This window comes from Diplotaxodon limnothrissa, linkage group LG11 (genome assembly GCF_057381915.1).
Source record: "Diplotaxodon limnothrissa isolate DT_005_m linkage group LG11, D_limnothrissa_male_GT1.1, whole genome shotgun sequence".
In the NCBI taxonomy this organism is placed as follows: Eukaryota; Metazoa; Chordata; class Actinopteri; order Cichliformes; family Cichlidae; genus Diplotaxodon; species Diplotaxodon limnothrissa.
In genome coordinates, this window is record NC_140606.1 from 11,375,498 (window position 1) to 11,663,855 (window position 288,358).

At 40.7% G+C, this 288,358-nt stretch overlaps 7 protein-coding genes across 7 annotated transcripts; 4 read left to right on the forward strand and 3 right to left on the reverse strand.

Moving 5' to 3' along the window:
• Positions 1-19,870: 19,870 nt before the first annotated feature.
• Positions 19,871-26,310, forward strand: prss35 (serine protease 35). The gene is made up of 2 exons (XM_085365096.1): positions 19,871-20,026; positions 24,917-26,310. The coding sequence occupies exon 2, from the start codon at positions 24,936-24,938 to the stop codon at positions 26,187-26,189; it is 1,254 nt and encodes a 417-aa protein (XP_085221222.1). The 5' UTR covers positions 19,871-20,026; positions 24,917-24,935; the 3' UTR covers positions 26,190-26,310.
• A 4,313-nt stretch (positions 26,311-30,623) lies between these two features.
• On the reverse strand, positions 30,624-109,594 carry snap91a (synaptosome associated protein 91a). The gene is made up of 29 exons (XM_085365097.1): positions 109,465-109,594; positions 62,837-62,979; positions 60,361-60,436; positions 58,083-58,185; positions 57,431-57,524; positions 56,905-57,016; positions 56,569-56,675; positions 56,434-56,475; positions 49,707-49,768; positions 49,556-49,564; positions 48,975-48,987; positions 48,568-48,734; positions 48,359-48,453; positions 46,033-46,041; positions 45,596-45,808; positions 44,207-44,284; positions 42,091-42,345; positions 39,242-39,325; positions 38,873-38,941; positions 38,415-38,531; positions 37,657-37,728; positions 36,067-36,291; positions 33,333-33,530; positions 33,226-33,244; positions 32,987-33,077; positions 32,648-32,743; positions 32,296-32,415; positions 31,566-31,654; positions 30,624-30,651 (listed from the first exon to the last, which is right to left on the reverse strand). The coding sequence occupies exons 1-28, from the start codon at positions 109,592-109,594 to the stop codon at positions 31,574-31,576; spliced, it is 2,880 nt and encodes a 959-aa protein (XP_085221223.1). The 3' UTR covers positions 30,624-30,651; positions 31,566-31,573.
• Positions 109,595-112,109: 2,515 nt separating this feature from the next.
• dop1a (DOP1 leucine zipper like protein A) lies at positions 112,110-142,797 on the reverse strand. The gene is made up of 37 exons (XM_085366189.1): positions 142,457-142,797; positions 140,654-140,851; positions 140,299-140,480; positions 140,039-140,209; positions 136,070-136,259; positions 135,816-135,914; positions 135,309-135,408; positions 134,327-134,436; positions 133,462-133,576; positions 133,220-133,340; positions 132,636-132,755; positions 131,753-131,870; positions 127,397-127,663; positions 125,236-125,758; positions 124,812-125,095; positions 124,575-124,727; positions 124,400-124,500; positions 124,003-124,268; positions 121,787-123,908; positions 121,446-121,557; positions 121,016-121,198; positions 119,801-119,926; positions 119,407-119,541; positions 119,053-119,108; positions 118,803-118,907; positions 118,369-118,435; positions 118,086-118,230; positions 117,583-117,662; positions 116,275-116,384; positions 115,948-116,097; positions 115,632-115,693; positions 115,283-115,435; positions 115,038-115,174; positions 114,889-114,944; positions 114,609-114,773; positions 112,683-112,812; positions 112,110-112,514 (listed from the first exon to the last, which is right to left on the reverse strand). Exons 2-37 carry the CDS (start codon positions 140,789-140,791, stop codon positions 112,206-112,208), a joined length of 7,461 nt encoding a protein of 2,486 aa, XP_085222315.1. The 5' UTR covers positions 140,792-140,851; positions 142,457-142,797; the 3' UTR covers positions 112,110-112,205.
• Positions 142,798-143,926: 1,129 nt separating this feature from the next.
• ube3d (ubiquitin protein ligase E3D) lies at positions 143,927-162,922 on the forward strand. The gene is made up of 10 exons (XM_085365098.1): positions 143,927-144,140; positions 146,727-146,938; positions 147,451-147,541; positions 149,692-149,914; positions 150,300-150,372; positions 150,458-150,536; positions 151,496-151,604; positions 152,688-152,854; positions 156,104-156,242; positions 162,739-162,922. Exons 1-10 carry the CDS (start codon positions 144,052-144,054, stop codon positions 162,757-162,759), a joined length of 1,203 nt encoding a protein of 400 aa, XP_085221224.1. The 5' UTR covers positions 143,927-144,051; the 3' UTR covers positions 162,760-162,922.
• A 33,109-nt stretch (positions 162,923-196,031) lies between these two features.
• On the reverse strand, positions 196,032-197,662 carry tpbg (trophoblast glycoprotein). The gene has a single exon (XM_085365099.1). The coding sequence runs from the start codon at positions 197,386-197,388 to the stop codon at positions 196,255-196,257; it is 1,134 nt and encodes a 377-aa protein (XP_085221225.1). The 5' UTR covers positions 197,389-197,662; the 3' UTR covers positions 196,032-196,254.
• A 2,607-nt stretch (positions 197,663-200,269) lies between these two features.
• Positions 200,270-223,767, forward strand: ibtk (inhibitor of Bruton agammaglobulinemia tyrosine kinase). The gene is made up of 29 exons (XM_085366190.1): positions 200,270-200,432; positions 201,022-201,877; positions 202,019-202,115; positions 203,368-203,492; positions 204,906-205,016; positions 206,344-206,514; positions 206,682-206,799; positions 207,172-207,352; positions 208,440-208,563; positions 208,886-209,063; positions 209,266-209,419; positions 211,229-211,613; positions 211,807-212,063; positions 212,150-212,236; positions 212,341-212,423; positions 213,312-213,349; positions 213,478-213,574; positions 213,716-213,817; positions 215,198-215,315; positions 215,486-215,546; positions 216,146-216,273; positions 216,448-216,560; positions 216,650-216,795; positions 216,958-217,076; positions 217,348-217,446; positions 217,656-217,811; positions 218,711-218,911; positions 222,054-222,186; positions 222,630-223,767. The coding sequence occupies exons 2-29, from the start codon at positions 201,554-201,556 to the stop codon at positions 222,753-222,755; spliced, it is 4,032 nt and encodes a 1,343-aa protein (XP_085222316.1). The 5' UTR covers positions 200,270-200,432; positions 201,022-201,553; the 3' UTR covers positions 222,756-223,767.
• Positions 223,768-235,335: 11,568 nt separating this feature from the next.
• tent5aa (terminal nucleotidyltransferase 5Aa) lies at positions 235,336-239,660 on the forward strand. The gene is made up of 2 exons (XM_085365100.1): positions 235,336-236,204; positions 236,659-239,660. Exons 1-2 carry the CDS (start codon positions 235,779-235,781, stop codon positions 237,436-237,438), a joined length of 1,206 nt encoding a protein of 401 aa, XP_085221226.1. The 5' UTR covers positions 235,336-235,778; the 3' UTR covers positions 237,439-239,660.
• Positions 239,661-288,358: the final 48,698 nt, after the last annotated feature.

Below are 288,358 nucleotides of genomic sequence, written 5' to 3' on the forward strand. Positions count from 1 at the left end.
TTACACAAACACAACACATAAATTTTTGTTCCTTAACAAAAAAAAGTTTTAAAGTTATATATATATATTTTTTTTTTCACGTGACTGCTAGTGCATGTGACTGAACGTTGAGGTGTTGCACAACTGAGGCTGGTTTTTATGGCACAGTGTTTCGCTCATGTTGCAGGTCTAAAGACTATCAGACTGATAAAGTTATCTTAAAATGCCTGCAGAATGGAAAGTGAAAAACCTCAGGTGAGTATGAAGTGCAGGAGGAGAAAACTTCTTGAGCCTTATGAACAGTATTGGTGTCTTGTATATTGGTGTAAGGTTTTAAAGACAAAAAAAAGGATGTGCTTATAGTTATGGGATTAGCTTATAGTTAACACTGCATTGCTTGCAGTCACTTTAAGGCCAGAAATATTGAGGATAGTAGTGCAAAATTAGTCTGAAATATAGATAAAGGCTATTTCCATGAATTTGAACTTTAAAATGCTGCATGCCCAGAGGTACATATGGATCAGCTAAGAATGATTTTTAATTACTTAAGTTAAAAGAACATTATTATTGCACCTTATTCAGCTGAAACAATTAAACAATTAAAGCTTGGACAGTTTAAACAGCTCAACAGCCTTTGTCTAAAGCAGGGGTGTCCAACTCCAGGCCTCAAGGACCAGTGTCCTGCAGGTTTTAGATATCACCCCGGGTCAGTACACCTGAATCAAATGACTAGTTCGGCCTCTGGAGAACTTCAAGACATGTTGAGGAGGTAATTTAACCATTTAAATCAGCTGTGTTGGATCAAGGACACGTCTAAAACCTGCAGGACACAAGCCGTCGAGGCTTGGAGTTGGTCACCCCTGGTCTAGTGTATCCACTACCCCTCTGTACATTTCTAGACTATCTCAGCCTTGTCTCTCAAACTTTGCCTCCAAAATGCCAACCCGAGCTGTCTCTCTGACGTACTAGTTTCTAATTCTGTCCTTCCTGGTTGCTCTGGCTGAAAATCTTAACATCTTCAGCTACTGTCACCAAACCATGCATGAAAGCAGGTGTCACAAACCTTTCCTTTCACTAATGCTGCTGTCATTCTGTCACAAATCATCCCTGACACTCGTTTCCAACCTCTCCACCCTGCCTGCACTCTCTTCTTCACCTCTCTTGTGCACTCTCCGTTACCTTGGACTGTTGATCCCACATATTTAAAGTCATCCACCTTCGCGAACTACTCCTTGCTTCTTCACCTTTCCACCTGTCTCCCTCTCATTCACACACATGCATTCTCTCTCACTTCAACTGACTTTCATTCTTCTTCTCTGTAGAGCACGCAACCACTTCTCCAGTCTCTGTTCCACCACTGTTCTCATACATGTCCTGCACTACCCTCCCATATTTCTCTGCGACTCCTGTGCCACAGATCCTCTCTTAGCACGCTATCATATGCTTTCTCTACGTCCAAAGTGAAGCTCCTTCAGACCTTCCATATATTTCTGCATCAACACACAACTGTAGTGCTCTTTCTCCACATGAACCCATACTGCTGCTCATCTCACCTTCTGAACCGAGCTTCAACAACTCTTTCCCATGGCTTCATGTCATGGCTCATCAACTTGATCCCTCTGTAGTTACTTCAGCTCTGCACATTACCCTTGTTCCCTGTTCCTTATTCGGAATAGGTTTATTTAATATGACTTATATAACCATTTTCCCCCATAATAACTTAATATACTTTATTATGGAAAAATGGTTTTCCTGTCTTCTAGTCTGTAATGAATCACAAATTGAGTGAACTTTACCAGATCTGCACTGTAACGTGAGAAAAGTTAGTTTTTCTTTTTTGAAGATGCATTTTTGGCATTTGGCTGAAAGAGGCTGGGGAGAATGACTTGCAGGAAATGGTTTGGGGCACACTCAGACCCAGGCCCCTGCAGCACCCAATAATATATCCCAGCAAGGTTAGGTTTTAACTTAAATGATAGGTACAGTGGATGTACCTGCACATCTGATTTGGCACAGATTTTACACCAGTTGCCCTGATCATTTAAGGCTCTAATGTCAACTTAAGATAATGGAAACTGCAGATTTTGTAGTGCTTTATAACCCCCGAAATGTTTGTCTGCAGTATCCCAAGAATACCTGGGTAGAGTGGTAAAAACTATTGGCTTTCTGCTACATATTCCTCTCATCAGTTGAGTCACATGGTAATTAATCTTAAATCAGTTTCAGCTGCACTCAAAATATGTTCATGATCAGGCTACTGGGGTTCACCTGAGGTCACACAGTGTTGCACAGTGTGTTGCAGGCAGTGTTTTCATCAAATCAATGTCAACTATAAACTTGGACAAACCTGGCTGAGCTCTGTGACACAATGCATTTGTATTTCTCTGTCATTCCATCATTAATTAAGTACTGATAATGAAACAAGCCAAAGAGTTTGAAGAAAAAACAACCTTAACAGAAAGAGTTTAATGCATAGATGCTTAATTAGGACTGTAGGTGTGGCGGATCACACAAATCAGCTTGCATAATGCCACCATCCGTCATCACATTTTAATTTAAATTGCTCCTGTTTGTGTATGATTCCATCACTTGTAGTAAGATATTAATGAAGACAAGATTTTGCGTCATGAGTATTTGAAGACAAATAAGATTCCAGAGGATATAAAATGACCTTTTAAAAAGTGTCTTTGAGTTCAGGTTTTAAATGCCAAATTTGATACTGATAAAACAGAAATATTATTTTTGGCTAAATATAGAAATGCAGAAAAATCAGCTGTGCAGGTGTTGAAAAACCGAAACTGGCGTCATGTCTATCACATGGGTCAGCGCTTGATATTGATCAGTGTCTGCAGCCAAAGTGTTTCCAAACTGATAAAAACCTCCTTTTTTTTTTTAAAATCAGACTTACACTCTATGTTTGAGGAGCTAATCTGTTTAGCAAACATCTGCCGTCTGTTTCTGTATCCGGCTGGAAGTTATTTGGAGGGTCAGGCAGGACGCCAGTTGGCAGTGTGAGGCATGAGGAATGCATGAGAGAATATGGGACGTACCAAGAGTCCACCCATTAAAGGTAATCGCAGTGCTGGAACAGCTGGATGTTCTTCAGGAAGTCATCCACCTGGCTGGATGTGTTTATGAATAAACAGAGAAAGAAAGCCTACAATATAATTTTTTCTAATCCAACATCAAAAAGAAATATGTGCTTGTGATGTGCTTTTACACTTTAGTTGTAAACATACACACACTGTAAATGCCTGTGCCAATTTCCTCTGTTTATTTCAATTCTGCCACTTGTAATGGAAGTATATATAATAGCCCAACGTCCTAAAATTACCAAGCAACAAGCGTTAAGGAAGCCATGTGTGGATTAAAGGCTTTTTTTTAAATGGAGGATTGTGTCACTATAGTGTACATCAGTTACACATAGTTAAAAAATAGTGCCAGCCTCCCATTTCATAAAGGATTGTTGGTAGCAAGTTACAGATCCAGTTGTTGATTGAACACATAGACAGTATATAAAAGATAGAAGTACTCACTGTTCTGTCACCCAGTGGTTGGCATGGTTCCGTTACAAAGTCTCAAACTGGGCATCTTGCTGTTTAGCTATGGTGCTGCCATTTTGCTGTTGTTTAAACTGGTCACAAAGAGTGAGATACAGTGTTTGTTTATAGGGTCGCAACCTGTAGGGCCCTAAATCATGGCCTGTATTATCCTCCTTGACCCTACCAGCGAACACAACTTACAAACTCGTGTTGTATTAAGCAAGACTTTGCCACTAGTGAGTGGGGCCACTTAGACGTCTGTACAGTTCTTTTTGAAACCAGAGGACTCGCCCCCTGCTGGTCATTAGAGATAATGCAAATTTATGGTACTTCCGTGTCCGTTTTATATATACAGTCTGTGGTTCACTGTCCTGCCCCTGCTTGCAGGTATTATGAGTTATTAGAGCCAAACTTAATAGAGAGAAGACAAAAGGAAAAAAAAACAGAACTCAACAGACAAAGAAAGACTTTTACCCTTTGGTACAAAACTTTTTTTGGTGTTTCTGTACCACAAATAAGGCCTTCTTGAGTTGGACAAGCTAACACTTCACACAGAAGAGAGAGTAAGACAGGATTTTGCGTGTGTGTTGAAGACAGGTTTAATTATTTATTTACATTTTTTAACTTAGCACCCGAGCTTGTGCCTTTGCCTGTCTGATATAACACCGTATAATTCAATACAGTGCACAGCTACTCTTGCAGCTCTACTGGCTTGTTTTTTTTATCCACAAGTATGCATGCACAAATGATTTTCTTTAAACAAATACCCCAAGTAGAAATGCTGTGAATTCTGAGAACATCACAGAAGAATGACTGTTGCTGGAAATTAGCATCCAGCAACAGATGTGGTGAATAAATTTCTTTGAGATCTAACAAAGCTTTTGTTCCACTGGAAAGAAGCTCGTGAGGTTATGCATGCTTTCATTTTTTAGCACTTAATAAATAAATAAATAAATACAGCTGATTTGGATTGGAGTGTCTTCAGCCTAATACCTGTTATAAACCAAAGCATAAGGAAAGACTGCCATTTATTGTTAGGTTAGATGAAAGGCCAAGAGACCACCAAAGCTGGGTGACCACTGACATGTGGATAGATTTTTTTAGTAAAAGTCTATTTAAAGTGTATTTAAAGTCTGCAATGATAAAAGTCTAGAGTCAGCATTACAAATAATGAGATGCCATAAAATGTCATACCAGTCCATCCAATAGATATTGTGATATCTGGAAAGTGTTGGAAATAGCAGCTGACTGGGCAACATGTTGACCAATGATAAGGCTTAAATTGCACCTCGGCTAATGATGCAAGCGTTAGATAAATGGCGGTCAGACAGATCTGTGAGAATGAAAGATTACTTTAAGCACACAGGCTTTGCAGATAATGAAAGACAAAGAATAATGACTGCTTGTGATGTAACATCATAAAAAGTGCTCCTTCCAACAATAACTTGTTACATCATTAACAGAATGATTGTATGCAGTTTACCTTTGATTTCAGTTGCAACACCTTCCAACTCTATGACCCTGCTGTGCCAGCTGTTTTAAGAATATAACCCCTTGTTAAAGCATCTTAATAATGGGCTTGTTTTGAAGAGCTGCCTTAATAGTCACTGTGAAATCATGCAGTGTGCATTATACACAGTAGCCCCTTTTTGTGTGTGTTTTAATTCTAGTTTATCCCTAAGGGACTTTTCTGTGCAGGAAAAGGATAAGACAGCAGACAAAGACAAATACAGTTACTAGCAATCCAATCAGTCAGAAACCCATGGTTTTCTCACTTACCTCCATTAATTCGACTGCACACTGACATCAACACCTGGCCATACTTCCTGCACAGTAGCTGATGGTAAAGCATTCACAGACATGTCCATTAAATGTAATTAGAGGCAGACTCATGGAGTGGGAAAACGATATCTACTTGTCTGCATATACTGTAGAAAAGAGAGCTCAGATCAAGTTTAATCACAGTGTCTGTAAGACTGATCTAACGGGTGGATACCTTTTTAAAGTAGACAATAGAGATACAGATGAGTTCCAAGTCATTTATTTTGAAGGTAAGATCACTTGTAGGATTTCTCCTGGCAGAAAGGTCGTCATAGAAGCGGCAGATATAAAATTTAAATGCTGCAAGTGCCTTTACCAATAAACATGTCGGAGGATTATACAGATCTTATATCAAAGATGATATGAACCACACACACTCTTTCTTTTTCCTTTTTCCCTTTTTTTACCCACTGCCTTCATGGTGGTGAGGAGCTCATGCATATCAGACTCTGCATGTTGACATCGACTGGGTTTGTGGGAGGTAGAGTCTGTGTACATGCCAATCCATTTCCATTTCTATTACTACTCACCTTAAAAAAACATGTTTTTAAAAAGCCTAAAAAAGGCAGAAGTGTAGTTTTCTCTCAGATTTCCATATGCTGAAGATGATTATTTTTCACCCATGATTATTTTTCTCCTTTTTAAAGAGGAGTGGTAAGAGCAGATCAAATGTGTGTGTCTAACCTAAACTTACCACGCAAGGAGTTTACTTCTGATTGGATCACTTCCAAACTTGTCCCGCCTTTCTACACAGCTTCATTAGGTCTGATTGGATCTCATCTCTCAAGAATATTTTCATAATTTTTTAAAATCTTGTTTTTGTCAACAAAACTGTCAGTACATTTCATTTTAGTTAGGTGTATTAGATTTTTATTGAGCAGCAAAATTCAGTGGGTGTGACCTTTCATGAATCCTTTTAAGAAGAGACTGTGTAAAAATGCTCAAAATTGATATCGATGTTAAAAGACACAACTTCTAAAAATGAGAAATGGATCACTGAACATATTAAAACAAGGGATCGCTTTAGCCAACAGATGAAAAATGCAAAGGTCAAAGTGCAAGGCGACATGAGAGCTTCAGGTGAAAATGTTAGTCCGTTGTGTGAGGCCTCAAAATCATGTTGACCTTTCTCTCCTCTTTGAATATTTAGAGGCCTGGGCCAATTAACTCTACCTACAATGACCTTTGTGTGGTTTTTTTAACATGAAGAACAACTTTTCCCATAATTAACCGTTCCATAACTCCCAGAAGCCATTCCGCTTTTTTAAAAATGCCAACATTTTAGAGGAAAGTCTGAACAAGAACCACATTTCCTCCTTTGAGGTACGTTTAATAAGCTATAACTGTTGTTGTTTGGACTCTGAACAGAACAGCTCAGAGGCGTCGGGCCTGCTGCGCACCTTCAGCAACAGCAGAGGAAATGGGTGGATGCTTTCAAGGGGTTCCCGAGGGACGCTGCACTTCCAAGTATGCTACATACATACATGACTGCTTTCCTTCGCTTCTACTCCCTCTCCTTTGAGTCCATACATGACCTTCCCCCAATCCCGCAAATCAATGGGCCCTTTCACTGATCACGCTTCATAATGACCCACTGTTTGGTTCCATGGATTTTTGGGGATGTGGAAAAAGAGAGAGCTTTAAGCTGCAGCCTTTCTGTTTTGTATTATTAGAAAGGGCTGAAGGGACATGCATATACTTCAAGAAGGAGTTGATCTTAATACATCATTCCGTTTCAAGTTGGCCCTGAACAGATCCTGAGGAACATATTACTGAGCCTTACAGATAACATACTCTATGAATGTGTCTCAGGATGAATCAATGCTTTCCTGTTTTTTACACTTCCAAATGTCACAACAGGAATCGAGACTCATCAGACCAGAAAACATAAATCCAACATCATCTTCTATTGTCCACTTTTGCTGAGTCTGTGTGAATTGTAGCTTCAGTTTCCTGTTCATAGCTGACGGAAGTGGCACCCAGTGTGGTCTTTTGCTGCAGGGTTGGCATTGTTTGACATCTTACACATTCAGAGGTGACCTTCTACGTACGTATGTTGTAACAAGTGGTTATTTGAGTTATTGCTGTCTCTCTCAGCTCAAAGAAGTCTGGCTATTCTACCCTTACCTCTGGCATCTGCAAGGCATTTTCTCTCAGTGAAACACTGCTCACTGGATATTTTCTGTCCTTTCAGGCTATTCTCTCTAAGCCCTAGAGATGGTTGTGTGATCTGCAGTTTCTGAAGTACTCAGACCAGCCCATTTGCCAAGAACAACCAACCAGATTCACTTATATTACTGTTGTCCTTTATGTTCATGCTCAGTTTAACCTCAAGCAGGTCGCCTTGACCATGTGCATTGAGATGCTGCAATGTGAATGGCTTATTAGATATTTGCATAAAACAAGCAATTGAATAGGTGTACCTAACAAAGTGGCCAATGAGTGTAAATGCTACTTAGCATGCTTGCTATCACCCATATCAGATGCTAATTTGATCACTTGCTACTCCAAATGTTTAATGTCTATAAGAAAACAAACTAAAAAATGTATGGATTTAAAACGACAATTTGATAAATAAAAAATACATAAATTGGAAAGCACACAAATATTACAAACAATAGACAACTCAATGGATACAGTTGCAAATTAGATACAGAGATAAAAATAATAATAATTTTTTATTCACAACATATTGATTTATTAATACCTACATTTCGTTTTAATATCCATTTACATGCATTTTTAAATGCAACATTTAGTTATCTAACAAGTAGGTGACTTGTTCCTTATTTTATTTCCTTTTTTGGATTTTGGCAGGCAGAACTAAGTAGTATTGCACTTTTGCATATGCTTTACTTTTTAAACCCTGTAACGACTTCCTTTTTTTATAACAGCTTAACCTGATGCTGTGCCTTGTGTGTTTGTTTAAGAAGTTGAAATAAAAATGTCTTGCAGGGTGAGAACATTTTCTGCTGAAAATTTAGATTATTGCATTTTACAATTTCTAACAAACCACTGCTAAACAGAGACTGTTTCTGGCACACTCTGGCTCTCTCTGTGTGTTTCTGTCTGTATGTGTGTGTGTTTGCATGCAGGAACATGTGAATAGGGTTTTGCCTCCTTAATAATGACTTTACTGACTGTGGCAAGGGTGTGGTCTTTGGTTCTGCTGCAATGGAGGGGGGTATGGTAAGCTCATAGGGCTGTGCGGGGAGGACAGAGGGGACAGGTAAGAGGGATTACAACAAATGAACTCTGCCCTTTTTAGTGTCTGGAGTCAGAGTGTGTGTGGTGTGGGAAGGAGCTGGAAAGCTGGCTTCCCAGTTGAACATGTACCGTGCAGAAGCGCTAGGAAACACTGTACTTAAAAATAAAGGCACTCAGATTGACACTCGATTGCTGTGTGGGTCCTGATCATTTCACACTAATACAACGAGGAGTACTATTGAACTCAGTGTGACTGCAGGATTTAAAACAGGCATGCAGAAGCGAGGCCAATGTTTCTCATAAACAAGTGAACAGAAGCAAATGAAACTCCAGCTCAAGAGTCAAACTGCTAAATGGGATTGGACAGAATGATCCAAAGATCCATCATGCATTTCAACAAAACCCCCTTTATTCTCCAGGAAAGACAGCAGAGATTAGTGCATTACACTACTCACACGGTGTGTTTATATAACCTTTTTGTTCCTGCATAATGTCGGAGTCTCCTTCCATCAACATAAAAAATCTTTTCTAATTCCCCTATTTTCTTTCTTACTCTGAAGGTATTTGCATATCATTGCATATTTACAGTAATGTGCAAAAGACTTCAACAACCCCTTCCTTTGAGTTTGTAGAATTCTAACAAGCTTGAAAGTCAATATTTTGTAACATCAGCTTTATTCTTCAACACATATTGAACTGTCTTAGGCAAGCTTTCTTTTAATTTCTTTAAGTAGTCCTCAGAAACATTTCTCAACTTCAAAAGATTACAAGAAAGTCTGACTCCTTGGATGGAAACAAGATCCCGTTTGCACTTTTTATAAAGTGTTTTAAAAAGTGCATATACAGTGACATGGAAATTCTGGGCATCATTGGTTGAGTAAATTTTAAAGAGGGATAAATATAAACATGCATATTTTACTTGACCGTGTAAAGCCAGACTGTGCCTTCTGGGATCATGCGATGTAGGCTTTTGAGTTGTTTTAGGATCATTATGTTGCTGTAAAACCTCTTTTCATTTTTAACCCTCTTTTTTTTTTTTTAATTACATGATATTGGATTACAGAATTGATCCAATTTACTTCTTCTCTTCAAATATCCCGAATTATACTGGCTTCTATAAACCCATCCTCTGCCAAACAGTTAGAAGTGTTCCATAGAAGTTTTCATACCTTTGCTCACCGTAACTAAAAATGTCCTATTCTAACTTCAACAATGAAAAGAACTTTTCAATATACAACTGTCTCTTTAAGATGCAAATGTCTAAGGATACAGGAAAAGCTGTGTACTGGTCACTCTTCCATGAGCATCATATTTGTGCAGGTGTGGCTGCACAGCAGATTAATGCACCATCATTTAAAGGGCTACTAAATCGTCCAGAAGGTGCTTTGCAATCAAAAAGGGGTTTGATTCCCCTTTCTAGAAAATCTACCAAGCTGTTGTCAGGAAAAATTTCCTTGGACTTCCAGATGTTCCTTCATCTTTCCCTGGTAACAGTTATTTCGACTAAAATTGCTTTCCTATCTTCTCATAGCCTTGTCCTGCACTGGTGGCAAAGACTGATTGTCTTCATTTGTGCTAAGCAACTACTCAGAGGAATAACAATGGCTTTTAAAATTTTGAAAAATGACAGTGTTAACACTCTAAACCTTCCCTTTGTGAGAGTCTGTCTTCTTTAAACATTGCATGCCACAGCAATGTATTCAATGACAAAAAACACTCCAGTTTATTTTAGTTGTTAGGTAGACTTTACCAGCACACTTTCACATCCGAAGCTATGAATGGGTCCTTCTTTGATCAGATCGGTCCTTCTGAATAATAATAGCCCCAATCTGCAACACAAATACCTTTTTCTGCCTGTTTTCTCCTGCCTCTCAAATGTCTCAATCTCTGGCAGTGTGTTGGGAAATGAAAACACCTCCTCAGTCCAAATCTCTTCTCTTAACAAGAGGTCTGTCAGAGATAAACTTCACATCTCGCCTTGTTTGTCTCTGCATGTCTAAACAGCTTCATCCGAGCGGGACGCGTCACAGATCTGTTACCCTCAGCTCAACAACAAGCATGAATTGTTGGTTCCATTTTCCCCCGTGCTGCCAAATAATCTTCACTGGTGATGCACTATAATCTGCAAAATATATGTTTGCTGTCAAGGTTATTGCACAGTGTAGGTGAGTGATTTCAAGCCAACATTTTGTGAAAACTATAAAGCCTACTCCACGTTTTTCATACACGCTATAACAATAGGAGATAAGGTTTCTGTTTGTATTTGTTTTACTTCCTCTTTGTGAGTTCAGATTTCTCAGCTGTACTCTGTGTATTGACACCGTGGATAAGGACTGAAGTCATTTCTAAAGAAGTTTTCTTAAACTTGCCTGTCTGAAGGGGCTGAAAGTCCATCATCTCTGTGAGGTAACCGTGCAAGAGAGGTCAGTAAAAGCACCGCCCTATTTTTGGTTGCCCTTTTCAAAGGAGACTTGGAACCTTAAATGCGATTCTGTTCATGCTCTTTGGGGCTGACGAACTAACCATGACTGCACAGGAGCACAAATTACAAGATCATCAGTCACAGCTGGAAACCTCAAGTGTCCAAATACTATGCAAAAAGCAAAAGGAGCTCTCAGGGCACATTTGATTTTTTTTTCAGTGGAGAGGGGATTAAGGACATTCAAATTGGATGTTTCAGGCATGCCATGGACTTTTTTCTTCTTCTTTTTTTCTTTCTGCAGGAACAGATTATGAGCAGTCAGTACAAATGTGAGGCCACACACAGCAACACTCCTGGCACAGATGCTAATGACAAGACTGCAGATCTAAATGTCCTTAATGTCTTTGAGAAAAAAATTAGTGCGGTTTTGTTGTCAATCTGGGAACTGGGCAGACTAACAGAGGCAAAACCAATCTGTCATTCTGAAAAATCACTCAACGCAAACCGGACGAACCAAAAAGAAATGCGATACAAAGATCATTGGCAGCGGTTCTTGTTTTGCCCTGACTTCCTCTCATGCCATCGTCAGGTTGACAGGTTGTGGTTCTTGGTGCAAACAAAACACAGTTTGTCACACAGTCTGGTGCAAACATTCATGTTCTTTGTGATTTGTCTTCTTCTTCTTCTTTACAGCATCCATTACAGCTCACAAAATCAGTACCCTGGCATTAGACCAAGAGTAAAAGAATCGATGATATTTGTGAAAACAATAAAATGAGCAAAGACTTCCAGACTCGCTGAAAAATAGCATTACAAATTCTTTTGTGACAACAATATGAAAGAGTGAGCTGTATAGTATGTGACCTGCCTTCACAAGTTTGCAGTAAAACTGCAGCTGCCTGTTCATTTGCACGATATTTAAAGGAGCACGTGCGACTGCACTGAGCCTTTCAACGTGTACAGTCTGGACTCTGAAAGCGGGCTGACCATTTATCCAAATATTTACTATTAAAAAGGTTATAAACTGAATGGAGATCTAAGAGAGACCTTTGACTAACTGACCTGTTACATGTATACAGTATTAGCGTTTTCATGTGTGTGTGAAAGAGAGAGAGAGGCAGTCAGTCAGGCAGCGAACCCTATCAGATCAATGGTGGTCTGTTTACTCTGCTGCAGTGCTAAAAGGGCGTTCAGTTGTCAAAATAAAAGCTGTGGAAGTGAACTGTGGGTCAGTGAGTTTGTTTATTAGTGTGGTTTACGTGGAGGAGTAGGGCACCTTTAATGTGTGCCGCTATATACAGCAAAAAGGGCAACAAAGTTCTCTGTGAAATATGGAGGAAGCCAATGTGCATCACTCACTGGCAGAAGTACAGACTTTCTTTACTTAAGTAAAAGTGAAAAAGTACAGGCTGGATTAATATAATAATAAAGCAATATTAGTACATGAGTCAGTGGGATTTAGAAGGTGGGGGAACCTAAAGATCTGTCATAGTGGCTCAGCTTAGGGAAAAGAATCACAATTCAGTAACAATAATTTCTAATGGTGACCTGTTGCTCTTTGTGGATTTACACAACTGAATTCAACAAGATGTTATCAAATGCTTCACAAGCTATCTTGGCTTTTTTTTTCTATCTCCTACACTGGCACTATACTGTTTATACTATCTTTGTACTCAGCAGTATGGACTTGATATCAATTGGAATTAAGGGACTGAATCTTAGCATCAAGCTGAAATGCAGATTCATTGCTGCTACACCTGATGTAACCTAACTCTGACCATGAGTACCACAGCCACTGTGCAACACAGTGCTTTACTGCAAATCCACCACAGTACTGCAAACTGTGTCTATCCTGGACAAAGCGATATTTTCATTAAACATTTGAATAACACAAAATTAGGTTAGCTTAGTTTGTTTTGCAGGAAGTTTCACAATATGAAAATATCTAATTTATCAAAACACATCATATTCAAATCCAATATGTAATTAAAATGATGACATCACATGTAAACTTTATCAAGTGTCACTGCGCAGTCCTTACCTTTAAATCTAACCTCTCTTCTTCCTCTCTGGTCTTTCTTATCTTTCTCCATCTCCCTCAAAATGAATTTTAAGCTAGCAAACATCAGCAAACACGAACATTTTCCGTGTTTGCTGATGTTTGCTGAGCTGATGGAAAGCCGCATTTGAAAAAACATGACACTTAAAAGAACGTCACTCCCTTTATGCTTCCTCATCTTGGGTAGCACTGGCTAGATTCTAAAGTACCGCAGCCGCAACTTACGGACACCTGCACTGGCTCCTACAATCGGCCCCAATTTTAAACCCGTGGTATAAACGCTATAAATGATACTGTCAAATCTAAAGTAACACGCCTGTTTTAAAAATGTGTGAAAATGTAAGAAGTAAAAGTAAAAAGTTGTCAGAAAAAAGTACAGATACCTGAAAATTCTACTTAAGTATAGTAACAAAGTATTAGTATTTCATTACTTCTCATCTCTGCTCACTGGTTTCTGGAGTCCACATTTTGAATCTTCAGTGTTGGCATTTTGGCCACATCCGCTGTCTTTTCCGGAACCAGAAGATACATATTTAGATGAAAGGGTGAGGTGAGGATTTGTCGGCTAATGCTAGCAAGCTTGGTTAGCAAACTGTATCTATAAACTCTGAGTAAATGCTGCAAAAGTTGTCAATACAAATTGGGTTCAGTTCGGGGCAGCAGTGTAAATATTGACATCAAATTTTGATTCAGTCATTTAGTTTTAGTCAAAATTTAGTCATCAAAATTCTTTTAATTTTAGTCTAGTTTTAGTCAGCTAATCATTATAAGGTTAAAATCTAAAATTGATGCACTCATACAAAGTATGAAAGTTAGTTGTGTTGTTACAGGTGAGAGTTGCTCCACGCGGTTTACAAAGTCTTATTTTCATTGGCATCCATGCAAAATATGTCTACTCTTGTCTTCCTCCCGAGCCTTGATATTTTGTTGCATTTTCTTGAGAAACAGGGAACTACTTGTACTGTTTCCCAAATTATTCAATAAATAAATGATCAAATGTGCGTGTCTCTCCTTACTGACAAGAAATTACTTTTGACTGGAACGCTTCCAAACTCGTCCCGCCTCTCTACACAACTTAATTTGTTCTGATTGGCTCTCGTCTCTTCAGAATATTTTTTATCTCGTTTTTATTCACTGACAAAAGCGTCTCTCATCATACTTTTTAGTTACCATTATCTTGCTGTTGGTTAAAACTATGGCAAAAATTATTATTCAATGAAAAAAACTGGAGGCCAGACAGGGCTAACTTGCATTAACCTGTCAATCAAGACAGCCAAACCTTAAGCTTTAAGACAATGCAAACAGGTGATAGGTCATCCTGCAGATTTTTATGAAGGGCAAAAATAGTTTTATACATCAGACTGCTAATGTTTTCATTTCAACACTGAAGCTTGGTATGTTAACATGGGAGTCTATGAGGATTTACCCAATTTTGGATCCAGCCTCAAGTGGCCACTGGAGGAACTGCAGTTTCCAGCATTTCAAGCTTTCAGACTGCTTTGTTTGGACAGGAAACAAATCTTTGTGCTGCTTTTGTTTTATCTCTTCAAGACAATAAGTCACTAAGAGCAGGAAATCACTGGCAGTCTCTTAAATTACTGTGTATGAATAAAGGTAAATATTTGCTCAGGGATCAAAGTCAATAAGAAGGAATGTCTCCACAAAACTTTGTGTACAACTTTAAGAACCGCACCCATATACTGGTTTACTGCTGCAGAGGTTTGTAATGTCTGATCCTGAGCGCTCAGGCACACCACTAAGAACCCATCTAGTAGTCCAAGTGCAAAGAGAGTACTTCCTGTCAGGGTGTGACACACAACACAAAAGAACCTCTGTCCCCACAGTGCAGCCCTGACCAGGAATATCACTCCCTGCTTTTCTGTTTGGAAGATACAGAACAGGGTACATAAAGCTCTAACTCTCTCTCTGTGTGTGTGAGTGTTTTTCCTTGATCTTCTTTGACCTTTGACCTTGACTTTTACTGAAAACAGGAACATTTTCTGTGTGTCTTTGTCTTCCTGTGTTCAGATTACAATAACAGCGGTCCCAGTTTGTTATGGTGTTGAGCGGCCTCCCAAATACACAATTATAATTATGCAAGATGCAGTTCTACAAACAGATTTGTTCTTAAGTGGCACCTAGGAGGAGTTCTTTAGAAACCGTGGCTTTCACTAGCTTTTCTGCTGCTAACATAATCCACAAGCAAATTCATGAACAGATAGGTTTCATTTTGTGGGGCAAAGGGCACAGCGCTCTAATTTGCTGTAAACTCTAATATTCTGTAGTCAGATATGAAAACCTGGTCCGGCTGTCTTAGCTAATTATAGGCCAATTTCCAACCTTCCACTTATTTCAAAAACTCTTGAAAGAGCTGTTTTAAAACAGCTGAATGATCATGTGTAGATGAATTGCCTACTTGATGTGTTTCAATACGGTTTCATCATAGCACAGAAACAGCATTGGTAAAGCTTAGGAATAACCTTCCTATGGCCTCTGATGGTAGACTCATCTGTGTGCTTGTCCTGTTGAATCTCATTGCAGTATTCAGTGCTGCTGATCATATTACTGCAGAGAGCAGAACACACTGTTACTATCAAAGGAAATGCAGTGCAATTCTTTGAATCATACCTATCTGATAGACTCCAGTTTGTTCATGTAAATGATGCGTCTTCTTCACACATGAAAGTTGGTCAGAGAGTACCACAGGGCTCTGTGCTAGGTCAAGCACTTTTTACTTAATATATGCTTTCCTTAGGCAATCTCAAAAGAAAAAACTACATAAATAATGAGGCTCCATCTTATCTTAAAGACCTTATAGTACTGTGTGAGCCCAATAGAGCACATCACTCTCAGTCTGCAGGCTTACTTGTGGCTCCTAGGGTATTTAAAAGTAGCAGAGTCTTCTGTTATCAAACGTCTCTACTGTGGAACCAGCTCCCAGTTTGGATTCTACAGAGAGAAAGCCTCTTTACTTTTAAGATTAGGCTTAAAACTTTCTTTTTTGATAAAGCTTATAGTTAGAGCTGGATCAGGTGACCTCAAACCATCCCTTAGTTACACTGCTATTGGCTCAGACTGCTGCGTGACTTCACGTGGATGCACTGTCAGGCACTGAGCACTTAGTCTCCACTCACCTCTTTTCACTCCCACATGTTTATACACCATTGCAGCATGTCATTATATTTGTCCTTTCTCTCCTTTAGTCTGTGTTTTGACCTTTCTCCCTCTTCATTTTTTTCCTTTTCTTTTCTCTTCTTGTCTTTCCCCTCAACCCCCAACCAGCCTGAGCAGACGAGCCTCGTTCTTCCTGCTAAAAGGGAGTTTTGCCTTCCCACCATCACAAAGCGCTTGCTTATAGGGGGTTGTTTGATTCTTGGGATTTTTCTCCAGAATACAGTAGGGTGTTTACCTCACAATATAAAGCACCCTGAGGTGACTGTTTTTCTAATTTGCAGCTATATAAATAAACCTGAATTGAATCATCAGTCTGAGAGAAGCAGTTCATTACAAGTTTGTCCAGTTTGACGAAGTGGGGCCACTTACATGAACAAGCCTCATAAGGAAAAAAAAAGAAGCATTATAGTTTAACATTTGCACCTGTACTAACATCTGCCTCATGCAAGCAAGGATGGTTGTTTGAAATATGAGTTGAGCAAATATTTGTGCAGTGTGCACACTTTGCTATTGTAAGCCCACATTTACATCACATCTGATACCGAAAAGCATTTTGCCATAGCTGAACTTTACTTCCACAACACCCAGTGGAAACTGCTGCCAGCCACTTTTAGTTACTAAAGAGTCAACCACATTTCACCTTGACCATTCAACCAGACTCTGTGTGGACTGACACATAAATATTTGCCTGTGACTAATTTTAGAAACAGTTTGTGTTGAGATGCACTTTGGGGCAGGTCGGTGGGTGAGAGTGCAAAGTCACTTTTCTGACCATTCAACCTTTGAGCCTTCTGACAGCCTGTCACGTTTTAACTGTATGCTGTGTTGCGGATGATCAGTTTGGGGTTCAAAATTCCTGTGTTTCATGTATTTCACATTTATTAACTATACCTTGTCTTATCCTGGACAGGGTAGTGAGGGGCTGGAGCCTATCCAAGCTGACAATGGATAAAATCCTGAGCAGGGTGCCCGGCCAGAAATCAGACCATGATCAAACTCTAAACCCATTTAGAATCACTTAACGTGCACGTCTTTGGTATGTGAGACGATGCTGAGAAAACTGACACTCAGAGGCATCGGCTGCACAGCCATGCAGTCCCATTGCATCGGTCTTACTCTCTTTTTATAATACAAATTTTCAATTTGTAGGCTGATTAAAGCAGATTAAAGGATGCAAATGTGAACAAATAAAATTTTCCATCCATTCATTCATCCACCACTTGCCAAACCAGGGTCACCGGGAACACCCTTGATAAGGTTAAAATAGAGAGAGACACAGAATAACCATCAACATACAAGATTTATAGAAACTGACAGTATCCTTCATGAGCACAAGAATTCTCTGATTCATTTTTTTTTGTACTATTTTTTTCTCAAAATCCAAATTCTTCCTTTTTTCATGTCTCATTTTACTGCTCCTCCCAGCTAATTACCAAAATGATTTACATACTGTGGCTTCAGTGATCTGAGAGAGATGATGAGCGGTAACCCAACTTAACCGTTAAAAGAAAAGTTCCTCTTGAGTGATGTCACATGCACTATGTTTTTCCACTGTCTGTGCAGCCTTCTGCTTAACTTAATATGCTGGGCGTGAGCATGACTATGCAAAATCATTGTGGAACTGTAGGAGTCACTGGCCAGTGGATCAATCTCTTCTCGGTTCCAAAAAGAGAGACCACATCACTCCGGTCCTCTGCTCTCTCCACTGGCTCCCAGTTGCTTTTAGGATTGATTTTAAAATTTTACTGCTGGTTTTTAAGGTTCTTAACGGTACTGCACCTCCTTACCTGGCAGAGCTTCTTAGCATTTACCGCCCCAGGAGATCTTTGAGGTCAGCAGACCTGATGCTTTTAGATGTTCCCAGGTACAGACTAAAGACTAGGGGAGAGAGGGCTTTTGCTGTGGCTGCACCCAGACTGTGGAACAGTTTACCTCCTCACATCAGATTCTCCACAAGCCTTGGAACTTTTAAAACTGCTCTTAAAACTCACCTCTTCTCATTGGCTTTTAGCAAGGTTTAACTTATTGTTTTAATTTATTGTTTTATCAGTGAGGTGTTTTATGTACTTGTGTTTTATTGTATTTTTATATTTGTATTTTATTGTACAGCACTTTGGTCAGCCTCGGTTGTTTTTAAATGTGCTTTATAAATAAACTTGACTTGACTTCTCTCAAAATGTAGCTACGGAGTCTGAAAGAGAAGTGAGGACCACACCCAGATACCACGGGCATGGTTAATACAACTATTGCTGTGCATCCTGCTTGGAAAACATCAGGCTTTGTAGTTGTACACGCGTGTGTGATCACCACCACCAGAGACAAACACCCATCATGATCATTAACATTGTCAGGTGTTGTGGGCCACCCAAGTCTCCTCTGCTTCCAGTTTCAGGAGCAGGTGTAATTCTATAACCAGTAGAAGAAGACTGAAAGCTCCTGCTGTACATCAGAGTGAGTGACAGCGGAGCTTACTCAAAGATCACTCTCTGTCCCTAATGGCATGCTGCACTCCCTGCACTCCCTCCTGAGCCACATGCGTATCATCACTCTCCCCTCCAATCCGTCCTCTTTCTCTCTCTCCCTCTCATTACACACATATTTTTCTTGGCTCATTGAGACTTCAACCATATAGTCACAGTGGCGTTGAGACCTCCTCTCATTTTGTCCCGTTTGGTTTCCAGATTGTTTAATGCAAAGACTAAACAAGCAGAGTTATTTGAGTGGGTTGCTGCATAATGAAGGCAGCAGACGAGCCTGCCAAGTCAACCAGCAGAGCGAGGTCGTCAGCATCCATATTTACCAAAGTACCTCATGAATTACATGGAAGAAAAAGCATGGACGAAATATATAAGTAAAGTGTCAACCTTTATGGCTTTCTGCACACATATGTGTATCTTTTTGTGTACTTAAACGTAAATAAATGGAGTCACTGATAGATAATAAGAGTCCCATACCTGAGTTGGAACCTCAAATCTCAAAGATTAGATGCTTAGAGGACAGAATTAACTTAAATATAAGTAACAGATGGATCTTTTAAGGGGTAACAAATCTATCCAGCTCTGTTCAGTTTAATTTATATAGCGCTAAGTCACAACAACAGTGGCCTCACTAAATCAAAAGGTGTAGAATTCGATTTGAAGGGTCAAAAAGTATAAAACTATATCGGTAATCGGTGAATATGTTTGATATATTAAGGTGAAGAAGGAAAAAAACATGTTAATAGCAGCTGCTTATGATATTTTTGTGGCGTTTACACCTCACGCTGTAGAATAAGAGCGCTGCAGATGTGGAGACTCACACGCACCACAACAGAAACGCCCCACACTCTGTAGCGACCGCTTGAATTAATTCCTCCACAGTTCTACAGACTGAGGTGCGTTTCATTTTTATTTTTCCCCTCCTCCACCTCCTCCACGCAGACCGGGTTTGCTGGTGAATAGACCACTGACACTCCCGATTCAGCCTTTTAGTTAGATCGCAAGGTCTGGTCCCACCCATATGTGAACAGCTTTTGTCACAAGTGAAAAAAAAAGAAGTCCCTTTCACATTTTCCCCCCTTGCCTCCCTTCCTCCCTCCTCAGTCCTCCCTTCCTACCTCCTTCCCTCCCTCCCTCCTCAGCATCAAGTGCAGTGTGAGCGGAGCGACTTGTCTCTCAGCCTCTTTGAAGGAGCAATGAGGAGAAGGCAGCCATCGCCCTGCTGATAGCAGAAGGTCTGGGATGCAGTGAAGTCCCGTTTGTTTTCCAGTTCATTTGTGTAGGTCCTGGGAAAACAAACAATAACGTTGCGGATTTGGCAGATCCATCAATCGAATGCGAGCAGGTAGGAAGCGCTATTGTGCACACTTACCCATTATTATTGTGTCCCGATGGGGAACGCGGGGAATGACTGACTTTATTCAGTCTCTTTCTTTCTTTCTTTCTTTCTTTCTTTCTTTCTTTCTTTCTTTAAAACTTATTTACATTTTTAATAGATTTTCTTTTCGTTTTACTCCGACCTGTTGATGTTTTAAAAGTTGATTTAATTGGATTAGAGTGCAAACACAAACACACACACGGGCTTCAGTAATTTTGAGTATAATTACTATTGTTGTGCGATGTTATTCCCTTAGGGCACACTGAAATACTTTCAGTGCATTCTTAAATAGACACGTTGTCAATTTACTCTCCACGTACAGGTGATGCAGATGTGGAATTACTGAATATGTGCTAAATATGGGATTTAATTGTAGATTTATTTACATTTTAGTGTTGCCAATGAAAACACACGCCTCACATTTTTACTTTGATTTTTTTAATCAAAGTAAAAATGTCAGATTTTTGTCAGATTTCTGAATCTTTTATCTCTTTACCACCTGACTGACAGAAGTGGATCTAATATTAAGAAAAAAGGCTTCAGTGAATGCTAACGCTTACTGATTTCATTATACACCATTGTGCCACAGCGCCACCCCTTGGTGACGTTTATCTCCCGGGCGCCCCCGATACTTTCCTGTGACTTCTTCCATGGAGGGAGGAAGAGGGCACAGCCTGAAATGAGGGCCTTCTGCTAAGACCGAGAGCCACCATGGCAGCATATCAGTTTCCACTCTCTGTCGAATAATTGCAGGCTTTCTCCTAGATTGTGTGTTTGTGTCTGAGTCTGGCAGCAAGAGTGTGAAGTTAAACACAAAACTAAACGTCATTTTTGTCTTCTCATTTATTGAGAGAGTTTTACAGCTCTTGTGGGCTTGTAGTTTATTGCTGTCTGTTGTAGGGTGGCTAAATGATGGCCAATGGGTAAGTTTTATTAGAAGATTTATGGTAAGCTGAAGCCAAAAAGTCCCAACTACAGTTATACTTACTTGAAGGACAGTGTGCTTAATGACAAGTTTATCAGCTGGAGGGTTGACTCCTTGACCAGTGAGGTTCTCTGTCTCAGCTGAGTCTCCTGGGAACTGTACCAAACCAGGCAGCATGCCTTTTTCACAACACATCAGCATCTAATTGAAAGGCAGTGTGTCTTTGGAACCCCCCACCTCCCTTGCCCCATCTTAAAGGTTTGTGTTCCAGCTGGTCTGTCATACTCAGTTTCAACCCTGTATATTTTCACCCCTGACTTCTGTTTAAAATTAACTTTTGGATTTGCACTTTTGTGCCAAATCATTCTCTCTCCTTGCATACGTGTGACTTCATCGCCACAGCCACGCTGACGAAACTGCTCTGCAGTGAAGTGACGGTCTGCTGAATCTATTAAAACGCACACAAATTGTAATTTTCTTTTTAGGTTTATCAGGGCTGTTGGCAACGTCACAGTCGTACAGTAGAAGCACGAGCCAGCAGGCTGTGTGCAGACTGCACAGTCTCAGTGTTTGATGTCATTCGTGTGCATGCAAAGAGTCGAGTGCAGCTAAGGAAACCAGATACTGTCATTACAGAAAGAGAAGGTTAACCATTGTGGCGAACCTCCAAGCCAATGTCTCAGCCCATTCGGAGGATCAGGGTTCATCTTATCCTTTTCTCTCCCCGCAGCCTCCAGCAAGATTGAGAGGATATAAATCTTTCAACCACACAGCTAATGTAACAGCTCCAGAGACATGTCTGAGGAGCACAAGACTACTTTAAACTGAGTGCCATTGCTTCTAATAAAAATAAAACTGCACCAATTTGCAACCATTTTTGGCAAGCATTTAAATACATAAGTGTGATGTGCTGTCACACTGCTGTACAGCCAACTGTAGTGCTGCAGAACTGCAAGTCTGTTGGACATCTCTAATGTTTTGGGCTATATTGCCTCCCTGTGGCTGTATTGGGACTGTGCATATTGTGATCCAGGGGTCTTAACATTGGACCTTTTCATTCCAGGGAAATCAGAGTGTTCCTATATTCTGAACATACTTAATTATTAGTGTCTGGGGGAAAAAATCCCTGGCAAACAGTACAAAAAGTGTTGAGACATTTCACTTCAAAACCACAAACATGAACCTTGGGGTGACCAAAGTTATTGTGGTTCATAATTTGGGGAACCACCAACTTTAAATTGTTATGCTAATTCATGTTGTGGATGTTTAGATATTACAATTAATAAATGGGAAATTTTGACAGTTTGTAGTCCTACATGAAAAGCCAAGGCATTGCCAGTGTCATTATGGTTAAGCATCTGGGAACCATGGATCTCTGCACTAATATTTATGGGAAACCATCCAATAGGTTTCAGCCTTCTTAAGTTGAAGCTCAGGACGACTAGCAGGGAATCGCTAGTCAGTGGAATATGTCCTCCATGCACTACAATGGCATGTAAAAAAATTGCATGGCAAATGATCTCGTGATATTGAGGTGTTTTAGTCTGAACCAACCAAAATTCATTCTGTCCAATAGTTCTCAGAGGAACAACCTGTTGGCTACAGCTAGAGGATTATTATGATTTGTCATATCAGGATGACTAATGGTCTCTTTTTTTTTTTTTTTAGCGTGTCCATGTCGTGAATGTTTATATACACTCAACAAAAATATAAACGCAACACCTTTGTTACTGCTCCCATTCCCCATGGGATGGACGTAGAGACCTAAAATTCATTCCAGATACACAATATAACCATCCCTCCCAAACAGTGGTCACAAATCAGTCCAAATGTGTGGTAGTGGGCACATCTGCCATATTGAGATAATCCATCCCACCTCACAGGTGTGCCACATCAGGATGCTGATCTGACATCATGAGTAGTGCACAGGTGTACCTCAGACTGCCCACAACAAAAGGCCACCCTGGAATGTGCAGTTTTGTCTCACAGCAAAATGCCACAGATGCCACAAGCAATGAGGGAGCGTGCAATTGGCATGCTGACAGCAGGAATGTCAACCAGATCTGTCGCCCGTGCATTGAATGTTCATTTCTCAACCATAAGCCGTCTCCACAGGCGTTTCAGAGAATATGGCAGCACATCCAACCGGCCTCACAACCGCAGACCTCGTGTAACCACACCAGCCCAGGACCTCCACATCCAGCAGGTTCACCTCCAAGATCGTCTGAGACCAGCCACCCAGACAGCTGCTGGAACAATTGGTTTGCACAACCAAACAATTTCTGCACAAACTGTCAGAAACCGTCTCAGGGACGCTCAACTGCATGCCCGTCGTCCTCATTGGGGTCTTGACCTGACTCCAGCTCGTCGCCGTAACAGACTTGTGTGGGCAAATGCTCACATTCGATGGCGTCTGGCACGTTGGAGAGGTGTGCGCTTCACGGATGAATCATGGTTCACATTGTTCAGGGCAGATGGCAGCTGAGAATGTCCCAGTTCTTGCATGGCCAGCATACTCACCGGACATGTCACCCATTGAGCATGTTCGGGATGTGCTTGACCGGCGTATACGACAGCGTGTACCAGTTCCCACGAATATCCAACAACCTCGCACAGCCATTGAAGTGGAGTGGACCAACATTCCACAGGCCACAATTGACAATCTGATAGACTCCATGCGACGATGTGTTGCACTGCATGAGGCAAATGGTGGTCACACCAGATACTGACCGGTTCTGGGTCCCCAGACCCCCAATAGCGCAAGAAACTGCACATTCCAGGGTGGCCTTTTGTTGTGGGCAGTCTGAGGTACACCTGTGCACTACTCATGATGTCAGATCAGCATCCTGATGTGGCACACCTGTGAGGTGGGATGGATTATCTCAATATGGCAGATGTGCCCACTACCACACATTTGGACTGATTTGTGACCACTGTTTGGGAGGGATGGTTATATTGTGTATCTGGAATGAATTTTAGGTCTCTACGTCCATCCCATGGGGAATGGGAGCAGTAACAAAGGTGTTGCGTTTATATTTTTGTTGAGTGTATTTCAGGAAAAGGGGGAAATGTTGACAAATTTGTGGTCCCACATGAAAAACTTGTCATTGCAAGAATCTTTATGGTTCACCCTCTGGGGAACACAGATGACTAAAGATTACACCAACCTTAACCTCCTAAGACCCGAACTCTTACATGGCATGCATTTTTTAATTTCCCTTTGATATTTGGGCTGATTGGGACCTGATGAATATAAAAACAAAGAATTACCAGATTTTTTTTGGTCTAATTTTTGTTTCTGAGAAAAATGAGAGCCACATATGAGGATATTCATTTGAAATTTCGATAGAACAGTTGCAATATAATGTCCTCGTAAGTGGATATCAGGCCCTTGTTGAGCAAGATTTAGTATTTTGGTCTAAATGACCCAAAATGTAATGTCCACATATGTGGACGCCAGGTCCTAGGAGGCTAAGTGTCACCCTCACGATGGTGTGAGTGTCTGCTAGAGAAAAACTAAGAGAGTCACCATAGTCAGCAGTGTACATCCTGTTGGGACCACGAATATGTGCAGAGAGTTTTATGGCAATTGTTCTTTTGGTGTTTTGATGTTAGCAAAGGATTAAATGGGCAAGATTTATGGGAATCCATCCAACAGTTCACGCTTGTGGTAATGCTAGCAGGTGACAAAGGAAAAGGCAGGATGTCATCAAAGTCAGTAGGATATATCCTCTATGCCATAAATATATTTATGCCATAAATATATGGCAAATGATGTACTGATGTTGAGCTATTTTAGCATAGAGTTTTAAGAGTGGAGTGAGCAACCATCAATGCTACAATTAGTATCATGTGTGGCTAAAGAAAGTATAATAATAATAATAATAATAATAATAATAATAATAATTCCCTCATATGTTCTTATTTTTCAGAGCCAGGCCCAACTTAACAATGGGCCACATACCCTTCTGTGTCCTGGTCCCAGTGACAGTGCTGGCTGTGGTGGCTGTAGCTGCTGTAGATGATGAGTACACCTGGCCGCAGTGGAAAGTTCCTCTGGTGAGGAAAAGACGTACTGTGCCTCTCAGCAGCCCAAGCTTCTCAGCTCATCCACAGCCAGAGCTAAGTGGGACTTGTGGGATCGAGTGCCAGCGTCGCCTTCCTTCACCTTCCCTGGAAGACTTGGAGCAGTTCTTGTCTTACGAGACAGTCTACGAAAATGGCACACGCACGTTTACTTCCATTTCTGTGCAGGGTCTCAATGAGATGACTGCATGGTCCAGAAATGCCTCGTCTAGCTCTCGCCACAAACGAGAGGTGTATGGCACAGATACCCGCTTCACCATCGCTGATAAGCAGTTCTCTACCAAATATCCGTTTTCCAGCTCTGTGAAGGTGTCCACAGGCTGTTCTGGGGTTCTGGTATCCCCTAAACATGTGCTGACTGCTGCCCACTGCATCCATGATGGAAAGGATTATCTAGATGGAGTGCAGAAACTACGTGTCGGGATTCTGAAGGAGAAATCCAGGCGAGGGAAAGGAGGCAGAGAGAGAGGAGGACGACGAAAAGGTAGAAGAAGAAAGGGAGACACAGCTCAAGAAGACGGACAGGAAAAGGATGAGAATGGCGGTAAAGGGAGGGGAAAAGGGAAAAGTAGGAAGAACCGGAATAGGCGAAGCGTGGAATCTGAGAAACCATCATTTAGGTGGACAAGAGTCAAAAAGACCCAGGTTCCTAAGGGTTGGTTCAAAGGCGTGTCGGGTGGACTGGCTGCGGATTACGACTATGCTGTTCTGGAGCTGAAGAAATCCTCAAAAGTCAAGCACATGGATCTGGGTGTGATCTCCTCAGTCAAGAAGCTTCCTGCTGGGAGGATCCACTTCTCCGGCTTCGATGATGACCGACCTGGTAACTTGGTGTACCGGTTCTGCTCCGTGTCTGAGGAATCCAGTGATTTGTTGTACCAATACTGCGATGCCAAACCTGGCTCCAGTGGCTCTGGGGTCTACATCCGCCTCAAAGAACCAGGCAAGAAGAAGTGGAAGAGAAAGATCATTGGAGTCTTCTCCGGTCACCAGTGGGTGGATGTTAATGGGGACGGGACGCAGCAGGATTACAACGTGGCAGTGAGGATAACACCCCTGAAATATGCTCAGATCTGCAACTGGGTCCATGGGGACTCAAGCGCGTGCCAGGTAGCCTAAAAAACACACGATCCCCCCAACCTCTACACACTCCTCGTTTTTAATCATCAATCAGGGGCCCAACAACTGCCTTCCTGTGACCTCCTGTGCCTCCCAGTGGCTCCTGCTACACTGGTCCACACACACACACACACACACACACACACACACACACACACACACACACACACACACACACACAGCCATTCAGACTCTGTGTTGACAAGAGAAACTCGTCAGCGCATCAGAACTGTGGCTCTTCAGCTTTTCTAATTTATTTGCTAAAAAGAAAAAAAAACAACTGAGAAAAATCATATATATTATATGTATTTTTCAGATCATTCTGATCTGCTGTTTCTAATTTGACCTTTTTTTTTTTAAAGATATGACCTCTTTGGAAGGTTGAAAAGTGTGTATATTATATTATCCCTGGTACATTTATTCCCTGTATGAAAAGACTGCACTACAAGTCTTCTCCACTAGTGCGCATCAAGTTTGACAAAAGACCCAGGAAAAATTATTGTAACTCTTGTTTTGCAATTGAACTATATGGAGATATGGAAATAACTTTTTTATAAACATTTTTAATTGAACATGTTCCACTGTGTGTATCTATCTTGTTTTTTTGTTTTGTTTTTTCAAACTACCTTTTGAAGACAAATCGTCTGTCTAAATAGAGAAAGGGTCCTTATAGAAAATAGTTTTTTTTTCTCTGTGAGTCTTGCAATCTTTTTCTCTGTTCTTGCAACACAGTGAAATGTGGTTTCATTATTGTGAACATAACTGTGTTGGTGCTTATCCAGAAGATGTGGTGCTAATTTATGAAAAAGTAGAAGGCTTTTAAAAGATGTTTTGTTAGCCACATACTGTAACTATATATTTAATGTGAGGCTACAGATTTGGGTTGCATTAAGATGGATCCGAACAATCCAACAATTTACTTGAGCTGCATATATTTTTCCAAATCTAAAGGATATTGGATTTGCTATAATGCTATAATATTGTTGTGTAATGGAAGGTTTTAAATGTGGATTTCTTGGGGGGGGATTTTTTTTTTTTAGATTTTCATGTTTCTTATATTCAAGAAGTTCATGAGTATCCTTTTGAAGACCAAATACCTGACATTAAAGATGCAGATTGAAAACTACCAAACATTAAATCAAGTTTACTACCTGTGTGTATATGTGTGTTTTCAATTACGTACATTCAACCACAGCGATCTATAAAATATCTAAACCATTAAACAACACCGCCGGCTTTGAAACCCGCAGCTAGTGATGACATATTTAACCAAGTATAATGTAAAATCAAACTTTAAAAGTGCTTTCATCTTTTAAATTAAGAAAACCGATCAGTTGCACACAGTTTATTGGATGTTTAATCCATAAAATTTAAATTAAATTACGAAAAACTTCTCCAGAGTAGCTTCATATCAACTGTGAAGTATAGCTTTGGAAATGTGATAGTTTGATGCGACCGTGCAGCTTGATATCATTGATTAAGCTCTGAATTCTGCTTCATATGAACCTTTAAACAGGATTACAACCTTAAGCACTTTAGCAAATCTACTGAGACAATAAAAAAGAAGAAACAGAGTGTTATTGGATCAAGATTATAAGCCCAGATGTGAATCACTCTAGTGAGATTTAAAAACTGGCAGCACATGCAAAAAAGTTATTTTTTTCATGGAAGAACAGGGATGAAGAAAATTCTCTCAGATGTATGGGGTTGCACTGGCTTCTCCAGTCAAAGGTAAACTTAGTTTATCCACAGACTAATGTGGAGAACCTTACAGATTAATAGGTTTTTATTGCGTAAATGATTGAAAAAGCTGAAATTTTTTAAACTGAAAATGACACATTTCACATTGGATCTGTTTTCTTGTTTAAAAAACTTGCAGAAAAGTATTCAATTAAATTTGGACACTGTGGAGTTTAGGTTCTGAATGAGTAAAGGAAAAAAATTTTTTTTTATCAACATATGGCTTAGAGAAATAAAGTTAAATTAAAAAAAGACAAAACAATTGAGCAAAAAACAAAAACAAAAAACAGCACAAAAAATGACTTGCTGATATCACTCCATTTCATTCAAATATGGTCACTTCTGGCTAAGACATAAGACAAAAATGCCAGCAAACAAAATACTAACACTGAAGCATTCATGCTCAGAATGAAATCATAATAGTCAGTACAGACTACACATGCTTCGTTCTACACCCAGACTGTACAACCCCACATCTAGATTGGAATAACTGGGAAGAGACACCGGCCTAGGATGTGTGTTTCTTGATTATTTTGTGATCATTTCAAATTTTGACATACACATGTTTTTCAACTCTACTCTTTTAGACCTCTTTTGGAGGACAGAGCCACAGCAAAAGACAGTTATAAGAAAAAAACCTATAATGTAGCGTTTTCATGTGGTGAAACTGAAATAAAAGCAGTCATTTTGGAGCCAGACAGTTCAATCCATCATTGAATTTATTGCATCTCAAAGGGCTTACATGCACATGGGGAGGGCCATTGTAAATAAAATAAATTTACAACTAAACAAAAATACAATTTTCATAATTTAGTCATGAAAAATGTTAATAATCTCCCATTATTTTCTCTGAATCACATCTGATTCACACAACCAATCCACTAAGAGGACAACACACAGAGTAAGCTTGATAACTGTCTGTAGTTTACAGCACAGGAGAGGGGGACCGGTGTTAAACAATGTCCAAACATATGCATATGTCAACACTGAAAACATACACATTTCAATGTAAGTAAGCAGGAACAGAAGTGCTTTGGGTAACACGTTCAGAAGGTTCGACAGTGACCTCCTGTGGGTTTCTCTACACACTGTTCCTCATGTGGCCACATACAGAATTACATACAGTTCCACTAAAAATTGGCCGATCGTCAGTACTGATCATATGAAGAACTCAAACGCAGTGTTCAGACAGCAGCAGGATCGGATTTTTTTCTTCACATTATAACTTGGCCACGTTTGCTCAGTGGGTGCATACTGCTAGATAACACTGAAGTTAAAGGTACCATGTGGAGTTTTCCACTGCTAACAGGAGTAAGGTTTTGATGAGGAGGTGTAAACACTGTACATTTCAAAGGTTTTTCTTTACATGAAGTAAATGCTTCGTATTCATAACCATAATCAACGGATCGGGGATACTTAAACAGCTTTCTTTGGTGTGAAATACTGAATGCAAGCAGAATATCGTATGCAAACTCCATAACGTACCTTTAATCCGCACCCAAGTCAGTGATGGGATTTTCTAGTTGTTGCTAGGTTACCATGTTGATTAACTGCTGTTCTTAGAAATGACTCAATATAAATTTCAATCCTTAAATCAACTGGATGTCAGATTGATTAATTTGGGCTGGCTGAACACAGGGTTTGGTATGGCATTGCTATTGAGAAAGTCTGAAAGAAAGAACAGGCACCAGACATTCCCCGTGTGAGAAGTGTCAAAAGCAGACTTACGTAGACAGTTAGACAGGAATAGTCTGAATTTACCTCCGTGCTGAAGAAGTACATTTTAAGATATGTCCTGTAATAGCAATACCAGCAAATATCAGTAGCAGTATGGAGGATTATTCTAAAACAAAGAGAACATATACAAATGAATAACATAAAACAAAAACACAAAAGAAGAAATGTAGAAAAATAAGCCACCAGTTAAAAACAAGAAAAACAAGAGAAACAAACAAAAGGATCACTTGCTGGTCTTGTATGACTCAGAAGCCCATAGAAGAGGTTTCTAAATACACAGTATATTAATCATGTAGCGGTAGTCATATTTGCTTCCAAATAGTGTTGAAAGATGATGGTAAATAGAAGGATACTCACACCACTTCTTACAACTTCATGTCTGACTCACATTTATATTTCTCTTCAACACACGTACAGAATAGAGACGAAATCCTCGCCCGGAGAAATCTATGTACATCAAAGAGGACCTTTCTGTAAACAACACACAGCATGTTTCTCAGAAAAATCTCCCGGGGCTTTGTTTGTTTTTCCCACTCTCATCCAATCAGAGTGGGACAAAAGGAGAGCCCCTCCCCCTTTACAAGGAGGTACAGACAAAGAAAGGGGTGGAGACAAATAAGGGGAGGAGCTCAGGACACCAAAGCACATCCATCATTCGACTTAGTACTAGAAATGAATCCGAACACGTACGCCTTCGCTTTCTCACGCTTAATTTTCTTTTTTAAGTGATTTTGTTTAGACAAAAGTTTGGTACATCGACATAAGCACACGCTTTTATTTTTTTCTCGTATATTTATATGTAATCCGCTATGGTTCACTTTCACAGTTTGTGCTACAACATCACACAGGAGAAGGGCTGGGCTGGAGTAGGGTGGAGAAAAGAGGCTCTTAATAAGGTTGAATAGCTGAACATCGCTGGTGTTCTGAGATGTTGACAGACACCAGGTAAAAAGGTGAGGGGGCTCTCATCCAAAGAGGGAAGCAGCTGGAAGACAGGAAATAGAGAGCATTTTTAATATAAAAGTCATTTTGTTCTGGAGGCAAATGAAAAGGTCTGTACTGGAAGCTGACTGTGATTTTTGTTTTGCAAAGCGATGATCTGAAACCAGCTGATTTTCATGTTTCTTATATTCAAGAAGTTCATGAGTATCCTTTTGAAGACCAAATACCTGACATTAAAGATGCAGATTGAAAACTACCAAACATTAAAATCAAGTTTACTACCTGTGTGTATATGTGTGTTTTCAATTACGTACATTCAACCACAGCAATCTATAAAATATCTAAACCATTAAACAACACCGCCGGCTTTGAAACCCGCAGCTAGTGATGACATATTTAACCAAGTATAATGTAAAATCAAACTTTAGAAGTGCTTTCATCATTTAAATTAAGAAAACTGATCAGTTGCACACAGTTTATTAGATGTTTAATCCATAAAATTAAAATTCAATTAGGAAAAACTTCTCCAGAGTAGCCTCATATCAACTGTGAAGCATAGCTATGGAAATGTAATAGTTTGATGCGGTTTTGTTGCTTTGTGGACCGTGCAGCTTGATATCATTGATTAAGCTCTGAATTCTGCATCATATGAACCTTTAAACAGGATTACAACCTTAATCACACTAGTATTAATCCTAGCTGAAGACGCTCAATTCCACCTGGGTTTTATTTAATCCAAAGCTCATTCTTAGTCATTTTATTTTTGTGGATATAAAAGCACAGAAATAAAATATTTATTTAACTTCAGCTAAAAGCAGAAAAAAACCTGAAGATGCTGTATATGGCTTTATTGTTTGTTGATGACTTTTTTAAGCTCTGAACTCAGATTTGCAGTGGCACTGCCAAGTCACATGATTCCAACAAACGTACAACAAGAATTCTTTCATGAGCTCCCACCTGGAGCGTTATAAGAAGTCCTTGAGGTCAAGTTCTGCCAATGGGTCCTTGGGCTTCTTGGGGCTCTGGCTCGCAGGTCCTGGAGAAAGCTGGAGAAACAGGACACACAGATCTTCTTAAATTGACCACAAATATTTTAGATAAGAAGATATAACTAATTAAATTCAAAATTAAGTAACATTTTTTTAGATTGACTCCCAACATGTACTGTAGCTCATTTATGTTGTTTTACATTGTTTTTATGTGCTTTTTAATGCGTTTTTGTAGCACATTCACAGAGAAGTTTACTGGAGCTTATATACTGTACTTTATGTTGTAGTTTTGCTGTTTGCTAGGACGAAGTCCCACAGCTTTGTAATGGACAAAAAATTGTTTTCTTATTATGATTCTTAATAATATAAGCAATGCTTGTAAGGAATATCTCTATAGATCTATATGAAAACCAGAACTATTAAATTGATACATAAAAGCCAGTATAAATATACATATATATGCACAGATCACGGCACAATTAATTTACTGTCAGACAACCCAATCGATGTGTTTTTAAAAGTTTAGCCCCTGCTAACCAGCTACCTTTAGCCCTTCTCACCTAATGTTTCCATATTAGCAGACTGGTCAAGTTGCTGTTATAGCAGCTCTTTATTTCATTTAGCTATCCTGAGTTTCCCACTTAAACAAGCATGCGAAAATACAGCCTAATTTTGAGGGAAAGACTGTGATGTGTTACCGGTGCTCCTGGTGCAGCGGCTCCAGGTGCAACTCCGGCCACCCCAGTGAAGGGAGGTCTCATCATGGACTGTCCCATCATGGGCTGCATCACAGGAGCTCCAGGCCCTGCTGCAGGAGGCTGGTAAGACAAGGGAAGGACATCAGTCTTGGAGCGATACAATTCCCCAATTCCCAAAAAATGCAATAAGATAGAAAAGCAGGTCAAAGGGGTGTAGTTTTTGGATGTCTGTTTTCAAAAATATGCATTCAGTCAGTTAAACAAAGTTAAGCATAAGGAAAAAAACATTTCTTAGTTTAGAAGCTCTCTACAATCCTCAGAAAAGATTAATTATAAATTAAATTAAGCTTACCATGCCAAAGCCAGGTTGTGCACTCATTGGTGGCACCATGGCTGCACCAGGGGGAGCTGCTCCTGGCACCCCAGGAGCTCCAGGGGTGGCACCGGTCTAAAGAGAACAAACAGGTGAACAGGTCACAATAACACATCTTGGTTCAGGAAGTGTCTGCACAGTGGCTGCCTAAGTGACCTGATTTTACTGTCCAGATTAAATGAAAGTACAGATTAAAAGAAATGTAGTTACTGATAAACCCGTGGCAGTACAAACGCACACTTCTAAACTTAGTTTTCAAAAAGGCTGCTTTTCATATAAAGCGTATTCTGATCCTGATGGAATGAATACTGTTCTTACCATGGGGGCTCCCGGTGTAGCCCAGCTTGTGGGGGCTACCTGTGGCATCCAGTTTGCGCCTCCTGTTAGCTTCTTCTCACTCTGTGAGTCCCTAAAGGAGTTTAAATGTAGGATACAAGTCAAGATATATGCAATTAATGTCACTTCAATCTCTGTCTTTTTGGGCCAAATGAGCAAAAAGAAAGAAAGGGTTTGCAAATCTAATGATTAACTAATTTTTATAGAATTCACACACTTACTTTTTCTTTACTCCAAGGTCTGAACAGGAAAAAGGAGGAAGAATGAGTTACCTTTCTATGTAAGAAGACAAATAATAGAACTCCATACAGGGAAAGCTACAGTTTACCTCCAACCAGGTTGGCCAGCGATGTGTCCAGATCTCCTACAATGGTTTTGGTAGCAGGAGGGGTGGCGGATGGAGCGGCTGCAATACCCCCCATTGCAACAGGAGTTCCCATGCTTCCTGCAGTGCTTCCAGTAGTGCTGCCCCCAGTGCTCTGGGGCGTTACACTAGGCATCAGCAAGTCACCTAATCCATCAAACACTTGATGGTGGGAAGGTGGGATAAAACAACATAGATTACAAACCTGTCAATCCCTACGTTAACGAACACAGAGCAGACAGTATGATGAGTGGGACAATCTGGCTGTGACAGCATAAGTATTCAGTTGTGTATCACATGCACAATGTCTGGTAATACATTTGAGGGCAAAACTGCACCAATTGAACTCACTTGGTCAGCTGCTCAACCAGTTAAGATTGTCACATCTCAGAACTTAAAAACCAGCAACATCTGGAGGACATGTTCTAAACCAGGTGTCATCAAGGCCAGCTGGTTTAATTCCAACTAACAATTACAGAAGTACTGTATTGTTACAAGTTGGCTGTTTGTTGTGGTATATATGCATGTACAAACGATCAATTTTAATTTTATTAACAGCTTCACAGTGTATAAGCAGGCAAGCAGAAGTAACAGCTTTGGCAAAAATTGGATATAACATTTGCTCCAGAAATGCCAGTCCTCTTCAGCTGATTGTTCGGCTACAAATTCTTTGTAATATCTCATATAGACCATGCTCTGAAATTTTGTGAAAGTACAAGTCGATGAGACAGAGAAGTTCACTTCTGTCTGAGGTGAGTTGCTGAGGATATCCTGAACTTTCCTGTTTTTAAGCACTGGTGTTAGCCTTTGTTATCTGCTGTTAGCCAGTGTTAGCAGCTGTTAGCTGCTATTAGCCAGTGTTAGTGAAACTTTCTTTGAAGTGTATCTAACATTGCTGGACTCAGACATTTAGTAAATAAACTCTCATGCAATGTGACAGGGTCATCCATCTGTTTATCAGAGAGAGAAACAGTTGATACTTTGACCTAACATTAGCTGGTACAATGTTAGCTTAACCATCTGCAGTTGCTGTTTAGCTGGCTTGTTCTCAGCTGTCCAGAGACGGGAAAGCCACATTCCTAATCTGCTGTTTTTGCATGTTTTAGAGGCTTGTCTCTTGAGTTTTCACTTCTTTGGTAAAGGAGACCCCTTCTCTTGTTTACCCTTTGACATTCTTTGGATCATGGGTAGTCGACAACGGCAAGAGACATCCAAAACTGGGATTCAAAATCTCATAGAGGTAGGTTAGCAAGGTAAATACTGAACCGTGTAGCAGAGTGGACCAAAAACACATCTACTCAGTAAACGCCATTACCGGAAGTCCCCCAGGAGACCCCTTCTCTGATGAAAAAACCCCCCCATGTGTACTATCCTTCATATCTCAAGTGTGAAGGTTCAGAAAATTTGCCTCTGTAACACACGAACACCTATGAGTTCTCATCTCTATGGCCAGTCTTGCCACATACATAACATCCTTCGACAAACCACCATCTGCTGCAGTGTATTTTTAATGTATTAATTCTAAGTTTATGAGAATGCATCAAGTTGTTGGAAAATGTAGTTGCAAACAAATCAATATATATTTATGAGTACATTTTTTAAATTAAATAAAATAAAAAAAATGACGGACTGTACCTTTAAGCTGGTATATCCTACCCAAAGAAGCTGCCCATCTGCAAGTCACTTTGCAATCTGCCTCCACCTAGCTCCTCTTTTCCACTTTCTACTGATCTCCCTGCCTCTAGCTTTCCCTGTATGTGTGTGAAAGGGTGGGGAAGTCCTAAAACAGAGCCATACAGCAAAATATAAAAATCTTACAGGTGGAACCATTAATCTTCTTTAGTCTGTAGTGGATCTGAATGAACTGTAACTGCAGGAAGTAGACCATAACCTTTAGTCTTTGACTAATGCTTGCAGTAGGTTTAATCATACGATGCCAATCTATTAGGTTTCATCAGAGTAATGCTTTAAAAAAAAGGAAGGTTTGAAAGATGTCGCTGAAGCCTTGATGGCATGTGGTTACTCCAAGAGGCTAAAATCCAAAAGACTGAAGGGAAACGTAGATGCATTAAGGGTAAGCACCAATCGTGTCTCATGCAGGAGACAACATGCAACTTGGGAACAGCTTTGGTAAAGAAAACAGTAAGGGAGAGTTGTCCAAAGGGCATGCTGTTATCCACCGCAGGGTTTAACTCACCAGTTACAGATTAGAAGAAGCAAGCAATGACCCAGCAGAGTGGAAGGAGGGTGATGAGGGAACAAGATGTGTAAAGCAGAGGAGAAACACAGAAAGAAAGCAAGAAAATAGAAAGAAGGGAGAGTGGAGGGGTGAGTGGGGAGGTGAAGAAAGCACAGCATTTGTGAAAGTTAAAGAAGTAAAATAGAGGAGACTAAGAGAGAAAGACCAGTGCAAAAGAAGCAGCGGTGTTGAGGAATAAAGCAGTCAGCAGGAACAAGAGTTTTACGTCAGACTGTGACCCCAGCACGTCAGCGTCTCATTCATGCAGAAATCAAGCTGTCAGCAGGTAACAATAACTAGGTCAGCTGTTAAGAGCGCTCGGCTTTAATAAAGCAAACCGAGATTAATGCACATCAAGCAAGACCTGTGCAAATATCAACAAAATATTTCATAAAATTCTCTTAACTCACAAGACAATGACATCAATCACTAAAATGAAGCAACATAACAACCACTTACTTGAAGCATCAAAGCCACCAGAGGGTGCTGATGTAGTGGATGGAGGTTCTACTGCTGCTGCTGGAGCTGGAACTATTGGTACTACTGCCACTACAGCAGGTACTGGTGGAGCTGGCGAAGGAAGCGCGCCCAAGGCATCAAAACCCGTCTCTAGGAGGTCATTCTGCACCAGAGCTGGAGCCAGGGCTGGAGCGGCAGCAGGGGTGAGGGTGGGGGACATTAATCCTGAAGGATATAAACAACAGGACTGTAGAATCATACCGAGTACTGCATCAGCACAGTGAAATAAACAGGAACAGATCATCCCTCCGAAAGGAAAACAGATAAAATATTCATGTTCCAACATATCTTTAGAATTCATAGTATCATAATGTCCCAACAGAGCACTTTGCTGTCAGACTGAAGGCTGACTTGTCATTCACAGTCTCCAAATGTATAATGAGAGACGAAGCCTTCAACTATCAGATTCCTCTCCTGTGGAACAAGCTATTAGTTTATGGTTCAGAAGGCAGATACCAATCTACTTTAAAGATCAGACTTCCAACTTCCCTGTTTCATAAAACTTGGAGTTGACGCTGAATCAGGAAACCCTGAACCATCCCTTAGTTTTGCTGCTGGCCTCAGGCTGCTAGTGGGCTTTCCATGAACGGTCTCCTGTTTACACTAATCCCAACATCTGGTTGCAGGAGATGATTTCCCCTCCCTGAGCCTGGTTCTGGTGGAGGGCTCTTCCTGTTAAAAAAGGAAGCTTTCCTCCCTGCTATAGCCAAGTGCTTGGTCATAGGGATAGATCTCTCACTATTATGGTAGATCTTTACCTTCTGATGTAAAGTGTCTTGAGAAGATTGAACTGATGCTGATAATGATTTAAATAAATACCTTTTTTCTTCCACAGTTACCTGACAAAATTTATTTCTAGATGTTTCAGTTATAAAGGCATTCAGCAGTATTTAACAGCTGAAAGAAGAGAAAAAACTGTGTAATGTTGAAGCGTTGGGGTTGATGAGTTATAACAGTGTATGCTGCCAATATACTCTGCATTAGTCTTATTATGACAGTTCTGAAAGCAAGACTTTCACTTAAATTGACTATTTCTGTAATGCACTGAAACATTTACTGGGCCAGATCTGCACAGTTTTCTTTTTACAGTGACATACACAGAGCCAAATAAATGCTTGCCAAGTGTCTGGGTATCATCATCTACTTCTAAAGGTTTTGTAGTTTCAATGTAGCTAATGCACAACTGCACCTCCCAGTAGGTTCATCAACTATTCAATAAAGATCTAAATGAGATGGGCAAGACATAGCCATGATGTCATTGGGAGGTCGTGGAGGAAAGACATATTCCAAATGAGTCCTAAGTCACTCTGGAACAGCTGTGCAATTAATTCAACTAGAGCTGCCAAGTCATTACTTTATTGACGACATCTTAATCAGCGTAAGACTCTCCAATCAACCATTTGCCAAAATGAAAAGTTTTTAAAAGACTTTTCAGCACAACTTACTTAAAGTTTTCTGTCCATTCAGTCTTTTGATTCGCATGAAACACTGTGATGGAACTCCAAAGAGTGACAACTAGAAGAGACTCACCTCCCAGCAGGTCGTCTTCAAGTCCTACAGGAGCAGAACTCTGTGTTTCCTCCACAGGGCCCCCGAAAGAGTCTACGGGAGCATCCAGTTATCCACAAGGCAGCATGGAGGGCAGAAAAGGGTGAGAGGTCAGCCCTGGTACACAAAATGAGACACAATGAAGGGGTGGGTAGGACACAAAATTATCTTTATAAAAGAAAAAGAAAAAGTGTGAACAAAAAAGGTTAAATTAAATCAGATTTTAAGGCAATCCATCCAAGAATTGTTTTAACAGAAAATACAAGGAAAACATCTGTGTTGGTTCAAGGACACATCTAAAACCTGCAGGACACCGGCACTTGAGGCCTGGAGTTCCCCACCCCTGACATAGAGAAATAATTGCTCTAGGATACACCCCCCCCCTCCCCAATTAAAAAACCCAAAACAAAACAAACCCACAAAAAACAAACAAACAAAAGAAAGATACGGAAGAGTCAAATAATATGAGGCACAAAGTACATCAACATCAATTATATGTCACATTTTATTGTAGAAGTGATATACCAGTGTGGGATGTCAAGTCAGTACTTAAATAACATCTATTGAGTGAGCGTACATATGCTTTATGGTATCAGGACACTGATGCTTACCGAATGTGAGTGTATTTGAGACATTAATAAAGTGGGTTTACACTTTATTAACTCTAACAAACTCTACAACTCTTAACAAATCCCTCGCAAATCGTATATATCTGTCAGTTGGTGTTGTATGTACAGTACCCAACAGGTCAATGACAGGCTCTGGCTCTGCTTTAGGTGGAGATGAGGTCCCTGCCGCAGGAACAGAAGCAGGAGCCGGGGCAGCGGCAGGGGTAGGAGCAGGAGATGAAAACGAATCTGGACAGAAGAGATAGAAAAAGAGATTTAATTAAATCAGTTTTATTAATCACTGCTTCAGTTCCAGTGACAGACTCCTCTGCTCATGTAGGGTTTTTTTTCCTGCCTGTTCTAAAAAGACTAAAGCAGACATGCAGAGAAGAAGAAGCAGAAGGAGGAAGCAAGCATCCCTGCATCTTAACTGTGTATCCACATCCTTGAAGCGTGCATCCTTTGGAAGTAGAGGTCTGGTCTGCATGTGCATGCAGACCCCAGTACCATGCAAAAACTTGTCTGGCTGCACCCCTCATAAAAAAGGAAGGAAAACAGTGATGCAGTAAAGGTAAAGCAGCTTGACTCACCCGTCACAATGTCTCCAGCCGGAGCCGGCTCGGGCAAAGGAGAGGGCCCGCGTGAAACAGCAGGAAGGTCTAATTTACCAACGCAAGCAAGAGGCAGAATACGAGAAAGAAGAAAACCATGGAGGTTGGGCAAAAAAAAAAAAAAAAAGCATTAGCGTGGCAGGTAGAAAGATAAAGCATAGAAAGAAAGCAGCCACAACGATTATCCGGTAATTGACGAGTGGGATGCATGCACAGTTGTCACATACCACTATGGGGGGACAAACCAAGAGGTGAGGAAAAAGAACAGCTGACAGAGGAGTGGACATATAGAAACCAGAGGAGATGAAGAGGTTCCATAGACAGAGAAATGGATATCAACTCCTGTACCTGCACCAAAAAGGTCTACGCTAGGAGTGGTAGCAGCTTTGGATTCAGTGGTAGGGCTTTGCTCAGGCATAGAATCAAACATATCTACGAACAAGGACACACAATCATATGTACATTCAGAGTCCAAAGTCCAGTGCATACAAAATGGATTCAGAAGAGAGATGAGGGGAAAGCAGAGAGAGCAGATATTTTGATTATTAAATGGATAAGTTGCTGTGTATCTATCCAGTGCAATGCAGAATGAGAGTTAAAAGGGAAATATTGCCAAAGTTAAGCATGAAGACAAACTTACATATTTTCTATATAATAATCACTACAATCTGCCATGTTCAAAATTCAAGAGCTAAGAGATAAGAAGACTAACGGGAGAGGTTTTCAACACCTGGCATTTCCTTTGCCCTCCAATAAAACATATATAAACATACTTTCATTTAGAAAATCCTGTTTGTAGCTGTGTGGCATTCTGAGCTAAACAGTAATGTTGGCATGACAATATTCTGATATCTGGCTTCTTCAGTTAATTTCATGTTAGCATGTTAGTATGCTAATAATTAGCAACAAACAAAAACTCAGAAGAGGACTGTCATTTACCTTTGTACATTTGCTACATTTGTTGGATAAAACAAAATGTGTTTGATCCCTTCTGATGCTAAACAAAAAAAAAAAAAAAAAAAAAAAAAAAAAATATATATATATATATATATATATATATATATATATATATATATATATATATATATATATATATATATATATTAGTATCAAACTACCAAGTTGATTTTGGAGGGAGTATGATTAGTTCAAAATTCTTTTTCAATGGCTTCTTTACACACACCCAAGTTTTTGCTTTAGCCACGTTCCGCTTGGCCTGTCAGTACCTATCGACTGCCTCAGAAGTCCCACAGGCTAACCAAGCACAATAGGACTCCTTCTTCAGCCTGACGGTTCCCTTCACCTCCAGTGTCAACCATCTAGTTAGGGGGTTACCACCATGACAGGCACCAACCACCTTGCGCCCGCATCGGTGCAGCTGCTTCAGCAATGGAGGCGTTGAAAATGGTTCATTCTGACTCAATGTCCCCAGTCTACCTCGAAATGCTGTCTAAGCTATGCTGTCAAGGGAGTTGAAGATCTCACTATATGTTTAGGCACCCCACGTCTGTCCAGCATCCTCCCCCAATACCTGATCCAACTCCCCGCCAGGTGGTAATCAGTTGACAGCTCAGTGCCTCTCTTCACCCAGGTATCCAGAACATATGGCTGCAGATCTGAAGATACGATTAAATAATTGATCATCGACCTGCTGGTGCCACATGCACTTGTAGACACCCTTATGTTCGAACATGGTTTTTGCTATGGACAGACTGTGGTTTATACATAAGTCCAGTAAGAGAACACTGGTTGGGTTCAGATCTGGCAGGCCGTTCCTCCAAATCAAGCTCCTACAGGAATGTCGGGTACTCTGAGCTGTCGTTCAGTGCGTAGGCACAAACAACAGTCAGGACCCGTTCCCCGACCCGAAGGCACAGGGAACAAACCCTCTCATTCAAAAACTCCAATGTACAGGCAGCAACCAGATGGGATATTAAGATACCCACCCAGCCTGCCGTCTCTCACCAAGGGCAACTCCAGAGTTAGACAGTCCAGCCGTTTTCCAAGAGACTGGTTCTGGAGCCCAAGCCATGCATTGAGGTGAGCCTGAATATATCTAGTTGGTACCTCTCAACCTTTCACACTAGCTCAGGCTTCTTCACCACCAGAGAGACGACATTAAATGTCCCAGTTGTTAGTCTTGGTAGATGGGGATCAGTCTGCCAGGGTCTCTGCCCTGGGTCGCCACTCAGTGCACACTGCACCCGACCCCTACGGCATCTCCTGCAGGTGGCGGGCTGACAGGAGGGTGGGCCCATGTCCCTTGTGCCCTGGCAGGTCTAAGTTGTCATAGATTAACTAAAATTACTTAACCTTCATGCTGAGACTAGATGAGTTATTATAATTAATTTAAAAACGAGTGCACTAAAATTCATAACAAGCAATCCACTGGTAATTTTAAAAAACCTAAAGGTTCAACAAAACTTAGAAATCAATGGCTCAGCTCTGCTGAGTTTGAGAAAGCTCAGCAGATGACCAAAGTATACTTATCATGAATATCAGAATCAGTGTACTATCGCTAGCTTGGCAAAGATATACAGCAAAAACAATTCTTATTTGGGCTTCTTAAGGCCTTTGGGTTATTAGACCTTTCCACACACTGAAAAACAAACATAGACAAATTCTGTTCTTTAATTCTGACATTTAGCGATATTCCCTTTTAACTCAGATGCATAAGCTACAATACAGCATTCCCATCCACCAGTATCTAAAAACTCTGGCCACAAGCAGGAGAAGAAAACACTTTTCTTCCCTCCAAGTTTGGGAGACTGTTAGTAATATTAAAAAATCAACACAATTTGAGCCACCTCTGTTAATAAACACAAAACAAAATTTTCTTTTATCCACAGAGATCAAATAAGTACAAGTTTTGGTCCCCGGTCGGTAAATAATATTCAATTTTAAAACTGGCTTTGGAGATTTTTTCTAATTCGCTATATTCATGTTTTTTGGGGTTTTTTTAACAGAAGAGGTCAAAATGCTTGATTGATTATAAACAATCTAAAGGAAAGGTATCATGGAAAAATATAAAAACAAATCAGAATGTAGGGACTGGGCAAGTTATTGCAATTTTCACCATCATCATCATCAATACCAAGAGCAACACAATCATCATAATTATTAATACCATCATCATCACCATTGTCATAATGCAGGGCAATGCAGTGAGAGGCATAATGAGAGCGAGAAGACTTTACCACCAAAGAGATCTAGAGTCGGGGCAGCTGCAGACTCTGTGGTGGTGTCGGTGGAGGTTGTGGCAGTAGTAGTTGTGGTGGTGGTATTAGTGGAAGAAGGGGTGGGGGCAGCAATGGGAGCGATGATAGTCGGCGCATCACTAGAGGTGGGAGGAGTAATGGCAGCAGCATCCGCCCCCGTGTCGGTGGGCTTCATAGCAAACAGGTCCAGTTCTGGAGCAATGTCCGCACTGCCCTCCGTCGTAGCGAAGGGGTCTTCGCAAAGAGCAGCAGGTTGGTGGCGTTCAGGAGTTAGGGAGGGGGTAATGATTAGAAAAGAAGGGAATGGGTCAGTGGAGAGGGGATGAGGAAGGGAGGGATTAAGGATTTGTTAAAGTGACAAAAACTGCAAAAAGCATTTTTGTGAGGCTAAATACCTCAGAAGTGTCAAGTTAGGGTCAAAGAAAGTAAAACAATACATGGTAACTCTTTAACTTCAGTGCTCCATCCACAAACTTCAGCAGAAAATACAATAGAAAGAAAAAACAGTAATTATGGACTATAGTTAGTAGTGGGATAATTCCATGATGCCCAATTTGTCTCAAACATGCAAGCCTAATCCAAACCATCCATGTGTCCAGGAAACAGCCGGCTCTGTGAACACTGCTAGCAGTATATAAGAATGAAAGGACATGCTATAAATACCTTGTATCTATTAAAAATCAATTTAAACTGTTTTTTCTGTCCTAGAGTGACAAGTCTTTCTAACTTGGGTTGACAAAAAAAAAAGGGGGGGGGGGGGGGATTAAATATTACTTATTACAAAAGAACTACTACACAAACCATTTGCTAGTTAGCATTAGTTTTTGTTTGTTGGTTGTTTTTGTTTTTTTCTGGTTTATCAATAAGAGCAGGACACCTATCAATACATGGAGCAAAGAACCTAGAAAATTAGAGATAAGATAAGATAAAACTTTATTAATCCGTCGGGTGGGTTCCTAGTTAGCATTAAGTAATTCTGGGTCTAGTCAAGTATACAAGTTAGTAAAAGTATTAAGTATTAAGTTTTCTTCTTCTTTATCAAAATAGTTAACTATATATAGTACTTCTTAATCAATCTACGTAAATGGCCTTGATCTTCATTCTTGAAGTAAATAACTTTGGCAGTGCACTTGTAAATAAGCTAAATGCTAACATGCTCACACTGACACTAGTGACTTGCTAATGTTTGGCAAGTAATGATTTAAAGTTAGCAAGGCAACATGCTAATCATGAACTTAAAACAACAACTGAAGCTTAGAAAAGCTAACAAAGCACAGATGTATTTTGGCCTAGCAATGGTGTTATAGTGAACATCAAGGTTCATAACACAATTGACAAAGTAAGGAACAAAATTATTTGTTTTATTTAAGTATTTTACAAAGTTATTAGAACCTAAGCTTGGCGATTAATGTATTTTGAGCAGTACTGGGGTACGTTGTGGCAAAATTGGAAAAAAGTCATGGAATCACTCCAGTCTTCTCATTGTTGAAAAACTAAGCTAACCAATGCACAAAGTTGTCAAAAGCTGGTGCTTCCCTTTTACACAGAAGATAAAGTGTGGATGCAGGATAAAGTTATTTTTAAGGTTAATCACACATAAATATTAAATACTCTGTGATTACAGTAGGGGTAATTATAATGTAAAGTAACATTTTTGCTTATTGAATGGACATTATGTAGGTTGCTTCAGTTTCTCTGCTATGTAAGCTGCTGCAGGCCAAAGAGAACAGCTGAATGCAAGTTATTAAAAACCAAAATAAAATATGATTAGTATAACCATCATAATCCAGTTGTGTCATGGTTAGTGGTGTTAAAAAAGACATTTATTTCTGGAATACTGAGAAGATAATAGCTGTGCTGTGCTTTTTACTGCAGTATTCACTGGATGAATATTAGGAGGAGAGGGTCCATGACTTGGGCATTGGAGTAGGATTTGGGGTGAGACAGTGGGACCTGAGGGCAGGTTTGTTCTACTGTCTTCTATGAAAGCAGAAGCAGCTTTATTAATATAATAAAAGCAACAGCCTTCACATTCGCACACGCACTCGTACCTCCATGCACACACGTTTGCACAGAAAGCTGTTTTGTCACCCACCAGATCCACCAAATGCATCAGCAGCAGGGCCCGCGGCCACGGCAGCAGGACCATCTCCTGGGGAAGGTGCAAACGCATCTAGGGTATTGCAGACGAAAAACAGCCGGAACGCGAACACAAAACGTAACACCCGGACCAACACACCAACACACACATGGATGTATAGAACAGAAGATGAATAAACAGATGAAATGGACAGGGAAGAAAAATGAGAGGTCAGCATCAGGAAAAAGCAGAGAATACAAGAAATATGCAGCCCAGTAACTGCAATGATTGATCTCATTGTATCATCAGTCACATGATGAGTTTTGTTTTGATGGGGCTGCATAATGCTGCATTCAGTGAGTGCACCACCAGTGCAGGCTCGTGAAATGAGGCATGTTGTCACAAGTTACTTGCACTCTGTGACAAGAGGGGAAATGTCAAGGTCAGGGATGGACAAAGGTCGTTTCTCTTTGGTGTTTTAGTAGTACTCTGAATGTTTGTTAGTATTAACTAATATGCCAAATTATCATTAAATAGCACTCAGCCAGTTTTCGTCTTGGCATATTTAAGAAACTGTTAGTAACTCATAGGAAGAAAATAATTCAGGGCGATAACAAAAAGCACAAATTGACAAATCTCAAATATATGCATCATGATTTTGCACATTGCAGGGGAATGAAATAATGCTGTACGGTACTGGTTAATTTTTGGGGGGCGGATTTGAAATGGTAAAGGTTTTTCCCCCGCCGAGTGAAAAACATGATGCGTGATAGCTGGACACTAAGCCAGCACAACAGTACGTGCATGGCAGTCACAAAGCAGGACGTAAAAACATGTTTAGTCACATCACTAAGCATTATTTTTTTTCCAAAAATGAAGTACATCTGTACATCAACAGCCCCCCCCCCCCCCCAAAACTCTCAAACATTTCTAGCTATAGAATGAAGAAATATCCGTTTAATTTTGGTATTTTATATTAGATAAAATAAGGCTTGGAAATAAAGCTGCAACTTGAGAAAAGATCAAAAAAATATGTTAAAAAGATTCTTAATTCAGATTAAGGAAACATTCTTCAAAAAGAGCTGTGAGTGCTGCTAAACAACATTTCTATCCTCGAAAAGCTTTGGTAATGCATTTCTCATCTGCCTACTGTTAGAATATACATTTGATGTTGTTTTTCGCATCAAAAAGAGTATGTAGAACATTTAAGCTCAGTGGTTAACCTGATGAGACAAAAGCCTGTATGCTTTTTGTCAGGTTATGATATTGCACTCCTGTGTTTCCAAAAGTAAATCCAAGCTTCATAACAAAGGAAATCTATCATTATGTAACTAAACAATGAATGGGCTTGTTGCAGAAAAGCAGGCAGGCCGTGTCTGCATCCTACCCTCCACCTACACTGACCTCCGAAAAGGTCGATGTCTGTGGCTGAGGTGGTGGAGGCAGGAGCAGAGATGGGCAGCGAGGTGGGCGCCTGCGCAGCTGCAGCAGTGGTGGAACGAGCAGGGGCTATGGGCGGGGCAGCCACGGGGGCAGAAGCAGCCGCATCATTGGCATCAGCAGACTCTTTCTTTGCCAGGAGAGATTCAGAGGCTCCGTCGGTAGCGGCCGGAGTCGCTACGCAGATAAACCCCGCAATCCAAACGCCACGACCCAGTCACAACCCCCAAAAGAGAGGAAGAAACAGCAGGAGAGAAAATAGGGAAGAAAGAGCAAGACGGCAGAGTCAAAGACGTCAAAGTGAGTGAAAAGTTCAAAAAGAAAAAAGAAAATTCAGAACTGCAGGTTGAGAGACAAGTTGAACAGGCGACTGCAGGCGACGCTGTCAACAGAATACTTACCCAAGAGATCTTCAAGACAGCACAAACCAAAACAAAGAGAGAGAGAGAGAGAGAGGTCAGAGACAGTGAATGACTGAGTTAAGAAAGAGATATACTTTGAAATTATGCAGATGCTCCAAGTAATGATTTTTTTTGGTTAATTTGAGAGCTTCCAACCTTTTACAGGAAAAGCCAGAAAAGCAGAGATGGGACAAAAGCAAATCCAATTGAGTGAAAGGGTCATTAATATAACTGAGGCTTTAAAAAGGCTAAGGCTGGACCACAGCCATGGTTAAGGTATCAGAGGACATGTAGGAAAAAAATCGTTAAAATTGCGATTAAAACCACAAGAAGTTTCACAATGTTAAAGAGGAGAGTCCCATTTCTCTTTCTGTTAAAGCCGATGATTTTCAGTAAAAGTTTAAGAAGAATAAAAGAGTTTGTTTGTTTCTGCACATTTATTACAAACTATAAATAACTGATGCTGCTGCCAGCCGAAGCATACAGGCAGGTTTTTCCGTTTAGTTTCTTCTTTCTCCTTCTTGGTTTTCATTCATTCTATTTTGGCAAGAAAAATCACTCAGCAGTCACCTCACCACACTGTGTGCTTTGAAAAAAGGTTGCAAATAATTTAAAGTAAAGCTGGCGGCGAGTAGTTTAGTAACTGAATCATTAAAAAACAACAGATTTATTGAAGAAGTTGATGTAAGTGTGTAAAATGTGCTCTTTCACTGAAGTACATTAAGTTAAGGTCATTAAATATCACTAAAACTCTCCCCTGTCACAGCTGAGCGACCATAATGTGACAGTGTGAGTCTGTTAAACTAAACATAACAGCATGTTAAAGAGCTGGGCATAAGGCTGTAGGACAAGAGATACACAGTACTTTACACTTCAGGAGGTCTGGTTTAACATAAGCTACAACTTTTAGCAGAAACTTCTCACAGCAGTAGCAAAGGGTTATATCTGAAGCCAAGACGTGCTGGGCAAAGTGGCGGTTACAACCGTTTCCATGACAATAACACCCAATAAACTTGATTTTCCTAACTAATTGTGTTTGATGCTAAAATAAATTTACTGCTTTTTATGTTTCGTTAATGTCTCCGATCTCCTTATTTTGTAATGTTTAGATTCCAGTTTAATTGAATCTTCCCTTCTGTCCATTTCATATTTTTAATAAATTCTATCTTTGTCTTTAAAAGAGTAAAATACTAATTAATATATATTATCTTGTTAGCTTTCCAAAATTCTATAAAAAAAAATCTATATTCATAACTAGAAGATCTGATCTAAATTTTCTTTCCTCTGTGTTTTTCTCACATTGAAAAAGATTGATGTTGATCTGTCTGATATATAAGCAAATAAGCTGAGTGTGTTAGAAACAAAAAGCTGATCTCACAGTTTAATTCATAACACTCTATAATACCAGGGATCTGATTGTTTACCTACATGGATCATTAGCTTATAGGGATGCTGACTTTTTGCCTGAAAATTATGAATCCAGTTGATTTGAACATTGTATCAGGAGCTACACTGACTATTCTAAGAATTCAAAATACAGCCTTGAAACAGTGTCATGTGAGTCTGTATTGTTCTGTATTGGACAAGCAATCTGATATGACGAACATAATTTCCCTAAAACACTTGATCTTTGGGACTAATGTTGTATTACATTTAAAATCAGAAGTCAGAAGTTCCAAAATTCCCAGTCAGTCATTTTTAACTGAAACATCCCCTTACTTACAACTCAGAGAGTTAGGGCAGCCCCGCCAACCCCGACTTCATAATCCAAAATGGCCCCAGTGCATGTAAACGATAATAAAACTTCTAATCTGTGCCGCCACTGCTGTGTCTTTGTGACTGGTTAAATAAGCCATATACAGTGCACTGACCCAGCTCTATCTATGAACTTGATGCACCGTTAATTTAAAGTGCAAGAAAAAAACTATTATTGTGCTGCTTTCTAATTATGTATGGCTGCCTCCACCTCCGAAGAAGCAAAACAAATCCTACTTTTCTTTGCTTTTATTACTTGAATGAACCCAACTTGGGAGTGACATCAGTCCCGGCTCTGACATCCAACTTCCGAGGTAAATGAAATGCAGCATGATTGAATGGGTTGTGGGACTACTCTGGGGTCAGACCTGTCTCTAACAGCATTTAGCATGATATCTTTGTAGGCATTCATTTATAAAGCCCCTTTTTTTAACATTTTAGCTAATGTTAGTCAATCAAAGCTGCTAAATAAACAATTAGTGCCTAAAAATGTGGGAATATCAGCTTGTACTCAAATCAGAAAATGACGGGAGTTTCAAACATTTCATTTGGTATATCAAAATGACCTTACCTCCCCATCCAGTTGTGGAGGAAGCCGCTGCAGTGCCCCCTGCTGATGAGGAGGACATGGGATCTAGATCCAAGAGGAACCCATCATCAAGTGCACTGAACACAGGGGAAAAAAGACAGTAAGGGTGTGTTGACAGAGGAATCCATTTAAAATGTGGTATCGATGCAGATAAGTTACAACAATCTGTTATATTGATGAGTAATTCTTACTTGCTGGCAGTGGTGGGGACTGGTGCAGTGGGAGTGACAGAGGGTGGAGGGGGCTTGGCAGGCGGCACGGGGCGGGCTGGAGGCCCACCGGGAGCAGCGGGAGGCGCGGGCTTGGCTGGCGCAGCAGGTGCTGCTGCTGCCGGCATGCTATTGTTAGCGGTAGCATCCTGCCGCAGAGGACAACCCCCGTTAGATGATGACCAATATATTCATGTAAGCTAATGTGATTCACGAGCTTTCTAAACAGATGAATAACAATAAATCACTACCCATCTAAAGTAAAAACTAGTAAGGGTGAAGCCCTTGATTCAAGTTCTCAACTGTATTTTGACTCTGAAAGTTGTCACACATAAATACAGAGTCCTGTTATCATAGCTACATTGTGATTATCATGAAGCATAGCTTACCTTTGTGGGCGACCTGCAAGAACAACAACAGCACATGAGTTAACGAGTTTAACGCTGTACACAATGGAAGCTAATGGCTGCTACTGAGACAGGAGGCAAAGTGACGGCTTAAATATCCCTTTGTCGTTTTCAGGCAGGAAGCATTTCAAAGCAAATCCATTAAGCAAGCATCTTCAATTAATGGATATATGCTGCATTGATGAGTTACAACTTCTTGGCCCCAGCGCCACTTGAACAAAGCTTTTTTATTTTGACATTACACATAGAAAGTAATGACTGACATGTGACTGAAGCTTTGTAAAAGTTGGGGCTGACTCTACAGTAGGATGATACAAAGGTGTTAGGTTAGTGATGACATGTGCGAAAAGGCAAGGCCTGTCATCACTCCAAATGATTTGATGATGAAATGATGATTCTGAAAGATGCAGGATATTCAGACGCTGTGTCTATTCAATCACTGAGTAATAATATAAAAATAATGTATAACCTGAATAAGGCAAAACACTGATGAATAAGGGGAAACAATGGTGGTGGTGAAATAACATTTACAAGTCCTACTCTTATGGACAGAGATTACTTACTTATCCTCTCTGAATTGTGTAAAGATAAGAAGAAATGACAAGTTGGAGAAGTATTAGTGAGTTTTACTACAGATGAGCAAAACCCCTGCAAAAACGTTGATGTTAAGCGTTAAAAAACCCACTAAATTGGTGTTTTGTTCGATCTACTTACGGTTTCTTCCCCTCCAAAGTGTTGAGGTGGGTCTCCAGAGACGCCAGAAGGCTTTCGGGGGCCTGCAGACAAATACACAGAGAGTTTTAACACATTAGGGCTGCAAAATATCCTGACTGGCTCCTTCGTCCAGCACTTAATTAAATCCATAAAAGAAACATGCTCTTTTGGAGTGCTAGCTTCTTCTCCTTTTTGTTTTGTCTTTTGTTTGCTTTTTTAGAAATGGAAATTTCTTACGATAAAAACATGCAAACCAGGAAAAATAACAAATGTGAAACTGCTGCTATCCAAAATATATTTTTTATAATGTATAAAATATATTCAGGCACAAATAGACAGCTCTGCTCTGTGCTGGTTGTCTGTTGGGTCTTTACATCCATTTTCTTTTCTTTTTTAACCCTCACAATATTGTAAATTGATCTTTGGTTTTTGATATACAGTATTTTAATTGACCTTCTGTCACACAGTGGACACAGATTTAGGCATGCCTTCTTCCACAATCGTTCTCCAGGTTTCTTGAAGCGTATTCAAAGCTGTTCTTTGGATGTTGGCTGCCTTTTGTAAGTAAGTAAACTTTATTAAAACTTCATTTATATAGCACCTTTCTAGATAAAAGATCACAAAGTGCTTCACACAAGAATAACAAAGTATAAAACAAAACAGACAACAGTTAACAAAATGCAATTTTAAAACAAAAAAGTGGCAAAAGCTCTGTCTCCCTTAGTTCTCAGGCTTGTATGATGAATGACAAGTAGACCCTGATTACTTGACCTACGAGACCTGCTAGGGACATAGGGCTGTAGAAGTTCAATGATGTAGGCAGGAGCTTGTCCATGAGGAGCTCTATAAGTCAGTACCAGAATCTTGAAGTGGACTCTGAATTCAATGGGGAGCTGGGAGTTGGAGGAAGTTCTCAACTTTAATGGAATCTAAGCACTCATTCATTGTTCTGTTCTCTTTCAAGATGATCTGACGCTGCTTCAGTAATGCTGAGGTCCTAAATCTGAGGAGACCAATCCATGATTGATAGTGTTTTATTATTTGTTTTTCAGGTATGGTTTTACTGCATTGGCAGTGTGGGTTTGGGATCACTGTCACACTGAAAAGTGAAGCTGTTGACAATCAGATGCTTTCCCATTGCTATTACATAGTGAATTAAAGTCTGAGGGTATCAAAATATCATAATATATAAAGTTCTTGGCTAATAGCTCTTTGGGAATCAGCTTGTTGGTGTAAAAATAGGAATGCTTATGCTGGTCAAACTATGTTGCTTTCATACAACTAAAGAACAAACTTTGTTTTAGTAAAAGCTGCTAGTAACAAAATGCCTAAATATATCATGGAAAACTGTTTCTTTCTGAGGACACATCACTATTCAATGCCTTAAGTTGGTTTTTTTTATATACTTGAATGATTCAAGGAGCAGTATTAAGTGCCTAAACAAAAAACAAAACATAACTAAAACAAAAAAAAATCCTGTACAAAGACTGAACTGAAAATGAGTAAAAAAAAGCAGCCAATGTCTAAAGAAAAATCACTGGGTTCTTGGAAGTAAATGATAAAGAAATAAGGGGAGGCTTTCATAGCATTATACATACTAAAATGGACAATAAACAATAACTGTTACACAAGCACCGGGACACCACATTCAGAATAGAGCAGATACAGAAGCATCTTCATGCTAATAACAGCCACGATGCGGAGCTGCATGCTCAATCAAGCTAAACTCAACATGATCACCTAATGATGTGCAGTAAAAAGGATAGTATGATATTTAGAAAAATTCTTAAGAATCTCAGAAAAGGTTTTTGTTCTTCCTATAACACTTTATTTAATTCTCTGCACAGTTTTCTGGGTCTGTTTATTTATAGCTCCCTTTTAAAACTGAAGACTTACAAGGCAGATAATTTTGTCTTGACACTGAGAGGAATAGATAGATCATTATCACCCTGGGACTTTAAAGTGTCTGTCCTCACTACTCAGTACAAACTGTTCTCTGTACAGAGGACGTTTTAACTGTTTAACTCCATTATTGCAAAGCTTAGACAAATGCAATAATGGCTCTCGTTTTAGGAAGCCAATACGAAAAGCTTCTGACCCAAATCTCTGTGATAGCAAAAAGCTTCCAGGATAACGTATGAACGTATGGCTGACACTGCCATCACTGGAAGGATAATTTCTACATCTACTTGTTGCTCTAACAAAAACAACAACAACAAAACAACACAAAGTGTGCATGAGTGATGACATAACAACACAGCAAGTTAGTCAATGCTAAAATTATTCTGTCTTGTTTGTGCTGATGTAAATCCTCCTAGAAGGGATGAGAATAGAAATCTGTATTAGATACTGAAATAAAGGTTTCAAGGCTCTGTAAGACTGATAGTTTTTTCTCCTGCACTCATCAACTGCATTTTATCACAATATTCTGAGAGAATTTACTGTCTGTAGGTTAGTCTGTAATGATCAGTGATGCTGTTATGACAATTTATTGCTGATAGCTTTTAACAGTAGCTGGTAAAGGAAACTGTGGCAGTTTGGATAGCTGATCTAGTACCATTTAATATTTATAGCTTGTTTTATCAAAATAACAGAAAGAGATTTGTTTAGTTTTCTTTTCTCCTGCTCAGAAACAGTCATAAACAGTCAGTGTCTGGACTCTTAACTCTGTATCAAATTTTCCTCATATTACAATATGGCCACCATCTGAATGGCATTGTCAGAAAAGTCAAGAAATCCAACCCAAAGGAAGCAAAGAATAAAGAATTTCTCTATAAGCAGAACACCAGCATGCCATGTTGGGGCCAGATGTTGCTAGAACGCCATGTTTATATGCTTCCCAAACTTCCTTCATAAGTTATTGTGTAAAATTTACCACTAGAGGCCAGTAGATTGCAGATTGCAGTCAACTGAATTCTGTTTTCTTACCCCTCCCAATTTAAGTTCCTAAAACTTCCTACTGTGGCCGCTATAGGTAAAACAACTCTAGCCGTCAATCATCTGTAGCAAGTGTATGCTGTCACTCGGCTGTTTACCTCAGCTGGCAAAATGCGTCTACGTCTCTACATTTATTTGCTCTGGAGGAAGCCATAAAACTTTGTGAAAGGGGTCTGATGTGAGTCGATGAGACAGAGAAGCTCAATTCTGACTGATGGCAGCAATACTGGGGTGAGTTGTTGAGGATATCTTGAACTTTTCTGTTGGTGAACACTGCTGTTAGCCACTGTTAGCTGCTGTTAGCTGCCATGTTAGTGATAGGAGTCGATGAGTCAGTAAGATGGTGTTAGTTTCTCTCAGCTGCTGCCAGCTGCTGTTAGCCGACATTAGTAAAATTTTATTTCGAGTGGATCTAATATTGTTGGACTTGGACACTTAGCAAAAAAAAAAAAAAAAAAAATCTCATATGATGTGCAAATGCAATCAAACTGTTTATTAGAGGGAAAGTGTGATTTTTAAGACACTCAAGCCTAACATTAGTTGGCACAATGTTAAATTATAACCAACTGTTGTTGTTTTTTAGCCAGCTCTTGTCAGCTGTCCAGAGACAGGAGGGTTAAAACTCTAATCTGCCGACAATCAGTACTTGCAACAATATCAGGGAAAAAAATATGTTTATGCACATTTCCATGTGTTCCAAGGTTTGAAGGTTGAAGAGAATCACATTTTATCCAGATGCCGGTCATGTCATCTCTTTCCTTTAAATGAACACCTACGAGTTCTCTTATTCTACACCTCTGCTGTACAATATATGTGGCCAAATAAATAAAACATGACTTGGCGGAACAACGATGTCCATCTCGGCCACTGTATTTTTAATATGGCTGGACACCATGGCAGCTCGCACAGACTGACGCACACTCCTTTGTATTTTACCTGAGTTAATTATAAGTTTGTGACCTAATTACTAGAGCTGGGCGATAGAACGATAACGATATGTATCGCGATATAACTTTTACTCGATAGAGAAATTAAACTATCGCGATAGACCTCGCCGCTCTTGTCCTCTTAAATAAAAAAAAAAGGTCAGCCAATCCAAATTAAGTAGCGCAGAGCCGAACCAATCACAGCCGCAGCGTCACGTCGCGTGACTTGTTACGTACAGCACAAGTGCCAAGCCGCACGTGTGTTTGTTTGGGAAGCAGCCAGCGGGTAATGGAGCCAGCGCGTAATGGAGGAAATGAGTGTGCCGACTAGAAAAATCAACCGAGCGTGACCGAAGAGAAAACAGATGATGGTTCCAATGCCGGAGAGATTGTCGAACGGAAGAGCCATAGAAGTTCCGTAGTGTGAAGGTATTTCGGCTATTTCAAGTCTGACAAAAAACAGAGTAGCGTGCACTGTAAATTGTGCCGAAAGCAAGTCTGGAAATATAATAAACTGGTGCATGCGTCACACTGTGCGCCACGTTATTGTTTCGGTGAAATGAACTTCTACAATACTGTTACTGTTAATTCTACTCTCTGCAGTGTTTAAATGCTTACATATACACACAGTTACTGTCCCTCCACACATACGACTCGGTTCTGCTTCTATGCCCCAGCTTTGTTTACTTTTTCCCACCGTGGCTTCTAGACTTCTGATTGGCCAACATTTCTGCACGGTTAGGAATCTAGCTCCACCTGCTGCTTTGGCATGTTCATAGCAGCGTTTTCCTTCATTTCTGCCTTTACGTGTGAACGGGATTATTTTTTAAAACGAAAACGGAAAATCTCTGTTTTCAAAAATACCCGTGTACGTGTGGACGTAGCCTCAGTCTCTGACTGGAAGCGCTAATTCGTCATTCGGCTTTTGTCAGACTAAAGTAACTGTTAAAACTGTTTGAAAAGCTAAGCTATACAACAAGGAGAGATTGAGAATTTCCTTTTAGTTCTCAGTTTATTTGATATTGCCAAAAGTTAGTCAGTTTTGTCTGTTCTTCTGTAAAACAAACTAAGATTTATTTTTAGAATTAATATTTTGTTTCTAAGTGGAATTGATAATTTAGTCTGTTTCGTTTGTTCTATTTTGAAACTTAAACGCTTTAGCGGCTGCCTTTTGTGTAGTTTGCAATATTTGCCTTTATCTGAAAAAGTCTCATGTTCCTTAAGCACATCTACCCTGTTGAACCTATTATGGGAAATAAATATTTAAATAAAAACAAGCTGCTGATTATTTCACATTTCACTTGTGAGCAACGGCACATTTAAATCTTACAAATATAGTTATTTGGCTGATATCGTGATAGATATCGTTATCGCCTGAAATGAAAAAAACATATCGTGATATGAAAAAATCTCATATCGCCCAGCTCTACTAATTACACACAAATCGATGTATATTTATGAGTACAATAACACTTTTTTTCTATTAAATAAAATAAAAGAAATAACTGACTATATTTTAATTGAGGGACAATAGAAGAATGTAACATAGTGTACAGATTAATAGGGAAAAACCTGAGGAAAATACAACATTGAAACATTTAATGAAGAAGTTTTTTTTTTGATGATTGACATGTGTAAGATGTTTCAGGTTTAGATAAATATGAAGCTAGTGCTAGGAAGTTCTTATTTAGCTTAGACTAAATACTGGTCTATCCATTAAATATTTCACCAGAAAAAACATAACCTGCTCTTTTTTGTCTTTATTAAAAATAGTAAAACTAATTTAATTCCATGTTTCTAGGAATGAGAAGACGCACATAAGAAACGCCTCATTTTTAGCACACAGACATGACACTGGTTTTGAAATTCTCAGCTAACTTTATGTAAACAGACAGTACCTGAAATGCAGAAACAGAAGGTTAAAGCTAACACAGCTAACTTCTTTTAACTCTTATGTGAGCTGATATATTTCACAGCCATCCAACCTGTATCTCCAGAAAAAGGTGTTCTGTTTCAGTTCAAATGTTTTTTTGCAACTTGCTCAGCAATGACCTAACAAGCTTCAGACAGCACTACAGCACACTTTTCATGCAAGGCTGCCATGTCTGAAAGGAACAACCTTAGCCACAGAGTTTCCACAGCAGAACAGAGCTTTAATAACTGCAACTGATTCAGGAAACAGCTGGAAAATTAGGTTTCTCATCCTGGGGATTGCTTATTATAAATAAATCAGGAATCAGATTAGGAAAAATTAATCATGTGACCCTATAGCTGTCATGGAAACTGCAGCACATTCTGAGGATAACAATCTGCTGTTTTATACAGTTGTTGAACGAAAGCTAGCTATGCTAAAATCAGCCACCTGATCAGCAGCATTGCTCAGCATGTCCTAGGTTTCATCCAGCTGGCTAGTCACATCATCCCACTGGGTCTGCACTCACTGTGCAGTGTGCTTCAATTCAGTGCACTCAACGAGAGTTTAAATGACTACTTTCCCTAACCTGCTTGCTCCCAAAGCTAGCTCTGTGCACTGCTAACTACTCACACTCTCAGCCTGAATGATCGATCTGCATCTCTGAAAGTAAAAAGAGAAGGGGAGCCACGGGGACCGTCAATCAACAAATGAACACAGCTTATTGGTTGTGTGGCGGTTGTGTGGTTCCTGTTTGTGAATTTCTGATCGTTGTCAAGTGGGAGCAGTTGTGGTGGACACAGCAGAAAAAACAAATAGTAGCTTTAGACATTCATATTACATGCAATATGGTTAGAAAGACCACACCACTGTTAGTTAGTCTGTTAGCTTGTAGTCTAAAAGAATATTATATCTCCCAAAATGGCCCAAAACCCAAATTTGACAGTCTTACCTTAGTAAGCTCAGGTATGTCATTTTTGTCTATTCCCACTTCCTTTAAAAGAAAACAACAAGAGGTAAGACAACAACTGCCAGAATGTACTTCAGCTCCCAGCCAATCAGTGACACCTGCTGCTCAGAAGGTTACCTCAGCAATTTTGAAGAATTCGGAAACTCGAGTCATTCTTGTCAGGAACCGCTTGTAGATCTCAAGCCCATCTTTACACTGGCTTCTCTTCATTTGAAAAAATTTTTCTAGAAAGAAAAGAGGTTGAAATGTGACACCCTATCCCCCTGAATTTCACCCAAAGCTTTTCCTATTACTCTGCGGTATACATATCCAACCGTTTCCACAGACAAAAAGTATTTGCCACCCGTTTTTTCTTTCAGGAGTAGTGTTAGAAATGAAATCCATCTGCTCACCCATCAAGACAGTGGTGTAAATACCGACTCATAAAGGTAAAGTTCAGGGGTGACTCTTTACCTAACAGGTTGATGATGCCGTCATTATAGCAGGCATATAACTTGATCAGATCTTTGAAGAGCAGGAGAAAGCAGGCATTTATCACTCCATTGTTGAGATCCTTTGGATGCACCTGAGGGGACAAATATAGCTGAAGTCAAAATCTTCGTAAAATGTTTCCTATGATCAGCGTCTTCATTTAACATAGTCAAATTAGTATGTATACTTGAGAAAAGTTTAATATCCTTCTTCAAAATGGTCTGGCAAGTTACCCAGCACACAGTCAGGTTTACTCGTTCCGTACGAGTGGATGTACCTCCACGTTCAGTTTTGTAGCGGTCATGTTGTCATCTTGTAGGTCTTTACCCTTCTAATGTTAGACGTAAAGCTAAACTATGACTCCAAACAATGTGGCCTGATATCATGTATCACTTCTTCATAGATGCTGCTACAGTACACAGTTTTGTTACAGCTGTTCAGTATCTCTAGGGCAATGTCAGGATGCCTTGCAGTGTGACATTGTCGCCTATTAGCGAGTGTCACTCACATCAAATTCCAGCAGTGCGTCGATCTGGCTCTGCAGAGTAGGCATTCCTTTCAGCAGCTTCTCTACTGACATGGTCCTCATCACACCCTCAGCTCTGAGACAGAAAGAAATGGAAATTGTGAGGTTTAAGCAGCAGCTCTGTAAAACAGAGCCTGGGGAGAAAGCTACTATGAACAAACCCCACTCCCTTGATTATTGGGGAAGACATGGTCTACTAACCACTGAAATGAATCCAGCCTCTGAACCTGTCACACACAAGTATCCGCCACTGTGTCTCATCTGTATTTTGTCTTTATTCTGAAGTCTATTTCTCAGTGCCAGTTTATCTAGCTAGAGGGACCTTGTGACTGCCAGCTAAATAGAGCAGTCCCATCCATAAGCATGAGTGTTACCCCTCTCTGTATTCATCTCTACATGCCAGTAAAGCAATGCACGTGGTTCAGTGCCAGGCTGGAGGTGATGGAGCCAATCCTACTCATAAACATGACCTTTGTGGCTTTGGGATATGTGCTATTCTGACTGATATGGACACCGACTTGCATAAAGTGTATATTTCTGATCTTGGGTAGGAAAAGCATGTTAAAAGATGAAAAATCAATAACAGAGCTGAATTAATCATGCAGCAAGGCCATTTGAGAAATAGATACTGCACCCTTTCTTGACACGGCCAAAGTCAAAAGACATCTGTCTGTAGGCGAAGGCCTTCTCGTTGAGATAGCGGCTGTAGCGTCTGATAAATGTGGACATGTCGAGGCCTGAGGACAAAATACGCATAAGCATCCACATGCACAGCTCCCAGTGCAAGAAAGACATTAGCAAAGTGTTGAAAGGTTGTATATATCAAAAATGACACCAAAGTCAGACTAGCTTTTTCCACACACTTCCAGTTATGCTAGAATCAGCTAAATGCCTGTCGCTTCAATCTTCATTCAACCTACATGTCTGTATGCAAATTATAAAAGTGAAGCTAAGAGATTTTAGCTTAGGCTAGCATAATGGCTGTAAACAGCGAGGGAAAGTTAGCATGACTGTAAAATTGAGCAATTACAACATTATTTAACATATATATGTGTTTCAAACACATATATATGTGTTATATGTGTTTCAAAAAGAAGGACAACTGATCTCTTAAGGGGCTTATGATTCCAAATCTACTCATAATAGGGCGGAGGTATCTTGTTAAAACTAATGACAGGTGGTAGGCCTCACATAGGCTTCTATGGAAAATACTTAAATAAAAGCTTCTGACTGTGGCCTGGTTAGCCAAGTCACAGATTTAATGTTTAATAAAGATGATCCAGGGAAAGTTAAGTCTGCCCTTGGCCTATAAATAATGCTTATTTCAATATACAGAGTTAAACAAGTCTTAAAATTAGCTCTAACATTAAAAGGGCATTTAAGATCTAAGTGGGGCATACCTAGCTCCATAACCCCAGCACTTAAATATTTCAAGGAGCAGGGTGTGTGCTGGAGAAGCTGTGGGCCTATATTGTGTAAATCATGACATGGAAAAACTTTTTGGTTTGAAATTGTTCTGTTTTGTTTCACTTTGCGTTTTTTTTTTAATCAGTTCATTTACTTTTCCATTTCCTCTTAATGTGATTTGCAGTTGAATATTTGTATTTTTTTATGGTTTTATAGAAATTGGATGCATGTAAGTTTTTATCTCTTATGTAATTATATTTCGTCTCTAATAACAAACAAAATGATACAAAATGTGTACAAATGACCAGTTTTAGTTTTACAAAGCTTGTGCCGTTAGTTATGCTACGCTAAACTTAGCACTTAGCTTTAGCTTTATATAGAGTTATCGCAATCTAAAGCTAAACTTTGTATTTGTACTACAAAGAATATGAGCTAGTGTCAGCAGCTGATGAGCTGTACTCTGTTAAGGACTAAAAGTATGAAAGCTAGTCTCATTTTGATTACAAGTAACTCCCTCCCGATTCTGCCCCCTCTCCCCTCTCTCCTCCACGGTCTCACTGAACTCTGTCACACACACACACACACACACACACTCTGACTCACTCACTGGCCTGCACCAGTTACCAGTCACTTTGTGGAGCATTGGACTGCCATTACCTCATAAGACTTTGTTGTTATACTATCTCTAACCGTATATTACTAGATCTCCATTTGCACTATTTGCCTATTTGCACTACTCTGCCTGGTTTACACCCAATGTCATTTACCCATTATATTGTATATTGTATAGCTTTCTTGTTATATGTCAAATTGTATTGTATTTATTTGAATTTTTACTTTTTAATTATTTTACCTGCATTTTTTAATCACTGTTATATTTAAATGTTCATTTGCTATTTTATCTAGGGATTGAGAGTAACGTAGTTTCTATTCTCTGTATGTCCTGTACATGTGGCAGAATTGACAATAAAGTTGACTTTGACTTTGACTTTGAAGTAAAGACAGCCAACCAAAAGAGTAGTACAGAGCTTCTGACTTAACCTTCCTAAACCACTTTTAAAGGAATAAATTTAATGGGGATTTTGTCAGTGTAGAATCACCATAACAGTGCTTACCTCAGTAAACCCAGATTACATAATCCTCCTGTTAAACTAATTTAGATTTTAAATAGTCTTAAAAATGGCTTTCCACATTATGTAGTTCAACTAGCAGGCAAAATGCTCATAAGAACAGCTTTTGGACCTACAATTCATCACAAAAAGACAGAAATAACGTGACTGGAACAAAATTGACTGAAAGGAACGGGGGTTACTGGAAGTGTTGCTGCTGCTTGCTTTTAAAATTCAAGTTTGTTCTGCTTTTGTATCTTCAAACATCCTAAACTGAGCTAATAGAGATGCAGAAATGGGCTGAATCAATTAGTGGTGGGATCCAGGATTACTTAAAGTTAGGGAACATGGGCAGGTGTGTCAGAAACTGGACAGAGGGAAGGGAACGCCACGCACCATGGGAGCCAGTTCTGTCCAGGAAGTTGCTGAGGTTGAACAAGGTGTTTCTAGATGCCAGGAACTGGAGGAATCTCTGCAGGAAAATATGCACACACAAGGTTAGCGAATCATCCTAAGAGACTTCAGTAATGAACACATGGCATATTCACTGTTAATTCTATAGCTGATTATCATTTTTAAACAGATGGTTGAATCTCTAAGGAGCTGTTCGGTACAGATGCAGTAAGGCCCTCTGAGAATAGACATAAAAGGTGTGACTCTATACTTTTTTGATTTTCTTGAACAGAAAATCAGCATTGAAGGAGCAGTGCTGCAGCTTTATGAGTGGGAGGGTGTGAATATCAAGGAGAGGGCTGGGAAATAAAGTTTCATGTAATAAAGAGAAATCTGCTCAGAAAGGCTTTCTAAGGCTTTCTAAAATGCTGTAAATGTGCAAAAAAAGCAATATTTTACCCAACAAATAATCTAGTCCTCAAGTAAACAAAGATTTTTGGTTTGGTTTGGGTTTTGGGGTTTTTGGGGAGCTTTTCCGTGCCTGAAACAATAATTTAAAGACGTTTGAATCCTTTGGATGAAAATAACAAAGTAAGCTGTATCTGCTCTTGGATCTCCCTCTTTTTTATGTGCTTCCATGGAAAGTCAAAGGAGGCATCAATGACTGCAGATAAGGCATCAATCAAATCAAAGAAACCATGAAAGGAGAAGCTGGGTTGAAGTGGGTTGTAAAGCAGCTTGCAGATGGCCAGCAATTGTGGCCTGAAAGAGCTTATTACTGTATATCTGTTAAAGCTCAAACAAAATGAAAATAACTGAAAATGTGAAGTTAACCAAGTCTAGAAAAAAAAGATATTTAGATTTATTTATTTCTTATTTTATGTTTTTGTTTTTTTTAACCTGGTTATTCAGAACAACTAGTTTCCATAAGGCAAACTTTACGATTAAATCATACAGAAGTCTTGTGCCCACATTCACATCCACATCCGGCAGATTAGAGTAAAAACATGGGGAAAAATTCCCCTCGTGACATTATGTACACACTGAGATCCATTATTAAAAGATGCATGTGCAGTGCCACAGCATCCCATTGTGGCCCATGATAAAGCAATTACACTTGTCCTTTCCTCTGACACCTGCTGTGGGGACTGCAAGGGTCAATGCTGTTATCTTCCAGTTGCTAAATCTCATCTGCTTCCTGTCAGCTCATGCCGGGAAATGCAATCCCCTACCTCATAATAATAAATAGGAAACGTTAGGGCAGAGAAAGTAATGGCTTATTCCCCAATTAGCCACAGTGTGTTTGCTTTTCTGAAGAATATTTGTGTATCAGTATTTCTCTCTCTGCTTTGTGTCATCTGCTGTTTATTTCTACGAGTTCCCCATCAGAGCCTTCGGCTTTCTTCATGTATCAGGACAACATTTGGGTCAGGGGGTCAGGGCCAGGCCAGTCCCTCGGCTAAAGCACAACTGCCATTGAATGAATGGGATTATGAATGGGTTTTGCTGTTTCTCTTTCTTTATGGGTGAGAGTGGGGACATCCACGGCCATAGGTGAAGAAATGCTGGTGCTCTCACTGATAGTTACATTTCCAACAAACAAATAAAAATTAAGCACAAAACAAAATACAGCAATGATTTTTGGCGTCAGACATACACAAACTCATGGTGGTGTAAATAAATGTATTAAGTCCAAAGAGCAGGTAGAAGTCTAACACCTATCAAGCTCTACCGCCTCATATAAATACGAAGAAAAGCACAAACTAAACTTTATGCAGGCTGTCAATATTGACAGAGATATGTACACATGACAATAATAATGGACAATAGTGGTATCTGGATGACTCGACAGCACAAAAAAGCCAAACACTATATTTACCGAGCCAATTCATCCTCATATTCACAGAGCTTTTCGTCTGTCTGAACATATACGGTGCCAAACAGATTTTCATTGCCTCTGTGCAGTTTTTTTTCACAATGTTACTCCCTTGACTGTAACTTTCATCTGTGTTAAACCTGTAAAATCCCATTTTTTCTTTCAGTTCCCCTTAAAGAGATTTGAACTTCCATTTATTTTGGCCACTTGAGGCCTATAGACACCTTATAGAGCTGACAGAAAGTACTGCATGCACTGTGCATCTTTTTCTCTGGAGTGGATCAATATTTAGATTCACACCTAAAGTTTAAAACTATTCACACACACAAAAAATGAAAATATCAGTTCACTAGGCTGGCAGAACTAAGAAAACTACTGATTCATCTTTTCTGGTTACATTTTCACAGGGAAAAACATAACTGCTGCAGATTTTACCTGTTGTTATATTGCTGGATGAACTGAGATCAAAACCAAACCTACATAAACAAGGCTATTCCTGAACAACTACAGGCCTCTGTTGTGTCTGCGGGGGGGCTAAACCCACATTAATGGCCACAAAAAGACTCAAAGTGGAAACTAAGTTTGCGTGTATTGTGATCTCACCTCATTGCCATGCACCATAAGGTGGTGTGTGGTGATCAGGGCTTTGAAAACCACCACCCAGCTGGCATTGCCAGCCCTCTCTATCAGCGTGTCGGCCATCTGGGGGACGTTCACGTTGGTTTCTTGGGTGGCCTGGATCAGGTCTGAGAAGCACAAGGGAAAGATGGAACAAGAGGTCAGTTCATGGATACTAGCAAGGGACAAAAGCAGCACAGGTACAGACTGTGCTGAAAGCCTTTTCATTTTAGGAGGTAATGGCAACTCAAACTGCTACACTGAAAGAATAAAGAATAAATACAATGACACTGCATCTGGCTGCTGCTACATTTCACAGTCACACTCTCACAGTTGTCACTTAAACTGACTGAACAGTTTCGCATGCAAAGCACTCCCTCAAATTTAAAAACACCTTCAAATGGAAAGAGATTTTATACAACCTTTTTTCAAATGGTCTTGTTCTCAGAATCATATTAAGGAGCTGCCACTTTTATAAACTAAACTGCCTTGGCCACACAACACATTGTCATCATTGAATACCATCTTTTAGGGCTATAATTAGATATTGATCTCTGTGAACTCTTATTTTGCCAATCGAGTGTCCATTTTTAGTCTGCAGCAGGCTCATCTGTGCAAGCAAGAAGAGCTTATCTGTGTGAGCAGAGCTGCGTTGGGAAGCTGCTGATTTCCATCATATTGAAATGTACTTAGATGAGCTCTTCACATTATGCCACTAGAGCCTGGTGTGAGTCACACTGGCTGCTGCTTTGTTTCGTTTCTGCAACCAGTCATTAACACCAGCAGGCAGAGCGTGGAGAGGAAGGCAGTGGAATATTCCACAGCAGAAAGACACAGAGAAGAAAATGAAGCAAGAACTGCACTTTCAATCAGACGTGTGGACCTATGGAGGGCAGTCAGTGCACCACCAGGAAGGAAAAAAAGTTTTTAGAGTTGTTAAGTAGCTGAGCGATATTAAATCATAAATTACCGATATCAATAATCCATGTTAATAATTAAATACATTTCAAATTCAAATTCAAATTTTATTTGTCACGTACACAGTCATACACAGTACGATATGTAGTGAAATGCTTGGACAACTGCTCGTGACCTAAAGAAAACAAAAAAGGAAAGGCTATGAATAAGATAGGAAATAAATATGAAAAATTAAAAAGGGTAAATTTAACTAGGAAGGAATAAAATATAAATTAAGGTTAAAAATGAAATAACTGTACAACACAAATTAGAATGAAGGGTCAATTTAACTGGGAAGAATAAGATAAAATATATAAATTAAAGTTGAAAATAAAATAACTGTACAACAAAATACACAATATAGAACTATATAAGAATGTATGAAGAAATCTAAATATAAATAAATATATACACAATAACAGCAGCTGTACAAGTATTAACCGGAAATGAAGAATATAGTGACCAGTGTTGTGCAAAAACAAAGTCCAGAAAGTCCAGTGTGTGTGCAAGAACCATATGTGTGGGTCAGTACTGTGTGGTGGTGTGATTGAGAGACCGTATCGCCTGCGGGAAGAAGCTCCTCCTCAGTCTCTCTGTGTTGGTCTTCAGGGAGCGGAATCGCTTTCCTGACCTCAACAGAGAGAACAGTCTGTTGTTGGGATGGCTGAGGTCCTTCACGATCTTCCTGGCCTTGGTCCAGCACCGCCTGCTGTAGATTGAGTGCAGGTCAGGGAGCTCGGAGCGGATGGTGCGCTCAGCTGACCGCACAACCCTCTGTAGAGCTCGTCTGTCCTGCATGGTGCTGTTCCCGAACCAGGTTAAGATGTTTCCCGCCAGGATGCTCTCTATGGTGCACGAGTAAAAGTTCCTGAGCACCTTGGAGGGCAGTTGGAAGTCTCTCAAGCGTCTGAGGTGGTAGAGACGCTGTCGGGCCTTTTTCACCACGGTGTTGATGTGACAGGACCATGACAGGTCCTGCGTGATGTGAACTCCGAGGTATTTGAAGCTGTCCACTCTCTCCACTGGGCACCCGTTGATGACGGGGGTCTGGTAGTTCCTCTCCTGCTTAGTGCTGAAGTCCACTATCAGCTCCTTTGTCTTACTGACGTTTAGAAGGAGGTTGTTCCTCTGGCACCAGTTCTCCAGATTCCTAATCTCCTTCAGGTAGGCCGTCTCGTTGTTATCAGAGATCAGGCCCACCACGACGGTGTCGTCAGCAAACTTGATGATGGTGGTGGAGCTGGTAGTGGCCACACAGTCATATGTGTACAAAGAGTACAGCAGGGGGCTCAGAACACACCCCTGGGGGGCTCCAGTGCTGAGAGTGGTGGAGGCTGAGACATGTCCGCCCATCCTTACTGCCTGTGGTCTGCCAGTTAGGAAGTTGGAGATCCACTGACACATAGATGAGCTGAGTCCCAAATGCTCCAGCTTGGTGGTGAGTGTGGAGGGAATTATGGTGTTAAATGCAGAGCTGTAGTCTATGAAGAGCATTTTAACATAATTCCCCCTTCTAGTGTCCAAGTGAGTGAGTGATGTGTGGAGGAGATGAGAGATGGCATCGTCTGTGTGTAACAGAGTCATAAATAACATTGTTATAATTACACAAAATGTGTTCTAAACCCCCAAACTTCTCCTTTTATACCTGACTTTTAGGACCTCCAAGCCTGTAGTTGTGTTCATTATCAGTTAGAGCCCCTCCTCATTCTTTTCTTCTTCTTTGGTGCAATACTATAAATACAGTGTACCCCTTTTGCCTCTCCCCTTTTTCTACAATTCCCCTGTGGGAGAGGTGGGTGTCATTTCTTTCCAGCACCTTAAAGCACACATAATTCATATTTAACCACCCTGATGTTTATGATTGCGATTTTAATTCAGTTATTGTCATTATTGAGCCTGTTTTTGTAAGATGTTATAAGTGTGTAGTATGTGTGTGTCATAAATGTGTTTTAGGCGCCATAAATGATAGCATGAATATGTATTCCTTGCTAGCTTGGGAGCTGTGGTGGGTTGAGCTAATCCTCTTCCCCACTGTCTGTATTTGGTTGTAGGAGCTGGAGTGGGCAAATTATTTACTTGGAGGTCTTTCTTTCTTTTACCTTTTTTATCAGGTATGTCAGATTTCATGTTGTTTTTGTTTTATCTTATGTCAAATATGTTACGTGTAAATGCATATTTTATGTTTAATGTAAAAATAAATGCCGCCCCTTTTTCTACAATTCCCCTGTGGGAGAGGAGCTGGAGTGGGCAAATTATTTACTTGGAGGTCTTTCTTTCTTTTACCTTTTTTATCAGACACAACGCAGAATCACACCGGTTACACTTGGTGCCGCTGACCCGTCACATCGCCAATCCGCGATCCACCCCTCCTCCTTCTGCTGCCGCTGTTTTCCCGCCTCCTCTCTGCAGCTGTGTGCCAGAATCCTGTGCCCTGCGCTTTGACTCACAGGTTTTTATATCGCGTGTGTGATCGATGCCCCGTAATTTGGCTTGCAGGCATCTCTGTCACGTGTGAACTTAAAGGGCAAATACGTAGGTGATCATTTCTGTCACTGTTTCATATTGTTGCCTCAAATTATACAGGCACGGATTGTAATTTTTTTTTTCTCTATTGATATTGGCTTTTACAGCCTGTTTTAATTGAGAGGAGAAAACAACATTTTATTTTCTATGGTGTTTTGATTCTTTGATGTTTTTTTTTCTTCTCCCCACATTTCATTGTTTTGTGAAGTTTTGCATAATTGTGTGTGGGGGTTAGGCTCGTTTTTTTTTGCTGTTGAACAGTGATATCTCACTTGGGCCAACATGTTAAGTGAGGAAACTGTGGATAGCGCTTTGCCTGATCTGTTCTCTGCGGGGAGTAATATGACCTTTGGTTTGGGGAGGGGTCATCAGATTGCTCCAAAGTGCTTTGGGAGGGGTAGGCCAGTAGTCCCAGGTATTGGTGCCCACACTGTAGACCAGTCAGTGATGCACTCACCATTAATGCCAGCAGCTAGCTCCACACCAGCTGCTTGCGAACGCCAAACACACACCCAGGCTGTCACTAGTGACATGTTGAGCAGCTTGATCACTGACTTAGCAAAGCAAATTGGGGAAAATATGTTCTCTAGAGACAAACTGGACTGTGGTGAGGTGAAAGACTTTGTCCATCGTATCCACCTCACTGACGACCGCCCTTTCAGGCTTCCCTATCGCAGAGTACCCCCGGCTCACTATCACAAGTTGCGAGAGGTGCTGTCAGACATGGAGATGAAAGGCATCATCAGTAAGTCCACCAGCGAATACGCCTCGCCACTGGTAATGGTTTGGAAGAAGTCAGGTGACTTGAGAATATGCACTGACTTCCGCTGGCTCAATGCCAAAACCATTAAGGATGCTCACCCACTGCCCCATCAGGCTGACTGTCTTGCTGCCCTTGGTGGGAATGCTTTCTTCAGCACCATGGACCTCACATCTGGGTTCTACAACGTTCCCCTCCATGAGTCTGACAGACGGTACACTGCTTTCACTACACCTCTTGGCCTGTATGAGTACAACAGACTTCCCCAGGGTCTATGCAACAGCCTAGCATCTTTCATGCGGATGATGCTCAGCATCTTTGGTGATTTGAACTTTTCCAGCCTCCTGTGTTATCTTGATGACCTGCTGGTGTTTGCGCCTTCAGAAGAGGAGGCCCTAAGACGTCTTGAGATTGTTTTCTCTCGCCTGAGGACCAGCAATCTGAAGCTGGCGCAGAAAAAATGTCACTTTCTCAGACGCTCTGTGAGGTTTTTGGGTCATGTCGTGGATGCTGGTGGTGTCTCGGTTGATCAGGATAAAGTGAGGGTTATCGCCAATTTTCAGAAGACTGACCTTATGGATGGTGACGGTTGCACCCCTTCTCAGAGGAAAGTGAGATCCTTCCTTGGCATGGTGATGTTTTACCAGCATTTTATTCCAGGGTGCTCTCGTATTGCGAAGCCACTCTTTGCTCTAACTGCCGGTCAGAAGAGGACTAAAGGCTGCCATGGGAGTCGGAAACCTGGAACTTTTCGCAAGCTCACCCCTCAAGATTGGACTCCTGCTTGTGAGAAAGCATTTGAGGGACTCAAAGGTGCACTCCTCAGCTGTGCGGTGCTGGCACATCCTGATTTTGAGAGGCCATTCATCCTTTCAACTGACGCTTCCATGGATGGGCTGGGTGCTGTCTTATCCCAGGTGCCAGCTGGTGAGGAGAGAGCAAGACCTATAGCCTTTGCTAGTAAGTCTCTCAGCCGCAGTCAGGCCAAATACCCAGCACACCGGCTCGAATTTTTGGCTCTGAAGTGGGCTGTGTGCGATAAGTTCAGCCACTGGCTCAAGGGTCATCGGTTCACTGTCTGGACTGATAACAATCCTCTCACATACATTCTGACTAAGCCAAAGCTGGATGCCTGTGAACAGCGTTGGGTCTCTAAGCTTGCACCATACTGCTTTGAGATCAAATATGTTCCTGGAAAGCTGAACATTGTGGCAGACACCCTGAGCAGGGAACCGTTTGTGAGGCCGTTGGCCCAGCGGCTCCTGTCGGAGCCCTACTTTGAGCTGCTAGAGCAAGTCAGTGGTGTGAAAGATGCCAGTGTCCAAGATGCCTTCCGTTTGACCTGTCAACCTCAATCGATACGCAGTGCTCCACCCTCTGCTGTGCTTGATGTGTCTCTGTCAACTGATGACGTGTCTTCTCTCATGTCTTCGCTCTGTGAGTGGGAGTCTGCTTCTCGCCAGCGTGCAACATCCCTCGCTGGTCACCTAACCTCCATCAGTCCACCTGACTGTGATGTTACTCATGCGCTGTCCCGTGCTGATCTCCTGTCTCATCAAACAGGGGATCCTGTGATCTCCAGAGTAGCCCGCTATGTTGAGCGTAAGCGCAGACCCTCCAGACGTGAGCGCTGTCATGAGAACCAACATACGTTGCGGCTCCTGAAACAATGGGATAAGCTCACATTCCTCAATGGTGTCCTCTACAGAGTCGTGAGGGACCCACTGACCAAACACAAGAGATTCCAGTTTGTGGTACCTGACTCCCTAAAACAAGTGGTGCTGTCTGGCATACACGACAATGCTGGTCATCAAGGTCAACCTCGCACACTCTCCTTGGCTCGTCAGCGTTTTTTCTGGTATGATATGGAGAAGGATGTGCGCGGTCATGTGAGAAATTGCCGCAGGTGTGTTCTCAGCAAGACCCCAGAGCCAGCAGCTAGGGCCCCGTTGGAAAGCATTAAGACCTGTGCTCCACTGGAACTTGTGTGCATTGACTTCTGGTCAGCTGAGGACAGCAACAACAAGTCTGTGGATGTCCTTGTGATTACTGACCACTTCACAAAATTAGCACATGCATTCCAATGCCAGGATCAGACAGCTAAGAGAGTCGCTAAAAAGCTCTGGGATGGATTCTTCTGTGTGTATGGCTTCCCTCAGCGCATTCACTCTGACCAGGGAGCTAGTTTTGAGAGTGAGCTGCTTGCAGAGCTTCTGGTTTTGGGTGGCGTTGCCAAATCCCACACTTCACCATACCACCCCATGGGTAATGGTACCACAGAGAGATTTAATCGCACCCTTGGAAACATGTTACGGTCCCTCCCCCCCAGATGTAAGCAGAAATGGCCGCAGATGATACAGTCCATGACGTTTGTGTATAACTGTACGGCACACGAGACCACCGGCTTTGCGCCATTCTACCTGATGTTTGGGAGGGTGCCAAGGTTGCCAGTTGACCTCATGTTTCGGGATGTCCTTCATGATGACACCATTTGTGACTATGATACCTATGTCAAGTCACTGATGGATGACCTGCGCTCTGCCATGCTCCGAGCCCAGGAACACAGCACAATGGAGCAGAGACACCAGTCTGACCAGTACAACAGAAAAGTGAAGGGTCTGCCTCTTTCACTAGGGGACCAGGTGTTGTTGGCAAACAAGGGAGTCAGAGGAAAAAGGAAGCTCTCTGACAAATGGGAACCTGTTGTGTACACGGTAGTTGACTTGGATCCTGCTCTTCACATCTGCCGTATCAGAGACAAAGAAGGTCATGAGCGTGTGGTGCATCGCAACCTGCTCCTTCAAGTTAACTTTTTGCCCTTGGACACAACACTGAATGACGATGCGGCACATCCTGCTGTGAGCGTTGTCAGTGGCCCCGCTGAGTCTGACCTGGATGGGTCTGTGACATCTTTTGGGGGCACAGGAGCTGTACCTCCTGCCACCTGGACTGTGGATTCCGTCTCCAGCATTGGCGAGTGTGATGACCGCACACTATCATGGATCCATCAGCAATCTGCCGCTGACCCGGTCGAAGATGGCGTTCATGGGACCCCTCCCATAATGGGTGTTTCTGATCTTGGTGGGCTGGCTGGTGATGGAGCCTCCCCAGGCTCCCCTGCTGCTTTCCCGTCCCACACTTTTCATTCTCTTGAACCCAAAAATGTGGACGTGGATCAAGGACTTACCACACGTTTTGGTAGAATCATTAAACCAGTTCGTCGCTTGATTGAATCAATGGCTCAACTTGAAACACTCCTTGGTGTTGAACCTGTTCAAGCAGCGGTTATTGATGTGTGAATTTGCTTATTTCTGTATGTTTTTCATTGCTATTGTTTTTGGAAAAGAATAATACAGGCACAGAGTTCATTGTATTTTGTCAGTCTGTGCAGTCTGATAGTGACGCCCATAGATATTATGGCCTGTTTTGTGTGGTGTAAATGGCACCTCATTTTGTCTATAGAAAGTCCTGGGATCTTGCTAGGCGCCGAGCAGGTCTCAGGTCTCTTATCCTCCTTGGAGGAAGCTATGTTGCTGATCTAATTCATTGTATATGCGATGTGAATTTGTTTGAGGCCACTGTATCTGTTATTGTGGGTTTATATTTTTTTTTTGGTGTACCCTTTAGGATTTTGTGTAATTCTTGGGGGGTGAATGTAACAGAGTCATAAATAACATTGTTATAATTACACAAAATGTGTTCTAAACCCCCAAACTTCTCCTTTTATACCTGACTTTTAGGACCTCCAAGCCTGTAGTTGTGTTCATTATCAGTTAGAGCCCCTCCTCATTCTTTTCTTCTTCTTTGGTGCAATACTATAAATACAGTGTACCCCTTTTGCCTCTCCCCTTTTTCTACAATTCCCCTGTGGGAGAGGTGGGTGTCATTTCTTTCCAGCACCTTAAAGCACACATAATTCATATTTAACCACCCTGATGTTTATGATTGCGATTTTAATTCAGTTATTGTCATTATTGAGCCTGTTTTTGTATGCTGTTATAAGTGTGTAGTATGTGTGTGTCATAAATGTGTTTTAGGCGCCATAAATGATAGCATGAATATGTATTCCTTGCTAGCTTGGGAGCTGTGGTGGGTTGAGCTAATCCTCTTCCCCACTGTCTGTATTTGGTCGTAGGAGCTGGAGTGGGCAAATTATTTACTTGGAGGTCTTTCTTTCTTTTACCTTTTTTATCAGGTATGTCAGATTTCATGTTGTTTTTGTTTTATCTTATGTCAAATATGTTACGTGTAAATGCATATTTTATGTTTAATGTAAAAATAAATGCCGCCCCTTTTTCTACAATTCCCCTGTGGGAGAGGAGCTGGAGTGGGCAAATTATTTACTTGGAGGTCTTTCTTTCTTTTACCTTTTTTATCAGACACAACGCAGAATCACACCGGTTACATGTGGAACGATTTGGACGGTAAGCGAACTGTAGTGGGTCCAGTGTGTCTGGTAGTGAAGAAATGATGAAGTCTCTGACCAGGCGTTCAAAGCACTTCATCACTACTGAGGTGAGGGCTACAGGGCGATAGTCATTGAGAGAAGCAGGGTGGGGTTTCTTCGGGACAGGAACAATGATGGACTCTTTGAAGCATGTGGGGATCACCGACTGAGATAAAGAGATGTTGAATATCTCAGTGAACACAGGAGCTAGCTGGTATGCGCAGTCTCTTAGGATACGACCTGGGATGCCGTCTGGTCCTGCTGCTTTCCTGGTGTTCACTCTCTTGAAGGCTCTCCTTACTTCATGCTCGGAGATGACGAGCACGTTTCCGGTGCTGGCAGTATCTTCCTGTCTGCAGCCGTTAGCGCCGCTAACACTAGCATTGTTGGAGACCTTAGCTGCAGCCTCGAAGCGAGCATAGAAAGTGTTCAGCTCGTCTGCCAGAGTCACGGCCGCGTTCGTCATACCGATTGTTGGTGCTTTATAGTCCGTTATTGTCCTTAGTCCCCGCCACAGGCTCCTAGAGTCACTCTGTTGGAGTTGTGACTCTAGTTTCCTCCCGTAGCGCTGCTTCGCCTCTTTCACCGCCCTCCGCACGTTATATGACGCGGCTTTGTACGGGTCCATGTCCCCCGTCATGAGTCCCGTGTTGTAGGCAGCGGTGCGGGATCTCAGAGCGTCGCGGATGGTTTTATCCACCCACGGCTTCTGGTTGGGAAACGTTGTGATAGTCTTTGTCTCCACGGTATCATCCGCTAGTTTCCCGATGAATCCCACAACCGCTTCCGTAAACACGTTGACGTCATCGTCGGAGCTGTTTCTGAACATGCTCCAGTCTGCGTCATCGAGTGCGTCCTGTAACGCGGCCACCGATGATGAGGAACAAAAAGCATAACCTTCCTGTAGAAGATATGACAATATGTCTTCAGCCTGTCATAAAATAGGCAGTCTTTAAAGTGGGCACCTTTAATTATTAGGTACTTAAATGTGATATGCAATTTAATACAAAATACTATCAAGCAAGTTCTTTTTTCATATTCCACAGCCCGGCGGACCTTCCAGCTGATGCTTTACTTTCTCAATAAAATTGATGTCTTGGAACTTCCTCGTTTAGCTCGCTCTAGTGCAGAGGAGCAAGAATTAAAAGAGCAAGTTGATTTCGAAAGCAATGTTTCAAATAGCTCAACAAAAATGAGCAAACAAACAGGCTGTTGCTATACAGGTCCTTCTCAAAAAATTAGCATATTGTGATAAAGTTCATTATTTTCTGTAATGTACTGATAAACATGAGACTTTCATATATTTTAGATTCATTACACACAACTGAAGTAGTTCAAGCCTTTAATTGTTTAATATTGATGATTTTGGCATACAGCTCATGAAAACCCAAAATTCCTATCTCAAAAAATTTGCATATTTCATCCGACCAATAAAAGAAAAGTGTTTTTAATACAAAAAAAAGTCAACCTTCAAATAATTATGTTCAGTTATGCACTCAATACTTGGTCGGGAATCCTTTTGCAGAAATGACTGCTTCAATGCGGCGTGGCATGGAGGCAATCAGCCTGTGGCACTGCTGAGGTGTTATGGAGGCTAAGGATGCTTCGAAAGCGGCCTTAAGCTCATCCAGAGTGTTGGGTCTTGTGTCTCTCAACTTTCTCTTCACAATATCCCACAGATTCTCTATGGGGTTCAGGTCAGGAGAGTTGGCAGGCCAATTGAGCACAGTAATACCATGGTCAGTAAACCATTTACCAGTGGTTTTGGCACTGTGAGCAGGTGCCAGGTCGTGCTGAAAAATGAAATCTTCATCTCCATAAAGCTTTTCAGCAGATGGAAGCATGAAGTGCTCCAGAATCTCCTGATAGCTAGCTGCATTGACCCTGCCCTTGATAAAACACAGTGGACCAACACCAGCAGCTGACATGGCACCCCAGACCATCACTGACTGTGGGTACTTGACACTGGATTTCAGGTATTTTGGCATTTCCCTCTCCCCAGTCTTCCTCCAGACTCTGGCACCTTGATTTCCGAATGACATGCAAAAGTTGCTTTCATCCAAAAAAAGTACCACTGAGCAACAGTCCAGTGCTGCTTCTCTGTAGCCCAGGTCAGGCGCTTCTGCCGCTGTTTCTGGTTCAAAAGTGGCTTGACCTGGGGAATGCGGCACCTGTATCCCATTTCCTGCACACGCCTGTACACGGTGGCTCTGGATGTTTCTACTCCAGACTCAGTCCACTGCTTCCGCAGGTCCCCCAAGGTCTGGAATCGGTCCTTCTCCACAATCTTCCTCAGGGTCCGGTCACCTCTTCTCGTTGTGCAGTGTTTTCTGCCACACTTTTTCCTTCCCACAGACTTCCGACTGAGGTGCCTTGATACAGCACTCTGGGAACAGCCTATTCGTTCAGACATTTCTTTCTGTGTCTTACCCTCTTGCTTGAGGGCATCAATGATGGCCTTCTGGACAGCAGTCAGGTCGGCAGTCTTACCCATGATTGCGGTTTTGAGTAATGAACCAGGCTGCGAGTTTTTAAAAGCCTCAGGAATCTTTTGGAGGTGTTTAGAGTTAATTCGTTGATTCAGATGATTAGGTTAATAGCTAACCTTCTCATGATATGCTAATTTTTTGAGATAGGAATTTTGGGTTTTCATGAGCTGTATGCCAAAATCATCATCATTAAAACAATGAAAGGCTTGAACTACTTCAGTTGTGTGTAATGAATCTAAAATATATGAAAGTTTAATGTTTATCAGTACATTACAGAAAATAATGAACTTTATCACAATATGCTAATTTTTTGAAAAGGACCTGTACACTTTGACACACATTGGAACTGTTAGCAAAAGGAAGAGTTACTGAATTTTACAGGAAAAAATATCATTAATATACCCGCGGAGGGTACTTGGTTCTGTATGACAGCACAGCTTTTAGGTTCAAGCGCTTGAGTACAGCCTGATAATTAGAGGCCTGCAAACTGTTTGCTGATGAACTTTTGTCTGTAAAAGTACAGACAGCTTTAGAAGACACAGGACACGAGATGGGTTCAACATTTCTTTTGAGTTCCATGTAACAATCCCTAACTCTGTAATTAAAGAATGTGCCATTTAATCTTGGCTGGCTAAAATGGGGTGGCTGCCGTTCAGGATTTAGACAAAAACAAAAAAAAAGAAAAGTAACATTTGTCACTCTCTATCTTCACGATGGAAGATTCATTTTCATCTCATAAGTGTTAGCAACAGTTCTAGAAAAGGAGACAGGTTTGTTCCAGTGCGCAGAAATGTTATTATAAATGTTCAAACTACTGCGCTGTAAAATCTATTTTGTTCCCAGAACTCAAAAAACTATGTAAACTCGTTACCTCCAAAAAATTGAGTAAAGTTTACTTAAGATGACTGTTAGGACAACTTATTCATTGCAAGTATGCAGTACTAAGAATAACTTGATGTTCCTGAAGGTGCATTATGAATTGTTTACCCACTGACAAACATTTTGAGTTCTACTAAATGAAAAAACAATTTGTGGTAACCTGATCATGATTTAAAAAGAATGATTAACAGCACTTCTTGTAATGGTGTTAAAATCAGCCCAGTGTGGTATCGCAAGAAATAAGTGGTTATATAAATATGAGTATACATAATAGTTATTATTCATAGATACCTACATCCTAAGTTCCTGTTAATCTTCTGAAAGAAACAGAATGAATGTGTTGTTACAATGGTAATGCCAGGAGAGGCAGTATTAGTTCTGTGTTACATTAATGTGTAAGGAAGTGGAAGAAGAGTGTGTCCTGTAGGAGGCAGTAGAAAATGGATGCTCATGTTCTGTACATGCCCTGAAAGTAAGGTTCAGTAAACCAGTGCAACGATACCCCGGTGTAAGGCTCAGTTATTGTATTTTTATTTTTTGAAGATGCAACATCTTTTTGGCGACGAGGACGTTTAGGGGGAAGGAGTTTGGGCGATCGGACTGAAAGAAAAGAGAAGAAAATAAAGTGATGGAGTCGGCTACAGGTTTGGCTAGCTTTTCAAAGAATGCAAAAGTTTTCGGCTGGAAATAGAAGGCAGTGACCTCGAAGCGGAAATGGCTACAATTGGTACGCTAGTAGCGTTCGATCCAAAGAATCAGACTTGGGATGAGTACACGGAAATACTCGAGCAGTTTTTCGCAGCTAACGGGATCGACGATGCAGAGAAACAAAGAGCGATATTAATAAGTGTCGTCGGAGCAGCGACGTACAGCTTGATGCGAAACCTTCTCAGCCCGGCCAAGCCCAAAGACAAAACCTTCCAAGAGCTGGTGCTTCTGATGAAAAATCACTTCGATCCGAAGCCCAGTGAAATTGTGCAAAGGTATAAGTTCGACTCTCGCTCCCGCAAGCCGAATGAAACCGTCATGGAATATGTAGCGGAGCTGCGTCGCCTGGCACAGGATTGTAACTATGGCAACACGTTACAACAGATGTTGAGAGATAGGATCGTCTGCGGAATTAAGGATGACCGAATTCAGAGACGTCTCTTGTCAGAAATAGATCTCACTTTTGACAAGGCTCTGTCAATTGCAGTAGCCATGGAGACTGCAAATAAAAATGCACAGGATCTGCAGACCTCAGGGGCGTCAGCAAAATGTTTCAGTCTCGCTAGAGGACAACAGGAGAGTCGTACCTTTAAAGCAGAAAATAAAGAGTGTTATCGTTGCAAAGGAACCAAGCACACAGCAGCAGACTGTAAGTACAAACAAGAAAAATGTCATGCTTGTGGTAAAATGGGACACATAGCTAGAGCTTGTAAAAGCAAGACTAAACTGAACCAGAAAAAGTATGGATCGACATATGTAAAGAAAGAAAAAAAGCAGTACTCACAATGTGGGCGAGAAAGCAGATAACAACAAAACTGATAGCTCTGAAGATGACTCTTTTATGTTGAACTGTGTCAAGTGCAGTCAAGGGCACAAAAGAAAACTGTTCAAGTTAGGGCGTGGCAGTGCGGTACACTTAAGAAGAGTAGACCCCTACACTGTGGATATGCAAATTGATGGGAAAAAGGTGAACTTTGAAATAGACACTGGATGTTGCCTAACAGTCATGAACGAAGCAACATTCAGAGAAACAGGGAAAGACAGCAAGCCCCCCAGCCTGCAGCCCATCAAAATCAAGCTCGAAACTTATACAGGGGATCCTGTTAAGGTGATTGGTGCAACACGAGTCAGCGTCAAATACAAGCAGCAGAAAAAACATCTGCCCCTGGTGGTGGTCGAAGGCGACGGCCCCAGCTTGCTAGGTCGAGCTTGGCTCGAGGAAATTAAATTGGACTGGGGTGAAGTGAAAAACAGTCCTAACAACAGAAAGCTGCACCAAGTCAAAACAACAGAGAAAACACTTCAGCAAGTGTTAAGTAAACATGAAAATGTGTTCAAAGAGGAGTTGGGCACCCTGAAAGGAATGAAAGCTGCTATTCATGTGAAAAGTGATGCCACCCCACGCTTCTTCCGTCCGCGTTCTGTCCCCTTTGCTATGCGAGCAAAAGTCGACGAGGAAATAGACCGACTGTTGAAAGAAGGCATCATCTCGCCAGTGAAATATGCTGAATGGGCGGCACCAGTAGTGCCACTCCTGAAGCCCACAGGGACAATAAGACTGTGTGGGGATTACAAGCTTACTGTAAATACCGTGGCTTCACTGGAGCAGTACCCCATACCCAGAATGGAGGACTTGTTTGCCACACTGTCCGGGGGTAAGCAGTTCTCAAAATTAGACATGAGCCACGCTTACCAGCAAATCCTCTTGGATGACGAATCGAAAAAGTACGTGACAGTAAACACATCGCGGGGGCTGTTCACGTATAACAGATTGCCTTTTGGAGTGGCCTCTGCTCCAGCAATATTCCAGAGGACCATGGAAAGTCTTTTGAAGGGGATACCTCATGTAGCAGTGTATTTAGATGACATCTTAGTGACTGGAGTGGATGAAGTAAGCCATCTACAGAACCTGGATGAGGTGTTGACCCGGTTGGAGGAAGCTGGGTTGAGGTTAAAGAGGTGCAAGTGTGCCTTCATGCAAGAGAAAGTGGAGTACTTGGGGCACATAGTGGACGCCCAGGGGCTCCACCCAGTGGAAAAGAAAGTTAAAGCAATCATGGACGCACCTACCCCCACAAATGTCACTGAACTGAAAGCATACTTAGGTTTGCTAAATTACTACAACAAATTCCTTCCAAACCTGGCAACCCGGTTGGCACCCTTACATGAACTTTTGAGACACGAGGTACGGTGGACATGGCAAAAGAGACAAGAGGAAGCATTCCAGAAATCTAAGAACCTGTTGAACTCAGCAGAGGTGTTAGTTCATTATTCTGCTGACCGTGAGTTGGTTCTCTCATGTGATGCATCCCCATATGGCGTAGGCGCCGTATTGTCACATAAGATGGAGGATGGAAGCGAGAGACCTTTGGGGTTCATGTCACGCACACTCTCTCCTGCTGAGAAAAAGTATTCTCAGCTTAACAAAGAAGGTCTAGCTGTGATATTTGGCATCAAGAAATTTCACAAATACTTGTATGGCCGAGTTTTCACGATTTACACAGATCATAAACCCCTAATCTCACTGTTCAATGAAAAGAAGCCTATACCTCAGATGGGCTCAACAAGAGTACAAAGATGGGCCGTGACATTGAGTGCTTACGAGTACAACATCAGGTACAAGCCAGGAAAACATCATGAAAACGCGGATGCGCTCAGCCGGTTGCCGGTACCAGACTCAGCACCTGAGCGAGAGATGGCTGAGCAGGTTTTGATGATGGATGTACTGGATGACACATTAGTGGACACTGCACAGATCAAACGATGGACAGCTAAGGATGTCTTGTTGTCGCAAGTCCACGAGTACACCTTAAAAGCCTGGCCAACTGAGACCGACACCTGTTTAAAGCCGTATCGACAGAGAAAGCTGGAACTGAGTGTGAGGGATGGTTGCGTGCTCTGGGGAGCCCGAGTAATTATTCCCACCAAAGGCCGAGACAAAATATTGAAACTCCTGCACCAGACTCATACAGGCATGTCGAAGATGAAAGGCTTGGCAAGGTCGTATGTATGGTGGCCAGGGATGGATGAGAACATTGAAAGAGAAGTGCAGGCATGTGAGGAGTGTCAGAAACACTCCAAGTCACCACCTACTGCACCATTACACCCTTGGGAGTGGCCGGAGTCACCATGGTCCAGAATCCATGTGGACTATGCAGGGCCTTTCCTCGGGGAGATGTTTCTAATCATTGTGGATGCTCATTCCAAGTGGATGGACATTTACCCTGTGAAATCCTCTACATCACAGGTAACTATAGAGAAACTGCGCCAGAGTTTCAGTGTGTTTGGACTACCTAAAATGTTAGTTTCAGACAACGGAACATGCTTCACAAGTGCTGAATTTGAGTCATTCATGAAGCAGAATGGAATTGACCATGTAAGATCAGCACCTTTCCACCCTTCTTCAAATGGGCTGGCTGAGAGGGCGGTCCAGACCTTTAAGGAGGGGATGAAGAAAGTCAAAGGTGATACCTTGCAAACCAGACTGTCCTGATTTCTGTTCAGTTATCGCATCACACCGCATGCCACTACTGGTTTATCACCTGCAGAGTTGATGATGTCACGGAGACTCAGATCAGTTTTGGACTTGCTCATGCCTGATGTGAAAACAAAAGTGCAGCACAAACAATTGAAACAGAAAGAAAATCATGACACCAAGAAAAGACTGAGAAGTTTCACACCAGGAGACAAGGTCTTCATCAGAAACTACTCCTATGGCCCGAAGTGGATTCCCGCAGTCATTGTGAGAGCATCGGGTCCAGTGTCTTACATTGTTACCATTGGATCAGGTCAAACTGTGAAGCGGCATGTGGATCAGGTGAGAGCAAGAGTGGCTGACACTGTTCCCAGTACACCAGACAGGGAGGTGGAGCCATTGCTTGACAAAGAATCAGTGCCTGAGTGCTGCTGGCCATCAGAGTTGGACACATCGCCACAACCTCCGGCAATGGAGTTGCCTTATGCTCCGGAGACTCCAGCTCCCGGAGACTCCTCAGGGACACCCGTGTTGCGACGTTCCCAGAGAGAGAGACGTCCACCAGAGACTTTAAAGGACTTTGTTAGGTAGTGTGAGATCTTCCAGAAATAGAGCAACAATGCGCTCTGATCTCACAGGAAGGACGTACCTTCCTAGTTAGAAAAAAAAAAAAGAGAAACATGGAAACCTATGTACAGTTGTATGGTTGTATGGTTACCTTAATTACATGTTGATTGTTTGTTAAGCATTCTTTAGATAAACAGTTATTTTGTAAGTCAAGGGAGTTGTTGACTTAAGGGGGGAGGAGATGTGGTATCGCAAGAAATAAGTGGTTATATAAATATGAGTATACATAATAGTTATTATTCATAGATACCTACATCCTAAGTTCCTGTTAATCTTCTGAAAGAAACAGAATGAATGTGTTGTTACAATGGTAATGCCAGGAGAGGCAGTATTAGTTCTGTGTTACATTAATGTGTAAGGAAGTGGAAGAAGAGTGTGTCCTGTAGGAGGCAGTAGAAAATGGATGCTCATGTTCTGTACATGCCCTGAAAGTAAGGTTCAGTAAACCAGTGCAACGATACCCCGGTGTAAGGCTCAGTTATTGTATTTTTATTTTTTGAAGATGCAACACCAGTGTTTATTTTCAAATGCAAAAAAACTGCCGCCATCTGTTGGCAACTATGACACGTTTAGAATCTTATGACCACTTTGTCCTTTGATCCTAAAGAATACTTAAACAGGGGTGAGACACAACCACTTTTAGTCCGTTATTTGCAGCATTTATGTTTGTAGCGTTCAAACATTCGCCAGAGAAATCTTTTAAAGCATTTGGATCCTATTGAGAGTGACAGTTTACAGATTCAAACATGTCTCAGAGAAAAATAAAGAAAGAAATCCTTGAAGAGAACGAACACCTGAAAATAAACCAGAGAGACTTGCAGTGCCAACTCCAAGACATGGAGGAGAAATACAGAGCGCTGCAGGTAAAGCCTGATGAAAGACCGCACACAAATGAAGAGTTTCTTCAAGAAAAAAGGCTACAGGAGATAAAACAGAAGGAAATGGATTTCAAGCTTCAGGACATGGAGAAACACAACAAAGGCTTGCAAATCAAGCTTAATGAAGCTCTGCAAAAAATTAAAGAGCTCCTCCATGAAAAAGATCAACAGGACATGAAGCAGCGCAAACTCCAAGGCATGGAGGAAAAATACAAAGCGCTTCAGGTAAAGCTTGATAAAACACTGAACAAAAATAAGGAGTTGCTTCAAGAACAAAAGCAACAAGAAATTAAACAGAAACAGATGGACTGCAAGCTTGAAGACGTGCAGGAAAAATACACAGCGCTGAAAATAAAGCTTGATAAAGCACTGCAGCGAAATAAAGGTTTCCTTCAAGAGAAAGAACAGCAAGACGTGAAACAGAAACATCTGGATTGCAAGCTTCAGAACATCGAGAAACACAACGAAGACTTGCAAGTAATGCTTGATGAAGCTCTGCAAAAGAATAAAGAAATCCTTGAAGAGAACGAACACCTGAAAATAAACCAGAGAGACTTGCAGTGCCAACTCCAAGACATGGAGGAGAAATACAGAGCGCTGCAGGTAAAGCCTGATGAAAGACCGCACACAAATGAAGAGTTTCTTCAAGAAAGAAGACTACAGGAGATAAAACAGAAGGAAATGGATTTCAAGCTTCAGGACATGGAGAAACACAACAAAGGCTTGCAAATCAAGCTTAATGAAGCTCTGCAAAAAATTAAAGAGCTCCTCCATGAAAAAGAACAACAGGACATGAAGCAGCGCAAACTCCAAGGCATGGAGGAAAAATACAAAGCGCTTCAGGTAAAGCTTGATAAAACACTGAACAAAAATAAGGAGTTGCTTCAAGAACAAAAGCAACAAGAAATTAAACAGAAACAGATGGACTGCAAGCTTGAAGACGTGCAGGAAAAATACACAGCGCTGAAAATAAAACTTGATAAAGCACTGCAGCGAAATAAAGGTTTCCTTCAAGAGAAAGAACAACAAGACATGAAACAGAAACATCTGGATTGCAAGCTTCAGAACATCGAGAAACACAATGAAGACTTGCAAGTAATGCTTGATGAAGCTCTGCAAAAGAATAAAGAAATCCTTGAAGAGAAAGAAAAACTGGACATTAACCAGAGAGACATGCAAGGTGTGCAGGAACAATACGGAGCGCTGCAGGCAAAGCTTGATGAAACACTGCACAAATATCAAGAGCTGCTTCAAGACCAAGAACAACAGGAGATAAAGCAGAAAGAAGACAAAGAAATTCTCCAAGACTTTGAGAGGAAAAACCAAAACCTGCAAGAACTTTATAACAAACTGAACTACAAAACAACTGAACTGGAAGGGGAAAAGGAAAAACTGCAAAACCAATGCTCAGAGATGCAGAGTAAGCTCAATGACATGCTGAGAAAAAACACAGAACTCGAGGAACTTTCAGACAACTTGAAGTGCAAAAACACTGAGATGCAGGTGCTAAAGCAACAACTAGAGAAAACAAACAAAGACCTGCAGTGTTCACTTCAAGAAATCGAGAGGAGCAGTCAGCAGTTGGAAGACACGCACAAGAAATTACAACAGAGTTATACAGAGCTGCACAAGGGAAAGCTAACGCAGGAGGCAACATCTAGAGAAATGAAAGAAAGGCTTGAAGACAAACAAGCCAAATTAGAAGAAGTGGAGAAAACATGCAAGAGACTTGAGCAGGAGAATGCAGAGACAATCGATCAGCTGCGAACCCTCATCCTAGACAAAAAAGTGCTCGTGCAAAAGCTCATGGAAAAGAAGAAAAAACGCTTCCGCTTCTTCTGGAGGAAGAACACTCCTGCTTTTTCTTCTTTTTCTACTTTTTCTACTGCTGATGTCACCTCGTCTTCCTCCACCTCTGTTCCATCTTAATTTTCACCTCTCCTCTCCCTTCCTCTCCCTTTCTCTCCTGACACCTCTCCCTCCCCTGTCTCCCTTTAACTCCTAACACCTGTCCCATCTCTCCCCCCCCCCCCTCTCTCTTTTCACCCTCACCCCCCAACCAGTCCCGACAGTTGACTGCCCCCTCTAGAGCCTGGTTCTGTCATAGGTTTCTTCCTTTATAGGGAGTTTTTCCTATCCACTGTCGCACCTAGTGCTTGCTCAGAGGGGATTGTTGGGGTTTTCTCTCCTCTATCTCTTTCCTTCTTTCTATCCCTTTCCTTTACCTTCTTCTTTACAACCCCCCCTTTCTATTTCCCAAATTAATAATAAACACAATTGGCAACATTTTAAAAAGTCAGATCAATGTCTTCATTCAAGAATGAATTGTCTTTGTCACGGGGTCATGTGTATTTTGTGTTTTCCTCGGGCTGGTGATCCTTGCAGTCGTTGAGCCCAGGAGTCCAGATTTTTAGTGTTTTAATCGCATTTAGTGTTACATTTTAGATCACAACAATAGGATATCCACAATTTAGGATTCAGGCATTTGTTTTTTTCAATATTGTAATCATTCTATGATTGAGTAGATGATACTTTCTTTAAAGACAGAACACATTTGGGTTCAACTTAAATAAAATGTGTGGTATCCTTGGTCTCAGCTAGGTGAGGACCTGCGTAGCAGTAGAGACATTATAAGAGAGATACTCTTCCCTGTACAACTTTATTTTTGGACAAAGTCTGCAAACCTTTACATGTTTTCTCTTTATCAGACTCTCCATAAATGCAGTCTTTATGTCTACTTAATAGAAAATTAATTGAAAGAATCTTTCAAAAAGCTTCCCAATAAGTGCTTCCAATATGGCTCCTGAATAACAGGTCCTGCTTCTAGAAAGACTGTAGTATCTATTTGACTTTAAGCTGCTGATGTTCTTGAGTCATTTAACAGATTCCACCTATCTACTAGCCTCTGGCCCAGTGTTGGTCAAGTTACTTGAAAAAAGTAATCAGTAACTAATTACTGATTACTTCCCCCAAAAAAGTTACTTTACTGATTACTTATTTTCAAAAGTAATTAATTACTTAGTTACTTTTTAAAAACACGATTTACAACCTGAATAGGTGATAAAGCAATAGATCTTTCAGCCCAATTCTACTTTTTCTACATAATCCATCATACAAAATGTAATCAAATGGAAAAGTCTCTTTTTTTTTAACTTGTTTTATCAGTTTTAATCTTTTAACTTTATGCATCAAGCAAAAATTTAATTATATGCAACATTCTCTGACTGGAAGAAATTAGTTTAACATTTAAACCTATTTTCTACACATTCCAGCACATAAAATAAAATATTTTTTGTGTTTACACTCACTCTTTCAAATAGATGCAAGTAAAACACAGCAGAAAACAAATAAAGTCAAAGACTAGCGGTCCTGTTGCTCTATTTTCACCTGTAAAGCAGGAGTGGGGCAGGCGGAGGTTTACCCTGGTGCAGGTGTGCCGCGGCGGTCAGTGGAAGAATCCGCGAGTTTCTCTGTGAGTTTCCCATTACGTTGTTGCGCACTCGGTGCTTGCTTGGAAGTTTAGGGGTTTTTTTCGCTGTAAAAAGAAGTTTTCTTCCCACGCACAACGGACACTAATGTTTTTGTCACTTTTTATGGAATCAAACTCAAAGTAAGGTCAGTACTTCCACGCTTTAAACACTGCACGCTCATACTCTCTCCCGCACTCCATATATTATCCATTGTTGATCTGCACACAGCTGTTGTCACGAACGTCGCACTGGCTTACGTCACTGTCATGAGACATTCTTCTTAACAAAACTCTTATATTTTAATTAATTAAAGCAACTTTAAAGGTCATTTTAATTTCTTAAACACATTTTCAATCAAATAACGTTAGCTAACTCCTACATTTTCCACTTGAATATTAAATGTTTGTTGCTCAAAAATAAAGCTGATAAAGAGGACAAAGCACGAAAAGCTTCGAATATCCACCCAAAAATAAGACCAGTGTTTAGCTGTGTTTCCTCCCTCCTGTTTATCAGCATTTTAGAGATAACGGAAAAGCCTCTGTGCAGGAAATCTATTCACTGGCAGACAGGAGAGGCATACCTTCAGCGAAAGCGTGAGGAACGAGATAACTAGATGTGTGCTCAAAGTGATGGACAGAAAGGCAGAGAAAAGATGACCGCTGTCATTTTAATAGCCTTGATACAGCAGAGCAAGCCAGACACCAAATATTTCCGTTGAGTCTTGTCGATTCATTAACAGTGTCATATCTATGTCTGCACACTTAATGGCAGCACACTGGGGGGAAAGCTGAGAGGTGTCCATTCAATTTTCCTCTTTGGCTTATTATTGACTAAATGCCACTGCATCTGCACCTGGTACATCGTACAGTAGGAACAATCTGCAACCAGTATTGGGAACTTGTAAGTTTTACTTTAAAAATAAGACTGAATGTTTCAAAAAGTTATATAGAAGATTGTTTTGTTAACTTTTGTATTGCTAGTATAATAGTATAAAATGTTTTTGTTTCCATATCTATTATTTTTTTTAATCAACAGAAAACTGAAGTGGACACCAACATCTAGAGTCATGTAAATGCTCAATGGAGTGCCCAAACTGCCTTTCCTTGAATGGTCACATGGTTGATTTATAGAGAATAGTCTGAAAAAGAGAAAATATCCAAAGAACAGCAGTTCTCTGGGAGAAAAAGTCTTAATGCTGCTAGAGGTCACAGCAGAATGATCAGACTTCTTCAAGATGAAAGGAAGACAACAGTAACTCGACTAATCCCTCGTCAATACCAAGGTATGCAGAAGAGCATCTCTGAATGGACACAATGTTGTGCCTTGAAGCAGATGAGCCGCAGCAGCAGAAGACCAAACTGAGTGCCACACCTGTCAGCTAAGAGCATGAAACTGAGGCTGCAGTTTTCACAAATGGACAATGGAAGACTGAAAAATGTTGCCTGGTATGATGAGTCTCAATTTCTGCTGTGGCATTTGAATGGTAGGGTCAGAGTTAGGCATAAAGAACATGAAAGCATGGATTGTCAGAAAGCCTTATGGCATTTTGGAAGACAGTACGAGGTCCAGCTTGATACTAGCATACTCATGGTGTTTGAGGGATTTCATTTTTTAAGGAATGTGCCACTGACAGGTTAGAAAGAAAAAATGGTAAGGCAAATGCCAACAACAACAAAAAACAATTTAGCGACATTAAATAGTTCCAAACTGTAGAGGTTTTTTGGTATAGACAAGAATCTTCTGGATTTAGACTTTGTCTTTGTTCATGGAGACTCTGGCTTTACTCAGCATCCTTGACATGATGTTTGGAGACATCGTGTAAGTCTGCTTTGAGCAAAAGTAAAATTTTCATTGACATTCCAGCGAGAACCACAAGCGGTGTAGACAAACGTATCTCTGCACCTTCTCTCGATAAAATTATTTATTTATGGACTGCTGTTAATTTTTCCTCATCCCATGAATAAATCAAAACCTGTATTCATCGGTATGAGTAGGTGGGAGAGAAAATGAATGAATAATGATGTAAAAATTGCGTTCAAGGGCGTTTTGTCTTTGACAGTCGTGTTACAAGTCCGCTGGCTTTTTTGCTTCCTCTGTCATGCTTTCATCATGCAGCAATGATGACTGCGCACGTCCTCTCAAATAGTAAGGCGGTGCACATGCCCACAGCACACGCACGAACACACAAACATGTAAAGTGTGTGAAGGATAATCCCTACAGGGCTGATGAGTCAGCAGCCTGTGTCATCCTACGCTTTTCATCTCTGTCTGTCAGTCTCTCTCTCTCTGTATTTCCTCCTGTGAGGGTCAGTGCTGCTGTAAGACAGTGATGCAAAATACAAAGCTACTACATCTACTATCTCCATAAAGATTTTGCTTAAATCTACCCTAATCAGCATGTCAGATTCTAGCTGCAGGTTGTGAACATTAAATAAAGAATCTGGTCAGATCTGCTTGTGTGAAACTGTGCAGGATAAAGTCGAAGGAAATATTTCAAAAAGGCATGAGAAGCGAATCCCAATCGTTCTGCAGGATAGGAACGTGGGTAGAGTCTCAGTTCAGATTAAGATTCTTAGCAGCAATTCAGCAGGAACTCCTGACTCATTGTCTCCCCTCCTCTTCCCTTTTAATTATTTATACGTGCGAGTATGAGTAGGAACGAGTGACACTGGGGACCCAGCGTAGCTGAGTGCTAGCACGCACAGATATAATCACCCTGACTAACAACTATTTGCATGTTTCGATCCACGTTCCGTGTACTGTGTGCAGAAATATGCAGCAGATGGAATCATAAATATTTTTATGGCATGGCTGCCTGTCTGCACCCTCTCTGCATGGGAAACACCAGCACAGTCCTAGCTTCTAGTCCAGATTCTGGTTCAAATCTTTTGTCATAGTTCACCTGTTGCAACAGTGAAATTTTACTTTTATGTGTAAAAATGAATTCCCAGGTTTGCTGTTAATTATTAGTAGTCAGGTCCACCAAATTCCAAAACTCTCCACATAATCCAGGTTATGTTAAAATCAGTTAGGCTCACGACTCCGTTGATTGAGCTCGGCAGCGTGCTATACACCACTGCATCCGACGCTTTCCATTGTGCTTGGTGATGTAAGGCTTGGATGCAGCTGCTCAGCCATGGAAAATCATTCCATGAAGTTTTCTATGTGCTGTTGTTGAGCTAATCTGAAGACCACATGAAGTTTAGAGGTCTGAAGCGATTGACTCTGGTGAAAGTTGGTGACCTTCAGCATCCATTGACCCTGGTCTGTGATTTCATGTGCCCTACAACTTCGTGGCTGAGCTACTGTCTCTCCTATTCCATTCCAGTTTGTTATAATACTACTAACAGCTGACCGTGAAATATTTAGTAGTGAGGCAATTTAACCACTGGACTTGTTGCACTATCACAGTGCAAATCCTATCACAATATTCACTGTGAGCTCCTGAGAGCGACCCATTCTTTTGAAAATGTTTGAGCAAGCAGTCTGCATGCCTAGGTGCTTGATATACACCTGTGGCCATGGAAGTGAAACACTTGAATTCAATGATTATGGTGGCCGAGTGAATACATTTGGCAATATAGTGTAGCAAACACACATATTTGTGTGGAGGATTCTCGTGTGATGGCCTGCAGTAGCATGGACACACTCAGGCACCTGAAATGCTTAAAGTACAGTTGGGAGGCTTCATTCTGTGGTATTTTGCGAATTACAACCCCAATTTTGGTTTTATTGATTGTTCCTGAAAAATAAATGTAAAACATCCATTATAGCTTAAAAACAGGAGGGTCAGTCTTGTACTGTGGCCACAGTATACCTTATCAGCATACAGCTTGTGTCCTTCATTTAAAGCCTAGGGAACAGTTTAGCCGTTACACAAGGTTATTTGTGACATGAAGATTATAATAGCCTCTACACTATTCCGCACATTTATTATTTTATTTTGTTCGCAAATGTGCATGCGCACACAAACACAGATTTTTCCTGCTCTATTTTACAACCACAGCACCTGAGCCGCCTTTGTGCAATGTACCGAACAAAGACGGGAGATGCATGATCATGTTGTTCCAAAACAGGAGGAGAGAAAACAAGAGATCCGCACCTGTTTGAATAAGAGGAGCTCATTCAAACAGGAGCTCTAAATGACGCGCGTATACATGCAGCAAAAATGATAGCAGACTTCTGTTGCAAAGGTGTTCCCTGAGCAGGTGGTGCTGCTGGATTATATTGACTGGGCTCGATCTTCTCACACTTGGAACTTAACATGTGCTCTGTTGACCTAAATGTTCAGATAACTGTCACAGAATGCTTTATCAGGATGTTCGCAGCATCTGCCACACCCAATAACTCTCAAGTGGCAGGACTCGGATTTCAACTAGCTCTTCCTTTAACGCATCAATAACTGTAAGCGATATCAAAACCACTGCATGTGAATGCAACTGAAGGCACACCACCAAGCATGAGTGCACCACAAGATGCACACATATATGTGCCATAGCGAGGCCTCCTGCACCAACAACACCCTCGACATTTTTCTGTTCTTTTTCATAGATTATTTTTTACCAATGTGTCGAGAGACACTTGGGACATGCCAAGGTGGTTTCCTATGGAACTCCAAAGTGTTCAAAATTAAATAAATAAATAGGTCAAGATGAAATAAATAACTATGTGAATAAATAAGACACAGATATGTAATGTGAGAATGATATTGTGAAATAATGGAACACATTTTGAAAAAAATGCTCATTATTGTGAAATATATTGCATTCTGCTATATAAATTTACTTATTATTGTGAAATATTATTTCATGGTCATTATTTTTCACAATAACAGAGATTATTCCTGAGGCATTTTATTTATTTCCAGCCGTTTTTAGTCCAAAATGACCTTTTTTCAAAGTCAGTCTTTATTTCAAAATCCCGTTTTTCCCGATGGTCTATTTATTTCATAATGCGACTTTTCAGCAGAATGACTTTGTCTGTCAATCAATGTAAGTGGGCTGGACCTTTGCACCTATTGGCTTATCGTTTACCATCGACTAGTTTTCCTGGATACCGGCTCCGCGGACGGCTGCTACAGCTAGCAACAGCGTGCTAGGTCAAAAGTCACGGAGGATGGCGGACTGGTGTGAACTTCAGCCAGTTCTGCTCATTTAAGCAAATCAGATAGAGAGGGATCATTTACCTGTAGATACTGTTTTGAGTCGTTTAGATGTTTCTGAAATGCTTGGGATGATAATTGCTCTTCAAGATGTTCGCATCGATGACAGCATTGTCAAAGGTTTAAGATCAATTCAGCACCGTGTTCGTTTGGAATACGCCGAGGAAGAACAGTCTTCAAATGTTGGCCGTCCACGTCTAGAAATCCCGGTGCAGCACTCAGGACTTTAGTGCTGTCCGGGATAACCGTCGGGGTAATTGCCGATACATTTTCTGTGTCTCCGAGCACAATTAGGAGGAAAATGACGGAGGATGGTCTAAGGTAAGTTTATGCTGTAATTGAGCACCTGTGTGATTCTGTACACAGCATTGTTTAGGTGTTGACCTTAATTATGACGTTTGACAATGAATTATTATCGCTTACTTTTTTATGTTACTGTCTAAAGTGGGGCAGCTACGGCTAAAGCTATCGGCGCCATCTCGGCGTTGAGACACGTTTAGCAGTGTTAGCTGTTAGTGTGTTAACTCGGAGACTGGGGTCAGTGGAGCCTGTAGGAACCTTTTACACAGAGAGTAGACCCACCAGCTTTCCACAGTCTACTTACTTATCACATCTTGTTAGACAACAGGGTCATTAGTGCTTTAAATAGTACATAGTTGAATGTTTCATTGCTGTTTGCAGTTGATTGTTCTCTGATAACGCATAACAAGGTTGATGTTAAATAGCGAGTTTATTGAAATGGTTTTGTCTATTTCAGCAGCATTATAGATATACTTTCTCTGGTGTCTTCGGTAAAGCTAAAACAAGAATACATTTACATCCTTGGTTCTTTCAGCATTAATTGGAAAACTTTGAGATTTGCTGTGCGCCTCCCAAGCCATTCTCTTTTATCCCACCTGTCAGGTATAGATGGCAATACTTTAAACAAAGTTAAATTTGTTATACCTGAAGAGAACCAATCCTGACCTAGAATGGGTGAATGAATAATTAGTTGGTAGCCAATGCCTAAGCAACTCACATAGGCCCTGGCAGACTCAATAAGTCCATCTAGGAACAGCTGCAGGAAACACCTCTTCAGTTTAGATTTAAAACATGTGCATGCTCTTTCAGGTTGATGAGGATTATGGTGTGGACTGGACAGGACAACATAATCGCTGCCCATCAAATGAGATCACCATTCCTGAGATTCAGCTCCCAGATGCACTGAATGAACAAGACCCTGCTGTGCTACCAATACTTCAAAATCACTTGTAGAAAGACATTATTACATTTAATCAGTTTCTATGTCAGGAGGATTTTTTTTTTTTTTTTAATTTCTACAGCTTTGTAGCTAATACTGACTCAAAACAGCATAACCAATTTCATTTTCAACAAAACAGTGAGTGGCTATAAAACAGGATTTGTTTTATACAGCTGTCACTTTAATGATATTCATTTCTTGGTTGGATATACAGTACATGTCAACTCTGAGCAGATTTAATACAATGAACACAGTAGAGTAGTGTAACATCTTAATTCAAATAATTTTTTCTAGAAATTTTTTTTGTATCAGTAGCGAGTATAAACAAAACATATTGTGTAATTTATAATGTACAGTGAACAACTGATTTTGATATCTGAACTCTTCATCAGTTTATATTAAAAAAGCCATAAATGCACACCTGTACTCTGTATTTTTCACTGTCAAGTGTATTAAAAAGAACTAGAACTCACTAGATTGTCCGTTTCTTTGAACACCGAGTACAGTAATGTGATGCAAGAAAGAAGAAATGGTCTAATTTTACCATGTGGTTATGGAATCAATCGTAAACCAGACCAAAACCTGAGTCAGTAGAGTTGAGACACACCTGAATGTCCATTAGAAATGACTCATAGGTACAGTAGTGTGCAGGAAGACGTAGTACTTCAAAACCGGTGGAAGACTTTGGAAGATTGCTGTTGACCACTTCCACAGTCATTTCTCGGCAAGACTTCCCATCCTGTCCAAAACTTGATGAGGGCTTTTTGTTGTGCACAAGATGCTGCAACAGAAGATTGTTTTAAACTATAATGACATCCTATATTCATTATTTTGAATCTTTTATGGAGAAATACCATAAAAGATGACCACTTACATACAGGGCACCAGACATTTTTGCCCCACTCAAATTGCTGTTGTAGCTTTTATAGATATTTTTATGTTAACAAAGCTAAAAGTAGTCTACATACAATTCTAGTGCAACTGATAATGCCACCACTTATGTATTGCATGGAGCAAATAACAAAACAAAATTATACTATAGCGTAGAGCTGGGCGATAGAACGATATGTATTGCGAAATAACTTTTTCTCAATAGAAAAATTAAACTATTGCAATAGACCTCACCGCTCTGGTCCTTTTTATAAAAAAATAAATAAAAATAAATATCGTGATATGAAAAAATCTCATATCGCCCAGCTCTACTATAGTGTACTTTGTTAATGACCCAAGATCACTGGACTGTATGTAATTTACCAAAGTATAATCAGAGAAAACCAATGGCAAAATACCTATCGCAGCAGACTTACCATTTTCAATGAAGGACCGAAGGTAACCTGCCACTCTGCATTTATCCTCGAGAGCATTCCTCTTCTTCCTCATCTTCATCTTCTGTGGCAGGCCACAGTCATTTTATAGCTTTACTTATCTTGTAGTCTTAAGAGCATCAGCAACATTAGGTGTATTTTTATTAAATGTAACCCAGCTGTTCAACTAACCCACGCATACAAAACAGTATATTGGTGTTTTGTGTCAACAATTAATGTTCATCCTTCATAAATTAACCAAATAGCTTTACTATTCAGATGTTAAAAGATGTGACCTGACCTTACCTCACAACAGGGAGCAGTCTCTGATTCCCTTGGTAAGAAAGGAGGAATGATGTCTGATCTTTCTGTCAGAAGCAGCCATACCATGGTTTCCTTAAGCCCTTTCCTCAGCTGCTTGACTTGACGACTTGTTTGTGTTATGACCTACAACTCTGAGACCAAACCAAAACTGAAGTTGGAGTCTGTAAAGTGACACACACTTTAAATGTTAAATATTTAAAGAACATCCACTGTACTAGTAAAAGCATTTTCAAATTATACCCACTTACAAAATCACTACGTTGAACTAAAATTGCTTTCTTTTCTTTCACATAGATTACTTGTCTTCCAAATTAGCACAGAAGATAAGCCACTTTAAAACAGTCATGAATAACTATTACCTACAACAATGTAAATAGTAATACAGACATTAACCCAGAAGACAATTATTTTCTCTTACCTAATTTATAGAATTCTTTGCTATGATAAAAAACAGTATTAAAAAAAAATCTGTGACTAAACTGATTAAAAAGCTCATTTTTGCCAGACAGACAGACTAACCAAGCAATAATAACATATCGTTACTTACCCTGAACAGCGTTTTGTGGAGTGGAGCTAGCTGTGATAGCGTTAGCATTTGCTAACGTTAACACTGTGCGGTTGTGATGAGAACTTGGACCAGGGACCACTTCATCTCCAGTACACTGCTGCAATACGCAGACTGAGGTGAAGACGTTCAATCTAAGCGGTTAGCAAGTTCTCTGAGTAACTCAGAAACGGACTTGTTTCCTGCAGCCATGCCCTTCACAAGAATTGATACACCTGTAACGTTATTCGCGCCCAGTGTTTTGCATTTGTCGGTGCCTTAAGTTTATTTTGAGCTGCATACTGCCGCCAGCTGCATAGGAGATGCATTGCACCATTAAACCTAAATCGACAATTCATGTGCTATTACTTATGTCTGAGTAAAGGAGCAACCAATCACACGAGTGGCTCCGCCCTGTCTTTCTTGATTGACAGACAAAGTCATTCTGCTGAAAAGTCGCATTATGAAATAAATAGACCATCGGGAAAAACGGGATTTTGAAATAAAGACTGACTTTGAAAAAAGGTCATTTTGGAATATAAACGGCTGGAAATAAATAAAATGCCTCAGGAATAATCTCTGTTATTGTGAAAAATAATGACCATGAAATAATATTTCACAATAATAAGAAAATATATATAGCAGAATGTAATATGTTTCACAATAATGAGCATTGTTTTCAAAATGTGTTCCATTATTTCACAATATCATTCTCACATTACATATCTGTGTCTTATTTATTCACATAGTTATTTATTTCATCTTGACCTATTTATTTATTTAATTTTGAACACTTTGGAGTTCCATAGTTTCCTAGGCAACAGGCTCTGGTGTTTGCAGTGACATCGAGGATGCGGTGAAATTTCTTTGAAATCATCTTCACAGTAGCAAAATGATAGGGGTTATCTAGCCAAAGCCAGATGCATGTGAGTCATACCAGCCTGAACATGGCTGAGAGCAGAAGCGGCTCTGAATCCACATAAATACTCAGCTTTACCCTTCATATAACCAGTGGTTATTTTATCTTGTCATATCCATATACAGTAGCTCCACATTTGAACAGATGATACATAAACATGAATATTGGTTTATTCAGTAAGCAGTGTGAGTGTGTGCATGTATGTGTGTGTGTACGCGTGTTTGAGTGTGCAGAGCGTGATACAAGCCATGCTGCATGAGTTTACACATGAATGGACCACGAGAGCGCAGTGGTTATTTATAGCTCCTTTCACCCTTCAGCAACATGTAAGGGGAGGGGGGGGGGGTTGTACCCACAATGCACTGCGCTCCATAGTAGCATGGCACCAATGTGGTGTGGCAGCCAAACAAAGAGGAAGCCATTGGGATTCAGACGCTGTGGAGGCTGGAAATGACATCTGAGGAACAAGCAGGCATCCCATATAATGTTGCAGTTACTGCTGGTGGACACAGATAGCAGCGCCGTATGGACGCTTTGGCTTTTGGTGACACTTCACCCCGCTGCTGGTGGAGTTTGTAGATTTGTTTTTTCAGGATCCCACATTCATTTGTTTCTGTATATTAGTGTTTTTTAATAATTGGAAAAACTTATTTTGATCTGGCATTAATGTCCTGATCTTATCTGCTATATCCTGTATAGTGGCTTGTCGCACTTAGCTTGTGTAGAAATATCTACATTTGTGTTGACACTTACAAAAAAAAAAGGCAAAAAAGTCCTGCTATATTCTTATGTTATGATACGATTTGGAATAAAAGAGAAGAAGTTTAAGAAAATGTGATCAAGCACAGTTAGAGTGGGAGACAGGCACTTGGCTTGGTGGCGATTAGTAGGTATTAGCATGGTTAACTAACATGGTGTATTAGTTAGTGATATTACCTTTTTTAGCCTGACTGGCACTCATTAAAGGTGTGCGCTCAGTAAAGGTGGCGGATCAATTTAAATATCGATAGCATCCATACCAAGGATTTTTTTGGGGGGGGGTCACACCTATTATTTTGCCCCAGAAAAGCCGTACCAGATACATGTTTACACAGTACAATATAAATGTGCCCATAGACCTTGAACAGCCTGATTTACTGTGATGATAATATAGTTTGAAATGAACCTTCACTGTTCACTGGACTGGTTCATCGCTCATCATATGACTAATCTTTTCTGTCGGTGAACAGATCTGTTTTTGCCAGCTATATTTACTGATTAGTCTTCCTCTAATTACTCTAATTGTCCTTCCTCTTGCCCACATCCCCTGTATCTGAAAACTGCTGTTGCTATCTGAGATTTAAATTAAACAACAAAAGAAAAACTTACTTATATTAAATCAGTTCTGCCTTCTGTCTTGCTGTGGGCCTTTGCTACACTAGTCAGTGTATTAGCTGTTTATTTCCCCTAAGTATGAGGGTCTTCCCTGTGTAAACAGAAAATTGTCTAGCTTGTGGATTTCTCTTGGGTGCAGCAAGTTGTGCTCTGAGGAAGGTTCAGCAGACAAAGACAAACATCTGTGTGCTGAACCATGTGCTGCAGCCAAGACATTTTTTGTTGTTGACTTTTTTAGGGGGTTGTTGCACTTGTTTTTCTGACAAAGAAACATTTATCTGTGTGTTTGTTACAGAACGTGTGCCCAGAGGTGAGGAAGCACAGAAGAAACATGGTACACCACACATAAGTGTGCACATAGCACCTGGTGATGTTATTTACTCTCTGAGGTCTAATTCAACATAGATGGCACCCTTTAGCAGATCATTACATGAACTAGAGCAGGGCGATATGGCCAAAAATATTTATCACGATATATATTTGAAAATTTGCGATAACGATATAACCGACGATATAATTGATGCGAGACAAAATACAACTCCACAACATTACTAGCGCAAAAAGACAACCTTCCATTTATTTTCACTTAAACAAGAAGCTGGTTTTTATGTACATTAAAGCTTTATAAAAATGTAACAGTGCAAATGCAAATTCCTTGCTGAAAGTTTAACCAAAAGGCATTTCCAGTAGAAATGGGCTGACATATCCTGAGCATAACCATGTATAATATCCACTGAAGTTAAAAAGAGGTGCTTTGCAACATTAAACTGCAGTGTGCAGTACGTATTTTTCAGACCACATAAGGTGCACGGGATTATAAGGCACATTAAGCGAAACAAAGCAGTCAGATAAATCAAACTTTATTAAACTCATTCTTCTTGCTTCCTCCACTTCTGTACCATTGATTCATTAATGCTGTATTCTATCACAGCTGCTCTATTCCCATGTTGTTGCAGTATATTAATGACTAACCTCGTATTATGGATGGATTATCTCAGTTGTTCTCCTGACTGAAGTTTGGTCCGTTTACAGCATCCTGCCATGCGATTGCATTTGTCTCTAACCATCAGGAACCTTCACGTTAACTTTTATAAGTGGAAAAGTGTTAGTGTTCGTCCCCCAGCTTCACTGTTTATGTTATGCTAACATAGCTGTGTCGCTAGCGATCACGTAGCACATAATTACATACCAGCTAGCCCAACTTCAGTAACCCTACAAACGTCACTGCTGTTTAGTTTCCTGTCTTCATTGATGTTGGAAGTGATAGCAGAGCTGTACGTTTGATTTTTTTCAGAAATCTCTCAGTCAGAACATGCTATATCATGCTTAGGTAACTAGCGAAACTAGCGAGCTAACTTCCGCTAGCTTCCTGCTAGGGTTGCCAACCGTCCCTTAAAATACGGAATCGTCCCGTATTTCGAAACAAAAGTACACGTCCCGTATTGAGCTAATAAGGGACGCACTTTGTCCCGTAATACAGTGAGAACCAAAAGTAGTCTATAAATGTTTATGGAATTAACGCCTTGTTTGAAAACATAATTCCCAGCCCCTCTCCTGCTTTGTGACCAATGAGCTGACAGCACACTTATGACAATTCGAGTATGACAATTCAGATTACCGCTCATCTCATTGGTCGAGGAAAGGTCGCTTTCGGAGAAAATACCGGAAGACAACAGGTGACCACAACAAGAAGCATGGCCAACAGGGAAACAAACGCCGACACTGCGGTGCAAGTCTCGGACGACAGTACACCTAAAGCTGGGCAGACACTGTGTGATTTTTTCAGTCACGTTATTCAGCTCCTGCTCAAACTGCACGATTGACTCACAGGGGTTAGAAGTTCATAGGTCACGATGTACTCGCCCGATGCTCTGATGCGACCTGAGTGCTCACACTGTGCCTCCATAAAATGAAGGTTATAACAGAAAATCTGTCGCTCTCTCTCTCTGTCTTTCACTCACACAGACACACCACCACCATCAACTTTGCTAAATTGCTAATGAAAAACATTGATCAGGCAGCTGTGATTAAGCAGCAGTGTAAATCCAACTATTTTCACGGTTGTTGTGGTCGTGATAATTTTGTGAGGCCACATCGAAAAGGCTCGGATGAGCTTTCCAAAGTTCTACAAGTTGTGCCTCCATCGCTTGTGTCCAGATCACACGCTGCACTGCCGTGCTGCTCCGTCTTTTTCACCGACGTTTACGTGTTTGCGCGCGAGCAGCTGCGGTGACACCCTCACGAGCGATTGATGATCGGGAACTGGTCGTGAGGTGTTAATCACTTCTCGTTACCCAACGTATACTACATGACGCACGATGAAGGCCAAAATCGGTCCGATCACTCAAAAATCGGCTCAAAATGGGCCTAAAACCGCACAGTGTGAGCCCAGCATTAGAGCAGCAATGTTTGTTCCCCTCAGAGAAAGGGAGGAATGGGAAAAGGAAAACACCTGGCTGGAAAAAGTTAATATGGGCATGTGCAGTGAATATCAGCGCTATGTGGCCAGAAGTGTGATAATATAATTTATTTTGTGTAATAAACAACTGCAAGAATAGATGATTACAACAAATAGATGACTAATACATAAAAGTAATACATAGGTGAATAATGATGATGAGTTATGATGCGTAATCATGGGAACAAGTGGGTTTACAAACAGGAGCAGCTGATTAGCATTAGAAAAGCTGAAATAATACCTCAACTGAAGCCAATTGTACTAAATGCACTAAATAGAATAGAATAGAATTCAACTTTATTGTCATTGCACATGCACAGGTACAGGGCAACGAAATGCAGTTTGCATCCATCCAGAAGTGCTTTAGTGATATAGATATATTACAATATATATTAGCAATAATATAGACATGTGAGTATATTACAGAAATGGGTCTATTATGGTATGTTATAATGTACACGGTATGAAGTATGTTGTGAATATTCTATAACTATAAGTATGTACAGGCTATGAACAGGATATAAATATGAAAAACTATACAGAATATGAAATAAATAACTTTACAGAATCTGAGATATACAGCTATACAGAATGGGAACTATGCAAGTTGTAAACAGTTGTAGGATTAAAGATTATTGAATGTACAGAATGATTATTTACACAGAGCTATACAGTAGTGCAGTTAAGATAAGTGAGGGTGTAGATAGTTTCTACAGAGGCTATATAAAGTGCTAGTGGTTGTGAGTGGTGGTTCAGTCCATGTTATTATTGTGTGTTTGAGGGTACAGTTGTCCATTGTGGGTGTGTGTATGTTCAGTCCATGAGTTTAACGTGGGTCAGATGTCAGGAGGCAGAGTTCAGGAGTCTGACAGCTGTGGGGAAGAAGCTGTTCCGGTACCTGGTGGTCTTAGTCCGGAGGCTCCTGTGGCGCCTCCCAGAGGGCAGGAGGGTGAAGAGTCCATGTGATGGGTGACTGGGGTCTTTGATGATTTTCCCAGCCCTTTTCAGACACCGCTTCCTGTAGATGTCTTTTATGGCAGGAAGTGGTGCTCCGGCGATGCGCTGGGCAGTTTTCACGACCCTCTGCAACGCCTTCCGGTCCGAGGCAGAGCAGTTCCTGTACCAGACTGTTATACAGTTGGTCAGGATGCTCTCGATGGTGCAACGATAGAAGTTCACCAGGATGTCTGAGGACAGGTGGTTCTTCCTCAGAGTCCTCAAGAAGAAGAGGCGCTGGTGAGCCTTCTTGACCAGCTTGGCACTGTTACAAGAATATTTTTCTTTCTATTGTTTTCTATTATTTTAAGTTAAGCAGGACAGAGTTCTTTTAAAGAAAGATTTACTTATATTCTCAAAAGTTAAGCATGACAGGCTTCTGTTTAAGAAAGAGACCTGTTTTATTGTGTTAATGTTGTCATTTTGAGCTAAAAATAAATAGCTAAATGATCATTTGTTTCACATGTGTTGATATCACAAAGAATAGAATATGCATCTACTTAAATCAACTTCAAGTCAAATGGTTAAAAAAATAATTTCACACACAAAAAAAGAGCTAGAAAATTCACCACACTGGGAAGGGTGAAGACAACTGGGTCGCCCGGTCCTGGCCACGAGGTGTCCCTTATTTATTTTTCAGGGAGTTGGCAACCCTACTTCCTGCTAACTTCTTAAATGTAATAACTTTTGTTTTCATGGATGCCTGGAAGTTAAACTTTATAGTTACACCTGGTAAAGCAGCAACGCTGATCGTTTTATTAAAGATGAAAGAATTTAGACAGTTTTTAACTCTAAGTGATGCTGCAGTGTTGTTTGACCTGAAGCATACGGAGTTTAGGACCCAGATTACTCCCAGATTTAAGAGCATCTTAGTCCGACAAATACGACAATAACAACGCCCGCTTGCATGTTCTGCAAAGAAATGTGCTTTGTTGTGTATCTGACGGACAAACACCAAACCAGTTCCGCATCACTGAAGTTGCACCATTTTTACAAACCAATTCTGGTTCATCTGTTTCACTCAACAATCGGCCATGTGCGCATGAAAACAAAGGCACTGCGCATGCGCGTTTTACTCCCATTCTATCGCGATATTTCATTTTCCTATCGTTGCTTAACATTATACCGGTATTACCGTGAACGGTATAATATGGCCCAGCCCTAACATGAACTACTACATACTTTTAAATACAAGCGCGTTCATGCTCACAGGTGTGCACACGGGTGCTCACACACACACAAACTACACCCTTTTTGGCTCCTACCTCAAAGCACACTGTGCGCTGTCGATCTTACGTGCTGCACAATAATGTTTAATATTTAGTATTTACTGTTATATTCCCATAGATCATCGTGATGTTGTTTATTCTATTGCTCTCGTTTTCTTCTGCTTGTTTTCCATTTTTTTTTCGTTCTCAACAGGTGATCCAGGTGATTGATACATGTATTTTTTGTCTGCTTATTTTGTTGGTTTTTGTTTTTTGCCCTCTTCTCCGCTGTTTTTCTTTCCCTCTTTCTTTCTCCCCAGTCAAGTCTGTCCCGTATTTAGCAAGTGAAAATAAAATAAAATAAACAATAAAAGGTGAATCAAATAGACCATTACGGCAAGGCTGGGATGGTCCATTTGGTAAAGTAAATCCGTTGGGCATCTTTCTTCGCCTACGCCTAAGTCTGTGGCGCTTCATTAAGGTATTAAGGCAGACATGTATGTTAACTAATCATGTTATTCTTTTTATCCTCATTATATCACTATATGTGTTTTTTCTTCTTTTTCTTTGCAAGCTAGATATTCCTTCTGCAGAACAAAGTAATCAGTTACTATTAGCATCACTGTCTGATAAACACTTATTTACAGACTTGCAAGGCAAAACATTTCAGTGACCTCAAACTGCATCTGTGCTACAATTTGTTTAGGAACATTTAGTTATAAACCACAATGTACACATAATATACATGTGATGTAACGTACACGTAAGGTGACAGGTTGTTAGCGGAGATCAGCTAGTAGTGCTTGTAGTATACAATATTTGTAAGGATTTGAATGTTAATAAAATAATTCCCAAAAGCTATATAGATACTGATACCCTAAGCAATTCATATATTAAGTTTAATCAAGATTCACTAACAAGGACTTAAGGAACGGACTACATACGTACATATGATAATTATAGTAAGATTATTATTATCATTATTATTATTATGCAACTTCATTGTCAAGATTTAGGAGAACAGTTTAATAATAACTAACATGATTACCAAAGGTTAGAGTTTTGGTCAGGGTTAGGGCCATTATCAATGATAACATTGAACTTAGTGGGTTCAACTAAACTCTTAAGAATCAACAGAAGCAGTAACAAACTACTGAAAACAATCTAGCCTTGAAGTAGTTTTGAAGTAGAGTCACATTTTCTTGAGACACTTTGCTTTTTATTGCAAATGTCAGATCCTGAAGCAGATAGAAGGAGCAGCCTAATAAAACAGCAGGAAACCCTAGCCTCCCTGCATTATTGATATGCAGCCCTGGGTACAGACATGCCCCTTTACTGTGGGAGATTCTGCTGTTGTTTACCTGCATACCAGAACAAAGGAGTGTACGCTTGCATCCAGTCCTGCCCATTTAAGCACAATAACCCCCTCTGCCCCAAAAGATTCATCTTCACTGTAATCGGCATGTTTTCATTCTCAGAATATGAGTAATAGGCCTGAGAGGGAGGGTAAGAGGTGGGAGGAATTAAGAGAAAAGGAGCAAATACTTTCAATCTGGTGCTCACATTTAGAGTAGATGGTCGGATAACAGCGGCATGGGGGATCCATAACCCGGCTCATTAATCTGGACACACACTGTTGGTAGAAGAGTGCACCTCCCACACATTGCTTGACATTAGAAAGACTTTCGGAGGCTTTTGCAGAGCCCCGCTGTGCGATCAGCGCAGCAGTACATGGCCAGCCTTCTCAACAACCTCCTTTTACTCTTGCACTTGTTCTCTGAAGCTCATCATTAGGCAAACACTGCACTCGAACAGTATACAGAAGAGAAGAAGAACGAGTGGGAGTAGAGATGATGCAGGAGAGTCTGAATAAATAAAATGAATATCACAGTCCATAACTATTTGGACATTGCGTCAGTATAAGAAAAGGAAGAATTCTTCCCCAGCTGCACCATTTTAAGCAAAAATCTTTAAGAGTTATAAAGGGAACTGGTCCATCACAATTTCCAAGCACAAGAATACAGAATGGCAAGCTTGCAGGTAGAAATCAGAAAGCTTTTGTTGTTTTTTAGCTTTGAAATACAGTGAAATTAGGAGTGAAGTTGATAATGAAACCATGGAGAATGAGTATTGCTGAGTAAAAAAGCAAAAACGAAGCAGGTAAACAAAATGTAAACACTGTTAAACTTGATAGAAAGAAGAAAGTGTGGTTAAAAAGAAGGAACAATTCTTGAGATGAAGCAGGCTCAAGGCTTGGGTACGTCTGGCTGCCAATGGAACTGCCAGCATGTTGGCACTTTTGGGTGATTGCACTGCGGACGAAAGCCACGGGACGGATGTAGAGGTATACGGGAACATGCTGACATGCTGTGTTCAGCCAAATGTGGCAAATGCTTTGGACAAAATTTCATAATTAAAAAATTCTAAATTGCTAAACAGGCAACTTTTAGCCCTTTTACATTAGTTTGTACTCCGGTTGGTTCTGCACAGCTTGAAACGTATTTGGGGTTTTCCATTAGGCAGTAATACCTGGTAATAACCAGAACCCTAAAACCACATTTTGAGTCTCAAAAATGCCTTCAAATTTTTCAGGACCGGCATTTTGTCCCCAAATTGGTGACGGTTCGTCCCAACAGGTATAGTGGCATGCCAATTTTTGGTCACCACAAAGTTTTTTCAACAAACGTGCACACACACACTCACACACTGTGACAACAGCAAGCTGTCGCAGGTGTCAAAAACAGTAAGATTACAGCACTAGATTGTACTCGTAGCTCACAGGATCTAACCGAAGCAGCATGAAAATGTACACTGCAGAAGCAGCCAGCACTTTCTGTGACGATATCCACACTGACAGCACAGGGTCAACAAGTGGAGGTGCTTAAAAAGATGTCACTTTGTGTCAACTTTACTGACATATTTCAGGCATGCCAAGCCTCTGCTGTTACAGAGAAAACTGGGCATGTCTTCAGCATTTCCACCATGCTTGGAATGAAGGCCAAGTCTCTGAATCCCACTGAAGATAAGCTAAGCCATGCTAACCTGCCTGTGGCTTCATATTTGCTACAGATACAGAAGTAATATCACTCTTTGCATCTAATGCTATGCGGGAAAGTGTGCTTCCCAGAATGCTCACTCTGGATTAATCCCTCAGTGCAGAGACATGAATCTAAATTGTAGGTGTGAAGGATCGCCTGTCTCTCCATGTTTGCCCTGTGAAAGGCTAGTGACTTGTTCAGGGTTGCCATTCTATCACATTTGCACATGGAAAATCATAAAAACAAATATCCATAAGATGGATATTTTACAGAGATATTGTCTGCACTAGACCGCCTTTATTTAGGGCAAATAAAGTTGAACATTGACCATGTAAACGAATACAGACACGCTTCAAGCCCCTTCCCCCATCCTCCATCCTATGAGGAGGCAGGAGGCCTCTCAAACATGGTAACACATTGATGGTGACTCATGTTGTGGTAACAGCACCATAGCAGCCAAAGGGGACTCAGCACGCTGTTTACGTTTCTCCCCGCCTCCAACACACACACACAGAAGGTATTGTATCCTGTGTTTGCTCTAAGCAGAGTATAATCGTGTCTCTGGGTAAAAAAATGAAAAACCCCCTGTTCATCAGAGTGACTGGATTTAGAGCGGTGGGAGAGCTGGTGATAATGATTGCAGAAAAAAATGGACAGAATGTCAGCTGTGACGCTTAATCAGGTCATTATAATCAACATTGCAAAGGTTTAAATATTGTGTAGATATAGAGAAGCAAAGAGAAGAGCAGGTGGAACATGATGCCATACATTTCTGAAAATATAACCTTCAAACTGTAAACCTGTTATAGCTCCCTAAACAGCATGAGGATTAAGAGGTGAGGGGCAACATAAGCAGTGGCAGCTAGAGATGGAGGCTATTAGGAACAGCAGCAGGAGTTGTGGTGCCCGTCCCTGAAAACAAAGAAATCTTCATTTAGCAGATGTTAAAATCCTGTTACACTAGTTATCTAGTTGCTTCCCTTCAGGCTGCAGAAACCCTGTGTGTCCTCTGATCCACACGCTAGGCCTGTATCTAGTTGAAATTGTTGACCAACTGCGCAAAGAGATGCATTGAAGCACTGCTCATAAACTCCTAATTTCTAAGGCAGTGAAAAAGAAAACTGTCTTTGCAGGTAATAACAAAACGGACCTGATGGTTGAAGTAGTTTTGTCGCAGTTGCTGTTTCAATGTGCTACGGTGGCAGATGTTGAGTAATCCACCGACTCCAATCAATCTAGGCAGAAAGAACCAAAGCGGCATCTCGAACACGCCCACAATGGAGGAGCAGCATCAGATGCGGTGGCATTTCTCTACTCAGCCGCCGCCTCTTTAAAATTCTAATATTTCAAAACAGCAGCATCTCACCGTCATCCCACACATCTCTGTTTCATACATTGATAAGTGTGGTGAACATGGCTTGCTTGTGTCATTTCTCACTCCACTGTGAACCTCTGAGCGTACGTGCGTGCCAGCATGGCAGATGGCCACACTAATAACATTTCTACTGATTCATTTAAACTTAAAGTTAGCCTATGTAATTTACTGAAACATTAACACATTTGTAAAAAAAAATACATTTAACCCCTAATTGTGCACATATAGTTCAGGAATTGTGCTTTCACACAGATGTCCTCATCTTCACACCAAAACAATGAGAACACCTGATATTAATTCATTTTTATTAAGTTTATTTATATAGCACCGAATCACAACAACCGTCGTCTCAAGGTGCTTTATACTGTAAGGAACAGACTCTACGATAATACAGAGAAAACCCCAACAGTCAGACAACCCCCTATGAGCAAGCACATGTCGATGGTGGGAAGGAAAAACTCCCACTTAACAGGAAGAAACTTCCAAGAGAACCAAGCTCAGGGAGGGGCAGCCATCTGCCATGACTGGTTGGGGGTGAGGGGAACATTAAATGTGCCTGCTTGACTTTTCTGCTGTTTATAAAAAAATGCCAGAAATTCTGGTGAGCATATTTCCTTCCTCATAAAAGCTGGATTTTAAATTAGCTTGAAATCTCTTAAGCGTGTTTGCAGTGACTCTTTGTTTATGGCACACGTTCAGTGCATATTTAAGATTTTGTGCGACTGACACAAACTACCAGACTTTTTAGAAGTGATCTTTGTACACTGCTATAATCCTCATCCCCTTTAAAACTTTGGCCCATTAAAGCACTTGACTCCCAGCTGCACCTCCTCACTTGGATCCACATGCAAGTCTATTCATGCTGGGATGCTGCCAAAGGTTTGTGAATGCACACATGCAGACACGTGCTTGTGTGTTTGTGTGGAGGATATCAAAATCCATCTGTAAGACACACTCATAGCATGTGGGGTGTCGGGCAATCTGTGATGCTGCCTGAGCACTAATCTTTTAAGAGTTTAAAAGACTTCCGATCTGCATCTCAGTCATCTGTCAGGCTCTTAAAAAATTTTTTTTTTTTTAAGTGATATCAAATAGTTGCTAAGCCTCCACAGACACACTTTACTGAACTATTCATCATTGTGTTTTGTTTTCTCCAGCCTTTTAAAAACCCAAGGTAAAGAGGCATGAACCTGGAGACATGTCTACTTATATTCTCATCCCACTCTTTTCTAATACCATCTATTTATTGTGCTTTTCATCCTCAGAAACACTACAGCACCTGATTCAGTCTGAATACAGTAACTTCTAATTTTCTCCTGTCTCTCTATCTCACTGCACGGTTTGGGGATCACAGCTTGTGGAGCTTACTCCCCTGGATGTCACTTGAACCAAACGAACACACATTTGGCTGTCAGTGGAACAATCCATGAGAGATATTTTTAGACCTTGAGCACACAGCTCCTAACACAAAGTGCCCTTTTACAATTCAGCATGTTTTCTCCCCTCCCTTTTTAAATGACTTGCAGAGTGAAGTTAGTACATGTTTAGTGTATCATTTTGCACTGACAACAGACTGACCAACTACAAACATTATCTATTCACTTGGAGAGGGACAAAAAATGTGCTGCTGTCAGGTTTCAGGCAGAGTGAGAAGCAGCGCGTCACATTACAAGCCAAAAAGCTCCCAAAATGAAATACAACAAGGATTTGATATGCAAGAAGGCAATCAGTTATATCATTGCAGCATCTTTATGTTATTAAAATATGTAAATTGCTTCAGTAATAGAGTATCCTAGAGCCAAATACACATACATAAATCCATGTGATTGTGTGGATGACAGAGTGTATTTCCAGGGGTATTAATGGATGCCAAGCATGTCGATATAAAACAGGACTACAGCGGTGTTGGAGGATCTTGGCAACAAGTTTCACTGATGATTATGATGCATCTTTCTGCTAGCGGTAAAAGTAGACATTTTTTCTCCAAGCAGCACACTGGGTAAATGTCAGCTATGGGTAAAACAGGATGTAATGTCAAACAATTTAACCTAAGGCTGCTTCTCCTGCAGAACAAATTACCTTTGTCACATACAATGAAGCAGTTTGATTGAAAAAAACAGTATGAACTCAAGAGCTCCATGAATTTAAAATGTTAAATTAAAATAAGTTCAGCTAAAAGATTTTCAGGTCTTCTTTTTTTTTTTTTTTCTTTAGCATGTTGGCACTTGTAGCAGAGATTTTAAAAGCTAAATGGTACTAGCTTAAAGTTACAGTAAGCTATGCTAATGCAACTTATTTGTAAGAGTTGAAACAAGGAGTTTTACCTCCATGCATGTTCTGCCTGTCACTGCCAAATTCCTTTTAATATATAGTTTTTATTTATTTTTAATATCGTGGGGGAAGCATGTTTAAAATGAAATGTTTAACTTTAACATAAGATAAAATAACCTAACAAGGCTGTTAGCTTAGTGTAGGAGCAAGCTAGGTGTTTTACTTCTGTGAATGGCTACAGACAGGTTTTTATGTGTGCAGTTAGGTCCACAAGCTGTTGGAAAAAGACACATTTTTGTATTTTTTTTGCCTATACACCAACATGGTAGATTCAAACAATCAATATGTGACTGAAGTGTAGGCTTTGCAGACTTTTAATAAAGACTGAAAATTAATTGGACAATTGAGTGACGATTAGTTGAGGTGAGGCCTGTTCCCAGTGAAGCAGACGTCTGAAGTTGGTTTAAAGTGTTGAATTTGTATTTGATAGCTTATCACTGTATTTCAATATGATGCCAAAAGCACAAGACATAATAAGGCTGAAAAATCAAAATAAACCTATTAGAAAGAGAAACTAGGAAAAACTTTATGGACGCAGCCGAATCAACAATCTGAATTATTCTTAAAAACAAGGACCTGGCAGCTCAGCAACACCAAAAGACCTGAAAGACCACAGAAGACAACTGAAGTGGCAAATTATTTCCATTATTAAAAAAAAAAACATTTTCACAACATCTAACCCAGTCAAGAACATCCTCACACAGGAAGAGGTATCACTGTCACATAGTCTATAATAAAGAGACACCTTCATAAACAGATATATGCAGAGATTACAACAAGGTGCAAACCTCTGGTTACACTCAAGAACAGGAAGAGCAGATTAGACTTTGCCAGAAAACATCTAAAGGAAAATCTGCAACAACAAAAAAATGAAGAAGAAGAAGACAAAAAAAGTGGATGGTGAAACCAAGATGAACTTGCAGCTGAATGATGGGAGAAGTATTGCGAAAGAGAGAAACACCTCATGATCCAAAGCAACACTATCTGTCAAACACGGCGGAGGAAGCATCATGGCATGGGCATGTATGCCTGGACACTGATAGACAATGATTTCACCGTTATATTTCCAACCCTGGTGATTCTGCCTGTTTAAAATTACACAAACAATAATTTCCCTGTCAGGGGGCGGGGTCTGTGACAGAGTATTTTGGGTTATTTTGTATTAGTTCATCGTAGTTGAAGTTTAGTGTAGTTTATGTTATCGTCCATGTCTCCTTATTTATGAGTCTTTTTCTGTTTGTCGTATGTTATCTCCTTGTCTAGGTAGGTTCCCCTTGCGTCTCTCTCCTCTTTGTCCCTCTCTCACTCCGACTCTCTGTCTCTTGTATCAGTGTGTCCCAGTTCACATCTCTCCATGTTTCCTGTTTTACTTTGAAAGTCTGTGTTTCCATGTTCAGTGTGTTTAGTTTTGCTTCCCCTGTGGCGTCAGGTTCATTGTGTCAGCTGTGTTTCCCCAGGTGTTTCCACTTCCCTCATTACCCTTCTGTGTCCTCTATCTCCCTCTGTTCCCCCTCTGTTGGGTCGTCTCTTTGTCTCGCGTCATGTACTTCCGGTCTCAGGATTATTTTCATGCTTCGGTTCAGGTTCATGTTTCTTGTCACAGTTTTCAGATGTACCTGTTCTGATTCATGTTCAGGTACCATGGCATAGTTTTCATGTTAGTTTTAGTTCATCCCAGTTTAGGTTTTAGTTTAGTTTTTCCCCAGCTCACCTTGCCTTGTTTTCTGTTTGATATCACCCTTAATAAACGGCTTGCTTTTTGTTATACTTCGTTTTTCTCTCACATGTCTGTTTTTGGGTCCACACCTCAAACACATCGGCCATCCCGGCCGTAACTCTTCCTCCATTAGTTTCTGTCTATATAGATGCCTATAACCTCAACAATTCAGTGACTTGCACTCACTGACCTCTCACCAGCTTGTTTCAATAACTTCCTAATGTTTCCAATTATTCCAAAACCAAATAAATGCACTAAATCGTTCATTTTGGGGGCAAAAGGTTCCTTGGATAAAAATCCAGTCAGGGATCACGGATTTCATTGGTGTAGGAAGAGGACTGAGGACATTCCATGTATTTCTATTTATGCCAAGTCTTTATGTTTCCCAGATGTGATGCATGGATGGTGTTTATATTATAGACAAATTGATTTTGTGTGTTGAATATCTTAATACAAGCTGTATTATATCATTGTGCAGAAAAAGCAAAAGGCTGTGTTATTCACATGTATGTGTTCAGATCAAATGCACAAGCTTGGTCTGTTTTTTGCATATTTATTGGCAAAAATACTTAAAGGCCTTGTGTCATTCATTTGCATCCTGAAAAAAACCCACTCTAACTGAAACCTCCACCTTTGCTGTGTTCACTATTATCTATTCTGCACATGAGTCATTGGAGAGTTCAATCTACTTTATGTATGGATGACCACTGGGGATATTGACTGTCCCTGAAATTGTGTGTTATCAGTAAATACAGCCCCATTCCATCCTTTCCAAAAAGCTAATAGCCTTTTTTTTTTTATTGAATTGGCACCGCCTGCTCCTTCATTTGACAACCCTGTTCGTGCAATGAAAGACATCTAGAAACTGCACCAAGAAACGAAAAAAGAAATCTGTGATAAATATGTTGGCAGTTTTTTCAGTGCTACCATAGAGGACAAGGTCTCAGGCAACAACCCCACCTGTGTGCTTAGTAGTACTGAAACTACTTTTAGCCTTTTAATTATGCAGTAACTAGCATAAGAGCAGCATTGGAGGGAGAGATAGCATGCAATCAGAGGGACTTTTATCTGTAAGTATCTGGTTGGAGACTTTGTGGTTTCCCTATTCTGGCTCTACACTAATGCACAGTCAGCGGGTGAGAGGCCATGTAATTATATATTAACTTTGGCTTGGTCAGTTAAGACTGAAAGCAGTTCCTGTTGGTGGTCTTTCGGTAGTACGTGTGTGTATGTGTGTGTGTGTGTTCATACACGTGAGTATATACTATGACTTGAAACCCATCCAAGCATATTAAGACACGCTGGAGTAACGGATGTGGGGGTGGGGGGCAACCATCATGGCTTTGGTGCAAGGCCTAGTTGTGCATGACAAGGATAGATGGAGGGGTTACTTAGACGTAGATGTACTCACACTCCAAGTGTTTCTTCTTCGGGGCTGTCTGTTCGTGCGTGGTGGCTTTGCACACCGCTCGGCACACCTCGGATCCCGTCAGGCTGTACTGAGCCGCGGCGATGCGGTCCGTCAGCGTCTGCCCCGACATCTTCTCTCCGCGGAGTACAACCAGCAAGCCTCCAATATGGTCCTACCCCCCCCTCCCCTACTCACACACACACACACACACGCACGCCGGAATGAGCGAGCAGCCTCAGTAATCCCAGCCGCCCTCGAGAACACCACACAGACACAGGCTCCAGGAAAAGAAATATTAGGGCACTTTCTAAAGAGCCGCAATTGATTTGAGTTGCATAACAAGCGGAGAGCTGGTATTCCCACTCAGATCTGCTGGATCTGCATGCGTTTCTGGAACAATCATGAACTGACTTTCTTCCCTGAATTCCAGTATCCGGTGATAACTACAGTCTATATGCAAAAAAAGGGGGGAAGGGGAAAAAAGGAGAGGGCAAAAAGGTAAAACGCTAATCCAGGTTTTAATTCAGTGTTTTCCCCTCCGTTTTTTAATGAATTTCTTACTGTTCCGCGTTATGGTCGGACAGCCTCCCTCACAATGCCGTCCTCCCTGGATGATGCTTCTCTCTTGCCTCCCCTCCTCCCTGTCTTCCTTCCGCTTGTCTCCTGGATAATCCTTACCACCACCACCAGTCTGACAGTCCCTGAGTATCAGCGGGGCGTGCAGGGGAACATCATCATCTTCATCCCACACCATCCAGTGCAGCGTTTTTTTTCTCTGTTTGTTTGTTTTTCTCACTCTCTCCTTCTCCTTCTGCAGCCCTACGCTTCCTCTGCGCCTTCCTCACCGTCAGCTCCGGGGATGCGCGCTTCAAACCGGGTCGTTGGATGGCGGTGCTTTCGGTGGACTTACATCCTTCCGTTTATTTAATTATTATTTTATTTATATTTCTCAACACGCCCTGCCCCCTCCTTTGAGTCAGGTGACGCAGTGTTACCAACCCCACTGCAGCCTCTTTTATCGCGAGAGCTCAAGGGAGAAGCGAGCGAGGTGGGGAGGTGGGCGAATGGGGTTGCTGCGTGAGGATGTGAAGGGTTAATACAGCTACTCTACAGGGTTTTGGTGCCTGTCATGCTGCTTCCGTACTACGAAGGTCATAAGAAGCGTGCAGCTTCAGGGAGCACGATTTTATATAACCACGCGCAGCCAATCAGCGGATTCGGCCCTGTCCGTGGTGCTGAAGTCTTCTGGCGTCGTGCTCTCAATCACATTTTCTGATCAGCATTATGCAGTTCTATCAGTCGTTTTTCATAAAAATTTACATTAAAATGTGTTAATGTACATTGGAAAGACCTACATATAAAATACAATACTTGTTCATGGCACTTAGAAATGTATTTTAAATATATTTATTTTTAATAGGGTATAATAACAGCTGTGACCTCTCTCCCATCTGACAGCGCTCATCTCTCAGTTATCAAATCAGACTACTCTGGAGAAAAAATGGGCAAGGATTTCAGTCTGTAGATGTGCAAAGCTGGTAGAGACATACCCTAAAAGACTGGCAGCTGTAATTGGTGGTTCTACAAAGTATTGACTCAGGGGGCTGAATAATTACCCACACCCCACTTTTCAGTTATTTATTTGTAAAAAATGTTTGGAATCATGTATGATTTTCGTTCCACTTCTCACGTGTACACCACTTTGTATTGGTCTTTCACGTGGAATTCCAATAAAATTGATTCATGTTTGTGGCTGTAATGTGACAAAATGTGGAAAAGTTCAAGGGGGCCGAATACTTTTGCAAGCCACTGTACGTAGCTGCTCAGGCTACTGTTGTTAGGACTCCCTTGCAGACAATGTTTGTTTTGCTCCTCTCCTGCTGAGTGTCTACTCAATGTAGGTGGAGTTGACCAACAGGAACTTAAAAGGGTACCATCTAAAGTCCATACTGATATGGTCATCTCAGAGACAAACTGACCTCTTGACTGCCTTTGTGGTGTCGCTGCTTTGCATCTTAAATGGAATTATCTGACAAGAATGGCTTTCTGTGCAGTAGAGAAGTCTTTGCTTCAGTTTTGGTTTTAGGCATTTTCTAGTATTTTATTACCCCGTTACTGCACTAAACAGCAGGTAGGTGTGTCTGTGTATTGCGCTCACACATTTTTCTATGTTCTCTAGCATCAGCTGATAACTTAGGACTCGACCCTTTTTGAGTAACTGTAGTCATGGCTGGCTCCAGAAAAACAAGATTCCGATGACGACAAAGCTAATGTGGAAACCAACGGGCAATGCGGTAGTGGCTGTCTATCTTTTATACACAGTCTACACCTGCTCAGATGAGAATGGAGAAGAGACTGAAGAGACTTAGACTGAATGGCAGGGGCGTAGTGTAAGTTCTTTCTTAATATTTAGAAAGAGAACAACATAGCTGATGTAAACTTCTCATTAGAAATCTTTATTAAGTCACATCGATATGGAATGGCACAGCATTTTCACTTTATCCTAAAGGACTCACATGAAATGTTGAAAGTCATCAAAGCTGCTCCATATATACAAATAATTAAAATCAATAAAGTAGCTTTTAAAAGAAAAATCATTATAAAAAAAAAAAAAAAAAAAAAGAATGTACAAACTCCTCCCCAAGTTTATAGTCCCATATAGTTTTTTTAATGTACAGGTTGAGGTTCACTAGTGTTGATCAGTTGTGTGTTAGTTCCCTCTCCCTCCGCTTGTTTTGACCTCACGTCTTGATGAGCCCCTCTAGAAAGTCTTTTTCAACCATCTCCTCAATGTTTTGTCGAGCTCGACTCCAGAACACTTTCTGGCTCTCCAGTTTGTGGCCCTCCTTGTGGCTGGGGAAAGAGGCATCTGTGCGGTTGTGAGCGTAGGCGGGGCCTGAGCGGCTGCTGGCCTTGCTGCTGAACACCTGGCTGAGCAAGTTGAAGAAGGGCAGCAGCTGCTCCATACTGCGGATCACGTAGAGGGTCAGCATTAGGTGACCTGGCTCCCAGGACAGGGTTTGGGTGGAGCAGTCCTCTTCTGGGTTTTTCTATGAGGAGGAGGCAAATAATTTACTGAAGCTGAATATTCACCTGCCAACCCGCAAAAACTACAATTTGCAAAACAGCCTCTTTTAACAAGCACTTTCCTCTTTGTAAAAGGCACTCATTTATCTTCATTATTTAATAACCTGTGCAGACAAGAGAAGATGAGATACCTTGGCTCGTTTCCTCAGCAGCTTCACTAGTCGGACAATGTAGGGCTTAAACTCTCTCTGGTGAATCCCCTGACGTCTCACTTCCAACCCCGAATCGTCTGACGCCTCTGGGATGAAGGCCCAGCGATACCTGTAATGAGGCGTGACATACTCAGATTGACTCAGAACAGCTTTAAAGGAGTGAAATTCACATAATCAATTATCACAATGTACCCTTCCACATCTCAAATACTGACACACAGGCACACACTTCTACCTAAACAAATTACAGTGGGGCAAAAAAGTATTTAGTCAGCCACCGATTGTGCAAGTTCCCCCACTTAAAATGATGACAGAGGTCAGTAATTTGCACCAGAGGTACACTTCAACTGTGAGAGACAGAATGTGAAAAAAAAATCCATGAATCCACATGGTAGGATTTGTAAAGAATTTATTCGTAAATCAGGGTGGAAAATAAGTATTTGGTCAATAACAAAAATACAACTCAATACTTTGTAACATAACCTTTGTTGGCAATAACAGAGGTCAAACGTTTACTATAGGTCTTTACCAGGTTTGCACACACAGTAGCTGGTATTTTGGCCCATTCCTCCATGCAGATCTTCTCGAGAGCAGTGATGTTTTGGGGCTGTCGCCGAGCAACACGGACTTTCAACTCCCGCCACAGATTTTCTATGGGGTTGAGGTCTGGAGACTGGCTAGGCCACTCCAGGACTTTCAAATGCTTCTTACGGAGCCACTCCTTTGTTGCCCGGGCGGTGTGTTTTGGATCATTGTCATGTTGGAAGACCCAGCCTCGTTTCATCTTCAAAGTTCTCACTGATGGAAGGAGGTTTTGGCTCAAAATCTCACGATACATGGCCCCATTCATTCTGTCCTTAACACGGATCAGTCGTCCTGTCCCCTTGGCAGAAAAACAGCCCCATAGCATGATGTTTCCACCCCCATGCTTCACAGTAGGTATGGTGTTCTTGGGATGCAACTCAGTATTCTTCTTCCTCCAAACACGACGAGTTGAGTTTATACCAAAAAGTTCTACTTTGGTTTCATCTGACCACATGACATTCTCCCAATCCTCTGCTGTATCATCCATGTGCTCTCTGGCAAACTTCAGACGGGCCTGGACATGCACTGGCTTCAGCAGCGGAACACGTCTGGCACTGCGGGATTTGATTCCCTGCCGTTGTAGTGTGTTACTGATGGTGACCTTTGTTACTTTGGTCCCAGCTCTCTGCAGGTCATTCACCAGGTCCCCCCGTGTGGTTCTGGGATCTTTGCTCACCGTTCTCATGATCATTTTGACCCCACGAGATGAGATCTTGCGTGGAGCCCCAGATCGTGGGGGATTATCAGTGGTCTTGTATGTCTTCCATTTTCTGATGATTGCTCCCACAGTTGATTTGTTCACACCAAGCTGCTTGCCTATTGTAGATTCACTCTTCCCAGTCTGGTGCAGGTCTACAATACTTTTCCTGGTGTCCTTCGAAAGCTCTTTGGTCTTGGCCATGGCGGAGTTTGGAGTCTGACTGTTTGAGGCTGTGGACAGGTGTCTTTTATACAGATGATGGGTTCAAACAGGTGCCATTCATACAGGTAACGAGTGGGGGACAGAAAAGCTTCTTACAGAAGACGTTACAGGTCTGTGAGAGCCAGAGATTTTCCTTGTTTGAGGTGACCAAATACTTATTTTCCTCCCTAATTTACGAATAAATTCTTTACAAATCCTACCATGTGGATTCATGGATTTTTTTTTCATATTCTGTCTCTCACAGTTGAAGTGTACCTCTGGTGCAAATTACTGACCTCTGTCATCATTTTAGGTGGGGGAACTTGCACAATTGGTGGCTGACTAAATACTTTTTTGCCCCACTGTATGTCTGTTATTGAGTCCCTGATGATGACATGCAAGCTAGTGTCTGTACTGACATCTGAAACTGAGGCAGGCTCTCGGGAGGCAGCGCCAAGGCCAGATCCAGAAGCTTGCAGGCAGAGAGATAGAGGTTGAGCCAGCGTTGACTGTTGTAGGAGGTGGAGAAGCCGTTCCCTCCAGAATAGGTGGTCTCTAGCCCAGCCACAGATGGCCCGGATGTCCTACAGGTGAACAGGGTTTTGTTTAAAAAACAAAAAAACAGGAAGACAGGAGTGAGTTGTCTGTGATGTACATTTACCATCACAGACCAGTTTGTTATAACAAGACATTGTATACCTTGATATGTCCTCATCTGCTGTCAGCTCCTGCTCCATCAGTAGAAACACCTGAACCTGCAACATACAAATGTGTGAGTGCATCAGTTTGGGTAAAACACAGGCACAGCTGCAGCAGGGGTCAGATTTTATGTAGCCTGTATTGCTAACCAGCTCAGTGATCATGGTGGGCCACAGAGAGGTGAGGTGCTGAGGTGACATGCGCAGCAGCAGCACTCTGAAGAACAGGAACACCTGAGCATGAAGGATGGGCACCTGAGGCAGACGCAAGCTCTCCACGAGACGCTCTGTGGACACACACGTTAGAAGAAAAAATACCTAATAACTTCAGCTGGGCTTTCAGGCGACAGATAATATTAAGGAACTTCAGAGTGGTGTTTTCTGTGTGAGGTTACCTTGTATGTCAGGCAGATATTTCTGATACTGGTCCACTTCGCTGCTGTAGATGGTGAAGGCCAGACGTTTAAGCAGCATGGCCCTCTGCTCCAGCTCAGCATCTCTGTTGGTGAACAGACTCAGGGAACTGCTCTGGGCTACAGCCACCCGAGCTAACAGGAACACACACACACACAAATGTGACGTGTTATTACTTCACCTGCCACAGTCTTTTAGCTTTTAATATCTGTAACATATTAGAATGTTTTGAGCCGTCAGTAAGTGGAGGGAGGGGGGAGTGGTCTGATAAATGATCTGTGACTGCACCCAGTGATACATCTCCAAATTCTAATAGGGAAACTAGCTTACTCATGAGGTCTCTGAATGTGGTCTTGTCATGAGTCATCAAGTGGTCAATGATCGCTCTCCAGCTGCAAAAATGAGGAAAATTATGGAATAATTTCTACAAGCACAGCTTTGTTATATTTGGCAACAGATGCAAAACTAAACATAGTGAAGCTTTTACTTTAAAATCTCTCTCTTATGTAGATGAAGTGTCTTTGTTTATAATTCTATCCCCCTTCAATTGTGATCTCTTAAGTGCATTTCTCTCTTGTAATAACTTGCATTACAGCTGTACAAGTCTTCACCCACACACAGTTAGTTTCCTCTCCTTCCTACTCACTGGCTGACGCAGGAGGAGTCCATCTGGAAGAAGGTGTGGTCCATGAAGAGGTCGAAGGCCTCCTTCTTCCAGGCACGCCGGGTGTACTGATACCCACTTAGACTGCTCAACAGTTGGATACAAGCCCGGTAGCTGGGGGCGTTGTGAGCGCTGTCAGAGAAAAATTAGGAATGACCAGGATGTGAAGCATCCATGCAGACATTCAATGCGTTTTATTATTGATTATCATTACTAAATTTTTTATTTTTTTTTTAAAGAAGAATTTACATAGTGTTATTTCTCAATGAGGACAAAAGCAGCACACAATACAAAGAAGCTCATCCACACCTGTGGTTGCGGAGGTAGGGAACTACGTAGTGCATGATATTAACCAGCAGCGGAATCACCTTCTCCTTCTCATCACTGTAGAACACCATGTCCAACAGATGAGCCAGCACCTGGCGGATACAGCCAACATTCATTGTGTTGTTTACATCAAAATCTTAGTAAATGGGACAAAACCAAGCAACATTTTTCAAAAGTAGAGAGCAGATAGTTGCGGCCACTGAGCCTCAACACCTGCTTCCTGTGTTGTTTGGTTGTAGGAAAAAAAAAAGCCATAAGACAGAGACCGGGGGGGGGGGGGGGGGGATATCCACCCAGGTGAGCAAACATTTTTAAATAACATGCATGTTCTGATGAGTACAGAAGTTAAAGTTGATTATGATAATGCTTTAAAATGACTGCTCAATTAACTGCTGAGTGATGCTTCCAAAAGAAGTTGTAAAAACCACATCACACCAAAGAGACTTAAACTGAAGCATCCTTGAACACCATCCAACCACTGCATTGTGCGTTTTTTATGCTGTCATAGTTTCCAGTGCTTGCACACCTTAATATTCTTCTTGAAACAGTAAGTTTCTCATTCATTTGTGCATATTAAGGTTTTGGACATAGTAGCATGCTAAACAGCGCTCTTTTCTCGCACAGTTTCCCGCTCTTTGGCTCTTTATTTACAAACCACATCACACATCAAACATGTTACTGATATGATACATATTTGACTGCATACTAACTTTCTTTTTGCTTAAATAAATGTGTTTTTCACAAAAGTCATGTACACTCCACATTTTGTCACATTCTTTCTGCCATTAGGTACTTTTATCCAAAGAGTGAAAAATAAGAAATGACCATCACACTACTCACCAGCTACCAGATGCATAGACTGCAGTGCAGGACATATTTGATGAACTGCCTTATATGCATCCATCCATCTATAAACTGCATCCATGAAGCATGGGCAATATCTGCGTAATGAGCTCCACTCTGAGCTAAAACAGCCAAAACATTGGAGGTGGCCACCGATTTCAATTATCCACCTCCTCCAAAGCATAACACTTAACTCAGCACATGAATTTATTGGTTCATTAATAATGGTTTAAGAGTTTGAGAGGTGGTTATAAATCAGCTCTAAGAAGTTCAGATGGACCGTGGGGGTGTGCTTGATAACGACAGGCCTAAACATTGCTGGTAAATATGAGCGAGAGCAGTTTGAAGCATAATCAAGACGAACAGTGGAATGACTGATGGCACTGACTGATGGCTTGAGAAACAAAGACAGGGTTGAACTGAGTCACAGACACTCAGGTGTTTTACCTCGGCCAATAGCGTGAGGGCGTGCACACTGTACACTGATGGAGTGAAGCTGGAGGCCTCCATCACTGTGAGCATTAAATCTACAAAACACACATACCAAACATTAGCAGCAGCTACACAACAGATAATAACACATCCACGCTGAAGCACCCCAAAACTATTCACATTTCACATGTTTTCAGACATGTTAGCTCCTGTGAACACAAGTTTATACGTGCTTTGCTTGAGCTGAGTTACGTTAAGAATTATTGTCTGGCATTCAGATTAAACCCGAAAATGTTAGCTACATTTATGACTCTGCTATCTGAATTCACAGAATTACCGAAATCATCTTTAAAAAAAAAAAATCAAGACGTGAAAAGGAAAACCAAGAAACACATTAAACCATCCATGGCAGAAGCAGAGAATGTAGTTGGTGTCAAGGCCAGACATGTTTAGTGTGACTATCAAGCAACATAGCTAACAGCCTTTTCATGTATGATCGTAAAGTTCAGGCAGCGCACCTTCTACATCAGCTTCCAGGTTGGTTCCATCCACAACGATCTGAGGAGAAGGTTTCACCTCCAGGTTCCTCCTCAGCCACGTGGTTTGCTCCAACGAGGAGCCTGCAATCGTCCCAATAGCCTCCACCACTTTATGGGTCACGTCCTGAACATACAAATGATTTTGATTCCCTCAGTGTTCTTGTTGTGCTTAATTTGATTGTATCCAGCACGTTATAATCCGGCATGTCTGTAGAGCATGGACTTGTCACATTATTATCTACAATCTGGCTGCAGTACCTACCTGCAGCTCTCTCTGGTCCTTCTTGCTCTCCAGATTAGGGTTCTTCAAAATGAACTCGTTTAGAACTCTGGAGAAGAAAAACAAAGGAGCAAAGGTATTAAATAAGTTAAAATTAAAAACTGTATTTTGGAAAATCCTGACAGAGACCTTTATTTGCCCCAGTTACAAAATAAAAGAGACATTTTGTTGAAGCAGGACTCTATCAGAGTAAGCTGTATCTTGTTTGCTTAGTATAACTGGTTCTACTTGCCCTGTTAAATTTATAGCATTAAGACTTTCTTTAACTATTTCAAAATAAAAGCCTTCTAGAGCTAAACTGGACAGAAACACAGAAAACAGCTTTATACAAAGAATGACAAAGCAAAGTGAATCATACCACTGTTTACTCAGTTTATGTTTACTGGACTACTGTAACACCCAGGAGAGAAACGTACCCCAATATGAGAAACTGTCCTGGAGCGGGCAGGCCCAGCTGTATAGAGTCCTTCAGCAGTGCCAACAGAGATGGCCAGCTATCAACCAAACTGGAAACAGGAATCCTAACACAGAAAGAGGCAACATCATAAATTCAGAGTGGTTAGTTGTTGTAATTATACACACAAGGAAAGAGTGTATTCTATGTATATCGGAATTCAACAGATATGGTGTCTAATTATAGAATTATGTGAGAAGCTGTGTACTCACCTCTGGACATAAGAATAGAAGAACTGCAGCATGCAGACCTCTAGAGAGAGGTGCTTCTGGAAAGCAGAAAAAACAGTTATTGTAATGACTGAACTCTAACTGAAAGACTTCAAGTTATCCTATGAGAAAAGGTATCAAAATTAAAAAGCGCCCCTCTAAAACAAACTGTAAAGCCTCTGAAGCAGAAAATCATGGCAACAATTACCACAGTTCTTCATTTTTACTGACATAAATCATAATAGTCTCTTGATATTCACACGAGTACATTCCTGTCCTAGCATTGTTATGCAAAATTTAGAAGTGAGACAAAAACAGATAAAGACTGGCTTGAGCAACAAACACCAAAACACCAACCTTGTCCTTGGCGATAGCAGGCGGCTGTTTCAGGACCTCTTTGACTGTTTGCATAACAGTCTCAGTGCGCATGGCGCTGACAGAGCGAACCAGTTCAACTAGCAGCAGCTGCTCTTCACTGGCTACAGGAATCACCTGAAAGAAAGTCATTCAGACTCAATGGAAGAAATACAATGATTTCAAGAGTGTAATCAAATTGAGGCATACTGGACCCTGGTTAAACACTCCTATTAAGAGAAAGAGAACAAATGTGAAAATATATAACTTCAGCATGCTTTTAGAAATAACCACACTTTTTCCATTTACTACAGCAAATAGGAAAAATATTTTGTGTTATTTAAATAGCTTCAAATGGGGGCATTGAGACAATCGTCCACATTTTAATTGTGTATACCTTATTTCTGACTGGAGTCTTGACCTGTTTCCTCTCATTCCAAACGTAGGCTATAGCTGCCATGAAATGAGCGCCATGATTCATGGAGATTGGACCCAGCAGCTCTAGGATCTGCTGACGGAGGTTCTGCAGGAACAATGCACAAACATTAACCATACTTCTACCATCAACATCCTATAATTTCAGTCTATCTTGCAGAGCTCTGATTTCTCCATGATACAGCTGCAAACAGTTTACTTCCCTAAAAGTTCTTGGCTCACATGTCATATTCAAATATGTATAACACGCAACTTTCCACAGTGAGCATATAAGTGACACAATAAACTGTTAAAGAACATTTAAACTGGGCCTTGCACTTCGGATATGTAAAGTCGGTTACAAAAGTAACCAAGTTATTTAGTCCTAATTATTCCTCCATCAGGGACTCGGGGCCTGTAATAGTTACAAGTTATTTCAATTGCAGGATACGATTCACCACGATATCTCTGCGAAATTACATTTTCCATCCCACCTCAGTAAAACATGAAATGTTATCTGCAAGGGGCAAATAATTATCTATAACTGCAGAAAGAAAATCCTTAAGCACCAATAATGAGATTCTGTTTTAGTATTGCTTTATGAGTTATAGAGCCAAGCAGCAACTCTTCAGGTTAGGTAACACCACAAGGTTAACAGGCTATCTGGCTTTATCTGGGCCCAACTTGCAGAATTTACTGCGTCTTTGCTCATGCCTACAAATCATTGTTTCGATTTAAACCAACTATTAAGAGCAGCATCACTTCACTGGGATAGATCACCACATTAACTTACAGTGCTTGCTCCAGACCTGTCGACAGACCAGATACTAAATAATCAGATCACTGTAACAGCTCTACTTCTTTCCCACATGAGTTGAACGGGTAAACCAAGAATCAATAGAGCCAGCTCTTGAGTAGTCAGATAACTAAGGAGAACAAGACCAAGATAAAACTCCATTATTCAAGTTTCTGGTCGATACTTGGTCTCTGTGTCTGTGCTGATGCCAAAGGCATTTCAGATCATCTGTGAAAGAAAAAACACTTCTGAAGGTAAGTTATCTGAAATAAAATCTATTAATGGAAATCTTCTAAAAGTCTTAATATTAGAGGCTCCTTTCACCCAATTCAGTCAATTTGAGCAGTCTAACTATGAGACCAGACTGACTAGACAACCATGAATACATTTCAACTTATATACCTTAGTGGAGCCAAGGTTGATGTTAGATGTGGAAGCAGCAGAGGCAGCAGCTGGCTTGTCAGAGTTATCAGCCTGGTGGAGGACACTCCAAAGGAGGGTGACAGAAGACATGATGGTGTGGAGGATGGACAAAATGCCTGATCGAGCCTCAGCCAGGTGCTTCTGATCAACACTCACTTGTAACTAAACAGCAGAACATACAGCAAGACACTGAATGCTGGTATACTGCAAAGCTTTAGACAATGAAACAAAAAATGTGTAAAACCTCATTATGATTATCCTCACTAATGTATCAAATAAGGAAACCACTATTCTAAAATATAGGGGAGGCATTGCTTTGTGTAAATGAGTCTATGTAAAGTCTGTGTAAATGTTCACTGAGGTATCAGAATGCAGTCTGCTGCAATCATGTGGTGCATGATGCCCTCACCTGGTGGTACTGGGAGGTGGGATCCAGTAGGCAGTAATGGATGATGGCTGTCACGCCCTCTAGCAAAGTCAGAATCAGGTCAGGAGGAATGCAGAGAGCCATCCACTGTGGTCTAAAAAGCACAGAGAATAAGCAGTTTAAACATGAAATATTTCAAATGAACAAAAAAGCACAACATTTTACACAATTATAGAGGCATTTTAGAGAAAATTACTTGCAAGTGAATCACTACATAAGATGGTCAAGGCTGCCCTCTGGTGACCAAGCCATGCCATGGCATTTTAATGCACTGTACTGCTGATCTGTTACATAGTTAACAAGATCCATCTAGACATTAATACCTGGTGTCAGTGATCCCGGTCTCATAGCGGTACTGCTGGAGAAGATTATCCAGGTTCCTGCACAGCTGCAGAGTGACCGAGGCCACAACCCTCCTTAGGACTCTCCCCATGTAGGGTAGTGTGGCTGTGATGAGTCCGATCCACTGTGGGTGCATCTTGCACGCGTGGTGCTGATGCAAGGCCCTGATGACCGAACAAAGGAACATACCCTGTGCTGTGATAGGCTGTCCATGGAGGTACTGCAGTGATGTCATTGGCTGCTGAGGGTTGACATGCTCCACTTCCCCACCCAATATCTCAAACCCTGCTCCAACACTGCCTCCAGTCCCTCCACCTCCTACCCCTCCTACTACAGGTTCTGCTCCTTCATCAGCTGGCAGAAGGACCCTGTGCTCAAGCACAACAAGACTCTGCAGCAGTCTGAGCAGCTGGGCCTGGACTGCACTACAGCTGTCTATCTGGTCTTCTGACAGGTTGATAACGCTGTCCTCAGATAGACCTTCTTCCACTGTGGCCATGTTGACCCCTGCCACCCTCTGTTCGTGCCATTTCTGAGCACTGAATATGGAAGAGAGAAGGCAGTGTAGAACCACCTTCTGAACTTTGCACTTAGAGAGGACATCGCTTATAAAACTAGCAAAGCCCTTCGCTGAGCCACCTGTGACTTTGGCTAGCTCGCTGAAAAGGAGAGTTAAAACCTCCACACTGGTTAACTGCATGGCCCGGTTCCCTGCCAAGTCCTGAGGGCCTGCAGGCACATGAGCAGAGTAATAACTTCTTAGGAAGTAGAGACAGAGTGAGATGATGATCTCCAGGTACATGGCACTGCGGAATGAATGGGAGTGGGAGTCCTGGGAAATGGGGCAGTAAAAGTCTTTGCCCATGACAGAAACACGGTGACGGGCTAGGAGGTTTTGAAGCAAAGACAGCTGTGGGGTGTAGGTGTTGTTGATGCTGGTGGTGGAGATGGCGCTCACAAACCCGGAGGGAGCAGCTCTAAGCATGGCTGCAATGGCTGACAGGGCGTGGAGTGCCCGGGAAGAGTCATAAAGCTGGAGGTAGAGGAGGACGTGCTGGTAGAGGGGGTGGATGTTAAAACGAGGTGGGGCAGAGGATGATCTGTGTCCTGTAACGCTGACACCCCCAACAGTCATCCCAGAGCCCCCACTGGGAGAGCCTGTGTCGCTCTCTATCTCTGACACCTCACCTTCCCCGCAGCTGTACCAGTTTTCTAGATCTAAACTATCACCAAAGAAAATACTGGGTGGGCGCAGTTTGTCTGCTTGATTTGCCTTCCTCTGTCTCTCCTCTTCCTTCCTCTTAATCTTCTTGATCTTTGGCTTTGCCCCTGGAGACTTGTCTGCCAGCTTCTCCATAATTTTCCCTTTAAGGCTAAGCTGGATGCTGCTATGGCTACGTTTGCGGGCCTGAGAGTCATCCACCTGAAGGGTGTGGTCTGGGGTGGCCGGGTTAGAGCTGTCTGGCAAAGTGACAATGGAAGGAGAGGAACTATGGCGGGTAATGCCCTCTTTGTGCTGTCCGTCTACTGACGCAACAGCTGGTGTGATGGTGAGAAATTCCAGTGTGCCTTCAGCCAACATCTCCGGCACAGTCTGGTGGTTGGAACAATGAGGAAGCCCAGAGTCCAGGCGGGTACCAATGGATATATCCGAGGAGGTGCTGTCAGTGTCAGTTTGGGGCCAGTTTTCAGGTGGATATGATACTTCAAGAGAGCCGTCATCAACTAGCTGTAGAACTCTGTCGATGAGTTCACCTAAAACACAAGACACAACTTCCTCTATAGAATCCTCAGAGGGGTCATCTGAGGATCCAGGTTGTGGGTCTGAGCCATTTATCATGCATTTGACTCCCTCTGGTTCCTCAAAGCTGCCATTTTCCACTGTAGAAGAATGAGAACCAGTGGAGTCTGAACTCTGAGGCTCCCCCTGTTGGTGAGCAGGCTGATATTCACCAGCTAGATGCAAGTTCTCACTGCTCAGACTCATTATGGACAGGCTGTCACTCAATGGGTTTACAGTCAGGCAGAATGGCTCCATGTCACCCACTGTCAAACCTCGGAGATCCTCTTGTCCAACCCTCTCACTCTGGATCTGAATGAAGTCTAAGGAAAAGTAAGGAGGAGATAAAAGGAATATTTACATAAAGAACCAAAGTGAAGCCAAAGTTCAAAAAGACAGTTAAAGGTTAGTGCTCACTGTCTGAGAAGCCAGAGTCTCTGTTGTAAATGGGTTCTGATGGCTCCCGTTCAGGCGGTTCAGGGAATACTTGGGCTAAGTGGCGCTGCGCCTGCACCCTCTGAATGGAGACTCGGTGGGTCTTGGGATGGAGCAAGAGGAGGAGGAGTGGTTCGAGGACCCGGGCAATGTCATGTCTTTGAAGGACCTGATTCAGCCAAGCCCGACCAACTGCACTGGTACATGGATCCCAGTAGCTCAGGCAGTCCAGCATTATGAAGAGAGATCTGAGGGATAAAGACAACAGTAAGACAAAAAAGGTAAGAAAAGGAATTTAAGAAAAAGGGGTCATCAAATCTACTAATGGTGGATACTTTCATCAGCACAATTTCCATATGATCAGCAGTTTCACATGTACCTGTCAAATGTGCGACTAAACGGAGAAGACTTGGTGATGTTCAAATCTCGCGTTAAATGCCACAGCACAGAGAATTTAACGTGGGCCTCCAGATGAATTTGCTGAAACAGAAACATGCTTCAGCATGGATTTCTTTTATCTGATTTTTGCCTGGTAATGTGAGCACTATGCTGACCTTGTCCCTGTGCATGAGTTGCTGGCTGATGACATCCTCGCAGATGCTGGAGGAAGGAACGAGGTTGTGAAGCTGGTAGAAAAGTTCCACACTGCGCTGATGGTGCTGAGGGGTTCCCTCATTCAGCTGGTCCCACAAAATCAGAGCCACCGACTGAGCAAAACATTAAATGGGGTTAAAAAAAATAAAGAAAAAAAAGCCAAATAGTTCCACTGCAATCTGGAACCAGATCTCTACCTTGAAGAAGTCTGTCTTGTCAGCAATGTGCTTTAGGATTCCCTGAGTGAGCGGCGGCCTGATGACTACAGCCACTCGACCCTGGCTTGGACTCATGGGCTGGGTGGACTCGGAGCTGGCGCCAGATGCCACACTTTCAGCAGTAACCATGGCAACAGACTGGGTAAGCCCAACTAGGTCCATGAGGAGGGATATGGCTACACATTGCAGGCTGAAGTCACTGGCCAGGCAACAGGCATCCATCAGCGTCTGGAGCCACAGCGGGAGCCGGACCTGCTCACTCTCTGGATGGATGCAGGAGGGACAGAAAACATGTTAAAGACTTAACATGAATTCGTGTCAACAAACTTTCCTTGTTCTTATTTACAATGATGTACAACTGTATGCACCCATTCGTGCATTTATTAACATAGACTGCACCTACCAAGCAGTTCTTCCTGTCTGGGTGAAGACTTGAGATTCCCCTCTGCGATGTAGACGGGGAAACTGGAGCATTCAAGGAAGAGTTGGCAGGCAGCCGTGAAGGCAGCAATGCACTCTTTCTGGACCCTCCCAGAGCCCGAGCAAACCTCTGCATGATCACCATTCTGGGAGCTCTCTGAAACCAGGAGCCCTGATTGTGTCACTTCGCCTCTGTGACCCTCGACTTTGTTCACCTGCCCTGGGATAATGTATAAGGTAATGAGGCGGGAGAGAAACTGCTGGAAGTGCTCCAGACAGCATTGCATGACTGGTTTGTCCAGAGGTTTAGAATGACACGGGCCTGAGGAGCGACGGCCTGTTCTGACTGTGGAGTGCGGATGAGGGGTGTGCTCTGCCTCTTCAGGAACGTCTCCTTGGTATTGGACAAACTCTGTGAAGCCACTCTCAGAGCGACAGCTGGGAGTGTTTTCCACATCCTCGAAGACATCCTCAGTGCCAGGGCCCTCCAGAGTGGAAGGGAGAGTCTATCAAAAAAAAAAAAGACAAAGGAAGAAAGATCGGCAAAAATGCAGGCATTATCCATCTGTAAGTGAATTATTTTCTGAAAAACTCTCAGATTTCTTATTAATGATTTTTTTTCTATACAAAACCAAAACAAAGGTATTAAGCTGAATGAAGGGTGTAGAGATGTTTTGAAGCATCATCATGGACACTGTCACAGCAGACCCTTTGAAGTATAATTAGAAATTACATCTAAAATAGGACATCACAAATTTATCTAATAGCATTTTTTACTCCATAAGGCATTGCAGGAAATGGTAAGACACCATATGGCAAAATTTGTTGAAGTTGCAGTTTTTGCTGCAAGTTACAGAATTTGTTTCTCATTTGCAACTTACTGATATAACTTGGTTTATTACTGATATAACACTGCTCAAGTAACTCAATCTCCACCTATAATATAATCTGAAGACACTTCCAGGAAGTGCAGTGTATCGTTCATATAGTGACTTGAGCAGAAATTTACAGCCTTTGTCCATAAGAAATATGCACTCTGTTCAGTAAATAATCACTATGTGCTTAGCTATTAGTTAAAATAGTGTTAGCCTTGCAGCAGACACATAAAGTTTATGACTACACTGGTCTTTATATAGTAAGGCTGCGTACACAGCTGCTGGGCCTGATCTGAGGGAGCATCCTGCTGCAGCGAGACTGACAGACTGAAGTTCTTACATTTCTTTATTCCGGCCAACCTTTGGGGGCCTCGAGGCTTCCTGGGATATATTTTGAGTGAGGTAGCGTGTACATTATGGAGCTTGGACTCAGATGGCATGTTTGCTAGAACGTTCTCTATATGCCCCTCAGAGTGGGTGTAGGGGTGGGGTGTTAACAGTATTCAATGGATGTATGCAGAATGTTTCCACTCTGATGGATATGGCAAACCCCAGAGGCATCGCGAGCTAGTTTATTCCTCTACTTCCTCAGAGGAAAAAGCGAGCTGGGCTCAGCTGTTGGGGAACCATCTTCTGCCTTTCTACTTGTCCTCTTTCAAGCCCCTCATGGGTCTCTCTCTCTCTCTTTCTCTCTCGCTCTCTCAACAGTCATGGCCCTCTCCAGCTCTGAGCACTGGACTGACTGAACTTTAAATCATGGCTCACTAGGCTTACAAACACTTAAAACAACCAGGTTGTTGGACAGGGACCAGAAGGACCTCAACAGCCGAAAGCAGCATTTGTTCTGAATAATCTTCAAATGACTTGTGTCGAGGGAGCGTGGAATGGCAGGGCCACCCAGCCAAAGACAGCACAGGCCAGAGGGCTGGCAGGAGGCACCAAGAGGCCCTGTTCATGGACCAGGACACACCATCAGAGCCTAAGCTGATGAGTTTTTGGCCAATAACTTGTAGGGAAAGCCAGTCAAATTAAGGTTTGATCCTTGTGTTTGGCAGCAACAGGGTCTGTTTTTTTTAAAGGATCAGAGACTAAACTAAATGATCAACAGAGCTTGGCAGAACACTGACTTCTCTTTTAGTACTTTATTTTTAACTTTCAATCTCTTTACTGTCATTAACCCCGACACTTTCCAATTATTATCTTTTTCCCTTTATCAGGAACTCCAACTCCCTTTTACACCCCTGAAACATTTTGAGACATTGTAATCACCTGTTTGTCCTCCGTGTCTCTGTTTTTGTCCCTTGCTGAGTTTGATGGCTTGCCGATAGAGCTGGAGAGGCCCTGAGCTTGAGGGCCAGATGGCAGGGCCAGAGGGGAGACCAGTGGAGGTTGCACCTTGCTGAGAATCTTGGAGCACAGACGGAGGCAGTGGGTGAGCTCGCCGAGGCCCAGGGCCTGCAGGTGACAGGTCAGGGCTGCTACCATCCGCAACAGCAGTTGAGGGAGATGCTCTGTCTGGATTTCTATGTATGTCTCCTAAAAAGGTGCAAGGGACCAAAACAGAACTGAGTTGTGGAACTGAATATAATTACTGTGCATTTGAAGGGCTTAGAGGGGAACGTGATATGAAGTTATTACGCCTGTTAGCTATGCTGATGCTGGGCTTTAACTCTACAAAATTGTTAAAAGAAGACAGTTTGCTTGATTAAATATTGTTACATACAAATTCATATATACGACTGAGTATCAAAGGGCAAGTCAGTGGAATTTTTGTGTGCTTTCTTTTTAACTTACATGAGGTGTGACCAAAAAAAGTTACAGGCCCACAAATATCAAAAAAAGTACCCGATTTAATTTGTCTGAGCTCGTTCATCTTCTTGTGCACCACTTCCACTGCTGCTGCTATTTTTATTGGCTGTATGGAAATCCCATAATGACGACCGTGTACGTCAAACATCGAGCTAAGCTGAGCAGTATTCAGGAATCAGGAGCAGGATTGTTATGATTGTTGTTAATTTAGAGTTTGACTACCGACCTGAGACATCTGAAAAGGGACATTCAGTGGAACCACCCACCACATCGTAATGTTTGTTTACCACTGCAACACAATCTTCGCTCACAACTGGCACTACATGCCACATTATGGCAAGAAATCACTGTTTTGACACACTGGAGGAGATCCAGTACATCACAGAGGCACAAGTGCAAAGGGAGAGAACAGGTCTTCCTCTGAGGGACCTAAAAATAGCAGCAGCACTAAAAACAGTCTGGAAGAGCAGGGAAAAAAAACATTTTAGACCAGAAAATTTGAATGTTCCTATTTGTTTATGATCACACCTTGAATCAATAAATTTAGTGTTGTATCGTTTCAGTGAATGACCATGTGCTAATTCTAAAGAAGAAAGAAGTGGAAAATGCTATTTGATACTGTTTATCTGTTTATGTGTGTGCATCTTATATAAAGTCTAAATAAGAAAATAAAACTATCAATTCTAAATTTTTTTTACACATCAGAACAGGACAGAATTGGGTAAACACAACCGGATATGAACAACACATGATGTCATTTATTTATTTTACAAGCAAATAAGCCAAAATACAGAAGCAGTGTGAAAGCCAAAGTATATTCTAATTTTTAACAGCTTGTAAGCTTTAGAAGAAAAAACATGAAGAAATATTTTTTTGTCTCATCTGTCTATCAAAATGTGGAGGAATTTGGCCCACTCTTATTCATAATGTTGCCCTAGGTTGTTAAGGTTTGGAGGCATCTATTTATGTACAGCTCTCTTAAAGTCACGCAAAAGCATTTCAATCAGGTTGAGATCAGACTGTGATCGGGCCATTGCAACACCTTGATTCTTTTCTTTTTCAGCCAGTCTGTTGTATTTTGGGGGGGGATCATTATTCTATTACATGCCCCAGTTTCAGTCAGGCTTTAGCTGTCGGACAGATGGCCTCACATTTGACTTTCCAGAGTGTACTTTATTTTTATTTTAACTCGTTTGCATTTTTCTGTGTAATTTGGAATATGAACTACTTTAGGACGTGGTAAATCCCCCCCACCCCCTTTTTTAATCTGTAGTGGTTTAGTCCAGAGCCTGTTTGGCCTTGGCTTAACCTGTTAAATGCTAATTGGTCAGCTTGTTTATTTGTGAATGTGTGATTGGTCCACTTGGATTTCTTCTGTTTCCTGTTTTTTTATTTAAACACAAACTGTTTGATATTTTGTAATGACCCTGATGAAGGTCGAAAGCAGAAACACATTTGTCAACCAATAAAGTTGTTCACTAATAATTTAAGTTTCGTTGGAGTCTTCACGTCATCAGATATTTGTATTCTCCATGCACCTTGGAAGTAGGTGCAGTTGTGCCAGAAAAAATTGCTGGTTACTCACGTTTGACTCAAGAATACTTTGTTATACAGAGGAATTCATGGTGGACTCAATGACTGTAAGGTGTCCAGGTCCTGTAGCTGCAAAATCAAATCATCACCCCTCCACCATCGTGGTTGAAAGTTGGTTTGAGGTGTTTTTGCTGATTTGCTGTACAGTGGTCCCTCGTTTATCGCGGGAGTTACGTTCTAAAAATGACCCGCGATAGGTGAAATCCGCAAATCAGCCAACTTTATTTTTTATTTTAAAGGTGAACCGTGTTATAGTGAGGGACCACTGTATTTGTTTTTTATTATATGTGCTGCGTGGTTTTGGGGGTTTTTTGCAATTTTTTGCAGTTTCTCTGAGCACTGCACGGTCTGACATTGTTGTCAATTTTCTGGGACATCCAGCCCTAGACCCCTGTTTTCGCCATCATAGTTCTTTTGATGGCAAAAACAGTAAATGGGTACTTTGTTTGCTTCTGCATTTTGGGTTAGATTTTACTCATCTAAGATTACATTTACCCAGTTTTAAGAGCTGCTTATTATTAACTTTCTTTTCTTTACCTTTAGTTCAATAGTTCAAATGGAAGAAAATTGTAGTTTTGTCATTAAATGTATTAAATCTATGCAACACAGAGATTTTATAAAACAAAAAAGGCTAACAAAACATATTATAGCACAAGCATTAACTCAAAGAGTAAAATAAAAGGGTCATATTTCTTAATAAATATGTCAGCACTGCAGTAGCATATAACTGCTTGCATGCTTAAGAAAAAAAAAAAAAGCACATACACACTGGGCAGTGATTTCATTTTCACAAGATCCACACCAAACAGCCATGTTAAGCTTGCAACACATGTGATGGTATGTCATAATCCATTGGGATCATGTTTATTTCATTTGGGATTAAAATGACATTAAGTGACAACAAGTCAGTCAATTTGAAATGATCAGTCAAAGCAGGGAGGCAACAAAGACGGCCTGAGGGATGTTGGCAGGACGTTGCAGAAATGTTATCGTAGCCTCAGTGAAGCAGGGTGAGGTGAAAAAGCAGGAAAGAGCAGTACTTTACCTGGCAGATTACCCTCATGCTTCTAGTAGGCTTCAAGGAGAAAGAGCAGATAGTTTGAACAGACAGGAGCGAGCAGAGAACGGGCAACACAGCACTCTCACATTCTCTCTTTATACAAATACACCTGTACGCACGCACGCACGCACGCACGCACGCACGTGCGTACACACACGCACACACACACGCACAAGCTTTTAAACAGGGTAATAAAAGAGTGTGGGATTTCCAAACCATTCAGATTGGAAATTCAGTCTAGACAAGCATAATTTTACAAAGATGCAAACAATAGTTTTGGCAGGAAAATGAAACACACAGGCTTTTTGAACCTGTGCAGTGATGGCACACAAACACACAGAACAGACAGGAGGAAGGCACACACCCGAGTGGTGGCCGTAACATCCCACAGACTGGATGTTACAGAAACAGATCTGAAGGACAAATCTGACAACATGAGTGCAGAATTGTTAATGGCGAAAGTACTTGTAGGGGACATACTGGATAAAAAGAAAGTATGTGAGCCAAGAGAGAGAGACTGAGACTCAAAGCCCAGCAGGGTGACAAAGTACTGTAGGAGAGAGACGACAGGTTGTGCTAGAGATGCAACACCAAAGAAAAAACCTATTAAAGACAGAAACTAAAACATGAAGGTACGGTAATAAAAGAAAGAGCACAGGGCGTCAAAGGAACCTAACACTGCTGTAGTATGAAGCAGACAATGGAGATACTGGACAATGAAAATAACATGTAGAAATGCATGTACAGCTACAGGTCTGCTGCTACCTGCAATAATAGGAACACACTCTATACAAAAGGAAGACACACTTCAAACTGCAATGTTTCTGCCATCTATCAGAGTCGGCTCCAAATATGAGCTGGGTGCTGCTCCTAACGTTAAGAGAGCAAAGTCACTAACAAATTTGTTTAAATTAAAACCTTGAAATTGTATGTGGTGTCAACACTCATTTAATTTCAATGATATTGGTACGGACTACAAAACCTCAGATCACTGAAGTTTTGTAGTGTTAAATAAATAAATCTGTAAATGACAAAGTAGCACACAGAAAATAATACAATTGATAAGAAAGCATGAAAATGCTTAGAAATGAGTGAAGAAAGAAAGAAAGAAAGAAAGAAAGAAAGAAAGAAAGAAAGAAAGAAAGAAAGAAAGACAGACTCACCAGGGAAACAATATCCAGCAGAAAATCTACCAGCTGACAGAACTCAACCAATAAGAGCTCAGGAGGATCTGCACTCGCAACATGCCGTGTTGCAGTTGCACTGCTGTTCACTGTCCGCCTGCAACAGGGAAACATATCTACTTAAATGTTAGGAACATTTTTTTGCTAAAATGAGAAACATCCTGTCTCTGAGTGAAGCTGAAAAACTAAGAAAGCATTTGTCACTTTTAGACTGGACTGTAGTTCCTTTAGTTTCAGTTAATAAAACACCCTGAAAAAGACTCGTGCTGATCCAAAATGTCACAGTGAGAGTACTATTGAGGACGAGAAAGAGAGATAGAGTCTTTTTTTTGTTGGCTCCCTGTGAAATCCAGAATTGAATTTAAATTGAACTTCCTAACTGGTCCTGAATGACCAGATTTATCTCATCGTATCTTAAAGAGCTCTTTTTAGGCTTTTCTCCTTTTGAACCAGCTTGTAGTTTGAATTTAGGAGACAGAAACCCTCTCTAATTTAAAGATAATGCTTTTTGATAAAGCATATAGTTAGGACTGGAGAGTAGGTGACCCTGAACCGTCTCTTAGTTATGCTGCTATGGGCGCTTACTCCCCCCCCAAAAAAAAATAAATGTTTTTTTAAATCTAATATTGCACATCCTCCAGTATTAAGCACCTTGAAACAACAGCTGTTATGAACTGAATTAGCTCCCACTACTGACTGAAGAGAGCTTTACCACCACAATGAAAACCAAACAAGAATGAAGCATCAAAAGCAAGAGAGCAAATTTAGTTTTTAACAGATTTACACTTTTTGATATCAGCAAGATGTGCCTCAATTGCCTTAATTGTATTTTGTATGTCAACATTTATCTTAATATACAAACCTGCAGCACTCCTCAAACCAGTGAGCAATGTAGTCCCACATGTAGTACGGCTCAAACGAATTAAACAGCAAATTGGCTGTTTTAATCAGTTCTGCCGTCTTCTTGTTCTCCCGCAGTTTACTGAGAAAGAAGTCAAAATTATCATCATGCAGCTCCAGCACAATACAGCATGCCAGTGTTAGAGTAAATGTATTAACTCCGCAAATAAGAATATTCAATAAAAGGTCCAGTACGCTCTGTAGTAAATTCTATTTGTCATTCATTGTCCAGCTTGGAAAAAAAAAATACCGTATACTCACAGAGGGGATCTCACTGACAAAAGTCCTTTCAGCCAAAGTTAACTAATGTGCTCCTGTCACTGTCTTGCCATTAACAGTCTGACCTAATGTATCTGACTGGATGGTTTAAAGTGATTTATGTATTTAATGTACTACTTTTGCTGCGTAAGCTTTATATTGTAAGTCCATATTTCACTATACCAGAGTCCACCGTCACTGTTAAATGAGCTGACAAATAAATGAGGCTTTATTTATCATCCCTCATGTCTCAACAGTAAAGAAGGTCGAGTAGTGGATCAGACAGACCTGCTGAGGTGTGTGTGATCTTTGCTGAAGGGACTCTGGTTTTGGAGGTCCAGCTCTGTTCTGCACTGTGTGTGCAAAGTTCGAAACACCTCGATCAGAACGTCTTCCAGGATAGCAGGCCCTTGGATGACACACAAGCAGAGTGTGTGGACACATTCAAAAATCAGACTATTTATATAACACATAGTGCATATAGGACACTAATTAGACTTCTATTATCTCAACACTAATAAACTGGTTACCAAGCTCTGGTTTGTCCAGTAGACTGATCAGGATGCGAAATGGCTTGAGGTCATGCATGAGGATGCTCTCCTCCTCTCCGCCTCGAGCCTTACCCTGCAAAATCCCCACCATTGCCTGAAAAAATAACCCCACGCATCCACACACACACACACACACACACTTTATTACTGCAAGAATCATAAAATATAATTTATATTCATTTGATTTTCATATTTGTTTTTTTTCCATTATGTTTGTCAGAACCAATTTTGTCTTCACAGTGTCGCCCTCTCATTTTTTTCCTCTTTCTGTATGTGACGTGTGTGTTTCACGCTTCGTCTGCCACATCACTGGCAAAGCCGTGGAACAGACGGTCCCTGTAGTACTGACCGTATCCCTATGGAGGGAGCTCTGATTAACTATCTGAGCAGATGGCGAAGGAGGAAATATATATATATATATATATATATATATATATATATAAAAAGAGACAAAAAAATAAATTAAAAAAATTAAATAAAATATAAAAATAAAACTGCTGCTGGCTGCTCTCTGTGCCCACTGTGAGCACATCACTGAGTTGTTTTTAGCATGGCAGGGCAGATTACACAAGAACTGAGCTGTCTTCAAAGTGCTGGCTGCTGGGAATAGTAGCAGGACATACAGTATCTGCACAGCTAGGGAGAGGTGTGGGATAAGGATAAAGGGGGTTGAAAAAACTGTGTAGCACACAAAAAACAACAACAAAAGATTTTCCCCCCCACCATACTGCAGACATGTCTAGTCTCAAGAGACATTGTTTGGGGAATATTTCGAAAATCAGTTTTACACAAAAAACAATTTTTCCATTGGTGACCTGATTATGCAGTCAGCCTGAAAGCTCACCTGGACCAGCATGTCCTTAGAGAAGGTGTTGAAGTAGTGGCTAGCGTGCTCCTCCGGGTTGCTCTGTCGAGTGCTACGGGGGCCTATTATCACCCCATTGTTGTCAAAGCCTTTAAAGAAAAAAGTCGTATACTTAGATTCACATTAACATTCAGAAAAAATTCTATAACACTCAAGCACAGGAAAAGGTGTAAACCCTTTGTTAAAAGAGGAACAAATAGAGGTTGAGTCTCTCGCTGAGATAAACCTGTGTGTTTTATAGCTTCTTTTACAGTTAGTGGCTGCTCAAGCATTAGTAATATTTCAGCCTCAAATGCAGATCAAGATTTACTAAGTGTGACTAGATTAGACTGGGTCAATCTCCAAAATGACTGAATAATAAAACCAAAACAACATAGGTGCTGCTGACTGAATACTAATCACACTCTCCTGTTTACCTCAACATAAGACTCAGCCTGATTTGTTCCTTCATCATTTCTGTCATTCAGAAATGTTTGTATTTAATGCATTTAACATTGTAAGCTTGCACAGTGCTTTACTTAAAAAGAGTGGGCAGATTCACTTAGTGTCGCCTTTTAATCATGCTGATACTTACCAGTGTGTTTGCCCGCAGTAAGTTGCAAACAAGAAAAAATAAAGTAAGACAACAGCCAAAGCAGATACAAGCTTAATGTATTTTGTTAAAAACAGCAGAAACATAGTGTGCACACAGAAGGAGAGTGTGTTTAAAGCTTTGTGTCTCAGGATTCCTGCCACGGTCTGTGAAACTTGTCTGTTAGTCCTCTTGTATTTACATGAAAGTGGATTTAAGGCTAAGAGTAAATAGTAAAAGTAACCAATTCTTAAGAACCACGCACTTTGACAAATACAGGAAAATCTGGAAAATATCCCCTTATTTCTACAATATTCCACAACTGACATGATGAGTACAAACAGTGATGCATCCGAGTGTCAGTACTGTGTCTGAGCATGGATTTCGCACCCAGGAGCCAGGCGTAGAGTCTGCGGTTGAGGGACATGTCTCTTCTCAAAACCACATGCAAAGCTGCTGACAGGATCCGGATCATGTCAGGGCGAGTTGCCTGAACACAACACACAACAGACCACAATATTTGTCATTGTGTATTTGTCCTTTTTGCACAGATTATATGGTTTTACACACAAACACAAAGACAATCAAGGCCATCCTAGCCCTGCCAGATCCAGAAATGTTTTTGAGGTGAAGAATTTAACAAGCAGCCAGCAACAGTCACCAAGCTAGCTGCCTAAACAGCCTCCTTGTGATCAGATACACACACACGCATGTATGTGCAGATGCACAGAAAGACCCAAAGAAACACCTTTAGATTTGAAACAACAAAAAACAAGAACAATAATACTAATGTTACAACGGATATCTTATTATGAGAAGTCCATAGATACTTCAGTCTAAAGCAGACTCAGGGAAACACTGTTATCATACTGCACAGACCACGCTACTTCCCCCTACCTGGCTCATATGAAAGGGGAAGCAGAAGAGGATCAGGTCCAGAGTGCTCCTCTGTACTAAAACACTGGAGTCCTGGACTGACGTACTGACTGCTTCCACCTGGCAAGAACAGAAACATAATATTATCCAGCCAGCCCAATCCACTCTAAGCTGTAGTGCATTTTTTTAACTAGTGCTCTCACTGAAAGGGTCAAGACCTATATTTTTAATTGAAGGACATGCAATGCTGTCATGAGGAATTATCTGCCACGTACCATGAGCTCGATGTCACTACCCATGACATAAAGCTGGTCCTCCATGGAGAGCTTACGGTTGAGGTGCAGAAGTACAAAGGATACCCCGGGGAGACGCACAGAGGGGCTCGTCAGGATGCTGCCCCACAAGGCACTGTAGAAAGCCGACTGTTCCACGGCTGCAGCCACCTTTTCCAACAGGGTGTTGGTTCTACAGGAAGCACAGATGGGTCACAGGGACCAGCCTTAGTAAGCACATACCAACCTTTACCTCTAACTGGCCTGGCGCTAGAAATGATACAGTCCACAATGCACAGCTGGTACTAAGAAGTAAAAGTCTTTGTCTACATGAGCATCTAAAAATCCCAAAGTAAAGGGGGTTTATATGAGATCCACCACAACCAGGAATCTGAGAACTCCAGAAAGCAAGTGTTCACATTCTCACACTACACCTTAATTATCATATTGCCAATCAAGAAATAAGATATATGTATTACTAATGCAACTATATACATAGTAGTATTGATAATGTTATTGCTATTTTTCCAACAAGATTTAACTGAGAAACAATCCAAGTTAAATAACAAACCATCATAATTTATTAGTCATTACCGAGTCTTCTCTGAAGAGAGCATTCACTGAGACACAGCAGATAACACGGCCCAATAGTGGTGTAACGTCTACTGAACTAACAAGAAGGCAGTATGTTTGTGTTTCACTTCAGTTTTGTTTCAGTTAGTTTCAAATGTTACGGCTTGCATCGTTCAGTTTAGCTTTCATTGTTATTACATTGTTAAGTACTCTGAAAAAAATATTTCTTTAGAGTAGCTGAAAACAGCCTCATTGTTAGATTTTAGTCTTTTTAATTATTCTAAAATAGCTGGTATGTATCAGGGGCAAGATACATGAAGTTCTGAATAAATATTAAAGTGCCAACACAACACTGTGGAAATAATTTATAATCATGTAGACAAATATGAATTGTAAGAGCCACATTAAGATGCATATCTTATTTTTTGCTTTACAAAACTTTTTTTTTAAACTATATGCATAAATATATCCACCATAGCCTACTGATAAATCTGTGAAATCTGTTTTCACAGATTTAACCATAATAACAAAGAATGAAGATATGTTAAAGTTATGACTACAGTAAATTTTGTTTATTTTGAAAGCTTTTTTAATTTTATTTCAGGTAACCAAAACATTTAAAAAAATTATTTTTTTGTTTAATTTTAGGTAAAATATAATTTAACTATAATAACCTTGCACACAAGGTTTATAAGACATAAGTTAGTTCTTAGGTTATAATGCAACATGAAAGTCCTTTGAATGAGAAAGAAAATACTGAAACAACAACAAAAATAAACACATAAAACAACCTCCTTTTAAAAGTAATTTGACAGAAGCAAAATCTGTTCAGAAAGGAATCACAATGATAATGTATATACAATTACTATACAATTACAGGCTGAAAAGACAGCCAACATTCAGATATGCCATAAATAGGCACATTTATATTCACAAATATTAATTCCATACGGTATTACTAACTGAGACACTGTAACAAAATGGCACCACCGTTTGCATTAGAAACACCTATGCGTTTCCTACTAGAGCATGCTGAAAGTCTACTATATATACTGTAGGCCAGTAGTACCATCATAGTTTAACTGGAACTGGAGCGCCCCCTAGGGTTTACTTTGCACAGGATGAATACATTTCTGACTACCTGGCCTATCATTTGCCAATAAATGCTAAGATAGTCTTTTGATTTGATTGAACAAATGAAAAGAATAGATGCCTACTTTCAGTTTTCAGGACAATCTTAGACTGTTTCAGTGATCATTATGAGACATGAAAATACATCGGTCTAAAGTCCACACCAAGTCTCAGGCTATCCTCTGTTAGTAATAGTGATGTTGCAATGACTCACATACCTCATTTATCATTCATATGATCTATTATCACTTCCTTTCCACATTAGGCAATAAAATGCATTCTTGTAATGGGCTATCACAGCAATTTAACTCTTTAAAGCCCACTGTATCGTATTTGATATGTGTGTCTTTGAGAGTTTTTGAGACTTCTATAGCATCAGCGTGACTTTTTTGTACCCTAAAAAAATGACATAATTTGCATGACACATTTTAATGACTAAATTGCAAAAATATGCCTTGTGTAGCAAATGTTACACAAATTAAAACTCATATACAGTGGGGCAAAAAAGTATTTAGTCAGCCACCGATTGTGCAAGTTCCCCCACTTAAAATGATGACAGAGGTCAGTAATTTGCACCAGAGGTACACTTCAACTGTGAGAGACAGAATGTGAAAAAAAAAATCCATGAATCCACATGGTAGGATTTGTAAAGAATTTATTCGTAAATCAGGGTGGAAAATAAGTATTTGGTCAATAACAAAAATACAACTCAATACTTTGTAACATAACCTTTGTTGGCAATAACAGAGGTCAAACGTTTACTATAGGTCTTTACCAGGTTTGCACACACAGTAGCTGGTATTTTGGCCCATTCCTCCATGCAGATCTTCTCGAGAGCAGTGATGTTTTGGGGCTGTCGCCGAGCAACACGGACTTTCAACTCCCGCCACAGATTTTCTATGGGGTTGAGGTCTGGAGACTGGCTAGGCCACTCCAGGACTTTCAAATGCTTCTTACGGAGCCACTCCTTTGTTGCCCGGGCGGTGTGTTTTGGATCATTGTCATGTTGGAAGACCCAGCCTCGTTTCATCTTCAAAGTTCTCACTGATGGAAGGAGGTTTTGGCTCAAAATCTCACGATACATGGCCCCATTCATTCTGTCCTTAACACGGATCAGTCGTCCTGTCCCCTTGGCAGAAAAACAGCCCCATAGCATGATGTTTCCACCCCCATGCTTCACAGTAGGTATGGTGTTCTTGGGATGCAACTCAGTATTCTTCGTCCTCCAAACACGACGAGTTGAGTTTATACCAAAAAGTTCTACTTTGGTTTCATCTGACCACATGACATTCTCCCAATCCTCTGCTGTATCATCCATGTGCTCTCTGGCAAACTTCAGACGGGCCTGGACATGCACTGGCTTCAGCAGCGGAACACGTCTGGCACTGCGGGATTTGATTCCCTGCCGTTGTAGTGTGTTACTGATGGTGACCTTTGTTACTTTGGTCCCAGCTCTCTGCAGGTCATTCACCAGGTCCCCCCGTGTGGTTCTGGGATCTTTGCTCACCGTTCTCATGATCATTTTGACCCCACGGGATGAGATCTTGCGTGGAGCCCCAGATCGAGGGAGATTATCAGTGGTCATGTATGTCTTCCATTTTCTGATGATTGCTCCCACAGTTGATTTTTTCACACCAAGCTGCTTGCCTATTGTAGATTCACTCTTCCCAATCTGGTGCAGGTCTACAATACTTTTCCTGGTGTCCTTCGAAAGCTCTTTGGTCTTGGCCATGGCGGAGTTTGGAGTCTGACTGTTTGAGGCTGTGGACAGGTGTCTTTTATACAGATGATGAGTTCAAACAGGTGCCATTCATACAGGTAACGAGTGGGGGACAGAAAAGCTTCTTACAGAAGACGTTACAGGTCTGTGAGAGCCAGAGATTTTCCTTGTTTGAGGTGACCAAATACTTATTTTCCACCCTAATTTACGAATAAATTCTTTACAAATCCTACCATGTGGATTCATGGATTTTTTTTTCACATTCTGTCTCTCACAGTTGAAGTGTACCTCTGGTGCAAATTACTGACCTCTGTCATCATTTTAAGTGGGGGAACTTGCACAATCGGTGGCTGACTAAATACTTTTTTGCCCCACTGTATATGCAGATTGAAATTTAACATATTTTCATATAGTTTGTCTAAAAGGTTCAACAAACACTCCATTATCAAAAAATTTAAGATTTCTGGCAGTTATTTCATGGTTTAGTTAAGGGCTACTGTGCACGTCACCATCATTCCAAGTGTTACTTTTTGTGTTCCTATTCTCACCTGTCATAGTACTCAGAGCCCTCCTCCAGACCAGGTAGGACCCCAGTCAATAGTCCCTGCAGGCCTGGCTTCAGGGTCTTTCCCAGGGGCAGGTAGTAGGTCTCATACAGCCCCAGTAGAACAGGCTTCACTGACATAGCAGCATTGGAAAGTAAAGGGAAAAGCCCAGCACTGTGGAGGGAAACGGCAGATGTTTATTGCTACCCACCTAAAAACCTTGTGACTATCTTGCTTTTTGAGATCTGACAGTGCAGTATTACCTATAAAGAAAAAGGTCTTTGGCCAGCCTCTTAGGTCCTATGATCTTGAAGATGACTTCATAGGTCTCCAAGGCCTTGCGGTGGACCCCGCTAGGTAGGGCAGGGTGGAGGCATTGGGCCAACCGTTTGCCTATTGTCAGCTTCTTAGGAACCACTTGGTATTTTGCATTATTCTGCAGAACCTGAGACAGGATTTGAAAACTGACAGCTGGAAGGCTTTTCCGTACAAATCATAGAACCAAAACAAGTGAAACTAAGGCCATTGTACAGACCTGTCTGCATTACTGTTACTTATACAGATGCAGTTAGGCAACAAAGCAATCTTTAGAAGAAGCTGAGCCTATAGAACTCTTACCTTATTGAGTTTGCCCAGTGCAGAGATGAGGTCTGCCCACTCACTGGAGTACTCAAAGTTCTTGAGGGCCTTGTCCACTGCTGCGCCATAATTCCTGTACTTGGAGTCACCGAGCAGCTCCAGTTCCTCTGCATTCATTCTCCTGGATGGTAATGTTATGCTAATGTAAAACACCAGCCACACATATGTACATCACACCTGCAATAAAAGAAAGACAACACGAATGGTGATATTAAGCCAAAGTGTTATCCTCTGCGTGCCTTATCATGAAACAAGAAGCCTGAGCCTGCAGTATCAATTAAATGTTCAGATAGCTCCAGAGTGGAGCTGGAGCCATTTTATCGAATCAGTCTGACATGAGTAGCCATTATCGTATTTACTCTTAGGAATGAAACACGGCAGCAGACACGGTGACCTTCCCACAAACATCTGCAGAGTTTAGAGAAGGAGATGACGCTGCTGCTGTGAGTCCTACAAGGCAATAGTTCAAGAAATCCTATTGTCTAAAAGGAATGGGGTTCCAATAAGCAGATTCCTGAGGCTGGTTAACAGGAGAGGGATGAGTCTGACTAGAAATTTATGAGTAACGGCCTAACCGTGAAATGGCCTTTTGTTTACACACAAGCAGCTGTCAGGTCTGCTCCCTGTGTTACAAAGCACTATACAGGCTGACAAACCACCATTAAATCCATAAATACTGTTAGACTGGGGAAAATTCCCTTCTCTTTATATGGCATTTTATACATAAAAATTCCTAAAAACCCTAATAACATTCAAAATGCATCGCAACATTAATAAGCGCATCCCCTCTTTCTTAGAATACACCAAAGCTGCTGATCACACTCTACTTAAATTTGGATATGAATGCATCTGACGCACACATTCATCATATAACTAATCTGAATAGTTTGGAAAAAATGTAAAACAACAATGTCGTCAGTATACACATTTATACATATGCTGACAAAGCTGTATACACTAATAACACTGCAATATGCCAATACCTGCGCAATAATACTCATCTTCTGAGTGACATCCTGTGTTTTTTCCTCTGAAATTTGTAGTGTAGCAGCTAAAAGTGACAAGTGGAATCAGTGGGAGAAACTGATGTTAGACAAGTCACATATTACATGTGTACTATATGGCTATCTGCACTTGTTTATTTACATCTATAGTGGGTTTAAAGCCACAGACTTTTTCTAGACCAGGCCCTCTTGTCTTGTTAGAGGAGGGATCGTGACACAAGTAGCAATATAGGCGTATCGGTGAGCCTTCCTCCACAATGCGGTCATTACTAATTAATGTTATTAATCACACCTGTGTTTCTTCTGACGTCACGTCAAAATGCCCTCCGTAAAAAACCGAACCAAGTATAGCCGTTTTTCTCCACCTAGGAGAAGCAAACTTTCACTTGGGCTGAGGTGGCTGTGTAGTTTAAATTTCAGGGAAATGTAAAGTTACGATAAGGAGCTAGCTCTGAAACCTGGCAGCTGTGCTCTCAGACTTCAGTACAGCTTTCAGCAATGAAAACAACAACAACACCCCCACAGTGGAGCAGTACCTCTCTCCTGTGCGATGGTTGCTGCTACCAAAGTATGACAACGTAATGCTACCTGAATAACTACCCTTTTACACACGGAATATTCCCGAAACATTATAACTAACCCCAGTACCGTTACTGCCTGTTACAGTAACATTCCTGCTTGCAGCCACAACGTCATTAGCCAGGTGAGGTTATTTCAGCCAGCGCAGGTCGTGTGACACTTTATAACGTTGAAATTGAAGAACACATAAGAAGCTTACCTTTGTAGGGCACTGACAAACGACTGTCATTCATTCGTGTATCCCGTTAAACGAGGAAAACCCAGCTGACAGCATCAATAATGAGTCGAAAGCTAGCTAATGTTGGTAGCAGGTTGTTTTAAATGATGGGCCCGGCTACTGTATCAGCCGTTCATGCGAACAACAAATCAGACCCGTTGACAAGATGGCTTTGGAAGCAGACAATAGGTAATTATATTCTACATATTCTTTTTTTTTCTCTTAGGGTTGCTGTGTGAATATAACAGCGGCGAGCGCATCGGTGAGCTCCCAGAGCCACAGATACAAAGCTAAACGACTGACAGTTCCCAGACTGCACTGCAGATTAGCTGTACGTCCAACCCAGGGCGTCCAACTGCTCTTCCGCATGGACATCTTCCGCCTCTCGGCTCTGTGGAGTCACCAGCCGTCAAGACGAAAAATCCAGGAAGTATGCAAGCTTTGTTTTCAAATTAAAAGCGTAGTATTGTATCATTTGAACAAAGTATATGGCATTTGTGCATGTAGAGTACACACAATTTACGTTGACTTCCAAACAGCTCCTTAGAGCACATTTTCTCCCTCTAATAACTGTACACAAACATTTCCACTAGTGCAAGTTTAAAAATGGAGGGAAAATATTTATAATTCACACTATACCACGTCTCCAAATTTAGATTTTGCTCATTAATTCATATTGATACAATGAATTGGGCAGTGGCAGTGTTGCGTGAATAGAAAGATAAGAAATGTAAAATAAATAAAAATAGAAATAATAAAAGTTTCATTTCAATTAAATGAAATACAAAGTTTGGTGAAGAAGAGTACAGGCAGGGTAGAGTGGGTTCAGGTGAGTGTCAGAGGTGATTTGTGACAGAGCTGGAGGCACTAAAGCTGAAAATACTAGGATTTTCCTTGGGAGAGTGACCAGGATGGACAAGATTAGAAATGAGTACAGTTTGGGGTAATAGAATAGAATAGAATAATCCTTTAATTGTCCCACAAGGGGAAATTTGGTTGTAACAGCAGCAGAATAAAAGCATATATACAAACAGAACAGGACGCAGAACAGAAACATACATAGTAAGTATACTGCACAAAGGCTGCTGAAGATGGAACGTCTAGGCAGGAAGAAAGGGGGAAGACCTCAGAGGAGGTTCATGAATGTAGTGAGAGGACTAGGGTGAGAGGGAGGCAGATGATCTACTGTGGCTGCCGAAAAATAAAAAGAATTAGACAGAATCTTTAAACATCATCTCCTAATCATACAGCTGATAATTTACCCTAAAACCCAAAGACTACACGAAAAAAGGTGTTCATTATGGGCGTGGTGTTTTAAAAACGCTTAACCTTTATTTTGAAATCTTTACAGGATGTTGTTCCTGCCTTGTCACTCTATTGCTCTTGGTTTTACGTACTCGTGGTGCCGTCACGCCGCGGATAAACATAAAACCCTGTACATTCAGTTTGGTAAATCAGGCAGATAGGGTTTTGTGTTTACTCTGCTTTGGATTCTGTGTTTCTGATTAGCGTCACCCAGCCACGCTCGTGTTTCGATAAGCGTGTCATCTCTTCTGGATTCCTCCTAAACAAAGCGAATGGCAAACGAGGTGCCAGCCAAGACACATGGAGTTGGAGTCTTCTTGGAGCTGAGGAGAAGGCTTCAGAGTGGACTGCTTATTGTGGGGTAAGTATGTAGCAGATATCGTAAGTACCAAGTAGTCAGAAATGCATGTTTCTTTGGCAAGTACAAGCAAGCCTAGCTAACATTAGCTAACTTAGGTGATGCTACAGCTTCACCATAGCACCGAGAGCAGGCAGGCTAAATGCAATTCAGTGTTTCAGCGAGATACGCTAACGTTTACTAATGTTTGAATTTGAAATTAATACAAAGAACAAGAACTTTAAAAGAAACGATCGTAGAAAGTAGCAAATTGTACTGTGAAACGCCGTTTTAAAGTAAGTGCTTAAAGTAACTCACCCGTGTAAGATAGTGTTTTGAAAATGAATTAACTTTATTGTTGTTGTCTAGACTAAAACCCTATGAATGCGTGGTTAGAAATGTGGCTTGAAGTCTAACACTTTGAATAACCAGTGAAACTGAAAAAGTGCTGTAACAAATCCGTGTGTTACATTACAGTTACATTGCAATAGAGTACCTTCTATAGAAGGTACTCTATTCTATAGAAGGTACTCTATTCTATAGAAGGTACTCTATTGCAGTTTTCTATAGTTCTCTAATTCATAATCTTATTTAAGTAAAACTGCAAACATTTTAGTATCAAAATATAGTTAAATTACTAAAGTGGAAGCATTCACAATGGATAATAGCCTTTTTTTTTTAAAGTTTTATGTATTATTGAATCATAATCCATCCATCCATTAATGTTTTAGTTAGATGGGCTGAATGAGTTTAATTGCCTATATAATGTTGGGTAGTGTTATCTAGAATAATCCATTATCATTTCTTCCATTCTCTTAGCTGTTTGTCTGGCCTAGAGTTGTACAGACACTGGAGTCCGTCTGAGCAGTCCTAGCACGAGAGGCAGGGTACACCTGGACAGGAGTGTCCAGGGTGTAGCAGACAGTTAACCTAAGTAGCATGTTTTTGGACTAATGGAAAAAGCCAGAGTGCCTTGATAGAGCCAACATAGGGAGTGAGATAACATGCAACCTGTACACAGATGCCCCAGCCAACCAGGAGGTTCGATCCTGTGAGGCAACAGTGTACCACTGTGCTGCCATATGTATATACTAAAGCTTTCAGATTAGCGATTCAGGGTAACAAGTATAACATTTAAAGTTACTGTGGAGTACAAATAGATGACAGTGTAATATAGAAATACTTAAAGCACAAATACACTGAAGTTTTAATATATTATATTTAATGAGTGATAGCGTCAAATTCCACCACTGGTGTTATACACACAGAATAGAATTTTTTTTTTTAAATAAATGAATAATATTATTATTATTATTATTATTATTATTATTATTATTATTATTATTATTATTCATAAATCAAACAATAAAATTATATGCTGCTTAAAACACAGAAAAAACAAATAAAAAAATTACAATAAAATAATTAAAAATTAAAACCAACTGTCATACTATGGCCAGTGAAAAGAGGTGAGTATTAAGAAGTGGTGTTTCTTACCTTGAGGTGGTATATACCTGAGTATATACTACAAAAGCCACTAGATGGGGCTAATGAGATTTGAAATTCAGCAACAAGAGCCCTAGTCCTTTGCTGTCTTTCATAGTATTCAAATAATGGTTGACAGGCTGTTCAATTGTGTGGTTTTACATATAACTACATTATGTAGCACTGTACAGACCTGTGATCAGTAACAGCAGAGCTACCCTCTCTCCAGTGTTTGCCTCTAAAGGAAAAAAGTCCATAAAATGGTTGTATATCCATGTGACTCAGGAAATGCTCAGGCTTTTGACTTTGAACTGTTTTTATTAGTGTTTATTACTGCAGTAGTGTTCATAGTAATAGCTCCTAACTGTGCCACTTCATATATAGTTCTCATCATTTAATGTACCTGATTTCTGTTGTGCAACAAAGGCTCGCTCATTTCTCACTGAGTGAGGCTAATTCTGAGTCCATATGTTTTGAACAAGGGAAAAAGATTAATTTATGCTGGATTGTGTGAAGTTTATGGGTTGTTTTATGTACACATTATGTGACAAGAACAGAAAGTACAAAAGGAGTCAGCCTTTGGAGTTTTTCTTTCATTCAAAAAAAAAAAGACAAATGGTGCTCCAAAAGATGATTTGGCCTCCCTCCTGAAGAAAGATCACCAGAATTATTTTTTTTTCTTTTTGTTGCGGTATGCGGTGACCATAAATACAAGGAAAATGTATTATAGTACATGACTTAATGAAAGTATTGTTTTGATTACTTTGACTTTTAAAAATGTCAGAATAAGTGAAGAAAGCCTGTTATATTATCAACAGCCCCAAATCCCAAATATTTATCATTTTTACTTGGAAAATGAATTTTTCAAAGTTGCTAACTAATTATGGTAATATGGGCTATAGATGTGATTGGTCACAGCAGATGGCCGCCTTTCCCTGAGTCCGGTTCTCTCAGAGGTTTCTTGGTAAAAAGGAGTTTTTCCTTCCCACTGTCACCACATGCTTTCTCAAAGGAGGTTGTTTGATTGTGTTGTCTGTCTGTTATTGTAGGGTCTTTACCTTAAAACCTCTACAGGAGTCCAAACAGTTTGTGTTTATTTACACTTACAAACCATCTGCTCTTCAGGAAAGATGTGGCCCAGACGCCTGCAGATGTGGCCATAACAAGTGGAGATTCATCCCTCCACATCCGCACTCCCAGAGGGGTGCTGTACCTGACTCTGCCAGCAGGAGTCACCTTCGAGCAGGGATCCTGCATTCCGACACCTGCGGGAGAATCGTGTGGAGAAGAGCTTCATTTCAGACTGCGCATCAGCGTGGAACGAAGCATGGATGAAGGTAATGCCCAGGGAGACCTCCCTCTGAGTAGCTGCGCTCCTACGTGCCAAGACAAGAACAAAGTCTTTTGGTAGCTATTTAGAGCCTTGCTGTCTATTCTGATTTAATTGGGCTGAGTCACTTGGTCATCTGAGAGAGTGAAGGTGTAAATTTTCCTCTCAGGATCCTTAGCAGCGCACAGGCAGCTAATCATCAGCCCAGGAAAGCTCCCTTTAAGTGGTTTGAACGGACTCATCTAAAGCAAACCCCAAAGCCGTTTCATAATATCCCCAAACTCCCATCTTTTGGCGTTCTGTTTGTTTTTGCCATTGTAACAGAAATTTACAGCCAAGCCCCATCAGTGACAGTCCAATCAAACTCGGATTGATCGCCCGCTCTCTATCCAGCCACCTTCACCACCCAGTGTTTCATCGATTTTTGTGCCAAGTCGTAGAAGGTTACCACCCTCTCACCAAATCTGCCTCATTTGTTTGTTTGTTTTTTGCCTTTCGTTCCCCACCCACTTCCCACAGATTCTTCTGCCAGCATGATGAAGATGCTCCGGGCAAAAAAGGCTTATTGTTTCTACTGCCAAGGCTGCATGACAAGGCTGCTCGAGGACAGGTGAGGAGAAGACGGGACGAGGAAGGGCACTGGTGGAAATGGGTTTTTATTTACTCCCTCCTGTGTAGGAAGAGGAGTGATTCTTTATTGGGGCGATCGTGGCTCAAGAGTTGGGAGTTCGCCTTGTAATCGGAAGGTTGCCGGTTCGAGCCCCGGCTTGGAGAGTCTCGGTTGTTGTGTCCTTGGGCAAGACACTTCACCCGTTGCCTACTGGTGGTGGTCAGAGGGCCCGGTGGCGCCAGTGTCCGGCAGCCTCGCCTCTGTCAGTGCGCCCCAGGGTGGCTGTGGCTACATTGTAGCTTGCCATCACCAGTGTGTGAATGTGTGTGTGAATGGGTGGATGACAGGTTGTGTAAAGCGCTTTAGGGTCCTTAGGGACTAGAAAAGCGCTATACAAATACAGGCCATTTACCATTTACCATTATTGATGGCGTGACCCAGCTGTAGGAGTGATAGTCGGAGAGAGAGAGGGGAAAAATTGATGGATGGGAGCCTCTGCGGAGAGCACAGCTGACAGCTTGACTGGGTTAGAGTTATAGAGTCTGTGTGATGTAAAGGTCTGTGCTAGCCATTAAAAACACAATTGTGTTTCTTACCTTGAGGTGGTTCGACTGGACAGCGGTATTGTTCTTATTGCCTTGTAGCTTTCTCTGGTCAGCAATGTGACATGCTGAAAATTGCAATAGCTGCATTATGGAGACCCTTGCCCTCAGGCTATGTTTCTCAGCTGTAACTCACTAAAAGTTGGCAAAAACATATATATACTTTTTTTCTCTTTTTTTGCAACAAGATGTCAGCAAAGGTTGAAACATCAGGGGAAGAACTCAGTGCAAAATGAAAAGTTATAATTTCCACAGCATTATGGCTCATTGTGCTTTGTAACAAAATGTTCTATTTTATATGTCTGCTCTCAGGTATTAATGGCTGGACTTGCCACATAAAAGACTTCTGTGTAATAAAACTGGGCTGGAATAAAATAAAGAGTAGTATCTTGTAGCTTTAGGTGTTTAGGGTGCATAGCGTCTCTGCTGGCTTCGGTCTTTTTCCAGTTGCAGTTGCCAGGTGTTTTTATTTATTAAAAAAAAAAACAAACAAACAGAAAAACAAAAGTTCTGGGTCCTGCCACTCCAGCACCCAACAGCAATTTACAAGTTAGTGGACAGTGGAAAAAGGAAAAGGGCGAGGTAAACACCACTCATCCAATGAGCTGTAATGTGTGCTCAATTTACTGTAAATGTTGCTTACAATCATTGTCATTTATTTACCCCAGTAGGAAAACTCTGTAGTTACAAAATGAAGCCATCTGGTTACTGGAGTCAGGGGGCGTGTGACAGGTGAAGCACATTGCTCTCCGCGAGGCTATACATCACTTAATTCGAGTCACTCAACTGCATCTTTCTGCTGTGATTGTGATGTTTGTGCCTTTTGGATTATTGTGCTGGAATTATGTGACTAATATTATGACTTGCTGTCCCAAGAAGTTTGGGCTTAAATTTGGTTTGTGAAATTGTGTTTTTATGTTGTTGTTTTTTTTGTCTGTTATTAATTAGCCGTTATTTATTTGTGCATTAAACCCCTACAGTTTACCATGCTTTAGCTGCTAACTTGGCATGCCACCCTTTCCAAATATGGCCAAACCAACATTAATATTATAATATGCAGAGTCCAAAGCCAGTGTTTGATTGTTAGTAACTGGTGTAGTTCCAGTTTTTTACAACTAAAGGCCAAATATTTCCTCCTTTTGAGCCATTTCCATGGCTCAAGCTTGTCCTCTTGCCACCCTGTGGGATCTGGAGACTTTGGAACCTGGGTCAGCTCTTTCGGGTCTTTGTCATATTCCTTGAGCTGCCACTGGAAGATGCTGCTACAACCAGGAAGTGCCTGTGCTCTGAGGAAGGATATTGACTACATTTAAGAAACTCCTGGGAAAAAAAAATGTAGTTGGATGACCTATCATCATCATTTTTTTTTTTTTTAGCTAATTATACTCTTCTGTATTTTGATTTTTCGCCAGCTCTCTGGGATCTCTGTGCTTATTGAGAGATAACGCCTCTCACTAAGACAAGAACCAATTAGCACCGTGTTTAAATATTGCTGAACAATAAACACTGTAATTGCTTTTTTTTCTTATTATTTTTCCTCTTTTTCAGAGTGTTTAAGCGAGTTCTTCCTCTCCCTAATGGTAACTGGAACGCCATCGTGGATGACTGGTGTTGTCACCCAGACCCGTTTGCTAACAAGAAACTGTTACCCCGAGCAGAAGATTGTTTAATGGGCGATTCCTTTGTGCTGTTAGCCCGTGATGGCAGCTGTGAGCAGACTCTGACTGAGGAAGTGAGTCCTGTTGGCACACAGGACAGCCAAGATCCAAAGGTGAGGGACGTGCAACAGAAATGGCTCCTGTTTATGCAATTAGTACAAAAAGATTTCAGTAGATTTTCCATCCATTCATCTATCCATCCAGACACTCTCTTCTTAGACCAAGCAAAATCAGACTGTGCAGATGAAGATTGATCCCCCTCTTCGTCCATTAGTCATTCTCCACACAACCCGCTCAACACAGGCACAACTGCATGACTAAAGCTGAGAGACAAAGTGCAGGAAAAACAATCGGGCTGCTGTAATTCTCTCTCTGTGTCACATCCTTTTCTGTCTTCCAACCTAGCTATAGCAGCTACTAAATTTTAAAACTGCTGAGTTATAGGTGGCTGCTTTGTGGTGATCCGTTTCTGGATGTCTCTATCTATGGTGTGCACAGAAACCTTGCCGCAGACTGGCCCTCATCTCCTGTGCGAGCTGTTCGTCAGTGCTCGGAGAGGCCGTCGCACCAGGTAGGGGACGATTGTTGCAAGTTTTTATAAATAAACAGCATTTCAACAAGCATGTGCGAGCCCTCTCCCGTGTGGTGTCTTCCAGAAACGCTGAAGCTGTACGTCACACAGGTGGTGGTGGAGCCTGCTGTGGGAGACAGAAAGCCAGAAGCTTCACTGAACAGGCAGGTTTTTGTTTTGTTTTTTTTATCCTTTCAAATCCATACGAGGGACTGTCGGTGCCAAAGATTCTGTTCGCATGTACATGTCGACTGAACACGTGACAGAACATTTGTTGATGCCAGTGCAACTTTACTTCTGAGCTTCCTTTCATTTTATCCACGTTGTTGTGAATCTTGTGTCGGTGCGTTGTTTGGCTACGTTATTGCAATTGCCACCCTGAATGCACTGTCTTTGTTATTGTCCCATGCTGTATAAAACTGAACTAGTGTTTAAAGCATGAAAAATGTTTGCAGTGCAGTGTGGATGTGAATTCTTGGCACAAATGGAACCTCATTTTCCACAGATGACAAGAAGGCATCTGTTGCTTTTAAATTACACTATTTTATAGAAAATAATCCCTTTTTTTTTTTTTTTTTTCATTTCAGGTTATTTGGTGGGGGGGGGGGGGGGTCGAGTCACACAAGCTCTAGTCAGGCTTTACTTTCTCTATAGTTTCATCATTATGACTGCTGTTGGATATTTTTAGCCCTTCACAATAAAATCAGTACGATGACTATAAATCAGTTCAGGTCCATTTGTATGTTTTTCTCAAGTATCTGACACACCGCTGATTGGATTTTACTGGATCTTGGGGGTGAATGAGGCATATCAGCACTGTGTTCAGGCTTCTTCAAAAATGATTGCAGTCTAGGTCTGAATTAAACACTTTAATAACCACATCTCCCACTGCACCAGTCTGAACAAATCTGCACATAAGCGTTTCTCGTCTACGGCCTCATCATTTGATTAACCGGCTCATAAAAACCAACTTTTACCAGACATATTTTATTTTTGTTTTTTTGTTTGTTTTTGTAAACTTTGATCAGGCAGAATCATCTCCTAAGATAGTGTTTGCTCCAATCTGTTGCCTTTTCAGGACAGAATATGTAAAGTGAATGAACATCGTGTCTCTCTTGGACAGATCTCTGTTTGTGGAGAGGACGGTAGCTGTTAGGTTGCTGGAGCTGTCAAACTCATTGAGCACCTACCACTTCTCTGTCCAGACTCCCGATGGAAAAGCCTTCCTGTTGGTAAGAACCACCCAGCATAATCAGAAAAATAAATGACTTCTAAATACAAATCAAGTACTCTATTATTTAAGAAACGGAAAAAGATTGACTGTGATTGTGTCGTGTGTAGCATTCCCCCGGTGCGTCCAACAGAGTGAGTGAGTAAATTTTAGATAAAAATGCTTGGTTATATAAGGTTTTTGGGGTTATTTATTTATTTATTTTTGTGAATGAGGATTATAGTAGAAAACACAGAATACTCAAGTTGAGTAGTAAGGTGCTATAATCAGTTTATTGTCTTGCCCAAGGATGCATTTTGCTCTTCTCCAACAATGCACTGTTCTGTCTTTGTAATATTCTTCTAGTTTTTGGAATAATATCTGTTGTGCTATCATTTTGTTCCTAATCCATTGTAAGAAAATCGTGGCGGACAGACTCCTTATGCTAGTAAATTTCTTGTCATAGCTTCTAATAGTCTTGTTTGGTGGAAATGAGTGCAGCTGGTTCCAGATCAGGCATCATGTCAGTGGAAAATGTGTATCTGACATGTGAACAGGTTTATTCATAAAATTGTGTTTTTGTTTTCTCAGTTTTACCTGATGTTGGAGTTGAAACATTTTCACAGTAAAAATGTCCAAAAACTATTCCAGTGTTCTGGTTGTGTTCTTGGCAGATATTAAACAGCAGCACATTAAAACTCATCAGTAAAACTCAGGATGGCAGTAACAGTATAATTAATCTTGTGTGAAACTGGGCTGAAAAGGAGCATATTCCAAATGAGAAAAAAATGATTGGAAAAATCAACGTTTCCACCTCTGTTCTCCCATTATTACACATCAGTATGAGGAATCATATTGCAGTAGTAACCCTTGATTTACACTGAACTTAGAGAATAGAACTTAAACCTGTGTTATCCTACAGAATAAAGAAATATTTTCATCTTTCATGTTGAATCAGCTGTACCAGAATAGACCATTTTATTTCTGAAAATCAAACTAATGAATGTATATCATCTCTCTGCTTTGTGATGTGTGACTCCTCACCCACATATCACATATACCCATATGTCTCAAGTGTTAAGTGATCTGTCTGCTCCTCCTGCAGCTCTGGCTCTTGAACAGCGACTCCATCATAGCATCAGTCCCGGAGACACGTGTCGGGACTGAGAGGTCCAATGGCTCCCCTGCTCTTCACAGTCCATCACCCAGAGCTACGAGAGCCCTGAAACTCCTCTACATAGCCTGCTCTGACACGGGCATCCAGCAGAGAGAGTAAGAGAGGACACTTAACATATCCCCCCCCCCTTCCCCTTCAATCTTTGTTTTCCTCCTCCTAATCTTATCCTTTCATCTCTCTTGCGCACCTTCTCAATCACCATCTCTCTTGGCTCACTGTGAGGGATGAAAGCCTACTTTGTTGGTGAACAGACTCTAGGTGTTAATAGAACACGTTGCTCTAAGGGTCCCTGCTCGGATATAATTGTCTGTTATCCTGCGAATGAGCTTCCCATCAAAGTTGTCAGCAGCATGTTTGTTGCACGCATAAGGGGTTGTTATGTTGTTTTGACTGTATTGAGGCTCTGTGTGCCTTGCTGTGATGCATTAGAGAAGTGTAGGTGGATGTGCTGCATGTGGTTCTCCATGCTCAGTACAGCAGCACCCCACTGGAAGAGCCTTCCACCCTCATTATTTTCAACAGAATCAGAGCTCAGCAGTTTTTTTTCCCCCCCCACCCTCCTCTTTCTTCCCTTTTTCATTCCCGCTGCCGGGGAAGAGTGAAAGCAGAACAGAACAGGTTTTGTTGTTTCATCCGTTTTGACAAGTTATGATGGAGAAACGATAATTAGAGACAACACTAACCCAAAGGAGAAATAAGGCTGGTCTTCTCAGCCATAGTAGTAAGAGTTAAGAGGAATACTGTAATGTACTGTTAAGCTGAGTGATGCATGGGTACAGAGAGTTGATTCCTCTTACACAAGCTATGAATGCATCTTCAGGGGAAGTGAGAGACTAGGACATACTTTCAAAACAATCTGCTCCTTTCTTTATTGTGCTGTACTTTGTCCACCTTGAGTTTACCCAATAACTCCTACAAATAAATAACACTCTCTCAAACAGCCCATGTAAGCACTCCTCAATAGAAATATTAGTGATTCACTTTATTTAAAAAAACAAAAGAAAAACAAAGCAAGTGTTGGAGGCTGAGGCACAAACACAGCTAACTTTTCACAAGAAGAGTGGTGTGGTTAAGTCTAGACAACGTCCTGATTGTTTTGTTTTAGGAAAAGATCACGGTTTCAGTTAAAAATACACCCTTTCATAACATTGCAGTCATGTTGGAGAGCTCACGCTTTGTCAGCACAATTTATATTTACTCACTCACAGTCTTAAAATGGCGCTTAACTTTAAGACCTAATTATAGGTAGCAATCATAGACTGTAAATAAAAGATCAACACTGCCACTGTGACATCACTCAGTGGTTTATAGACTTCCATTTTGAAGCCTCCATTTTGACTGCTGCTGTCTTTGTTTCTTTGAAGCAAAACTTAACCATATCCTGAGAAAAGGGTAGAAGAGGGGAGTAAACAAGAAAGCAAGTTTCTTCAGTGATATCAGTAAGCATACACATGCCGACAGGAAGTCCATATCCGAGAGAAAGAGTTGTGAGCTAGAGAGGCTTCATCCTAGACCAGTAGGTACATCAGCTAAGAGTTGAATTCCTACATTCTGAGACACCCAAAAATGTGGAGTTGTAAGTCACGTATGCTTTTACAGATTCAGGCAGGGACCATCATACTGCTTAGCTATGTTAGCGTGGTGAGCACGGCAAATTTGCCGCCATTTTTCACTTAATGTCACTAAACTCTGTACATTTAGGATATAACACAAGTGAAACTGGTAATTAATACGACAGTTTACCTCGCTTAGAGTTGTCACAGATGGGGAAATAGTTATTACTCACAGTTTTTACTCACTTTTGGCAGATGCCTCAAGTGGCCATTTGAGGACATGGCAATTTTCAATTCAATTCAGTTTTATTTATATAGCGCCAAAGAAACCTCGATACTTACTGCTGATCCATCAGTTTCTCATTTTTATGCTTATTAAGTGGCTTGTGCACCATATTAATTACAAAAAATAAGGTAACAAAAGTGACAAGGCGTTTCATTGTGTCACACACGTACTCCTTTTTTATTGACATGTTGTTTATGTAACATGGCTTCAGCAGATACCAGATATTACAGGAACCCATCACAAATAAAGATTATTTTAAAAAGGATCTTTTTTGTTGTGGCAAACTTGCCAAGAAATAGGCTAAACAAGATATTTTGTTCTTAAAGTAAACATGTCACAACCCTCTGGTTGTGAAACTACTATTTATCATAGTGAAACTGTATCTGAACAGTTTTAAACATGCTTTATTTTTGACTGCAGTCACCTATTGGGCAACATCAGCCCAGCCAGTTTGGGTCTGTCTTTATTTTTCTTTTTTCCCTTTTCAATTGTTCTGTGTTTAATCCTGCCGTGAACTCCACGTCTTCTTAGAGAATAAGCTTCACGTTGGTGGGCTGCTTTTTAGAATTTTACCCATTTCTGCAATTTGAATTTTTGAAGTTTAGCGAAGCTAAATGCCAGTGTGACTCACACTTCCATCCCCCCCACATAATTTACCATTCACCCTTCATCACTCATCTCTGACATTTTTAAATTAAATGTTATGCCTGGGGAGCTGAAGTCCCGGGATGACGGCCCTCTTATTCAGGATACAGCTGGTTACAGTTGAGTGCAGCCAGTGGTTGCAGTACGCGTTGTTAAAACTGCCAATAATTGGCTAGAGAATCAGTGAGCCAGTGCCTAAGTGGATTAGGCTTGTCACTAATGGCAGTTATTTGATTATAAATTGAGTGAAAGTCGCAGGCACCATCACTGTCCTGGTACAATAGAGAAACAGGAGGTCTAATAGATGTGGAAAGTGAGTCTAATGAAAAACACACATGCACAACTTGTTCATAATGTCTAATCAACTCCTACAAAGCGTTATGATGTTGGCTGGTTGGGGTTCAGTACAGCCACAGTTGCCTTTTTTTTTTTTTTTGACTGTCTTTCATCTTAAGTACAACTGCCAAAACTTTGAGGAGACTTTACCCTTTCAGAAACTGCACAGACGGCTAAATGTCACCCAAACAAACTGGATCAGCACCTCACGCTGACAGACCATCAATCTTGGTTCTCTCAATCACTCTTCCTCTTCTCTCTTCAGCCCTTCCCCTTTCTTTTTGTCCTTGTCTTGAACACACACTTCATCAGCCTCACAGACACGTATAGCGACACGCGCTCACACAGGTTATAAATCCATGTGTTTGGATATGTGGTTATCAGTTTACAGTTTAAAACTAGTCAATTAAAATGGCAGGACGACCACTTCAACTTGAGATTTACGGTAGCTTTTCTGGACTTCATTTTGGTCGTAAAATGCTAAGGCAGTCACAATAAATCATTGCTTCTCTCTGTGTTTTCAGCACTGTAACTAGTTGGGAGGTCAGTGTCATAGGACATCCTGTGGTGCTGCCACTAAAGGTGTGTGAGGAGCTGCTGCACGTGATGGATGACAGCAACTCAACACTTCCCGCGTCGATGCGTTGCATGAGGTCCTATGAGGTGAGACGTTTACCATGTATTGTAAAGCCATATTCATTGGTTGCTTATCTTTATTACATAAGCAAAGAGAGAGGGAACTTCATGTACCTTTTAGCTTTCTACCTTTTGTAAAAAGCTGTATTAGCAGCACCACAGGCTTTGTTTTAGTTGACAGCGCTTGCTTACTGCTCCCCCTTTTTCCATACAGCGCCTTGTTTCTCCATTATTCAGTAGTGCTTGACAGTGTTTTTATCCCGCCTTAATTAATTTCATGATTCAGAGCTTTCAGTTAACAGCCTCGCTTTAGGGATTATGTGGGTCAAATGTAAGACTTTTCTTTTGTCAGCCTTATTTCAGCTCCTATACACCTGTAATTGTGCAAAATGTGTATATTTAGCCCGAGTTGCCAAGGAAAGCCATGCGACTAGAAAACGGGAGGCGTTAACTTTGCTGACAAGTCTATTCTCTCTGAGGCTTTAAACAGTGATGGGGTAATTAGTGCCATTATCCTCCACTTACTTCTCAGAAAGTTTGGGACTCCTACCTCTTAAACAAGTCTGCTAAAAATTACAAAGGCTAGATTTGAGCCTCAAAATCCACATTCTAAATCTCATTCTGATGCTTGGTTTGAGCTTGAGCAGATTACTGTGACTATAAGCATATATGCCTCAATGCCAGAATGCTTTGATTGGCTGAATAAATATTTTCATTAGCAGTTGAACAGGTGTACCTAAGAAAGTGAACGTCTTTATATTCCATTTATTTCTAACACAGCCTGATAATTAAGATGAGACCCAGATAAGGTAAGGTTTAAAGAAATAATCATCAATGACCAACTGATTTGTGACTTGGAGAACCAGTGGAGAACTGAAGAACTGAGTATAAGCACTGATGAAGATATAATTAGGAACTTGTAATTTCACACACTCAAATCTCTGCTTATTGCCTACGTGATAGGTTGTGGTATTTCAGCGCTACTTTAAGATAAGCTAATAGACTTGGGAATTTACAAGTGGATGTTTACACTTTTTTTTTCTTCCCCTAGCTCAGGAAATGGAAATGCCATGGCAAAGGACCAGATCGCTCTCTGGCCCTGTCCATGTAAACCACATTAAATTCCCATCATCCACATATAAAACAATCCGCTCAGCACTTATCCCTTTGTGGCTGATACATGGGCACTACTGGAACCCAGACGCTGGGTTTGTAGGTACCCCACACTCTGTTATGTCAGTTACCAGCCTCCTTTGCTACTACTAATATGTTCTCTAGTTGCTTTCCTCAAATGAAGATTAGTTTAAACTGCTACCTGTCCACTTCTCCTCACTAGCTACCAAACTTTATAGTGATTCCACAAGCTCTGCTCTTCAATTTTGTGCTAGTCTCTTATGGCATATGCCATAATAAGGATATCCCCTTAAGGCATAAGGAAGCCCACTCTTTTGTTCTCTTTGATGGCTGCTGTTTGTCCCAGGCTCCCTAATGAAATGCGCTGGGAGGGAAATCTTAAGACTCTGCTATATTATTTTGACTAAGATCTGAATTTGACTCGTCTGCTTTCATTCCTCACGCATAAAAACTGAAGTCCACCAGTTTACATCAACACTAACATAATGTTAAACTTAGATGAAGCCACTTTTCCTTCTTCCTTCTTATGAGGGTAGTGGTCTTTAAAGCTTAAACATTCCTCACTATGGAATTGCCGTCTCGCCACAATCCTTAAGGGTGAGACACTAATAAAAGGTCAGCTCTGTCTCTCACCCCCCCGGGTGCGCGCGCGCGCACACACACACACACACACACATATTGTGGTACAATAATGAGCAGTATTTTTGCTTTCTCTGGTAACAACATGACAGCGGCGGGTGGAGCGGAGGGAAATTGGGCCCTGTTGAAATGGAGAAGGTTGCAGAGAGAGTGACCCAGACAAGAGACACAGTATCTGTCTGGTGGTGGAAGCGGTTGTAACAGTAAGGAGAGTGTGATAAATTGACACACTCAAACATTTCCTGATAGTAGGAGCCTCTTGTGCTGCAGGCGGCAGAGTACGGGAAGGTAATGTGATCATAGGGTTATCTAGAATTACCGGAGACTGTCTGAGAAGAGTATGTGAGACTCACTGTTTGAAAACACAACAGAGTATCAAAGCATGTAGTGTGGCATCCACCAATGATCTGAAGAATTATTTCTGCTGCTTAGACTGTTGAGTGAGTAAAAGGCTTACTGTTATAGTTATAGTAACATACACTTGGCAAATGGAGGGTCACTGGTTCAATTCCAGCCAGATATGGTATTGCATATGTGGACCTACCTGCTATGACAGACAAAAGTAGATTTTGACTATATTTAAAGTAAATTAAATAAAGTGAATTTTGTGTTGTGTTCATGATCTTGGTCAGTATATGTAATGGCTACTTTTCAGGTAATATATTACAAAACCATATAATATGTAGTGTCTGTAATGTTGTTTCCAGTGCAGCTGTGTTCCGTTCATGGCATGGCTTTAATCGTAACAGCAACATCTTGAAGCAGAGATGTAGTTTGTACTGGGTCTTTTATTTTGAAAATTGACCAGATTCTCTCTTGTCCCGTCCCTGTGTCTGACTTCCTGCTGTTACTTATGTAAATGAAAGTCTGTAGTCATTTGAAAAATGGATATTTCACAAGCCTTTAGGTAGCTCTGAGAAAAACTAAGTCTACTTTTGCTCCGTCTACTCTTTATATAGAAAGTAAGAGGATAAGCAAGCCTATAAAGGCAGAAGTTTTGGCAGTTTACTGGTCTGAAGCATGCATGTCCTACGAAGATGGGTGCATTGTGTTAAGTGTGTTAACAGAATGCCAGTATTTCCAAAGGAGTAGACTTCCCAGCAAATTCACCCCCAAGTTGTACAATACTCAGAGAAATTGCAACAAACCCAAAGATTTACATCTCAGACTCTACAGGCCACAGTGAGCATGTTAAATATTAAAGTTCATGACAGAACAATTAGAAAACGACTGAACAAGTACGGCATGTTTGCAAGAGTTTCAAGGAGTAAGTCCCTTGTCTATAAAAAGAATATGGTAGCATGGGTTGGATTTAGAAAGTTGCAAGACTTCTGGAACAGTGTCTAATGGACAGATGACATGGAGTATAATTACCTTAAACTGAACACCAGCATAGCAGCACAAGAACCTCCTGTTAAGCTGTTAAGCACAGTGGTGGAGTGGTGATGTCTTTTGAGCTTGTTGTGCAGCCACGTGATCTGCACTCAGTGAAGCACTCACTTAGTTAACCATGAACTCTATACCAAAGTATTCCACGTTAGGTCGTCTGTCCTGACAGCTAAAGCTTGGCTGTAATTAGGTCATGCAGCAGCAAATCTACAACAGAACCTCTGAAAAAGAAAAGAATGAAGGGGTCGCAGTCACCAAGTCAAAGTCCAGACCTTAACCTGACTGAAATGCTGTGATGGACTAAAGTAATGTTGTAAAGAAGAATGGACCAAAATTACTCCCCAATGATTGATAAAATCAAGACTGATAAAGTCATACAGAAAACCATCACTGCAAGTTAATAGTGCTAAATGTTGGTTTTACAAGTTACTGACTCATAGCATGTACTTACATTTGTGTGACTATAGGAAATAATAATGGCTCTTAAAACTCAATGTATTCACTCATGCTGAGCTTAGGAGCTAATAAAAGACCTTTTCAGCAAGTCATAGTTGTACAAGTACAGGTAACTACTGAATATACTGTGGGAGTACACATGCTGGATCTTTGGAATGACTTATCACGACGCTTAATTGAAACTTCATTAAAGTTAGTAGTCATTCTTTCATGTGTCGTGCCTACATTTAACTTCTCAGCAGATTACTAACTTTTACCTACACTGGCTTCCATTTACTGAGCTCACTTTCAAAGTTCTGATATTGTGCATGTTGGCTCACTGTCACCCTGTCAAGGCTGACTGGGACACTTGAATAGAACTGAGCCATTGTTAATGTGATTAGTGACAGCACTTCTTGTGATATGACAAGTGAAAATGTTCGCTGTGAAAAAGCTTTTTACAGGGCCCGGGAACGGCTCACCAAATGGAATGAGCTGCCATTGTCATTAATTACACCTTTTGAGTAGCAACCACAACAGCCTCTTATCACTACCACAGCACTTCGGCATTGTTTGCAGCTAACTGTGTTGAATCAGTTGTGTTTCTAGATCTGAGTTTCTTTGTTTAATTTCAGTCAGTGTGACCAGATCAAAGTCTGCACCGTAGCTGTGCCCATTATTATGCTACATGTGGAATGTGTGGACTGCTGGGTTCCCCGCCTTGCGTCCCTGGGCCTGCCAGCGTAATGGGGTGTAAAGTAGATCGAGCTCGGAGTGTCACTCTTGAGCCTGCAAACAGACAACGCCTCCCTCCTCCCCCTCTGCTTCATTAATCTCCCTCTCACACACACTGAGATGGCATGTAGCTCAGACAGAAAAGTGATCCAGTGTTGAACAATGGAGAAGCGGGAAGATCCATCGATCGTGCAGTGTTTCTGCAGTCCACATGCCATCACATCAGGAACACAGCTGCACCTTGAAAGAAATGACTTCATCCGAGTTGCACGCGTAGTGATTCATTGAACAGGGAATTAATTAACACACGGGGGGTGTGACCCTGTTCTCAGTTAAATGTTTACATCACTGGACTCTGTTCTAAACATGAAGATATGAATAAAGTTGATTATATGTTGGTTACCTCCAAACTTTATTGGAGACCTAATAGATGAGACTCTAAAGAAGTGCTTTGTCTTATACTTCCTCACATGCCCCCCCCCAGTTTTTCTTTTTCTTTTTTTTAATGAAATCCCTTAGTTCTCTAGTAACTCATGAATGGCATTTTCTATGACAGGTTAAGAGTATCCTGTATTCGGGCTAGTAATAACTTGATAGCAGCTATAATCTGAAGCGATAAAGAAAAACACATCATTATTATTTATTTATCAGTTTTAACTGCTGGGAACTCGCTGTGTTTCTTTCATCACCTTCTACTCTTCCAGACCTCTTTCAGTTCTTCACAGGCAAAGACATGTCCTCAGTGCTGCTGGCCAAGTTTGGAGTGTTATGATAGTAGAGCTCTGGCACCAAGAATCAAAGAGCGTGTTTACTCGAGTGACTTCCTTAAACCAGGCTCCTGTCATTGTCTCACTACCTTTAATACCCACACTTTAACTGTAAAAGCCGCTGAACTAAAGAGCTGTCGTGTAGAGATGAAAACTAAAACTAGAAAAGGTGGTCTCTCACCACAGCTAGGTGTATTACTCTGAAGGATTTGCTGTGCGATGATGTATAAAATCTGAATTCTGATAGATCAAAAACACCCTTAAGTATATTAATGAGGCAGATCTGCTGTCAGCATCCCAAAAGACTTTGGAGAAGCTTTTTGTTTTTCAAATTCCAATAATTCTAATAATAAAAATTTAAATTCTAACAATATAGACAAGTGACTTTAAAAGGGGGAAGAAAAAGTCAAATCTATTTACCTCGACTTGGTTACCAGGTTTTCAACCCACTTCATAGTTGATGCCAAAGATGAATAACAACAAGCTGTGGGCCAGAAAACTGGTAATGCTGGCAGCTTACCTTTGTTATCTATATGTGAGCAATCATTGAGTCCCTCAGACTGAATTTGACGCATGTGGTAGGTTTGTTTTCTTCATGTGGGTTGCATATTTCAGGGTTCCTATTATGTGTGGAGTCTTTCTGAAAGATGTGTTATTTTCTCAAATAGTAAATGAGGAATCTCACAGATTAATAAAAGTTAATGTACGTGTTTTGTCCAAGCAGGGGAAACATTTAAGCATTTAATTTAATGTTGCAGAAGGGAAGAAACCTGCAGCTTTTTCTTTAAACGTTCTGAAAACCAGTGGTTTTAATCAGCTTCTCACACTGAGGGATGGCGCCCTTCCAATCACAAGTCTGTCTCTGCTTCGTCTCCTTTTTCTTGGACTTAGCAGCAGCAGCTCACCTCTCGTTGCCATTTCTTATCATTTGTATGCATTACCACTGATGCGCTTGAGCAGTGAGCAGACATTGGCACAGGGACGGAGAAGACAGGGCCTTGAGTGAGGCAAATGCCCTCATCTATCATCCCAATATAGAGCCCTCAGTGGAGCACAACCATTGTCTGCAGCAGGCACACACCCAGGAATAGCAGATGGAGGGAGGATGGGGCGAGCTGATTTGTTTTCTGGGCTTTGTTTATCTGAATGTGTGTTTTTGAAGTTGATTAAATCTCTACCACCTGTGTTTTTTGTTTTTTTGCTGTTTGAAGACAGTAATTGCAGATAATGTGCTCCTGAGCTGATCAGTGGACTGTAGAGATTGAGTACATCTGTGGTTTGGCCAACAACAGAAAAAGAAAACTGTACACTTGCCCATTGCAAACTGGAATTTGACCAAATGCTGAAGTTCCATTTATTTTTCCATGTTGTGAGTTTCTGCATAGATTTTCACTCTTTACTAAACTTGTGCTTGTCATTTCTAGGTGGCGTACTTAAGGCTGTGAGATCGCAGGTCAGAAGGCTAGGTGGTCAGGACTCCCACTCATCACTCTTGGTTACATATTTCAAGAACTACTGGGAACAGCCAGGATTACATGTGCCGTTTCTTTAAGTTAACATCCCCCCAGTGCACTGAGAGAATGGGAATGGAATTTACTGCAGGAGGGGGAGAAGTGCACCAAGCAGGCTGTAGCTTGTTAAGCACGTCAAGTTGTGGATTGCGGTTGCTTCTGTCAGAATATTTTAGTGTGTCATCACCTGCACTTAGATTCATGTTGAAACAGGATGATGGCACACTACATTTGTAGTTCCAATGATCTTGAAATGTATCACAATGGTACAAAAGCCTGTGTATATGTGTTGGGTTTGTTTGTTTTTTTTGACAATTCTTAGCAAAGAACCTGAATAAACATTTGCCTAAAAGAATCACCTCTCTTTTTTTGTCTTACCTCCCTGAGATGACTGCTGGTTGATATGTGGGACATTGTTCTTCAGTTGGCTCTTGATGAAGGCTTATTATGGGAACACTTCAGCCCCAGGGCACAGCAGCACATCTTCCACTTGAGAGTAATTACAGCTCATGGAGCTAGGTGATTTTTTTTTTTTTTTTTTTTTTGTCTTGTTGTGGGTTTGTTTGGGAGTGTGTACCAGTTATTGATAGTATTTATATAATGTGCGTGATATGAGGAATTATTGTCAAAAAGGATGTTTATACTTTGAAAGTGGTCCTTTTCGTTTGAAATAATTGCTCTACTTCCAGATGGATGGAAATTCATGCAGACGGTCAGGATTTCCAACAGAGAAGTCTTTGGTGGTCCCACAGATGGTGTGATGTTTATAGCTTTGACAAAAAATGTTTTACTATCACAAGGATTACCATGTAGCCTAGACATGTGTTAGTTATGTCCATCATTTTGGTTTATGATCAAACGCCTTCAAAACTAATAACACTCCCATAAACCTCATTCCTCTTAACATGCTAGCATTTTAAAATTAAGATGCTGAACATAATTAAAAGGTTGTCGGCGTGTCAAGTAAGGATAAGTAACAATCAGGGATTCCATGAATGACATTTAACTTGGGATTTACTAACACCTGCCTAATATTGTATTGGTCACCAGAGATGGGCAGTAACGCGTTACATTAGTGTCCGTTGTGCGTGGGAAGAAAACTTCTTTTTACAGTGAAAAAAACCCCTAAACTTCCAAGCAAGTACCGAGTGCACTATGACATGATGGGAAACTCACAGAGAAAGTCGCGGATTCTTCAACTGACCGCGGCACACCTGCACCAGGGTAAACCTCCGCCTACCGCAGTGCTGCTTAATAGGTGAAAATAGAGCAACAGGACCGCTGAGTCTTTGACTTTATTTATGTTCTGCTGTGTTTTACTTGCATCTATTTGAAAGAGTGAGTGTAAACACAAAAAATATTTTATTTTATGTGCTGGAATGTGTAGAAAATAGGTTTAAATGTTAAACTAATTTATTCAACTCAGAGAATGTTGGATATAATTAAATTTTTGCTTGATGCATAAAGTTAAAAGATTAAAACTGATAAAACAAGTTAAAAAAAAGATTTTTTCCATTTGATTACATTTTGTATGATGGATTATGTAGAAAAAGTAGAATTGGGCTGAAAGATCTATCGCTTTATCACCTCTTCAGGTTGTAAATCGTGTTTTTAAAAAGTAACTAAGTAATTAATTACTTTTGAAAATAAGTAATCAGTAAAGTAACGGGATTACTTTTTTGGGGAAGTAATCAGTAATTAGTTACTGATTACTTTTTCAAGTAACTTGACCAACACTGTTGGTCACCCTTTTGTTGCCCAGCCCTGACCCACTGAGGCATGGACTCAACTAAACCCCTAAAGGTTCACACACACTGCCTGCACCAACTTGCTTTCTTCCCACAGTGCATCCTGGTGTCACATGTTCCCTGGGTATGGTGGAGCCCATGCACCAGGCCATCTATGTGATGTACATAAAATGTGATTTCTCTGTTGTCCAGTTCTGATGCTCACATGCTCATTGTTGGTGCTCTTGGAGGTGTACAGGAGTGAACATGGACACCATGACTGGTCTGCAGCTATGAAGCCCCCCATAGACAAAAAACTGTGATGCACTGTGTATTCTGACACTTTTCTATCAGAGCCAGGATGAACTTTTTCTGAAATCTGAGCTACAGTAGCTTGTCTGTTGGATGAGACTACAAAGGCTAGCCTTCTCTCTATGTGTGTATCAACTTGGCTGTTGGATGAGCCTGTTGCTGGTTCACCACTGTTCCTTCTTTTAACCACTTTTGATAGATACTGACCACTGCAGACCAGAAACAGACACTCTGGCCCAGTCGTCTAGCCATCACAATCTGGCCCTTGTCAAACTTGCCCATTTTTTTTATATTCACTTGCGCCCTAAAATATCTCACTGACTAACAGGTGCCATGATGATGAAGAGATAATCAGTGTTATTCACTTCACTTGCCAAAGCGAGGAGTAGTTCCCATTAGGGCTGGGTATCGTCACTGATTTCTAGAATCGATTCAATTCCGATTCACAAGGCCCCGAATCGATTCGATCCACGATTCGATTTAATTCGATTCGATTTAAATCTGGGAAATTTTGACAGTCAGAAATATTATAATTCAGATCAGTACATTTACATATTTTTGTATCAATAAAAAGGAAGCTGACACACGCAAGACTTTATCACAGGTGTGAGCATCACAGCAGAGGCCTTTGTGTCAAAGTAGCTGAGGATAAAACACAGAAAAACATGAAGGTGATTTTCCTGGCCTGGGATTTTATAAAAATATTCTGCAGTACATCAAAAACGAAAGAAAACCATTAATCAACATATGAACATCACCTCTGAAGTTACAGCGGTTTTATTACAGACACAGCGTTTTGCATTTTGAATAATTTTAAAAAGTTTAAATTTGTTCAGTATTGAACAGCAGAAATGAGGTTTTCTTTTCGGAAGAATGTAAAAGGGAAAAAACAGCGGCCGACAGCCTGTAAACAACAGTAGACTTGTGCGTAACAAGCAAGTGAATAATGAAGAAAGGGAAACTGTTCTTGAAGTACAGAGAGAGAGCTGTGCATCGCAGTGGAAGCAAAACAGTAAAAGTCTGAGTGAATTCATGACGATGTTTATGTGAAGCGTTTGGATCTTCTTTTGCTGCTGGTTCGGTCAATATTGTTTGGAGAGAGATCAAACTAACAGCTTTAGAATCGGCGCATAAAGGGCGTGCACACAAAGCGCAGACCCGCCGACAGATCAGAGTCAGCGAGCTGTCGGCTTTCAGCCCCGACTGTGAGAAAAGCGACATCTAACTGATTCTGATCCGCGGGTCCCGCTGTGTGTTTAAGTCTTTGTGCAGAATCCGTGTTCCTGCTCTCATTTACTGTCTTAACTGTTTGGTGGTTCTTGAAATTTTGTGAGATTTCACCTGAGATTCTGGCATTTTGGGCAAAATAAATTTATATTAAAAAATCGATTCAGGATTTTAATGAATCGATTTTACGTTATCCAAGCCAGAATCGATTTTAATCGATGAATCGATTATAAGAACCCACCCCTAGTTCCCATAGCCCAGCTTTTACACGCTGAAGGCAAACAGCATAGAAGGGTCTGACAGTGAGAAGGAGTCCTCACTGGCTGCATTCATTTTTATTTAGCAAAGACACAAGCTTGCAAGAAATGAGGAGAGACAAGGGCAAAGTATGGTGGCCCTGAGAGGCCAAACGGACTGCAACTTAAGAAAACACCAGCAATAAGAAAAACACTGCAAAAGCACACAAAACACAACGGAAATAGGAAAAATGACAACGGAAATAGGAAAAAACAGATTTCCAAAAGCACAACGGAAGTGTTTCTGGGGAGACAATAACCCGACGGACCAGTTGCAGGAACCAAAATATACTAAGAATTGCGCTGGGAGACACTTTAAAGAAGTGGAGGATCGATTGGTTTTGTGAGGAAAGAAAAGATGAGAGGTAAGTGTGTTAGCCTAACTGTTAGCCTAAAAATCCGTCATCAGTATTATATGAATCATGATAAAACACACCTACCATGTTTTGGGTTCCTGCGACTGGCAACTAGCTATACAGTTGTATACAGTTGTTATGAAAGGGAAAACTGTCCATAGACGCTGGAACCATATTTTTTATTAGGTTGTAAAACATGTTTATTAATCCTGTAAAGTTCAGAATTTTAACATGGCAGTCTATGGGGACTTACTCTCTTTTTGATGCAGCGTCAAGTGGCCAGTGAAGGAACTGCAGTTTTTGGCACTTTCATCTTACTTTTCTATTTAGATTTTATGTTTTGTTTTGTTTTGTTTTGATGTCCTCCGTCATTTACATCAACGTCAGGTTGGGCCTCCTCTTGATACCTCCAATGAACAGCTATGAAATACAAGTCCAATATGTGGAATCGACTTAAGCTCTTTTGTCTGCTTAATTTGTTACTGAATAACAAGGGAACCTGCCTCACCTGTCCATGAAACTGTTTAGCAGTTAACTGTCCAATTAAATTTGAGCTTCTAAAAATGGTTAACTGTAAATAAAATATATCTATAACTCCTGAACATTTAATGCAAAACTTTTGTTAGACCCCATGAATTAAAACTGAAACACTGCACTCCAACCAAGTCTTGATTGTCTTGATTTAAAATTCACTGTGGTGTTGTGAATAAGAAACCTAGAAAAACTGTCCTTGTCCAAAAACATATAGACCTAGCTGTATATTCTCCCTTATGTAATGTCAGAAAGCCATATCTTTCACTTAGCTGTCACTTCAACTGCTCACCTCAAAGTTGACGCTAGTTTAACTCATGTACCCACTCTGTGTCACCAACAGTTATTCTACCTGTCATCACTACCAGTCACTGTTCATCCCTCGACTCCTTTTTTTTTTTGCCTGTGGAAAAAAAAGGTGATTTATTAATTTGACACATTTAATTCATATTTTCAAATGTTGTATGGAGAGCATGTCATCAGTGTCGCATTTGAATGCTTGAACTTGCCCCATAAATCAGGAGAGAAATACTTTTCCTTCCTGCTTATGAGCAAAACTGCCTCCAGAGGCCAGCCAGATGAGTAAAGCAAAATGATCTATTACAGATTACCACTGAAGCATGTGATGCACACACCTCTACTTCACGGCTCATGAACACGGCACCCAGTGTGCATAGGTTATCTCCGACCAACAGTGCAGCATAATATCTGCCTGCACGTCTATTTTTACAGGCTCCTAGTGAGGACAAGGGGACTTTTTCTCCTTCCTTCTCCTCACTGCATGCCTGGATCTGCTTAATGCTGATGCGGCAAGTGACAATTACTTTTTATAATACAAAGAAGCATTGTGCCCACCGAGGCAGCAAAGCAGAGAGTGAATTGGCTAATTAAATACATCCAACACTGAACCGTCAAGGGGTTCTCATTTCCTTTCTGCCCTTTCTCCACAAGTGCAAATGAAGTAGGCTCTAAATAACCCATTTGTTTCAAGCCCGCTGAGCAGACGGAGCTACTCCACATTACTGGCTACTGCCGCTGTTTTGAACATGCCAACAGACACAGTCACCCAGAAGCCTTGAGGAATTCTCCGTCTTCCCCCCTCTTGATGATAGACAATAGAACTGTCAAATTAAAAGTTTTTTTTGGCCAGTACACCACCGTCTGTTGACACTGTGTGGCTCATTAGCCTTTTCAGGCAGTTATCCCATGAATAATATCAGCCTGAACAAAGGTCTACTACATATTCTGACTAATTAATTACATGTCCATGTTGGAGGGCTTTTTTTTTTTAATGGTTGCTCTTCTTTTACGTGTGCAGTAGATTTAAGGAAGAAAAGAAAACGAGACTCAGCTGCAGCTGGCAAGGATTGTAATAAACTGACATTGTTGTGCATTGTTCCAGGTGCAAAATTTTCCTGTGGGATAGTTCTGGCTCTTTGCAGAGATATCACTGTCATTATTACAGCCCAACTGATATTACCATGCCCATAATATTCTTCTTCTTTTTTTTGCCTGTCCCATTGGGCACAGTATAATCAGAATTATTGTTATTATTGAAGGCCAAGAAAATGCCCAACAGATTTATTTTCCCATGTGGATAAGCACCCCTTCCGTGAGCACCCCCATTTCCTGGAATCCACCAAGAGCAGGGGGCCCAGGCCCATCCGGACTGGGGCCGATAGCAGCATCGCCAAGCCCCACAGAGCCCGGGGCAGCCCACATGACCCCACCGCTTTTTGTTTTCTTGGATGGGTTGGAGTCATGTGGCATCTTAGGATAATTTACTGACCAGTTTTACTGGAACGTTACTAAAACATTTTCAGAGATCAGCCTTGCTCTGTACGAGTGTTTCTGTGAGTAAGATCCACTTGATTCCCACCATTCCCCAGCAGAACATTGCACTATAACCACCTGTCACCAGGTTTTAATATAAACAATATCAAAATCAGCATTAGGGGTGGGGGGTAATGATACAGCAGTGTATCTAAATATTTTGCGTAGCAGTATTGTATGGGTGCAGGGACACCAAATATCAGTATTTTATGAAATAAACTGAAAACTCTGGGAATACTATGAACAAGAGGGCTCACCTCATGTGCCACTATCCTGAGATAACGTTAGCCAACACTGGACATGCTTAGCTTGACAAAGCAAACTCTTAAATCAGAGCAAGCTAACAGCTCAGTCACATGAGTAACTAAATGGTTGCCCAGAGCTTGAGGTTGTTGCACCTCAAGCTGTACTTTTGATATTAAGGCAACACAGAGATCGTGTGATAGGAACTGTCCTGCAAACAGTCACAGTCTGACTTGGACCGACTGCAATCAGTTTACAAATAATTGCTTTGCAGACAGATTGCCAATATGTTGCCATCAGTCTAAATGAGTCTTTATCAGTAAGGACATCTCCCAGGGGCTCAAGTCAATTAGCTGCCAGCTGACTGTATTTTGGTTATATTCATACAGAACAGGAAGGTTACTGACTGACACCGGTCACTTTGTATTATTCTGATACATCATTCGTCCCAATTTATGTCCTCAAAATGTAACATTTGAGGACTTAAATTGCAGTTTAAAAACTGTGATAAATTGGAATATTTCATTGCAGTACTCACATAATGTTAAAAGTCGCAATCATGTAGTATTTTGATAAGTTAATATCGTATTGTGGGGTGTAAAAATGAACTTTTCAAGTGCCAACCAATCAAATTTGGTTTATTAAAATGCTCCATTGGTGCTCCTGGCCAAACTAATCACCTTACAAAAATGTCCAGAGAAAGCAAAGTAGCTGCTTATGTGTCCTGTCCATAAAACTAAACCTGATTATTTCAGTAAGTAATCACTTTGTGGTAATTGAGTTAGTAAAGTTAGCAACAGGGAGCTAGCTGTGGTAGTGTGCCTTGTGAGTGATGGTGCATAGCATAAGCACATGATGTTTTTATGTGCAAATCTTTTATAATACATTTATGAACTTCTCTCAATATGTCCACACTCTGATGCTTTGATTATTTCAAGGGCGCCAGACTCACCGAGAAGCGATGTGACCAAAATAAATAAAATAAAATCATAGTAAAATGCTTCATAAACATCTTCAGGCGTTCTAGTGGTTTGGTTAGGCTGTGTTTTGCACAGCAGGGAATCAAAAACAATCATCCTAGCAAAGTCTTTTTTCAACCACTGGAAATGCTCGTATTGTCACGGCCGAGGCTGCCTCAAAGGTGAAAGGACTCAAATGCAGGACGCCGAACAGCATGTAAGTAGTTTTAGAGACGATGTTTATTTACTCAGTAAGTGTTCATAAACTGGAAAGTGAGGTTAACAAGTGCAAAGTGCCACAACTGAATCAAAGGGGTCTTAAGCAGCCTGGGCTAAGTAAGCAATCTGGTCTTGGTCAGTGGAAACAGCAGTTCCGGGGATTGGGCTGGAGGGAGAGTCAGACTAGGTCCAGGGAAAGGGTCAGAGTCACGCGGGTGGCCGGTGGTGACGTGGAGGGGTGAGTGGTCCGGGTATGTGGTCCGAAATTCCTGGCGTGGAGGCAGGGAGGTGGTTCGGGTGAACAGCCTGTGGGACTGTCAGGTGGTCCAGTGTCCGGGTTGGAGCTCTTCGGCAGAGATTAGTGTTTGGCAGCTTGGTGTGGCTATGAGAGAAACACACAATGAGACAAGGTAATTCACAAAGCAAGTGCGAAATCACAGTGGTGGCCTGCACTAACTAGAGTTAGCTGAGAATCTGGCGAAGAGAGGTTAAGTGCGCTGGCCTTATGAGTCCCCGGCTAAATTACCCACAGGTGTGAGCAATCAGCAGAACACTGAGGCCCCTCCCAGGGGTGGAGATGCCGGCTCGGAGGGAGACACACTGGCACACACCCGGACCATGACACATATTTGCTAATTAGAAATAGAATTAGTTTTGCAAATATTCATCAGTAGTGAGCAAGAAAACAAATTAGCCTGATGATTACGATATATAAAAATGTAGTGCTGAATTTATCTAGAAGGGCTCATTGGCTATAGCTGTCCAGACACTTCACTGAAAATAAAAAATATCAACCTCAGGCTGGTGCTAGAGAAGAAGTCTGGGATCACTAATTAAGATGAAGATTCACAGTCTCAGAATTATGTGTTTGTCTTCCGTTTTGAGGTAATCTATCTGGATATTGACCTGTTACTAGATAAGTGAAAATGTTGACCTGACAGTGGGACTAAATAAAAGTTAGAGGCTCATCAAAGTCATTGATGTTCTTAGACTGGGACTGAGAAGTAGAAATTAATACATTTCTTCGTCCAGAACTGCTTCACCCGTCCGGAATAAATGTCCAGTAAATTGACACGTGACATCACACGTGTGGAATCATCAGGTCTGCAAACACCACAGTATGAATTTCAAATTGGATTTTCCAGGTCTGTGCCTCTGCTAATGGGTGTTGATATTATTTTCGGATTAAGCGAGACAGCGATGTGTGAGATTAGAGTATGACCAGTGTAAAAAGAAAGAGATCCCTTTGGGAGAGTTCAAGCCATAAAGCTTGTCTCATCTCTGAGGGGCAATGAGGCATTAGATTGAGTTCCCGTTTTAGTCACCCAGTCCTAATGGGTCATCTATCCTGAGAATCTTGGAGTTGTTCTGCCAAAGAGGAATCACACAAGCTTTGCTTCTCCTCTCTCTCTCTTTTTTGTCTGAGTCACTGTGAAGGTGACCAAGTAAAGAGAAAAACATCTTGAAACAGTCAAGTGATGTCCATCTGTAGTTTTCATAGGATTCCAATGGGATGGTGACAGATTGTTATTGGATTTGAAAATATTGCACTAATACAGAATTTGACCCTACATCACCCACTGGATCATTCATCCTCTACTGCAGAAGGCAGTACCATTTAACTGCGAACTTAGACTCATATCCACCGATCAAGCATAAAATTATGACCATGGACACTCGAGGTGAATAACACTGACTATCTCTTCATCGTGGCACCTTTAAGAAGGTGGGCTATGTTATGGAGCAAGTGAATATTTAGTCCTTAAAGCTAAAGAATTAGAAACAGAAAAAATGGGCAAGTGTGAGGAGTTCAGAACTGCAGCTCTTGTGGGGTGTTCCCAGTCTGCAGTGGTCAAAATCTACCAAAAGCGGTCCAAGGAAGGAACAGTAACAACAATAACATGGTCATGGCTGGCCAAGGCTCATTGATGCATGTGGTCCCAAAGGCCCATGTGGTCTCATTTAACAGACAGCCGACTGCAGTTCAAAATGCCGAAAAGAAAAAGTTAATCCTGGTTTTGACAGAACAGAATATACAGTGCTTTTCTCTGCATAGCTGCAGAGCAGTCAGGGTGAATATGGTGACCCCTGTTTACCGCTGAAAGCACCAACGGTGAGCTAGTGAACATCGGAACTGAACGGAGGACCAATGGAAGAAGGTGTCCTGCTCTAATGAATCACATTTTCTTACATGGATGGCTGGGTGCATGTGTTGCTTACCTGGGGAACACCCAGCATCAGAATGCATTATTGGAAGAAGGCAAGCTGGCTGAGGCAGTGTGATATTTTGGCAATGTTCTGCTGGAAAACCTTGAATTCTCCCAACCATGTGGATGTTAGTTTAGACCCTTACATAGAAACGATATTCTCTGGTGGCCGTGGCCTCTTTTAGCAGGATAATGTGTTTGACGACCACAATAACAACACTTTATTTCTTTATAATGTACTAGGAAAATGGGAAATATGTGCAGCAGTTTATCGAAACATGCACAAACACACATGGATATACAGTATACATTATGACTATCTTTATTTTCTTCAACACAGCCTGAACTGTGTTAGGTAGCTTTCTTATATAAGTAGTCTTCAGGATTAGTACTTCTGAATGCCATAGCACATGTTAGTGTGGTGTTTAATCTTCCTCATATGCTACAATGAGGCTGAATTTACTTATTTGAGTAAAATGTCTCGACAGCTATAGCTGTTTAACTTCTGTGACATTTTTCCAGTATTTTTGGTTTCTAACTAAATACCTGCAAGACTTTAAGTCTTAGCTCATACATTTGTGTTAGTATCTTAGCATGCTAATTCATAGTTCTCAAAAAAATTACCGTCACTGTGAGCATGTCAGTAATCTTATGTTAGTGTTCCAAACACTGCTGCACTTAAGTAATGACCACAAAGAGCCACTGGCATAACTGTCGTTTCTTAGTCGTTTCTGTGATCCTAATTTCAAAGTCAAACTGTCTTTCCCTCTGGCTTTCCTGACCCCATACATATAAACCACCCAACCTTTGCATCCATACATCTCCCTCTGCAACTTCCCCATCTCTGTGATCTAATCAAACCTTGGGTCATATCCATGACTCTTCAGGGGCTCATTAGTTTGTCCATCGGTCTCAACAAGCTTCAGTGCTAACCTTGGAGCAAGCCTACACCAAGCCTTAAAGCAGGCTAAGGCCACAAAGTCAACATGCTCCCGGGGAAGAAGGATGCAGCTGCTTCAGCAAGCATAAAAAAACCCCCATCTCAAAACAGACAAACAGAAAGCACTTTTAGAAGTTATAATGCTTGTGACAGCGCAATGACAAACGGAAAAGTGCTTACTGTCATGAGCAGTGGGTCCAGAGTGAGAATACAGTGGTGAGAATGACGCTTGTCAAATGCATCAGCAATATTTCAGTTGTTGGGGTTCCAGGATACACATTGATATTCAGCCATAATGCAAAACCTCATTTCTAACTTTGGAAAGAAAGTGAGGTGGTAGGTGGGCAGACAGATACAGATTGAGCTGAAAGCTGTGGTGTGACAGGCAGAAGACATTTTGAGCTGACAGCTGGCAGAGGAGATGGAAGCCCTGCTGGAAGTGGGGTGTTAGGATGCTGCTTCTGCTGCCGCTGCAGCTTGATATCTCCTCCAGCCCGAGGGAAGATAAATCGTCTGTTGCTTCTCAGTTTGGAGACAGAGGAGCTTTTGCCTCACTGTCGGGGGCAAAATGCTTATCAGTGGTTATGTTCAGATGTATTATGGTAAAATAAGCAGTTAAGTTTCCTGTTGCTGCTAATCTGCACTCCAGGGGTAGATGCACAGTGTGCTCTAAAATCCCAATTCAAAAGGAACGAGTTTGTTTACCAGGTAGAAACAGGGCATAAAATCAAGGGTTCACACAAATGAAAACGAAACATGACTATTTTTAGAGGTTGCTCCTGGATGTCGATGGAGTTTAGTTCCAGACCACATTTGGCTGATAATAGACTTCTGGTCTTAAATGAACTCATTCTTGTATTTAGTAAAGATGAGCATGAGAATGATAGCTACGTGAACTGGTGGGAGGACCTGAACGAAGGAGGTGCAGAACAGAAAGAAACAGAGGGAGGGACAATAATGACAGAACAATCTGTCAGACTTAAAACGTTCCAATCTGCCCACAAATTTGATCTTGTCTTTTTATTCATGATAGACAACAAATAAGTAGGGAATTTTTCTGGGATGTTGGGATCAAAACAGAAAGCTTTGCAAAGGTTTGCCTCACATAACTGTGTTCAAGTGAACTGTCCTTATAGTAAGCTACCAACTATCTCAACTTTTTCCTTGTCCATAAGCGAGGAAAAAATGACCATATTTTGACCAAATAGGTAAGTCTGCTTCCTTGAGACGAATGCTACTCACACTCCACATTGATTATGGTATTGGTTAATGCTAACCTGCTAACATTTGGCAAGAAACACAAATACACTGCTGCAGCAATGGCTCTTTTTTGTGGGCCAATCTGAAAGTTAGCATTGCTAATACCTTATTACTGCAGAAAATAAGTCCTGGCAAACAAATGTTTATTACCCTTGTAGTTCTATTTTGCCAGATAGTCTCCACAATTAATGCAACTTTTATAAACAAAAATGCAATTTCCAAAATAAATTATTAACCTATGGTATGTAAAACCTTCAAATTCATCTAAACCCAGACCTCATTCCAAAAACAAAACAAAAAAATTTACATGTACTTTGACTCTTCTAGCTGAAAAGTCAGGAACATCAATGATATTATAATTAAGCCTCAGGGAAACGACTTAATTCATTGGAATTCCACCCAATAGTTCTGGAGATGTTTCAATGAAAACCAAAACCATAAGCCTCGATATTTCAGTCTTGACTAAAACATATTTTTTTTAAAAAACAAACAAAACAAAACTGTAGACAAAATTGAAGCATTCATCTTTTCAGCAGTTCTAGGACACCAGAAAATCTGTAGCCAAGGAGAGAAGAAAAGAATAGGGCACATACGAAATTGCAATATTGCTCAGCACATTTCTCTGCTGTCCTCCCCCTCTTTTTCTCCAGGAGTTTTAGCTGATTCTAGCCTCAGGATAAAGAGGCCTTCTGTTTGTGTAGCAGACCTGACCTCTGAAACCCTGCAGCAACACATCCTTCACATGATGAACCCAAGAAAAGTGGAAACCTGGAACCAAAGCAAATAATAGGCAGAGACACATTCCCACTGGCCAACCAGGATGGTCTCCACGGTTTCTGTGTGTGCCTTCATGCCAGTTTGTGTGTTACCCATTGCTTCTTGCCAAAGCGAGGCTTTTTGTCTGTTCCAATATATTTCCGACAATCTATCTTTAGATGGCATTCAGTTTGATGAGTCCGGTTTTCTGAATGGTTCCAGGATTGTGCACATTATGAGCCTCTTGAGGCATTGATGTTTTGAGGTTCAAGATTCCCATTTCCTGGTACCTCTCCCAAATTATACTACCTTCCACATGCAGGTGTCCCTAGGCGGCCTGCTACATCAGACAGAAGCCTTTATTCAGTTGGGGGGGGGGGGGGTTATCGCTGAGACTGAACAACGACCCTCGTATCCACTGAGTTGGAGGGGAGGACAGTTTGACAAGTTGAGAAAGTCATTTCATTTCCTCTCTGTCAAAGTGCCGCTTTCCTTTTCTTTTGCAACACTTTCATACCTTCCAGAGAGAAAACGTGAGTATAATATTTCTTTAAGTGTGCTTACCTTTCTTTGTCTATTTTCAGCAATGGAGGGTGACAGAAGTTCAAGCGAAAGACCTTGAAATCATAGAGGATATGTGGGATTTGACTTAACTAGCCCCTTCTAAAGTTTTTAGTAATGGTTAAAATGCAGGTTGCTTCACTCGAAAGAAAACCTCGTAATTCCACAATCATGAGAAAAACAATTCCTGTTACATTTTGGACACAGAGCATATCTTTGCATTGTTCTCTCAAAGAAAAAAAAGCACATTTGAATGTTGGACCTGCTTGTCTCCACTGCTTCTCATCTATAAGAGAGCCTGTCCGTGCTGTGCCTCTGGCTGGGGATCTTGCAGTGCATTGTGTCGACTGTAATAGCTCCTGTAACAAAGTAAGAAATGATTCACTTCAATTTGCTGAAGGCTACATGCGTTGTACTGTGCTGTATGCGGTGAATGAATCACGGCCACGACACGCAGCATTTAATGTAATTTTTGTGGAGGAAAGAGGGCGAGGGAGAGGTTTTTATATCTACTTTAATTGCAGTGCACGTTATTATCAAGAGCAGTTAGCAGGGACTTTTTCAACAGTGATGGCTTTATAATTACTATACAGCAGGTTTGACTGTCACCCTTGGCAGTACCATACAGTGGCCTCTGCACATTTTTATAAAATGATCATTTTAGCACACTGACAAATCGAACCATTGTAAGAAAGTAGGAGGAATGTCATTTGTCACCCACACTGAGTAGAAAAGGCCAATTAAATTCATAATCAGCTAGTTGTTAAAGTTTTCCTCTTTCCAGCATTAGGTCACAAACAAGCAATATGTTTTTACCTAATCTTGACAAACACACGCCTAGCTCAGTTTTAAAAGGGATGAGATTTTGCAATATTGAAAAGTAACCACGGTGCTCTATGATTAATGGAGAAGAGTGTATGTCTTAAAGGACCTGTAGTTATAAGATATGCTGTTCTGCCAGTGGAAACAGTCCTATGCAACTCTAACTGACCTTTGTAAAGAAATAACCCAGATGATTTTATCAGCTTTTTTGCAGTACCGCTGATATCATCCAAAAAAGAACTGGTATTTAATTTCAAGCATAATGAACCAAGCTGTAATACCTCAGGATGAAAAAGTAAGCCAATGTGAAAGGGACCAAAAGCTGTAGCTCCTCAAACAGCCACTTGAACCGGATTTCTGTTTGTGCTCTTTGTGCCTTTTGGAGCATTTAAAATTAATTATTCATTTAATGATATGGCCTATAGTGTCGTACAAACAGTCCAAGAACACAAAAAGCTAACTCCCCTGCTCCTTGCTCCCAAGGAAGGACCAATGATGCCACAAAGTTTGCAGTTTTACAACCGAATATTTTATTTTTCTTTGAAGGTAGGAAATGTCAGGGTGGGTGTTATAGACCGTGTTGTTGTTAATGTATGTTTGGGGGCGTTGCACCCCGGAACCTTCAGAGGTTTTTCAGGGTTTTCCCTGTTGGAATGTTATGTGAAAAACATTCCTGTATGTGTTGCGACTAGCTGTGGTTGTTTCTAAAAGTGGTCAGTAAACGTCCTAAAAGTGGCACCTGAGTTTCCAAGCATTTTTATCGTGAGGTTATAGCAGTAGGCATGAACAAAACAACCAATAAAACGCTCTAGAAATGAAACACAGGCCTCTTACCTGTGTCCCTAACCTAAACAGGAGAAACAAAGTTTTGAAAGAAAAAGGCTTCCCACCCCTACAGCTACCAGATCAATCAACAACGGTCTAGTTACACTATTTACAATATATACAAAAACAACCATCTAGTTCTAGCCATAATCACACTCAGTAACACACAGCTAAACACAAAGTACAGGGCTAAATGCACAGCTTGTTTGGAAGCAGGCGACAAACTCTGTCATAAGTTTCCTTATTTCCTAACTAGCCAGATAGAGGATCATCATGGGCAAGGCCTAAAACTTGTAGTTGGTAATCTTTTGGCATCGCAGCCTTAGTGACCACATCACACCTCTTCCAGACACCGGAGACCACCACTTACGTAGCAATACACTGTGGTCAAATAGTACAACACAGGTTGGGTTACATGCGCTTGTTGCCTGGCAGCAGACAGGGACCCAGACAAAGTAGCATCAGACTGCTGAGTTTTAATGAACTGCTCTCTGTCTGTTGCTAAACACAAGTCATTTGGTAGCACATTAAATGATCTAGATTTATTTATTTTTATCCCAGGAGAAAGCTTAACAGCAGTTTTAAACTTCAAGAACCTATTGGAAATGTCCACCACATCACCAAGGTGACGGCCTGGGCACGAGTAACCACGCATGCCGGTAAAACTGAAGAGACACTGAGCCCAGAGGGGGTATGAACGAAAACATCTGCAGCAGGATTTTCAGTGACTTTGGGTGTGGCAGGAAACACCTTTCCCCGAGGCAAATCATTTCCAAGAATAAGATCAATACCAGCAACTGGCAGCTGATCTTGCACCCCCACTCGCACCCGAAAGGGGGGAAATAGGGTAAATGAATGAAGCGGCATGCCAAACATATTCATTCTTACTCCCCACACCAACAAATCTGAGCCACAGTATGACTGGTCAGAAAAAGGCACTACACCACATCGCGCCACAGAATGCTTTGCACTGGGATCCCTTAAAATTGTGACTGGAACTTGGTCCCCCTCACTCCCAGTCAGTGAAAGAAAGCCTTTAGACATAAAAGGCTTGAACACCTTATCTATCTCTACTGCTGGCACTCTGGCAGACACTGGTTTATGTTAATCAACAGTAGATTGACCCTACAGCAGAAGTTTTATCCTTCAACATTTCTTTCTTTCTTAGCACCAGGCAAAAAGCAAAGAAATTACCAAGTTCCTGACAATAGAAACACCTCCAGCCACTATGAGGTTCCACTGGGAAACCTGAGGTGATCGTGCTATATCCACACCAGGTGAAACCATAGTGTCATGCCACGTCGGAGATGAAAAAGCACCCTTGTGAGTCAGGGCAAACTCATCAGCTAGGACATCAGTGTTTGCAAAACACTCAACTTTTTGTTCATTTAAATAGACTACCACATGCATTTCTTAAAAGCTTCGAAAAGCACTAGTTCTTTCAGCTTTGCAAAATCCTTGACTTTGCTAGCTTGACAACATTTATGAAAAAGCAACCCAGGTTGATCTTTTTTTTTCACAATTTTGGAATTTCTGTCCATATGCTTCAGGCACCAACTCATAACCATCCAACACTGTAGCCTTAGCCACATCATAATCTAAGCTTCAGAATTTGCAATTAGCATCAAATCTACTTTTCTACACTTATTTAGCTGCTGTAATGTAGGATTTCTGGCAAACTCATCTAACTCAAAATCCATTGTGGCCAACCAAACAATACAAAAAGCCAACCTGAAATATGAGAGAAATACCTACGGCACTTGCCCATTCAGTCTTCAAGCTGTTCCAACCTTTCTGAAACCCTGTGCTGTAACGTACGCCATAATATACGTACACGTATGTCTCTAGAAATACAACTACATGTGGCATCAGTGCCAGCTCCAGTTCAGTAGCATCATTTTTTCCCCTACCTATTGCCTGCTGCTTCTTCTTCTGTCATTACTTTTTACTAAATTGACTGGAGAGAATGGATGAAGCTGAACAGAGAAAGCCTGCTGCTAGCTTTGATGTTGATGGTGAAACTGCAGAACAACACAGGCACATAACGCACAAGTATAAATGCTGGGAATGATTTTACTGCAATTAGCAACAAGAAATGAGTCAAACCTAGCACCAAATGTCTGATTTTGATTCTTACAGGTTTTCAACATAAACTTTAGGCAATAATAATACCAAACTCCACACTTCCAATCTTTCAAGGACGTACTTGAGTATGTTATGTCATAGACTCGACATAGATTTAACAACCTTTAAATTAACTATAAGGAGCTGCCCTTTATACTGTGTGTATAAAGGAGACTTAGTGTAAAAAAACGCTGTAAGAAAGCAGAAGCAACAGCTCCAGCATCTGTTCAGGGAGTAGTCAGAAACAGAATGAGCAGTGTTTTGGCAGCAGTCAGAGAACAAGTGCATATTCAGCGTGGTTATGTTGGGAAAACAGAAGAAAATGAGACAGTTTGCCTCTCACATGTAGCACAATTGAAACAATATCACATAGTTTCTTTAGTTGCTGGGATCATATTATATTATTCTGGTTGTTTATTTAATTCATCACATAAGGTGATTTGAGCCATCGGTTCTTAGCATGAGAAGAGTGAGGAACATGATGCCACATCTATGATGGGCGATCTGCACTGTGACCTATCTGCGCTGCTTCTGGGTGGAAGTTTGGCTGCAGCACAAGGGAATACAAAGAACAATGTAGGCTTGATGCCTGCCCTGTATGTTCTACCCTCAGCCCGCCATAACAACAAGAAAAAATGCTTTACTTTCGTTTATATTACACTGTTAAAGAGTTTCTATACAACTTTCGAGAGGCCCTGGAATATATTCCACCTGAAAAAGAAAAGGAAAAGTTTAAACACAATAAAGCACCCTACAGTTTTTTTAAATTAATGATACTTTTCTTATTCTGTTCTTATGCTTTATGGTATATTTTAAAGGTAACAATCACCCCTTAGTTTCCTCTGCTCGTCTGTATAATTAGCATTAATGTTGTTCTGGTAGAGGAAAGTAAGTTGACCCAAAATCAGCTCTTCTGGACTTTAATTCCTGGGAACATTTCAAAAGAGCAGTTTGAACTTAAGCTTAATGTGCAGCGTTTGTCTGTGAGCCATGCATCTCTGTTGTTTTCACACCACTAAATGATGCCTCTCAGGGATGTCAGCGTCTCAAGCAGGGGATGTTATTACAGCAGCCCTTTTCCTCTGATCTTCCCGTCTGTGCTTGTTATCCAATAGCTCCTTTATCACTCGAACAGCCCCATCATCATAGTTCAGAGTCGCTGCGGAGGAGAGCGGCAGGCCTCGAGGACTGGGCTTATGTCACACGGTTGTGGAGCTTATAGGGCGCTGCGTGTACATCTTCACCAGCGTTCATGGTGAAAGCGCAGCTCCTACTTAAGGATGCTGACTAACTGGCCAATAGGGAGGATGATGTGATTACAGTGTGTGTGCATGCCCAGTCGATCTGTTGTCATTAACATTTTACGCTCCTCTTTGTAACGTCAGTGTAGCACAGCATTATTGCCTGCAGCCTTGGCCTCGCCGTAACCCTGCCAGCCTTGTTCAGGATCACTGCTGATAAAAGGAAACTGTTTGAAAACTCCCTTAATGGGAACAACAAGGAAGAAGCGTTTCATTTTTCCTCAACAGCTGTCTGTTTGACTTTGTACCCCTCATGCACGCGCTCGCACACACACACACAAACGCAAACACAGCCACACCTATCTGGTCTCTCTCTCTCTCACTAATTAAAGATGGAGTTTACCTGAGTCTGTGAAGGTAAATGAGCTCACAGTCTGCAGTTCTTCCCTTTCAAGTTGCTTATTAAAACACCATCATTATATAATTACATATATACACAGCACTTGTAAAATGCTATATATGCTATATGTACATTTTAAGGTTTAATGAGATACTCTTGCACTCTTGCAGAGACCAATGCCAAAATGAACTGGTTATCTGAATAAGAATACTTTAATATTATTGCATAATAATATTAATTTATTTTTAATAAAAAGTTAAAAAATAAGATGTACTGTATAAACAATATATTTCATAAGTCATAAGGAAGAGTTGGACAGTTTGATGGCGTTCTGTGGTGCATCATGTTGGAATTAGTCTTTTGCTGAATGTGCTTCTGTGGCTATTCAGCATTAGCTATAGAAGCTGTCCAATACTGACAGTAACATGTAACAACAGCAATAGTAACTAACTCATCAAACATCATGATCATGGGCTGTTCTCACTTGGCCACTGGTGTTCGGGTTGCTCTCATGTCTATAAGCAGTTCCTTAGTCTTTGCCACGTTAAACTGCAGATGGTTCTGCTCGCACCACACAGCAAAGTTGTCCACCACAGCCCTGTACTCTTCCTCCCACTACTGCAGAGTCATCAGAAAACGTCTGAAGGTGGCAGGTCTTTCTGCAGTAGCTGAATTGCGTGGTGTGAAGAGATAGGGAGAGATGATGATCTCCTGCAGGGCTCCTGTGTTTTTGACCACACTGTTTGAAACACGTTGCTGTAGGTGCACACTAGAGAGGCAGCCACCTGCATCACTGTGAGTTGTTCACCTACTAGAGACACTCTGATGGTGTTGAAGAAGTCAAAAAACACGACTCTCACAGCGCACACTGGCTTATCCAGTTGGGTGTAGACACGCCCACAGGTCTGAACCTGAACTGGGTGGAATCTATCGGTGGGCTAACCATAAGAAAGAGGTTGAGTCTCTCCACACCGTGATGCGTGATGTGAGTGCCACAGCTCTGTATTCCTTAGGGCCACTGGGATATGATATCATGGGGATTCTTTTGCATATTCAGGCTTTTTCATCTGTCTGGTTCTCAAAGTTGTTGGGCACAGAACCAGAACTCCAAGGCTCATGTTGTCACGCCCCGCAGACTTGCCTGAGTGATTTCTTAACAGCTGTCTCCTAATTTAGTCAACAGTGAAGGTGGCTGGAGCGGAGAGAGTGGTGGTGTCCTGATCTAGAGTGTCGAGAGTGCGATGTATCTGGGAACCTGGGGAGCAGGTGTGAAATAGGCTTGAAACAGTAGGCTTAAATCTGAAATTCTCAGTTCGCTGTGGGAATTTTTTTGTGTATTTGTGACTAACTGAATAAACCATACACAGACTACTGACCAGGCTCTATCCATGAATGCTCTACAGTGCTATTTCTAAGCACAAAAATCAATATTTTCTTGGCTTTGTAAGTGACATGAATGGCTGTACCTAGCTCCTCACTTTCCCCCCCGAATGCACTAACCTGGGAGTGACATCACTCCTGAGTTCCAGACACAAGGACTGTGAAGAGGAGAGAAGGAACAGAAGGTAGTTGGTGATCGCAGGCTTCACCTCCACTGCTGCTGGTTGTCCTGAAACTAGTGATGGTCTTCATGCCCCTCCAGCCCTCCCTTGCATTGTTCCACTGTAGTTTGTATTCCGGCTTCCTCCTGTAATTGCCCTTAGCCTCCTTGATTGATGTATTCAGTTCACTTTGAACTGTTCTCACCTCCTCCCTATTGCCAGCTCTAAAGGCCGTCTTCTTCCTGTTAAGGAAATGATAAATGGTTATGTTGAGAGAGATTCAGATCCTACTCTAAATTTATAGCACCTTACTTTACAATTACAAATATGATTTGTAGCTTCAAATGTATTTCATTAAACAGATTTTTGGAGTTTCATGAAGGAGCAAGACGTGTCGCATCATGTATTATGATTATCTGATAAATGTTACATTCACCAGTTACACTTTGGGAAATAGGTTAACTTAGGACATAGATTGTAAATCAAAGCTCCAAATTAATTGCAACATGTTACTACATTTAGCTCCAAAATTTAGAAAAAAGGGAAAAAGTTAAGTTTAGGTTTATAATTTAAAATAAAATAATATATATTATACAATGCTTTCATCCTCCATCCATACATTCCCTTCTGCTTATCCGATTCAGGGTGGCAGGGGGGCCTGGGGCATATCCAACCTGTCATGAAACAAGAGGCAAGGCCCCAGCACCAGTCTATGAAAAATCTAATACAGAGAGACAGAAAATCAATCAAAACTCACAGTCACACCTATAGCAACTTTACATTCACCATTCAGCCTAACAAGTCAGAGGACATGGAGAGAACGTACGGAGCCACGGAGAGAACACGCAAAACCAGCGCCGGTGAATTCAAATCCAGAACCTCACTACTAATATTTAAATATAAAATTTAAATCTAAATTTTAAATACAAATATCAAATCTAATTTTTTTTAAATGTTACATTTAAATAGTACACCTAAATGTCATGGTTAAAAGTAAATAATTATCTGTTATACAAATTTAAACTGCTGATCAGAGAAGCATCAAAAGAAAGCTTTATGAAAACTTTGTTGCCAAACAAAAGTGCTTTTCTACTTTCTTGGAGTACTCAAAGCACTCTATGGGCTTTGATCAGCATTATGATCTAACAAGATCATAATGCTGCTGACTGAACTCTGTAAATATACATATTTACTAATTACCTGTCACATTTACGTCCTATTTTATTTTTAATATTTAGCATTTATATTTAAAATACATGATTAATTTTAGATTTAATTTTGATAATTTTAGATTTAATTTACGATTTAGATTTACATTTAAAAATGTAAATATTGTTGTAAATCTTGTAGAAAATGACATGCAAAAATGCTACATCATATTTGGAAAAAACATGTTTGAACTATTTTAATTGTGCTTTAATTTACAGTCGAGAACCAATAGTGTACACGAGCTGGTAGAACTTTTTGTTTGGAAACCAAACCTGTTTTGATTATGATCTGAATGATCACAATCATGGTTTACGACAGTAAATTAATGGACAATGCATTTCTTAGTAAAACATTGAACTGATAATAACCGTAAAAGAACTAATCAAAAGCCAGCAAAATAAAATAAAATCCATTAAAGGTAAAGTGATTTAGTTATTCCCTCACCTGATTTTTGCTATATGCATATCATACTTATCTCTCCTAATATACCATCATAGTGATAAAGGTCTATATTAAATCTATAGTAGATATAAAAGATTTGGCCTGTATGCATGTACATATAATGTATTTTATACATTCAGCTATGGTATTGACTGATTGTGTTTTTATGCAAAGTGTGATGTGATAAATGTTCATACTGTCCTTGTTAAATAAATGCCCAACTATAAACGCTCAGCTCTTTTTATGACCTTGTTTTAATTGAAAGTTCAGTAGGGACATTTCTGTTAGAAAAAGAATAAAGTGACATTATTGTGTTACTGCACTTCAGTAAACGAGCGTGCTTCTGTTGCAGCTTCATTACTTGCAGATATAAAAGATTTAAGGGAGAAAACGAGTTTTTAGGAAGCCAGGAGATTGTGAGTCACATTTTAAACTCAATGTGACCTGGCTGGATTGGAGCAGAGGATTTTTTTTTTTTTTTTACCATTAACACGAAGCTCGCCTCATTTCATTAATTTACATATTCTCCATCAAATCAAAGAGATATTTGTGGAGTTACAATGCCCCACAGACATCATTTCAGAACTTTGTCTGCTTTTTTGGCTGCAATCCCCATATTTCTGATTTACAACGATTCATCTCAAATAAATGAATCTTTGACAAAGTGTGTCTCTGCGGGGCGAGGAGAAAATAGAAGTTGAGGGAAAGATAAGGGGGAGGGAGACAGTATGAGGAGAAACGTTACTTTTTGTCTGAGCTCCTTCATTCTGACGACTAAGAAGGCCGTGACTTCGCCGCATACCTTTATAGTTACTGAACCGACGCCTCTTTAGACTGCCCACTCAATGACGTATAAACCGGAGGACCAGTTGTCAGATCAAATATTCTGTTCATGTTTATCCTCACATTGTTAAAGGGATTTGTGAGGGAGTGTGATGGATTAATCCTCCTTGAGCTGTGCTTTTTGTAAACTCCAGTGAATTTAGAAATTTTGCTGCTATGAGGGGGGCCTGGAAATTCATCTCAAAATGCAAAGTAGTGACAAGAAGGAAATAAGAAAGGTCGTAGCTTAGCAAGTATAGTATGGAATATGTCAGCAGGTATGTGAGCGATCAGCACTTTACAAAAGCTAATTGAGTTTCTATCCTTCTCATCTCAGATTGGCTTGTGTACAGAAGGGTAACCGGAGAAATCTAGCTTGCCCAAAGCGTTGGCTTGTGAATGGTAATGGAGGCATCGTCAAGTACTATCTGATGTCTACATATGAAGCTCATGTTACACAGCACTTTAAGAATGCTGCATGTCATCTGTCGGGCGGGGTGGGGGCTGTCTGTGGCTCTATCTGAAGCCGGTTTCATTATTCTCAAGCGCTGCTGTCAGACCTTTCTGGCGTGGAGACTCGTCTCATTTCATACAGAGAATAGAAAATGACAAGATGGTGTGCAAAGGGGCGGAACGGCACACTTGACAACTGGGGGCAGAGATTGTAACAGGAGAAATGTGAATGTAAGTATTTCCACGTGCACTGAAGCTGCTGAGAGAAAAGGCTTCACTTGATGTCTTGAATATGCACATGTATGAAATTTTAACAAGGTGTGGGGCACTAAAACTGACAAAGTGCAGGAAAAAGTCCAAGTTATAGCTGAATGCTGCTATAAAAACTGTAATTTTCAAAATGGTGTCTAAAAGTAACATGGAATGTATGTTTTTTTTCATGGACAGTTCCTTGGAAGCACCTTTATTTTAATATCAGCATCATTCTACATGATAGTACTCATGCAGCACTCAGAGTGATGTGTATGGGGGTAAAATATTCCTGAATACACTTGGGAAATTATTGGATGTCCAAACATTACTTTTGTTGGACAAGGTTAATTTTTTCTTTGTAAAAATGCATCACATTAGATAAAAAAATGTTCAGTTTCATGTTCAGACACAAAATTATACAATAACTTTTGAATTAGGTAAAAATAACCTTACAGAACTTTATCAATTGCGTCACAAAAATAAAATATATTTGTTGTGGATATGCATTATTATGTAATTTAACTATTACGGTCCCGTGCTTTGTTTATGTGTGGCCATAAGCAACAAGACTGGCACTTATTTCCTCTACATTAGGAAATAAAATAATAACTTTTAACGTAACTCGGTTGAAATCCAATTATCACTGTGTTCAAAACAGTCCAACTTAACATATCAAGTTTAGGAATTCTTGCAGATATGCAGTATAATGTAAGTACAAAAGTCACCAAATTATCGAAAACACAAATCTATTCATTTTAATGCATCTTTATCCCTTTTATACATGTTATATCTTTAATATAGCCATTCCCCTGTATTTGCTGCAGTTAAAAAGTAGCAGCAGCAGTAGCATATACAATATTTGCAGCAGTGATTTTAGATGGTAACAATGATCAGCAGCTAGTTTGAACAAATTTAACTCCAAAGACACAATCAATTTTAAACTTACTAAATACTAAAACCGTATTACACACTGCACACAGTTTAATCCAGGTGATAATCCAGCGGCCATACTGCACCGGTTCTCCTCTGTGATGTTTTTGTGATGTTTTGCAATTGATCCTGTGTAATAGTCGCCTGTGGCGGCCAGAAATATCGTGTAAGATCAACTTTTACATTATCGTAAACAGGAAGAGCATGTGTTTTTAAACCAAGCATAAAACGAGCAAAGAAGTGCAAGTTAATCCGATGTGGCTGCCATGTGTAAAGAGCCATGAAAAAGAAGATAATTTTAGGCAGCATAAATTCTTGTTTCTTCTCTAAGTGCTGTAGCTGGAGGAGTTGACACAGCATCCACTTTAGCACCTCTTGTACCAGCAGATTAATGGCAGGAACACAGTTTTCATATTCTGTGCGGACCTTGTTATACTGATTCTTCAAGGCCTGCTGAGCACTCTAATTTGGATACGGAAAGAAACGTACATGTTTTTAAATGGGTTTTGCACCACATGACCTTGTAAAAGCAGTACTGGATGGCGCGATCAAGCTCCTTCTGGCTGTCTCTGCTCCCGTTGCTTGCTACTGTTCCGCTGAGGTCATTACTCATTGTGACACCCTCTGCTGGTCTACATCATATTACAAAGCGTTTAATATTGTTCCGTGTTGAACGCGTGGCCTCGCAAAACAAGCACCAAAAAGCCAAATTCAATACATCATCACGATAGTTTCAGTACTTCTTTCCTCAGCAAATCCTTCTCGTGTCTTGCAAAACTTTTTTAAGTTTTGCTTCGCAACTTTGGTTTGACATTCTGGTTGATTAGCAATTGATCGCATTATGTGAGAAAATGCACACACTATGCAATCAAAACCTTTTCACATTTTACCTCCTGAGGTGTTATGTGTTCAGCCCAGCATAACAAACAATTCTGAGCTTGCATTTGTTTTCCACTCCTGTTGTCTTCAGTCCCACCCCCCACTGCAAAACTGGAAACTGCACAAAGACAAGAAGAAAAAAGATGACTTTCCATCTAACAATCCCCTATTTTTCCTGCTCTTCTCTAAATTTGATTCATTTCTTGCTCTGAGATGGTACATACTGTAGCTAAGATTTCATAAGAACTACTTTACCATACAGCACAAATGTGCCTCAGAAAGGTTGTGCTGTATTTGCACATTAGGGAAATATTGCTTTAGATTAGATTGTGAATGTGTTTCGTTTTAATCTTTATTTTTCTGCCTAACTGCGTTTGTGTACGTGGTTGGAGTTTGTCCATGTGGAAATGAGAAGTCCCGGCTTAAAAGCTGATAGCATGCTGTGACTGAAACCACTATAATGGAGCTTGTAGAGATTATTGTTTCCAACTGCTGCCTAAAAAGGTAATATTGGACTTTTGACCTCCTTTCAGTCTCTGCCAGGAAATCTGATTGTAATCTGAGAAAAAAAGCATGAACTTTTACAGTTGTGTTCAGATTACATGATAAGATCTAAAGTTCCAGACTGCTTTCTCTGTAATGAGATTTTAGTCTCATCGTCAGGAACAGGAATGCACTTGAAATTCTCCACAGGAGTGAGTCACCAGATGGCAGAAAAGGTAAATAATCCCACACTGAACCAAAGCTCTGATGTCAAAATCTGATTTTAATTTTTATAATCACAAAATTTCACTTCAAACTCAAACTACATTTTACATTCGTCATTTTAATTCCATCTATGAACACAATATCTCAAACATCACAGTACAAAAAAAAAGCTGGCATGCATTTCTGTAAATCTCTATAATACATTTATAAAACACACATTATTTGCCAAGACTGTGCTCATACAGCTTCACCTAATGCTTTCAACAGCAACTCGGAGCTGTGAGGTCCTGATTGCGAGTCAGTGTAAACATGTTGTTTGTATAAGTGGACTGTAGAGCAACATGTTTCCATGAGCTCAGGGCTAAAGGTGTAAGGGTGTTACCTAGTCCAGATCAGGTTTCCAGACTACCAATCAGGTGGTAACACTTCCTGCGGTAATTTAAATCCCTTTATTTCTACCTCGTTGTCACTGTTGGTGAGAATCAAAGAGTAATTCATGGCAGCTAAATAAGAAAGAATCGTCAGTATTACTCTATGTAGAATTGGATTATCATTAAACTTCAGTATTGTGGCACCACCTGAGGGCAGACCCTCTGTGAAGTCATCATGAGACTCATTTTACAATCCCTTCATTTTGTTTTAAATAAAAACATCAACATGTCTCAATATGTTGTCCTATTGTCTCTTGATCATTAATAACTCTTCCTAGACACCATTCTGACACCTGATCTGAAAGGTTTGTGATTTTTTTGAGAACTCTTACTTCTCTTTTTAATAACAGGGAAACTGTGATAATAGATGGTCACGATGCGCCCACATTCTGCTGAAACCTTTTGTTTGAGAGGGGCAGGAAATCAGAAGACAGTCAGTTTGAAGGGAGAGGAGCACACAGAAAAGTATAAATAAAGCACGCAGACAGTGATGAGACGCAGGTCTTGCGTTCCATGACTGCCCTCGCTAGTGAAAGACAGCTGCAGTGTTTGTGTTTTCTAACTCAGGTGTCTCAAGCTGAAGAACTGCGGGGTGATTCTTAGAAACCCCCTGTCACCTTTTAAACACGCCTGCCTGCTACCACTTCATTCAAGAAACAAATGAGTGTGAAAACACTCCAACATGTCACTTTCAAGCACTTGGTTGAGGCCATACATTAATCAGCTTCTGGTGGGTTTTTTTAAGTGTTGGAAAGGCTGCCTTTGAGTTACTGACATTGCTAGAATCGGGCAGCTTTCAAGTCCAAGTTCACAGAAAACATATCGATGGAAAAACACGGGGCTCCTTTTGAGACCGGCCCATTGATCAGCCATGTTATTGAGCGCTGAGAAATCAACACGAGAATCAGCCACGTGCGCCTGATAGATTGTTAGGCGCACAGGTAATTTTCAGCGGAGTGAGAAAGAGTTGCACAGCTAAATAAATCTTTACACGGGAGGCGTTCGGTGCGTGGATCAGTCTGTTTTCGTAGCCGCGGTGGTGACACTGAAGTACTTTTACGTCAAGATATTCCTGCAGTAGACTCATCAGAGGTGTGAGCTTCATCAAACTGAAATGTGAAATAATACAGCCAGGCAACCAGGGTTACTCATGGGGCATCTAAACCATGTTTATCTGCAGAATTTCCACAAAAAAATCACTTGAAAAAACACAGGAGCATATGATCTACCAGGGTGCAATAAGAATCAAATGTTCTTGGCCCTGTTTGTTGAATATCAAGAGCTTTCTGATGTGTTTAAGAGTGAATTTTTGATGTTCTATGAAAAACCTATTGAAGATCAAATCCATCATCCAAACAGACAAAGGTCACAGGAAAGGCTAGACTATTATTAACATTTTGCAACCATCATGCTGTTACCCAAGCTTCTATAAAAAAAACAAACCCAAAAACCCAGTGACATATGACATAACCCCAGCTAATCTACACATAAAGGTCACTGCAAATATGCATTTTAGCATCTTACAGGCATCCTACTGAGTTCCACCTTTTATATTTATTTTTCTTGGAGCCGCCGGATAGCTTCACAGCATTTGTGTCCTTTTCTCACTCATCCCTGCATTTGTGTCCCTCAAGCAGATGTGGCAGATGCTTCCGGTTGCTGGAAAAGGCCGCGGCACTGCCAGCTCAGATCCGTCTTCGTTTACGGAGGCTTGTGGTTGTCAAGCCCTGGTGTGGCTCAGCGGGAGGCTCAAGCGTGGCATCATAAATCCACATTAGAGAAGGACAAGACATCGTAAGGGGGAAGGAAAGAGGCTGGGCCGATAACAAATACTCCAGGACCAGCAATGCCCCAACGTACGCGTAAAGACCTCATAAAAACTGCTACACAACCTTTAAGGATGAGGATCAGTGTTGGTGATTTCTGTACCTCGTGTTGCTTTGTTTAAAATATCTACAAAGCATGCCCCCACACTCACAACCGCCATTTACATAGTCTGATTTTTTCTGTTTTTTACTAAGGGAAAGGTCAGCAGCTGGGGCAACATGCCAGGTGTTTGCGGAGCAGCAGACCAGTGCAGTGTGGTGAATGTAATTACGGCACTCTGGCAATCTGATAACCTGCCAGCCTGTCTCTCAACAGTAGGAAAGTGCACTGGCATATTAAATGTGGCTTAACAAACAGGGAACAGTGTGTGTGTGTGTGTGTGTGTGTGTGTGTGTGTGTGTGTGTGTGTGGGCAGTATAATGGGGTAAGTGTTCTGTCGGATTTTCAGGAGTTTTCATCTGTAGGTGTTTTATTATTCAGTTCTCAAAACACTGACAAATTTCAGACCTTCTGATATATAAAAACTAATGCATTGCAACTTCAGTTTCTCTTTGCTAGGAGGCTATACTGTGTACACCCAGGTTATGGGAATGGCTGACAGTAACAAGGGAGGCACTTTTCTTCCTCGGGTTTATGCACAAGGCTGGGTTTGCCCCCTGGGAGTTATGTCTGTTGTCTAGAAGGATGCACTACCTTAACAGCAAAAGTCAGGGAACAAAAGTCTCCTGTGAGCACTAAAGGACAGGTAAGATGACTGTTACATAATCAGCTGCAGCCTTGATCTCCATTATCAGCTGTGATAGTGGCTCTGTGTCTTGCTGAATGCTAAGATGTGGCTTCAGCTGCGTGTTGGGTGAATAAAGTGGGGGTCTTCGAGAGCAGGGTACCAACATTCCCTTTTAATGCTTTAAAAGGCTTGCTAAGCAATTGGAGCTATCAGAGAAATTACATACAGATAATTTCTGCATGTTTAATTATGGGACAAAGTCTCTACTTTTGCACATTTATTTAATCCCACTTAAACTTCCACTTCCTGCTCACAGGAAGACACTTAAAAAACATCTCAGGCTGTTTGTTATTAGGTTTGTAAATTTATGGTTTATTAAATGTTCTCAGATGAAACTTATTTACATTAAAGGACATTTTTTGTAGGTTATGAGGTCATAACTTAGGAGGTAGGTGAGTGTTACCATTCAGTTTTCTAATTGCTAGTAACAATCCCCAACTTACTAACATTTAGGAAATTGCAAGTTAACACTCTTGGTGAACTCAAACCATCCCTTAATCACATTGGCAGGCCTAGGCTGCTGGGGGCTTTCCATGATGCACTTGTTCTTCACTCACCTCGTTTCACTTTCTGTGTGTTTATACACCACTCTGCATTTAACAATTAGTTATGATTCTCTGCCTCTCTTCCACATTGTTTTTGTCCTGTCTTTCTCTCCTCACCCTGATTCTGCTGGAGATTTCTTGCTGTTAAAGGGGAGTTTTTCCTTCCCACTATTGCCAAGTGCTTGCTCATAGGGGGTTGTCTGATTTTTGTTTTTTTTTTCTCTATTATTTTTGGGTCATGTGCCATTCTAGGGAGATTTTTAAAAAAGAAATAAAACATACTCCAGGGTTTTTATAATAAATATGACCTGGGCCTAGAACATGTGTCTCTAGGGAAGAAGTTTACCCGATTTGTCTACCAAAATTTGTGTAACATAACATAAATATGGGCACTTGTGTAGAAAGGAACTAAAAGAAAACCACATTTTAAAGGGTGGGTCATAGTAATTAAGCATACTGAACATAATTAAACATATTACCATAAATACAATCTGTACAGTACCAAAGTATAAAAAGACATAGTTTCTTATATATGTGTTCTTAAACATGAAAAGCACTCATTTATAACAAAGAATTAATATTAATTTAAAAAATGACCTCTCAAGCACGTACAGAGGTTTGAGTAGAAACCTTTGTTGGTAAGTATTCATACAAGAGGCAACAAGTAGGTAATATATGTACCAGTTGAGCCTCTGGTGCCAATATCTGTAACATTATCTGCTTACTAACAAGTACAACCATCAGTCCTGCCCCTGTCTGGAAATGAGCTTTAGCCGACGGCCCTAACAGACTGCTGAGGGAGTCCAGAGAGCTGCCCGAGACACCACCTCCTCACTGGACCTCACTTGACACCACAAGTCAGCGGCCAGCTATTTAGACATCCAGGCTGCTTGGAGACTAGAGTTAACGATCACAAAGGATTCAGAGACGGTGTCGTCATGCTTAAAGAAAAGAAAGCCCTCCCCTCACTCATCTATTTTATTCTGCTTCCCCTTCAGCCATTCATTCTCTCCCTTTTCTCTCTCACTGTAATTACACCTGCTCTGCCAAGCGTAGCTTGAGGCGTGGCTGGGCAAAAATCACTTGTTAATATGAATCTGCAGATAGTGTGCGAGGAGGAGAGCTACTTACTGATGGTCTCTGTGGAAACATTAGGCTGTAAGCAGCCTGCACCTGTACGCCCCTCCTGGGAAGGCCAAGTGAGAAGCCTCACTTTGGGGAATAAAGTGTGCGTGTAGAATGAGACCATCCGCTTTCAAAAATCAGCCGGCAACAATTTCGAATGCACAGTTGGGTAAGGGCTTGTTTAATGGGCTAAAACTTCAGCGCTAAAGCGTGCATGAGGAAGGTATAAATCAAAGGTGACATTGTTGAATTAGAGGACACACACATTACACACAAAAGTACCCTCCCCATCTCTAAAACTGGCAAAGCTGTTGTTTGAACCAATGTCTTGAGAGATGCAAGAGTTCCACATGGTACGCACAAAGCTAAAGATACCGATAGTATAGATAACACCACTGATATTGGTATCAGATTGATAATAGCATGACTGGATTGACACTTTGTTTCTACCTACCAAGTTCAATATGTAACTTATTCTATGAATTCTATGAAATTCATTATTTTTTCTGCAAAGCTGAAAGGTGTGTTTTGTTGTGTTATTATTGTGAAAAGTAAAAATCGCAATGATTCAGTGATCACTGAAATGTGTTCAGAATTTGCAAACTGATAACGATTCATTTCAGAAATCATGACACACTGCTCTCCCCTCCATAAGCAGCCTTAATAAGTCAAAAGCATTGGTATGGATATCATCAGCGCTGGCCCCGTATTTACTTGGTATCACATTGATAGCAAAATTTGCAGTATCACACAGCACTACCTGCTGCACCTGCAGGAGACACACAAAGCATCAACACTAACTGGAGCACCAGATAACACAGACAGCGTTCCACATGACTTCCCTTTCTGATATCCAACAAGTCTAATCAGACACATCCAGAGACAGTCGCAACTACAGCAGCCGCAGCTGATGACAAAAGCTCTTATTTTTCCCCCCTACCCTGAAACACACAGATGTGCAGAAACACGCAGGCCTGGCAAAATTGTGAAGGAAATCTGTGCAAGAGGCACGCTGCGTGCACTGGAAATAGCATGCTGCGGGCAACGTGAGCCCCTTCATTAAAGAAACTGAGGAATAGGGAGATGATTATCTTTAATCTCTTCTTTTTTTAAAGGCCAAGGAAGTTCACAGTTGTTCCTGCATGCAGACACAACAAACATCATTATTTTGTACTGCTAGATGGCAACACGCATGGCATCCCTTCAAAGGAATACCACGCATTATTAAATTATTAATCCATACTATAGTGGACAACATGAAAAAAAAGAAATAACCCTCCCCCCAATACAACAGCAACTGACAGATGAGTAAAAACACTAATGACTTACTTCCAGGGATGCAAGTTCACCTAAAGAAGGGTTGAAAAGAAAAGCTGCTTGGGCTCATTTCCATAATACCTCCGTGTGCCCCCATGAGCGCCAGCATCTCTGGTTTGGTTTTTCTTCATTTGCATGTGCCATGGAGCGACACGAATACTGATTTTTTTCCCGGGTTTTTGCAGCTGGAGCATATTGAAATGCTTACAGTAAACGCTGGCAGGAGCTGTTAGTAGTGAGATTAGTCTTCTGGCTGCAGTGCAGGCTCACAGACATTATTCTGGGAGGGGACGGGGTCACAGCAGAGCCAGTGGTTCTTTATCAGACACACAGCATGAAGTAAATTGGACCGGAGATAACAGTTGGGCTACTCTCATCACCTTTAAACCCGCAGACAGAAGCTCATTTGAATTCAGGACGTGTCCTCTATTCAACATCAGAATTTGACTTCTTTCCACAGAAAGTTGCTTGTTAATGAGAACACAGCCGTACACTGTTACCCTGGAGATACTATAAGTGGCAAAAGTGCAAACGTTTCACACATTGCTGAGCTCGCTGACAGCTGGAGTGAGATTTAGTGTTTGTCATGTGGTTTTTAGCCGAGTTGTGGCCCTGCCTCAGGAATGTAAGTGTGTGTGTGTGCCCGTGAACTCCTTCATCACAGCTTTGGGATCACATTCCTCAGTCTTACAATTAAAAAGCCCTCAGTCGAGACAGATACCAGCAATCCAGAGGCATTTTATTCAGCTCAATATCATCACAGGAGAAAAAAAAAAGAGCAATCACATCCACCTAATAAATCCGAAGAGCTAATGCAGTGTGCACTATAATCATTCAAAAGAAGGCATACTGTATTACACATGTTCACGTTTAAAAAACAAACTCAAGCAGTGTAACATTTGTCTGCAGCTGAGGCTTTACGAGAAGGATGCAACGACTGGCAGTGTGTTTTCACCAACTATTCTTTTAGTTACAAGTCAGTTCCCTTCATTCGTTTATCCTTTAGGGGAAAGTAAAAATAGAACATATCACTCTTTGCAACTGTCCAGAAAACCCCTTTCCCATGACTCATTGTCCATGCACTGTTACACAGAGACAATGCTGCTGACATTGCAGCTGCCAGGTGACTGGTACGGGACATGCGGCAGTGGCTGATGGGGAAGTCACTAAGGGGTGGGTAAAAAGGAGCGGCGACAGGTGCGAAGTCTGAGTATCATCATGGGGTGTGGGGGAGGAAGACTTTCATGCAAATCTTAATAGTATAAAGTCATTTATTATCTCACTACACGGTCCCAGGCTGGTGCCACGCTGTACGCCCCCTCTTCACACATCTGAATTGATGCTCAGGTTGGCCAAACGTGGGTCAGAGTTTATCTCATACCTGTAATGATACCCCTCCATGTGGTCCCTACAAGCATCCCGGATGTTGTACAGCCACCGTTTGATGCCCTTTCTGTTCAGGTAGAGCACCAGCAGGAATATGACACCGATCAGGGCCAGCACCAGTCCCAGGAACACGTAAGAAGTCCCCAGCACGCCCTTCATCTCCATCGAGCACTTCAGCTCGTACTTCTCCAACTGCAGAAGTGGCTGGTGTCTCAGGTCCTTGGGGTTCGTGCAGGTCAGGTTCTGGACGTCAACGACCTGAGTGGAGTTCTTCAGCCACATCAGCGTGTCCTCGATAAAGCAGTTGCAATGCCAGGGGTTCCCTGCCAGCTGGATGCGGAGGTCGGGCTTAAGGCTGAACTCTGCCATCATGATGCTGGACAGATCTTTCAGGCTGTTGTTCCTCAGGTCAAGGTCACGCAATGGGGGCACTCTGAGAGTCCCGTTGTGGATGTTGATGATGGAGCTGTTCTGCAGGCTGAGGCTGACCAGGCTGGAAAGACCAGTGAATATATCACTGGGAAGAATCACAAGGTCATTGTTGGACAGATCCAAGACTGTCAGCTGGACGAGGTTTCTGCTGTGCAGGAAATTTAGAAGCTCATCTGTGGTGGAGTGATTGTGCAAAGACCTACTGAGGTTCAAGTGTTGCAGTTTATTGTCACTGGGGAAAGCGCTTTCACTGAAATGCTGGAGTGTGTTGTTGCTCAAGTCCAGCCACACAAGGTTTGGCAAGTTGTTAAATGCCATTGTATCCACATACTCCAGCTCATTCCCACTGAGATGGAGCTCTGTTAATAGCTCCAGGCGGGTTGGGAAGGAGTCCCCACTAATACGGGAAATGCTGTTTCCTGACACAAATAGAATTTTGGTGTTGTTTGGTATGAAATGCGGGATCCTGTCCAAGTCCTTGTTTTGGCATTTCACAGTTTGTGAGGAGCACAAGCATTCCTCCGGGCACCCGTGACCGGACGGCACGATCGCGAGGAGGAAAAGTAAAAACATCACGCCGGACTTTCGGAGTCTCCCTCGCGTGCCTCCGCAGTCACTATCGCACAACGTGCTTGACATGCGCCTCTTGGAGTTTGGAAATCAGTGTGCGCAGAGCGTGCGTAAGGAAATCGTTTTTAAAACAATCCAAGCGTGCGACCCCTGCTTCGTTATTCGTCCGCGGTGTGGGGAACAAAGGAAAGTTTTTCTAACACCGTTTCCCACGTTTATCCTTTCGAAAAATGCCCCCAGTTCCAACTCCATACAACTACCGCCACACCATCCTTGTTTAGGATGAGTCTACATTTCAGTGAAGCAGGCAAACTTCTCCGATCCTGTTTCTTTGTCTTCCCAGTCTCAGGCTTTTCGGAACATTAGAAGTACACGATATTTTCCCCCCTTTCCTTAGCAAAACAAGCAAATCCAGAATATTTATTTCTTCTTTTTCTTCTTCTTCGTTTTTTTTTACATCCAGTTACTTATTCCGGCTGCCGGTTTCCAAACAGACAAAACTCTCGTTCTCCCAGAGGTGCCATATATTACAAACGTATTTCCAGCATTCCGCTCCTCCTAATCGTTGCGCGTCAAGAGGGAAAGACCAACCGCAGCAACACAGTGCAGACCATTGCAAGGAGGGAGCGTACCATTATTCAAGAAAAGAGGGGGTGAACAGAAAACTCCCACAAGTTTTCTTCGGCCTTCAGTTTTATTTCTTATGCTTATGCTTATAAGTGGTTTATTTTTTTTATAAACCTAACCTGAAACTCTTGCAGTATTCATAAATTGGCTCGCAGTATGTATGAAGAGGGCTGAATAGTTCATCTTAAATGGGACATGGGCTTATGGATAGTTTAGTGTGGAAGTGTTAACATTCATTTTATTCCTGAAAATCGCAGTTACTTTCTGTATTAAATAATAAAATGTTCTATATAGTCTCAAAGAAATCAAGAACAGATTTAAAGAAGCAAGCCAGTCTGGCTGTTGGATTAAGTGTTATATATTAGAAAGAACGAGACACAGCACTGTCATTATTAGTATTATGATGTGAAGACATTATGAAGAGAGATGGAAGGGTTTTGTGCTCATGCACACTTCAGTTGTTTTCTTATATTTTAAATTTTAATATGTCACTGTTCTACCCTACAGGAGTCTAGATTTCCTTTTATAAATAACTGTAGCGTTTGGATTGAATGACTTGTCAAACATAAGTTAAAAATAAATGTAATGAAGCTCTAATAACTCATGAATAAAACGGAAGCGGTACTTGATATTCTACAAAAAGAGGAGGTAACCCTGCATGAGGAAAGGGAGGGAAGGTAAAGGATTATCAGTCCTTATTGCATTTTTATGAATTGTAGTTTTTACTAAGCAACAGACCATAAATCAGTATTTTGCACTGTTTAGTTAAAAGGAAAAGGGCGCTTTCATGTGGTCTCTTATGTCAAAGGGTCACCAGATGCCCTTGCTTACCCACTCATCCGAATTTCTCAGACTTGGGACCAGCACTGGGAATACACCAGCTTGTGTCCTCCTGAGTCTGGGTTCGTGTGTCTCCTCCTGGTCTCAAACTGGGGACAGTTTGCTTACATGATGAATCTATGAAGATAAACGAGGAACACCGTGAAGATTTATTACATGTCAGCGAAATACTAAATTAAATAACAGTAAAGAAAACACAAAAAGTGCCTGGATATTGTGTATTAATATAGTACTATATGTGTAATTTCTAAACATGGTTTTGATCCCCATTAATTATGGCAAAACTGTTTGGCTGTAATTGTACCTGACTGCGGCCTTGTAGAAGCATCGTCTGGGCAATTGAACAAGAGTCATAAGATTGAACGGTGAGGGAGGGAGTGCTCATTAATATGGCATATTTGGGAGCAGCCCCTAGTGTGTATCTGAGCGTAATCTTAGCTTTACCCTCCTTTGACCCTCTGCTATAGTCCTGGCAAATATGCCAGTCATCTGTGTAATTCCATGAAACCTGGATTCTGAATATCTAACTACATGATGCTTTTCTGGAGAACCTAGAAACTTTACATCTTCTTGTTATATTAACGCTAAATGTGGTAAACTCAAAATGTTGATCATCACATAAGTTTTATTCACCGTTGAAGAAACAAAACAATGATCAGAGATGGTTTTTAAAACCTTTTCTATCCTATTAGTTTATCCTCAAAGTTTATATTTAAGTGTGAATAGCATTAGTCATTTAAAAAATATTCAATAATGAATTCTTGCTTCTATGGAACGCTTATTATTGTCTTTTCTCTTGATTAATCTGCAAGCTTGTTAAGATGTAATATTTATGGTATTTATGTTTTCATTTTTTGTTTTTATTATGTTATTATTCATTAACATATGTACAAGGTACAGTTATTATAGTTTTGTATTTTCTGATCATTTTTTGTTTTTATTTCTTTTTGACTTTTTGTTTTTAATTCAGTTTAGTTTTAGTTTGGTTCCATACTGGGTTTTCTTGTTTCAGTTTACTTTTTGAACTTTTAAATTTTTTTAACAGTCTTGTAGACACACAGAGTCATCAGCCAAACTGTAACTATGATAATAATAATAATAATAATAATAATAATAATAATAATAATAATAATAATAGTTATTATTATTTCTTTTATTTTCATCAAACTAAGAAATACTAAAACTAAGGTTTTCCTCTATATTTTTTTTATTATATTTTAGTTAATTTTGAGGTCACAAAATCGTTTCAGTTAGCTTTATTTTTTCCCCAGAATATTTTATTTTTATTGTAGCTACCTAAAAAAAACATTTTTATGCAGTTTTAGTTTTTCATTTTGTGTTAGTTAACCAGAATAATCTTGGTATAGGAAACTAAATGTCAAAATCGCATCCTATGACATCACCCACAGAGCGACTGACCGCCCCAAAAATCCGCCAATAGGACATCAGGATGCAGGAGCCGTGGCCAATCAGAAGTCTTGACATTGATGCAAGCTCTCTTACCTAACCTGCAGGGGCTCATACCTGTCCAAAATTCGTACCGGCGAAAAAATACATTGCGTTTTCCATTTGTAGTAATGACAAAGTGGATTTACGTCGTTGATGCTACTTTCTCCATGTCCTCTTTTTTCTTTCACTAGCGGAAGGTAAGCAATACCCCGACGTTAGCTTGCTAACGTTAGCTTGCGATGATGTGTCAGCTAAGCGAGCTATCAAAGTAGTATTAGGTAACTGTCTTTAATTAACTATACTGGGCTGATTTTCAAACTTGTCCAAATCCGTGCGTTTATCCCGCTTTGAAATTATCTATGTTGCAGTACCCTGTTAGGCAGGATGAGCTAATATTACTGGGTGAAGTAGCTGCTGTGCACAGCCTGCTTCTGCAGCAAGTTAGATAAGCAATAAAGGAGATACGACTGTTTCTATTAAAGAAATGGGGCCACTAGGCCTTAACATCAAGGGTGTTTTAGCTGACCATTAGCGAGACCAAATGGTGAGTGGACAATAACAGCAGTTAACATTAAGCTAAGCTAAGTTAGCCTGTTACATAATCGTGGTGATTAGTCAACATTAAACCTTGTAAACTCAGCTGACTCGAGCTACTTCAGACTGATTTTAGGGCAGACTTGTTCTGAAGTTTACACTTTTGTATTTGACTATTGCACACGTGATTACATGTAATCAAAATGAGGACGCTGTTTTGTCACTAATGTGTGCTTCAACTTTCTCCTTTAGGTACACTCTACAATTATGGAGTTGTGAAAAAGAGGTGTCAAAATTTGGGGGGGAAGGTGGCCTTTCCCCTCAGGTTTGATGGTTGGGACTGCAGGAGGAGAAGGTCAGAGGGCTGGTGAAGTTGTTGCCTTTTGTACATAATTAGAGGGAAGACTATTTTTGCAGATGTTGTACAATTTCTTTTGTATAAATTCATAAAGAAGTTTTGTATTTATTAAAGTCCTGATGCCATTGTACACTGCGAGCACCCAGCCTTGTGTGCGGTCCTTGGTCGAAATGGTGGACTGAAACGAGTCACGCAGAGCTCTGGAGTCGCTAGGGTGCGGTGGAACCTCAACACAAGCACAATTCTAGCACTCCAATCTACCTCGGCTGTTTTATTTTTGTCCTATTTTTTTCCCGATTGTTTCTGTTGTTTGTTGCCACACATTACATTGTTTTTGAGTGTGTTTGCCATTATTGGTGGTGGGCTGGCAGAAGGTCTTTGCCAAGAGGACAAGGGCTTCACTGTGAAGATTTGTCAGAGGTCAGGATGAATCAGGCACCGCTGGACTGCACCCCCAAATGCCGCTCACAGCAGCATGCAGACCAGGTGGTTGCTGCACTAACAAGCGGCTCTGAGGGGCAGCTCCGGGCTTTCCTGACTTCACACTGCCACAATGCAGCCACTTTGCGGGATGCCTTCGGTCGTACAGCCCTGCACCTGGCAGCCTCACTGGGTAAGAAGGCCCTGCTGGAGTGGCTGCTGGAAATCAAAAGTGCTGACCTGATGCTTAAAGATAAGGAGTCCGGCTGGACCGCTCTGCACCGCAGCGCCTTCTATGGACAGATCCACTGTCTCATATCACTGGTCAAGGTGTGTGTTGATGGAGTGCCATCAAAATTCAAATTATTACCAAGAAGAAACAGTCCAATCAAAGCTTTTAGTACTGTAAAATGACAAACCTTATTCTGAAGAGACTCAAACTTTGACCTACATTTGAATTTTGAATTGCAGCATGGGGGACTTCTCTCCACCCAAGACAAGGAGGGTCTTTCAGTCCTGGACTTGACCATGAAGGACCGCCCATCACATGTCTTGTTTAGAAACACTGGTAAGAAAAGCCGACCCCCTCAGACGCTGCTTTTAATGCTTTGGTTTGGAGATATGTCACTTCGCTTGTTCAAAAAAGAACAAAGCTTGGGCATATACTACGATTCAATATATATGTGATATCTTTGTCTTTTCTGCCTTCCCTTATCATATCACTGGTAATAGGTAAGTGGTTATCGGCTGGATCAGTCAAATGTAGCCCACATTGAAGAGGCTGTGTTGGCAGCATATGACTAACCACAAATAGGGACAGGTCCGATGGCAACCGAGCAGTCTATTTTATGATGATCAGATTGTAATAGTACAAAAATACAACCACCTGCTGAAAGCAACACGGCTGCTGCAGTCAAATAAGCAAAATGCAAGTGTGTGTGATAGGCAAAGTGCTGCAGAGTAGTTCAGTGTTGAAAAGCTCTGTGTAAATGTGTTTAAGTGCACTCTGAGCTTTGCTCAGTGAGACCAGAAAAGCTCACTGTGTCAGGTAACAGACTTATCATTATCATAGCTGTATCACTGGAACACAGGCGATTCAGACATATAATTACAATTGCGTTTTCTGTTAAACAGTCTGTGTTGTGTGACGTGTTTGTGTTATTCTTGCAGCTGAAGCCCCTGCGGTGTTTAAAAGGTCTGAAAACAAATAAAGAATAAATATAAAAATGGTAAATGGGCTGTATTTGTATAGCGCTTTACTAGTCCCTAAGGACCCCAAAGCGCTTTACACATTCAGTCATCCACACATTCACACACTGGTGATGGCAAACTACAAAAACAGAATTGAAACCAGTAACCATGTTTAGTGTGCTCGATTTGATTCAAAATCACCAAGTCAAGAGCTAAAATTCTCCACTTTAGTTTCATATTGCTATATTGAGGCTTCAAAAGTCTGCAAAAGTTCCTACCTGCGCATTGTGGACCTCATTGTGTATGTAGTAGGTTTCCAGGCTTTTCTAGGAATAGTTATGTTATTTTCCAGGGAATTGATTGGTCAGCAGGTAGTTGTTTGGTATGCGTTGATCTCCTTTGTGGAACAGAACAGTCCAGAGCAGCCTAGGACTGCTCTGGACTGGCAGGCTGCAAACCTAGGCCGTCTGTCAAGAGCAGGCTAGGTTTGCAGCATATGTGCTGTCTCACTGAACCCCAAATCCAGTTTTGCACTACAGGCCTCTGTAGTTAAATCGAACATTAGGTGGAGACAGTGTTTTGGCTTTTTTTTTTTCTTTTTTGAAATAGTGTTTCTTTCTTCACCTTAGACCCAACTGAAGTTTACACGTGGGGAAACAATACAAATTTCAGCCTCGGTCATGGCAATCAGGAGAGCCGACAGCACCCTGAGCTTGTCGATGTCTTTGCCAGGACTGGAGTTTACATTAAGCAGGTAGGCTAACAACGCATTGCTGTCTTAACATTTCTCAAGGGAGTGGGAAAGTGTTTTTCTACCTCACACCCTCAAAACCCAACTCATGTGTATCCCTGTAGCACCAGGAATGCTGTAATAGCTCCGTGTTTTGACTGAGTACCAAGATATTACATTAAATTAAAAAAAAAGAAAAAAGCCAGTGCACATGGGTGTTTCAGATAAGCCACATCACGTGGGTAAAACCAGTAAAACACTCCTATCCCCAGAGCCCTGTATTACACCACCTTCTCCTCAGGGCACATGAAAATTTGCAATGTTTTTTTTTTTTTTTTCCTCCCCCTTTCAGCTGTCCAGTACTGTTTAGTCCACAGCAGCTGAAATAATGCTTATGCTGGAGAGCTTCAAACTGTACCTGCGATAAATGTATTAAGTTATACATTAAAGCATATTACATACTATAATGGGGCATATTGTAGTGAGTCATGGCCTCATTTCCCGGTTCATCTAGGAGGTGGCTGGATCAGTAATGTTATTTGAGTCTAATACAGCATTGTTTCTGTATCATCAGGCGTGGTCTACCATCTCTTGTACAACCTTCATTTGTGACTTAGTGGAGCTGGTCTGTACATTGTTAACCCCTGCTAGCTAAACTGTGCCAAGCCAGGCTACAATTTCATGCGTTTGTCATGTCTAGGCTCTTAGTGTGATTAATATAGCTCCTGGAACCAGTTCAATTACCCCCAGTGGTCTGTGTACCCAATGGGTGTCGGAATAAGATAAGACTGCGTTTGCTATATTTTCACTTTCTGTTTATCTGTTGACTAATAATTTATCTGTGCCCAATGTTGTGTAATTGCTGTTTACAGCTGAAAGTGTGAGGGTTGTTCTTTTTCTTTTTTTTCCTCTAACCTGCAGGAGTCATTTCATAAAGCTAGTCGAGGACAGGTGGATCTGATTTCATGACCATTTCATGACCCTGTGAGACTCAGTGTAGTCTTTGTCTACCTAGTCCAATCCAGCAGGTGCCAGAGGTTAAATATTAATTCCACAATGACATGTTTTTAATTAAATGAGCTATACTCATGTGTACGCATGTGTGTGGATGTCCACATCAATGCGATACTTCAGGAGACATCCCTGTGCTCTATTGAAGGCTTGAGGGGAGCGATGTATTAGTAATGATGTTTGCTTTCCACCTGTGCCCTGGCCTTTTATTGCCGTAGTGTTTTACTATCGCTACAAGAAGGGTTGGCCCAGGGACATGGAAAGAGATGCATTGCAGCCTCGTACGTGAGGTCAAAATTATAATGACAAGAGCATTAATCAGCACAACCAAGCACCTTGTAATTTTCCTGTAGTGGGATATGCAGGCTATTAAAACTGAAAGCAACAAGGGGATACCACAATTACGTTTGTTTCTTCTTTTTGCAGGTGGTGCTGTGCAAGTTCCACTCTGTGTTCTTGTCTCAGAAAGGCCAGGTGTTCACCTGCGGGCATGGACAGGGAGGCAGACTTGGCCATGGAGATGAACAGACTTATCTGGTGAGATCTGGTCATCATGTCAAAATATATTTAAAACGAAATGAAGAATTCCTTCCTCTTTAATGAACAAATATATCAATGCATTATCATCATAATCATGTGCTTGTGCATTTTATTGCTTCAGTTACAGAAAATTTAGGTTAAAAAAAAAAGTGGTTTTGAAACTTGATCTGGATTTGATATTCATTTAAATCATAATTCTAGACAAACACAATCTATTTTAATCTATTATAAATGAAGTTCAAAACAGCCAGGTTTTCTTTGTGCTTGCTGGCTTGGGAAAACCTTAAACCTCAGTTGTAGATAACGGGTATCATAACGGTGGTTATCAGCTTTCTCTGGTAAGCCAAGCTTTCTGCTTTGGTCTCCATGTGTGCTCACATACAAAATGATCCCTATGAGTGCCTCCTCCAGTCAGAAATGTTTTTAGATGATGATGATGATTATAAAATAGTGATTAAAAAATATATAAATAATACAAAAATGTCAGTAAAATGTAGCATTTTTAAAAATAAAATTAGATTAATCCTGCAGAATTAAATATTAGTCATGAGATTTAATGCACAAAGCTTAACAAAACTTAACTTCATACATCACATTGTTGTTTGATCTTGTGAGCATCTACAGTCTTGAAAATCCTCTATTTTTACTCTTCAGCCGTAAAAGGCTGATGGGTTATTTTTGTCACTCCACTTCGTCCTCGAGTTCACAATCTTGGGTGTCCACATCACTCTAGTGACGTGATTATTCCCACCAACGTTTTTTTCCTTTCTTTTCTGTAGAAAAGCAGATTTTGTCAGTTGCCAAACTGGAGGGGCGCTCAATATCTCCTTGACTCAAAACACATATTTTAAGGAGATTTTTAAAAGCTGTCAGCACAAAGGTTCACTTACTTTGTTCAGTTGACACTTTTCAGTACATGCTGAAAAATGTGTGTTCAATAAAGCCACAGGAAGTACAATAATTGTGTTCACTAGAGGATTATGGTTGTCTGTGGGACTTGGAGACGGGGATGGTAAGTGAGAGAGGTGCTTGTATCGCATCTGTAACTTAAGATCCCAACTACACAGATATACGATACAGAAATGTCTTTAAGTCTGTTACGCTAAATGCACAGTCTCATTTGCTTTCTGAGCTTTTAATGGTTTAACCAATGAAATGTAGAGCTGTGGTATCAGCCTTCTGCTGATACGAATTTAACACTTCTTTCGTGTACTTCAGATGGGCTTGGAAACAGTTGTTAAACCCTCTGCTTCTCTCTCTTTATCTTGTTTTATATTTTTGGCTATATTTCTTTTGTCTCATTCCTTTTTTTGCTTTTTTCCAGGTTCCTGGAATGGTAGAAGGCCTGATGTCCCATCACTGCTCCCAGGTGGCAGCAGCTAAAGACCACACAGTGGTCCTGACAGAGGAAGGCTATGTTTATACGTTTGGTCTCAACACATTCCACCAGCTGGGCCTAGTTCCTCCTCCCGCCTCTGCATTTGTACCTAAACAGGTAGGAGGTAGCAGTGGGAGCTGCTGATGTTTTGCAGTGAATCAATCAAGCTTTGGCTTACCTTTAATTAATTTGGTCATTATTAGTATATAAAAGGACCTTATGAATTGATGTTATCTGTTTTGTTTTTTGTTTTTTTTATGATGTAATATTTGCTTTTCATAAAGGTTTTCTCCAAGATGCTCAAAGGTAGGACTGTGATTGGAGTTGCAGCAGGAAGGTTCCACACAGTGCTGTGGACCAGGGAGGCTGTCTATACAATGGGACTCAATGGAGGCCAACTGGGTAAGTCCTCATCCTTAAAGTCAGCCAAAATATTACCACAAAATAAAAAAATAAACACTTTTCAGATACATGATATGATTTAACAGTTTAGATCAGTCAGTTTAAGATGAAACACACAGCAAGGGGTCATGTGTGACCATGCCAGAGAACAGAGCCAGTATATTTAGCACAAATTCATGAATAATGATTGTATTGCAAAAGTAGCTTTGCACAATTTCCAGTTTACTTATTGTAGGAGAGACGTTTTATTTTTGTAAAATGCCATTAATAAGATAATAAGGAGATTTAAAAAATAAAATAAAATCATTCCATGTTTTGAAAAAACTCTTTAATAATCACTTCCTTTCTGGTATGTTTTGTCCTCTTTTCCAGGTTACTTGCTGGATCCAAATGGAGAAAAGTGCGTAACAGCCCCCCGGCAGGTGTCAGCTCTGTACCACAAGGATGTAGCCATATCTATGGCAGCAGCTAGTGATGGTGCAACGGTAGTTGTGACCGAGAAGGGGGATGTGTACCTCTTAGCTGACTACCAATGCAAGAAGATGGCTTCAAGGTGAATAAATCAGTAGGATATCGTGCCAACCTTAAAGTTTAGCGCTCTTAAACCTGCAAAAATGTATATTTGGGCCATGTGGGGGCAGCAGAAACAAAGTATGAGCTCAACATTATCATGATCCCCATTTAGATTGGTGTTGTGATCAAATAATTAATCATTTACACATTGAGCAGTAACTTATTCTGAGTCATCTGTCTGGCTATTTGGCAAGCTTGCATCTAGTATTCAGTCTCCTTTAGCTTTGGTTTTGTTCGCCGCTGTTGTTTCCACTGACTCCTGATTGCTAGATGATATACTCAGTTTGGCAGTGGTTTGCTAACTGTGTTTCTGTGCTTATACTCACTGCTAAACAAAAGTTGAAAAAAAAAAAGGGTTAAAATTGGCTGGCTAAAGGGTTAAATTGATCTTCGTAGCAAAGCCAAGTGTAGCTGCAGAATCGGCTGATAATTTTCTGTCGGTTCATCACTATGAGAGACTCAAAGGTTTCACATTGCCATATTATTATTGTGTTAGACTAGACCATAATCCTATACCCGAATCAATAAATAGCTTTTAGATTAAGCTATGTTAAATGGCCCATCTTTTAATTTGATAGAACAATACCATCTGGAATCAAATAACTAATGGACAGTCTTCACTTTGCTCCAACCTTCTCATATTTTTCTACTGAAAATTGCTCATACTCTGGCAAAAAACGCAGCGCTTTTATCTGTCATTATGTTAGAGCCAGATGTGAAGATTTTTTTACAAGCACAGCAATTTTCTCATTTATTTTGTTTTTGAGCGATTGTTTTATCTATAAATATAAGTCTCTTTCACTGCAGCTCAGAAGTTGCTGCTTGTTTAACGTGTAGTCTTAATGAACTGCATTTCAGGCACTGCTCTGTGTCTGACAAAAAATATTTGAGAACAGCTTTATTAGAAGTTTGATTTTATTGTATTAAATATCATCCCCTAGATTGGAAATAGTTGTCTATTCTGTGAGTTCTGTAGTTTAGTGTCGTACATACAAATGTATATATTTCTAAATACATTCCTGCTCTTCTTTCTTTTCCGATTATTGATTTTGATGGGTCTCTTACAGGCAGCTCAACATCAGGAAGGTCCTGGTCAGTGGGGGGAGTCTGGACCATCGAGTAGCTCCACAGATCTTGAACGAGGGAGGAGCGGAAAAGGTGGTCATTCTGGCGTTGGATACAGCTGGGAGGGTAAGTGCACTGTTATGCAGCGCTGTGCTTTTTGTTCTACTTTAGAGGTGCTTTAAAAACCACAAGACAAGCACCATTTAGTTCCTGTATCTTCAACAGAAGAGGGATGTACAACAGTAAAGCTGTAGTTCACTTGTGCTTCACTTATTAAATTCTGGTACATGGAAAGAAATACATCCTGTTATTTTTATCATCACTTTACTTTTCCTATTCTTATCTAACCTATGCTACACGGTTACACAATCCAAAATCTGCCTTACCTGTGTGACAGCCTATAGATAAAAATGGTGAGTAAGACTAGTTTTTCTCTTGTCTCTGTCAGGTGTTTTGCTGGCGTTCCACTGGCAGCTCGGTGAGACAGTGCCGGTGGGCGTACGCGCGTCAGGTCTTCATGGCGGACATCGCTCTCAGCAAGAACAGCATGATGTTTGTGACTCAGGATGGAGAGGGCTTCAGTGGTGTGTGGGCTGGAGAATATAAGAAGTACGGGGAAAAGAAAGGTGAGGAATTTAGGGGGGAGAAAGGTGTGTTAAGTTGGCAATTGATTTATTTATTTTTCCTCCACACTTTTTTTATCCGTGCTGGGATTAGACTTTGTTATATTGTGGCCTATCTATAAAATACATTTCAATGAAAGTTATGAGGAGTGCCTTGAAATGGATTATTACAGTATGTGGTAAATGTTTTCCTTCTGTGTTACAGAGGGCAGTGTGGAGGTGTGTGGCCACTCGGATGTTGGGACACTGTATGAACGAATCCGCCTGGAGAAACTCCCCTATGTCCACAGAGCTGTCAGCATTACCATGGACTCAAAGGGCCGGAATTTTGGAGTTCTCCAGGCTGACCCAAAAACCAGGTACACATACCCTCAAGTGAAGAAAAGGCACTACAATAAGGGACGGACACTTTAGTAGAGCTGTAGATAGAGACTTTGCTCATCCCACGCTGGGAAAATACAGTTGTTACAGGAGTACAAGGTCAGGAAGAAAAAGTGAATTAGAGATGGATTAGAAAAAATAAATGTCGTGTACAAAAAAAACCAAAATATTATATAAAGGTACACAAACCTAAAAAATTGCCTAATCCAGCAGCCCACACATGCAATAGTTTATACATCTCTGTTAGGTAACCCACTGTAGGTGAAATGGCCATGAAAAAGTTTTTTGTGTGTGCCAGTGAGCACAGACTACTTCCCAGTATGAAGGCAACAATGCAGCACCAGAAGGTACACTGTCCAGAATGATTGTAAGGTAGTTTTATCTTAAACATTTTGGATAAAATTCAATTATTATTGCCTAGAGAGCCACTTTTGGATCGGTTATCCACTTAAAGCTTGAGAAAGAAAGCAGCTTAAACACAGCCTCTGCGAACAAGGCGTAGATAATGAAATGACTAACACCTAAGGAACAACTGACATGAAGAAGTAAAGTCTTAAAATCTTAGTTCTTTATGTCTATGAAGTATGATATCTAAACTTAAGTAAAAAGAAGAGGTTTAATATTCTGATCTTTACTAATAATAATCACTAGTGTAATAAGTTCTTCCATCCGCAATAAAAACATGGTTATAACTATCCACTAGGGGTGTGTTTTTATAATCGATTTATCGATTAAAATCGATTCTGGCTTGGATAACGTGAAATCGATTCATTAAAATCCTGAATCGATTTCTTTAATATAAATTTATATAAATATAAATTTATTTTGCCCGAAATGCCAGAATCTCAGGTTAAACCTCACAAAATTTCAACAACCACCCTCATTTCTGCTGTTCAATACTGAACAAATTTAAACTTTTTAAAATTATGCAAAATGCAAAACGCTTAGCCGTGTCTCTAATAAAACCGCTGTAACGTCAGAGGTAATGTTCATATGTTGATTAATGATTTTCTTTCGTTTTTGATGTACTGCAGAATATTTTTATAAAATCCAGGCCAGGAAAATCACCTTCATGTTTTTCTGTGTTTTATCTTCAGCTACTTTGACACAAAGGCATCTGCTGTGATGCTCACACCTTTGATAAAGTCTTGCGAGTGTCAGCTTCCTTTTTATAGATACAAAAATATGTAAATCTACTGATCTGAATTATAATATTTCTGACTGTCAAAATTTCCCAGATTCAAATTGAATTGAATCTAATCGAATTAAATCGAATCGTGGATCAAATCGATTCGGGACCTTGTGAATCAGAAGCGAATCGATTCTAGAAATGAGTGACGATACCCAGCCCTACTATCCACACTTCGGTAAAATCTTAAATGTTAAATACTTAAAAAGAGGTACTTTAAAGTCCCCCCCCCCCCCTTCATACTTAAAAAGGTCACTAAATGATGTGTTTTGGATTCACACTGCAGCTGCTTAGGCATGAATCAGGAGAGTGGACTGTTTCTCTGAGCAGCTCGTGCCTTATTTTTTATTTTTAGATCTCCTCTCTGCTCATTACATTCATTGCTTTATTAGGAGTCAGCTGGGAAGATTCTTGTCTCTTTAAGGGCTAAGCTACTTGCTATCATTCTTCTCTTGTTATTCAAAAGCTATGTTATATCATTTCTGATTAAACTGGATTTGAAAGATTAAATCCAGTTGGGTTTTTGTGTGTGTGTTTGTAATGAATGAGTTTTTATCATTTAAACCTCAATCATGTTCCCTGTGTATATGTACTCCAGCCTGTACGAGGTTCCCAGCATTTCTCCGTCATCCTTCTCCCAGCACTTCGGGAGCCTTCTGGATGAGGCGGACGAAATGGACAGCATCCACGATGTGACGCTTCAGGCTGGTGATCGCACTTTTCCGGCTCACAAGTACATTCTGTCCATGAGGTCCGAGTTCTTCCGGAAGCAGTTCATGTCTGAGCACTGTGGGGTCGATGAGGAGCTCGATAAGGAAGTGAGGAAGAGCGAAGATGCCGTGGGGTGCGATTTGCTCATTCTGGAAAAAATCCCACCGGACATGATGGAATACGCTCTTCACTTCATCTACACAGACTCTTGTGAGCTGCTGGTACACGGGGCGAGGCCGAGAGTGTCGGGGGTCATTACAGTCCCAAACCAGGTGAGGGGGGAAAAAAAAGGAAAATCATATGTGCTTGATTATGCTGTACTGTAATGTAGCTTTTTCTTTATGCTACATTGATTTTTAACTCCACAATAATTTCATTTTCATTGACCTGGGAGGTCTGTTAGCTCTGACTCGGCTGTGTTGATTCATGAAGACTGTCTTCTGCTGTATCCATTGCCTTGGCCAGGATTCAGAGGAGGGCAGGCTTATCAGTAGCCTGCAGGACTTGGGTCTGAGTGGTCGTTCAGCCCTCGAGGTGTACCGTTCCCTTCCACCTGCAGCCAAAGGCAACAGTGACAAGGCCAAGGGCAAAGGCTCCAAGCCTGGCAAAAAGGGGAAAGGAAGCAAAGGTGACAAGGCCGGAGCCAACGAGGGAGGTGCCAACCCAGTGAAAACCTTACAGGGTGTTGCAAAAAAACTCGGCCTGGGCAGCCTGTCGGCACGGTGAGAAGCCGAGCGCACTTTAAGCTCAAGGGCAATACAGATTTCGTGTCCTTTGTTTTCATCCATTTTTTTTTATTTCTGCACAGACTGGATGGTGTCAAATATGAAAATGGAAAAATTAATGTTACAAACAAGAAAACAGGCAACAAACCAAAATTCTACCAGAAGAAATGGTACGTATGTGTGTCTATAATCAGCTTTAGTTACTGAATAAACTGCAAACTTGTCAGACACAACTTAACTGTTTGTATATTTTGTTCTTTCTATGTCTGTGCAGCTCTTATCTTTGTGATGTCACTCTGAAATCTGAAGATGGGAAAGAGTTTTCTTGTCATAAAAGTGTCCTCTGTGCCAGACTAGGTAAGATGAATCAGGTAGCATTCAAATCAATAAAAACTGTAACTTCAGTTTGTTTTGCACAGCTGTGTATGGCATAACATATCATTTGCACCATTTAATTCTAAAAGGGCTAACCGCTTAAGAAAGTAACTCATTACCTTTTGTAGCACAACTGGTTTTCCTTCCTTTTGCCTGTAAGAGAGCATGCAAAGGTAGTCTGTAGGTTCAAATACTGTTACTGAAAAGATGAGTTTTTATCATGCATGTCATCTAGATACACATGCTACCCCCTCCTGGATCCAGAATGACTTTTTCAGTAATCCCGTACACCATATTCTCCTTAGCTGAGGTAACAAAGAGACGTGTAAAAAATGAACCTCACAAAATACAATACCTGTAAAGTGAACCAGATGTTTTAAAATGGGTTTGTTTTTAAGATAAAAACCCAGTTGAATGTAAATGCAGAGTTTCTGTTCAAGCAGTAGGATTGTAATTAACAGTATTTCTTAGAAGACTGTGGGGTTGGCTGCAGTTTTGCAGCCAACCGTTCTGACATTCCTAGGGTACTTAATATTGGTCCATGTTCTGTCCCAACACCAGCTGTCTATATAAATAAATCCCCCAACCCAAAATTCTGCAAATGCAATCGAGGCAGTTCCACATCCAGTTCTTCCTTAATTATTGTAGGCCTTTTTGGAGACAATATTCTCCAGAAGTACACGTGAGAAAACCTAGTAACATGTTTTCGATAGTCATCCAGTTTGACCAAAATTGAAACCTGTATTTTATGTAAATGTTCGCTTCACGTGAGTAGCCAAATTTTAGTGTTGATTAGAAACACTTTTTTTTTTCTTTCTTTTTTTTGGAAAAATGTACTTCAATTGTTCTCTTGTTTCTGTCCTTCTGCAGAGTACTTCAACAGTATGCTCGGTAACCCCTGGATTGAGGTATGCCAAGTCCCCCATCCTTCTGTTGTGATATATATAATTATTATTATTTTTTTAAACCAGTCACAGCTCTAAAGTCATACAGTTTCGTACTGGTACTCTGATAATATTGTCTTGCAACCCTTCAGGCCACGTCTTGTTCTGCACTCGAGATGCCCACTAGCTCAGAGATCCTGCAGGTCATTCTTGAGTACATTTACACAGATGAGTCACCCACGATTAAAGGTAACCTAACAAGTTTGGGTTTTTTTTCCTAATGAAAACACATTTTGAATTGTTTTTTATGGTCATGTGCTCTCCAAATTTAGATGACTGTGGGGGAAAACCCCACACTGATCATACTGTTCTCTCACTTTTCCCTGCCAGAGTCTCTGAATGTAGAGTTTGTCTGCAACGTGTTGGTTGTCGCTGACCAGCTCCTCATCACACGGCTAAAGGAGATGTGCGAGGTCGTCATCACGGAGAACCGTACGTTCTCTTACTCCAGTTTGTGACATAACTTCTTGCACTTGCACTTTTCTTTTTCTTTTAGTAGCCCCCTTCATTTGAGAGTATCTAATTCTCTCTTCTTCTTTTTTTTTATTATATTTTTATTGAAGAAAAAAAAAAAAGGACTTGTTACAATAAAGTGCATTGACATTATTTAGTCAAAAAAAAGAGAAAAGGAAAAAAAAAAAACCCCTTTTTCTTAGTCCTTTTGTTTTACATTCTGATAGCAAAAAAATAAAATTAACTCATTGGCTTGACAATGTGTTACATAATGCAGCATGTTTAACTTATTTACAAAAACTACATTAGGTACATATTATGAAGTTGAGGGTCAACCTGCCATTTATTCCATATTTTGTAGAATTTGTCTTTCCGAATTTTTAAAAAGAATGTCAGTTTTTCCATTTTAAATATTTCGAAAACCACATTAAACCAGTCCTCAAGTGTTGGCGGAGTTGGATTTAACCACTTTCTGGTTAGTGATTTTTTTTTTTTTTTTTTTGCTGGCCGCTAATAGCGCTTGTAAGAGTTTTGTGTCCCCTCCCCGGACCGAGTCAACAACCAAGCCCAAGTACAAATTTACAAAATTGATGTCAAATTTTATCTTAAAAACCTCACACAAAGTTTTATGGATTCCCAGCCAGTAATTTTTTAAGTTAGGGCAGTCCCAAAAGATATGATAATGATGTGCCTCTTCTGATCCACATCTTCTCCAGCATTCTGCTGTCCCATTTTTATATTTAGTTTGATGAGGGGTTTTGAAAAATCTAATAATGTTCTTCCAACAGTGGTCTCTCCAAGATAAAGAACTTGTTGAGTACCAATGAAAATTACAAATCCTCTCCCAGTTCTCGTTTGTTATACCCATCCCCGATTCCAATTCCCATTTAATCTTAACATTTTGAGTAGTATCCTTCCTTGCTTGAAGGAGCACATCATATAGTTTGGAGATTGCCTTTCTCAGAGAACTATCATATGCTAATTTAACTATCTTAAAAATTTCTGACTCAACCATATTTGGGTTTGGGATATTGCAGTGTTTATTAAAGTAATCCCTCATTTGAAGAAACCTGAAGAAATCTACTTGTCTTAAGCCATTTCTTATTTGTAAAGACTGGAAACTCTGTAGTGTCCCTTTATGTGTGAAGGAATGGAATGTTGTTAGTCCACTCTCTATCCAGGACTGAAATCTAATCTAGAGTATCTAATTCTCAGCATTAGCCTTGGGGCATCTGTTTAAAGTTAAGTTCACATTGTCCTCGTGTCATCTTGATTCTGAATAATTTTATACATAGAACTCATGAAAACAATAAGCACACACAGCTGCATCGTTTCAAACCGCTGCTTTTCTGCCCTCAGTGACTCTGAAGAACGCTGCAGAGCTCCTGGAGTTTGCCATCATGTACAATGCAGAACAGTTAAAACTGTCCTGCCTCCAGTTCATTGTGCTCAACATGGCCGCTCTGCTGGAATCAAAGTGAGAACTTAAAGCCAGTGTAGCATTTTGGATTCAAAGTGGTGTGTTCAAGATCATGAATATGTTTAGTAGAACGTGTGCATGTAAATATGGATCCATAGAGCAGAGCAAACAGGAGAAGTGTTTTCTAATCAATATGTTTTTGTTTTGTGTTACTTTGGTGTCCTCAGAGCTCTGGATATTCTCAGTGATGAAGTGCTGGTGGAGCTTTCTGCAGCCTACAGGAAGATGGTGAGTCCCCTTCCACCCTTAAAAACACCCCAGTCTGTGTCAGAATTTCTTTTTAAAGATGCTCATTGTTTAACTTGATTTCTTTTTTTTCTTTTCCCCCCAGTGAAATAAAATAATTCTTTAAAGTGAACAGCAGGGGGCAGCTCTTGTAGTTGTAGAAAGACATGCAGTTGTATAAAAGCCTATAGGGGAGCAACCCTTGGCTTCAGTTTCCTGATGACTTTATGGGCTCAGTTGCTAGGTTAAAGTTACACTGAACACAACATAAAGTTCACTTTGTACATTATTATCAACAGGTGGGGCTTCACCTAGTCTGAAGTGATGTTGCTACATCTGCCTTTTACTTCCAGTCTTTTGTCACAGAAATCATCCTGTTGTTCTGACTTTCACTGATAAATCTTAAAATTATCTACACAATGTAGAGATTGAGCTGTAGAGAGTTTCTCCTGCCTCTGCAGACTGAAAACATGTTTGTCGATTGATTCATTGATTAACTGTAGGTGATGTAATGTTTTCTAAGACAGCCATACTTAGATTTATTTGTCTATTGCATAGAGTTTTTCATAAGTTTTTCTTTCTTTTTCTCCATTTGATTTCAGATCCCAGCAATGCAGAAGCGTGTTATCACACCATATCCTGGTGCACCAGACCTCAGTATGTATGAGGATGAGGATTTGGACTCCACATTCAGCCCTAAACCAGAAGCAGATTTGGATCACTCTTGCAGGTACAGTCAAATATGGTATTAACTTGGTACACAGTATCACTATGTTAATTTCTAACGGTTTATAGCTAAAAGGCAGGGAATTATCTGTGATACCTTTAAAGACGTCTATTAAATGTCTTCAGTGTGTCAGCCTAACAATAATCTGCTAATAATTTCACACATTGTCTTTTTCAGGGAAATCCTGTTAAAAAAAGCTAAAATGAAGGCTAAGAAGAAACCAAGGAGGCGCTCTGATAGCTCAGGGGGCTATACTCTCTCTGATATCATCCAAAGCCCTCCTGCTGCTGGTATGTGGCTGTCAGCTTCTTTGTGAAGTTGGATCTTGTTGTTATTGAATTTATGACGTTACCTAACACATGCTTCTTTTTTTGCTCAGTGGTCTCCCCATGCCTGGTGAAGTCAGGTAAGGTGAACTCGACTGAGTCTCTGCAGGAGCTCCTCACATCAGACTCTGAAGGCAGCTACATGGGGGTCGGCAGTCCCAGAGACATGCAGTCACCTGTTTTCCATGAGAGAGCTGAGGTTAATTTTACATCTTTAATATGTTGCACATTGCGTGTAGTTAGAAGTGTGAAATAATTAGATGAATTGCTAGATTAAAATCAAGACTGCAAAGATGGTCGAGTTAACACTGTTAAGTTAGAGTTGAAGTGTTTGTGAGTTTTATTATTTTTTTATCTGCAGGATGAGAAAACCTTTAGCCAGAGGCTGAAGACCCCACCCAGCACCCCAACATCTATTAAGAACTGCCTCCCAACTCCCCCCAACTCTGCTCCGCAAACCATCCCAAAGGTCCTTCCCTGGTAGGGTAACTTTGATGGTCTGAAATTTATCAACATTTTTGTTGTCTTATTAATTTGTTTTTCCCACATCTCCTCGGCTGAGAAATGCAGGTTTAAGATTGAACAAAGGCTATCTTGAGAGGATGTAATTTTATCCTTATATCCACCCACTTTATGTTGAGGGGGTGGTTAACAGAAAGGAAGCATTTTCAGCCCTGATAAATGAATAACCACTGAAATCTGAGCAGTATATCTTTCATATTAAGTTTGACTCTGTTTTTTCAATTTGCAGTCCTGCTCGTGCACCTCCAGTCTTGGATCTGAGAACCATCATGGACATGGAAGCCAACTCTCTGCAGACTCTTGGAGCAACTCCTAAAAGCCCTGGAAGGTGGGCGGGTGGTCTACAGTGTTTAACTGAGAAATCTTCAATGAAAAAATGATTTATACCACTTATTCCAGTCAATAGAAGGGAGTGATGGGTTTAATTAATGACTAATATCTGTACATTACACATGTATCTTTCAGTTCTTAATCCACTGTCTGGAAATGAGAACTGTTGCTTACTTGAGCTCTGCTTATTTTCCCACCTGTCCACAGTGTCAGCACCAGCATTAAGCACTCCCCTCTTTCCACTAAACTGTCCCAGAAACAGAGGAAGATGCTGGCCATGGCTAACAAGGAGGCCAGTGCGGAGTCCACAGCATCCAAACCAACCCCCACAGCCACTCCATCCAAAAGCAGTGGAAAGGCCTGGTGAGTGAGCCCAAATACGAATACCGCTACTGTCATGGAATACCTTTGTGTTCCTGATATATTTCAGGAAATCTCAAAAGAGACAAAATGCATTTTGTGCAGTGAGCCCACACATTCCTACTCTGGATGGGACAAGTATTTGTGAAATTGTGTAGCATGTAGAAAATATCAAGAGTGGAAATCTCCCTTCTCCTCTTAGCTAAAATGCTACTGTTAATCCCTTCCACAGAAAGTGTGTGTGTGTGTGTGTGTGTGTGTGTGTGTGTGTGTGTGTGTGTGTGTGTGTGTCAAAGCAGGTTTACAGCTAATACAAGTACAAACAGCTACAAAAGCTTTATATTTCCTATTTGTAAAGTAGATCTGCTTTATTAAGAAAAATATTTGTTTACATTGTACAACAGATAAAAGTTGGCTTAGTGAAAATGCATCATTGTGATTGTTTGCCTGCTTGTTGATGGTTTGACAGCAGAAGGCTTATGTTGCATCCAGTGTTTAGTTAAAAGGCTTGGAGAATACTTGTGGTGGATATTTGTTGCTGTGCTTGGATTAGGTAACACTAACTATACTAGCAATATGATCAATTTGCATTCTGTTTCTGAAACAGGTTATAAGATGTGCCACAGTCATCTGCCTTGTGATCTACCCTACACTATGATTTTAGTATTTATTTATTTGTTTTTACCCTCAAAGTTGGGCATGCTTACAGTATAGGTCCCCTTTGAGCTTGGGCATTTGAAACCTGAATCTGTGGTTAAATTACTCAAAAAGGGACAAGATGAAGAAAGTTGTGAGCCACTATGTAATGTCTTAAACGCACCAGCAGCTACAGAAAGGGTAGCCACCTTTTGCTTTTAATTGTGAACTTCTTCTTCCCTTCTATGATTTCTTTCCACCTGCAGGGTAACTGCTGTCCAGTCCCCACCCTCCTCGTGTTCATTTCGGGCTCTGCTGGAGGAGGAAGAGAACCATTTGATCCGAGCAGGGCAAACCGGAACGCAAAGGGGCCAGAGCACCCTGGGATCCCCCATCGTTGCTGCACCTGCTGCCAGAAGGGTCACATTCAAGTGTGCTGAAGGCAGCGAGTCAGAGAGACCCGCGGGGTAAGCAGAAGTCAAAGTGTAGCGTACAGGAGTAAGGGTTTCTTCCTTACACACTGGAGGTAGAGCCAAAATAGCCTCTCTTTTTAAGGAGATAGAAATAGTCCTGAATTGAGACTCGAATCTGTGCCAAATATTTTGAGATGGCCAAAGAGTACCTCATCTGTTACATAAAACATATTATAGGTTGCTGCTGCAGTAAGATTGAGTGTTTCTGACTTGTGCTGCTGATTTCCACTTGGAGGCACTATTGAGGTTTCATCATGTATCAGCTGTTGTGTTTTTTTTTTCCAGCAGTCTGCAGCCCTGTAGATAACCAATTGTCTTAGCAGTAATCTCCCATTATTTTTACTTCTAATTTCTGCAGCCTGAACATCAAACTTGGCCCCCAAAACAGGAAGACAGTATATACGTAACACAAGCAGGCACTGTTTCGCAGCTAAGACATATAAAAGAGGAAGTGATAGTGATTGTTTAGACTTATTGTTCAGGAAACGCAAAAATAAAAGCTGTGATTGTAACTAACCATAACGCTAACTAGTGCCAGGGCACTGATAAGATGTGCTGTAGTTGGATAGGCTGACAGCCTGAGAAACGCATTAAGCTCTTTGTTGTGTGAGGTGAACGGCTCTGAATGACCCAGTGCTGCTGGGTTGACCTGCCCTTGACTGAGTCACCCTGACCTTTACAATGTTCCTCAACAGCTGGATAAACACGGCATGCACAGAAGATATTCCTAGCTGTAGTAAGTGGCGTGCTCTTCTTTCTGACGTTGGGTAGCTCGGAAGCAATGAAATCCTCTATGTTTGGCCACCTTTGCAGCTTTTAATTCCTTTCAGGTCCGCAAAGTCAAGTTAATCTTGTCTATCTGTATGTAAGCACATCTCTTATCTGATTTCATCCTCCTCTGCTGTATGTTTGGCCATGCTTCATGCTGTTAAGAGCAGACTGCTAGATATTAAACAGCTGTGAAAGTAAGTCAAGTGAAATCAGTGATGTTAATCAGAATTGATAAGGGCAGCCCTTGTGTCACAGCAGATCACACAGAAACGGGAGCAGGTTTCAGGTTCGCCCGGGTATTTGGATGAGCAGACACGGACGAGTTCAAGGCTCAGGAAGCAGCCGTGCACGCTCTTGTGTCTGCCTTCTGGGACACAGTTTCCACATCCCAAATCAGATTTAATAGAGATGCCTTTATAATCTGCGCTGTGATTGAATGTCAGACATTTTTTCCTCTGCTTATGTCTTGTGGAAATATTTCCAGCGTTGTCTCTCGTCCAGATGAACGATCAGACAAACGGAGGCCCCTCTTTCCATACGACATTAGCGTGCGCCATAATGGAGTGTTTTTGGCAGGATTTGTAACAACCCGCTATATAAACGATCTACAAACTAAAAAAAATCACTTAAAGCACACACAAATCAGTCTAAAGGTAGCTCATTTGTATGAGTCAGGTCATATTTTACCCACTGTGTTGACTAGATGTATTCTTTAACAAACATTATATATTTATACCCTCTTCTCTAAGTTGTTGTACAAGTATTTTAGGAGGATTTAGAAATGTGAATATATATATACATGGTGTTTCAAGGGAAAAACACCATCTATAAGCAGCAGGAAAGGGGTTTAAGTCGGCTTTCAGTCAACCTTTGTGCACACTTTGAATCCTCTGACAGCTTTTTTTTTTCCTGCTGTTGCAGTAACTCGCCTCATGTTTACAAATGATAACAGGTGTGACTTTTCTTATACTGTTGGAGCAAGGTCTGCATTTTATTTTTAGGCTAATCCATTTGGACACTGATGTGTGAGCCGTCACGTTTTGGAGTCTGTTTTTCTACAATTTTTAGAGTCAACAAGGATGCTGAATATAAAAGTCTAAACAATGTGTTTGCGAACGCAAATCCCAAAAAATGTTGCTGTGTATGTCCTCGGTGTGTAAATGGATATAGCTTGTGACTGTTCTTACCTTCATTCCTCTGACAAGGGAAGATTAACAGACTGAACAGTGTGCTGCATGCTATCAGAAACCCCACTGAGCTGCTGAATGTAATGAAACATGTAGCTATTAACTTGGTCTATCAGAATAGCTTTGGGGGGGACTGAATGAGTGGGAGAGTGCAGTGAGAACTGCAAACTCTGACACAGCTTTACTCTATAAATGCATTACACAAGGCAGCATTAGAATATGCTGGTATTTTTAAACTTCAGCAGTAAGTCAGACTCCAGTGGTTTGTGCCCCTCGTCATCAATTCTGCTCATATCTTTATGAACAGAATTTCTAGTTTCAGCCAAGAGGTGAAACTAGAAATTTGAAATTGAATTTGCAAAAAGTTTTTTGCGGATGATGTGGTCTGCAGTAATGAAGACGCTTTACCAAGTCTGTTTTGGTAAAGTGAGGGCCAAACATCAGAGCCAAGTTATCATCTCACTGGTGAGTCTACATTCTTACCCTCACCTATGGCCTCGAGGTGTGGGTAGTGATAGAACTGGATTGCAGATACAAGTGAAGGAACAAACAAGTTCCTCCGAGTGGTTTCTAGGCTGTCCCTCAGAGATGAGGAGCTCAGTCATTTTGGTGTGGCTCAGAGTAGAGCAGACACTCCTCTACATTAAAATGAACCAGCTGAGGTGGTTGAGGGATATAACTCCTGAATCCCTTTTAGATCAGGTGTTTCAGGCACATCCTACTTAGAGAGGACTCTGGGGCAGACCCAGGAAACCCCAGAGAGATTATGTCTATTGTCTGGCTGGCTTGGGAATGTCGCTATGTCCTCTGTCTCTTCCCATCCATCCCTGTGTCCCTGACCCAGACCCAAATAAATACCATGATATTTGACACAGCACACCTAGGAAGAGTGCTGTGTCAAATGCAGCAGAGATCAGAAAGGGTTGTAGCTTGACTTTTTATTGTAGCATGTGCAGCAATCATGTTAAAGTCTTCAGCAAAGCATTTTAACTTCAGTACTGTTGTGCAGTAGTGGCAGAGGCTTGTTAAAGCCGGGTGGACAGGTGGCCATTCACACACCGGAGCTTGTCAGTAGTGGTTGACTCAACCTTTGTCCACTGACTCAGACTCTTGTTGCAGCACTGGATACCAACGTGTGTGCGTGTGTGTGTGTGTGTGTGAACCATCTATCCCCTCAGGCCGTGGGTGCTGGGTGCAGTGGGCAGCCCTCCCCTCTCCTCCCTGGTGACCTTTGCTTCCATCGTGGAGGAAGAGAAGCAGCAGGAAGCCGCGCTGATCCGCAGCCGAGAGAAGCCGCTGGCGCTCATCCAGGTAACACATTGTGTCTGTGTGTCACAAGCACGCACACACACCCTTGGCATCACTGATTGGATAGCTTCTGTGCACAGCGTCGGTATGGAAAACATGGCAGTGGTCCATCAGAAGATGCTTCTTGTGTCTCCTGTCTTGCCTTATCTGACTGACTTTTACCTAATCAGCATTGCACTCTGTACAGTGCTGGTTAGAAATGAGGTGTCTCCAGGTTTGTCTCTTTGACAGCACACTCTTCTCCTCTCCAGCTGGTTGCCAGACTTCTGTCAGAGCCTTCACAAAAACACTTTTTCCCTGTGAGGTTTTCTGGTTGCTATTAAGTAAAACACTTATTACCATTAAGCTTTCAGCGTCAGCATTTTGTTCTTTTCCCTCTCAATTGAAGTTTGTTTTTTGTTGTTGTTTTTTTTCAGTTTTTTCCTTGTTATTTTCTGTCTTTATAGATTGAAGAGCGGGCCATCCAGGATCTTCTGTTCCACTATAAAGCCCATGACAACCCAGATGAGCTGATAGTGGTGGAGAGGTCTTCCAGAGGTCCCATAGCAGTCCCGACCTGGAACAAACACTGATGTTTAACGCCAGTGACGTTCACCACAACCGCTACATCCCATCAATGTGAGAACATCTCATCCCATAGTCACTCTATACTTCAGGCAGTTTCCTCAAGATCCATCAGTCCATACTAAGACGTACTTGGGACTCATCATCCTAGTTTAAGAGGAGTGTGATGCGAAGCTCGCTTCTCTCTGCAGTTTTAGGTTTAATTTGTTTTATTGCTGCTCAGCATTTTGTTTGTGTGTGAAAGAATGAGTGTTTTTCCCACAATTGAATACAGTACTGGGACTGGGATGAGTTGTGCATGTTTTTTTTTCTTTTGATGTACTCTTTACTCAGCAAAAACAATGGCATAAAAACTAAACAACTCTTACAAATGAATATTATTAGTGATGTGAAGTTGAAGTTGTCAAAGAAGTGAAAATGTGAGACGTTCCAGGCCACACAGAATGTGTCCAGGCTACATCACAGGGGCTCTCTGGAGCTTAAGAGAAGTTAAAGAGTGCCAAACATCATCTGTGGTAGAGCATCAGGAGCAAGTCGTATGTGAGCTGTTTAGCAAGGCAGTACATTTTTTTTTTTTCTTTTATGGACCCCCCTGCTTTATATCAACATTGTGTGCTTCAGTTGATCTGCAGTGACATGGTAATTTTGCAGTAAACAGTAACCTTTACTTTAAATTCAAACACGCTCACATTTGTCATAGAATAAAAAGCGTTATTTGATGCAGTTGCAGCGAATGCTTAAGCCAGACTATACTCAGTAGGGTTGATTGTGTTTAACTGCTCAGTAATGTGTTCTAGAAATGCTCCTGTGCCTTTCTATTACATGATAAACAAAGTAAAGCAGCTAAAAATAATTTTTTTTCTCCTTATGGTTTTACTCTCCAGCTCTTTTCCTGGAGCCAGTGTAAGCTTGGTAGGTAATGTTCTCATTTTCAGATGCCATTTTTGCCAGTGCGTTTGTATGTTTGAGGCCTAAAGATGTGATGGGAAAATGGCATGCAATAATAAAACATCTCACCTGTGCAATGAACCTGGCTCCTCTCTGTGTTTCATAGATCTGAGTGGACAGAATAGAATTTTAGAATTTCTAAATAAAGTCTTATCAGAGAGACTCAGTCATTCGCTGGATAATGTGGATCTCAAAGTATCTAATAAAAAATAACATTTAAGCTCTCCATCTCTCTGCACGTCATCTGCCCTGCATGAGCAAATGACCATTATTAAGTCTCAACCTGTGATTAACTGTGATGACTCCGATCTGAGCAGAGAGCACGGTGATTGAGGGATTTTATTGGCTGTAATTACAGGTAGAGCATCACATTGGAAGTCAGGAAGAGACAGCTCACGGGGAAAATGTTAATTACAGATTAAGATCTATTAGCTGGTGCAGAGATGACACATGAATCAATGCCTCGGAGGGAGAAAACTTCCTTTTTGACATCACACCAACGTAGCCTGGAAACTAATGAGAGATTTTTTTTTTCTTTTCAAAAGGACTGCTCATGCTGTGCATTTGTGTGCTGAATAAAAATTAAGTGGTTTAGCGTGTAGTGTAGTGCCACACGACGTCTCCTAAATATGACTGTAGAACACAAGCTCAGATAAAGTATTAAGGAGTATTAACCAATAAGCTATAACTTTAAAACCTAATAATATGTAGAGCCCCCTCAGGGCATGGATACAGGACAGGAAGCAGATCTTGTGGGTTGTGTGGGTTGGCTTCTGAAGGATCTCGGTTTTCTTAGGAAATAGAGACCACTTATCCCCTTCAGCCTGTTGTTGATGTGGACGCACTTGCGTTCCTCCATTACATCAAGATCCTGCCCCGGGGTAGACATGGATTGTCTCTGATTCTTTCCAAACCACTTCACAAACTCATCCACTAGTGCCTCCACCCCACTAACACATTCAACCAACCACTGCAGAACTGTCAGTACTGTAGGTAGGTGGCACGACCCCGTAGTAGTACTGTAAATCTGAGCTGTACACTGTGAACAGGAATGCAGACAGAGCAACAGTCTTATATACTGCACCCTGTCTGTCAGGTGGTCATTGATGTATGAGCTGGTCAACATGTTTACTGAGATTTCCTATAGCTTCTTTTTCAGCAGCTGAATCATGTTAAAGGAGGTGATCTTCACTGTGCAGCTGCTACCACCCAAATGGGAGCAGGCTCTCTGCAGCATGTGGATGATTAGATTCATTCTTTGTACACAAACAGCAGAGGGTCACACAGACTAGAAGTGTTGGAAACAGGAAGCCTGGCTCTGTTAAAGTCTCACCGTTATGTTTTTATTCAGTTGGGATGCTGCGTAAGTTTAACAGAAGAAACGTATTACCAAAAATCATTCAAACTGGTCAAACATCTCACTGCTAATTAGGTTAATGAGTAGAAGAGTTGTGTTTAAAAAAAAAAAAGGAACATCTTAGAGTTGTTCAGAAGGAGAGGTGAATACCTGTGTGGCAAAAAGTTCAACAAATAAAAAAAGATTTTCACTACACAACAGCAGGAAAAATAGGGATCATTCAATTATGTTTTCGACAGCTGGTATCTTCTGCTATCTCACCCAGGATCTCAGACAGCTGGCTAGCACAGGTCCTCAGAACCTTGGGGCTGATGCCACCATCAACACTTCAGTGCAAATGCAGCCATTTAAGCAATACTTTTGGCTCTTACCATTTAGATTAGCAAGCCACGCAGCCTTTACCAGAAACGTTATAGGAGAGAAACGAGACAATGAAATCTATGGGAGGATTGTTTTAGCCATTAGCTACTCTTTGTTAACTGCTTAACCTTTACTTTTAGATAAATAGCCATTAGCAACCTTTAAGCTTAACAATTTTATCATTACATGTCATTATAGCCTTTTACTTCGTCTATATCCATTTAGCTATGTTGATGCTTTTCACTCAGTTTCAGTGACTGACAATGTAGATTATATTTTTTTAAATTAAGTAATGTTTACATTCCCTCTGACAGCTGCATTAGTACCTCCTGGGCTATATTTACCCTGGTTAGGAATCAGTGCTGTAGTATTTGGCAAGGAGAAGTGTGACCGAGCTGTTCGGCATGTTCGAGGAAGGAGCGCTCATCCTCTCAAGTGGTGCTCACTCCTGGCCTTCCAGCCGGGCAGATGGGAAAATCATAGGGCTGTCCTCAGGATGGTGAAGATCACTTCAGGATTAATTTGTTTATGGAGAAAAAGGGACATGCTTGACGTCTCATGGAACACATCCTACATTCCCAACTGCTTTGCCTGGAGAGTTCCAGGTTAAAGCAAAATCAAGGTCAAACCCCATTCATCCAGCCAGATTTAATCACTCATCGAGTTGCTCTTCATGGTCATGGTTATAATTATGATGCTTTAGCAGCGCTCCGACTTCTTCTTTTTTCTTTTTAAATACTGCGTATACAGTATGCCAGGAAATACCAGAATAGTAATTTGTTTTCATTTCTTTAATCCTGAGGTGAATTGTTTACTATCTGGGTCATTCAGTGAAAATTCACCTCACCCCCACAGAATTATTGATTTTCTTCTTCTTCTTTTTTTCCTTCAGTAAATTTAATGAAGTCCATCAAAGTACATAACAGACAGAAATTTGGCAAATTTGGCATTTTCCAGATATCCTTATTTTTTCAGTATTTTAAATGCCTCCGAACTTATTAAGTACAGGAGATACATACGTGAAGTTTTCAGGGCTGAAAAAAATATTTGTTATATTTAAAAACTGCAGTCAGATTATTTTTAAACTCAGTCCAAGTGTCACAATCTGAAGCTATTTGAAGAAATAGTTTTTTTGTTTCTCCTATAACCAGATTTGAGCACCAGTATAATGGGAGTATAATAGTGTCTTTCACTAAGAATAACAAAACCGTGTGTGATGTGATGTAGCATTTTTAGTGGCCGGTACACTTTCCAGGGGCATAAGCGACCAGTCAAATCAAGTTATAGTATCTGATAGGTCTTCTTTTATACCTACTCTTTGATACCTGGCTGGATAGTGTTGTTGGTGTGAAAGTTGGCGCTTCTGTTATCAAAATGTGAAAAATAATGACCTGCTGTCTCAGGATCTAGTGCTTTTCTTTTCTACAGCACCAGGAAAATGATTGTGCCTGGATGTTCTCAATGGATATATTCAATCTCAACATGTAGAACTATTACAAGGTGCGTTTTTAACAGAACTTACATGCATCACTGTCTGTGTAGGTTCTCATTCATCCAGGTCCTGACTCAGTCCTGACACTGTCCTCATCTGACTAGCTCTTGATGCGATCAGTGTTGGGGTCATTGAGAGAAACGTGCACTGCAGTGCGTTACTTAATTACTCCCAGGAGAAATTCATTCATTACATTACTTTCGTGTTTCTTCATAAAATGATCGTTTAACAGCATGAACCTATAGGCTAATGTCCCACACACTGCCGCTGACTGCTCATTGGTTAGTTACCTGTTGAAGTTCAGGGTCTGGCTGCTGGTTTGGGGTCAACAGTCACTCAGCTGTAACATCACTCTGGGTTCTTGGCTAGCTTAACGTTAACATGCAGTCAGTGCAGGTGCTTGCAAAGAGCCGGAGTTGTGATAGCAGTATAATGCAGTTGTTTTTGCCCTGGATGCAGTTTGCACTTTACCATCACGCTCTCATCCTTTGCACAATAAAAATAAAAGTAATGTCCACATCCACGCTGTAGACTGTACTATTTTTCTCCTCTGTCACATGAACTGAAATAAGTGGGATCAAAAGGCAAGCAGACTATCAAAGGGCTCAAAAATGATGGGAAAAAGTGATATTAAAATGATAATTGTAACTTGGACAGTTTTCACAGTATGAAGGTAAAAATTTATATGATGTGCTGAAGTTAATACAAAAGGTTAGTAGGAACGTTTCTCCAATATAACTCACACTATAAATTTAAGGTTAACAACACACAAATAAGCACTTTAACTAAAGGTTGTTATTTTTTTTTCCAGTCCAACAAGCGTTTAATACATATTCAAGTTCTTCTTCTTCTTGTTTCAGTTTCACTTTATCGTCTGCCTCCATCACACCCTATTCCGAGCTTCCTCTTCATCCTCTGCGAGTTCCTTCACTACATCTACGTCCAACCTCCTATCTCCAGCTTATCCACTATGCCTCCTCTGCAGATGTCCAGACCATCTCAGCTATGTCACACTAACTTTGTCTCCAAACCCTTCAGCCTGAGCCATCCTCATGCACTCTGACCTCTCCATTCTGGTAACACAATGAAATGAAAAATAATAGCATTTTCTGCTCTGCCCCCTCTGGCACCACCTTTTGTCTTTGTGTCACGGCCACTGTCTCTAAACCATTAAACACAGCTGGTCTCTCTCTTCTTCATTTTTCTTGTGCACTGTCTGTCACTTTGGATAGTTGACCCCAGGTATTTAAACTCATCTACCTTTGCTATCTTTGCCCATTGTAACGTCAAGTGTTACATTAAATAAACATTTTATGGATTGGAAGTGAGACAAAAATACAAATTACGCCTGCAACGTGTCCACGTCATCCAGTGAAGCGTTATATAGAAACACAGTGGGGATGTCTTGATTAAATATTTTTCAGCAGAATTGACTAAGTTGTTCACAAGTCTGCCAGCTGCTTGGTTTCTTTTCAGAGCCTCTGTCAGGAATAAAAGTTCAACAAGCTTCTTCAATCCTATTTGCCAGACAAGAAGCCAGTTAGCTCAGGATTACCTGACCTAACCACGGCCGTCATAGAGCTGGCAGCTTTACAAAGACCATTAGAGCCTCTGCAAGTGTTTTACTCCCAGAGTGTGGCTGAAACGTGGCACCCTACCTGCCGTCTTGGATCTCATTCAGGAGATGCCCTCTCAGCTTCACGTTGTTTTCCAAGAAACGTGATGCATTAATTATGGCCTTTCTTAATAGATCTTTTAAAATATGTTAGGCATCCTGGCTCTGTTAAATAAAGATCAAGAAGGTTTTACTACTATATGAATGACTGTGTGGCAAAAAGGGATCTTTAAGAATACACTGTCTATTGGCTTTGTCAGAGAATACATAAATATAAAAAACTATTATGTGATTCTCAGATGGAAGTTTCTGTTTTGGGTTCAGGAACACTTCTTTAGTGAAACGAGATTTAGAAATGCAAGACACCAAGAAAATGAAGAAAATATAGAGACAGGAATCAAAAATGCCACTATGTTTTCTGGCCCATGATTATATAAGAGACAGAAAGTGAAAATTTGTCCTATGACCTGACAACTTTGGATTTCCTCTTTGAAATCATTGACAGCATATCCTGACTAGCTGGCTTGAGGTCTGGCTTCTAGCACTCATTGCTATTTCTTTATATTTACTGTATAGCCCCAAGACTCCACCTTTCTGTCAGTCTCAGCAAAAAAAAGAAATAAACATTTTGCCCAAAATTGATGATGTCAGTGGATAAAAAATAGACAGTATAAGGCCTCGTAGAGTTAGCTGGGTTTGCGTTCTACCTTTAGATTCAAATGACAGCTGAGACGTGTTGTTAGTATAAATGGGCACACCCGTAAAGGATGCAGGGTACAATTATGTGTGAAGTCATATAGCCACAGATTAGAAAACCACATTTAAAAGCCTTCAACTTTAAGGTGTGGCTGTTTGATGTGGATGCTTTCCAGCATAGTTTGAGCTTCCAGGTGCAGGGGAGTGCTGTCATACCATTAGCGTTGGTCAAGTGAATGCAAGTATGCCAGACACAAGCACATACAGTACTAAAAAACAGCATATCTGTAGCATCTATTAGGTGGTGAATTAATTTAGGAGCAGCATTCAGATCCTTTGCTGTTCCTGGTCTTGCACAAAGACCCTGTAATGGGGAAGATTAGATGAGATGGGCCTCACTTATCTCCCAATGAAATAAGACCTGTTTTGTAACTTTTAGCCGTAATCGACCTTGAGTAATCTGAAGCCAAGCACACCACAGTTTGTGTCTCTTTTGGATCAAAAGAAGGTGAAATAATGGGATCCTCTGTGCAAAGGTGACTGTTCCTTCCCACTCCACAGAACCCACATAACCCCGCACTGCTTTTCCTTGAAGGCAGAGCGATTCTCCAGCTTTTTGCCACTGGGGGTCAGAAGCAGCTCGACTGAAGGTGGCTGGAAATCCCATTTCTCTCTCTGCGCCTCTGATCCAAAACCAAAACTAACTCTGCTGTCAGCAGTGGGAATATCTCTCCGACAGCTGGGACAAACTAATGCGACCCTCCTGGAAATCCAGTTATCTCTGAAAAGAGAGGACGAGGGTAAAGGATGATAGGGGAGACAGAGAGCTGAGAAGCATGAGTAGATCTTTGTTTCCTAGTTATGCATGTATTTTCTTAGGCAACATTGCCTTAGAAACTGGTCACCCATACGTGAGATCTTAGTCATGCTGCAGAGCTTCTCAGGGCAAGTGTTTCTGATCGAATCTGACATCCAATTATTCCATCTTCTTTTCTTCTCTAAGTTACAGCGGCAGCAGGAACCCCACCCCCCCAAAACAACTTGAAAATGAATTGTCTTTTATGTGACAGTGCTTGTACTGTAAATCCTTTGCTTCTGGTTTCTTTGCTGGCAATGAGAAAGACATATTTATCTTAGAGGAACTGTTTCAGTCACCATCTCTCCTGGCTGAAACAGTTTACCAGCAAAAGCACCAAAAATAATGCACGCACAAGATGGTCCTATTGGTAGAGCCATGTACACAGATTGATGTTGTAAAATCAACTGTTCCATTGGTAAAATGTTTGCAGTGGCTAATGTTACATAAGTGCTTAAGCTAATGTAGTGCACAACCATTATATGTCATTACACCTCGCTACTCAGCATCCTTCCTCAACAAAACATAACATTTACATTTAAAATTAACTTTCCGCCACAGCAGGGATTTAGAATGACTTTTTAATAAAGGGGTTTCTATTTAAACTTGCTAGGCTAGCGTTAGTTGATACTATAGAGCTCCATCCACTTGTCCAGAAATGGTCACTGCCTGGTCCAGAAAACCAGCATGGTGGTGAGAGGCCAACTTGACGGCACCCAAAATGCTGACTTTGAAGAGTCTAAATGAGACTTCCCAAAGCAGTGGGTGATGTCATATTGGCTACATCCTACAGTCAATGTTCAGTCTGTGCTCTTAATGAGCTGCATCTCCACCATCTACTCTGGAGTCAATTCCACCTTCTTTGAATGCAAAGGGTCTACGTCAGGATGTCAGATGTGATACATTCATCTCAAAACCTCACAATGTCATCAAGACTTTGAACAGAGGAAACACGACAATCATAATGACAAACATAGGAAAATTGCCACTGGCCCAAACTGGAAAAATAAAAACAAACAAACAAAAAATGCTAACGTGGTTGTTTGCAGTATATAAGAATAATAGCATAATAATTGTTTTTCGTAACTATAAAGGTTGGGTGTATTACTAAATTTCTAAAAGTAAAACATGCAACAAGGTTAGCTAAAACACTATAGCGAAACTATGCACTGCTAGTGACATTAGCACAATAGCTGAAGTGTTACTATATAGTGTTACCTAGAGTTTCAGCTTGACAAATAAAAACACATGGTGTGGAAATCTTTTGTGTCTCCATCTATTGTGATGTAAATTTGTCATTTGACTTTGTTCTTGATTAAAAAAAAAAAAAAGAATGTCTTTAAAAATGCTAACCCTAAATTAGCCATTTAGTAACAGTAGCTCAGCCTTTATTTTGAATACAAACCTAGCTAATGCTAACTTATAGAATGTTTAGACTTATGATAAGAAACAACAATAAAACGAGAGGTAGGAGAGGTTTTGGCTTCAGCTAACAGTAAGCAAAGCCAACAAGGTGGTTACAAATCAATCAATCAATCAATCAATCAATCAATCAATCAATCAATCAATCAATCAATCAATCTATCTATCTATCTATCTATCTATCTATCTATCTATCTATCTATCTATCTATCTATCTATCTATCTATCTATCTATCGATCGATCGATCGATCGCGATGCCAGAGATCAGCGGAGAATGGCCAGACTGCTTTGAGGTGATGGGAATGCAACCAAGGTATGTAGAAGAGCGTCTTTGATCCTTGAGAAAGGTGGGCTACAGTAGCAGAAAACCACACTTTGTGCCACTTCTGTCAGCTGAGAACAGGAAATTGAGTCTAAAGTTTTCAGAGTTTCACCAGAAGTTCGACAATAGAAGACTGGAATGATGTTGCCTAGTATGATTATAATACTAATAATATGATGAGTCTTTATTTCTTCTGTGACATTTGGATGGTAGTGTCAGAGTTTGATGTAAACAATATGAAAGCATGGCTCCATCCTACCCTGTATTAATAATTCAGGCTGCTGGCTGTGTTGTAATGGTGTGGGGGATATTTTCTTGGTTTATTTTGGGCCCCTTAGTACCACCTAAGCATCATTTAAAAACTCCAGCCTACTTGAGCATTGTTGCTCATCAATTTAGGACCACAATGTACTCATCTTGCGCTTCCAGTGGGGTAAATACCCACACTCCATATTACAAAACTCAAATAATCTCATTTGGTTTTTTGAACATGACAATGGGTTGACTGTACTCAGATCTGCTCCTCAGTCACTAGATCTCAATTCAGCAGAGCACAGTTAAGATGGGGTAGAAGAGGAGATTCTTATCTTGGATGTGCAGCTGAAAACTGCAGCCACAGTGCGATGCTGTATTGTCAAAAAGCACTGATGTTTTACTTTTATCTATGCAGATAATAAGTCCAATTCATTTTGAAACTGCACTTAAAATAAAAAGAATGAAAGAATGCGTGAATGCGAGAGTGAATGAATAGTGGCATTGTAAAGCGCTTTGGGTGGCTTGAAAAGCGCTATATAAATCCAATCCATTATTAATGGCATTTGTCTGTAATCCAGTGTCTGATAATGACTTGTCCTTTCAAGTGAAGAACCTGCAATGATGACTAGTTTGTCTGTATCTGTTATGTATGTCTATAAATATTTTTCAAAGGCTTTGTCACTAGAAGGAAAAGTAAAAAGTACGTTTAAAGGTCCATCTGCCACACAGTCCTGATCTGAAGGGAAAAGCTCAAAGGGAGCAGCGACATTTCACTTCATGGTAGATAAAACCAGCTCATGCAGTCTGATAAATGATACTGGAAAACAAAATGACTCCCTCCCTGTCTTTTCTTTTCTTTCTTTTCTTTTTTTTTCTTTATTGGGCTGAACTGTCCAGAAATGTTTTCATAGACCCCAGAGGAAAACTTTGTGTGATTGTAAAAGATTGCTTTATGAGGCATTGAAGCCGTCTCATCCACATACATTAGATCCTGCAGAGCAGGAAAACAAGGCTCTGTTTTGGAAATGATTTTTAAATCTAAATAACCACCAAGTCATCTGACAGGAAAAGGCATTAACATCACCAGTAGGAAAGGGTATGTATTATTTTTGAATTTGCGCCTCCATTTGAATTTCTGACAACATAATCTCATTCCTGTCTTTCAATACGCTCAAAAGAATAAATCATCCATTTCGCAATGAGTAATGAGGTGCCAGGTTGTGTTTATACAAAACATTTCATTTGCAGTCCTTGGTGTTGTAATGGATGTGTATACCTGCTGCTGGCTTTGATTTAGCTTTGCAGAGGGGAGCAGCAGCACCATGCATGGCCACGGGGCCCAGTCCAATGCTTTGCAAACCGTGTCTCCACACCTGGGAAACGCATTGGTAGAGCTGCTTTCAGTCCATTGTAACTGACTAACGGTTCCATGTATATTTCCAGATGTGGGATTCAGTTTCAGTTCAACCTGTCTGCAGTTCAACATGCCAAAACAAAGTAAAGAGAAAACAAAACACACAATTACAGGCAACAGATGAAGTGAAGGTCAAGCTTTTTAAAACACTCTAAAAATAATATTTTTCTTCCAAATTTGAAAATCGTTCTTTAATTAAGGCTGATTTTACAGGGGTGCAAGTTAACTGTAAGCGCCATTATAGCTGACTGCGTGTGTCTGCATCCTGTCATGATGAGGGAGTTACGCACAGCTCCTGTGTGGGACTCTGAGTTAAGACAGTGCAGTAGAGTATATGGGATAATCAGGGTTTACAGATCTGGGTGGCTCCAGTGACGCAGGGCTTTACCCGTGCCTAATAGAGTGTCCGTGACGACAGCCTCCTTTGCCTCCACATGGCATTCCCTGGGCATCACTGATCCCTTCGGGCTCATGCAACCCCTGACCTTCTCACATGCTGATTTAATAGAGTCTGAGAGGTTCATAAGAAGCCATACAGAAATATAATGACATTAATCAAAGAGATGAAATGCCACAATGCAAACCCTTAATTGCAACCAATGACATGATGGACATGTTAAAGCAGGGGTGGGCAACTGCAGGCCTCGACGGCCGGTGTACCTGCAGGTTTTAGATGTGTCCTTGGACCAACACAGCTGATTTAAATGGCTAAATTAGCTCCTCAACATGTCCTGAAGTTCTCCAGAGGTCTGGTAACAAACTAATCATGTGATTCAGGTGTGTTGACCCAAGGTGAGATCTAAAACCTGTAGGACACCGGCCCTCGGGGCCTGGAATTGCCCACCCCTGTGCTAAAGTGTGTTTTAGAGAGTATCCTGATTGGTCACTGAGCATATCAGCAGCTGAAGGTGTATGTGAGGTCAGAGGTAACATGTTTTTAATGTCACAGGCAAAATGTTTACCCACTTTTTTTTTCTTTTAAAATTAAAAGTCGCATTTCTTTGATGACTTTTAACAATGACTGTAGATAGTGACACTGTAAAGGTAGCCTTAGACTCAGTGTAGCTCAGCTGATTTACTTAAAGGCCTAAACCAGCCATCCCATAGATGGCGACATGACGACGTGTAGCGAGTTGCGGATCAGCTCAGTCTAAACAGATTAGAATACTTTTATATTTATTTATTTGCTTATTTTTTTTAACAATTTAATTCTATTTTTTTTCCTCTTTTTTTTTAATTTGTAATTTTATTTGACAAAAGAGGGATCATGACCACGGGAATGATCTCATGAGTAACTGAATGATTGTTCCCGTATTCAGTGTGGTTCGGAGCCTCAGTTATCTCATGAAGTGATATGAAATTTAATATATATCTTCTCATTAAAATTCATTTTAAAATTTTACTATAAGACTATGGAGCAGCTTGATAAAGCAGAGCCTTATAGTATTGTCAAACTGACCAGCGTTAGCAGCGAGAAGCAGATGGGGGGCGGGGTGAAGTGCAGCTTGACAACTTCAGACTACAGACCAGAGTCTTGCAGAAGGATGCTGCGTGTCAAGTGGGCAAGTATCGGTTAACTTATAGAAAAAAAGCACGGGGGGGAATATGTTGATCTAAAGAGACTCGAGGAGAGGAAGCTGGATTTCCTGAGCGCACACAGCTGCATTAACGGGATTACTATTTGGCAGCAGGAGGAGATATTAAAAAATATGTAGGAGCCGTGCGTAAAAATCCACAAGATTCCTCCGAGGGGGTTGAACGTCAGTGGGAGGACTGTGCCAAAAGCGCGACTTGAGCAGCAGCTTATTCATGCAAATTCATAAAGTCATAGGCGTGCCTTTTGGGCGATGGAGTCACAGTCGGAAAAGCAAACACCCTCCTGGATCATCAGCGACCTTCAAAGACTGTGATGCGCAGCGCTCGGACGCATTGACAGCAGCACCGAGGCAAATGTTTTAAAGGCGTAAAAGAGACAGAAGAGAAAGTTAGAGCTCGCTCTTCCGCACGCTTTTGTTAGCGGGCTCAGATTCTCCCTTAGCTCAGCCACCAGCTCGACTGCTGCGCCACTTCTCCGCTTGGATCTCCAACCAGAGTGCGCAAACTGTAACGCACAGCCACCAGCCCCGCTGCTCTTTAATATATATATATATTTTTATTATTATTATTATTATTATTTCTGTTTACAGTCACTTTGGACTATTTCAAATACTGGCACTCCTCATGCGGAAGACCCTACTGTTTTGAGAAAACGATTGAATTTTGTTTTATTGAAATTCCGGAGGACTTCAACACCATGTCAGAGGACGATAGCAGCTCCACTACCAGCTGTGTGTCCGACACAGACAGCAGCAACGTCAGCGTCCTCAGCTGGGAGCAAGTGCAGCGACTGGATGCCATCCTGACGGAGACCATCCCGATACACGGCCGGGGAAACTTCCCCACTCTGGAGATGCAGCCGCGGCAGATAGTTAAAGTGGTGCGCAGTCGGATGGAGGAAAAACAGATCCATGTCCGGGACGTTCGATTAAACGGCTCTGCGGCCAGCCACATTCTGCACGAGGACAGCGGACTGGGCTATAAAGACCTTGACCTCATATTTTGCGCAAATATGAAAGGAGAGAGTGATTTTCAGACTGTGAAGGACATAGTTTTGGACTGTCTCCTGGATTTTTTACCCGACTGTGTGAATAAGGAGAAAATAACCCCTTTAACGTTAAAGGTAGGCTACACACGCCCTGGCAGATTTTTATTTCTGCTTCAGATTTGTTAGATTAGTTTTATATATGTGATAATATTGAATTGTATTTGTGCCAACAGGGATTAGCGACCATTACGCACAGCTTAATGTGCAATTAGATATCACTTTAGTGATAGTTAAAAAATTTGTTTGCTGTAGTTAAGAGGATCGAGTTAAACCAATTTGGAAGGGATCCTGAGCTCAGCCATATAAGTACATTCCATAGCCTTTAATATTGAGGTCAGTAGCATTAATAGCTCAACAACATACAGTAATTACTTGTATAAATATAGGCATTAAATTCAAATCCTTACTGTACAATGCAAAGTTAGGCAGAATTCTACTGAATTAGTAATTGCAGCTTCAGTTCTATTCACTTTGTTTGTGCTTCTTTTTCTCTCACTCTCTTTCACCCTCTGCACACTCACTCATTTAGGAAGCCTATGTGCAAAAGATGGTGAAGGTGTGCAATGACTCAGACCGCTGGAGTCTCATCTCCCTCTCCAATAACCGGGGGAAGAATGTGGAGCTGAAGTTTGTGGACTCTCTCCGGCGGCAGTTTGAGTTCAGCGTGGACTCATTTCAGATCAAGCTTGACTCTCTGCTGCTGTTCTATGATTGCTCAGAGAACCCCATGGCTGAGACCTTCCACCCCACCATCATGGGCGAGAGCGTGTATGGTGACTTCAGTGAGGCTCTGGACCACCTACGTCACAAGATAATCTGCACGCGGAACCCGGAGGAGATCCGTGGAGGGGGTCTCCTGAAGTACTGTCACCTGCTGGTGAGGGGGTTCCGGGCTGCGTCAGAGTCAGAGATGAAGTCCCTGCAGCGCTACATGTGCTCGCGCTTCTTCATTGACTTCCCTGATATTGGCGAGCAGCAGCGCAAGCTGGAGTCCTACCTTCAAAACCACTTTGTGGGCCTGGAGGACCGCAAGTACGACTACCTGATGACCCTCCACGGAGTGGTCAACGAGAGCACCGTGTGTCTGATGGGACACGAGAGACGGCAGACCTTAGGGCTCATAGCCATGCTGGCTGTACGTGTCCTGGCTGAGCAGAATGTCATCCCCAATGTGGCTAATGTTACATGTTACTACCAACCTGCTCCTTATGTGGCAGATGGCAACTTCAGTAACTACTACATAGCGCAGGTGCAGCCAGTGTTTGCTTGCCAGCAGCCTGCCTACTCCACCTGGCTGCCGTGTAACTGAGTATCCCTAAATGAGAGAGGAAGGAGGGATCCTGATGTCTTTAAACAGGAGCGAGTGGCACAGTCGTACCCTTAACCCTGCACAGTGCTTGACAGCTGACTGAAAAAAAGGCATCCTTTTGTTCTGTGTTTTGCATCAAAGCTTCTGCTTTTGTTCATACTTTGAGTATGAATGGTAAATCCAGAACAGTTGGCAAAATTCAGATGTGATTATCTCACATTTACCGAAACACCGACAGTCTCCTGATCCTGCCCAGGCCAACCAGGTTCGGAAAAGACTCATTTGGATAGCTTGGAAGCAATATCTGAGTTTTAAGGCCTTGAATGCCAGCTGCAGACGTATCATTGACACTGTGCAGAAGACTGATTCAATCTTTAATTGAAACTCATTAGCCAGCATGTTGCAGCAGCAGCAGCAGCAGCAGCAGCAGCAGCCCAATCAGCTGCATCAGAGTCTTTAAGCGAGACACTCACATGCACTTTGAGGTGAAATCAGAGGTGCACAGTGCTCCAAAGCGCGCCGTGCTTTACATCATCTGAACCGAGGTGAGATCCTATTAAACTAGAGTGGACAACAAACATCACCTCACATTTGGATATAATTCTTGTTGTTTACAGACCAAAGATTTTTTTTTTCTAACTCGAATACCCCACCCACTTTTAAGGGAGAAATAGAAACAAAATATGAAGCTATTGTAATGTCTGTTTGTATATGTGAACATTTATGTGTTTATAAAGTGCCTATTGCCTCACAGCAGGCAGAGAAAAGAACGAGCAGGCCACATGACCCCCTACGCTGTTTATAGACAGTAGCACCCCCAGAGGCTTGTGAATGTATATGTGAAATCCTGCACAGTCAGTGTTTGTGTACACGCGTGTGTTCGGGTGAAAAAGGAGCACTGTTTGTGTGGATTTTGCAGTAAAGTAGCAGCCAAACGTACGAACGAAAAGTTCCTGCAAGGTTCACGTTTCCTCTTGTGTATATTCAGTAAACGTCCCAGATTACCAGCATGTCATGACAGAGCCCGATTAAATATCAGCGACTTATGGAGTCACAAACAATGTTTCCTGTATATTTTGTGTAGTGGTGCTTCACTTTTTCTCATCTGAGAAGAAAAACAAAAACAAGGAGGGGTGGGAGTGACAATAAGTAGATGATCGATGCAGGGAGAGCTCGATCGTAGACTGTGTTCCTCAGTTTTGGAGGAGGCTTGCAGAGACACCTCAGATGATGAGAAACTGTTTGCTGTAGCACCCTGGCAGGGAATTCCGCAGCTGCTGCTGAAGAGCTTGAACTTAGCTGGGAATGCAGATACTCTGTTCAGGAAATGTAGTGCCAAACACTTAGGCGTCTCCTCCCTCCTGCCCCTTTGTTGATAGCCCTAAAGTTTAATGAGGCCATTGTTTGAAGCAGATGCTGATAGAGAAAGAGAGGCAGAAGAGAGTGAGACGCTAGTAGGGAAAAAACCCAACTGATGATCTGGAGAGATGGGTGCAGCTGGTGATGGGGTTTATCTATCTGGGGCTACTGTGTTTTACTGTACAAACTGTCTTTGTTAAGGTCAGATTACAGCTACAACTTGTCGGAGAGCTTGAAACCAAACCATCCTGTTATCAGCGCCTGCTTTAATTATCTGCTCATTGAAACAAAGAATGGAAAGCGAAGAATCCCGCATGCATGCGTCCACCTCAGCATCAGACGACTAAGTTGCACCTTATGTTTCCGTTGTGAGGGTTGATGGTTATTAATGTTTTTCTTTTTTGATTTTTTAAGGCTTCATTCCTCACCTGTTTTGAAGAATTGTGTATAAATATATGATTACATGCTTGCTAACTATACTGTAGCTTTTTTCTCCCCCAGCTGCATTAAGACAAAAAAATCTGAAAACATCCGCGACTAGCATCGTGTCAGTACTGCAACAAAAAAAGAAATTCTCTCGATGGAAAAGCATTTCGCTCTCATCCCCTAGTCTGGTGACCCATAACTTCTTTGCTCAGTTGTTTCTTCTAAATAGCTGTCCATGCTGATGGTATCCTTTGGATTGTGCAGGCAATGTATTGTAATTTTATACTCAGTGAAGTCCTAACAGTGGACTAGCTAGTGGCTCCAGTCTGCTTGTCAGCTAGTGATCGTGCCTATCAGTTAGAGATTGTGGGTTGCTGCAGCGTCTTGTATGTGTTGTCCAAAGCTCAGTTTCATGCAGTCTTTTACAAATCGCAAAAGAAAAGAAAAAAATCTTTGTCATGTATGTATATTTTTTATGATTGTTATTTTTATAAATGTATCAGACACTGCAGGTGTTGCAGTGATTTTCAATCTGTGATCGAGCTTCAGAGGAAATGTTCTCAGTAGCTTTTTTTTTGGTTTCTTTTTTTTTTGCTATATTATGTTATTTGTCCAATGGGTCAAAAGGTTAAAGATGTTTTCCTCAATAAAATATCTGAAAACCAGATTTGTTATGTCTTCTGTTATGCATCTGTTTGACTGTAAATCAAGTTTACTGCACTGGTTTGCTCCAGAAACAAACTTCCTGCCAAATGCAAGAAATTACTCATTTATCGATTAACCTCAGATTTCTTTTTTTAGAGTCGTAATCTCTCTTTTTTTCTTCTTTCTTTCTTAACTGTCGTGAGCCATTCAGTGGTTTTCACATAGGCTCCCCGCTTACTTGCTGGGAAAGTCAAATCCCTGTCACGGCCTGCTGGGCCCAACAGGCCCAGCCAGAAACCCATCCAGAACTGGCTCGTTGCTGCCAGAAAGAGCTGTTGAATGTGAAGGGATTTGCGTCCACCCAATAAAAACAGACTTTAGCGCTTTTGCAGAATGAATATCTTTGCCTGCTCATCGAATTCTCTCTGTTAACAAAACCCCCCCACCCCTCCAGCCCCTCCATATGCCGACAGAAATGCAGTGACGATCAGCGCTGAGGCCCACTGTGACCAGAGTCCAAATGTTTCATGGCTGTCAGGCTGAAAGAAAACTTGCCACAGCAGAGCTGATTGTCACACAGGTCACATGACAGACTGTCCTAGATACAGAAGGATATAGAGATGTAAACACATAATGAGTAAGAGATTCACTGTACCACATGGTCCTATATATAGTCGATAAGATAAGGACATTATAGCTTGAACTTAAGCGCATTTGCAGCTGATTAAATCTGAGCAATAGAGGAATGATTGACAGGGCCGGGCTAAACAGTAGAGCACCTACAGACAAGAGAAATATTTGCTGTGTATGCCTATGCGTTCTACTGGACCTTCCACTCCTACAAACTACAGGATAGGTTCATATGCTAGTACTGTAAACAGTACTAGCATTCCTACACACTGAAGAAAAGGAATTTTTTTACTATCTCTATATTCAGGTGAAAAGTTGAGGGCTCTTTTTTTTGCACAAAACAAGTTCTGCAGGCTTTTAAGTAGGAAGTTCCATTGACCTACAAAGGAACTGCTTGAGGAAAACGCCTCTTTATGTCCAGTATTGACCAGTTTACTTTACAAATATTGACCTGAAAAGAAAGTGAACATTCCTTTAACTAAGAGGCAGGTTTAAGATGTGATCACACCAACATATGAATCCCTAATCAAAAAATACCCCTGTGGTAGTTAAGGCTAAGAATTCATTCTAATCTTAACTTCACACCAGCCAAAGTACTCAAAAATACTTTTGTGGCAGTTCTCGCTACAGTTAGCATCTCCAGGACCACGTTTTGTCATGATGACACACATAATAGGCAATACCACTGCAATATAGATTCCTTCCATTATTAACAGGACCAAGCACAATGCTGCATATGTCCTTCTTTAACGCTTTCCTCCAGAAAGATGACATCGAATGACCTCTCCATTACCTTTAATGATGAGTTTTGACACCAAGTGTGTATGTCAGTGAATATGTGGTTTGACGACCATTAGGGTAGCCCTTGTATGCCGTATAGGCAGAGATTACGCTCACTAACTGATGCACACCCAGTCATTTTGTTCTGGAAATTTGACAGAAATTGCTGAGTTTAGAAAACAGAAGGGTTACCTCTAGTAAAGCAGTGCTAGTCAATACTTTTGGTTCCCCTGAAGGTTTCTTCCTGTTAAAGGGGAGTTTTTCATTCCCACTGTCTAATTGTTGGGGTTTTGCTGTATTAAGGCCTTAATGCAGAGAATGTGTGGAAAAAACAACACAAAATTCTGAATTTTTTGAATGCATAGTTGTTGTGTAATGTATACACACTCCAAATATGTTGTGATTTTGAGAAATATTCATCCTTAAAAGACACAGTGTGAAAAAAATGAAGTCAACATCAAGTGATGATGAGCTGGTCCTGAGGTTCTACATAAGGAAAGGAAGAAACTGAGGTTTTGGGTTCATCCAGTTTTCATGAGAAGGCAGCAGCAGGGAGAGTTTCGTGGTTTCATCCAGGAGTTGAAGCTGTATCATGAACGCTTTTGTACAACATATTTCAGGATGTCAGAGGGGCAGTTTGAACTCTTACAGGCAGAGTTGGGACCACATCTAAGGAGGCAGAGAAACCATTTCAGAGAGCAGATTGACCCAGAGCAGCATCTAACTGTGTGTCTGAGGTAAAATATTATTATTTGACCATTTTTATATCATTGTAAATTCAGTACTAGTGCATATTTTGAAGTGCACGTGCACTTGTCGCTAAATGCAGTGATCTGATTAGTCAGATCTGTTCATTTGGATCCCAAAAAAGTTGAGAATGATCCTAAAAAATAAATGCTGCAAAATCGTCCTATGAAATAAAGTGGTCGGTATGAAAGGCTGTATTAGGAGTAGGTGAGGCTGAGAAATATTTTTAATACACAAAATATTTGCATGTATTGCATGAACATTACACACGTGGTGTATAAATGTCTTTATTGTAGGGTCTTTACCTTACAATAAATGTACCTTGAGGTAACTGTTGGGATTTATATACAAATTTTATATAAATAAAATGAACAGAGGATTAAATATCTATGCTGGTGTCACTTATAATCATAATTACACAAAGTGTTATTCCATGTTTTCACCATCTATCTTTCAGCCCATTTTGGGGGATTTTAAATAAGTAACTTCTACTTTACTTTGCTTTATTCCTGCTCATCTAACAGAACTTTTTAATTTCCTTTAACCAGCACACTTTGTGCGCCTCTGCTTAGAATCAAAGGCTAAAAGTTCCGTTTAGCAAAAGAGAATATGCCATTTAGCAACTACAGGTTAAAAATAAACTGCATATAGCAACCATCAACCTCTCTACATGTGAATTAGCATTTTGAAACCTCAAGCATTTTGCCTTTTAGCCTTTTGTTGTTTTTGTTTTGCAGCCAGAACATATTTAAACAAGATGGCAGACTGGTCATTTATCGGTGTTAGCAAACATTCTTAGCAAGGTACACCCATAGACCGTATAGCTACGATAAAGGTGTGTGACATAGATATACATACATAGTTTTTGTACAAGCTAATAGTGTCAATTAACTGCATGGCAAACCATATTATTTGTCAGATAACAGCTATAGCGCAGTTCAGAGGTCCAAGAGCCCTAAACTAGTTTTATTATGACACTTCAGTGTTTAGGGATGGGATCCATGGAGATCGACTTGTTTCTGGAGAGTAGAAGTGGCCATTCAAGGAATTTCCCTTTTTTTTGGCACAGTTTCCTCTTATCTCTCAGAATTTAGTGGAAACCCCCCAAAAAAAAACTAAAAGGAGAGATGTCATAATCAGATTGCTAGAAACACAAGCCTAGATGCAGTTTAATGTTTCTCTATTCTATAAGTGATGGCTACTTGAGTTACGTTTTTAACATTTTTGGCTGGTTGGCAGTGTTTTGTTTACTGATATTTGTGCCTTTATTGATTTAGGGGCCAGTGTGCACCACACATCTTTGATACAGTATCTAATGCAGTACTCATCAAGGCTACTGCTTGGCATTTGTTGGGGCATATAAAAGACAAGGAGTGTGCAAATCATATCACCAGAGGCCCAGTATCATTCATATAGAGCCTAAAATAACTTAAAGTATCAAATGTCAAAGTTGTGTAACATCACCTTTATCATGTTGTCCTTCAACCGTCAACCAGCAGGAATATTTATTTGCTTATTGTCAACGCCTGCCTTCTGGTGCTGTTAGTCTAAGTCTTAATTTCAAGCATCACTCTACTTAATCCTCTCTTAAGAACCCATCTCATTTGTGGTTGGCTCTATAAAGAAGTCAGATTGATGTAATGGCGCCAAAGGACCTAAATCTCAGGTCCCTAATTTGAGATGCAGCATGAAGTGAAGTAGCCCTCTTAATTTAAGGGAAGCTTTGATTTAGAGTTTAAAGAGAGAGTTCTGAAAGACTCCTACCACAGTAGGTAGCTGGCAGAGGGAGATAGATGAAACAGAGGGAATCCACACAGTGGATCCAGTGTCGTTATAATTATCTGTTTACCTTTAAATAACGTCTAAGACACTTGTCATTCATCCTGTAGTTCTTCGTCCCTTCTGGTAGTCTGTACTCATCTGTTCTTTAATGGCTTTTCCACCGCAAAGATTGGAGAGTGGCTGGCTTCATGTGATTTTGCTCCTTTTTTCCTTCCCTGTTGCTGTGAAGAATTTTTTCCAGATGAAGGTTTTTATGGAATAAGTGGGAACTGTTTGGACCACAGCATTACCAAACCTAGTTTGGTCCCGACTCCAGTCCACTGGTGAGGAGCTACAACTGTGGCCAGACTAATATGCTGTTTCAATTTCTCTAAAATCCCAGTTATAGGAACATTTCAGTATTGTGTGTGTGTTTTTCTTTTTCAGTAGTGTGGGATACTACTGAGCAGACAGCATAAAAGCCCAGACCCCCCCTAACATACACACACACATACACACAAATCTTGTAAACAGATTCCACACGGGTCAGTCTGTACAAACAATAAGGAAACATCCATCAGGCATGCTAGCAGCCATAAGTGAGATAAGAGTGAAGGTCAGCTGCAGGACGACTTGCCTTTGGCAATGCTTTACATCAGCATGTCCCACTCAGTGTGCTCAGGCTGTGCTGTGTAGAATTTGTATTTACAGCAAGGTTTCGGCCATCATACCAGACTGTCTCGTGACGTGACCCCGTTTCCGTAGCCCTTCATGATATACAACCTCATCCAGTTTAAAATGGGCTGGAAAAAACCCTCCACGATTTCCTTTACTCAATCAAGAGACTTTGAAAAAATAAAGATTTATAAGGTTTGAAATGTTAGTCAAAGTGATCAAAGGTATCATGAGTAAAATACACCATTCACCCATGATTGAGTTCAGTGACTGGGACAGTACAGTCAGAGCTCTGAAAGATTCAGTGACCAATATAAAGAGTCAAGATATTCAGGACACTGAAAAGAACTGCTTTACACATCACTTTCCCCATCACTGTAGGAAACTTTCCCAAGTCACCCTTATAATAATCATGTCAAACTAAATTACTGGCTATCATTACCTTAATTTGGGCCTTGTTTCATGCTTTAAGCGATGCATATCTGTCTCCTGCTTCACCCTGTGGCAAATTTCTGTCACTCTGTGGAATGTGCAAAACATAATAGGAAAAAGGTTATATTTAAACATGCACTCATTAATGGGTTTTCATCAGCAAAAGGTTAAATGACTATTTTACACAAGAATGTGCATTTGTAGTATCGACCTCACATATTCTGATTTGAAATCCACTCTGTGCAGTCTTTCCAGCATCAGACGCAAAGACTTAGCATTAACCTAGCTAGTCGGCGAAGTTAAGCTATTAGTTTAGCGACGTTTTCCTAATGAGTTGGTCGAGTTTACTAGATGGCTGCAAACACAGATACAATAGCAAGGATTTCTTAACCTGTTAATAAGTCTTTGTTGAGCCTACAGTTTTTAAGATAGTTTAGTGATATTAAGATCTCTCTCTTTCTCTCTCATGGCCTGCAATGTATTGTTCATTACTAATTAAAAGGTGTTGAGTAAATATATTGTAATATGTGGTCGCAAGAATGTTTAAATGCTTTCCCCAACTCTCTGTGCATATGAATGACCGTGAACCTGACCTCACAGCCCACTTTTAGTCAGTAGTTCTGGTCAAATGTATCGTTTCTAAGATTGGGGAAACCTGCAGTCAGCTGAGAGTGAAGAAGTCAATTAGATCAGCGGTCCCCAACCTTTTTTGCACCACGGACCAGTTTATGCCCGACAATATTTTCATGGACCGGCCTTTAAGGTGTCAAAAATAAATACAACAAAATAAAACTAATACCGGTACCGAAAAAAAGTAGATTTATTCATAACACACGTGAAAAGACCCAGGAAAACTGAGTTAACGATAAAAACGATAACAAAATAACGCTGAAAACCGATAAAAACCCTGAAAACCATACATTTCACACCTGAGCCTCAACTCTCACGGCCTGGTACCAAATGACTCACGGACCGGTACCGGTCCGAGGCCCGGGGATTGGGGACCGCTGAATTAGATGAGTGATGAAATGTTTCTCCCACTGAAAACACAACATCCAGATGAACTGAATCAACTCTGTGACACTCAAAGAAGTTAGGTTTAAAGGTTGAAAAGGTGGTTAGCACTGCTGCCCCACAGCAAGAAGATCCTTGGATTGAATCCATCATCCAGCTAGTTCTTTTTTATGTTGGTTTTCCATGTTATCTCGGTGTCTGTGTGGGTTCTTCCAGGTATGCCAGCTTTCTCCCACAGTCTAAAGACATAAAATTAGTGGGGTTTGGTTAATTGGTGATTCTAAATTGCCCATGAGTGTGAATGTGAGTGCAAACTGTCATCGTGTGTCTCTCTGTGTGTAGCCCTGGGAGATCCTATCTGCAACCGTGAATTTAGACTCTACGTTAAAAGATGATTATTTAAACTATGAAACACTTCTTCCATTTGACCCATAAGCCTTTTATCATTGAGTCCACTGGCAAGTAGAGAGCAATGATAGAGAGAGGAACTTATCACTGACTTGTGTGTTGATAATGAAACAATATGAATGCATGTAATACAGATGAATACAAATCAATGTCCCAGCAAAATAAATTAAGTTGGAAATGAAGTGAAAAAAGCCACATTAATAGATCAATAAAGATTGGAGATACAATTTGAGGTCAGCTGGAGGGAAATTTGACATTTAATCTCACATCAATTAAATGAATTATTTCTGAGCTGCATTCTTGCCTCAAACCCAATGATGCTGACATGTCTGCTTTATTGCCATCAATTATAATTTTGTCACACTTCTGTATCCATTTTAAATGATTTGCTTGTTATTAACAATGACCTTACCTTACTAAGTGTATGCCTACCCAGATCCATTTCTTTCGACAGCACATAGATTACTGACAAATTTATGTCTCCATTCATTGAGGCTTTTTTTTATTATCATTTATTTCACTGGAAGTTTTTAATTAGAATTTAATTAACATTGTATTCTAGGTAAAACAGTAAGGCTGTGTAGTCCCCTTTTTTAACAGAGAGTATGTTTTTAGAGACTACACAGCTAAAGTTAATTAAGATTTATCATACAATGCATAACTCAATCAATTGATTTGCCCTGTCTCTGTTTATTGTTTCGATGTGATTTTCCGTGAGCAGTAACAAGATGAAGCTCAAAATTCCTGGGAACTGAAATGGCATTGCCTCGTTTTCCCTGCTCTAAGCACATTAGATGGTGTCGTACACAGACTGGAAGGTCGGCTAAGGTATTAGCAATAATGGCCTAGAAAGGAAGAAAGAGATATCGCATATTAGTAGTTTTGCACCAAGATGTGTGTCAGACAAGAGTTACTGCAGGGCAACTCCGCTGCAGTGTTACAAAGGACTTTTGAGCAAACACTTAAGGGAAACACAAAAGAAACCAGAACAGAAACAGATCTGCAGGCAAAGAGGTCAACAGCAGCTGTCAGTCAGTGCAATGAAGAGATGATAGCTTTTCAAGCTGATATTTGAAAACTTCTGTAAACGTACACCTCAGCTGAAAGCATCAGCGGGGCAGGAATTACGAAGCTTAAACTACTAAATTGCGCTGAGGTGAGGTTATAGGTCAGGATAAGGGTGACAGAGTAAGAATATGCTGTAAAAAGGAAAAAGGTTAGGGGTGGGAGAGATGCAAAGAGAAGTGGCTCATAATGGAGAACTGTGTGTGTGTGTAGAGAGAGTGAAGGTGAGCTAGCGCAGAGTGGGAAGGTGATCCTCTCGTCTCAGAGATTAGGGTCACTGAGGTCGGCAGGTTTATCTTACATAAGTCTCAGGACAGACGAGCCTTCTTACGCACAAAGACGGAGAGAGAGAATAGTTTGCCTATCTTACTAAACTGTGCTGGGTAAATATAATTTTGTGCATGTTTCAAAAGCAGCAAGTGTTTCATACCAACACACCTAAACAGGTAATGAGATTAAATCATTTTACTGAACTTGCAATCAATATTTTAAGCATTTTCTGAAAGAAAGTGTGATGGTAAATAATATAAAGTTTTATTTGATAAGGTGATAACAACACAATTTAAGCTAATATGACATTAATCTGCACAGCACTGTGCTCAAGTCTCAAGCCATCCTTCTTTCCTACATATTTTTGCAAGAAAAATGGGAAATAGGTGCAGCTATGTATTGGTATGTACAAACATGCATGGCAAATATAAGGCAAAAACACAGTTTAAAAAAAAAAAAAAGAATGTGAATATTTCGGTCTGACCACCTTTACTGTGCAGGAGTCTTCGGGACTAGTTCTCCAGACTCTTCTTTGGTTATTGGCTGCCTTTGGTTCCATTCTCTGTCAGGATGATCAAGACACTACTTCAGTAATGTTGAAGTCCGGGCTCTGGGAGGCCAATCCATGACTGATAGTGCTCCAGTATGAGTTTTTCTATTCATGTATTCTTTTGCCAAACTGGAGATGGATCAACTAAAGGGCCAGATGCTTAAGTCTTCCTTGGATTCTTTCCTATTTCTTAAGCATAAGACTTTTTGATACCATTTATCTGCCGTAGATAGTTTTTTTTTAGTTAGTTCTTTTTACTTGAATGATCCATATCTCAGTGTTTAGTGAAAAAAGAAAAGAAGAAAAAACAACAACTTTCTTCTCAAAATGATCAAATACAAAGACTGGACGGATGGATGGACTGGACTGGCGCCAATGGAGAACTGTTCATCAACTTTAAACGATTATTACCAGAAAGTCTGACTCCTTGGAAGAATAATATAAAGAAATGTCGGTGACTTAAGACTTGAACTTGTACTTTTGATTAGTAATTTCCTGTTTCAGTTCAGTTCATTCCAATAGTTATACTCAGTGTTTGCTCAAACAGAAGCAGAAATCATCACACTATATGAATAATTTAGATTTTGCTGAGATTCAGCTGCTTGTGATAATTCATTTGTTGAATGTGTGAGTCAGAGCTCCTGTCATCACTATGTTTAGTGTGTTGTGGTTGCTGACAGCAATGGTTGCAACTATGGCCATAGTTCATATGATGCCTTGGTGTGTGGGAGACCTGTGTTATGCACTGTTGACCTGTGAGCAGAAAAAGACACACAACCCATATTAGCACAATGTAAAATGTTTATGCATGGACTGGTGTGCATTGGTGTGCATTTTTGAACACAAACGGGTAGCTTTATCAGATCTAAGTGCGATAAAGAGTGCGAAACCTCATAAGATTATCATATTTTCAGTCTCACATGCCAGTTTGATAACAGATAGAACCCCATACAGAGATCTCACATCACATTGTGATTGCAGTTTAAGAAGATGCCTGCAAATGACTTTTGCTTTTTACAGAAAATGAGAGCTGTGGATGTTTTTCATTACATGAAAGCAGTCTCAAATCGTGTCCAAGGTCAACAAAAGGCTCAAGGGGTCTAACATGGTCATGGCAAAAGGCTATGTATTGGTCATGCTCTGTCTGTTAGCACGGTAACAACTTCCTGTAAGAATTAACTGATTTGCTCATAAGCCAACCAAACTGGGTGAAGAGTCAAGAGGTGACTGGGTCACCAAGGACCTTTCAATCTGTCTTCCAACTATTGCCAAGATATTTCAGCACTTATGATGGTGCAGGTGGAGAAGTAAGTGTGGCTACAAAGCATTGTGGCAATCCATCAAGCTCTCACTGACGTCTCAATTTCACCAAAGCACTCGCATCCACAGAGCCAGGAAGGAGGCGTGGCTTAAACCTGGATTCAAAGCCTGCTGCTTGAACTGAAGTGGCTTTTTGCTGTCATGCTCTGGCATGAGATAGCAAAGTCATGATTTTCAGTAATTATTTTAAGACATTTTTTTTTTCCATTTTTCTGGCATCCTTCTTTCATGGTTCCTGTGGACACTTAGCTGTCGTGTACCATATTGCACGTTGCTGTGTGGCTCTTTGACCCTCCTTTGTAACCGTCTTTCGCTCGAAACAGATCAAATTTTTGGCTCTGATGCAGCCCACCCACTGCTTTGAGTTTACCAGCTGCTTCATATGAAATTGCATTCTTAAGACCGCTAATAGCAGCTTAAAAAGTGTATATTTATATACTTGGCTGGAAATTCCCAAATATAATATATGATGTTCTTTGAATAATTTGAAAAAATATTGCAGGGTTTTTCACCAGTACCACCAGTTAGTTTCCTGTCTGGAATAAAAAAATGTTATCATCATTTCTGTAGGTCTCAAAATAGCTTTATATTTACGACAGGAGAAAAAAATACCACTGAATGGGGTCCGGGCAATTTGGAGAGCATTTAAGCCCACAACATATTACAAACATACAAACATAACCTTTTAGAGGCATAAATAAATGTTGGCTATAATTCTTGGTGTTCTAATGTTAGTATATGTTAGCTCACTATCATGGCTTTACTGGATCAGAGTCATTCTTACTATTACTGACTTGCCTCAGACGAAGTGCATCATGCGTGTGTATTAAAATGGAGAGGATTAACATATTTTATTTCCTTAATGCTAAAAACAAAGCTTTGGAAATTTGACAGCATCCTACTAAAGATGGGATAAACGAATACCAACAATATTACCTTTGGTACACTTGCATAAGTTTATATGTAGTTTAGTTTAAATACCCTTGACATGCACAAGCGCAGAAAAAGACTGTTTTCTCCCTTGAGTCTGGGTCACTCACGGTCGTGTGTGAGACTGAGGCAGCATTGAGGCCCGCAGGCTGTCGGCTCGCTCTGCGGAGCTGCCTGCTTGGTTCACAAGGGTCAGTGTGCGGATGTGCTCTGTTTGCACTGCAAAGTCACCCTGCTGCCAAAGTTAGTGCTTTAGAGCCATCACCAGAAAAAGAACTGCATATTTGGAAATCTGAGATTCCTCCCCCCCAACCTTACTCTTTCAGTCAACATGTTTGCATGAAAGTGTGGCGATCTATTAAGCTTGTGTTTAAATTAGAATGAAAGGTAGCATGAGATACTAAATACATGTTGAGTTCAGATAGTAAAAGCAGTATCGCCTTTGCCATGTTTTCATGACTTTCTGGGTATAAACAAGTACAAGTAACATATGCAAACTGTATGACAAGCAGGAGCGTATGTGTGTTTTTGACACAGTCTAGCTTCCTCATCCATTCCCCAGGAAAGTACAGTAATTCATTGTCTGACAGCTGTTTTCTTTTCTGTGAGCCTGCCTTGCTTGGATCCTTGGGTGTAATTCCACACACAGGGCCAGCTGGAGATTTTCCTGAAAAAAAAAGAAAAAGAAAATGCCGACTGAGCCCTGAGCTGACAGATTTGCCAGCAAAAAGCACCAAAACAGCATCACTGGTCCAGAAATTAACAGACTCAGTCTCCTACAGTTTGATTTATTCACCTATTTCATGTCCAAAACACATAAAACCAAACTCCAATGGAATCATAATTGAATTTGACTTTTAATTCAATTATGTGTGAGTGGATTTTCTTGGACATCTTCATGAACACCTGTTTCATCTTTCAGTTCAAGCTCCGTACAGTATCCTGTATACAACAACCAATGTAAGCATTAAAATGCAATTTTAAATAGGGCCTTAGTTTGGCATATTTGCTAACTTTTAGTAATTATTAACACAAAAACTGTATGAATGTACTAAATTAAATAAATGCAAAAATATTAGACTTTTAATCCTATTAAAAAAGTCTGGGAATCACCAAAAACTGGAAAATGAAGAAATGGATGTACCAGTGCTACATTTAAATTCTTGGAGTCCCCTTTCATAGATTTGCATTATTCACCGTGTTCAAAATATTCCTCATTTATTTTACTGGGCCTTGGTGCAGTTATAACAATTTATTTGGTCTCATTTTGTCTTTTGTGTGTGTCTTTTGTCCTGCTCCCTGCCCTCAGTCCCAGCAGGTCTCGGCAGATGGCTTCCCCTTACTTAGCTGGGTTCTGCCGGAAGTTTCTTCCTGTTAAAAGAGAGTTTTTCTCTCCCTTCTTCGTGGAGGTTGTTTGATTGTTGGGGTTTTCTTTTAAATTATTGTAGGGTCTATACCTTATTATATAAAGCGTCTTGAGGTGACTGTTATTGTGATTTGGTGCTATAGATTAAACAGAATTGAATTGAACAGTTTATTCTTTCTCCCTCTTTCAATCTACTTCTTGTTTTATTTTGAAGGTATGTGCCTTTCAGTATTTTGACTTCCTTCCTTTGTTCTTTTCCCTACCCTCTTATCTGATTGAATTTATTAGTTCCTCTTTCATGTCTCTGTTCCTTCTGTCTTTTTCAGGTTGCTGTGCTGTTTCAAAGTCTCCCTAGTTTCCAAAGTTCATGCTGTTGGCTGCTGATATTTTGGATTTCTCTCCTGCTTCTGTTAGTTACTGACACAATGTTCTGTGATTAAGGAGGCGAGCTTGGGATCTCTGTAATATCTGATTAGTTGTAACACTCCGAGCAGAATTGCAATGACATTTACTGGTATCTTCAGAGAATCATATCTAGCCTTACACAGTTTAATGCAATAAGACTGTCAAACGCTGTGCATTAATAACACAGTTTGACAGTATTATTACTGTTATAAATGTAACATCCATATGTTCTTATCGTGTTGTCACACAAACAAACCCAGCTTGCAATTTGAACTTTATTAAACACAAGGCATTTTCATTTCACACATGAACATCTGATAGCTTATGACTGGATGAAAGCGATGGCACAATGAAGCAGTCCAGGTCAGAACAGGCTAAGGGATGAGCTCCAGCCTGCTGCGATCTGAGTGCCAGGTCTCTCGATGAGTCATGAGCAGAAGCCATTTTACAACCATTTTCCCTTTCATTTCCTGTCTGGATGACCCAAACCTCTCTGGAGGGTAGCTTGTAACATATCCCCAGCTAGGTTTGGACACCATCTCTTGCGTTAATTTGTAGACAGGATGTTTAACCAGGCCGCTTGGAGGGGTCATCGGAGGGGAACCCTAGGGTGATTTTCCTCTGATGCTGCAACATAAGTGTTTTCACCTCTTTGTTGAAGGTGGTGAAAGCTACTCACCACTACAGCATGATATTTATCACCAACTTTGTATAAAAAACCTAATAAAACAGAGTTTTCACGGTTCTCCTTTTTTTCATTTCTGCAGCTGAAGGATTACATGATCCTCTGTGGGTCGAACAAACTTTTAGCCTCTCAGCCTCATGAAACACTGATCTGATCTACTGGGATGGCAAAAAAACATTAAAAACGCATGTTTATCTCAGCATCTGGAAAAGTCATACTATGTCAAACAAGGGCTTAAGTAGATGGCTTCAGTGTCTCTGACCTGATAACTTCTTAATCTTGCAGATCTGTTAACAAGGGTCCTCCCCTCTCTTTAAATCCAATTTGTCAGTTCACGTTGTAGACAACAACACTCTCTGCTTTGTCAATATTAGATCTTGCTGCTGGCCATTTGCTTTGCTTCCATCTGTCTTTGTGTGATTTTACCAACATACTCGTAATTTTAATGTTATGCGTCTTGTATCCTAATGACAGGCATGTTTGTAGGTGTAAACTTTCAACTGCAAGGACTGCTTCCCTCTGTGCATATGCAAAGTCAAGGAATTACAACTGAAACGCTTACGAGTGGAGCAATGACGAAAACTTTGAAAGATAAGGGCTTCCAGGGGCTTGGTTTTAATGTTTTATTGGCACACAGTACCAATTTTCAACATACCTCTCTCCTCAAGCCCTCATTAAAGCTAAAATTACACCAGTTAACGGCTTATAACCGCTGTATCGCAGCAGCTTGTCGGTGAAAGTGCAGCTCGTCAAAGCAGCCCCTGTTACTCTGGACAAGCCTCTGTGCAACAGCGATGGAGCAACACTCAGATCCAAAACCGCTGAGCCACAGCTATACTTACCTGAAGATTACAGTAATTATCAGGTTTCCCATCGTCATACCTGTACCAGCACAATCCTTACTGCACTGTACACACCAGCCCCAGCACAGGTAAGTATAGCCCCCACGTATTCAACTTAAATGACAGATGCTTCCAGATCATGAATGAGTGTGGAAATAGCTGACCACAGGGTAGGACCACTTGGACAACTTCCAGGAAACTAGATTACACTTTAAGTGTACACAGCCTCAGTGAATGAACAGTGACGCTCACAGGAGATGAGTGAATGGCTCTGAGACAAGTGGTGTTAACAGATATCTGCTAGGGGTGAAAGGGGAAGGACACATCTAAGATCTTGAATTTTTGGATGTAGACTTGGCATGCTATATGTGGGCTATCCTCCACCAGCACAGCCTCCGCAAATTACTTTTTGCAGAAACGTGTTCAGTCGTTTTGAATAAATGAAGTGTGGGGTTTACTGTCTCTGTTCTGTGATAAACTGGCACTAGCCAATGAAGAATTAATAACACAACTCAGGTCATAGACCAGTTTGCTAAAGATACACTAAATCCCAAGTTTTCCCCGCTATTGTGGCCAGTAATACGTATTTGTGTGTGTGTATCTCCTTTGGATAAAAGGAGCTGTGTAAATCAAAACCATCTCTCCTGTAGACCTTCTACAACCTTCACTCCATGTTGAACTTCTTCAGTTTTATGGTTCTACTTTATCTCTCTACAGGAGCTTTTGGATACATTTTTTAACTTTTTGACAGAGCCAGACTTGTTATTTCCCCCCACCTCCAGTCTATATCCCGATCTACTAACTGCCTCCTGACTACAACTCCATACTTGGCAGATAAATTTGAGAACTTTTGAGGGGAGTTTTTGCATCTTACTTGAATATATTTCCTATCTATTTCTTTAATTCCCATAAACAGGATGACAGGCCTTTGAGTGGATCTGTAATTATATAAATTTGCACACATTTTGAACATTATTTAAATTCCGTCTTATTTTTTCAGTTTAAATGTATTAAAAACTATGTTCAGAGTATGTTTTATTTCATTTTTCACTCGGTGCTTTAAGTGGGTTGTTTAGCCAAAGAACAGGCCTTCTCCCCAGTGCTTCACGAGGTCATTGTATCTGAGTTACAGTCTCGGTCCGGGTCATGGGCCGGTCCTGTTCACGCTGAGGCCCTCATGTGACTGTTGCCTGTTGTTCTGGGATCCAGCCGTGCTGGTCCGAGAAATGCTGTCAAATGTTGACAACTCCAGAGAAAAATCTGGAGAGGAAAGAAAAAAGGGGGGATGGGGGGAGTGCGAGAGAGAGAGAGAAAGATTATAGATGACACAACATGAAGAGAAAAAAAAGAGCTTCGACACAGCCAAAATCTTGTCCTTTTCAGGCTGGACATGCCAAGTGCTAAACAAGCGTTATATATCAGTTTCTGGGGTTCACATTTATTCTGATGTAATGAGTTGCTGCTTCATAAATCAGTGCATTATTATGCGTATGAAGAGGGTTGCAGTGGACGGGCATCTGCTGGCTAATTCAAGCAGATGTGGAACAAGAACCGTAACTCTGAAAATGACTGTAGAGTGCTCTCAAATGCTAACAGCATTTGACTTCCAAAAGAAGCAGATTGTGCTGAACCTAGCTGAACAAAAAAAAGGGTGATGGCAAAAGATAATATTTGGCCTTGTGAGGCATAATACTGTACCTTTTCTTTGGAACTGCCTTTTGTAATTTTGGCTGAACCGTGCCTAAAGTTCAGCAGCTCTCCTCATATATATTTTGAAACGACTCTGCTGGACACCGGTACATCTCTAACCGCAATGGAGTGAGAACAGGCGTCAACTGACTGCCTGCAAGTGCAGTGATGAGAACCGCAGTGACCAAAGCGACATAAACCTGACACAGGATGGGTTGCTACACTGTATTCATCTTCCCTAACATGAGTAACCACACATACACTTCACCGCCTATGATATAGTGCCATAATTGCAGATAGCCCCACCACAGAGCTTTTGTCTGAAGCTTCCTGGCTGCAGACGTTCCTCAGCTGAAACAATAAAGGGATCGATGCCTTGCTTTTCTTCTTCTCTTCATGCCAGTATTTGTACTGACCTGTTTTATTTTAACCTTCCCAGCATCCTCCTCCTCCCCTCTCCGTTGTGTGACTTCTTTGTGTGCTCAGTTTCCTGACATGTGAGGAATCTAATTCTGCTTCTTATTAGGCATGACCGCAATGACCTCACGCTGCGATTGAGCCAGCGTGTCCTTTCCGACAACAGGAAACACCGTCACCTACAATTAGCCAACCAATACACAGTGTCTGGCTCCAATCACAGATCCTCAGGCTAAGGGATCGAATTTTGTTAAACATGGAAGCAAATTCACAAATCGGCCCGTGGAGACGAAATGTAAAACACAAATTTTGTCTTGGTTTGCAACACTGTTTACCCCAGATAGATCTGACAGCCAACAGGACGCCTTGAAACCGAGGAATAACATCGCTGTATGAGCTGATCTGGACAGCTCACTTGTTCTGTTCACTTTCAGGGGCTGTTTGAGTCCTTAATGCAAATCCTGTCACCAAAAAATAAATGCTTTGAAATATAACTTTATTCATCAGAGTGCTCCAGCACTGCAGGGAATTTGGGATTCATGGGAAAGCAGTCACTATATCCTCCGTAGAGTGACAGAGAAATTTAGAGTTCATTATATAATTTATAGACTTTGTTTCACAGGCCTCACTTTCTGATTAGTAGCTGCTTTTTTCTTTTTTTATGTTGTTGTTGTGTCTACATCTGTCTCAACTTACATCAAGTATTCAGTCAGTTATGCTTCCCAGAACATTCTCCAGAGAAGTGGTACCTTTTCATCTGTGAGCATTTATTCTAAATGCTGTCTAAGCGTGTTGTGTTACAGGCCGCTGAGGCAACTGTCAGTTGTCAAGTTATGTTTCTGCTCCTCCTTCTTGTATTAAGGTGGTTCAAAAGGGCCTCTTTAGAAACTGTGTTGCCTTAGTTTAATGATGATAAAAGAACAAAGTAACAAAAAACTTACACATTCAGTAATGCATTTGAGAATTAGTGCCAGTTTTGCTTTGTGTCAGCTATATGTGTGTAAGCAGCAACTGTGACCATTTTTATGTGAACTAATATACAGAAATGTTGGGTTTGACATTTTGGTCATTAAATTATTCACTTTCAATAAAACTGTTTTACAAAAAAGCAAAAAACCTCCAAAAACCCCAAAAATCACTTGGACAAAGAAGTAACAATTGCAAAATTTTAGCTAATGCTAACCATGGCTGGCTAGCTTGGAAGTATCCATAATTCTCTAGAATATGGATGGCAATTGTGGAAGTCAAAATATCACCTAATCTAAAATGCAGCACGGTGGTGCAGTGAGTAGTGATTAAACCTCACAGTAAGAAGGTCCTGGAGTGAAATGCACCTGTTGGTTGTAGCATGTCTATATAGGATTTATATTTATTGTCACGGAGGAGCAGGGAGGACTTGGCGCAGACTGAAATCTCAGAAAAACAGGTTTATTTACACACTCCAGGTGCACTATATACAGGTGAAGGAGAAGGGGGCCAGGGTTCCCAGGGGTGCAGAGCGGGGTCGGGAAAAGCGTCCAGAGTCTCCAAACCAAACACGAGAAATCTGCATACAGAGAACAAGGGTTAGCACGGAACTTTCACGGACAGAGCTCAAAACTGGCTGAGGCTAAAGTAGCACTGACGAGCGTTATTCAATAGTCCAGCGGCGAGGTGCTCTCAGTCACTGCCTTAAGTAGCGGGAGCAAACAAGGTGAGGAGCCACAGGTGATTGCCTACAGGTGGTGGAGGCCGGGAGCTCACAATGAGCTCCGCCCAGGCAGCGAGCAGAGAGAGAGGAGAGAGAGAAAAGACAAAACATAACATGTAGCCACACAGGGCCAGCCGAGCAGGCACGGGGACCATGACATTTATTGTCTTTTGGTTATAGAAAATGATGAAACAGCACTCCCCCATTATTCATAGTAGCTTCAAATTACACGAGGTTACATTACATCCGTTTGGCAAAGGCCCGAAACAGTGAGCAGTAAGGTAGAAAATAAGGCACTAGTATCAGTAGAGTGTTGTGTCTGGTGAAAATGCATTTGCAAATGTTGGTAAGGGTAAGTTATAATAAAAAGCCGTGGGGATATCAGTTTATTATTTATGACATCTGCATAGCAAATCTTTAGCAAATGGATTATAGAAGTGCTAATGGCTCCCATGAATAGTTCATAAACAATACACAGCATATTGTTTGAATAAATGATAACCATTAATGCAGCTGCCCTTTGGTTGGACTGGGATCTGTGGGAGTTGAAGAATGTTAAACGTGCCTCTGTGTCAGGCCTGCTCATGAATCGCTTTGGTGGCACGTCTGGACATGCATATGATACCTGAATGAATGTTTTAGGATTTATCTAGCGCAAACATGTATGCATCAATCTTTTTAGACCCACTTATTTAGCAGTACAGACTCATGTAAAACATTTATCACACTTAGCATCTTTTCTGTCACATTTATACATGTCAAGTGAAAATCTTTCAGAGCTGCAAATACAGCATGAACATGTACGGGCACGTGAAAAAGTAAAGTTTTGATGGTTGAGCTGCCTGCCATCACAGCTTTCACATATTATTCCTCATGTTACATTATTTACATATTGGGGAACAGAGAATACCAGCTCTTTCTTTGGATGGGGACCATGCAAAAAATGTGCGCGTGTGGTGGCTGCAGTTTTCCAACATGCCATGTGGGAAGGCTATTTCTTCGTGACATCTCTCAGTAGCTATGTCTAAACGAAACACATTCTCCGGGATGAGTAATCTCAGTTCTTCCATAGCGTAATCAAAATTAACCTTCGTGCTGCTTTGCTGAGATGACGGATTGGGTGAGGGAGGAAGAACCTTTGCACACATCAGTCGAGCTGCATGTAGACACCAGAAAAACACAGCAATATGAATGCTAACTTACTGAGTTCAGAGATCTGCTGGGAGAAGCACATTTCCAAGTGACTGCTGCCAGAAAGCAAGTCATATGAGGACGGTTGTTCAAGCCAGTGGTGCTTAACTAACCCAACTTTAGAAGAAATCGGTAGGAAAAGCTTTAATACGCATTATTTTAATGTATTATGGAACACTGGGTCTTCTGAAACGTCCCTTCAGATTTTTTCTCCAGAGCATAAAACATGAATCTCTCTGAAAGCAGATTTTGTTTGAGTAATGCCTCCATTATACTCCGTTGCGGACACAGACACGAACAGCTGGAGACCTGACAGTTGAGCAGTCATTCCTGTTATATTACTTTGAAGATCTGCTTGAAATCCCCCACCCGGGGTGCATGCGCAGTTGGTGCACTGTAATGTAAATTGTCCACAGACGAGTTCACGAGGTCACAAAAACCAGGCGGGCACGCGGACTTAAGTACAGACCCTCGTGCTCACCATCTGATGACGAATTTATGTCGCTAAAACCCGAGCAGACCCTAGCTGACTTGTAGACGTGGAAAATATAATTGATGTTTAAGAATGAGTCAGCTGCAGCTTGCAGTGGTCTGCTTTGGAAGTTCCTGAAAATGTAATTTAAAGATGTTTTCAAGTTCAGGGAACAGACTCTTCCAAAGGTTGTAACTGTCCTGAAGAGGATAACGATAGAGGTATAAGTTGTTAAAGAAAGGGCACAGTTGGAGAGTTTAAAAAAAGGCAGTTTTTACACTTGGGCTCAGAGTGAAGGCTGAAGCGCAGCTGTCATTCTCAAAGTTAAGAGAAAGAGAGCAGGTAGAAATAGATGTGAAAGAGGCTCCTTTCCATCACAAAGAGACAAAGCAGAGAGTTAATACCACATGAGAAGAAAAGAACTAATTATTGAAATGAAAAGCCAGGCCGATCATGCAGAGGTCACTTTGTCTCTCTTTTGACTCTCATTTTCTTTTCCCTGATGGTTTCTTTGTGCTTTCATAGCCACCTGTCCTGTGTGTGCCATTTGCATTGTCGCCAGAAAAGGTCACTGCGTTTACTGTCACATGGTGTTACATAACAGTTCCCGCCTTAAATTTCCCTGCTCACAATAACAAATTCAAACCAGAGTAACATTGTTTGATTATTATTTATTTATTTTTTAAATTGAATTATACAAGTCTAGTGCTGTTTCATTTCTCATTTAATAAAGCACGACACAATGGCATGCTTGCCAAAAAGGAAAACCTGGGCAGATTTCAGATGTCGCTATTAAGATACTTGCACTTGTCTGCTGAGTGAATATAATGCATTCCAAACTGCAAAAAAAGGGTCAGGGTTAGCGTTATGTTCCCTTTTTGAGCAATTTGCAGAAAGCCCTATTTAAGCTTTTCACAAGAAGAGAAATTATTTGCTATTAGACAATAGCTGGCATACAGCAGTGAAAAAGAGCAGACCTGCTGAGCAATACCTGTCACAGTGGAGAAACATTTATCCTGGAAAATCATTCATAGATGGCAGCCTGAGCAGTCCTTCCACACAACAATGCCTCTTAAAGGACAGCTGAAATAAGTCAGCATAAAATAGTAAAACGATATCAAAATAACTTTATCATATTTAATATAAACTTTTAAGACAAGTATGTTTATATGTTACATATAGGTACCACATGGAAAGTACAGGAAGATTTCTGCATTACCAAGTCTAAGAAAACCAAATGTGTATGAAGCATAATGACACGTGGACGTGTGTTTGCAGTTATTCTAGCTTCATTTATTGGTTTCATTAGTTTTTGCAGATGACCTGGTGAGATTGCTTTAAATTTTTGCACTAGTGATACTTTTTTTAGTCCAAGAAAATATCAACAGTCTGTTAAAAGATTATTTTAATGTATTATCGTAAAAAACGACTACTGATGTGGTGACCACCTGACTTTTTATCTGTCACAGCATAGCATAGCTGAGTAACTGTATTCTGTTAGTTATTTAAAAAGGTGATAATCAGAATACAGTTACTTTGTTGAAATAAATGGATTACATTATTATGTTAGGCTTCTAATATTGGTAATTTACGACATTGCTGAAAACCCAAACAAAACCCAAAATAAGAGGCTCTAATGTAAGCGTCCTGTTAATGTTGGTGGCATCAGTTACATAATGGACCCGAAGCCAGGACAACAGAGCCAGCAGTGCATGGGCAGGAATGCATTTCTTACTTGGAAAACTTGGAAATCACATTAAAAGAAGAAAGGGATGGGCGAAATCTGACCGTTCAATGCAAACTCTGTTTGCCAGCAACTAAGCTGCTCTCAGCATCAAAAGACTCCACCTCCAACCTAAAGAAACATCTGGAAGTAAGTTGTTTTTAAAAACTAGCGTTAGTTAATTCCACCGCTGCGCGATTGGGTTAACTGATCATGCAGCAGTGGAATTGTGTATTAAATTAGGTACAGAGAACAGAGTAGGATCTAGATGGAGAATGAATGTCTCCCTTTTATTGGATAAGTCCTTTCAGACCTTACTTGAGGAAGACCTCAAATATTTCTTCCAAATTAATATTGGAAGCACCAAACACATAGGAACAGTGTGGGAAGCTTCTAAGGCATACATTCAGGGGAAGCTAATAGCATATGCTTCTAAAAAGAAGAAAGAAAGTTTAAATAAAATCCAAATATTGGAAAAAGAAATCAAATATAAAGAAAACCTGCTTTCAGGGGTTTACACAGAGCAACTATATAGGGATATATGTGGATTAAAATTTCAATTGAATGAGATATACAACAAAAAAGTTGCATATTCTATGCTTCGCCTGAATAGTACATTTTATGAAGGTGGTGAAAAGACAGGTAAAGTATTAGCAAGACAGGTTAAAAAACAGTATTTCTCAAACTTCATTCCAGCTATTAAACATGAAAATAATTTGGTCATATCAATTAGAGAAATAAATAGGATATTCATGAATTACTACAAAAGTTTATATACATCTACTGTTTCAGGAAATCAAACAGGTGAAGACCTTTTTCTGTCTAAACTGGGGCTATGTCCACACGTACCCGGGTATTTTTGAAAACGCAGATTTTTCTATGCGTTTGCACCTTTCGTCCACACGTAAACGGCGTTTTTGGTCACTGAAAACGGAGATTTTTAAAAACTCCGGCCAGAATGGATATTTTCTAAAACTCAGTTTTTGCATTTAGGTGTGGACGAGAAAAACGGAGAAAACGCAGCGTCAAAGATGTGCGCCTTTTTTGATGTCACACTGTGCGCCACGTTATTGTTTCGGTGAAATGAATTTCTACAACACTGTTACTGTTAGTTGTACTCTCTGCAGTGTTTAAATGCTTACATATACACACACAGTTACTGTCCCTCCACACATAAGACTCGGTTCTGCTTCTATGCCCCAGCTTTGTTTACTTTTTCCCACCGAGGCTTCTAGACTTCTGATTGGCCAACATTTCTACACGGTTAGGAATATAGCGCCACCTGCTGCTTTGGCATGTTCCTAGCAGCGTTTTCCTTCATTTCTGCCTTTACGTGTGGACGGGATTATTTTTTAAAACGAAAACGGAAAATCTCCGTTTTCAAAAATACCCGTGTGCGTGTGGACGTAGCCTGGACCTGCCCAAACTGCAACAGGATCAAATGGAATGGCTTGAGGGTCCCATTACTGAGGTAGAAATCAGAAAGGCAATAACTTTGATGAAAACGGGGAAATCACCGGGTAACGACGGCCTACCAGCTGAGTATTATAAAACATTTATTGACATTCTTGCTCCGGTCCTACAAAAAGTGTATAAAGAAGCTTTCGAAAATGGGCAGATCCCAGCTACATTTAATGAGGCACTGATATCACTAATACCAAAAAAAGATAAAGATAATACAGATCCATCAAATTACAGACCAATAAGCCTATTGAATTTGAACTGCAAGATACTTACAAAGGTTCTAGCCTTAAGGTTACAGCAGGTTTTGGGTGTTATCATACATCCAAATCAGACTGGATTTATGAAAACACGCTCTTCCTCAGATTACATTCGAAAGCTACTCCATTTGATGTGGCTGAGCCAGTCTAAAGATACTCCAATAGCAGCTTTCTCCTTAGATGCGGAGAAGGCTTTTGACAAAGTTGAATGGAGCTTTCTTTTTTCAACCTTGTTGCGGTTCGGGTTTGGTCCACACTTTTTAAACTGGGTTAAAGTGCTATACAAAGAACCAAAGGTTGCGGTGATATCAAATGGTATGGTTTCACCTTTTTTTAGTTTGTTACGTGGAGCTCATCAGGGTTGTTCTTTAAGCCCCCCTTTGTTCCTAATTTTTATAGAAACATTGGCAGTGAGTATTAGATCAAACAAGGAGATTAGAGGCGTCATCGGTGGGCAGCAGGAACACAAACTCCTCCTCTATGCTGATGATATTCTTGCCATTATAACAGACCCACTTTTATCAGTGCCGCATTTAATGGACACCATAAATGCGTTCTCCGAGGTGTCAGGTTACACTATTAACTGGGGAAAGTCTGAAGTAATGCCACTATCACCACTATGTTATCCATACACGGTAGAAAAATTCAATTTTAAATGGGTACCTAGAGGGATGAAGTATCTTGGGATTAGGCTAAGCCAAGATATGGAGGACCTACCCCAACTTAATTTTGACCCAGTCCTTCTAAAAATACAAACAAATATAGAAAAATGGGGCAAATTAAAAATCTCATTGTGGGGCAAAGTAAATATTGCAAAATGATCATAGCTCCCCAATTTAATTATGTAGTAATGATGTTACCAATTGCGATACCGCCCGGTTTCTTTAAACAGTATGAAGACTTAATTGAGCAGTTTCTGTGGGATGGGAAAATGGCAAGAATCAAGCTAAGTAAATTATATGCTCCTAGAGAGAAGGGTGGTTTAAGTTTACCCGATCCAAGATTATATTCAGTCTCATTCGAGATGGCAAAATTGGTTAATTACTGGGGAAAAATTCAAGCCGGACAGGAATGGCTAAATATAGAGTCTGAAATTTATACTCCTTTTGATCCAAAGGTATGTCTCAAAGCTGCACTTCAACAAACCCAATTTTGTTTCATTCTAGCCAGGTTTGGCTCAGTATACATAGAATTCTTAAAATATCACCTCATGTGCAGTTTTACTCATCTCTTTGGAACAATCCAGCTATTCGTATAGGGGAAAAAATTGTGTTTTGGAAACTGTGGCAGTCTCATGGCATAAATGTTATTAGCGACTTATTTAAAGACTTATTTGGCGAAAAATGGGATTTATGTTAAGGAGGCGAGGAGCAAATGCAGAATATAAAATTCTGTATAGATATTATCATACTCCAACAAGATTACATCGTATGATGCTTATGCCTGATTATCTCTGTTGGAAATGTAAAATTGAGGCAGGGACTTTCCTACATTGTTTTTGGGAATGTTCCCTTATGGCTCGTTTTCGGAAGGAAGTCGTCCTGAACTGAAAGACTGGATCAGAGCAATGGCAGAGACTGCTTCCTATGAGTCCATGCTGAATAAACTTAAAAATGATACAGAAGTCAAAGATGAACATTGGGACTACTTTTGGAGCTATTTGAAGCAAACAGGAAATCATGACCATATTATCGTAATTTGAAGGACTATTAACTGTGATCATCGGTCCAAATGTTACTTAACCGTCAATTTTATTTGCCTATTTCTGCGTTTCTTCTGTTGGAACCCATTGTTACTTACTCTTTTCTTTCTTTTAGACTTGTAAGGGCAGGGGTGCACACCAGCAGTTTTTTTTCTTGTGGGCGTTTCTTTTTTTGTTTGTTTGTTTGTTTGTTTGTTTTTGGGGGGTTTTCTCCCTCTTATACAGGTTTAAGTATATGTTGCAAAATCAATAAAAAACTTAAATGCCCAAAAAATAAATAAATAAATAAACTAACGTTAGCTTACTGCAACTACCTTGTTTTAGTTGTGGTAGCTACCTGGGTTATGTGCCACTTCAGTATCTTTGATGTACTATTGCTGTGTGATTTATTACTATTAATGAAGGCTACTCACCACTGAGCCAACAATGTTAGCTGGCGTCAGCTGAGGTTAGTTCATAGACTAGGTTGACCATATATTGTTTTTCAAAAAAGAGGACATTTGGCTCAGTCATGAAGAGCTTTAATAATACAATAATACAAAAAGAATGCTTGGACATTGCTAGCATAACGGACAGGTTTTCGACAGGGCTCCCACACAAATGCAAATCAGAGGATGAAGCATCGCTAAATACTAGAAAATATGATGAAGCATATCTTGCCTTTGGCTTCACCTGCACAACTGCCAAGGTAGGTCTCCCCGACAGAATTACTTTCCCCTGCATCGGGAGCAAGCGCTAGCCTGTCCAAATCACGGCCAAACAGTATCCCACATTCTTGATTTTTAGTTCACAAACACTTGTTGTAATGACTAACTACTCCTAAGATTTTGGAGATGTTAGCTCTTTATACAGTAAAGTTACAGTGTGATACAAATATCATCAGGCTGATCCTGCCACGATTGGTTGCCTCTGTCCAAATCACGGACAAACAGTATCACAAAGTTATTTATGTTTTTAAACCCATTTTGCACAGAGAGGCTTTTTGATAGCAATCTTGAATATTATTACACAGGAAAAAAACAACTACACATAAAATAATTACACCATGACGCCTCTGCCTTTCTAAGTGGAGGGACTGTGTGTGTGTGTGTGTGTGTGTGTGTGTGTGTGTGTGTGTGTGTGTGTGTGTGTGTGTAAGCGTGTAAAACCTGAATATAGTCAGATTAACAGTAACAGTATTTTGTCTCTATCCTCCATTGTAGAAATTCATCTAATGTAAACAATAACATGGCGCACAGCGTGAAAAAAGGCACATACCTTTGACGCTGCGTGACGAACTCCGTATTCCTCATCCACACGTAAACGCAAAAACTGAGTTTTCGAAAATCTCCAACCTGGCAGGAGTTTTAAAAAAATCTCAGTTTTCGGTGATTTGAAACGCTGTTTACATGTGGACGAAAAATGTCATATAGGCTTTTACAAGTCAACGAGCGCAAAAAAACAAACAAACTTAAAAGCCTCTGGAATGAAATAATGGTACAGAAATAATGCCTCATCTGCGTAAGAAAAATTACCAGTACTGGGCCGGTAAGAGGGAAATTTCTTTTGCAGTTCATCTGAAATGATGCACTTGCGCTTTGGGATCTTTTAAACATCATTAGGCGCATTGCTGCGTGCCGTCTGCCCCGTCTGTGAGCAAGAAGCGCTCACTAAGCAGCATTTCGGGATGACTTCAAACACATGGGTCCTCTGTGCGACTATAGGAAACCCGGACATTTTCATCAATCTCGAAAATCCCCCTGGGCAGAACGTGAAAAGTGGACCTGTCCGGGGAAAAGACATTTCCACTTTAGGGTTGGTCACCCTATCATAGACTGCAGACTGTGAGACTTGATGGATAGCATTAACAACCTGCTAGCTGGAAATAATCATGTGCAGTTCTGAAAGCAGTCTATGAACTAACCTCAGCTAACACCAGCTAACAATCTAAGCTCAGTGGCGAGTAGCCTTCAGTAATAGTAATAAATCACACAGCAATAGTACATTCATGTAGTTGTAAAAAGTATGACAATATATTAAGTAATTCAAAGTATTCAGAATACGTTACTCTTATTGAGTACCTTAACTGAATATATTTTGGGGCATGTATTCTCTAATCTGTAGTGGAATACATTTTAAAAGTAACTTTCCCAAAACTGAACATTATCAACATGTAAGGAGATCAGGAGATAAGTCAAACATAAGTAAATTAGGGCAGCATTTCAGCCAATGTTGTTGAAGAGCTCGTCAAATTTGATGGATGTATGAACACAGCAAAGTACCATCACATTTTGATCCACCATGTATTACAATCTGGAAAGTCTCTGATTGGCAACAGCTTCATGTTTCACCATGACAGTAATCCCAAACATAGTGTCAGTGCAGTGAATGGATACCTGGATGGAAAAACTCATAATGGAACAGAGTCGTGGATTGGCCTCCCCAAATAAATATTATTGAAGCAGTGTGGTACCATCTTGACAGAGAAGGCATCAAAAAAGAGCCAACATACAAAGAGCTCAGGCTGTGTTGAAGAAAAAGGTGGTCATACTGCTGTAACATGCTGTACACCAGAGAAGCAGTCATCGTCAGCAACAGAATGTGCGTCACAATGTCTATTATTGTTAAGGTGGAGGGTAAAATCTTGGTAGGGATTTCACTATTCTTTTAAACCATGCTTTCCCAGAAGCTCACTGATGAGGTGATGCTTAGAGCGCATTAGCGGCTCAGCAGAGTGGCTCCCTGGGCTCTGAGGACCCAGCATTAAGAGTCCAGCTGTGGACTACACCTGACAGACAAATCTGCCTCCACTGTGCTGTTGTAAGGCCAAAGTTTAAAATGTGTTGCTAAATCCTTAGCAACAAACCTGGGAGTCATACACCATGGTGGATAAACCTTGACGATTTAAAACCAGTAGATGTGAATAAAGAAAAAACTAATTTCTTCCAGTGTCTGCTTTAGTTTAAAGCATGAATCCAGAAATCTTTGGCTCAATGATGCATAACATTTGGTTGATTTATTTGAGTTTGCTTTGCATGGTCTCATAGGAGGCGTAGTAATGATTAAAAAACCCCTCTTTGAAATAGCATATTAAATACTAACAAATTAAAACAATCACAAAAACAGGAGCTCAGACTTCAGGATCAGAGGGGTGGCATTTCACACGAAGATATGAAACATCCAATTTTTTTTTACTGCCCGTAAAAACAGCAGGATTCAAAATACATTAGCTCTGGATGAGCTTGCTCCTGGAGCATGAGCTAGACTTTACACTTAATTGGATATAGGTATTTTATATTATACAGTGCACAAATGTCCAGGTGTGGACCATGCTGTCCCCATATGAGGCTACACACGGAGCTGCTCTTCAACCATCACATAAACATGGAAACCCCTCTGGCCGGAGTGCCAATCAATAAGATGAGAGAGTTTCCCAGGATTCCTCACACTCTCCAAACTGTGCGTGCAAATGTTTAGTCTGGATCACGTTTAAGGAGCAAAATGTGAATCACAACTCACTGGTAAAGTTTAGTTGCCTACGTATGATTGGAAACAATTTATCCACTTCAAGGGTGTGAGTCAGCAGTCCCCGAGGAGAAAGAAGTAGCAAATTAAACTTAGTTGCTAATTATGATTGATGTTAAGGACCAAAAGACACCCCCCCACCCTGGACATATTGAGGAAGGTGGGTGGAAGCACACAACTATCTAAAAGAAAACTACCGGGATCTGGGTATGAGGAATGCTGAGTAATTTTCCTTCAAAATTCTTACATTGTTAGGGCTTGTAGACTCCCAAAACTGCAACCATAAAAAAGCCTGCAGTATGACAGAAAGCCAGATCAGTATATGAATTACAGTGTTTCTCACGTGGCGACGCTTTTGCCAGTGCATTCTTTTCATGTCAGCAGAAAAACGTATAAACTTAGAAAGTTCACAGAGTGCAGAATCCACAGAATTTCTCTGTATGGATTTCATAAGACCAGAAACGACCACAATAAACCCCAAACGTCCTTCAAAACAGCTCAGGTCTTTAAAACATTTATATTGGTAAGGAAAACTTTCAATGTTTTTAATGATTCAGCAGACTGAAAATTAAAAGAGATGATGCTGAAGATGACATTTTGGAGGTATCAGGTGTAGCACTTGTATAGTTTACCATTAGCAGTTTCTATTACTGCTTGTCAGAGCCAGACTTCAAAGGGCAAAATCTAAAACCAGCAGCCCTGGACGTGCCTGAAAGATGATCTTAAAGTATGCTTCTAGCGTTTACTTTTCAGAGGAATTTTTTTTCCTTCCTGATTGTTTTGTGTGCATATTTTTCACATTTATGCATTGAAGATGATCAAATAAAATCTATTATTAGACAAAGATATAAGTAGATGTAAGTAAATAAAAAATATAGTTTTAAATGAAGAAGCAATTCATGCCTTCAATTTCGATTTAGCACAACAAGATTGGAGTTCGGTGTATGAAGAGTCAGATGTGGACAAGGCTTATGATAATTTTCTAGATATTTTTACTATGTGGTACAATAAACATTGTCCTGTAAACGAACACATGACAAAGAAAAAAAAGATAAAAAGTCCTTGGCTCACAAAAGGAATTATTAATGCTTGCAAAAAGAAAAACAATCTGTATAAACAGTTTATCAAAGTAAAAACAAAAGAAGTGGAACAAAGATATAAAGCATATAGAAATAAATTGACTGATATTATAAGAACGAGCAAACAACTTTATTATAGAAGAAGATTATATGAAAATAAAAACAATATAAAAGGAACTTGGGATGTGTTAAACAACTTAATTAAACAAGGATCTTCTGGAACATCATATCCTGAATATTTTACTGATGCAAATGGTGAAAATCACAACATGAGTAATATTGTCGATGGGTTCAATAAATTCTTCATAAATGTTGGCCCAGAACTAGCAGCGGACATCCCGTGTCATAAAAATGAAAATATCAGTTATATAAAATCAAATCCCTTTTCACTGTTCCTCTCAGCTACAAATGAGCAAGAAGTAATAAATATCACATTAAAATGTAAAAGTAAGTCTTCAATGGATTATCATGACATAAATATGTCTGTAGTTAAACAGGTTATTCTGAATATTGCTAGTCCCTTAACATATATCTGTAATTTATCATTTCAGTCCGGTTGTTTTCCAAAAAAAATGAAAATTGCGAAAGTAATACCACTATATAAAAGTAATGACAAACACAGTTTTACCAATTATAGGCCTATTTCTCTACTGCCTCAATTCTCAAAAGTTCTAGAAAAACTTTTTAATTCAAGATTAGAAAAATTCCTTGAAAAACATCAAATAATAAATGTTGGTCAGTATGGTTTCAGAACGCAAAGAACCACTTCAATGGCGATAATTGAGGCAGTAGAAGAAATTACTGATACACTGGATAAAAATAAATATGCAGTTGGTATTTTTGTTGATCTCAAAAAGGCCTTCGACACAATCAATCACTCAATTTTACTGGATAAATTGGAAAGATATGGTATTCGAGGGAAAGCTGGTAACTGGTTAAAAAGTTACCTAACGGGTCGGGAACAATATGTTAGCATAGGGCATTACCATTCAGAGAAACTTGGTATTACATGTGGTGTTCCCCAAGGGTCAGTGTTGGGACCAAAACTTTTCAATGTATACATAAATGATATTTTTGATGTTTCTCAAGTACTTAAACTCATACTGTTCGCAGATGACACCAACATATTTTTCAGTAGCGATGATTATACTGATCTTGTAATGACCGTAAACAGGGAGCTAAAATTAATAAAAAAATGGATGGACATAAATAAATTATCATTAAATATAAATAAAACTAAAGCAATGTTTTTTGGTAATTTAAAATATAATATAGAATTACCAATTATCATTGAAGGTGTACCAATTGATAATGTGAGTGAAAACAAATTTTTGGGAGTTATAATTGATAATAAAATTTCATGGAAACCCCACGTCAGACACATAAAAACCAAAATTTCTAGAAGCCTCGCAGTTTTGAACAAAGTGAAACAATTCCTTGATAAAGATGCACTTCGTACTCTGTACTGTACCCTGGTTCTTCCATATCTTACATATTGTGTGGAAGTGTGGGGAAATACATATAAAAATACAACTAATCCATTAGTCACAGTACAGAAACGAGCACTGCGTATTATTCACAAGGCTGGTTATCTAGATCATACTCACAAATTCTTTCTTCAGGCAAAGTTACTTAAATTCCAGGATCTGGTTAATTACAATACATCCATAATTTTTTATAAAGCTTTTACTAAACTTTTACCGGCAAATTTACAAACTAGATTTGAAATTCGAGAAAAGGTTTATAATGTGAGAGGCTTTGGAGAATTCAAATTACCCAGAACTCGAACAACCCGTAAAGGCTTTTGTGTGTCTGTATGTGGTGTGAAAATCTGGAACAGTCTGAGTTTACAATTGAAACAATGCAAAAATATTCATAGATTTAAATTTCTCTACAAACAGTTGGTCTGGTCACAGTATACTCAATGATGGGTTTTAGTGTGCTCTGTAATGTCTGTCCTCTTACCATTGCTGGTATGGATTCCAAAATAAAAAAATAAAAAATAAAGTGTGCGTATGTATGTACATATATGTACTTGTGTGTGTAGATATATATGTATGTATATGTATGTGTGTTTGTTACTTGTAGTTATTACTGCCTGTTACCTGTGGTAATGCAATTTATAATTTATATATTCTGTATTCAGTTATGAAGGCTCTAATTGTTGGTTGCGAGCTGCCGCTTAGATGCTTGTATGTGCCCGGAGCTGTTGATGGGTCTGTATGCAATGATGGGCGTAGCTGCGGGAAGTTTATTGTTTTTTTTGTTGATGAGTGAGTATAGGGGTGGGATTTAATAAGTTTTCTTCGTCCCACTCCTTTTTCAGGCAATTTTTGTTTTTTGTTTTGTGTATTTTATGTTCAATATAGGTATTTGTTGTGCCTGAAAATGAATAAATAAATGAAATGAAATTGGCCCTGTGTGAAAAAGTGACTGTCCCATAAACCTAATAACCTTGGCAGCAAGAACTTCAATCAATTGCAGCCTTTCATATTGCAGTGGAGCAATTTTTGGCCCACTCTTCTTTGCAGAATTGTTTTAATTCAGTCACATTGGAGGGTTTTTGAGCAGGAATGGCTTATTTATGGTCATGCCAAAGAATGTCAATCAAATTTAAATCCAGACTTTGACTAGGCCACTCCAAAACCAAAAAAAATTCATGGATCCATCATTTATGGCAAGCTTGGTCCTAAAGCACCAAAGCAACCCAAGATAATCACACTACCACCACTATGTTTGACTGTTGGTATGATGAACTTTTAAAGCATTCCAGTTTTCACTTAAAACTAACTTTAATTAACCTTAACTAAAACTAAGGTTAATTAGTTTTAAGGTTCATTCGAAGGCATAACATACATTTTCATTGCTATGCAGATGAGCTGGATTAGCATCTGCACTCAGAAAAATAAAGGTGCCAACTGGAACCAAAAGTGGTTCTTTAGACTGATGCCATAGAAGAACCTTTTTTGGTGCCACAAAGAACCTTTCAAACAATGGTTCTTTGAAGAACCATTTCTTTCAGTGGTTCATTGAAGAACCTTTAAAGGTGCCCCAAAGAACCATCAATGAACCTTTTTAAAAAGGTCCTTCAAATGGTTCTTTAAAAGAACCATTTTAAAGAACCTTTTTTGAGTGGTTCTTTAAAAAACCATTTTAAATCTTTCAAAATAAAATGCAGTAGGGTAAAAATAAATACGAGCACAGCATAGACATATATTAATGGTTTATTGTCATTTTGTAGTTACCAAAAGACAAAAAGGCATTTTAACCCTCAGCACAACATCACTACTAATACATGTCACATATTAGTGTTTTAAACAGTAATAATTAAATATATTTGCTATACTATAAATAAATATATATAAATACTATAGCTACAGATAACACAACAATACATTTATTGTTTAATTAATAAAACATCAGAAAGTGATAAAACACATTAGAAATAGCAATAGCTTCATAACAGACCAATAAATCAACACATTTTCATCAGCAGATGTTTGCATGTTCAGTAAAAATATTTCAACAACAAGTTTATGATTAAAATGATCAATGAACTTTAGCATTACACTATGTAATGTACGTTTCATGTTGTACTCATGGTCTTTTGTTAGTCCAGTTTAGGACAATGTCTCTGACGTATGTTTCATATCAAATACAGGGAGTGCAGAATTATTAGGCAAATGAGTATTTTGTCCACATCATCCTCTTCATGCATGTTGTCTTACTCCAAGCTGTATAGGCTCGAAAGCCTACTACCAATTAAGCATATTAGGTGATGTGCATCTCTGTAATGAGAAGGGGTGTGGTCTAATGACATCAACACCCTATATCAGGTGTGCATAATTATTAGGCAACGTCCTTTCCTTTGGCAAAATGGGTCAAAAGAAGGACTTGACAGGCTCAGAAAAGTCAAAAATAGTGAGATATCTTGCAGAGGGATGCAGCAGTCTCAAAATTGCAAAGCTTCTGAAGCGTGATCATCGAACAATCAAGCGTTTCATTCAAAATAGTCAACAGGGTCGCAAGAAGCGTGTGGAAAAACCAAGGCGCAAAATAACTGCCCATGAACTGAGAAAAGTCAAGCGTGCAGCTGCCAAGATGCCACTTGCCACCAGTTTGGCCATATTTCAGAGCTGCAACATCACTGGAATGCCCAAAAGCACAAGGTGTGCAATACTCAGAGACATGGCCAAGGTAAGAAAGGCTGAAAGACGACCACCACTGAACAAGACACACAAGCTGAAACGTCAAGACTGGGCCAAGAAATATCTCAAGACTGATTTTTCTAAGGTTTTATGGACTGATGAAATGAGAGTGAGTCTTGATGGGCCAGATGGATGGGCCCGTGGCTGGATTGGTAAAGGGCAGAGAGCTCCAGTCCGACTCAGACGCCAGCAAGGTGGAGGTGGAGTACTGGTTTGGGCTGGTATCATCAAAGATGAGCTTGTGGGGCCTTTTCGGGTTGAGGATGGAGTCAAGCTCAACTCCCAGTCCTACTGCCAGTTTCTGGAAGACACCTTCTTCAAGCAGTGGTACAGGAAGAAGTCTGCATCCTTCAAGAAAAACATGATTTCCATGCAGGACAATGCTCCATCACACGCGTCCAAGTACTCCACAGCGTGGCTGGCAAGAAAGGGTATAAAAGAAGAAAAACTAATGACATGGCCTCCTTGTTCACCTGATCTGAACCCCATTGAGAACCTGTGGTCCATCATCAAATGTGAGATTTACAACACAGTACAGTACAGTACACCTCTCTGAACAGTGTCTGGGAGGCTGTGGTTGCTGCTGCACGCAATGTTGATGGTGAACAGATCAAAACACTGACAGAATCCATGGATGGCAGGCTTTTGAGTGTCCTTGCAAAGAAAGGTGGCTATATTGGTTGCTGATTTGTTTTTGTTTTGTTTTTGAATGTCAGAAATGTATATTTGTGAATGTGGAGATGTTATATTGGTGTCACTGGTAAAAATAAATAATTGAAATGGGTGTATATTTGTTTTTTGTTAAGTTGCCTAATAATTATGCACAGTAATAGTCACCTGCACACACAGATATCCCCCTAAAATAGCTAAAACTAAAATCAAACTAAAAACTACTTCCAAAAACATTCAGCTTTGATATTAATGAGTTTTTTGGGTTCATTGAGAACATGGTTGTTGTTCAATAATAAAATTATTCCTCAAAAATACAACTCGCCTAATAATTCTGCACTCCCTGTATATGTCATATCAAAACAAGCCCACACCTGCAGTTGTTTCAGTTTTTCACTGGTGTTTCCTGTCAGCTGGTCAACCTCACATCCATATCAGCCAACCAAATGACAAGTTCCTCCCTTTGTGCTTCAAATCCCTCCCACTCTGAGACAAGGAGCTGAAAGAGATAGAGAAAAGAGTCAATTATAAAGAAGAGAAAAGTGAAACCCTCCTCAGAAGGTCTGACTCGCATACCTGCAGTTGACCTGTGATGGACTCCAGTTTGGCGTTCACGTCATCCCTCGCCGATGCCAACAGCCGAGTCTGCAGGGTGCCCTGGAAGAGCTCAGTTAATGTTCGACTCCTCCTGGTCAGGCTCTCCAGCTGGATGAGCCGAGGTCTCCCCTCTCGCCGCTGCCTCTGAACACAGAAACACAAATTGCATCTGAAGCAGGAGGTGCAGATTTTTTTTGCTATTCTTTTCTAAATCCAGGCTAGATCACGTGGAGGTATTTGGAAAACTTTTTTGGCCAGCGGACAACTGTTGTCTTGCAGAAAGTCAAATCAAACATATGCGATACACAATCAATTCACAAGAACACATAAAAAAATAAGTCCAGTTCTTGCCTGATTTCAAGTGAAATCTGCATCAAAACAGGGTGACAGAAGTAAAACGAGAGCACAAAGCCTCACTTTTTACAAGCCTGCTATTACAGTTCTCCTCTATGCAGACGACTTTCCTGTTTTCAAGGCACAACTTGGATCTGCTGTACGAATCTTATGGATACACACTAAATGAAACAATAGTGTGCATGACTCCAGATTCTGATCCCTCATCCTAATATGGTCCCAACATAGCAACAGCAAGAAAGCAAATGTTGAGGCTTCAAAATACAAAGTCCATAAACCAATGGCTGACATGGGTTTTATCATAAGGGTGATAAATATACAGATTTCAGTCTGTCTTAGAGATTTGATGTTCATTTACCTGCAGATGCACTATACGTACCTGCTCCATGGTTTTTCACGCAATTGAACCACATATTTTAGAAGCCAAAGGTTCAAATTAGCTGGGAGCAGCTTCACTTAATTATAACAGTGGTTTTGTTAGGAAAACAGTTGGATACTAAATTGCATTGACCTCAACGGCTAACGTATCTAGCTAATCGCTACTGTTAGCACAACATTAACAGCAAGCTACAATGACGAGTAACAAAAACAAAACAGTAATAAGGTTTTAATGAAAATGTTTTACCTTTTCTAACAGTCCCAGAATCCACAGCTTCAAAGTCCAGCAGGTACTGAAGACTTATCCGTTTCGCTGTCACCGTCCGTGAGTTTTTTTTCCCGAAGGTCAAGGCCCGCCGCTCGCACACTCTGTCTGCGCATGCGCATCCCAACGACTGACCCCCTCCGTCCGCTCCCGGGAGGTTATAGTATGACGTGTTCTGACGTCTCTCTCTCTCTCTCCCTGTCATTTATTTGGCTCGAAACACATATTAACAAATTGCTCAGTGATGAACAACTACTCAGATCATTTACCTAAGCAGTGTGCTTTGTCAAAACGAAGTCTGTGTCCATTACACTGACATTCTGTTCTGCAGTTGTTATTTACTTGTATTTTATAATTTGACTTTACATACTGCTGGGTGGTTTGTAAAGTTTATTATTATCATTATGCTATATTTTCAAAAATATATAATAATCTCAAAAGTAATGCCTTGGAGTAGAAAATAGTAATGCTTTATTAAAATTTAAAACTAAAGTACAGTATTTGAATGTGTGTATTGTGTCTATTGTTTGCAATTATTTCTAACTTTTATTTGAATATTCAGTTTCCTACCATCTTCTCTTAAAGGGTAATTGCCAGGTATCCCGCCCTTCCCCTTCGCACACACATGCACACAAAGAAAACACACAGTATAATTCACAGCCTCATTATAGTGAATAAATATTTATGCCATTTACACCATCAAACTTAGATTTGATAAAGAACCTTTTGTTCTTTAAAGAACCATTTGTAATAGCTGAAGAACCATCCACAAAATAAAAAGGTTCTTTGACGTATGATGGTTCTTTAAAGAACCATGAAGACATCTGAAGAACCATTTAAGAACCATAATTTTTCTGAGTGTGGGAAAGTTCCACAATCCTAAATGAAATAAAAAAATCATGTAACACAGCAGAAAGTAAACATTCTCTATCCTAATAATCAACACATAAACAAAACTGTGGTGGCAGTGGGAAGTTTTAAAAGTGTGTGTGAGTGTTTCTGTTTTATCGCCTTGTATTTAGGTGTCACTGCAACACATTGTAAAGACTGGTGGTGATGTGTGTTTAACTCACTTGGTATGTCACACATGGAGCAGGGATTGCCAGACTCATGGGCTGCATCACGACTGGCCAGAACGGAGCAGACACTTCACATAGCAGTAAACACATCAAGACCCAAGGTCAGCTACTTGACGTCAGCCTCCGCTTCACTTCTCTGCTGCTTGGAAACACAAACGCATGAACACACTTATGCGAATGCGCGCACACACACATTTTATGCATGGAAATCACTCTTAAACTTGTACATGTATACACACTCCATGCTGTAAAGATGCTCTCCAGTCACCTTTACGTCTTATCTCTCGCATAAACACACTATTTGCTGTCCTTTATTCATAGGTTGGATGCCATTGTACATGGCTGATGTGAGCAAGCGGTTGCCATAGAAATAAGTGGAGAAGTTTCATAGATTAAACCAGAGTGACAGTGACTTACTGTGAAACCCCAGCTATTTAGAGGGAAATGAGTCCAGTCACAGGAAATGGCTTTTTGCGTGGAAATGAAGTGATCAGTATTAGGGGAATGCCATACATTAGTTTAAGATTTATTACAGAAATGATGGAGAGACTGCACAGTGAGGGGGTCGAACATAGATATAAACTCCATGAGAGGATAGAGCACTTATCACAAATTACAGTAATGTTTGTTGACCATTCTTCTATATAAAAAAAAAATAAGATCAGCAGTTTAAAAAAAATTCCATAAAGGCAATAATTAGAGAGAGAAAGAATAGAGCACAAATGGAAAATGTCATGCTCGCGACATTACAAATAGAGTTTGTAGTTTCCTACCTCTAAAATATTAATGCAAGTATGAATGCCAAATTGTTTTTAATCACAAAATAGCAGAGTAATTAAAGGAAGTGTCTTCAAAGTGAGCTATGAACTGCAAATTAAAAAAAAAAACATCTTAATGTTTTCAAGAGGTAAACACTGTTTGCAAATGGCTGTTTAAAAAACCCCCCAAAACAATCCTAATGCTAACTCAACTAGTTCAGTGTGTGGTGCGATTTACAAGATAGCTCTGTACAGCCTGCAGAACCAGCAGTGCTCAGCAAGCATTAAGCATTTTGAAGCTTGAGTTATGCTTCCCATGAAAATGAATGCAAATCAAAGTAGTCTGCTGTTGAGAAACAACATGTTAAGTTGTAACAAATAATAAACACGGACACAAAACTCAGAGGAACTCAAAAACCATGCGACAAAAGCCATATATATGTATATGTTCATGACTTAGATCCAAACCTAACAAGCTGAACGAGCTTGACTGCACAGATCTGGCTTTGGCTCTACAAACCATTTTAAATTTTATATCCTTCTTTGCAACAATATGTGTCTCAGCACATCTTCGTATTGACACAGTGAAAACTGGAAAAAACACACGCTCACCTGTATTAATGAATAGAGTTCCTCAAGATAAGACACGTTCACTTTTTTAAATTGTAAAAATGTGAATTTTGTCACTCTGGTCATTAAAATATGTTTTTTTGCACCAAACTGACTCCATACAAATCCTTTTATTTACAGATTTGTGTACAGTATATATATATTGATTTATACATGAGATACCATTTCATACACCACCATTATGAAGCAAAGCTCTTAAAAGAAACTGTTCAGTGAGTACAAACACATCATATCCAGTCAAAGAGAACAATACATTAAAATGACAGGAACAGTCATAATATATAATCTGCTCACCAGGTTGGATAACAGATACACACTCTATCTCTCATAATGTATGGATGTTTGTATTTACCGGTACTTGTTTTTTGTAGGACTCTCGAAATGACAACAAACAACTAAGAGATATATAATGTGTAAATTAACACTGCAGACTCACTTAGCATCGTAATCACTGTCAGACTTTGCCAGATGTTATGTAAGTAATCATACCATTAAGTGTTTTCTCTGCCATAGTGGGCGATTGCCTCTTCCTGAAGCCTGTTGTTTGTTGGTTTTGCTGTTTGGCTGGTATGGAGTGGAAAAAATGCAAAGTGGTAAAAATATGCAAAAATAGTATTTGTAGTGGCTACATATTACAAGTCCAGAGCAGTATTTGGTGGAAACAGTTCAAAGTCATTGTGCTGACAAACTTTCCCTTGTTTCTTTGCTGACTCTCCAAGAGACATGGGAACCAGATGATGAGAGGCTGCGCTGCTGCCATGTAATCCCAGAATTCATCTGTGTGGCATCCATGTCCACTGATTCACCCCGGCTCTGTTTTCAAAGGCACACGTTCAGGCAGTAAATCATGCCACTGGTGTTGTCAAGATACTCAAGCATTTCTTTCAGTTGGGATTTACCTTTCTTACTGTATCGTGTCTCCTAATCAGTCCGCTTTTTTTTGCTCTTGCAATCCACCACATGCATTCAACGCCAAGCCTTTGCTGAGCGAGATTGTGATCCCCATGGCTCACTGGTGTTACTTTTATGTCCCTGCTGAGAGTATTGATGAGCTCTGGCAGCATCCAGTCCACAAAGGCACAAACATTTCTTTCACTGGCTTATATGAAATAAAACTGTTATAAACAAGACCCCAGCCTCTCTACCATTCCCTCATCCAAAAGCAAAACAAGATTCTGAGGCTGCGGAAACACTTCCCAGATGTGTGTCTTGAAGTGTAAGAGACTGGCTGGAATGGCATGACTCTGCTGCTCTGCTACACTACAGAGGACAAGCATTAAGAAAACCTGTACGTAATCCTCGATGGCCTCTGTTTTAAATGTCTCATAAACGAGACAAGATAATTACATGCTTATCATGGCATCTGTTGGACTCGGTTGCTGTAAGTAATGTGCAGTCATCCAGAATGTTGCCCTAACACATGCTAAATGACCTAGCCGTGACAAATCATTTCCATGTGCACCCTTTTTCATATTCCAATATTTGTGTGCGAATATATTTTGAAGGCAATAAACCATGTATTATTTTGCAGCCTGCTTTGATTTTTTTCAAGGCTGTAAACAAAGACAGTAGCAGAGAAAATGTTATTTTGCTTTTTCTAAATCTCAGCATCTGTGAACCTAGCCAGAGCCCCGAGTCCATTCCCTGCAAGTAAAAAGGGTGTGATTTTTCTCAGGTGGAGAAAATAAGATGACGTGACGTTACGTAGCACTGTTTGTAGGTAGGGAATGTTCAGGGTGTCATTCTCTCACAGACATTTGCTGACGCTCAACTTGGTCTTGCAGGGTTTTGCTGTATAATGGCCTCTTGCTGCTGTGTTGCTGGTTGTGCAGGAAGAAACCAAATCCTGTGAGACAAATTAATACTTAGGCATGGAGGGATCTGTGGACAGCTGCTGAAAGCCGCTTTGACTGTTAGGCCTGCCAAAGAAAACAAAACAACACAATGCAGAGTCCCATAAGCACCAAGGGGAGAGAGTCAGATGTTGTTGTCGAGAGCTTTTATCAGCTATGATCATCTGACCATCACGTTATGTTCTAACAGTGCCATATGGCTGAAGAAAATTAAAGCAACCATGTAAATTTTCCATCTGAAGCTGTGGTCATAGGACTTTGATTCCAAATGTTTGCTTTTGATTAAAAGGGATCTGTTGTGTTCATTTTCAACTCCATTTATCTGTAGCAGGTCTGCATGATTCAGAATTTAACATAATCTTATTTACTGGGCTTTTGCTCACCCTCAATCTGAGGAGGCCTAAAATGGTTTTTTGCACCAGCAATGAATTCCCAAATTTTGAAAAGTTGGCATATCTCAGTGTGGTGTGCACTGTGTCCTCAAAAATCTTTAGGAAACTGGTGGGAAGTGTCAAGCCTAAAAAACTATATCCTGCAGAAGAACGGTGTCTGGAAGTCTGAGAGATGCATTTGGCCCTTCATTTGATCCATTAACTGTTCACTGAAATGCCACTAGAAATGGTCTCAGTGGAAGGGTGGCTGTCAAGAAGCCATGCTTAAGGAAGGGAAACAAGGAGAAAAGGCTGAGCTATGACAAATTACACAAGAAATGAACTGAAAATCAGTGGCAACAGGTCTGATGAATGGTGAATCCAAATTTGAAACGGTACAAATTGTCATCAGTAAGGAGGGAGGGGGTCAGTAGAGAGACACAATAGTGATTTTAGCCATCTGTAAAACACCGTGGAGATGTCATGGTTTGGTGGCTGTATTTTAGCCAGGGGTGTTGAAGATGTTATCAAAATTGATGAAATTATGGAAAAAAATATCTGATTGGCATTTTTCAGCATGACAATGATTCAAAGCACACTGCCAATACAATAAAAGCATACCTGGAAGGAAAAACACACAGTGAAACATTACCAAGCATTGAGTGTCCTCCCCAGAGCCTTAATCTCAACATTACTGAAGCAGTGTGGGATCATCTTGACAGAGAACAGAACAAAAGGCAGCCAGCCCTTCAAGAAGCCTGGAGGACAATTATTGAAGTCTACTTACAGACATTAAGATAGAACTTTATTAATCCCTCGGGTGGGTTCCTCTGGGAAATTCGATTTCCAAAAAAGCACAGCACCGACAGAAGTTACAGAGTTATACACACACACATATATATAAATACAGAGACAATATAAATAAAATATACGAAGGGGATAAATAGAATAAATAGGAATAAAAATAAAAATACAAGTGAATTGCACATTTCAAGTATTGAGTCTATTGCACCGTTGACTATTTACAAAAGTATTGCACAAAAGGTATTGCACAGTGAGGTGAAGAGGCACTACAGCTTAGTTGTTCCCTCCTTTGTCCTCCTGTTTCCCCTCCCTCTCCCCTCCAGAGAGGAGTTAAACAGTTTGATGGCGTGTGGGACAAAGGAGTTTTTAAGTCTGTTAGTTCTTGTCTTTGGGAGAAGCAACCTGTCACTGAACAGACTCTTCTGATTGTTTATGGCCGTGTGCAGAGGATGCCTGGCATTGTCCATAATGTCCATCAGTTTCTTTAATGTCCTTTTCTCTGCCACTGTCACCAGAGTGTCCAGCTTCATGCCGACCACAGAGCTAGCCCTCCTGATCAGTTTCTCCAGCCTGGATGAGTCCTTCTTTGCTGTGCTGCTCCCCCAGCACACCACAGCATAGAAAAGTACTCCAGCAACCACTGACTGGTAAAACATCCTCAGGAGCTTCCTGCAGATGTTAAAAGACCTCAGCCTCCTGAGGAAGTACAGTCGGCTTTGGGCTTTTTTATACAGGTGCTCTGTGTTGCATGACCAGTCCAGTTTATTGTCCACCCACAGCCCGAGGTACTTGTACTTGTTGACCACCTCCACCTCCTCCCCCTCTATCTGAACCGGCAGTGGACCTGCTCTAGACCTCCCGAAGTCCACAACCAGTTCCTTAGTCTTTGAGGTGTTGAGTTGCAGGTGGTTTGTGTGACTCCATGCGACAAAGTTCCTCACCAGACTTCTGTACTCCTCTTCCTGATCATCCCAGATACACCCCATGATGGCTGTGTCGTCTGCAAACTTCTGAATGTGGCATAATTCAGAGTTGTAGCAGAAGTCAGAGGTGTACAGGGTGAAGAGAAGAGGGGACAGCACAGTTCCCTGTGGTGCTCCTGTGCTGCTGACCACTGTGTCAGACGTGATGTCCTTCAGCCTGACGTACTGTGGTCTGTCGGTGAGGTAGTCGGAGATCCAAGCCACCAGGCAGGGGTCCACCTCCATCCTGTTCAGTTTTTCCTGAAGCATACAGGGCCGGATGGTATTAAAGGCACTGGAAAAGTCAAGAAACAGGATCCTGACCGTGCCTTTTCCCCCATCCAGGTGTGAGTGGGCTCTGTGTAGGAGGTACAGGATGGCATCCTCCACTCCGACACCCGCCTTGTATGCAAACTGTAGTGGGTCCTGGGCATGTTGTACCTGTGGTCGGAGGAGGTTGAGGAAGAGCCGCTCTAGAGTCTTCATAAGATGTGACGTCAGTGCCACCGGTCGGAAGTCATTCAGCTCATTGGGCCGGTTCTTTTTGGGGACCGGGACGATGCAGGATGTCTTCCATAGGGCGGGCACTCTCCCCAGTCGCAGACTGAGGTTGAAGACTCGTTGTAGCGGCTCCCCAAGTTCAGCAGCACACGCCTTTAGCATCCTAGGACACACCTTGTCTGGGCCTGCTGCCTTTCTGGGGCGAAGCTTCCTCAGTTGTCTCCTGACCTGATCCACTGTGACACTGGGAGATGTTTGGGAAGAGGGGAGGGGGGGAGATGTCTTGCTGCTGAGAGAGGGATTGGAGGAGGGGGGTGTCATGGTGTCAGGAAGGGGGGGAAGCGAGGGAGGTAGGAGAGTGGGGATTGGACTCTGTAGTGAAGGTGAGGGTGGGGGGGTTGTGGGCTGGTCAAACCTGTTGAAGAAGTTGTTGAGTTCGTTTGCCTTCTCCACAGTCCCCCCCACTGTGCTTTTCTTGGTGTTGTGGCCTGTGATGGTTTTCACACCATTCCAGACCTCCCTCATATTGTTCCTCTCCAACTTCTGCTCCACCTTCCTCCTGTAGGTGTCCTTTGCTTCCCTCAGGCAGCGTTTCACCTCCCGCTGTGCTGCCTTCATCTCCTCCTTCACTTTGCTCCTGAAAGCCTTCTTCTTCATGTTGAGGACAGCTTTGACTTCCTGTGTTACCCACGGTTTGTTATTAGGATAACACCGTACCGTCTTAGCAGGGTCGACCGTGTCCACACAAAAGTTGAGGTAGTCTGTAAGACAGTGTGTCGCCCCCTCTATGTCCTCACCATGTGGGCTCAGGAGCACATCCCAGTCTGTGGTGTCATAACAGTCCCTCAGAGCATCCTCCTTTTCTGGGGTCCATCTCCGGATGGAGCGCGTTGTGACCGGCTGCCTTTGGACGAGGGGTGTGTATTGTGGCTGTAGGTAAACCAGGTTGTGGTCTGACTTCCCTAGTGGGGGGAGGGGGGTGGCTCTGTATGCATCTCTCACATTAGCATACAGTAGGTCAATTGTCCTGTTGCTTCTTGTGGGACAATTCACAAACTGGTGAAAAGCAGCCAGAGTAGAATCCAGTGTGGCATGGTTAAAGTCTCCAGATATAATAATGAAAGCCTCGGGGTTTTGTGTCTGAAGTCTTGCTGTGACTGTGTTGAATTATTATAAGAAAACTGAGAGTTCAGGTTGTGATGAAAGTGGCAATATCAAATTTCAAGCTTGTTAGAACTCTACAAATTCTGTTTTTGCCTCATGTTCCATATTCCATAATTGACTGCTTTACTCATTTATGCAACCTCAGAGTTTGTTAACGTTACTGTGCATCATACTGCATTTACAAGTTATAGTTGTGAATAGGATTTAAATATCAGTAACTGTAGTTTCATTACATTGCAGGAGACAAGGCAAAGTAATGTTTTCTAACTCTGACATTGTTCCAAGATACTGCAAGACATTACAATGGCTTTGGTGGAGCGCTCCAATTACACTTCTAGTTTAAAGTAGGCAATTAGTAGCACTTCTTTGATCCAACCAAAACAGTGGAGTTACATTAGAAGGAACCTTTCAGTGTTAGTGTTCTAACTGCCTATACTTTATACTGTAACTTACTGCACCAAGGACAATGTTTTCCTACAGAGTTTCGAATGGGTTAATAGAGTTACAGTAATTGCGAAATATGGCATTTCCTAAAGCATGTTTTACTTTGGTTTTACCCAGCACAGCTTGTCATCCTTTAAGGCACAGTTGTGCACCAAGTTTTTTATAGACTGAGGAAGGAGGGGTGTAATGCGTTTAGGAAGTTCCATCATAGGGCTCTGCATTTACTCTGCAGAGCTAGCCAGGGTTCACATTATGTTTGCCTTTAACGTGTTGCATTCATAAATTGTCCTTTTTCATAGGCACGTGCATTTTTTTCCCCTAGTATGAACATTCATACAGAAGAGCAGATGTGTGTAGTCTCATACACAAATCTTAAACGCATGAACAGTTAGATCACTGTGTTTAGGTGTTAGGTTAACTGACTGATCCCCGTGACCAATTCACCAAACATTTCCATAAAGGCAGAATGTGGGGGAATGCTCCGTTGAACAGTGTTTTCCCTAGTCTTTTAGCAGTAGAGCGGATGACAGGAATACGGGTTTAGCAGGGCTGACTCAAGTCTGAGGTTAACCATCAACTTGTGTGTGTGTGTGTGTGTGTGTGTGTGTGTGTGTGTGTGTGTGTGTGTGTGTGTGTGTGTGTGTGTGTGTGTAAATTAGATAACATCATAATCTTGTCACAATGCCAAGCTCTGCTGGAACATCTTGGATCATGTGGGTATTAATTCAATTCAATTCAATTCAATTTTATTTATATAGCGCCAAATCACAACAAAAGTCGCCTCAAGGCGCTTCATAGATACAGAGAAAAACCCAACAATCATATGACCCCCTATGAGCAAGCACTTTGGCGACAGTGGGAAGGAAAAACTCCCTTTTAACAGGAAGAAACCTCCGGCAGAACCAGGCTCAGGGAGGGGCGGCCATCTGCTGCGACCGGTTGGGGTGAGAGAAGGAAGACAGGATAAAGACATGCTGTGGAAGAGAGACAGAGGTTAATAACAGATATGATTCAATGCAGAGAGGTCTATTAATACATAGTGAGTGAGAAAGGTGACTGGAAAGGAAAAACTCAATGCATCATGGGAATCCCCCGGCAGCCTACATCTATTGCAGCATAACAAAGGGAGGATTCAGGGTCACCTGGTCCAGCCCTAACTATATGCTTTAGAAAAAAGGAAAGTTTTAAGCCTAATCTTAAAAGTAGAGATAGTGTCTGTCTCCTGAATCCAAACTGGAAGCTGGTTCCACAGAAGAGGGGCCTGAAAACTGAAGGCTCTCCCTCCCATTCTACTTTTAAATACTCTAGGAACAACAAGTAGGCCTGCAGAGCGAGAGCGGAGCGCTCTAATAGGGTGATATGGTACTACAAGGTCATTAAGATAAGATGGGGCCTGATTATTTAAGACCTTATATGTGAGGAGCAGGATTTTGAATTCAATTCTGGATTTAACAGGAAGCCAATGAAGGGAAGCCAAAACAGGAGAAATATGCTCTCTCTTTCTAGTCCCTGTCAGGACTCTTGCTGCAGCATTTTGGATTAGCTGAAGGCTTTTCAGTGAGTTTTTTGGACATCCTGATAATAATGAATTACAGTAGTCCAGCCTGGAAGTAATAAATGCATGAACTAGTTTTTCAGCGTCACTCTGAGACAGGATATTTCTAATTTTAGAGATGTTGCGCAAATGGAAGAAAGCAGTCTTACATATTTGTTTAATATGTGCGTTGAAGGACATGTCCTGGTCAAAAATGACTCCAAGGTTCCTCACCGCGTTACTGGAGGCCAAGGTAATGCCATCCAGAGTAAGAATCTGATTAGATACCATATTTCTAAGATTTTCAGGGCCGAGTACAATAACCTCAGTTTTATCTGAATTAAGAAGCAGAAAGTTAGCGGCCATCCAGGTCTTTATGTCTTTAAGACATTCCTGCAGTTTAACTAATTGGTGTGTGTTATCTGGCTTCATGGACAGATAGAGCTGGGTGTCATCTGCATAGCAGTGAAAATGTATGCTATGTCTTCTAATGATACTGCCTAAGGGAAGCATGTATAATGTAAACAGAATTGGTCCTAGCACTGAACCCTGTGGAACTCCATAATTAACCTCAGTGTGTGAAGAGGACTCTCCATTTACATGCACGAATTGGAGTCTATTAGATAGATATGATACAAACCACTGCAGCGCAGTACTTGTAATACCTACAGCATGTTCTAATCGCTCTAATAGGATATTATGATCAACAGTATCGAACGCTGCACTGAGGTCTAGCAGGACAAGCACAGAGATGAGTCCACTGTCAGAGGCCATAAGAAGATCATTTGTAACCTTCACTAAAGCTGTTTCTGTGCTGTGCTGAGCTCTGAAACCTGACTGAAACTCTTCAAATAAACCATTCCTCTGCAGATGATCTGTTAGCTGTTTGACAACTACTCTTTCAAGGATTTTTGAAATGAAAGGAAGGTTGGAGATTGGCCTATAATTAGCTAAGACTGCGGGGTCTAGAGATGGCTTTTTGAGTAAAGGTTTAACTACAGCCAGCTTGAAGGCCTGTGGTACATAGCTGATTATTAGAGATAGGTTGATCATATTTAAGATCGAAGAATTAATTAATGGCAGGACTTCTTTGAGCAGTTTTGTAGGAATGGGGTCTAAAAGACACGTTGATGGTTTGGAGGAAGTAATTATTGAAGTTAACTCAGAAAGATCAATTGGAGAAAAAGAGTCTAACTTAATATCAATGGTACTAAGAGTAACTGTAGATAATATTACATCTGTGGGATGATTATTGGTAATTTTTTCTCTAATGATAAAAATTTTATTTGTGAAGAAGTTCATGAAGTCATTACTAGTTAACGTTAAAGGGATGGTTGGCTCAAAAGAGCTCTGACTTTTTGTCAGCCTGGCTACAGAGCTGAAGAGAAACCTGGGGTTGTTCTTATTTTCTTCAATCAGTGATGAATAGTAAGATGTTCTAGCTTTGCGGAGGGCTTTCTTATAAAGCAGCAAACTATTTCTCCAGGCTAAATGATGATCCTCTAGATTTGTGACACGCCATTTCCTCTCCAGATTACGAGTCATCTGCTTTAGGGTACGTGTTTGAGAATTATACCACAGAGTCAGGTACTTCTGATTAGGGACCTTAGTTTTCACAGGAGCTACAGTATCCAGAGTCGTATGTAGTGAGGAGGTGAAATTATTAACAAGATAATCGACCTCTGTTGGGGTAGCGTTCAGATAGCTGCTCTGCTCTGTGTTGGTACAGGGCATTGGAGATGATAACAGTGGGTGGATTATATTCTTAAACTTAGTTACAGTGCTTTCAGAAAGACATCTACTTTGATAAAGTCTACTCTTCACCGCTGTGTAATCAATTATTGTAAAAGTAAATGTTATCAGGAAATGATCAGACAGGAGAGGGTTTTCAGGAAACACTGTTAAATGTTCAGGTTCGATGCCATATGTTAAAACAAGATCTAGAGTGTGATTAAAGTGGTGGGTGGGTTCTTTTACATTTTGAGAGAAACCAATTGAGTCTAATAACAGATTAAATGCCATGTTGAGGCTGTCATTTTTAGCATCTACATGGATGTTAAAATCACCCACAATAATTATTTTATCTGAGCTCAGAACTAAATTAGATATAAAGTCTGAGAAATCAGACAGAAACTCTGTGTAAGGCCCAGGTGGACGATAGATGATAACAAGTAAGACTGGTTTCTGAGTTTCACAGCTGGGGTGGACAATGTTAAGCATCAGGCTTTCAAATGAATTAAAAGTCTGTCTTGGTCTTTCATTAATTAATAGGCTGGTGTGAAAAATTGCTGCCACACCGCCCCCTCGGCCTGTGCTTCGAGATTTCTGGTAGTTAGAATGGCTCGGGGGTGTTGATTCATTTAAACTAACATAATCATCCTGCTGCAACCAGGTTTCTGTAAGGCAGAGTAAATCAATTTGTTGATCAATTATTAAGTCATGTACTAACAGAGACTTGGAGGAGAGAGACCTAATATTTAATAATCCACATTTCACTGTTTTACTCTTTGGTTCAGATGTGGATACTGTATTGTTCTTTCTTTGTAATTGTTTATGTTTAAGTTGTTTGTTGCTGGTTTTTAGTTTGTTTTTTGTCTTTTTGGAAGCTGCTCCCCATATGCTATTGTTTTTGCAGCAAAGGTAGCTATACAGTGTTAGACAGGCAGTTTTACACAGTGGTTTATTGGAGTAAGTAATTGCTATGGGACATGTATGTTCTTTTGCTATGTGCTAAAGGCATTCTGTGAAGCATTCTGTGAAACAGAGTGAATCACCTTAACAATATTGCACAGTCCATCAAAGATAAAGGAGGGGTTCCCTATGAGATGAGGACTGGCGGGTCAGTGTGAAG

Coding starts and splice junctions, on each gene's coding strand:
- ibtk (XM_085366190.1), top strand. CDS start 201,554: ATGAATCAGGCACCGCTGGACTGCACCCCCAAATGCCGCTCACAGCAG. Junction 212,237..212,340: donor AAATTCTACCAGAAGAAATG/GTACGTATGTGT, acceptor ATGTCTGTGCAG/CTCTTATCTTTGTGATGTCA. Junction 218,912..222,053: donor GAGTCAGAGAGACCCGCGGG/GTAAGCAGAAGT, acceptor CTATCCCCTCAG/GCCGTGGGTGCTGGGTGCAG.
- tent5aa (XM_085365100.1), top strand. CDS start 235,779: ATGTCAGAGGACGATAGCAGCTCCACTACCAGCTGTGTGTCCGACACA. Junction 236,205..236,658: donor TAACCCCTTTAACGTTAAAG/GTAGGCTACACA, acceptor TCACTCATTTAG/GAAGCCTATGTGCAAAAGAT.
- tpbg (XM_085365099.1), bottom strand. CDS start 197,388: ATGTCAAGCACGTTGTGCGATAGTGACTGCGGAGGCACGCGAGGGAGA.
- ube3d (XM_085365098.1), top strand. CDS start 144,052: ATGGCAAACGAGGTGCCAGCCAAGACACATGGAGTTGGAGTCTTCTTG. Junction 144,141..146,726: donor AGTGGACTGCTTATTGTGGG/GTAAGTATGTAG, acceptor TCTGCTCTTCAG/GAAAGATGTGGCCCAGACGC. Junction 149,915..150,299: donor AGGACAGCCAAGATCCAAAG/GTGAGGGACGTG, acceptor TGGTGTGCACAG/AAACCTTGCCGCAGACTGGC.
- dop1a (XM_085366189.1), bottom strand. CDS start 140,791: ATGAATGCAGAGGAACTGGAGCTGCTCGGTGACTCCAAGTACAGGAAT. Junction 124,269..124,399: donor TTTAGTCGCACATTTGACAG/GTACATGTGAAA, acceptor TTTATCCCTCAG/ATCTCTCTTCATAATGCTGG. Junction 121,199..121,445: donor CCACCTCCCAGTACCACCAG/GTGAGGGCATCA, acceptor TCTGCTGTTTAG/TTACAAGTGAGTGTTGATCA.
- prss35 (XM_085365096.1), top strand. CDS start 24,936: ATGGGCCACATACCCTTCTGTGTCCTGGTCCCAGTGACAGTGCTGGCT.
- snap91a (XM_085365097.1), bottom strand. CDS start 109,594: ATGTCGGGGCAGACGCTGACGGACCGCATCGCCGCGGCTCAGTACAGC. Junction 60,437..62,836: donor TTATGGTGCATGGCAATGAG/GTGAGATCACAA, acceptor ATTTTCCTGCAG/AGATTCCTCCAGTTCCTGGC. Junction 57,017..57,430: donor ACGCACTGCTGGAATTTGAT/GTGAGTGACACT, acceptor TTGTCCCCTCAG/GTGCATCCAAAGGATCTCAA.